The 245104-nt window shown below is 37.0% G+C and overlaps 9 protein-coding genes, 1 long non-coding RNA gene and 7 pseudogenes across 17 annotated transcripts; 14 read left to right on the top strand and 3 right to left on the bottom strand.

Annotated features, from left to right (window-relative positions):
- Positions 1-4041: 4041 nt before the first annotated feature.
- On the top strand, positions 4042-6942 carry OR2T8 (olfactory receptor family 2 subfamily T member 8). The gene is made up of 2 exons (NM_001005522.2): positions 4042-4308; positions 4788-6942. Exon 2 carries the CDS (start codon positions 4808-4810, stop codon positions 5744-5746), a length of 939 nt encoding a protein of 312 aa, NP_001005522.1. The 5' UTR covers positions 4042-4308; positions 4788-4807; the 3' UTR covers positions 5747-6942.
- A 1736-nt stretch (positions 6943-8678) lies between these two features.
- On the top strand, positions 8679-19129 carry OR2AJ1 (olfactory receptor family 2 subfamily AJ member 1). The gene is made up of 2 exons (NM_001355235.2): positions 8679-8958; positions 17537-19129. Exon 2 carries the CDS (start codon positions 17559-17561, stop codon positions 18543-18545), a length of 987 nt encoding a protein of 328 aa, NP_001342164.2. The 5' UTR covers positions 8679-8958; positions 17537-17558; the 3' UTR covers positions 18546-19129.
- CLK3P2 (CDC like kinase 3 pseudogene 2) lies at positions 19604-20918 on the bottom strand (annotated as a pseudogene).
- On the top strand, positions 20967-184953 carry OR2L13 (olfactory receptor family 2 subfamily L member 13). 4 transcript variants are annotated; one of them, NM_175911.5, is made up of 3 exons: positions 20967-21174; positions 182441-182565; positions 183148-184953. In NM_175911.5, the coding sequence occupies exon 3, from the start codon at positions 183166-183168 to the stop codon at positions 184102-184104; it is 939 nt and encodes a 312-aa protein (NP_787107.1). In that variant the 5' UTR covers positions 20967-21174; positions 182441-182565; positions 183148-183165; the 3' UTR covers positions 184105-184953. The 4 variants fall into 4 exon arrangements, with proteins under 4 accessions (NP_787107.1, NP_001291464.1, NP_001382865.1 ...); NM_001395936.1 differs by lacking the exon at positions 20967-21174 and adding an exon at positions 178974-179044; XM_011544169.3 differs by lacking the exon at positions 20967-21174 and adding an exon at positions 179644-179743.
- On the top strand, positions 22862-23606 carry OR2X1P (olfactory receptor family 2 subfamily X member 1 pseudogene; annotated as a pseudogene).
- On the top strand, positions 32648-33586 carry OR2L8 (olfactory receptor family 2 subfamily L member 8). Its single transcript, NM_001001963.1, has one exon. It carries the CDS (start codon positions 32648-32650, stop codon positions 33584-33586), a length of 939 nt encoding a protein of 312 aa, NP_001001963.1.
- Positions 49023-50176, top strand: OR2AK2 (olfactory receptor family 2 subfamily AK member 2). Its single transcript, NM_001004491.2, has one exon. The coding sequence runs from the start codon at positions 49167-49169 to the stop codon at positions 50127-50129; it is 963 nt and encodes a 320-aa protein (NP_001004491.2). The 5' UTR covers positions 49023-49166; the 3' UTR covers positions 50130-50176.
- Positions 58533-59466, top strand: OR2L9P (olfactory receptor family 2 subfamily L member 9 pseudogene; annotated as a pseudogene).
- OR2L1P (olfactory receptor family 2 subfamily L member 1 pseudogene) lies at positions 74057-74981 on the top strand (annotated as a pseudogene). Its single transcript, NR_002145.1, has one exon. The product of NR_002145.1 is annotated as an olfactory receptor family 2 subfamily L member 1 pseudogene (transcript).
- On the top strand, positions 86921-87859 carry OR2L6P (olfactory receptor family 2 subfamily L member 6 pseudogene; annotated as a pseudogene).
- OR2L5 (olfactory receptor family 2 subfamily L member 5) lies at positions 97450-108066 on the top strand. The gene is made up of 2 exons (NM_001258284.2): positions 97450-97528; positions 105717-108066. Exon 2 carries the CDS (start codon positions 105738-105740, stop codon positions 106674-106676), a length of 939 nt encoding a protein of 312 aa, NP_001245213.1. The 5' UTR covers positions 97450-97528; positions 105717-105737; the 3' UTR covers positions 106677-108066.
- Positions 113860-126095, top strand: OR2L2 (olfactory receptor family 2 subfamily L member 2). 2 transcript variants are annotated; one of them, NM_001385855.1, is made up of 3 exons: positions 113860-114025; positions 119340-119414; positions 122037-126095. In NM_001385855.1, exon 3 carries the CDS (start codon positions 122058-122060, stop codon positions 122994-122996), a length of 939 nt encoding a protein of 312 aa, NP_001372784.1. In that variant the 5' UTR covers positions 113860-114025; positions 119340-119414; positions 122037-122057; the 3' UTR covers positions 122997-126095. The 2 variants fall into 2 exon arrangements, with proteins under 2 accessions (NP_001372784.1, NP_001004686.1); NM_001004686.3 differs by lacking the exon at positions 119340-119414.
- OR2L3 (olfactory receptor family 2 subfamily L member 3) lies at positions 130626-147197 on the top strand. The gene is made up of 2 exons (NM_001004687.2): positions 130626-130670; positions 144451-147197. Exon 2 carries the CDS (start codon positions 144472-144474, stop codon positions 145408-145410), a length of 939 nt encoding a protein of 312 aa, NP_001004687.1. The 5' UTR covers positions 130626-130670; positions 144451-144471; the 3' UTR covers positions 145411-147197.
- Positions 131495-179332, bottom strand: LOC105373275 (uncharacterized). Of its 2 annotated transcripts, XR_949368.3 has the most exons (5): positions 179194-179332; positions 166541-166695; positions 149675-149754; positions 148926-149049; positions 131495-131718 (listed from the first exon to the last, which is right to left on the bottom strand). It is a non-coding gene; the product is annotated as an uncharacterized LOC105373275 (long non-coding RNA). The 2 variants fall into 2 exon arrangements; XR_949369.3 differs by lacking the exon at positions 149675-149754.
- OR2T32P (olfactory receptor family 2 subfamily T member 32 pseudogene) lies at positions 167423-168386 on the bottom strand (annotated as a pseudogene).
- Positions 184954-205721: 20768 nt separating the features above from the next.
- Positions 205722-206660, top strand: OR2M1P (olfactory receptor family 2 subfamily M member 1 pseudogene; annotated as a pseudogene). The gene has a single exon (NR_002141.2). The product of NR_002141.2 is annotated as an olfactory receptor family 2 subfamily M member 1 pseudogene (transcript).
- Positions 206661-228937: 22277 nt separating this feature from the next.
- On the top strand, positions 228938-229876 carry OR2M5 (olfactory receptor family 2 subfamily M member 5). Its single transcript, NM_001004690.1, has one exon. It carries the CDS (start codon positions 228938-228940, stop codon positions 229874-229876), a length of 939 nt encoding a protein of 312 aa, NP_001004690.1.
- Positions 229877-245104: the final 15228 nt, after the last annotated feature.

Consider the following 245104-nt stretch of genomic DNA (forward strand, 5'->3'; position numbering starts at 1 on the left):
GCTACCCAGCATCGCTGTCCTTTCCGTTTTTCTGTGGAGCTCTGGGCAGTACATACATCTTTTTCTCATCTGACTCACAGCTTGTCTGGCCTTAATTCTCACACACCCTAGAGTCCTTCAGAGAGATTTATCTACTTAAGGCAAAAGGCTACTTCCCCCATTGGACAGTAGCCACCTGTGTTACTACACCATTGTATTGATACTCCTGGGACCCCAGAGACATCAGTGTTCAGAACATGGAAAGATAAAACTTTTATCATAAGTGATAGGTAAACTTTCATTGAAAGTTTTATTTGTTACTTGATATACTAAATATCTACAACCTACTGCTTGCACTCAGCCAGGAATTTGTTTTTTTCCACAGGAAATAAGATAACCTGACTTTAACTGTAGACTGCATGTGATCAATAACATTCTAAATCAGAGTAGGATTAGCCACTTCAGTAAGATACAACATGCAAAGGCAGAGGTGTCACTAAAATCTATGATGGGCTTGCCTTCTAAACACAAACAATGGTGATTACAACTTCACTTGGAATAAGCAATTACAATATCTCACGTTTTGTCTAGGAGCAGCTTTCCCCATGATCTATTCCATGAGAAATTTTGTTTAAATATATTTTTTTTTACAGTTTTGGAGGCTGAGATTTATATATACTGGCAGTGAAGCCTGAGTCCACTAAACTTGCAAAAGCTGGAGCCAGGATCCCAAGGGTGCTTGACAGTAGAAAATATTAAGAACAAATAACACAATCATAGAAGGCAGCCCCAGATAAAATCAAACCGCAAACTGCCTGGCACAGTGAATACAATCTGTTGTTACTATTGTTGCTATCACTGATTTTATTACATAGATACAAACACACAAAATATTAAAAAATACAATTATATCACACAGATGCAAAAATATTGATACTTATAAAGCAGCAGAGATTCTGTCAAGTTTAGTTCAATAAGGAAACTACCATGGATTCTACCACGGTTTCTTTTTATTTCAACTACTTTCTTTGACAAGAGCTGGTCTTTCAATATCACACTGTTTAATCTTCCCATCCTATTAAACTACACACAAGTAACGCCAGAGCCACATTACCTCGCCCCTTAATGTATTTTTCAACATCATCTTTTCCATGCACATCTATTTACATTTCATTTTTGCTCCTAAATAATTCTCTCTTCTTTCAATAAATCGCAGCTTTCCAAAAGCATTTTGGAAGTATATTAAAATTATGGGTATTTATAAAATGTCCCTGAAAATTAAACATCTTTGGCAGCCAAAGTGGCAAGCTCATGCCTCTCTGGTTTATTAATCAGAGTTGATTTAGGTCACACCCCTAAACAGTAGACTGTAGACACTGATACAAGTGAAGCCAACACAGCCAGGCTGGAAGAGCTTTTCTCGATGCTGCTCAGACAGGATCCAGCCTTTTGGGAGGAGTCATCACTTTTATCTTCTGTAAGTAGAAAATCTGTGATTCTGTAAATACTAATCACTTAATATTTAATAATTTTCCTGTAAAGTTTGAACTCTAGATAATTCACAGCTATATATCTTTACGTATTTTACAAATAAAATTCTATTATCCATTCTACAACCTGAAGAATCAAAAGTTGCTAGCTGACACAGTCATCAGGTTAAATTCCTGTAATAACCTGTCAATTTTGTCAAATATATGATTTGGCTGTTTCCAATTTATTTTCTGACAGGACAAATTGATTAATCATTTTAGTATCATGGGGAGGAGAGTTACAGTTTTACTATTAAGTTTTGGCAACAGGGATCAGAAAAGCACAGAATGGAATGTTAGAGGCATTGTTCTCAGTGTTCTGTGATTACTTGACGAATTATTGATGAGAAAAAAGGAAGGGATATATACGTGCCTTCTACTAGCATTGCAAAAGAGATCAGTGTGATTTAAAGTAAAAATGTCCACATTTTATCACCATTCTAAGTAAGAAACTATGGGGACAGAAGAAAATATAGTTCAAAATTCTCTAGCTTTCTAAGCTATAGTGAAGAAAGAAAAGGAAAATATTTATTTTTCAGGGTAATACTTTATCATACTTCTTTCTACACTAGTCAATCTTGAATTTTCAACCCTCTGTTAAATGAAATTATAGACATTTTATTAGCAAGATTATTTAATTCTTCATTTTTCATTTAACTGTTCTTTGTATCCATGGCCAATTTTTAAAAAAAATTATCCCAAATAATCATTTTTGTAGGTTTATAAACATTTTAATTAGTGGCAAATTATCTTAGCTTTGTAACATAAAAATATAGACAGTAATTTCAATAAAGCAAATAATTTAATATTATCACATCGTAGAAAAATACAGTTATCTACTAATTTTATTTAACACATTTAATTAATCATTTCGTGAAATAATCTGAATGCTATGGCATGATGACCAGTTAGACTGATACAAACTGATAATTTTTATACACCTGGAAATAAAGAATTTTTATTCCACATAAACATAAAGAATAGAAATATTATCTATTTTCACTGAAAAGGTACAAGCTAATGACATCAAATTTTACAAACTATTTAACCATAGTAGGAACTTCATAATAAGAAAATGTATTTCCTGAACTGAAAAGTCATGCAAGTTGTTGAGATTATTCTCTGAAAACATATGAACCAGTCTGGCACAATTTAAGCGGCTAATTAATTGCAATTGCTATATTTTTATGCTATATATGTTTACCTTACCAAAATAAAAAAAACTAACATCTGTCGTGAAACATTCCATTAAAATGATACTTAAACATACAGCTGAAGTGAGTGGGAGCAACGTTAATGGCTATGACTGGATAATTGAACAAACTGTTATATATGCAGATAATGAAATAGTATTCACCCTTTGGAAGGAAATTCTGACACATGGGATGAACCTTGAGGACATTATGATAAGTGAAATAAGCCAGTCACAGACACACACACACACACACACACACACACACACACACAATACCACATGATTCCATTTATATGAGGTTTCTAAAACACTCAAATTTATAGAGACACAAAATAGAATGGTGGTTGCTGGGGGCTGTGTGTGAGAAGAATGGGGAGTTATTTCACAGTGGGTACAGAATTTCAATTTAGGGAGGTGAAATGAGATTCATAGATGGATATTGTGGATGGTCATACAACAATATGATTATACTTGAAGCCACTGTACTGATTGTGCCTTAAAAATATTTAATATGATAGAAAAAATAATTTAAGAAACTTGTCCAACACCCTACAGTTATGACATTACAGACTGATTTTTTAAAAGATATTTAAAGTTGATCAAGCTTCAACACTAAGGAAGGTTGGGAAAACGGAGAAATGGAAGATATCGAGTGAAAGAAATGAGTCAGGAGGGTTTTGAGGTCTTTCAGCAAAGTGACACTAAGGGCTGTAATTAGAGATTTTGTATAGTTCCTACGTGTAGAAAGTACATGTTATTGCATTTTCTAAGAAGTAAAAAGAAAAAAATAGAGCATGTTAGAGATACGAAGGTGTGAAGATCACAAAGTTTTGTCAAATGCAGAATTTATTTGTCAAGAAGGACATATGTATATTTCCATGATGTTTAAATTTTAAACAACCAAATAAAACCCTCAGGTATTGTGCTGCCCGTACAATTATGATGCTCAAGTAATGCACTCTGGTATTGACTGACGCAACTGCACTGCCTTTCCCAGTCGTGACTGGCATTTTAGTTTAGGGTGGATACAAAAAGTGGAGGCAAAGGGAATGCGCATGGAAGAGATGGGCTCCTTCTGCCATATAACTTTATTGAATTAGACCATATCCTTGAGATTGAATCAGCATCAATACCTCTGCAGGTGTGGCGACATTTATTCAACAAGGTAGAAAACTTCCTGCACCAGCAGATCTAAGATGAAAATGTCTATAAAGATTTCATTTCTCTTGAGACTGAAGAAGACATTAATTTATCTCTGTGATTGGATAAAGATCTTAGTTTTCTTTTTTCTCCTTTACCTGGTAAAGGTTATACTTGTGGACTGATGAGAAAAAGTCTCATTGCAACAAAGTACCTTGTACAGTTAATGAAAATGTGTGTTTACCATTATACTCTTACACTGCAAAGAAATAAAAAATATCCAAGAAGGTCAGTACTGTTTTCAGTCTATCACCTATAAAGGAGGACTAAATGTGTTCACAACTCCAAATTAACTATGTTTTCATCTGCAGACTCAGCCTTTCCAGACCTGAGAATATAAGTCACCCTCTTTAGAAAGGAAAAAAAGTCTTCTTGGATTAAGTCAGGGAAAACTGCCTGATTTTGGTAGGTTTCAATGAGTTTTGATATGTTATAGACCCACAACCTTCACAGTCAAGGATGTAGTTTTATATAATGAAATATACTGACTTAATTCAGCTTCTAAAATATTGACTATGCATGATGTAACTCAAGCACAAATAAAGTGACAAATTATGTGAATCATTTCATTCTCACTCACTTATGATGGTACCAGATAAAGCAAAACCATTCTGACAGGTTACTTGCAACTTATCCAGAACGTGGATTTGTGATATAAAATTAATCAATACTTAGCCTGAGAAGCATTTATTATGAAATCCTTGGAAATGAGAAAAAGTTTAATTAATTTTATGCACAAATTAGAACATTTTGCAAGTGGCAAATGAAAGATTTGACATAGGTTTCATCGCTTTCACACAAGTACTTTTCTATTTTTTTACTACGTAACTCAAATGGAGTACCATAAAGGATAAACACTCTGTCTTCTTTTTCTCCATTTGCAGTGTCACTCTTATTTGAAATCATGGAAAATGGGAGCTATACCTCTTATTTCATTCTCCTAGGACTCTTTAACCACACCAGAGCCCACCAAGTCCTCTTCATGATGGTTCTGAGTATCGTTTTGACCTCCCTGTTTGGCAATTCCCTCATGATTCTCCTGATTCACTGGGACCACCGGCTCCACACGCCCATGTACTTCCTCCTGAGCCAACTTTCCCTCATGGACGTGATGCTGGTTTCCACCACTGTGCCCAAAATGGCGGCTGACTACTTGACCGGAAGTAAGGCCATCTCCCGCGCTGGCTGTGGTGCGCAGATCTTCTTCCTCCCCACACTGGGTGGTGGAGAGTGCTTCCTCTTAGCAGCCATGGCCTATGACCGCTATGCGGCTGTCTGCCACCCACTCCGATATCCCACTCTCATGAGCTGGCAGCTGTGCCTGAGGATGAACCTGTCGTGTTGGCTCCTGGGTGCAGCTGACGGGCTCCTGCAGGCTGTTGCTACCCTGAGCTTCCCATATTGCGGTGCACACGAGATCGATCACTTCTTCTGCGAGACCCCCGTGCTGGTGCGTTTGGCTTGTGCTGACACTTCAGTCTTCGAAAACGCCATGTACATCTGCTGTGTGTTAATGCTCCTGGTCCCCTTTTCCCTCATCCTGTCCTCCTATGGTCTCATCCTCGCTGCTGTTCTGCACATGCGCTCTACAGAAGCCCGCAAGAAGGCCTTTGCCACCTGCTCTTCACATGTGGCTGTGGTGGGACTCTTTTATGGAGCTGCCATTTTTACCTATATGAGACCCAAATCCCACAGGTCCACTAACCACGACAAGGTTGTGTCAGCCTTCTATACTATGTTCACCCCTTTACTAAACCCCCTCATCTACAGTGTGAAGAACAGTGAGGTGAAGGGAGCCCTGACAAGGTGTATGGGTCGGTGTGTGGCCTTAAGTCGTGAATAAGACTATATATTTGCCCCAACATTCAAAACTGTGCAAAGTGTTTGTGTGGAATTTCCTAGAAATAAGGAATATACACTTTTATTTCTACATCTGTTGTCTCTGTGTGTGTGTGTGTTTGTGTGTTGCTTTGAATTGCAGATGAATCTTCATTCCTCGGGTTCATTTACTCAGCTATCATTACCCAATCAAATCATGGATTGTTAAAAATCGGTGAACTCACTAATCCTTAGTAAGATGGTTTTACATCATACCTCACAATAATTTTTTGTTCAAAGAATGAATTAACCATTCAAGCAGTTTTGAAAGTTGTTGCCATTTGTTTCAAATTGAGGTGTAGCTTACACACAGTAGAATGCTCGCATTTAAGATGTTCCTTTTCAACTAATTTCCACAAATATCTACCCTGGTAATTCACCCATTAGGAAGAGACACCATTTTCACCACCTCAGAAAGGTCCTGCAGGCCCTTTTCCAGTGATACCCCAGGCCTAAGATACATCCACTGCTCTAATTTTTATCTCTGTTCGTTAGTTTGGGCTATTCTAAAATTTCACATCAAAGGAAACAAATAGTATGGTCTTGAATCTTGTTTCCTTCTTTCAGCTTAATGTATTTCTAAAATCCCTCCACATTTTTACCTCATTGTTACATTGCTTTTTTTTACTGCTAAGTAGTATTTTGTTTTCTGAAAATTTCATCATTTGTTTATCCATTATTTTGCTGATGGACATCTGGGCTATTTTCAGTTTGAAGTTCTGGTGACTGAAATGTATGTTAATCTCCTATTTGTAATCATATGTTTTTATTTTTCTTGGTAGGTGTCTGGTGAACTCTTCAGTAAACTGTTTTCAAAGTGGTTGTTTACTCTTATACTGCCGCTGACAATGCACACAAGTTCCTGTTGCTCCAAATGTCGATGTTTTCTTCATTTTAGCAATTCTTCTGAGTGTAGTAGGAACTCAGTTTGCTTTTAATTTGCATTTTCCTGATGACTAATAATGTTGAGGCCTCTTGCGTTAGCTTATTATCTATTGCCTATTGATGTAAACTGTCTACTTCAGTTTTTGGAAAAAAAAATCTGTATATGCTTCCAAAGCGAAAACAACTTGGTCATTAACTAATAGGCAATCTATGGCATTCATAGGGCTACTTGGAATTTTGGAAATAAAATCATATATTGGGTTATTTTTTATTATATTTCCTGACACATGTGTTATCATTCAATGCCTCAAGATTTGCTGTTTTATTAAACCAGGTATTTAGTACATCTCTTCCACCTCCTGCATTCTGCTTAAAGCTATAAATCTGTTTGTTTTAATTATGAGTTGTAACAGAACATCCCACTTCACTGGAGGAATGATGCCACTAAAAACACACAGATTTTATTAATTTTACATATACAGGGGCTTCTTCACAAGAGCATGAAATCTGAGGAAGTGGCCAAAGAGAGAAATTTTATATTTTCTCGAGAAAGAATGATAAATTTAAGAAGACGTGACAGGACAAAGGGGATGGGGTAACAGCAGTACATTTCTAGGTGAGTCATTAGGATGTATGTGAAGGGGAGTAAAACTCGTAGAAGGGTTACTTCGCTAAGTATATTCATTCTGATCCATTGCACCCCCGGATCCCAGTGTCTGGTGTAAGGGCTATTTTCTCAGCTGGTACATGGAGGGTGCACCTCCCGAGGAATCTCTATGGCTTCGCACATGTAGGAAGAGAATGATCAGCTGGCCCTTTCTGAAATAACCATTGCTCCTATGTTTTTAATTCGAAGTAATCAATATTCCAATTTGGTATTTGGGGAATGGCATGTCTTTCACTCCTTTACAGGTAAATGATTATATAGATGCAGTAATTTTCAGGCAAGAAATTTGGCATGTTGAAGAGACTGCTGATTTTACGAAGGAAACAAACATAAACATACGTTTATTTCTATATCAATTTATTTATAAATATATACTCATGTGATCTCCAAAAACAAAAAATTAAATCCAAAAATCAATTGTAATACAATAATTTCACATACTTAGAGACTGTTTTTTTTTTTACTTTGCTTTTTTTTAGTCTCAATCTTCTCCTTCACAACTTTTTCTTTTCTTGAAATAAGGAGCAGAGGAATGTAGAGCAGACGCTCTCAGGGAGCAGGAGCCAGTGAGATCCAGGTTGGCAGGTCCCTGCAGTACTGTGGAAGTGGCGGCCCCTGGGGATTGTGGAAGAAAGCCTGGTTGAGGCATTTACCCCGGGCCTGCAGGTTGTGCTTTAGGGTATCTAAAGCCAATTTATTACACTTTAAACCTGGTTTATTTCTATAAACATAGGCATAATTTGATCATAGGGTAATTTCATCAAATAGCCAACTTCCATATTCTTTCAGAAACATGAAGTGAATTGGTTTAACCCTCGCCTAGATGGAGTAGAGTATAACTTCTTATGAAATAACTATAATAACAGTAATAAACACAAATACCTCTCATTCATTTAGTACTTAATTTGCAACTGTATTTTGCTTAATATTTCACCTTCATTTTATTATTTTAGTTATAACCATAACCTTCCAGAATTGGCTCAGTGTTCATTCTCATTTTTTTAAAAAAATGGAGACAAGCTTATTGGGGTAAAATTCACTATCCACTTTTATACAGACCTGAATCCAATTGCCTGACTTTAAAAAGCTTGCACTCAGGAAAGAGCTAGTTTTCATAGTGTTTCAGTGAGCACCTGCCCCCACCCCACACATATACACATGCACACTCATTTGAAATCGCCATCATTTCTTCTACTAGTGTTCAAGATGTTGTCACATGGTTTTCCTCCTTCACACAAGGTATTGCTGCAGGTTCTCCTCACTTTTTTCTCAGGCATCCCCTAGGGACATGAGTCCTCATGGTGCCCTATGAAAGGGTGGCCGTTTTCTCTCCCACAAGCCACATGCTACAGGACTTCCAACTGGGAAGTTGTCTTTCATCCTTTTCCTTGCTCCTTTCAAATCACATATCCCCTTCTCCCTGTAAACTGTCAGCTAATCGGAAGGAAATCGCTGAACTGAGTATCACCCAATGCCTCTGAGTCACTCTCAAGGACATGACATTGAAACAAACATCTGAGTAGCATGAACAGCAGCTGGACACCATGAGGGAGGAAGGGGTGTTGAGCCCAGTGTGCTAAATGTGAAAGGCCCTGCCTGGAATGTCCTGTGCGGAGCGGAACGTGGTAAGGTCAAATGTGGTGGGAGATGGGTACCCCGGGAGGACTTCAGGGTCAGGTCACATAGGAAGGCGCAGGTTTTGTTCAGAGCGCGCTAGGGTACACCTGCAGTCAGCCCTCATCAGGAAGGAGCAGACGGTCCACATAAACATAAGCAGCTAAACTGTAGATTAAACATGATGTTCTGACAGAGCAGATTCTGAGGGGGAGAGAGTCATCCTCTTTAAGAGAACAGGAAAGTCTCCATGGAGGGAAGATTTACATGTAAAATCTTGGGAGAATGGAAGAAATTGAAGCCCTTAGAAGTGCTGGGGAAGAGTGTTTATGTGCAAGAAATAATCCAACTTATGAAAAAGATGCAGAATAGCTCAATTTATATAAATATAAATACTTCAGCTTCACTGGAAATTAGAACTAAATGTAGGCAAATTTTATGAATTTTTTTTAAATTTAAAAGAATGTGACCTAGCAGAATGTCTGCAAATGCAAAGTTGTGGTTACAGAAAGAGGAATCTAGTGTTAGGACTGAAATGGATTTATACAGGGAGAAATTTGAGGCAGGGAATTAACTTAATTGTCATTATAATTTTTGTGTTTCTATCCTATAAAAGCGGGTGCTAAATACTTTGAGTAAAACATACTGGAATTACAGTAGATTGAAGATTCCGCCAATATAAAATCTAATAGATGCATTAAGGGTAGCAAACGATTATCACAGACTACTGTACTAGGTTTTCTATTCCCAGATCAACTCATTTGCCTTCTTCAATGATTCTTTCTCATCAATATATTTCTTCTGTAAATTCTGAACACAAAATGTGTAACATTCTAATATAATCTGCATACATACATAATGTACTAAAGTGAATTTAGTATAGAACTTTAAGATATGCCTGTAGTAGGCTTGATTTTCACATATTTATTCAATAAAGCAAATTAAATCATGCCATTTTATTTAGATAAATGAAACACCATTTAAAATTATTTGAAATAACTTAAAATAAATATAAACATTATCTTTAGCATAGAATTTTAGTTTTGATTTAAATATAAAAATTTGGAAACTCAATGTTACTTATTATATTATTTTTACTATTAAAAACTGAAAGGTAATATAAATGTAACAAGTAAGATAATAGTTGACTAAATAGTTGTACACCCAGTTGAAATTTACTACATTAACACACGATAATCCAAAGATCTTTGACTGATAGCAATGGTAAAGAGTTTCTCTGCTGCCAGTGGAGAAGTCATATAGGTTAACTTGTTATATACCCCTTATTTTGGCCTCTGAAAAGATTGTTTGTCCACTGTGGTCTTTTAACCTTGACATCGCCTTTGGATTGAATTTTCTTTCCCTCAGCATAATGCTATTGCTTTTTTGATCTCTAGGGGAAATTGGAGATTGTACATTGATGCATACAATTTGTGGCCAAATTCCTTCTACTGCAGTCTCAATGGTCTAGGGGTTACTTACAGTTCTACAACACACAAATTCAGAGTGGTACAACCAGACTTAGGTTTCCTTTGGCAGTACTGGTGTTTCAAAAACATAGCTGGCATTTATTCATTTCCATTTGAGACCACTATCAGTCAAAATCTACTGCTAAGATAGAGTTTTTAATCTCTTGATTGCTCCCAACATTAGTTAAATGTGGCTACACTGAGAATGGTTTCAACAATAGACTTTAGTGGGAACAAACTAGCTTGATTCTTTGTGACAAGCAAGATGCCCCCTGTATTCTGCAGCGTTCTCAAGGAAAAGTGCTTGATGAGGCTTGAGCCACGGAGTCATTTCCTTGTCAGGCGCACACACCCCATATGCAGTTGATGTTTTCAGTCCTTCGAGGCTTCTAAGTATTAGGCTTGGGTGATATCTATTTCATGTTTCAGACAGAGAAATATTTGATCAGCAAAGCTTATTTTCTCATCTCTGCTAACTCTAGCTTGGTTCATCTCACACTTGCTGGACTTTGCTTTGTGTTCTGTGGTAGAACAGGTAACAGAGTTAAATAGCCTGCTAACTCCCACACAAAAGACATTTCCCTAATTTCTAGAAATCATCTCAGTTTTTTTCAATCACCTGCACTATAATAAGAAAATCGTTTTCTTTTTTCTGACAGCATTAAGTGCATAATAAGAGAGAATTCAGTTCTATCATCAGTAACAGAGACCTGGTCAGTAGGGACTTCAACATTAAACAAGGATTTAAAAAGTTAATTGATGCACAATTCTTGTACAAATTTATGGGGTACAGAGTGATATTTGGATACATACAAAGTTTAATGATCAAATCAGGGTTATTAGCATATTAATCACCTTAAACATTTAGGGGGTGTGTGTGTGTGTGTGTGTGTTGGGAACATTGAAAATCCTTTCTTCTAGCTATTTGAAAAGATAGAAAAAATTATCATTAACGATAATCATCCTAGAGTGCTATAGAACACTAGAACTTATTCTTCCAACATAGTTATAAATTTGTACTCATTGAGCAACTTCTCTCTCTTCTCTTAGGCCCTCGTGTTTCCCAGCCTCGAGTAAATACCATTCTACTCTCTACCTCTATGAGATCAGGTTTTTTAACCTTCTGTATATGAATGAGAACATGTAGTATACATCCTTCTGTGCCCTGGTTTATTGAACTCAACATAATGTCATCCAGGCTCATCCATGTTGCCACCAACTACAAGATTTTATTCTTTTTATGACTGAATAGTATTCCATTGTGTATACATACCACATTTTCTTTAACTATTCATTGGTTGATGAACATGTAGTTGATTCCATATCTTGGATATTGTGAACAGTGTGGCACTAAACATTGAGGTACAGATGTCCCTTCAATAGGCTAATTTCCTTTCCTTTGGATATATGCCCAGTAGTTGAATTGCTGGATCATATGATAGATCTATATTTTTAGTTTCATAGTGTTCTTTATAATAGCTATACTAATTTACATTCCCATCAACACTGTATAAGATGTCTCTTTCTCTACATCCTCACCAGCATTTGTTATTTTTTGTCTTTTTTGATAATGACCACTCTAATTGCAGTGAAATTATATGTCATTTTGGTTTTGATTTATATTTCCCTTATGATTAGTGATGTTGAACATTTTTTCAAATATTTGGCTATTTTTATGTCTTCTTCTGAGAAATGGGTATTTAGATCATTTACCTATTTTCAATTGGATTATGGGGTTTTATTTGCTATTGAGTTCCTCGCATATACTATATATTAATCTTTTGTCAGAAGAATAATTTGCAAATATTTTCTTCAATTTTGCAGGGTGTTTTTTCATTGAGATGAATGTTTTCTTTTCTGTGCAGAAGGTGTTTAGTTTAATGTAGCCCCATTTGTGTGTTTCTATCTTGTTGCCTGTGCCCTTGAAGTCTTAGAGATAAAATCTTTTCTGAGACCGATGTTGAAGCATTTCCCTTAAAACAAGCATCATTTTTAATTTCTTCATAAGAAGCAAGTGTTGATTTTGGCCAATCAGGGCAGCTTTTGTGATTGGTGATCAACAGGAAATTGCCTGGTAGCAGACAGTCTTCGGCTCCTTAATCCCTTGAGTTTTGTCCCTATGAAATGGTTACAGGAACATTTCAGGAACATACATCATCATATCCATATGCTAAAGAAACAGGATGGGCCGGGCGCGGTGCCTCACGCCTGTAATCCCAGCACTTTGGGAGGCCGAGGCGGGCGGATCACGAGGTCAGGAGATCGAGACCATCCTGGCTAACACGGTGAAATCCCGTCTCTACTAAAAATAAAAAAAATTATCCGGGCGTGGTCGTGGGCGCCTGTAGTCCCAGCTCCTTGGGAGACAGTAATTATAGGAATCCCTTAAATCAGGTGGCAGTAACAAGGAGAAGACATGTGGTCACTCACTCCGTAATGATTGTATGGAATTGAAAAGTTAGAAGGGCCAAAAAAAATGGTGAATTAAAACATCAAATGGCTGGCATAAAATGAGATTGTAAGCAGCTCAGATTATTTGATTTCAAAGTCTTCATTTGCTCTTTCACACTCATTTTCATGTGCGCATGTGGGTGAGGAAGCCGACCTAAACATTCTCATTCAGTGTGGTGAGTTTCTTTCTCCCTAGCTTAATGAGTCAATTTTCTGGACAGTGAGTACAAAATATACTTCTGATTCACGCATTATATTGTACTTTGCTTTACATAGCTACATTCTATCATATCCTGAATCTCTCTTCTTTCATTCCTTTCCTTCCTGCCCCTCTTTTCCTCTCCCTAGCTATCTCATTTTCTCCCTCCCCTGGTATATAACCCCTTACATGTGTATTTAAGAAACAAAAAAGAGTAAGAATATAGTAATTATAGGAATACTAATATAGTAATAATAGTAGTAGCAATAATAATCATCCTGAGTATTGACTGTGTGCCAGGCTCTATTCCCCCCCTTCACTCGGTGTGTGTGTGTGTGTGTGTGTGTGTGTGTGTTTGCAGTGGGGGTATTTAATGAGTCTCATCTAATATTCAAAACAACTTTATCAGGCAGGTACTGTCATGATCTTCATTTCATAGAAATTCATTTCAGACATAATTTAATGGATATTTCAGATATAATTTCATATCTGGTGTTTCATGTAAGACAAAAAAATGAAATATTTTTGGGATATTGCATTTCCATTAAATTTTCCTGTTTATCTCTTCAAAGCAGTAGGGTATTGATGATATTGTTATTTTCTTAATAAAATGTTTGAGTCAATAGCATACGAATTCCTGGGCTAGGTAACATCCATTATATTTCTATTATATCCATGTCTGCTCTAGATAAAGTAATAGTTAAATTTCATCCAGATTTAGGTTAATTTAGTATTTGAGTTTTGCCTGTCCTATGAAATTCCACTGTAGTCCAGTGAAATACCAGTGACCACTTTTTAAAAATAGTCAGTCACTAACTCATTAAGTCTGATATTTTAAGCTTATGATAAAGCTTATCATAATTGATTTAGTGATTTTCTTTTGTCTTGTGCTTGTCTTGCAGTCAAACATGTAATGTAAAGAAATAATGTAGGAACAAATAAATAACTACTTAACATTTGAATGTCAAGTCATTGCAATATTAGTGAACAATCGAAGTCTGTATAAATCAAAATTTAAAGAAACATGTTGTATGCTTTATCGGTATAATGAGAGATCTGGTAGATAAATTAAAAAGTATTTTTTAGTTGAACTAAGTCTAAATTAATGAATATGTGGTGTGTTTTAACAATCTTCTTAGATATAAAATGCTCAGAAGGATTTGAGTGTAGTGGGTCAATGAGTGAAGAGTACAAAAGGAGACTGGGGTATGATGGTGTCTGTACCTAGAATGTAATTTCCAAGCAGGAGTAAATTCAATGGAACATTTGCACAGTAAACAGATAGGAACAGTTTGATTCACTAACGGGAATAAACATATGAACTCTGAAGTAGTTCCATTGACAAAATGAAACAATTTGGCTACATGTACAAATATTTGGAATAGTTGGCTAAATAATTTAAGGAGCCTAAATGATTGTTCCTAAATGAAGACATTTTTAGATATGGTAAAGTCTCACACACACATACCCACACCCAAACACACACACACACAGACATTTAATCACATACAGTTATCATTTGAAGGAAGTGTGATGTGTCTGGAAAAAAATGTGGGCTCTTCTTTTGTATTAAACTTAGTATGAAATTATGTACACGATTTATGCTGGTGTCACTCTATATTTCTTTCTCTATAATCATGACCTGCGTTTCTTCAAATCAAAGTGGCTCTTTTATGCTCAGTTTATGTGAAGTATAATGTACACTGGTTAAATTTCAGACTGACCTGCCTGACTGCTTCTTCCAAATGATAAAACTTGAAGTATATATAAAGATGTAAACAGACTTTTGGGAAACTAGGAATTTCCTAAAAATTACAGAGCCACAAAGCTGAAAAACTTAAGACAAAATCCTGAGGAGAGCATGTTCTCTGATTAATCTCCAGGCTTATAGAAAAGACATGGATGTAGAGTGTATATTTTTCTCCAACATTTAATATTATTAACAAGGTATACTTGGAGCTAGATGGGTGATAAATGAACTTTACCTCGTCAAAGAGTTTCCTGTGTGGGGAACAAGCTATAGGATAGGTGACACGTATTTTCTCCACTTTCAAACACGGAATTGAGAGCATTTCTCTTTGCATACAATGGCAGATTTCACCCAAAATTGAAATACTCCTGGGTAACATAGAGGATACACTTTCTTGAATCATTCCATCATCATGGGAGTATATTTCAGATCCCTGACTGACTGGTTAAGCCAAGAGATATGAAAAAAAGTTGCAGAAATATGAGGTGCCTCATAGTAGTGGACATATGGTGTTGGAAGTAAGATGATGAGGGAGATAAGAAATAAATTGTGGATTGCTTCCAATTTCTGAAGAAAAAATACAGGTATTATTGCGTAGATGATATGAACTCTAAAAAATGTAAAAGCCAGTATGAAATACAGAGAAGGAGAATTTATGCATAGCTGAAAATATTTTTACATCAAAGACCACTAAAACAATTAAATCATTCTTGTAAAAAGCAATTAATGAGACCTAAAATGGGCCAGAAGTCAGCTAAGGACATATGATTCAGTAGGGCATGGAATTATGATAATAAAGTAAATCATTGATTAAACAAGTAAAACGAGAAGAATGATATAACTCCAGGGAGTGGGGAAAAGTTAACTTCGGATATAGGTGTGTTGATTTGAGTTGTCAGCAGTGTTTATTGATTTTGTAAATTTATTTACGATCAGCTCATGCAGGGCACCACTGCCCTGAAGTCTGAATCTGTGTGTATCATCACATTTTACAAAGCTGTGGGTCAAAACAGTCAAAACGGAAAGGAATGGCTGGGTGCGGTGGCTCACGCCTGTAATCCCAGCACTTTGGGAGGCCAAGGTGGGTGGATCATTTGAAGTCAAGAGTTCGAGACCAGCCTGACCAACATGGTGAAACCCCATTTCTAGTAACATACAAAACTTAGCCGGGTTTGGTAGTGGTGCCTGTATTCCAAGCTACTCGGAAGCTGAGGCTCGAGAATTGCTTGACTCCAGGAGGCTGAGGTTGCAGTGAGCTGAGATCACACCACTACACTCCAGCATGGGCAACAGAGCAAGACTCTGTCTCAAAAACAAATAAACAAAACAAAACAACAACATAAAAAACAGGCAGGACTAATTACACATACATTTATAAACTTCATTGAGGTGCTTATCTTTTCTAACTCTTCTAGGTCATAGCACACAACTGTTGTTATTCAAGGAAATTAAAATAGGATTAAGTGATCTGTTTATGAAGAATCTCAATATTCACAAAAATTAAAATAATCATTTATATATTGTCGGTGACATACTTCTGCATTTATTTTACAAAAGGGAAAATCTAAGCTCATTTTATTCAAACAAGTAGTTGTTAATAAGATGGAAAATAATTTTTTAATGTTTGTTATTTGTTTTGATGATCATAAAGCATCTTGAAAGACAGAAACCTGGACTAATGTATTTATAAATTTTATAATTTACGTATTAATATGTGAAAGTATATATGTATGTATTTATGCATATTGAGGGAAATGTTATACATACAGAAGGTGCACAAATAACTCTTATGTAAACATTTAAGTAACCACTATCAAAATATAAATAAATGATATGAACACCTACTATCCCACATATAGAATTAATACATTATACTTCAATTTCAACAAGTTAACCAAACACGTAAATATGAAATACAACCTTAAAGACACATTGTTGATGTTGACTAGATGATACTTCTATTTTTTACATTTAAAATATAGTGTTTCAAATTATAAACATATTGAGTTTTGTGACAATATTTCATTACTTATTATTTTGGAAAGTCTTAGAATTATACATTTTATTTTCTATAAGTTTAATCTAAATAATAAATGCAATAGACAGAAAGACAAGTTCCACAGTTCATTCATTTCATTCAAATATTCAACATTCTTGAGCAACTGCTATGCACTAGGCTCTGTTCCAGGCAGTTGGTTATACCAGTGATCAGAACAAGGATCTCTCATTGTGAAGTAAAAATTCTGGCATAGAATGAAAATAAACAGTAAATATAACCAGTGTGTTTATTATTTAATGTACTAGAAGGTGAAAAGTGACATGCAAACATGTGAAAATGGAGCAGAGCAAGGAGGACCAGGAAATTAGGGTTTAAGTGGGAGCCCTACAATTTTTTAAAGGGTGTGCAAGGATAGGCCTCCTTGGGAAAGTGACATTTGAGAAAAGAGTAGATTTGAGTAAATTATGTGGAATTAATTAAGATTATGAGACTCAAGATGGAGCCAAGGGCCCACTCAATATACTGAATATCATCGATTATTTGAAGAAAGAAATGCCCAGCTTGTAAAACATGCCCACTCCAAAAACTGGCTAAGAGTATTTTGATGTTGATTACAAAACATGCATCACTAACTCTCATTTTATTATGCAGGTATATTATTGTTAGATTAAGATTTACACTAATATTTTTTCTTTATTATTAATTCATTATTTCTTTTTAGGTTAAAAAATAGAGAATTCATGATGGGCCATCAGAATCACACTTTCAGCAGTGATTTCATACTTTTGGGATTGTTCTCTTCTTCCCCAACAAGTGTGGTCTTCTTCTTAGTTTTATTTGTCATTTTCATTATGAGTGTAACAGAAAATACGCTCATGATCCTCCTCATTCGCAGTGACTCCCGACTCCACACTCCAATGTATTTTCTGCTCAGCCATCTCTCCTTAATGGATATCTTGCATGTTTCCAACATCGTTCCCAAAATGGTCACTAACTTTCTGTCAGGCAGCAGAACTATTTCATTTGCAGGTTGTGGGTTCCAGGTATTTCTGTCCCTCACCCTCCTGGGTGGTGAGTGCCTTCTCCTGGCTGCAATGTCCTGTGATCGCTATGTGGCTATCTGTCACCCGCTGCGCTATCCGATTCTTATGAAGGAGTATGCCAGCGCTCTCATGGCTGGAGGCTCCTGGCTCATTGGGGTTTTCAACTCCACAGTCCACACAGCTTATGCACTGCAGTTTCCCTTCTGTGGCTCTAGGGCAATTGATCACTTCTTCTGTGAAGTCCCTGCCATGTTGAAGTTGTCCTGTGCAGACACAACACGCTATGAACGAGGGGTTTGTGTAAGTGCTGTGATCTTCCTGCTGATCCCTTTCTCCTTGATCTCTGCTTCTTATGGCCAAATTATTCTTACTGTCCTCCAGATGAAATCATCAGAGGCAAGGAAAAAGTCATTTTCCACTTGTTCCTTCCACATGATTGTGGTCACGATGTACTATGGGCCATTTATTTTTACATATATGAGACCTAAATCATACCACACTCCAGGCCAGGATAAGTTCCTGGCAATATTCTATACGATCCTCACACCCACACTCAACCCTTTCATCTACAGCTTTAGGAATAAAGATGTTCTGGCGGTGATGAAAAATATGCTCAAAAGTAACTTTCTGCACAAAAAAATGAATAGGAAAATTCCTGAATGTGTGTTCTGTCTATTTCTATGTTAAATGCCTGAAGGATACTCATGAGAGGTTTCCTAGAAAGAAATCAAAGCTTCTATCTTACCACATATAAGAAGTGAATATTTCAGAAACATTGTTAATAATAAACAATAATATGTGTTTGTGTTGTAAACACGTACCTCTAAAAATGTAGTGTTCCTTCTGTGGTACCAATTATAATCATGCAACAGTTACAGGAAGTAGAAGTTACCCAAGGCGTCCTATTCCCTAACACCAAAATTGTAAGACTTATGAGAATATCCCTAAAAATACAGTCACACATCCATTGTATAAAAGACAAATCCATGTTTATTTTTATAAAACTTTGTTAAATTATATTGCTAACAATCACTTATCAAAAATTCACAAATTCCATATGAAATCATTATTCTTTGCCTGGTTTATCAACACCTTTATTTAGTAAAATTTTACAGATACACATATATATGCACACACACATATATATGTACACACATATATACAGATATAAGTTGTGTTAAAATTGAATTACTCATCCTATGCTAGAAGCAACTATACAATATTAGATAGGAATATCATAAAAATTGCCTTATTTCATTTATACATACAGGATGATGTTTTACAAACTCTTCTAGCAATTTATCCTAATAGTTATTTCAAAGAAGATAATAAATATTTCTATTGAGAATTCATTTAATTTTTTTCCTTTTTTTTTTTTTTTTTTTTACAAACACTAAGACACACTTTGTAAGTTTAAAATGTATGGGCCAGGCGCGGTGGATCACGCCTGTAATCCCAACACTTTCGGAGGCCTAGGTGGGCGGATCACGAGGTCAGCAGATCGAGACCATCCTGACTAACACGGTGAAACCCCGTCTCTACTAAAAATACAAAAAAATTAGCCGGGCGTGGTGGCGGGCGCCTGTAGTCCCAGCTACTCGGGAGGCTGAGGCAGGAGAATGGCGGGAACCCGGGAGGCGGAGCTTGCAGTGAGCCAAGATGGCGCCACCGCACTCCAGCCTGGGCCACAGAGCTAGACTCCATCTCAAAAAAACAAACAAAAAACAAAACAAAAACAAAAACAAAAAACACGTATGAACAGCTTGAGTCAAATCTGCCTTCTGGCAGCTGGGCACCAAGTCTGCTCCCCCGCAGGCTCCTGCCTTCCTTCACATTGCACTGCTCATTGTGTGGTTCTGGTCCTGGGACCTGGTGGTAGGGGCTGGAGAATGGGGATTGGGCAGCCCAGTTCCGCTCTCCTCATGCAGTGTCCTGCGTCTGTCATCTGCTTGGGTTGTGGCTTGTGTGGAAGGACCACGACTGAGGTTGCCAGGCCAGCAAAGACGGGGTGCAGAAGAGTCTCAGCCAGAGTGATGTGCTGGGCAGCGTCCAATTTTACCACCCTCCGCATCAGGTCAAACAGCTGCACGTGCTCCAGAGAGTCTTGGAGCATGTCACTCTTCAGACGTTTGCAGTTCTTCACATATGGGCTGTCAGAGCTGTTCTCATCCCAAACTAGGCCCCATTTGTAGAAATATTTCTGCTTCTTGGTACAGGAGATCACGCGTAATGGGATGAGCCGTAGGGTCTTCAACATCACCAGGCGCTCTTGGTTTTCACAGGTCTGGAAGAGTGTGAAACCTGGTAGTACTTAAAGAGAAGGTAGCCCATGCCCTGGACATGGCAGGGGCGTGTCCAGCCCAGATCAAGGATCAGTTCAGGCAGGCGACAGTGACCGTGGTCACCATGGCGATGTGGTGCCCACGGTCAGAGGTGGCATTGGGGAAGTCAGCCACTCGGACGCTGGTGCTCCTCACTGACTTCTCATCGCTCCTGTGCTCGCTGTAGACGGTGTTTAACTCAGAATCCACATGCAGGATGTTCTCGGTTTTCAGGTGTGCGTGGGTCAGCCGGTTCTCGTGCAGAAATCTAAGGGTGTGGCAGAGCTGGTGGGCCATGTGCCAGACATGTGGGAGGGGAATGGCTGGATGTTATTCTCCTTCGGGAACTCAAGGGTTTTCCTGCCCAGGAGCTCAAAGGTGATATGCATGGACCGCGGAGGGTGAACCAGTCACACCCCAAGACGCACAGCAGCTGGTTCTCTTAGTCCTTCTCGTTTATTTTTTTCGAGAGCGTTGAGTTTTGGCGGTGCCGCCTCCCGGTGCTTGCCCACATTGCAGATGACCCTCCGGCAACCCGAGACGTCCTTCTGGCAGGGTCCAAGCACTCACCCCCTTGCCACAGGCGCCTTGGCCCAGGTTCCCACTTGTCTTTATTGCTCTTGGGGCCAATCACCGACCCGGCCACCAGGTGGCGCCTGTTTATCATCTTCCGCACCTGCGCCCTGGGCTCACTCGCTGGGGCTGCCGGAGGACGCGCTCCTTCAGGACCCGCTGCGGCCACCAGGTGGAGCCTCTTTATCATCTTCCGCACCCGAGCCCCGGGCTCACTCGCTGGGGCTGCCGGAGGACGCGCTGCTGCGAGACCAGCCGCGGCGTCTTTGGCAGTAGTGGGCGTGCTTGCGGGTCCAGGAGGGCCCCTCTCCCGCGACCGCCGACCACGATGAGAGCGTGAAGACCCTCTCGAAAGGAAGGGCTCTGCTCTACACACTGGTGTCTCCTGCGGAAGGGCAGCTGGGCACGCCTTCCAGACCGAGGTATCAGACGAGAGGCCCCCTGGGGACGGGGCGGTTACCGCAGTCTCCCTTCTTGCTCCCGACTGTCAGCCCTCCTCCCCTCCCATCAGCAGCTCAGGGATGGGGCTGGCTCTGGGGCCTCCTCTTCCATCAACCCCTCAGCTACGGGGCTGGTTCAGGGGACTCCTCCCCTCCCATCAGCAGCTCAGGGATGGGGCTGGCTCTGGGGCCTCCTCTTCCATCAACCCCTCAGCTACGGGGCTGGTTCAGGGGACTCCTCCCCTCCCATCAGCAGCTCAGGGATGGGGCTGGCTCTGGGGCCTCCTCTCCCAGGCTCAGCTGCCGCTGGGACCCACTCCCCTGAGCGCCTCTCCCCTAAGTAATGTTATTCATAGCAAAAACTAGAAAAACACATTTTAATGAAATAAATGTTCAGGTTAATTTTATTATAGCATGCCAACTAAATGTTTTATACTATAGAAATAAATATTTAACAAAATATGAAGATATATATGAAACTTTAATGAAAAATGATTAGCCTTTCACAATTGGAAAATTAAAAACAATAGTAATAAATGTTAACCATATTTTGGTGAATTGGACATCATAACATATTGTAGGCATACATGAAATATGGTACAAACATTTTAAAAAGAACAGTGTGGCAATATATATTAAGGACCTTAAATAAACTATGAAATTATCTTCTAATAATACAACTATTTAATGTTCATAATTTAGACATAAAATAAGCAATTATTATATATTAATAACATTTTTTCCCTGACAATTGAGTTTTTTTACTTGATTCCAGTCCTGTAACAGTCTCCTATCCCTGGTGTGCTAAGGAGTTTTATTTCAGTAGAGAATGAGTAAAATTACTAATATAATGATATATAAAAATGTATTGCTAAGAGACGTTCAAAATTGACTGGAAGTGCTAATGTTAATATTAGATGCATCAGGTGCTGTATTTTTTTAAAGCCTGCTTTTACAACTCATAATAATACCTAATGTGGACCCAAGAGCAGCATGAAATCAGAGACAGTAAAAATCCGAATAGCAAGATATTATTGTAAGCAAGAGAAAGTCATTCTGCTGAACAGATCTGAGGATGATATAGAAGTTTAGAAGTCAGAATTCATAGATTTACAAATTTCCAGATTAAAATACAAAAATAATCTGTGATAGGGCTAAAAAACATTTTTTTCCTGTTGGGGATATAGAAACATAGAAACGCCTACATTGAGGGTAGTAGAAGACTTCATGTAAATAAACATGCCCACACACACATGCACACATACACACTGACACACACACATATATTTTTCTTAATAAAGAGTGTAAAGAGCATGGTTCAATCAGTGTGGGATTGTAAAGCATACTTGGATGAAATTGGAAGTGGAAAGTAAGATATTTTAAACATTAACCACATACCTAAAGTACTGCACATAGAAATAATTAGGCTTAAAGGTAAAGCCTATCACAATCTAAAGACATGCATTTGTAGTGGTGCGTGTTCAGATACCTGGGTATTGTGGTGGAGATACACATAGTCTTTTGAACATTCCGTTGTAGGTCGCTGGTAGCTGGATATGTCCTTTAAACTTTTGTGGCAATTCATTTGAGAAGAAACGCAGCTTTTTCTATTGAGTTCTTATGCTATAAGTAAAGGATGCAAGACATTAATTAGACAAAATAAGGTAAAATTTTGTATTCGCTTAGAGAGTTTAAGAGGCTATTAGCCACTAGTCTCTATAGTGCCTAAGTAAATCGATTCTGCTTAATAAACTGCTACCTGGCTTAGTAAGTAAACAAATTGAAACTTATTTTAGGAAAGAAATATATATTCTTATATCTACATCAGATTCTCTTATGTAGAAACACTAGAGGGTGAATGAGGAGTTAATGTAAGCAGCATCATATTTTTGCTCATTCCTTTCTCTATGATTTCTGCTTCTTCTGTCCAAATTCTGTGAGGTGTCCTCTAGATGAAATTATCACAGGCATGGAAAAGGTCATTTTCCACTTGGTCCATCCTCATGATTGCAGTTGTAACATACTGGGACTCATTCATTTTCACATATGTATATGAGACTTAAATCATCCACATTTCAGGCCAGGTTAAGTTTCTAGAAATATTCTATGCTTTCCTTGCACTTACACTCAATCCTGTCGTCTACAGCGTTGGCACTGACAGTGTTCTGGTGGCAATGAAAAATATGCTCTAGAGCAACATTCTACATAAAAAAAAGAATAGGAAAATTCCTTTCACTTGTGTATTCCCTCTATTTCCACATTCAATGTCTATAGAGTGTTGTTAGTTTCTTTGGAAAGAAAACCGAACCTTCTGTCTTTCTAAGTGTAGAAAGATGTGGATATTTTCAAAACCCCAATAATAATAAAGTTTTTACATATGTTTGTTTTTTCAATGCATGTCTAAAAATGTATTGTTCCTCTTGTGGGTACCGATTTCAATCACTCAACACACTCTAGAAAGACAAAGATAACCTAAGGCTTCCACCACCCTCCCACTAAAATTGTAAGAATATATAAGAATTACATTTGAAATACAATCAAACCATTATATTAAAAACATGTACTAATATAATATCTGTGTTTTTATGAAACTTCCTAAAATTGTATTTCAAGTCTCACAATCAGTTTCTTTTCAAAAATCTACAACTCCACTTGAAATTACCATTATTCATTGAATGGTTTGTTTTGACACTTTAGTTTCCTCAAGTGAAAAATACATGCACATACACATATATACATACACATACTTACATACATTGATTGTAGTCAAATCAAGTTTCTCATTCTTTGTTGGAAGCATGAATACAATATTTAAGAATATCCTGAAAATTATGTCTTATTTCATGTATACATACAGGCTTATATTTTACAAACCCTTCTAACAATTTATCCTAAAAGTTATTGCAAAGAGAAAAATAAATGTTTCTATTAGGAATACTTTTAAATGGTTTTATTAATAGGAAAAACTAGAAAAACATTTTAATGAGGTAAATGTTTTAAGTTAATTTTATCAAGTTAACTAGATTTTGTATATTTAATAAATATCATAAAGTATTTAACAAAATATAAAGGTATCATAGCAAGCTTTAATGGGTGAAAGTGTTACTTTGCCTTCTATAATTGGAAACTTTAAGACAGTAACAATAATTGTTATCAAAGTTTTGGGTTGAATTTAACAGAAAACCTATAGGTATTCCTTATCCAACTCACTGTTGATGAGCACCTAGGTTGAATGTATGTCTTTGCTGTTGTGAATAGTGCAGCAATGAACATATGAATGCATGTGCCTTTTTGGTAGAATGATTTTGTGTGTGTGTGTGCATACGTGCGTGTGTGTGTGTGTGTGTGTGTGTGCGCGCGCTAAGCAATGGAATTGCTGCGTCAAATGGTATCCTTTTTAAATTTTTTGAGAAATCTCCAGACTGCTTTCCATAGCTGCTGGACTAATTTACATTCCCACCAACAGCATATAAGAATTCCCTTTTCTCTGCAGCTTCATCAACATCTGTGCTTTTTTTTAAATTTTTTGTAATAGCCATTGTGACTTGTATGAAATGGTGTCTCATTGTGGTTTTGATTTGCATTTCTGTGATGATTAGTGATGCTGAGTATTTTTTCGTATGCTTGTTGGCCACTTGTATGTCTTCTTCAGAGATGTGTCTGTTCATGTACTTTGTGCATTTTTTAATGGGGTTGTTTTTTGCTTGTTGATTTATTTAACTTCCCTATATATTCTGGGCATTAGATATTTGTCAGATGCTTAGTTTGCAAATATTATTTCCTATTCTGTAGGTTGGCTGTTTCCTCTGTTGGTAGTTTCTTTTGCTGCACAGAAGTTCTTTCATTTAGTTAGGTCCTGCTCATCAATTTTATTTTGTTGCTGTTAATTTTGGAGACTTATAAGTCAGGTAGAGGAGTAAGTATTTGGGTTATATCATAGATATTGAAAGGTTTGCTCTCTGAGGCATGTCAAAAGAGAGTTTAGATATATAAAGAATGGTGAATGGATACTAGACTTTCTGATGAACTAGCATTACCATGCCCCTCATTTATTTATTTACATGGTCATTGTAAAGGAGATATGGAATATGTAAGAAGTTTGTTATATGCATGATACTTGGAGAAATAGACATGGAAGATGAAAAAAATAGATGGATTTTGGTCTTGATTCCTCAATTAAACCAACAAATTCCTGTGGTGCTATTTGGACAGACGCCGAATGGAGAGAGATAGAGAAAAAGAGAGAGAGAGAGAGACCTTGTCATGAAAGAGAGAGACCTTGTCATGAAAGAATTTGTGAAACAAATGGACAAGCATTGGTACCTATAGAACCTAGTGATGGAGTGTGACTCAGAGCTGTGTACAAAGGCTGTCTCTTCATTTCATTAATGAATACAATGTGTGGCAGGGATACAGGAATGTCTCTTATTCTCTTCGGCATCTTAAAGTTTCTGTATGTTTCAGATTTTGTGGCATGGAGCCTTCCTAGTGAGAATCCCAATCATGATTAATTCCCATTTGGTCTCACAAGCTGGTAAATACTGGGAATTATTGTGTTACTATGACTGTAGCCTCCCAGTACCAGTCTTGGTTTCCTTTCTTTCTGTCCTTCAATCCAGACTGGCTTTCAGATACACACATACACAAAAAAACTACATGATCTCACTTACATATTGGGCCTAAAAATAATTGGAATAAGTTGCCCAGACTGGTCTCAAACTCATGGGTGCAAATCATCTGGAAACCATCCTCACAAAATGAATAAAACTAAATTCTGGGTTTTTAACCAAAAGCATAAACTTTTAGTAGAAGCATACAGTAAGCATGAACCAGCTTGCCCAATAACCTATTTTGTGTGGCTGCTTAGTGCTTAAAAGTCATGTAGCCCCTGTCACAAGGTCCTCATTTCCCTTAATTGCTTCTTTAGATATCATCTTTAATATTAGGAAACCTCAAGTTTTCTACATAAAATGTTTTCTAGATCCTGAATTCCAGTGGGTCCACGGAACCAGTGGGGCTACCGAGCTTGTCTGAGAAACTGACTCAGTGTACTACATGTTCTACTTGCCAATAATTAAACTAGTAATATAAATTATATAATATTGGATTAGTCTTAATCCCAGTCTCTTATTGATTCCTAATGACATTTATGAAAATAATTTGGTGTTCTAAATTTTCTATAAAAAATTGCCCAAAGTCATAAAGTAACTGAAAATAAATTGCTCTGCAGAGAAGCAGAAACCTGCCAAAATTTTTAAAAAATGTATTTGGAAATTAAATTAGAATAGTTTCAGTGCATTTAAATGATTTTTATTAGGGTAAATATATATAAGAGAAACACCATTTTAACCATTTTAAGTGTAGAGTTCTGTGTCATTGCACATTTATATTGTGCAATCATCCCTATCGTGCATATCCAAAACAGTTTCATTGTCTCCAACTAACACTTTGTTCTTGTTAAACAATTACTCTCCTTCTCTCCCTTCTCCCATTCCCTGGGGTCCACTCTTCCACTTCCTCTCTCTATGAATTTCACTACTCTGGGTACTTCGTGTAGGCGAATTCATACAATATTTGTCTTTTGTGACGGACTTATTTCGCTTAGCATAATATATTCGAGGTTCATCCATGTTGTAGCATGCGTCAAAATGTCTTCTCTTTTTAAAACTATATATACATACATTTTTATTGATTCTTCTGTAGATGAGCACTTTCTTTCTTTCTGCCTTTGGGCTATTGTGAATAATGTTGCTATAAACATGGGCATAGAAATATTTGTTTGATGCAAAAACAGAGTAACAAATAAGTGGGAGCTAAACATTGGGTACACATGGACATAAAGATGGGAATAGTAGACACTGGGGACTCCAAAAGAGGAGAGTGAGGGAGGAGGCAAGGGTTGGAAAGCTACCTATTTGTACTATGTTCATTATTTTAGTGAAGGGTTCAACAGAAGCCCAAACCTCAGCATCACACAATATAACCATGTAACAAACCACAAATGTACTCCCTGAATAAAAAAAAATCCAAAAATATCTGTTCAGGTGTCTGCTTTTATTTACTGGATACACTGAAATTGTTGGATCATATACTAATTCTATGTTTAAATTTTGAGGAATTCCTACACATATGGTTCCAGATTTACAATAATTTGATGTTTTTTGACTTTATGATGAATTTATCGAAACATAACCCCAGTGTAAATTGAGGAGCACCTGGACATATGATGGTTTGACTTGCACCTTTTTATGTTATGATGAGTTTATCAGGATATTAACTTTTTACTTACAGTATTTTCAACTTATGATGGTTTTTTCAGGGTGAAACTCCACTGTAAGTGAGAAGCATCTGTATCATTTTCCACAGTGCCTTTATTATTTGACATTTCCCCCAACTATTCTTTTATAATTTTTTCTCTTACATTTAGATTTTTGATTCATTTTGACTTAATTTTTCTATATACTATAAAGTAAACATCCAACTTCAATATCTTGAATGTAAATATCCACTTTTCCAAACACCATTTATCGAAAAGACTGTCCCTTCTCCACGAGTGGACTTAGTTCCCTTTTTGAAAAAAGGTTGCCATGTATATGAGAGTCTATTTCTTGACTCTGTTTTCCTCTGTTGGGCTATATGTCTGGCTTTGTGCCAGTGCCACATTGTTTTGATTACTATAGCTTTGAGTAAGTTTTAAAATCAGAAAGGATGAGTCTTTAAATTTTGTTCTTTTTTAAAAAAAGTCAAGATTTTTTGAATATTGAGGATCCTTTAAGATTCATATAAATTTTAGGATGAGCTTTCTGTTTGTGAGAAAAAAGATTTATTTGAATTTTGATGGAGATTCCATTGAATCTTTTTTTTTGCTTTGCATGCTTTATTATTTTTTTAATAATTATTTTATTGTTTGTTTTTAAGTTTCAGGGTACATATGCAGGATGTGCAGTTTTGTTACATAGGTAACCATGTGGCATGGTGGTTTGCTGCTTTTATCAATTCATCACCTAGGTGTTAGGCCCAGCATGCATTATCTCTTTTCCCTAATGCTCTCCCCCAAATTGTCCTCCCCCAACAGGCCCCAGTAAGTGTGGTTCTTCTCCCTGTGTCAATGTGTTTTCATTGTTCAGCATCCACTTACAAGTGAGAACATGCAGTGTTTGCTTTTCTGTTCTTGCATTAGTTTGCTGAGGATAATGGCTTCCAGCTCCATCCATGTCCCTGCAAAGGACATGATCTTGTTCCTTTGTATGGCTGCATAGTATTCCATGGTGTATACGTACCACAATTTCTTTATCCAGTCTATCATTAATGGGCATTTGGGTTGATTCCACATCTTTGCTACTGAGCATAGTGCTGCAATGGACATACACGTGCATGTACCTTTATAATAGAATAATTTATATTAGTATTCTCTGATGATTGTATTTCTGTGGGATCAATGGTGGTATTTCCCTTATGGTTTCTGATTGTGTTTGTTTGAATATTATCTCTTTTCTTCTGTATTTGTCTTGCTAATGATCTATCTATTTTATTGATTTTTTTTTTCAAAAACCAGCTCCTGGATTCATTAATTTTTTGAAGGGTTTTTTGTGTCTCCATGTCCTTCAGTTTCTCTCTGATCTTGGTTATTTCTTACCTTTTGCTAGCTCTGGGGTTTGTTTGCTCTTGGTTCTCCAGTTCTTTCAGTTGTGATGTTAGGGTGTCGATTTGAGATCTTTCTAGCTTTTTGCTGTGGGCATTTAGTGCCATAAGTTTCCCCTTTAACACTGATTTAGCTGCATCCCAGAGATTCTGATAAGTTGTCTCTTTGTTTTCATTGATTTCAAAGAACTTCTTGATTTCTGCCTTAATTTCATTATTTACCCAGGAGTCACTCAGGAGCAGGTTGTTCAATTTCCATGTAGTTGTGTGGTTTTGAGGGATATTTTAATCTTGAGTTCTAATTTGATTGTGCTGTGGTCTGACAGACTGTTTGTTATGGTTTCATTTATTTTGTATTTGCTGAGGAGTGTTTTACTTCCAATTATGTGGTCAATTTTGGAGTAAGTGCCATATGGTGGTGAAAAAATGTATATTGTTTTTGGATGGAGAGTCCTGTAGATATCTATCAGGTCCACTTGGTCTAGAGCTGAGTTCAAGTCCTGAATATCTTTGTTAATTCTCTGGCTCAAGATCTAATAGTGACAGTGGGGTATTAAAGTCTCCCGCTATTATTGTGTGGGAGTCTAAGACTCTTTGTATGTGTCTAGGAACTTGTTTTATGCATCCGGGTGCTCCTGGATTGGGTGCATATACATTTAAAGTGGTTAGTTCTTCCTGTTGAATTGAATTCTTTAACATTACAAAATGCCCTTCTTTGTCTTTTTTGACCTTTGTTGGTTTGAAGTCTATTTCGTCAGAAACTAGGATTGCTACCCCTGCTTTTTCCTTCTTTCCATTCACTTGGTAAATTTTCCTCTATCCCTTTATTTTGAGTCTATGTGCATTTTTGCACATGAGATGTGTCTCTCGAATACAGCACACCAATGGGTGACTTTGGGTATTGTTGACATCTTAACCGTATTAGCCTTCGATAAATAAATATGTAGGATGCATTTCCATTTATTTTTGTCTTCTTTAATCGCTGTAATCAGCATTTTGTCATTTTCAGTGTGTAAAGTTTTCACCTCCTTGGTTTGGTTTATTCTAAGTGTTTCATTTCTTTTTGATACTATTGTTAATAAAATGAGAGTGCAATTTTCAGATTGTTTATTGTTAGTGTATAGAAGTACAGCAGGTTTTGGCTGTTGTTGATGTTACATCCTATAATTTTCCTGATTTTGTTTATTGCTTATCCTAAGTTTTCTACATATATAATTATGTCATATGCAAACAGAAATAATTTTACTTTTCTTTTGAATTAAGATATTTTTATTTCTTTCTTATTTAATTGCTTTGACTGAACTTCCAGTAATATGTTGAACAGAAGCCGGGAAAGTGGACTGTAGTGTCTTGTTCCAAATCTCAGACTAAAAGCTGCCAGTCCTTCATTATTATGATGAAGCTGCAGGTTAAATTCTTAACTGGGACAAAATTTTTACATCACTTTAATGTTTTATTCAAGTAATGCATAGACATAGTCTCAGCAGACCACAGGGTAAAATGTTAGAAACATAACAAACTCTTGCTGACCCCAAAGGCAAGGACTTCAATTTATCTTTCCAGTTTTTCCCCATATTTGCCCTTGTATTTTTAGACAATATGTTCATCTGCTAATGCCTGATTTCTATATCCCAAATAGCATTCCTTGACCCATGATATATGCTAGCATGGATAGCGACCTGCTCCCTCCTCCATAATCACCCCCAGGTTCCTTACCCTTCTCCCATTGTCACAGCAGAATTACATTCCACTTTATGTCTGCAATGAGGGGTTGACAACATCATTTCATCTTACAGAATTTATTGCTGCAATACAAAAAAAAACTATTGCATTTGAACATGATAGTTAATATATTTCAGTTGAGAGAAATTTTTTTAAGAATACTAACTTCACTATTATTTTGCTATATCCCTTTCTAGGAATGTCCTTAAGCACATATTGGTCCTCCTGTATGAATCCCCTCATTTTTCTATCTTCCCTAAATAGCAGTCTTTTCATGTGGTTATTGCTTTTGTTTACCTTCAAATAGAGTTTTCTTACTTTGTCTTTTGAAACTTCCGCTTAATATTTTTATCAATTAATACAATTTTAGTTTTCAAAAGTTCTTTAATGTTACGTGTCACATCCTTTCATATAGCAAATGATATTTATTTTATGGATTTCATAACAGATCATACATCTCTGAAGAAAGGAATTTTGATCACAAAAAACTATTCTTTCTGCATATTTTAATCATTTTAAAGTCAGTGTATTTATGCATATGACTGTGTGTGATTGTGCATATTTGTGTGTGTTTGCACACTGGGAATCTTCCTCGTACATGTTGTTATACTTGCTCCAAATTCTGGTGATCTTTGGCTCTAGACTAATATTTAAGCCTAAAAACTCTGGTTCTTTTAGGCTTACTGTGCAAAGCTGTTTACTGATGTCTTACATCTGGAGTGGAATTTCTAACACACCTCTACCTAGAAGTCTGTCAGAATTTTAGTTTCTTTTTTTTATTTAGGCAATTGCATGCTCCTCCAAGTGCATTCTTTTGAAGGATCCATAAAGCAATGTGTAATGTTATCTAATCACTAGAGAAGCAAAAGACAAAATCTGTAACATATTTGGTAAGGGGTCTGCTTTAAATAGAGTATTCTGAAATTAGGCGAGGAGGCCAAAGAGAATGGATGATGATGAATATTGAAAATCAAGAGTGTGGATTAATATGACTTTCCGTAAAAGGGACATAGCAATAAGGATTTATTCTAGGTTTCTAAATAGGAGGACCAAATTATAACTGACAAAAGAAGTTTGACTTGGCATTATTGCACAAAGATCATTCAAGTTTCTCAAAATGAGAGACAAGCTGCTGCAGTTTTAGAAGTAAATCTGACAGAATAAACATGGGTTGGGTGGGGAGCTGTTGCCTGCAATCACAGCACTTTGCAAGGCCGAGACAGGAGGATTACTGAGGCCGAGGGTTCAAAACCAGCCTGAGAAACACAGTGACACTTCATGTCTACAAAAGTATAAAGTTAACTAGGCATTGTGGCACGTGGCTGTAGTCGCAGCTACTCAGGAGGCTGAGGCAGGAGGATCACTTGAGCCCAGAAGTTCAAGGCTGCAGTGAGCTATGATCTTGCCACTGCACTCCAGCCTGGGTAACAGAGAGAGACCCTGTCACTTAAAAAAAAAGAAAAAGAATAAGTGTGGAAATATAACAGATCATTCTATAAAGGTAAGACTAATTTATTCAAATATAAATCTGTAATGTATGCATTTATAGTGACTTTCTATGCATAGGTATTCAGTATAATATTTGACTTTGAATGTATCTGAGTTTGCGTCAGGCAGTAAACCATTCATATTCTATTGAAGTTGTAATAGAGGTATCTTTCTTATAAATTTACATATTTCTCAGAAAAAAACTAGTAACAAATGTTGATCTCATCAAATGTGAAACTCTGGGTAAGAAAATAAGATTTCTTTTTTCAAAATAGGTAAAAATCAGAACAAAGAAGTCTGAGTACAGTACAATAAAAGATTTTGAGAAAGATAGAGATCATATTCACATATTTATAGTATACTGTATAATTGTTCTATTTTATTATCAGTTACTCTTGTTAATCTCTTACTTGTCTAATTTATTAATTAAACTTTATCAGAAGTATGTATAGACAAAAATAATAGTGTATTTAGGGTTCAGTATCAACTGCAGTTTCAAACATCCACTGGGGGGGCTTGGAATGCATCCCCTGCAGATAAGGGCGAATTACTGTACGTAAATTACTCTTGTGTCTCCCTTCCGAATGGATTGTAGGAATGCTCCATGGAAAATTACAATCAAACATCAACTGATTTCATCTTATTGGGGCTGTTTCCACCATCAAGAATTGACCTTTTCTTCTTCATTCTCATTGTTTTCATTTTCCTGATGGCTCTAATTGGAAACCTGTCCATGATTCTTCTCATCTTCTTGGACACCCATCTCCACACACCCATGTATTTCCTACTGAGTCAGCTCTCCCTCATTGACCTAAATTACATCTCCACCATTGTTCCTAAGATGGCATCTGATTTTCTGCATGGAAACAAGTCTATCTCCTTCACTGGGTGTGGGATTCAGAGTTTCTTCTTCTTGGCATTAGGAGGTGCAGAAGCACTACTTTTGGCATCTATGGCCTATGATCGTTACATTGCTATTTGCTTTCCTCTCCACTATCTCATCCGCATGAGCAAAAGAGTGTGTGTGCTGATGATAACAGGGTCTTGGATCATAGGCTCGATCAATGCTTGTGCTCACACTGTATATGTACTCCATATTCCTTATTGCCGATCCAGGGCCATCAATCATTTCTTCTGTGATGTCCCAGCAATGGTGACTCTGGCCTGCATGGACACCTGGGTCTATGAGGGCACAGTGTTTTTGAGTGCCACCATCTTTCTCGTGTTTCCCTTCATTGGTATTTCATGTTCCTATGGCCAGGTTCTCTTTGCTGTCTACCACATGAAATCTGCAGAAGGGAGGAAGAAAGCCTATTTGACCTGCAGCACCCACCTCACTGTAGTAACTTTCTACTATGCACCTTTTGTCTACACTTATCTACGTCCAAGATCCCTGCGATCTCCAACAGAGGACAAGGTTCTGGCTGTCTTCTACACCATCCTCACCCCAATGCTCAACCCCATCATCTATAGCCTGAGGAACAAGGAGGTGATGGGGGCCCTGACACGAGTGAGTCAGAGAATCTGCTCTGTGAAAATGTAGAAACACTTTCTGCCTAAGGTCTCAGGACTCAGATACACATCCATTCAGCAGTGTATAGTAATTAAAATATTATGTCCTTCCTAGAGTGCAGGACTAAAACTAACCAACGGAAGAAGAAAATCACTGATATATGGACAAAATTGTTTTACAAATATATATATAATTCTAAGAAACCTTTTTTCTTGATGGCCTTTTTCCAAAAATTTTGAAAGTACATATTTTTGCTAATATGTTGTCAATAAGAATTTTTTTTTTGGTCATGCAGAAATGAAAATGAAAATGGCCTAACTGAAGTTGGCACTCAGCATAACAATTTTATTATTGTCAATTTATTTTCCAGTAATTAAAATTTTTTTTTGGTTATGTCTAAAACAAAACCAAAAATCTCTTGACTTGGTGGATCTAATTGAAAGCCATAAGATGTTTTCTGTTTCTTATCTTAGACACTTAACGTACCAGTTACTCTTTCTTTCAATTTAGGGGGACTTATTATTACTGAGATTTAGCAGAAGGCTCATCAGTGGTTCTTAAGTCCTGATACCACTCTGGATGGCCTGTGACAAGTTTATGCTTTCTGTAGTGGAATGAATCCCAGGGAAATGATTTAACATCAGGTAAATTTTAGATCAACAACAAGTATTGGAAGATGCCATCAGTGATCAAGAATGATTACACTTAGGTCTTTAACCCATTTTATGTTGATTTTGGTATAGTGTAAGAATTGGGAGTTTAGTTTCATTTTTCTGCATATGGATATCCAGTTTTACAAGCACCTTATATTGAAGAGACTGTCAGTTTCCCAATAAATGTTCTTGGCATTGTTGTCAGATATCATTTAACTATGTCAGGCACAGAAAGACAGATTTTGCATGTTCTCACTCCTACCTAGGACCTAAAAATTTTAAAAATTGAGCTAATAGAAATAGATAATAGACTGGTGGTCACCAGAGGATCGGAAGGGTATAGGGGAGGGGGGATAAAGTGGGGACGGTTAATGGTTGTAAAAATATAGATAGCACGAATAAGAGCCAGTATGTGGTAGCACAACAGAGTGACTGTAGCAAACAATAATTCATTGTAGAATATATTGTATATATTAAAAAATAACTGAAAGTTTGGAATTGGAATGTTCCCAACAGAGAGAAATGATACATATTTGGGGTGCTGGTTATCCCAATTACCCTGATTTGATCATTACACATTGTACGTGTTTTTCAAAACATCACATACACTCTATAATTACATATTACTATTATGTATCCATAGTGATTAAAAATAAAAAATTAAATCAGTTAGCTAGAGATACGTGGATTTATTGCTGAATTCTCTGTTCTGTGTCATTGTTCTATGCATCTGTTTTTATGCCAGTACTATTCTGTTTTGATTACTACATCTTTGTAGTATAGTTTGAAGTTTGCTACTGTTATGCTTCCAGCTTTGCTCTTTTTTTCAGGATTGATTTGGCTGTTTGGGGTCTTTCATAGTTCATACAAATCTTAGAATTGTTTTTACTATTTATGTGCAGATGTCATTGGTATTTTGACAGACATTGCATTGAATCTGAGGTTTGGTCATTTAAATAATAATAATTCTTCCAATCCACAAGCATTGGATGTCTTTCGATTTGTTTGTATTCTTCTTCATTTCCTTTCATCAGTATTTTGTAGAAATAAATTCTATTGTTCTCTTCTATGACTAAAGTTAACAGTAAAGTATTACATAGTTAAAATTCTTGAAATGCTCTTTAACATCATTTCTATTTCTAAGCCTGTGGATATTTGTTTTGCAATGTTGTTGCAGTTAAAACACACATTTTGAACTTGTCTTATGAATCAGAGTAAGTCCTTTTTGTGTTTTGCTGCAATGAGCAGTGTATATTTTTATTTTGTAATAGTTTGCTAACAATGTTTACTGCTAATCTTCCTGGCTTTTTCTTTTCTGATATTCAATGAATACAACAGGCGTGGGCTCTGGGACAGAGGGAAAATAGGCATCCCATCAGCAGTCACTTGCTGCTGCCAGGGCAAGCACCTCCTCTCTTCCAAGCTAGGGACACTTGGACCCTACTGCCACCTGCACTGCTGCTTCTGTCATCACCATCAATATGAGCCCAGGCATACCCCAGACACTGCTTGGGTCCTGTGGTGCTGTGAAGTATTACAAGATGTGTGTGTGTTTGTGTGTGTGTGTGTGTGTGCGCGCGTGCGCGCATGAGAAGACCAGGCCAATTGCCCCATGTGGTTGTTGCCTGAGCCCACTTGTGTAGTCACTACCAGTGGACCCAAACTGCGTGCTAACACTGCCAGCCTGTCTAGCTCCTCTATCACATTCATACTCAGAGATGAAATTATTAGATATTTCAATGACAACAGAAGAGCATGAAACCATGCATGGAGCCCTTTGAGTGTGAACCCTGTGCATATGCCCGTGAGGCCAGTCCTGAGAAGGATGGAAAGAGTGGACAGGAAGTGAATGACATCATGCAGTCTAGGATAGTGGTGGGAATGTGTGATGGTCTGAGTGTTTGTATCCTCTGAAAATCTATATGTTTAAATCTAAACCCCTAAAATGAGAGTATTAGGAGTAGGGGCCTTTTGGGAAATGATTAGGTCATGAGGGTAGCACCTTCTTGAATAAGATTAATGCCTTTCTAAAGGAGGCTCGAGGGAGCTTGTTCATCCCTTCTACCATGTGAGGTCACAGTAGACGGTGCCATCTATGATGTCATAGAAGCCACCATCTATGAACCAGAAAGCAAGATTTCTCCAGACACTGAATCTTCAGGCACTTTGTCTTGGACTTCCCAGCTTCCACACCTCTGAGAAATATGTTTCTGTTGTTTATAGGTTACCACAGTTTAAGATATTTTTTCATAGCAGCTTGAATAGTCTAAGAATGTCTGCTGTTTTTGTTAATTATTATTATTGGAAAGAGCCTGAGGGAGGACTGAATTAAGCAGTGGTGTCTGGTTCAGACCCTATACCCATTTCAGGTAGTGATTCATGGAGGGAATCAGGAGACCTAGCTCTGTGATTTTCTCTGACATACCATGGCCTTGGGGAAATCATTCCATCTCTCTGAAGTTAGTTTACTGAAAAACAATATGGGTGCCTTGTACCTGATCAGTAAATGGCATCACTGACATTTACTGCTGACATTCCTGTAGAGGCAATGGTAATCCTATTTTTCATGCCAATGACCCTGGGATTGGAGATAAAGAGGTCACCCCTCTAACATGCTGTCTTCACTTAGAGGCCACTCCTTTCCCCTTAAGGTCATTAAGAAGAACAACAGAAAAAGAAGTCAAATTATTCAAATCTACTGTCATTTACTACATTGTTTATGAGAATGTACTCCAGATAATTTTGAAAGTTGGACGATAATTCCTCTTGATGGGGAAATTAACGAATTCATTACCTCACAGAGTCCTTGGCTCACTGTTCATTGTGCCTCGTTTTAGCCATTGTTCTTTGTATGCAAATGTTATGCTGTGGTTATTATTTCGCACTTCACAGTCATTCTTTAATTGTTTCATGTCCTTAGACTAGGAGATGCAAATTTTATATCATGCGGTATCTATGTATCTATGTGGATTTCATAACATAGACTCTGTGCATTTAGAGATTTCTTATGTATTACATTAGCAAAATTTGATTTATGGAAAGGGACATGAGTATTCTTTCTATTTTAAAGGATGAGTATCTTTCTCATCACAAGAAGCTGTGGTTCAATAGTCAAATAGAGCTGTGGTTCAATAGTCAAATAGGGTAAATTGAAGGAATGAATGATATGCCATCCACAAATATGCTAAGTTGGCATATTTATTAGTTTGAGCTGAAAACATTGAAGAAATTTTGGTTAACATTAGAGGAAGAGGTTATCTGACCTGTCTTTTTTGGCATGCAGCAAGCTCTAAAGATTCCTCCAGGAGTCTTTGGTACATTCTAATACTCTTTCGGTACCCTCCCTGTAATGGAATATAAAATAGCCCTTATCACTACAGCCTGGGAATTGGGGGAATGCAGTGTACCTGAATAAATAAACTACCAGAATTAACTCTTATTTTTCACTATCTTTACACCCCCATATACCTCCTAGGGACTCCCCTGGAATTTATGGTTTCGAGCCAGTGTCTCTTTTTTTTTCTTTGTAATTTTTTCTGCAATTTATCATTCTGTTTCTAAAAGTATAAAGACATCTTGCTTTGACCATTTATTTAGATTTCACACTCTTGTGAGGATTCCCATGTACATGTGAAATGCATAAAACTCATATGCTTTTCCTTCATTAATCCATCTTGTATCAATTTGTTTCCTATACCTGGGCAGAAAGCTCACATAGGAGATAAAGCGGGTGAGGTGGAGGTGATCCCTCATGTTTCCACAGAAGTAATAAGTAGCTTCCTTTTGTAAGATTTATGTCAACCACCACTACTAAATTTTTTTTACTTGCCTTTTAAATCTGGAAAAAAATAGACAATGACTTTTAAAGGCTAAATATCTTTTCAATTACTGAATAATTATTCAGTACTTACAGCATGGTAAGAAAATGCAAAGATATATACATGGATTCCACAAATTGGATGGAGGTCAATTTGACATTTGGGACTTAATCTCTGCTATTTTGTCTCATTACCACAAATTCAACATAAGATCCTTTTAATTTTGTCTGCTAAATATTTTAAAATACATTTATATTCCTAAATCCCTGGGATCACTGCCCTTACTTTTCATAGGGTTTTCTAGTTAAATTTAAACTGACATTAAAAATCTGATTGTATCAATCAAGGTCCTTAATTGAAAGTGAAATATAAAATGTCTTTTCTTTTTTTTTGATTTTTTGAGTACTGCTAGATTTAATTGCTAGTGACTACAAAATTAGTAACTTATTTCATGTGTTTAAAAATGCAAAACTGAATTTCTGCATAACAAGATAAGGAGGATAATCAGTGGATATTTAAAGCATGCCAACGTTTTCATCATGTTCAGGAGGAAGATAAGAATACGACTTGAAAATTGCTAGAAAAAGATCATCATTATGTATACATTAAGACTTTCTCAAAATTACAATTATGTATACAGTACAACTTCTATTTCTGACAGTATGTTGCACTAAATAACCTGAAATTTGCCATTCATTCATTCATTCAATATATATATATATATTTTTACTTTAAGTTTTAGGGTACATGTGCATAACGTGCAGGTTAGTTACATATGTATACATGTGCCATGTTGGTGTGCTGCACCCATTAACTCGTCATTTAACATTAGGTATATCTCCTAATGCTATCCCTCCCCCCTTCCCCCACCCCACAGCAGGCCCTGGTGTATGATGTTCCCCTTCCTGTGTCCATGTGTTCCCATTGTTCAATTCCCACCTATGAGTGAGAACATGCAGTGTTTGGTTTTTTGTCCTTGAGATAGTTTGCTGAGAACGATGGTTTCCAGCTTCATCCGTGTCCCTACAAAGGACATGAACTCATCTTTTTTTATGGCTGCATAGTATTCCATGGTGTATATGTGCCACATTTTCTTAATCCAGTCTATCATTGTTGGACATTTGGGTTGGTTCCAAGTCTTTGCTATTGTGAATAGTGCCACAATAAACATATGTGTGCATGTGTCTTTATAGCAGCATGTTTTATAATCCTTTGGGTATATACCCAGTAATGCGATGGCTGGGTCAAATGGTATTTCTACTTCTAGATCCCTGAGGAATTGCCACATTGACTTCCACAATGGTTGAACTAGTTTACAGTCCCATCAACAGTGTAAAAGTGTTCCTATTTCTCCACATCCTCTCCAGCACCTGTTGTTTCCTGACTTTTTAATGATCACCATTCTAACTGGTGTGAGATGGTATCTCATTGTAGTTTTGATTTGCATTTCTCTGATGGCCAGTGATGATGAGCATTTTTTTTCTTTTGGCTGCATAAATGTCTTCTTTTGAGAAGTGTCCGTTCATATTCTTCGCCTGCTTTTTGATGGGATTGTTTTTTTCTTGTGAATTTGTTTGAGTTCATTGTAGATTCTGTATATTATTAGCCCTTTTTCAGATGAGTAGATTGCAAAAATTTTCTCCCATTGTGTAGGTTGCCTGTTCACTCTGATGGTAGTTTCTTTTGCTGTGCAGAAGCTCTTTAGTTTAATTAGATCCCATTTGTCAATTTTGGCTTTTGTTGCCATTGCTTTTGGTGTTTTAGTCATGAAGTCCTTGCCCATGCCTATGTCCTGAATGGTAATGCCTAGGTTTTCTTCTAGGGTTTTTATGGTTTTAGGTCTAACATTTAAGTCTTTAATCCATCTTGAATTAATTTTTGTATAAGGTGTAAGGAAGGGATCCAGTTTCAGCTTTCTACATATGGCTAGCCAGTTTTCCCAGCACCATTTATTAAATAGGGAATCCTTTCCCCATTGCTTGTTTTTGTCAGGATTGTCAAAGATCAGAGAGTTGTAGATATGCGGCATTATTTCTGAGGGCTCTCTTCTGTTCCATTGGTCTATATCTCTGTTTTGGTACCAGTACCATGCTGTTTTGGTTACTGTAGCCTTGTAGTATAGTTTGAAGTCAGGTAGCGTGATGCCTCCAGCTTTGTTCTTTTGGCTTAGGATTGACTTGGCAATGTGGGCTCTCTTTTGGTTCCATATGAACTTTAAAGTAGTTTTTTCCAATTCTGTGAAGAAAGTCATTGGTAGCTTGATGGGGATGGCATTGAATCTATAAATTACCTTGGGCAGTATGGCCATTTTCATGATATTGATTCTTCCTACCCATGAGCATGGAATGTTCTTCCATTTCTTTGTATCCTCTTTCATTTCATTGAGCAGTGGTTTGTAGTTGTCCTTGAAGAGGTCCTTCACGTCCCTTCTAAGTTGGATTCCTAAGTATTTTATTCTCTTTGAAGCAATTGTGAATGGGAGTTCACTCATGATTTGGCTCTCTGTTTGTCTGTTATTCGTGTAGAAGAATGCTTGTGATTTTTGCACATTGATTTTGTATCTTGAGACTGTGCTGAAGTTGCCTATCAGCTTAAGGAGATTTTGGGCTGAGACAATGGCGTTTTCTAGATATACAATCATGTCATCTGCAAACAGGGACAATTTGACTTCCTCTTTTCCCAGTTGAATCCCCTTTATTTCCTTCTCCTGCCTGATTGCCCTGGCCAGAACTTCCAACACTATGTTGAATAGGAGTGGTGAGAGAGGGCATCCCTGTCTTGTGCCAGTTTTCAAAGAGAATGCTTCCAGTTTTTGCCCATTCAATATGATATTGGCTGTAAGTTTGTCATAGATAGCTCTTATTATTTTGAGATATGTCCCTTCAATACCTAATTTATTGAGAGTTTTTAGCATGAACGTTGTTGAATTTTGTCGAAGGCCTTTTCTGCATCTATTGAGATAATCATAGGTTTTTGTCATTGGTTCTGTTTATATGCTGGATTACATTTATTGATTTGCATATGTTGAACCAACCTTGCATCCCAGGGATGAAGCCCACTTGATCATGGTGGATAAGCTTTTTGATGTGCTGCTGGATTCGGTTTGCCAGTATTTTACTGAGGATTTTTGCGTCGATGTTCATCAGGGATATTGGTCTAAAATTCTCTTTTTTTGTTGTGTCTCTGCCTGGCTTTGGTATCAGGATGATGCTGGCTTCATAAAATGAGTTAAGGAGGATTCCCTCTTTTTCTATTGGTTGGAATAGTTTCAGAAAGAATGGTACGAGCTCCTCCTTATACCTCTGGTAAATTCGGCTGTGAATCCATCTGGTCCTGGACTTTTTTTGGTTGGTAAGATATTAATTATTGCCTCAATTTCAGAGCCTGTTATTGGTCTATTCAGAGATTCAATTTCTTCCTGGTTTAGCCTTAGGAGGGTGTATGTGTTGAGGAATTTATCCATTTCTTCTAGATTTTCTAGTTTATTTGCGTAGAGGTGTTTGTAGTATTCTCTGATGGTAGTTTGTATTTCTGTGGGATCGGTGGTGATATACCCTTTATCATTTTTTATTGTATCTATTTGATTCTTCTCTGTTTTCTTCTTTATTATCCTTGCTAGTGGTCTGTCAATTTTGTTGATCTTTTCAAAAAACCAGCTCCTGGATTCATTGATTTTTTGAAGGGTTTTTGTGCCTCTATTTCCTTCAGTTCTGCTCTGATCTTAGTTATTTCTTGCCTTCTGCTAGCTTTTGAATGTGTTTGCTCTTGCTTCTCTAGTTTTTTTAATGGTGATGTTAGGGTGTCAATTTTAGATCTTTCCTGCTTTCTCTTGTGGGCATTTAGTGCTATTAATTTCCCTCTACATACTGCTTTGAATGTGTCCCAGAGATTCTGGTATGTTGTGTCTTTGTTCTTGTTGGTTTCAAAGAACATCTTTATTCCTGCCTTCATTTCGTTATGTACCCAGTAGTCATTCAGGAGCAGGATGTTCAGTTTCCATGTAGTTGAGCAGTTTTGAGTGAGTTTTTTAACCCCAAGGTCTAGTTTGATTGCACTGTGGTCTGAGAGACAGTTTGTTATAATTTCTGTTCTTTTAGATTTGCTGAGGAGTGCTTTACTTCCAACTATGTGGTCAATTTTGGAATAGGTGTGTTGTGGTGCTGAAAAAAATGTGTATTCTGTTGATTTGGGGTGGAGAGTTCCGTAGATGTCTATTAGGTCCGCTTGGTGCAGAGCTGAGTTCAATTGCTGGATATCTTTGTTAACTTTCTGTCTCTTTGATCTTTCTAATGTTGACAGTGGGGTGTTAAAGTCTCCCATTATTATTGTGTGGGAGTCTAAGTCTCTTTGTAGGTCTCTACGGACTTGCTTTATGAATCTGGGTGCTCCTGTATTGGGTGCATATATATTTAGGATAGTTAGCTCTTCTCGTTGAATTGATCCCTTTACCATTATGTAATGGCCTTCTTTGTCTCTTTTGATCTTTGTTGGTTTAAAGTCTATTTTGTCAGAGACTAGGATTGCAACCCCTGCCTTTTTTTGTTTTCCATTTGCTTGGTAGATCTTCCTCCATCCTTTTATTTTGAGCCTATGTGTGTCTCTGCACGTGAGATGGTTTTCCTGAATACAGCACACTGATGGGTTTTGACTCTTTATCCAATGTGCCAGCCTGTGTCTTTTAATTGGAATATTTAGCCCATTTACTTTTAAGGTTAATATTGTTATGTGTGAATTTGATCCTGTCATTATGATGTTAGCTGGTTATTTTGCTCGTTAGTTGATGTAGTTTCTTCCTAGCCTCGATGGTCTTTACAATTTGGCATGATTTTGCAGTGGCTGGTACCGGTTGTTCCTTTCCATCTTTAGTGCTTCCTTCAGGAGCTCTTTTAGGTCAGGCCTGGTGGTGACAAAATCTCTCAGCATTTGCTTGTCTGTAAAGTATTTTATTTCTCCTTCACTTATGAAGCTTAGTTTGGCTGGATATGAAATTCTGGGTTGAAAATTCTTTTCTTTAAGAATGTTGAATATTGGCCCCCACTCTCTTCTGGCTTGTAGAGTTTCTGCTGAGAGATCTGCTGTTAGTCCGATGGGCTTCCCTTTATGGGTAACTAGACTTTTCTTTCTGGCTGCCCTTAACATTTTTTCCTTCATTTATACTTTGGTGAATCTGACATTTGCTTTTCTTGGAGTTGCTCTTCTCAAGAAGTATCTTTGTGGCGTTCTGTGTATTTCCTGAATTTGAATGTTGGCCTGCCTTGCTAGATTGGGAAAGTTCTCTTGGATAATATCCTGCAGAGTGTTTTGCAACTTGGTTCCATTCTCCTCGTCACTTTCAGGTACACCAATCAGATGTAGATTTGGTCTTTTCACATAGTCCCATATTTCTTGGAGGCTTTGTTCATTTCTTTTTATTCTTTTTTCTCTAAACTTCTCTTCTCACTTCATTTCATTCATTTGATATTCCATCACTGATACCCTTTCTTCCAGTTGATTGAAGTGGCAACTGAGGCTTGTGCATTCGTCACGTAGTTCTTGTGCCTTGGTTTTCAGCTCCATCAGGTCTTTTAAGGACTTCTCTGCATTGGTTATTCTAGTCAGCCATTCATCTAATTTTTTTCAAGGTTTTTAACTTCTTTGCAATGGGTTCGAACTTCCTCCTTTAGCTCAGAGTAGTTTGATCATCTGAAGCCTTCTTCTCTCAACTCGTCAGTCATTCTCCGTCCAGCTTTGTTCCATTGCTGGTGAGGAACTGCGTTCCTTTGGAGGAGGAGAGGCGCTCTGATTTTTAGAGTTTCCAGTTTTTCTGCTCTGTTTTTTCCCCATCTTTGTGGTTTTATCTACCTTTGGTCTTTGATGATGGTGACGTACAGATGGGGTTTTGGTGTGGATGTCCTTTCTGTTTGTTAGTTTTCCTTCTAACAGTCAGGACCCTCAGCTGCAGTTCTGTTGGAGTTTGCTGGAGGTCCACTCCAGACCCTGTTTACCTGGGTATCAGCAGCGGAGGCTGCAGAACAGCGGATATTGGTGAACAGCAAGTGTTGCCGCCTGATCGTTCCTCTGGAAGTTTTGTCTCAGAGGAGTACCAGGCCGTGTGAGGTGTCAGTCCACCCCTACTGGGGGGTGCCTCCCATTTAGGCTACTCAGGGGTCAGGGACCCACTTGAGGAGGCAGTCTGTCTGTTCTCAGATCTTCAGCTGCATGCTGGGAGAACCACTACTCTCTTCAAAGCTGTCAGACAGGGACCTTTAAGTCTGCAGAGGTTTCTGCTGCCTTTTGTTCAGGTATGCCCTGCCCCCAGAGGTGGAGTTTACAGAGGCAGGCAGGCCTCCTTGAGCTGCGGTGGGCTGCACCCAGTTCGAGCCTCCTGGCTGCTTTTTTTTACCTACTCAAGCCTCAGCAATGGCAGGCACCCCTCCCCCAGCCTCGCTGCCACCTTGCAGTTGGATCTCAGACTGCTGTGCTAGCAATGAGTGAGGCTCCGTTGGCGTAGGACCCTCTGAGCTAGGCGCGGGATTAATCTCCTGGTGTGCCATTTGCTAAGACCATTCGAAAGTGCAGTATTAGGGTGGGAGTGACCCGATTTTCCAGGTGCTGTCTGTCACCCCTTTCTTTGACTAGGAAAGGGATTTCCCTGACCCCTTGCACTTCTCAGGTGAGGCCATGCCTTGCCCTGCTTTGGCTCACGCTCAGTGTGCTGCACCCAGTGTCCTGTACCCACTGTCCGACAATCCTGTGTGAGATGAACCCGGTACCTCAGTTGGAAATGCAGAAATTACCCGTCTTCTGCGTCGCTCACGCTGGGAGCTGTAGACTAGAGCTGTTCCTATTCGGCCATCTTGGCTCCACCTCCAGAAAATTTATTTTCATTGAGATATAAAAGAAACATTTTTAAAAATCGGGTGGCTCATAAATTTTCAGAAACACAGAAGAATCAGGCTTGGTATACACACATTATGCACAATGCCCAATATGAGCCTGGAATAAATTCCACACATCACCAGGACACAGACAGATAAATGGGCATAATCTCCAGCCTAGAACTGTCAGGTCAAGTAACCTCAAGGAAGACCACATTGCATAGGTTTGAGGAAGTATTTGTAAGAAGATAGTATTGAGAACTGGGTCTTGGAAGGAATTGGGCATGTGGACTGTGGCTCATGAAATTGACTTGAGGCAGATAGATGAGAAAGGATGGGAATGTAATGATAAGTAATCTACAAGCCTGTTTGTAAGGCTTGTGATGGTAAAGTAAGGTGCCCTTTGGGAAGCAGGCTAATTGAACTGCCTAGATTCAAGGAAGGCAAAGACTCCGATGTCCGGTTCAGATGGACCATGGATAATATACAAGGAAATATCTCCTAGTAGAGTCAGGGATCATGGACAATATTGGGTCAGAAATTTGTCCCAAGATCAGGATCCACATCCAGAGAAAGAAGCCATGTCTGGACCTGAAGAGGAGGACTCCCTGTGTTTTTATTGGGAGGCAATGACTGGGTAGAACTTTGGGGTGTCTTTCCAGACGGTGTTTAAATAATTTCATGGATAAAATGCAGTTTACATTTTTGGATATTTGGTAGCTAGCAGAGCTCAGTATTACACACTTTGGCAAAGGCCAAAAAAAAAGCCTGATTCTCGTGTGTTTCTGAAAATGTATGAGCCACCCGATTTTTAACTTTTGACTCATTAAAAATTCAGAATCTTACTTGTAAAGATTAGAACAGTTACTGGAAGGGGGCCAATTTGGTCAGGGAGAACCTATTTTCGTTGCTGCTTCCAGTGTGATCATATGATCCCTCCCCTCCTCCATCTCAGATTTCCAGATTTTCAGAATGGAGTCCAATTTTTTGCTTTGGCCCAGAGGAGAAAGTCTAAGAAATATGTAAATATACTGAGTAAACTTAAAAATTTCACAGAAGTTGTGCCTTTACCAGAAGTAGTGGGTTATTTACCTTCAGTATCCTCTATGAATTCTATAATTGTAAACTGGTGAGACTAGAGTGCCAATTAGGTAATTGCAAAGATATTTCCCTGGTGCTAAATCTTAATTAGTGGAGACAGCTACCAGGGATCAGATGCTAACTACTGATTCAGTAGACTATTGAAAGTAAATTAATACAAGTATCTACCATTCACAGAAGAAAGTATTGACTCCAGGAGAAGGAGAAGGGCTGAATGTCAGGAAGCAGACACTGGCTGTGTGACACTGATTTAAACTGCAAGTAGAAATTCATCAGGGCTACTAATTTTATCACAAGTTAGAGTTAATGACCTGATTAAATATCTCATAAGTATTGAATGGTTTATCCCTATTTGCCCTATAAATTTCACCTTTTCAATGTGCAGTTTTACCAGCGTAAACTTTTTTGAAAATCTAACTATCACATTATAGCAGAAGTGTCTACTTTTACTATTATCAGCTAAAACATCTTTTTGGCCTCCTAATAAACTGCTTTGTTAGAAATATAGTTGCACTGTATCTTCCCAGGTAGTTTTAATTGACTTTCTACAAATCGCCAAATTTAATTGTTCCTAGATAGTTGCATGTTTTAAAGAAATCCAGGAAAAATACTCCTAAATATGACAAAAATATTTGATGCAATTCCTTGCTCATATTATTATTCTTGTAAATTATTTTTCTTTAATTTCTAAATAATACATGTATTTTCTTTTTTTAAGAATAAGACTCAAATTTCAATACACAATAAATTGAAGAAATAGATAAGTTTGGACTTGCAAATGTTCTAGTCAGATTATCACAGGGCAAACCGCAAAATTGAGGCTCAGCCCGGGATGCCATGTGGGTTCTTGCCTTCATGCAGGAAGGAATTCAAGAGCAAGCCAACAGAGTAAAGTGAAAGCAAGTTTATTGAAAAGTCAAGGAATAAAAAGGTGCCTACTCATAGGCAGAGTAGCAGCATGAGCTTACCACATACTTGGGGTTGTTATTTCTTGATTATATGCTAAACAAGGAGTGAATTCTTCATGTTTTCTGGGAAAGGTGAGGGGAGTTCCAGGAACGGAGGGGTCCTCACCTTTTCAGACCATATAGGGTAACTTCTGGACTTTGCCATGGCATTTGTAAACTGTCATGGTGCTGGTGGGAGTTTCCTTTGGTATGTTAATGTATTCTAATTATAATGAGCAGTGAGGACCACCAGAGGTGGCTTTCATTGCCATGATGGTTTTGGTAGGTTTCAGTCAGCTTATTTACCACATCCTGTTTTATCAGTGGAGTCTTTGTTCCTTGTATCTTTTGAAACAAGTCCGGCTGAATTCCTATCTCAGGAATATTCAAGGGCATTTTGAAAAACATACATGCTTGGGTTGAAACTCCAGATTTCAGATTTTTAGTATAATCGAGATATGCCTTTTTCTTATGTCTATGTTTTAGTTAATTTTGGCATAGTTATAAGTAATTAATATATGACAATAACATAAGCATAAAATTAGAAAAACATTTAGAATTTAGGCTGATTTTCTTTCCAATCTGCATTCCTCATATATGTCCTCTGTCCTCTCTCTAGTACAAAAAGGGTTTCCAGTTCATTGTGTATCATTCCATAGGTAGACACATATATGACCATATATTATTTTTATTAATTACTATTCTGCATCTTACTTTTATTAATGTTGTTATGGTAAAATTTAAAACACATACACACACATAGCCATAGGCAAGATAACCACAAGGAAACAAGGTATGATAAATTGAACACCTGTGTGACCACTTGCCAGTTCAGGATATAGACCAATGTCAGCACGCTCAGAAGCCCTTTGCATTCCCATTTCCAAACAAAAAGTCCTCCTTCCACCTGAATGTAATTACTATCTTATCTTGTAGTAATACTCTTCATACTTTATTTATAAGTTCTAAAGAAATGTGTAAACAGTGTACATTAATTTTAAACCACTTATTCTACTGAGTTTGGCCTCCAGTGAGTTTTGTGTTTATGACACATTCCTGTCTCTCATTTTTATTGACATATAATATTTCATTGTGTCATCTTACTGCAGTGTGTTTAGCCATATCAGGATTGATGGGCACCTATTTGGATTCTATCACATCTGATGCTGTAATGGAGATGGCTATAGAAATCTACTGGTCTTCCTGTGCAAAGCTCTAATTGATTATATACCCAGGAACTGCTGCGTTATAGCACAAGTAAATTCCAAATTTACTAGAAAATAACACATGACTTCCAAAGAGTATGAAATTTGCACTCTATTGGAAGACTTTGGAAGTCATAATGATCAAATTTATCATCCACACAATTTTTCTGTGTATTTCTTTTATTATTTTTAAAGTTTCACAATTCTGGTATATATAGTGCATGGTGGTGTTACTTTACATTTCTCTGGTTTTTAGAATAATATTTAATACTCTATTTTATATTAACATAGCATAGTTCATTAATTCATTCTACTTTGGGACATTTTCAGTTTCTGACTATTTTGAGTAATGCTGCTATGAATTTTCTTCTACACATCTATGATACGTGTTCTTAAACTTTTATCTTTTTTATAAGTTTACACACATATGTGTATATATGTGTATATGTATTGCTGTACACATACATAAGCATGCATGTTATATATTAGCATATATGTAATATATAATATATTGAAGTATATATAGAAATTACATATATTTTTATATAATATTCATAAATACACATGAGTAATATGTTTATAGATACGTGTATATAAAATATACTTGTCTTTAAAAGATATATAACTATGAGTATATATAATTCATATATACTTAAGTGTATATAAATATACATTTACATATATTTCTATTACTATATGTAAGTATATTTAAGTATTATATATGTATATGTACATATACTTACATATAATTTAAGTTATCTCATGTATGTTTGCATATATAATCTGTCTATACATTAGGTAATTCTTCCAAAAAGTTATAAAAATTTGCATCCCAGTAACAGTATGCGAGAATGTGTTTGCCATTTTGTACCAGAAAGCACTTTGTGCTCTAAACATGTAGATAGTTGCCAAACATGTAAGTGAATATTTATTTCTGAATGCCATGTCATTTTACTTTCTCTTAAGGGAAGTCAACATTATTACATGAACATTTCAGATGTCATCTCCTTTGATATTTTGGTTTCAGCCATGAAAACAGGAAATCAAAGTTTTGGGACAGATTTTCTACTTGTTGGTCTTTTCCAATATGGCTGGATAAACTCTCTTCTCTTTGTCGTCATTGCCACCCTCTTTACAGTTGCTCTGACAGGAAATATCATGCTGATCCACCTCATTCGACTGAACACCAGACTCCACACTCCAATGTACTTTCTGCTCAGTCAGCTCTCCATCGTTGACCTCATGTACATCTCCACCACAGTGCCCAAGATGGCAGTCAGCTTCCTCTCACAGAGTAAGACCATTAGATTTTTGGGCTGTGAGATTCAAACGTATGTGTTCTTGGCCCTTGGTGGAACTGAAGCCCTTCTCCTTGGTTTTATGTCTTATGATCGCTATGTAGCTATCTGTCACCCTTTACATTATCCTATGCTTATGAGCAAGAAGATCTGCTGCCTCATGGTTGCATGTGCATGGGCCAGTGGTTCTATCAATGCTTTCATACATACATTGTATGTGTTTCAGCTTCCATTCTGTAGGTCTCGGCTCATTAACCACTTTTTCTGTGAAGTTCCAGCTCTACTATCATTGGTGTGTCAGGACACCTCCCAGTATGAGTATACAGTCCTCCTGAGTGGACTTATTATCTTGCTACTACCATTCCTAGCCATTCTGGCTTCCTATGCTCGTGTGCTTATTGTGGTATTCCAGATGAGCTCAGGAAAAGGACAGGCAAAAGCTGTTTCCACTTGTTCCTCCCACCTGATTGTGGCAAGCCTGTTCTATGCAACCACTCTCTTTACCTACACAAGGCCACACTCCTTGCGTTCCCCTTCACGGGATAAGGCGGTGGCAGTATTTTACACCATTGTCACACCTCTACTGAACCCATTTATCTACAGCCTGAGAAATAAGGAAGTGACGGGGGCAGTGAGGAGACTGTTGGGATATTGGATATGCTGTAGAAAATATGACTTCAGATCTCTGTATTGATTGAGCATTAACAACATAAAAAGCTGTTCCTGAAAACTATCTGGAAAGATATAAATATGTGTTTTCTGTATAGAAGTCACAAAAACAGTGTTTATCAATCTTGTTTAACTTGTAAAGCAATAGAATTCAGGCTTCTTAAATCTGTGTTCCCCTGGCATTTTAATGCTTTTACTTGCCCTCTTGAATACTCTGAAATGTGAACCATAAAAATAAAATCTACTTAAACATTTAACCTCAAGATAATCTATATAACAACCAAAGTTAACAGAGAGAAAAATGCATAATTCATTTATTCCTTCTTTCACTCAGGTGTTTTAATGCTTTAATTTGTGTGTGACACTGTTACAGACACTGGTCATGTGAGAGTAAACAAAAATGAAAGCTGACAGAAATCTCTGCTGATCGGCAAACTTAATTTCTGTTCCTGTTTTCCTTTCGTGGTTTTCATGCTTGATTAATAATGTTTCTTTAAGAAAATCCAGTGATTGAAATTTATTAATATTGAATAATGTATTAACAGGAAAGAAATTGCTGTTTTCTTATCTTGAGGAAGAGAAGAGTCAAAGCTTACAGCATCTGAAGGGAAAATCATGACAGGTGGCAGTAGAAAAGAGAGTAGGGTGAAACAAAGACAGGAGTATCTATTGATGTGACTCTTTTCCTTCTGCACCGTAACACCTTTTGTGCATGCAAACACACCACACACCACACACACACACACACACACGAGGTGCACACCCGGGGCCACCCAGGCACTTCTGACAAGTTCCTTTAAGGGGGATTACACAACTGCTTTTCCCTCTGCCTCTATTTTCAGAAAATATTCTCTTAAGACACAATGCACATCATCCATTCATTTCTTTCTTTCTTTCTTTTTTTGTTTGTTTGTTTGTTTTTTTGTTTTTTTGAGATAGAGTCTTGTTCTCTCGCCCAGGCTGGAGTGCAGTGGCTTGAGCTTGGCTCACTGCAACCTCTGCCCCTCGGGTTCAAGCGATTCTCCTGCCTCAGGCTCCCAAATAGTTGAGATTACAGGCACCCGCCACCACACCCGGCTAATTTTTGTATTTTTAGTAGAGACTGGTTTTCACCATGTTGCTCAGGCTGGTTTCGAACTCCTGATCTCAAGTGATCCTTCTGCCTTGGCCTCCCAAAGTGCTGGGATTACAGGCATGAGCCACTGCGCCCAGCCTCAGTCATTTATTAATACAAAATTAATATATCAAATTATTGTTATTGATACTATTGATGTTTTTTAGTATCAATATTCCATTATTAAACATTTGATTATTTTTTATTTAATCAATTTGTCCAGAAATACCAGCTTTTGATTTCTATTTTTTCTTTTTCCTCCCCCCTTACTTCATTGACCTCCTATAATTACCTACCTATTTAAATATGAATCTCAAACAGCTCTTTATATATTATTTTTGAGAATCCTAGTATTATTAAAAAATAATTTCACAATGTCTTTTACTTCCTAACCAGTTGTAAGTTCTCCTCCTCTTCCTCCTTCTCCTCCTCCTCCTTCTCCTCCTCGTCCTTCCTTCCTCCTCCTTCCTCGTCCTCTTCCTCTTCTTCTTCTTCCTTCTTTCTTCTTTCTTTCTTCTTTTTCTCCTTCTCCTCATCCTCCTCCTCTCGTTCTCCTTCTTCTTCCTTTTAAATCTCTTCTCATTACTGTGTATCATATCAGAAATCAAGACTTTCTGTTACAGAAAGTAGAAAGGAGAAAGAGGAACAAACGTTTGTGTGTAAAAAGCATATATGTGGTGCTTTTTATTCATCGCATAAAGTAAACCATGAATAATCATAATAACCATAAATAATAATAAACTTTATAATATAAAAGGAGAATATGACTCCACTTTTATAGATAATTAAACTGAATGTCAGAGAGTTTATGTAACTTACCCTAAATCATAAAACTAAGAAGTTTTAAGATTAGAAGAGTTCAATGGAACCATCCTGCTTTTGGAAGAATACCTTTTGGGACAAGACATTTTTATTTATTTATTTTTTTTAGTATACTTTAAGTTCTAGGGTACATGTGCACACTGTGCAGGTTTGTTACATAGGTATACATATGCCATGTTGGTTTGCTGCACCCATCAACTTGTCATTTACATTAGATATTTCTCCTAGTGCTATCCTTCCCCCAGCCCCCCACCCCCCAACAGGCCCAGGTGAGTGATGTTCCCCACCCTGTATCCAAGTGTTCTCATTGTTCAATTCCCACCTATGACTGAGAACATATGGTGTTTGGTTTTCTGTCCTTGTGATAGTTTGCTGAGAATGATGGTTTCCAGCTCCATCCATGTCCCTGCAAAGGACATGAACGCATCCTTTTTTATGGCTGCATAGTATTCCATGGTGTATATGTGCCACATTTTCTTAATCCAGTCTATCATTGATGGACATTTGGGTTGGTTCCAAGTCTTTGCTATTGTGAATGGTGCTGCAATAAACATACGTGTGCATGTGTCTTTATAGCAGCATGATTTATAATCCTTTGGGTATATACCCAGTAATGGGATGGCTGGGTCAGATGGTATTTCTAGTTCTAGATCCGTGAGGAATCGCCACACTGTCTTCCGCAATGGTTGAACTAATTTACACTTCCATCAACAGTGTAAAAGTGTTCCTATTTCTCCACATCCTCTCCAACATCTGTTGTTTCCTGACTTTTTAATGATCACCATTCTAACTGGCGTGAGATGGTATCTCATTGTAGTTTTGATTTGCATTCCTCTGATGACCAGTGATGATGAGCATTTTTTCATGTGTCTGTTTCCTGCATAAATGTCTTCTTTTGAGAAGTGTCTGCTCATATCCTTTGCCCATTTTTTGATGGGGTTGTTTGTTTTTTTCTTGTAAATTTGTTTAAGTTCTTCATAGATTCTGGGTATTAGCCCTTTGTCAGATGGGTAGATTGCAAAATTTTCTCCCATTCTGTAGGTTGCCTGTTCACTCTGATGGTAGTTTCTTTTGCTGTGCAAAAGCTCTTTAGTTTAATTAGATCCCATTTGTCAATTTTGGCTTTTGTTGCCATTGCTTTTGGTGTTTTAGTCATGAAGTCTTCATGGGACAAGGCATTTTTATAACACACGTTCCCCTATGTTATTACTAGCTCTTTCTTGACACATTGGTTATTAACAAAGTGTAGGCTAGCAGGATTGGATGCTTTCCCAAGAAGGAGATAATTACTTTACAAATGCTATCTCATTTAACAATAGTTTAAAGCAGACCTCACTTTCAAATTAGTCATATCCTGATGTTAGCAGTATATTAGCAAAACAGGCCATTTTCTGCCAGGATTAAATATCTCCAGATTTGAAAATAATCTGCATGAAATGTAGAAAGTATTTGGTAATCTTTTTTCTCCTAAATGTGATCCAGTTGGCATTTTCAGAGCCTGAAGCTAAGGGCTTTATTCAGATGCCTTGCATTTTGTACCAGCAGCAAAAGCACCGATGAGATCTACATGGTGATCCAGGGGGCCAGAGCCATGGAATACTAGGAACCTTCTACATGATGGCTGCTCCTGATGCAGATTATTGCTAAGACTCTGAGACTGAGTGCATACAACATGGGTTGGTGTTCTCTGAAGCTTTTGGGTTAATTCCGCCAGGTTTTTCACTTCCCGGCCAACTCCTATGCAGAACTATACTTCAGTCAGTTACTGAATGCTTATGTTTTGGTCATGTACTACAGCATTGTAATAACCTGCCAGAATTAAGAAAACCTGTGTTGCCAGGGAGGATGTTTTATTTTTTTATTTCCAAAATTATTTCCATAATTTTGAGGATTTCCTCAAAATTAATAGCATTTTGTAAACAAAGAATCTGGATCTCCCCTAATAATTTAATAACTATTCCATTTTATAGTCTCTCATATACATTTTATAAAATTTGTAAAACATGACATTTGCCTGTCAATTAACATGTATACGTATGTAACTAACCTGTACATTGTGCACATGTACCCTAAAACTTAAAGTATAATAATAATTAAAAACAAACAAACAAAAAACATGGTCTCTGAGATCACCTTCGCTTTCATATTGTATTCCATGGCAACAATGTAATAGTTTTGTAATAGTTTTTCTTGTTATGCATCATGAAGAATCTTGGGGAAAAACCCACAACTTGTGTGTATATAGGATTTTTCCCCCTTTCTTTTGGGTTACTTCTTAGAATGCAACTTGGATCATATTCAATAGTACCAAGGGACAAGACTAACTCTACAGTTTTCATCCTATATTGTCAACCCGATTTTATAAAGATTTTTTATTTTTACTCTAAAATTAATCTTCACTATATTCCAACTGGCAAAGCATATTATAAAGAAACACATAAATTTCTAGGTGAGTCACTAGGAGATATACAAAGGGATGTAAAACTTGTAGAAGAGTTACTCACGTAACTTTATTTATTCAGATCCATTGCAGCCCCAGATCCCAGGCTCTGGTGTAAGAGCTATTTTATCAACGTGGTACATGGAGCTATTTTATCACTGAGGAATCTTTATGGCTTCATGCATGCAGGAGGAGACAGGTCAGCTGGCCCTTTCTGAAAGAACCATTCTTCCTATGTATTTAACTCAAAGTAATCAATATTCCAATTTGTTGTTTGGGAGATGGCATGTCCTTCACTCCTTTACTGATAAATGACTATATAGATACGGTAATTTTCAGGCAAGAAATTTGGCAGCTTTAAAGAGACTGTTGATTTTACCAAGTAAACAAATATAAACATATATTTATTTCTATATCAACTTATTTATAAATATATACTCATGTGATCTCCAAAGATAAAAAAATTAAATCCAAAAATTAACTGTGATACAATAGTTTCACATACCTGGAGACTGTTTTTTTACTTTGCTTTTTTTTAGTCTGAATCTTTTCTTTTCTTCAAATAAGGAGCAGAAGAACGTAGAGCAGACACTATTAGGGAGCACCAGCCATCGAGATCCAGGTTGGCAGGTCCTTGCAGTACTTTGGAAGTAGTGGCACCTAGGGATTGTGGAAGAAAGGTTGGTTGAGGCATTTATCCTGAGCCTGCAGGTTGTGCTCTCGGCTATCTAACAGAACTCAGCCAATTTGTTATAGTTTAAACCTGTTTTATTCCCATAAACATTGACATAATTTGATGATAGGGTCATGTCATCAATATTCTGCTTCCATATTCTCTTTCAGACACATTAAGTGAATTGGTTTAACCCTCATCTAGATAAAGTAAAGTGAGTATAACTTCTTGTATAAGGTGTAAGAAAGGGGTCCAGTTTCAGTTTTCTGCATATGGCTAGACTTAAACTTCCACGCTATAATAGTGGGAGACTTTAACACCCCACTGTCAATATTACACAGATCAATGAGACTGAAAATTTACAAGGATATTCAGGACTGGAACTCAGCTCTGGACCAAGCGGACCGAATAGACATCTACAGAACTCTCCACCCCAAATCAATGGAATGTACATTCTTTTCAGCAACACATAACCCTTATTCTAAAATTGACCACATAATTGGAAGTCAAACACTCCTCAGCAAATGCAAAAGGGCAGAAGTAATAGCAAACAGTCTCTGAGACCACAGTGCAATCAAATTAGAACTCAGGGTTAAGGGACTCACTCAAAACTGTACAACTACATGGAAACTGAACAACCTGCTCCTGAATGAATACTGGGTAAATAACGAAATTAAGGCTTAAATAAATAAGTTGTTTGAAACCAGTGAGAACAAAGACATAACATACCAGAAGATCTGGGACACAGCTAAAGCGGTGTTTAGAGGAAAACTGATAGCACTAAATGCCCACATTAGAAAAGGGGAAAAATCTAAAATTGACACACTAACATCACAATTAAAAGAAATAGAGAAGCAAGAGCAAACAAATTCAAATGACTGCAGAAGACAAGAAATAACCAAGATCAGAGTTTAACTGAAAGAGATGGAGACATGAAAAACCCTTCAAAAAAATCAGTGAATCCAGGAGCTGGTTTTTTGAAAAGATTAACAAAATAGACAACTAGCGACAAATAAAGAAGAAAAGAGAGAAGAATCAAATAGACACAATAAAAAATGATAAAGGGGATATCACCACTGATCCCACAGAAATACAAACTCGCATCAGAGAATACTATAAACATCTCTATGCAAATAAACTAGAAAACCCGGAAGAAATGGATAAATTCCTGGACACATACACTCTCTCAAGACTAAACCAGGAAGAAGTCGAATCCCTAAATAGACCAATAACAAGTTCTGAAATTGAGGCAGTAATTAATAGCCTACAAAAACAAAACAAAACAAAAAAAACCCAGGACCAGACAGATTCACAGCCAAATTCAACCAGAGGTACAAAGAAGAGTTGGTACCATTCATTCTGAAACTATTCCAAACAATAGAAAAAGAGGAACTCCTCCTTAACTCATTTTATGAGGCAAGCATCATCCTGATTCCAAAACTTGGCAGAGACACAACAAAAAAACAAAATTTCAAGCCAATATCCCCAATGAACATTGATGTGAAAATCCTCAATAAAATACTGGAAAGCTGAATCCAGCAGTACATCAAAAAGCTTATCCACCACGGTCAAGTTGGCTTCATCCCTGGTATGCATGGTTGATTCAACATATGCAAATAAATAAATGCAATCCATCAAATAAACAGAACCAATGACAAAAACCACATGATTATCTTGATAGATGCAGGAAAGGCTTTCAATAAAATTCAACACCCCTTCATGCTAAAAACACTCAATAAATTAGGTATTGATGAAATATGTCTCAAATTAATAAAAGCTATTTATGACAAACACATACCCAATGTCACACTGAATGGGCAAAATCTGGAGGCATCCCATTTGAAAACCATAACAAGACAAAAAATGCCCTCTCTCACCACTCCTGGGCAACATAGTATTGGAAGTTCTGGCCAGGGCAATTAGGCAAGAGAAAGAAATAAAGGATATTCAAATAGGAAGGGAGGAAGTCCAATTGCCTCTGTTTGCAGATGACATAATTGTATACTTAGAAATCCCCATCATCTCCACCCAAAAACTCCTTAAGCTGATAAGCAACTTCAGCAAAGCCTCAGGATACAAAATCAATGTGCAAAAATCACTAGCATTCTTATACATCAATAATAGACAGACAGAGAGCCAAATCATGAGTGAACTCCCATTCACAATTGCTACAAAGAAAATAAAATACCTAGGAATACAACTTACAAGCAATGTGCAGGGCCTGTTAAAGGAGAACTACAAAAAGTGGGCGAAGGATATGAACAGACACTTCCCAAAAGAAGATATTTATGTGGCCAACAAACATTTGAAAAAAAGCTCATTATCACTAGTCATTAGAGAAATGCAAATCAAAACCACAATAAGATATCTTCTCATGCCAGTTAGAATGGTGATCATTAAAATGTCGGGAAACAACAGATGCTGGTGAGCAAGTGGAGAAATAGGAAAGCTTTTACACTACTAATGGGAGTGTAAATTAGTTCAACCATTGTGGGAGACAGTGTGGCGATTGCTCAAGGATTTAGAACCAGAAATACCATTTGCTCTAGCAATCCCATTCCTGGGTATATACCTAAAGGATTATAAATCGCTCTAGTATAAAGACACAGACACACGTATGTTTATAGCAGCACTATTTACAATAGCTAAGGCTGGGAACCAACCCAAATGCCCATCAATGATAGACTGGATAAAGTAAATGTGGCACATAGACATCATGGAATACTCTGCAGCCATGAAAAAGAACGAGTTCATATCCTTTGCAGGGACATGGATGAAGCTGGAAACCATCATTCTCTAGCCAACTAACACAGGAATAGAAAACTAAACATCTCACTCATAAGCGAGAGTTGAACAGTGAGAACACGTGGACACATGGAGGGGAACATCACACACCAGAACCTTTGTGGGGGGGCCAAGAGGAGGGATAGCATTAGGACAAATACCTAATGCATGCGGGGCTTAAAACCTAGGTGATGGATTGATGGATGCAACAAACCACCATGGTACATGTATACCTACATAACCTGCACATTCAGCACGTGTATCCCAGAACTTAAAGTATATTAAAAAAAAAAGTTATTTTGACAGAGAGAAAAAAGAGACCACATTTACATAATGTTTACTACGGTGTATTTTTATAATTGTTCTATTTTATTTTTATTTTTGTTAATCTCTTACTTGCCTAACTTATAAACTGAATGTTATCATAAGTATATATGGATCCAAAGAAATAGTGGAAATAGTGTATATGAGACTCAATATTATCCTCAGTTTCAGGCATTCCCTGGAGGTCTTGGAATGCATCCCCTGTGGATAAGGAGGAACTAATTCACTTATCTTTCTGCCGCCCTGCAGGAAGGATTGTAGGAATGCCCCATGGAAAAATACAATCAAACATCAACTGATTTCATCTTATTGGGGATCTTCCCACCATCCAGAATTGGCTTTCTCCTCTTCATTCTCCTTGTTCTCATTTTGCTATTGGCTTTAATTGGCAATCAGTCCGTGATCCTTCTCATCTTCTTGGACACTCATCTCCACACGCCCATTTATTTCTTACTTAGTCGGCTCTACCTCATTGACCTAAATTACATCTCCACTATTGTCCCCAGATGTTTTCTGATTTTCTGTTTGGAAACAAGTCTATTTCCTTCATTGGGTGTGGAATTCAGAGTTTCTTCTTTGTGACTTTAGCAGGTGCAGAAATGCTGCCACTGACATCAATGGCCTGTGATCATTATGTAGCTGTTTGCTTTCCTCTCCACTATCCCATCCATATGAGCAAGATAGTATGTGCTGATGATAATAGGATCTTGGATAATGGGCTCTATCGACACTTGTGCTCACATTTCATATATGCCCCATATCCCTGTTGCTCAGCCAGGGCTGTGATGTCCCAGCCATGGTGACTCTGGCCTTCGTGGACACCTGGGTCTATGAGTGCACAGTGTTTTTGAGCACAACCCTCTTTCTCATGTTTACCTTTATTGGTATTGCATGTTCCTATGGTGAGGTTCTCCTTACTGTCTACCACATTAAATCTGCAGAAGGGAGGAAGAAGGCCTATTCGACCTGTAGCACCCACCTCACTGTAGTAATTTTCTACTATGCAATGTTTGCTTATACCTATCTATATCCAAGATACCTGCAATCTCCAACAGAGGACAAGGTTCTGGCTGTGTTCTACACCATCCTCACCTCAATGCTCAACCCCATCATCTACAGCCTGAGAAACAGGGAGGTGATGGGGGCCCTGACACGAGTGAGTCAGAGAATCTTCCCTGTGAAGATGAAGACAAACTTTCTGCCTTAGAGTCCAAGCACTAGCCTCACATCAACTTAGCAGTGTACAGCAGTTACGAAAAATAATATTCCATGCCAGGAGCGTGGAACAAAAATTACTCTAGAAAATTTTTTAAAATTGAGTCTTGACATTATAATTGCATATTCTAAGACATCTATGTTGTTTTGTTTTTGCTGTTTCTTTTTATCAAAATATAGATCATTTATTTTCCACTAAATTGTGGGCAGTAGGGTTTCATTAAAATTAAAATAATAAATGTTCAAACTAATCATAGCATTCAGCATAATAGTTATATGTCATTCATTTCTCATTATTATTAAGACAAAAATAATAAATTATTTAAGATTACTGAATCTAATTGAATATAAGATAGTATTGTATTTTCTCTCAACCGGTGGGTATAGCTTATTCTTTTTCCTAAAGTAATGATTTATTAATAAATTTACCTCAGGATAAATAATTATTTTTGGGGATAAGCCAATTTGTCTTTAGAAAAACAAGAGTTTCTTTACAAGAGATTCTATAGGAGTTACAGTCTACTGAGTGTGGAGTAGATTATTTGAACCATTCCCCAGTCACATCACAACACACTCAATTTCTGCCCCCTTGGTTGCCACCGGTATTCTCATACAAGACATTCTGCCTGGACAATTTTATTTCTACTTATTTTTCTCATAAATCAACACATCTATACAGCTTGGGTTGGGGTCAAATCCTCTGCTCCACTATTTTTATACCTGCTTAGGCATGTGCCTAAAAGCATCAACATTATTTCCATAAAACTTATACTGTATTATATATTGAAAATTTGCTAAGAGAATGGGTTTTAAGTCCTCTTACTATAAAGATTGTAACTATGGAAAGTGCTGTATAATTTGAGTGTAGTAATCATTTCAACATGTAGTTGGATGTCAAACATCATGTTGTACAGTTTTAATAACATAAAATATGTGGCACATCTTTAATGAAATCAATAATCAATCAATCTAGACTGGCTTGAAAAGTTCCTAGAACTATCTAATTAAAATATATTTTGATGATGTCATTTTCTTTAGTAGGGTATGTGATTCTCTCCACTGGCTAATTCACTCCTACACTGGCAGGATCACACTGTACCTGGAACTTTATGTTCTCTTCATCTTAAGTTGAATGCAGTTTTCTGAACAAGTTTTGAAAAGGCAGTCCTTCATTACATTAAGGATACAATTGGTTTTACCTTTAATGCATTGTTCTCTATCCTCACAAGTTTCTTTCACTGCGTGAATCCTCATTTCTCCCTTTTCTCAGGGTACACATCAGGTATCATCTACATGAGGAAGCATGTTGAATGTGCTTGTTCAACTTTATCTTTATATTCTACTCTCATACATCCTACTATTTCTAATAATAACATGTGTCATCACAATGTATTGTAATAATCTCTTTTCTCTATGGCTCCACAGACTATTATCTGTTACCATCAGTGGCTTGGTCTTTTCCTCTTCACATGCCCAGATGATGCTCTTAAGTACCTGTTCTATGTTCAAATTATTCATACCTCAAAGCATGTTTATGTATTCTTAGCCCATTGCATTTTCACATAATAATTAGAATCAACCAGCAAAATGTCTATAGGAAAAAAGTTTTGTGTCTCAGTGTGAATTCTTACCATCTAGAGCATGATTTGTGGGAAAATGAAATCTTTTCTATATTAAATCTCTTGATTCATTAATGAAACATATTTTACTACATATATATCTACTTATGAAGAGCAGAATCCCATCCATATCTAGGCAATAGTCATGGGAATGATTCCTGTAGATACTTTTTTTTAGACACCGTCTTACTGTGTTGCCAAGGCTGGTCTCAAACACCTCAGTGCAAGTCATGCTAAAACTATTCTCATAAAGTGAAGAAAACTAAATTGCTGGGTTTTTAGCCAAAAGCATAAACTTTTAGTAGAAGCATACACTAAGCATGAACCAGCTCGCCCGATAGCCTACTTCCGTATGACTGCTTACTGCTTAAAAGTCAGGTAGCCCTTCTCACAGGGTCCTAACTACCGTTAATTGTTTCTTTAGATATCATCTTTAATTTTAGGAAACCTCAAGTTTTCTATTTAAAATGTTTTCCGGATCCTGAATTCTAGTGGATCCACTGACGCAGGGGGTCTGTGGAGCTTGTCTGAGAAACTGACTCAGTGCAGGATGCAGCATCTTCATCTCGCTGTCTAGTGACTCCATCACTCACTTCTCGACCAATCAGCAGTCCCCACACTTCAGCTCATCACCCGTCCAGACTCCTTAAAAACGTCATCTCCAAGTCTCTCCAGAAGGCTGATATGAGGCTTCCTTTCTTTTCTTTCTTCAGAGCGATGAAGCCAGCTGGACTTCCTGGGTCGGGTGGGGACTTAGGAAAATTTTGTGTCTTACAAGAGGATTATAAATGTACCAATCAGCACTCTGTAAAAATGCACCAATCTTGCTGCTGCTCAGTCTTCGGGTCCGCACCACCTTTAAGAGCTGTAGCAATCACCGCGAGGGTCCCAAGTCAGTGAGACCACGAACCCACCGGAAGGAACAAACTCCAGACATACTTCAGCTGACATATGATTATTAAACTCCTTCTCTGCTGCAACTCCCACTGTTTTGATGTTTTGGTCTGCTACCACTCAATGGGTAATTGAACCCGTGGGCGTGTAACAATCCTCCTCCCTTGGTCTCCCCATAGGTGGAATTACAGGCCTGTGCCACCGTGCCCTGCTCTTTAACAAAAGATTTGGCATAATGGTTATCACTTGAATCTTGGATCTTTGGGACATTTGTATTTGGGCTTCTTTTTAAGTAAATGTCATTATGCATTTCATGTGCCTGCAAAGGACATGAAGCAACTATGTTGTTTAATGAATAATTCAAATGGACTGAACACAGACATTAAAAAATTTAAAATAAACAGGTCACTTTTATTTACATTCCTTGCTCTCATTTCTTCCTTCAGTATAAACCAAGTTGTGGCTACTCTATGCTTAGTGGTTTCTACTGAGGAAGTGTGAAATGTTCAATTCCCACTTCCAGAGCATTCTCAGGGAAAGCAGGGGTCTTTCAGGATCCCCTCCTCCTCTGGGCTTCCTTGTGTTGCGTAGGAGCTCTAAGGGACTGCCACAGTGCTTCTCTGACACAGGCCACTCGGACCTGTCTACTCTCCTGGGCACCCTGCCACAGTCTTGGTGGTCCCCTGAAGATGATTCTGTCCTGAGATCCAGACTGCAGGCTTCCTTTGTTTCATATGCCCAAGTCCATGTTAGTTTCTGTCTCATGTCCCCCACATGTGTTTACAGGATCCCAGTGGGTAGTCTTGAGTCATGACCTATAAAGTCTTTCTTTCATACAGAAATCCTCTCAAATCACCTTTTCCCACATCAAATAAGGATTCTTCCTTCCTTATTCAGCACAAATGTGTTTTGTCTACTAAAGAAGATATAAAAACAGTGTACAATGTGCACTAAATGTGGCATCTTCTTTTATATTATTATACTTTAAGTTCTAGGGTACATGTGCATAACGTGCAGGTTTGTTACACATGTATACATGTGCCATGTGGTTTGCTGCACCCATCAACTTGTCATTTACATTAGGTATTTCTCCTAATGCTATCCCTCCCTCAGGCCACCACCCCCCAAAAGGCCCCAGTGTGTGATGTTCCCCTCCCTGTGTTCATGTGTTCTCATTGTTCAACTCCCAGTTATGAGTGAGAATATGTGGTGTTTGGTTTTCTGTCCTTGTGATATTTTGCTGAGAATGATGGTTTCCAGCTTCGTCCATGTCCCTGCAAAGGACATGAACTCATCCTTTTTTATAGCTGTATAGTATTTCATGGTGTATATGTGCCACATTTTTTTTATCCAGTCTATTATTGATGGACATTTGGGTTGGTTCAAAGTCTTTGCTATTGTGAATAGTGCTGCAAGAAACATATGTATGCATGTGTCTTCAGCTTGACCTCCGTGGGCTGCACCCACTGTCCAGCCTGTCCCAATGAGATGAACCAGGTACCTCAGTTGGAAATCCAGAAATCACTTGTCTTCTCTGTTGGTCCCGCTGGGAGATGTAGACTGGCTGTGTTCATATTTGGCCATCTTGGAAACGACTCCTAGATGTGGCATCTACTGTTATGTTCAAAGGCATGGTTTAAAAGGTAAAGAAATTCTTTAGATTTTCAAATGCAAGAATATTGAAACAGTTGTGTTTGATTTTCAGGAAATTTTCTTTGCTACCTACCCTGATTAGATCATTATATAACATACACTTGTATAAAAACATCAAATTGTAACCCATAAATTCATACAATAACAGTGTATCAACTAAATAAATATTTCTTAAAAACATTTATAAAATTCCAAATATATAAAATGGACTAATGTTACTTTTTCAAGATAGAAGGCATAATTAATTTACTGGAAACCATGGAAAATTTGAGTACATTTAAGATACTCTTTGGCATAAAAATTTAATTACTAAATATACCCTAGATAGTATTATACCACAATCAATAGTTGCATCATTTTTATCATCAATTTTAATAACAGAAAATTGTTTTAAAATTTAATGGGCATTTCCAGAATAAAAGAAACAATATAAACATATACTTAAAATATGTTAAAGATAACTCCAATATGTGATATTTTAATACCTTCTACTTATGTGTTTTAAGTAAATTAACATAGTTCCACTTTTATGTTCTAAAACTTACTGCCAGTATAAACTAAATTGGGAAAGAAATTAATATATACAGAGATATCATTGGTATGAATGCAGTGAATAACAACATATAAAATGTAGGATTTCATAAACTATTAGAGACACAAATGCATTAGTAAAACCTGAATAAACATAATTGTTTCTTTTCCCAGTGAGTTTACCTTTGACGTGACTTGAAACATCTAAATACATTATCATAACTCATTTCTAAACGTTGGACTAAGGCCATCCTATGTTATTAGTGATTCAGCCTAGAATGTCCAAACTCTCAGTGGACATTCCCCGGTGAATCCTAGCAAAACAGTCATTAAACTTGTTCTTCAGGTAAAGAAACACCGGAATCATGGTTGCTACTGAATCACCATGAAGCTCTCTAAAATCTCAAGTGTAGGGATGAAAATGAATACATACCTTTCTTTAAAAAGCATTCAGAGATCTTGCTCAGAAAAATGACTGTTCATATGATGCCTGTACGACTCCTCACAGCTAACCAAGGCAGTGTGTGTTTGAAATTGAGGAGATAATAAAAGGTACTAATTATATTTGTATTTTAAAATTTTTATTGATCACAGGGAAGAAGGGACTCTGGCAACTGCTTAAGAGAACTTTGTTTCAGAAATAGAATTGAAGTCTGAGCAATAGTGACTGTACTTTCTGTTAACAAAATTCAGCAGAAATCCTGGAGTATAGAATGCAGACAACCAACAGTGGTTTTGCTGCTAACTCATAAATGTGTTTTCTGGATGGGAAGCTAAATGATGTTCATGGAAGAGATGGGGCTAAATTACATTAGAATATGCTTTTATGGGCTCAAGTCAAATTAATGAATCCACATATAATAATCCAGTCTTTCTAGTAAAATACCTGAAAGTACTAGTGTTGTTTTTGCGTAAAAATATTAAAATGACATGAAGGTAAAGGCAAAATGAGAATGGTTAAAATTACCATCTGTAAAGCAATAATATATATTTTTTAAAATAAAGGACCCTCTTCTGAAAATAAATAATGCAGGTAACCATATGATTAGTAGCTGTGATATGGTTATCCAGATTTTGTTTTTACATCCAATTTGTGCAAAATTATAGTGCTTTGTGCTTTTAATTTTTATATTGTGTTTATTTTTTCTTCAAGACACAATGTAAACTTCCAGTGAAATAATAGAAATATCTGCTTTAACAACCATGCAGAGTTTTTGTGAGAAGCAAATGAGCATAGTATGTGGAAACAATGTGAAGGCTGTATTATTCTACAGTCATAGCGGATAACAAGTGTGTGAGTGTAAGTGATAGTGATTATTTTGATGTTGAGGGCACTGATAATGAGAAAGATGCTTAAACTTGCAGCTTCTCTTCAATGATACCCTCAGTCAAGTAATACATGTTCACTATGTCACAGACTGCTCATAATAACAATTTTTTTTTTTTTTTTGAGACGGAGTCTCGCTCTGTCGCCCAGGCTGGAGTGCAGTGGTGTGATCTCAGCTCACAGCAAGCTCCGCCTCCCGGGTTCACGCCATTCTCCTGCCTCAGCCTCCCGAGTAGCTGGGACTGCAGGCTCCCGCCACCACGCCCGGCTAATGTTTTGTATTTTTAGTAGAGACGGGGTTTCACCGTGTTAGCCAGGATGGTCTCAATCTCCTGACCTCGTGATCCATCCGCCTCGGCCTCCCAAAGTGCTGGGATTACAAGCGTGAGCCACCGCGCCTGGCCCATAATAACAATTTTAAGTAGAGCAGCCTTATTTTGTAATGAATAATAATTTTTCTTTGAAAATAGTTTTGATAAAACTGAGGACAGTGTAGGTTTCATAAATCTCTGAATTAGTGGAAAACTGCAGTATCTGGACTCAAGAGGACCATCCTCCTTGGTTCCCAAGTCTATCACTAGGTCATTGCACAGTCATGAATAACTCTCTTCAAATCCTTGTGATTCAGTTACTCTTTCTGATAATGAGAATATAGTTGAAAAATCTTTGTCTTCTATGAATATATGAATCACTACAATTTGGTTATTTTTATTATCTCATTTTCAACTCTAAATTGAAGGATAGGAAAAAGAGATCTATGCAATGCAATGATGCATTCTGACTTTAAAAGATAGTGATATGTAATTCATTTGAAACGTGGGCACTGTTTGGAGAATTTTAATTATTATGCTGAATATGTAGATCCTCAACTTGATTATGTAGTATATTAAATGTGTATTTTTTAGTAAGTGAATTCTTCCAGTAGGGAAACTTTTATATTGGGAACAAGACAGAAATTGCATTTCTTTTAGAGTTTCTGAGAAACCATTTTTCTATAAAAATGTATGGTTGTTGCTGGATCAAGTGAAAGCACAGTAAAACCAGGTGATACGAGGAAATAGAAGAAGTTGAAATGATTAAATTTTAATCATTAAAATAACCTTATTTGTGATTTAAAAATTTTTATTATTTCACAGTTATTTACTATCTATAATGATTTTTTTATTTTAATAAATTTAACCTCTTATATTTTTGTTTTGGGTAATTAAAGTGAGCCAGCCTTATTTCAGACTTACTGCCTAAAAATATTTGAAGGATAAAATAGACCACACATTTTAAAGAAGTTTATGTAAATGTTTATTTTTATATATAATGTTTATTTATATGTTTGCATAAATATGTATATGTGTATATCAACTTATATGTGTATGTGTTTGTTTGTGTGTATATATATGCATATGTGTATGTGTGTTTGTGTGTAATCTGGATAAGTCCACTTAAAATCTCTGAATCTCAATTTCATCATCTATAAAACGTCGTGGTGATGTCCACGTGAAGAGTTTGTTATTAGGATTAAATCTAATGGAATTATGGAACAAATCCTGACATATTGCAAGTGCCAGTGTGTGGAGACAGTCAGTAAAAGTTCATGCCATTATCCTTCCTTTCATGCCAGACGTCGCCCGGGTTGAATGTTTGGTTTTCCTACTCACTATGAAACCATCATCAGAATTTTTTCTGCTTGCTTTTTCTCCAGTGTACAACATCATTAATGCTGACACCTAGATATATACATTTTATGAGAATTACAAAAATAAAAGCAAGTGTATATGTTTTTAAATGGGCTTAAAATACTTATAGCTATTTTGGTGGATAAAAAACTAAGGGACAGAAGTAACTCATTTGGATTTATTTTTATCTAAGAAAAAAATGTCCTTAAATTACTTAGACAGATATATAATGGCTGAGACTGCTTCCTTGTTAGTGACAGGGCTCTAATTTTATTTAAATAATGTAATATGATAGAATTAGAACCGTGGAACGTGAATAATCAAAGAGACACTACATTGGTGTTCAAGAGATATTGTAACATCACAGAACATATCTCCTGCCACTCACGACTTGCAAAGTCCAATTAACGAGAACAAGGTCTGGTAGAAAGAAAGTGACTTTTTCTTCCAAGCTTAGCTGAGGGGAAGCAGGACAGGTGTCTGCCTTATTGGGAAGTGCTTCCCCTTTCGGGGCAGTAGGCAGGGTCTTTTAATGGGGTCTTGGCGTGAATGACATGCAGGGAGTGAGGAGATGGGGGGTCCAGTGATTTTCTTCTGATGTCTTTTCTACCCGGTGGTCTGGCTGGCACCATCGCAGGCAGAGCTGTGTTGTAAATTGAGGCAATCTCCTAGTGGGAGGGAGTTTTGAGGGTGCCTGATTTGCTTCAAGGTTCCGTCTCTAGAACTTCTAAGTAAACACAAAGTCATATAAACTTGCCTTGTAGAACGCGTCTGGTGGAGACAGTAAAGGATATATTTTTATTCCTAACCAGTTAAGTAGGAGGTGGGGGGAGGAGGAGAAAATAAGTCATTATTATTATTATTATTATTATTATTTTTAAATGAGGTAGTCAGTTAAAACGTGGCATTAAATATGAGATCTGATGTGCCATTTAGGATTCTGTCCTATGTTACATTTTCTCTTTTTAAAGTTAGGACTATAACTATCTCATGGAAAGTTGATCATAGACTGCCCTGTATAAAATACAAATGATAGAAATGTTTGAAATGTTAATTGTGTTAGTAATTTCAAACAGTATATATTCTACTTGCCAATAACTAAACTACTAATATAAATTACATACTATTGCATCACAATTAATGCTGATCTTGTACTGTTTCCAAATGACATATGTGAAAATAATTTGTTCTTCTGAATTGTCCTTCACAAATTACCAGAGGTCATAAAATAATTGGAAATAATTTGCTCTGTAGAGGCTGAGAAACTTGCCAGAATTTTCTTAAAATGTATTTGGGAATCCAAATATGGAATAATTTCAGTACATTTTAATGTTTTTATGAGGATAAATATGCATAAGGTAAACTGCACCATTTTAACTATTTTAAGTGTGGAATTCGGTGGCACTAAGTACATTTATGTTGTTGTGCAACCATCCCCACCATGCATCTCCAGAACAGTTTCATTGTCTCCAACTAAAATTTTGTTCCCTACACAATTATTCTCCCTGTCTCCCTTCTGCTATCCCCTGGGTTCCAGCATTCGACTTTCTGTCTCTATGAATTTGACTACTCTGGGTACTTCATGTAGGTGAATTCATACAATATTTGCCTCTTCATGGCTTATTTCACTGAGCATAATGTATTCAAGATTTATCTATGTTGTAGCATGTGTCAAAACTTCATTCACTTTTACAACTGAATATGTACTTACTACATTATTTTTTACTCTTTTTTTTAATACTTTAAGTTCTAGGGTACATGTGCACAATGTGCAGGTTAGTTACATATGTATACATGTGCCATGTTGGTGTGCTGCACCCATCAACTCATCATTTAACATTAGGTATATCTCCTAATGCCATCCCTCCCTCCTTCCCCTACCCCCTACCCCACAACAGGCCCCGGTGTGTGATGTTCCCCTTCCTGTGTCCATGTGTTCTCATTGTTCAATTCCCACCTATGGGTGAGAACATGCGGTGTTTGGTTTTTTTGTCCTTGCAATAGTTTGCTGAGAATGATGGTTTCCAGCTTCATCCATGTCCCTACAAAGGGCATGAACTCATCACTTTTATGGCTGCATAGTATTCCATGGTGTATATGTGCCACATTTTCTTAATCCATCCTATTATTGTTGGACATTTGGATTGGTTCCAAGTCTTTGCTACTGTGAATAGTGCCACAATAAACATACGTGTGCATGTGTCTTTATAGTAGCATGATTTATAATCCTTTGGTTATATACGCAGTAATGGGATTGCTGGGTCAAATGGTATTTCTAGTTCTAGACCCCTGAGGAATCGCCACACTGACTTCCACAATGGTTGAACTAGTTTACAGTCCCACCAACAGTGTAAAAATGTTTCTATTTCTCCACATCCTCTCCAGCACCTGTTGTTTCCTGACTTTTTAATGATCGCCATTCTAACTGGTGTGAGATGGTATCCCATTGTGGTTTTGATTTGCATTTCTCTGATGGACAGTGATGATAAGCATTTTTTCATGTGTCTGTTGGCAGCATAAATGTCTTCTTTTGAGAAGTGTCTGTTCATATCTTTCACCCACTTTTTGATGGGGTTGTTTGTTTTTTCTTGTAAATTAGTTTGAGTTCATTGTAGATTCTGGATATTAGCCCTTTGTCAGATGAGTAGATTGCAAAAAATTTCTCCCATTCCGTAAGTTGCCTGTTCACTCTGATGGTAGTTTCTTTTGCTGTGCAGAAGCTCTTTAGTTTAATTAGATCCCATTTGTCAATTTTGGCTTTTGTTGCCATTGCTTTTGGTGTTTTAGACATGAAGTCCTTGCCAATGCCTATGTGTCCTGAATGGTATTGCCTAGGTTTTCTTCTAGAGTTTTTATGGTTTTAAGTCTGACATTTAAGTCTTTAATCCATCTTGAATTAATTTTTGTATAAGGTGTAAGGAAGGGATCCAGCTTCAGCTTTCTACATATGGCTAGCCAGTTTTCCCCGCACCATTTATTAAATAGGGAATCCTTTCCCCATTGCTTGTTTTTGTCAGGTTTGTCAAAGATCAGATGGTTGTAGATATGCGGCATTATTTCTGTGGGCTCTGTTCTGTTCCATTGGTCTATATCTCTGTTTCGGTACCAGTACCATGCTGTTTTGGTTACTGTAGCCTTGTAGTATAGTTTGAAGTCAGGTAGTGTGATGCCTCCAGCTTTGTTCTTTTGGCTTAGGATTGACTTGGCAATGAGGACTCTTTTTTGGTTCCATATGAACTTTAAAGTAGTTTTTTCCAATTCTGTGAAGAAAGTCATTGGTAGCTTGATGGGGATGGCATTGGATCTATAAATTACCTTGGGGGTTATGGCCATTTTCACGATATTGATTCTTCCTACCCATGAGCATGGAATGTTCTTCCATTTGTTTGTATCCTCTTTCATTTCATTGAGCAGTGGTTTGTTGTTCTCCTTGTAGAGGTCCTTCACGTCCGTTGTAAGTTGTATTCCTACGTATTTTATTCTCATTGAATCTTTAAGTAACTTTGGATATTATTGACATCTTAACAGTGTTAAGCCTTCTAATCTATAAATACAGGATATATTTCCATTTATTTGTGTCTTCTTTAATTGCTGTAATCAACATTTTGTCATTTTTCAGTGTATAAGCCTTTTACCTTCTTGGTTATGTTTATTCCTAAGTGTTTCATTTTTTTTGATACTATTGTAAATAAAATCACAATCTCTTTCAGATTGTTTGTTGTTAGTGTATAGCCACTTGAAGCCTAGGCTCAAAACAGACACAGTTTTGTTTCTGTCACATTCAATGGGTCACAGCAAATTGTTAGTATATAGAAGTCAATAGCTTTTGACTATTGTTGCATGCTGCAATTTTGCTTATTTTGTTAATTATTTGTAACAGTTTTTAGTGTGTAAAATCCTATGGCTTTCTACATATATAGTTATGTCATATGCAAATAGAAATTATCCTGCTTCCTTTCTTTTAATTAAGATAACTTTTTTTCTTCTTTTGTTCTATTGCTTTGGCTGAACTTCCAATAATATGTTGAATAGATGCAGTGAAATTGGACATTTGTGTCTTGTTCCAAATCCTAGAGTAAAAATTGTCATTCTCATTATTATCATGAAGTTGTGGGTTAAATTCTTAACCGTGATAGAATTTTTACATCACTTTAATGTTTTATTCAAGTAATGCATAGACATGGTGTCCACAGTCCGCAGGCTAAAATATTCGACCCATAACAAACTCTTCCTGACCCCAAAGATAAGGACTTCAAAATTTCTTACCAGTCTTGCCCTGTTTTTGCCCATGTATTTTCAAACAATATGCTTATCTGCTAATGCTTGATTTAAGTATCTCAAATACCAGCCCTTGACTCATGACACAGGCCACTGTCACTAGTTACCTGCTCCCCCCAGCATCACTACCCCCAAACTCATTACCCTTCTCCCACTTTGTCCACATAAATACATTCCAATTTATGTCTGCAGCAAGGGGTTGACAACATCATCTCATCTGATAGAATCTATTGATTAAATACAAAAAATATATATTCTTGTAAAACCTGATGGTAATACATACATGCATGTATTTCTTCTGATTATTATTACTACTATTTCTCTCAAAAACTTAATATTTTATCTCTAGATAATTAAAATTTTTAGAAGTGTTTTCAAGGAGACACAATTTTCATGAAATTTTTTCTAGGAAAATATTTCTCACTTTGTGATTTAACATGCCATTTGAGTATGGTGGCTAATATATTTCAGTTCTGAGAATTTTTTTTTTACAATATTGAGTTTATTATTATTTGCTATGTGCATTTCTGGGAATGCCTGTAAGTATATGTTGGTCCTGTTATATTAATTTTCTAATATTTCTCTCTCTTCTAATTTTCAATACTTTTAGGTTGTTTTCTTTTTTCCTTCTGATAGAATTTTCCCAATTTGTCTTTTGAAATTTTCATTTAAATTTTATCAATTATTGTATTTTTAATTTCCAAGAGTCATTTATCGTTACCTGTCACATCCTTTTACATAGATAATGATATTTATTTTGTGGATTTCATAACATATCATACATATTTTCCTTCCTAAAGATAGGAATTCTTATTTTTAAAAAATCATTCTTTTTGCAGGTTTCTGATCATTTTAATCAGGGTATATATACATGTGTATTGATGTTTAAGTGAGTGTACATCTTTGTGTGTGTGTATAGATGTGTGTTTGCACACTGTGTGGATCTTACTCTTTCACATTGTTACACTTCCTCAAAGGTCTGCTGACCTTTGGCTCTAAAATAATATTTAAGCCTAAAGACTTCAGTCCTTTTAGGCATTCAGTGCAAAGTCGTCCACTGATGTCTTCTATCTGGAGAAGAATGCTCGAACCACCTATACCCAGGAAACTGTCAAGTTGCTGCTTCCTTTTTTCCATTTAAGTGAATGTTCATTTCTCCAAACCCCTTCTTTTGAAGGATCATAAAGTAATTTATTGTTTTTGCTTCCCTAATGCTTAGATTACATTATACTTTATGGATCCTCCTAAATAATTGATAAATATTCTTATGATCCTTTCATAAGACTTGAAGGATCCACAAAGTCTATGTAATCTAAGCATTAGGGGAGCAAAGATACAGAATACACATTCTATTGGGGAGAGCGTGAACAGAGACATGGAAGGTAAAATGAACTTGGCATATAGATATTCAGATGGGGGTCTGCACTAACTTAAGAATTCTGAAATTGGATGAGAAGGCAAAAGAGAATGGATGGTGGTAGACATTAAAAATGAACTGTATGAATTACATTTCATGAAAAAGGTACTTGAAATAAGGATGTATTCTACATTTCTAAATAGAAGAACCAAATAATGATGTTTAACTAATGAAAGTTTGACTTGGAATTATTAGGCAAAGACAATTCAAGAAGGAAATATAAGTTACTCCAAATGAGCCATAGGCTGCTGCAGTTTTAAAGAATAAATGTAGAAAAAAATCATCCTGAAAAAGTAGTGCTAAATTGTTCATAATATGGATCCATAACATATGCATAAAATTTACTGTTGCATGCATATGTTTTAAGAATAACAAATGATCTTGATGACATCTGAGTTTGTGTTGGGCAGCAAACATTTGTATCCTACTGAAGTTTTAAGAGAAATGTTTTTTCCTATAAATGTATATATTTCTTATTAAAAATTGTGGTTATAAATATTTCTCTCACAAAATATAATTTCTGGGTGACAAAATAAGATATTTTTCTAAATAGGAAAGATTACTTCATCATTTAAGAGTTGTAAAATTGTATAAATAATTCATAGTCTAACTAAACTAAGGACTTTTTAAAAACTATTGGCTTACTGTTTTATAACTAGTCCCCCTTATCCACTGCTTTGCTTTTTGTGGTTTCTCCTGAAATCAACTGTCATCTGAGATTGCATGGAAAATTCCACAAATGAGCACTTCATAAATTTTAAATTTGTTTTCAGTCATAGCCCAATGTTGCATTACCGTGCCTACATTGTTCCCCTCACTTTATCTCATCACGTAGACATTTTATCTTCCCCTGAAGCATTTTATCATCAGAAGAAAAATAAACACCGTTCAATAAGATATTTTGAGAGAAAGAAAAAAACTGCATTCACACAACTTTTATTACAGTATATAATTATAATTGTTTGGTTTTCTTTTTAGTTATTTTTGTTAATCTCTTCCTTGCCTAATTTATAAATTAAACTTTATAATATATATTTATTGATACAAAAATAGTGTATATAGGGTTCAGTGTAAACCCCAATTTCAGGCATTCACTGGCGGGCTTGAAATGCATCCCCTGCAGATAAGGGGGAACTACTGTACTTCACTTACCCTTGTGTCTCCCTTCAGGAAGGATCATATGAATGCTCCATGGAAAATTACAATCAAACATCAACTGCTTTCATCTTGTTGGGATTGTCGCCACCACCAAAAATTGGCCATTTCATCTTCATTCTCATTAATTTCGTTTTCCTAATGGCTCTAATTGGAAACCTATCCATGATTCTTCTCATCTTCTTGGACATCCATCTCCACACACCCATGTATTTCCTACTTAGTCAGCTCTCCCTCATTGACCTAAATTATATTTCCACCATTGTTCCTAAGATGGTTTATGATTTTTCTGTATGGAAACAAGTCTATCTCCTTCACTGGGTGTGGGATTCAGAGTTTCTTCTTCCTGACTTTAGCAGGTGCAGAAGCGCTGCTCCTGACATCAATGGCCTATGATCGTTATGTGGCTATTTGCTTTCCTCTCCACTATCCCATCCGTATGAGAAAAAGAGTGTGTGCACTGATGATAACAGGATCTTGGATGATAGGCTCCATCAACTCTTGTGCTCACACGGTATATGCACTCCGTATCCCATATTGCAAGTCCAGAGCCATCAATCATTTTTTCTGTGATGTTCCAGCTATGTTGACCCTAGCCTGCACGGATACCTGGGTCTATGAGTGCACGGTGTTTTTGAGCACCACCATTTTTCTTGTGTTTCCCTTCATTTGTATTGCATGTTCCTATGGCCGGATTCTCCTTGCTGTCTACCACATGCACTCTGCAGAAGGGAGGAAGAAGGCCTATTCGACCTGCAGCACCCACCTCACTGTAGTGACTTTCTACTATGCACCCTTTGCTTATACCTATCTACGCCCAAGATCCCTGCGATCTCCGACAGAGGACAAGGTTCTGGCTGTCTTCTACACCATCCTCACTCCAATGCTCAACCCCATCATCTACAGCCTGAGAAACAAGGAGGTGATGGGGGCCCTGACACGAGTGATTCAGAAAATCTTTTCAGTGAAAATATAGACATACGTTCTGCCTTAGAGTCAAAGCGCTAGGTTCATATCAACTCAGCAGTGTACGGCGGTTAAGGAAAATATTATTACATGCCCAGTATGTCAAACGGAAATTAATCTAAAAGATTTGTATTTTAATTTAGTCTGGCATTTCAATTGCATATTCTAAGACACCTATTTTGGTTTTGTATTTGTTTCTTTTTATCAAAAGATAGATCGTATATTCATTTTTTTCCTAAAGTAGTGATCTATTAAAAGTTTACCTCAGGATAAATAATTATGTCTGGGGAGCAGTCTACTTGGCTTTAGATAGACAAGAGTTTCCCTATAAGAGGTTCTATACAGCTACCTTCTGTAGAACCTCTTAGACTGTAGTTGACTTAGACTCAGTTGGGTGTCAAGTAGGTTATTTAAAACATTTGCAGTCACATCACAACACACTCAATGTTTCCCTCGTGAGTAGCCACTGGTATTCTCGTGCAAGACATTCTCTTCTGCACAATTTTATTTCTACTTACTCTTGTCATAAATCAACGGGTCTATTTAGCATGACTTGGGATCAGCTCCTCTGCTCCACTATTTTTATACATGCTTAGGCATGTGCCCAAAAGGATCAACGTTATTTTCATAAAAGTTATCCGCTTAGGTCCTTTCTCTGAGTGAAAGGCCATTGCTTTCCAGAAGAGCCCATTCCTGAGAAACTCTTTAATCTCTGAGGAGAGGAGGCAAGAAGGAAGGTAGAATGAGCAAATGAGAAAAGCCCCGAATTATCCAAGTGACAGCAGTGGTGAGTGACTGATAGGAAGTTGGTCCTTGAACAACATAGATCTGAACTGTACAGGTCCACTTACATGTGGTTTTTTTTCTGCCTCTGCCTCTCCTGAGACAGCAAGACCAACCTCTCCTCCTCTTCCTACTACTCAGCCTACTCAATGTAAAGGCAACATAGATGAAGATCTTCATGACAAACCACATTCACTAAATAAGTAGTAAATATGTTTTCTCTTTCTGATGATTTTCTTCATAAGATTTTCTTTTTCTAGCTTACTCTACTGTAAGAATACAGTATATAATACATATAAGATACAAAGTGTGAGTTAATTATTTATGTTATTTTTTAAGGCTTCCTGTCAACAGTAGGCTATCATTAGTTATGTTATGGGGGGAGTTTGAAGTTATATGCAGATATGTTTTATTTCAACGTCTATTTTAGGTATGAGAGTACATGTGGATATTTTTACGTGGGAATATTGCATGTTGCTTAGAGTTAGAGTGTGGATCCTGTCACCTGGTAGTGAACATAGTACCCAATCAATAGTTTTTAATCCCATCCCCTCCCTCTAGCAGGGCACAGTGTCTGCTGTCACCATATTTATGTCCATGTGTGGGCCAATGCTTAGTTCCCACTTACAAGTGAGAACATTCTGTATTTGGTTTGTTCTTCCTCAGTCAATTTGCTTAGGATTATGGCCCCCAGCTCTATCCATTATCACTTGCAAACAGTATGCTCTTACTGTTTTTTATAGCTGTGTAGTGTTTCATGGTGTATATGTAGCATATTTTCTTATTCCAATTCACTATTGATGGGCACCTAGGTTGATTGTAGGTCTTTGCTGTTGTGAATAGTGCAGCAATGAGCAATGAATGCATGTGACTTTTTGGTAGAATGATTTTGTGTGTGTGTGTGTGTATACAGAGCACTGGAATTTCTAGGTCAAATGGTATCTCTAAGTATTTTGAGAACTCTTCAGACTGCTTTCCATAGTGGCTGGGCTAATTTACATTCCCACCAACAGTGTATAAGAATTCCCTTTTCTCTGCAGCTTCACCAGCATCTGGTGTTTTTTTTGATTTTTTAATTATAGCCATAGTGACTGGTATAAAATGGTCTCTCATTGTGGCTCTGATTTGCATTTCTCTGATGATTGGTGATGCTGAGTAATTTTTCTTGTTTTTTGGCCACTTGTATGTCTTCTTCACAGATGTGTCTGTTCGTTGTTCATGTAACTTCTGCATTTTTAATGGGGTTAGTTTTTTGCTTGTTGATTTATTTAACTTCCCTACAGATTGTGGACATTTAATCTTTGTCAGATGCATACTGTGCAAATATTTTTTCCTATTCTGTAGGTTGGCTGTTTCCTCGTTGTTTTTTTTTTTTTTCTGTGCAGAAGCTCTTTTGTTTAATTAAGTGCCTCTTGTCAATTTTGTTTTGTTGCTATTGTTACTCCTCAGGTAGAGGAATAAGTGTGTAGGTTCTATCATGGATATTGAAATGTTTGCTCTCTGAGGCATGTCAAAAGTGAGTTCAGATATATAAAGAATGGTAAATGGAATCTAGACTTTCTGCTGAACCAGGAGTACCATGCCCCTCATTTATTTATTTACATCATCATTATAAGGGAGATATGGGATATGTAAAAAGTTTGTTGTATGCATGATACTTAGAGAAACAGATATGGGAGGTGAAAAAAGTAGATATGATTTAATCTTGATTCCTCAGCTAAGCCAACAAATTCCTGTGGTGCTATTTGGACAGACACTGAATGGAAAGAGACAGAGAGAGGGGGAGAGAGAGAGAGAGAGAGAGAGAGAGAGAGAGAGAGAGAGAGAGAGAGAAAGAAAGAGAAAGAAAGAGAGAGAGACCTTGTCATGAAAGAGTTTGTAAAACCAATGGACATGCATTGGTACCTGTGGGACCTAGTGATGGAGTGTGACTCAGACCTGTGTAGAAAGGCTGTCTCTTCATTTCATTAACGAACACAATGTGTGGCAGGGATGCAGGAATGTCTCTTATTCTCTTTGGCATCTTAAAGGTCCTGTATGTTTCAGATTTTGTGGCATGGAGCTTTCCTAGGGAGAATCCCAACCACAATTGATTCCCATTTGGTCTCAGAAGCTGAGAAAAACTGAGAGTGATTGGCCGGGCACGGTAGCTCAAGCCTGTAATCCCAGCACTTTGGGAGGCCGAGGCGGGCGGATCACAGGGTCAGGAGATCGAGACCATCCTGGCTAACACGGTGAAAACCCCGTCTCTACTAAAAATACAAAAAATTAGCCGGGCGTGGTGGCGGGCGCCTGTAGTCCCGGCTGCTTGAGAGGCTGAGGCAGGAGAATGGCGTGAACCCGGGAGGCGGAGCTTGCAGTGAGCTGATATCGCTCCACTGCACTCCAGCCGGGGCGACAGAGCGAGACTCCATCTCAAAAACAAACAAACAAAAAGAACTGGGAGTGATTATGTTACTATGACTGTAGCCTAACACTACAAGTCTTGGTTTCTCTTCTTTCTGTCCTTCAATCCAGACTGGCTCTCAGACACACACACAGAAATACTACATGATCTTACTTATATTTTGGGTCTAAAAATAAGTGGAATAGATAGAAACAGAGAGTAAAATGGTGGTTACTAGCAGTGGGGAGGGAGAGAAAGAGCGTAGGTCAAATGCTACAAACTTGAAGTTATGTAGGATGAGTAAGTCTAGATAGCTGATGAAGACTATGGTTAATACTATTGTATTATATATTGAAATTTTGCTAAGACAGTGGGTTTTAAGTGTTCTTAGTAAAAAAAATCATAACTATGGAACATGCTGTATAAGTTGAGTGTGGTAATCATTTCAATATGTATATGAATGTCAAACAACATGTTGTATATCTTTAATAAAATAAAACATTTTCTGGTACATCTTTAATAAAATCAACACTCAATCAGACTGACTTGAATTATTCCTGGAATTATCTAATTAAAATATATTTTGATGATCTCACTTTCCTTAGTATGGTATGTAATTCTCTCCATTGGCTAATTCCTTCCTTCATCTGACTCTACCTGGAACTTTATGTTCTCTTCATGTTAAATTGAATGCAGTTCTCTGAACAAGTTTTGAAAAGCCAGTCCTCATGACATTAGGTCCAATAGCTTTTATCTTTAATGCATTGTTCTCTATTCTCATAAAGTTCTTTCACTGCATGAATCCTCATCACTCCCTTTTCTCAGTGTAAACATCAGGTATCATCTACACAAGGAAGCATTCTGAATGTACTTGTTAAACTCTATCTTTCCCTTCCACTCTCATAGATCCCACTATTTCTAATAATAACATGTGTCATCAAGATGTATTGTAACAATCTCTGTTCTCTATGGCTCCACAGACTATTATCTGTTACCATCAGTGGCTTGCTCTTTTCCTCTTCACATGCCCAGATGTTGCACTTGAGTACCTGCTCTGCATTCAACCTATTCATAGCTCAAAGCATGCTTAGTTATTCTTAGCCCATTGCATTTTCACATAATAATTAGAGTCAGCCTGCAAAGTGTTTATAGAAAAAATTTTTGTGTTTCAGTGTGATTTTATACAATCTAGAGCATAATTAGTGGAATAACAAAATATTTTCTATATCAGATTTCTTGATTCATTAATGAAACATATTTTACTATACATATGTCTATTTATGAAGAGCAGAAACCTATCCACATCTCAGTCAATATTCATCGGAATGATTTATTTTATAATTCCTCTAGCATTTATTTTTTGTTTATTTATTTTTTTGAGACATCATGTCCTTCTGTTGCCCAGGCTGGTCCTTGTCACCAGGTCCTCACTTCCCTTAATTGCTTCTTTACATATCATCTTTAATTTTAGGAAACCTCAAGTTTTCTGTTTAAAATGTTTTCCAGATCCCGAATTACAATGGGTCCACTGACGCAGTGGGTCTGCAGAGCTTGTCTGAGAAACTGACTCAGTGCAGGATGCAGAGTCTTCATCTCCCTGTCTTATGACTTCACCACTCGCTTCTCCACCAATCAGCAATCCCCACATGTTAGCTCATCACTCATCCAGACTCCTTAAAAATGCCATCCCCAAGCATCTCCAGAAGGCTGATTTGAGGCATCCTTCCTCTTCCTCCTTCAGCTGACCTACGATTGTTAAACTCTTTCTCTTCTCAACTTCTACTGTTTTGGTGTTTTGGTCTGCTACCACTCCATGGGCAATTGAACCCTGTGGGCCTAAAACAATCCTCCTGCCTCAGTCTCCCCATAGGTGGAATGACAGGCCTGTGCCACTGCGCCCTGCTCTTTTACAAACATTTGACATAAATGCTTATCACCTGAATCTTGTATCTTTGGGACATAGAATGGGACTTCTTTTCCAAATTGGTAAATATGATTATGCATTTAAAGATCCATGTGATTTAATGAATAATTCAAATGCACTGAACACAGACATCTAAAAATGTAAAATAAAGAGCTCAGTTTTATTTACACTCTTTTTCTAAACTCTTCTTTCAGAATAAACCAAGTTGTGGCCTACTCTATGCTTGGTTTTGTGCTTTGTACTGTAGAAGTGTAAAATAGTCAATTTCTATGTCCAGAAAACTCTCAGGGAAAACTGGGTATTTCAGGAGTAAGTTGCTGACTTATATCCCCCATATTTGCATACATAACCCTTGTGGGTAGTTGTGAGGTACACCTAAACATCTTTCTTTTTTTTACAGAAATTCCCTTGAAGTCTGTCTTCCCACATCAAATAAGGATTCTTACCTCCTCTTTCAGCACAAATAGGTTTTGTCATCTGTCTTTTGAAGATGTGGAAACAGTTCCCTGGTTGCACTAGACATGGCACCTACTATTATGTTAATAGCCAAGGTTTTAAACTTGACAAAAAAAATTTTCAGCTTTTCAAATGCAGGAATATTGAAACATCTGTACATTCTGACTTTCAGGAAATTGTCATTTCCAAGAATGTACACCAACTACCCTGACTGGATCATTATACAGCATATACGTGCATTAATATATCAAATTGGCTGGTCTGAGTGCAGTGGTGTTTACAATTGATCACAACCAGTTACAGGTTTCTTGGTTCCTTTCCACTCCCACTGCTTCATCTGACTAGCCTATGCATATCAAAATAAATATAAATAAAAATACATATCAAAATGTGTCAAATAATTTATCTATTAAATCCATGTGGAGAAATTCAAATACTTTTAACATTCAAAAAAATTAAAATGAACTAATACCTTTTTTCCCATGTAGGTGGTATAATTTATTCATTTACTAGAAACAAGAAATTAGAGAACACTTAAAGCACTCTACTGAATAAAAATTTATTCAATTACTATTTTCTAAATATTAATAAAGCAGAGTAACATCATTTTATCATCTGATTTAATAGGAGAAAATCACTTTATAATTTAGTGAGCATTTCCAAATTAAAAGAAACAATTTGAATGTGTATAATACCTAAAATATGTTAGAAGATAACTCCCATGTATGCGATATTTTAATAATTTCTACTTATGTGTTTCTATTAAATTAACCTCATTCTATTTTAGTGGTTTAAATCTTACTGCCAATATAAACCAAACTGAGAGAGAAATTAGTGAATGCAGACACATTGTTACTGTGGATGCCTGAATAACAACATTCAAGCTATAGAGTTTCATGAAGTTTAGAAACAAAAAAAACTGAAATAATGTGAATAAATATATTTGTTTCTTTCTCCACTGAGTTTACCCTTGACATGCCTTGAAACATCTAAATACATTATCAGAACTCATTTCTGAACGTTGGACTAAGGCCATCCTCTGACATTAGTGACTTAGCCTACAATGTCCAAAGTTTCAGTGGACATTCCCTAGTGAATACCAGCAAAACAACTGTTAATCTCATTCTCCAGGTAAAAAGGACTGGATTCATGATTGCTACTGAATTCCCATGAAAGTCTCTGATATCTCATGTGTAGGGATGATGAATGAATATATACATTTCTTTAAAAAATATTCTTAATTCTTACTCAGAAAAATGACTTTGTTTCTATGATGACTACAGGACTGCCATCAGCTAAGCAAGGCATGAATGTTTGATAATGAGGAAATAATAAAGGTACTACTTATAATTGTATTTTAAAATTTTTATTGATCCCAGGGAAGAAGGGACTCTGGCAAGTGCTTAAGAGGACTTTGTTTCAGAAATAGAATTGAGGTGAATTTCAGCACTAGTGACTGTACTTTCTGTAACACGTCAGCAGAAATCTTGGAGTGTGAAATACAGGCAACAAAAAGTGGTTTTGCAGCTAATTCATAAGTGTGTTTTCTAGAGGGGAAGGGAGGTGATGATCAATGGAAGAGATAGGGATAAATTAGACTATGCTTTTATAGGATCCAGTGAAATTAACCCACATTCACAATAATTATTGTAGGGGGCAACATTTCCTCATTCCTACTTGGTTGGTGTTTTGTTTTGTTTTGTTTTTGTTTGATTTATTTTGTCCTGAATGATCAGTGATTATGTCATGCTCATTATAATCTTATTGCTGCTTCTCACTTTGTATTTTACCTTATATGAATCCAGCCTGTCTAATGAAATACCTAGAAAGTACTAGTGTTGTCTTTGCATAAAAACGTTAAAAGGGCATTAAAGTAAAGGCACAATGAGAATGGTTAAAATTACCAGTCTGTAGTGCAATGATACATTTTCTTAAAAGAAGGACCTTCTTCTGGAAATAAATAATGAAGGTAACTGCATGATTAGTAGCTGTGCTATGGTTATCCGGATTTTGTTTTTACACACAATTTGTGCCAAATTGTAGTGCTTTGTGCTTTTAATATTTACAATGTATTAATTTTTTCTTTTGGTACATATGGTAAAGTTTCAGTGAAATAATAGAAATATCTGCCTTAACAACCACGCAGAGTTTTTGTGAGAAGCAAATGAGCAGAGCATGTGGAAACAATGTGAAGCTTTATTATTCAACAGTCATAGCAGATAACAAGTGTGTGGATGTAAGTGATAGTGATTATCTTGATGATGAGGGCAAGGGTAATGAGGAAAATGCTGAAACTTGCAGCTTCTCTTCAGTGATACACCCAGTCAAGTAAGACACGTTCACTATCTCACAGACAGCTCCTGGTAACCCATGGATTCTTCCCCCTGTTGTAATTATAAACTACAGGGTCAGACATTCATCAACAAAAGCTTACATTTCTAGTAATTGTAAGAGATAGAATTTGATTTAATTTTAAATGGAGCCTCTGTCCCTTGAACTTACCCAGTGAAGCAGAGTAAGCACATCCTCATTCCAAAATAACAGACAAAGGATATACTTTCATAATCAGTTTCTATATATCCATGGAAATGTCTGTCTACGTACTTACTGGTGTATCTATCTGTGAGAGCTGATGCACTATTGTGGGCCTCAATGCAGGTTGTGACTTGGAAGCACACATGCACACAAGCAAATACTCACTTTACATTCTTTACTCCTTTACACCTGAAAGAGTTATGGTTCTCCAACTTCATACCCTTCTCAACAATTAAATATACACATTGTGTAAATATGTGTAAGACCAGTTATTCCTATGTCAGTTACCTACAACATTATGTACTGTGTCTCTTCTTAGGAGAATCTATTGTGGAGGAACTTGAAGGAAGGAGGAATCTCCTATAGGATTCCATGCCAGGATGCTGTGGAGAGCCATCCTTGTCTAGACTCCAGAGGACACTCTTCTGTGTCATCTGATTGACATTCTAGACAAGTGCTGTCAATGTGAAATAATTCTTACTAAAGACATGCAGATTCAGGTACAGACAGCTTGTTTTAAGGAATTAAGAGTGACTCATGGAGTCAATGACTTCACTGCCATTTCAGTGAAACTGATGCTATTTCCTGTTTTACCATTTTCCAGCTCTATGTGTTAGTAGGGAGATCACTTTCTGGAAGTTTCAAAGATTCAGAACTTTAGGATATTACAGATATCACTTCAGAAGAGAGAAAGTAATCCAGATTCTGGAAAATCCCATAATGAGTGTCTTGGATTTTGCAGACTTTTAGAAGTTCCATCTGATTTCTTATAAATCTTGCAGGTAAGCCAACTTGTGCCCCTGCCTTCCTAGCTTTTTCTTTTTCTTTCTTTTTTTTTTTTTGGTGTGTGTGTGTGTGTGTAAATCCAGTTTTTCTGCACCTATGCAAATAATCCTATCAATTTTAAGGAGACCAGCCTTATTTTGTGATGAATAATGGTTTTTCTGTTTGATCAAAGCTGAGGAAAGTATAGGGAGGAAAATCTGTGCCCCAGTAGAAAACTGCAGAATCTGAACTCAAGAAGACCATCCTCCTTGGTTCCCAACTCTGTCACTAGGTCACTGCACAGTCATGAGTAACTCTCTTCAAATCCTGTGATTCAGTGATTCTTCCTTGTGATAAGTAGACTATAGGTGAAAAATCTTTGTCTTCTGTGAATGTATGAATCACTAAATTAGAGTACTTTCTTCATCTTACTTTCAACTCTAAATTGAAGGATAGGAAAGAGATCCATGCAACGCAATGATGCTTTTTGACTTCAAAAGTTAGTAATAGGTTCTTCATTTGAAACTTTGGCAGCTTTTGGAGAATTGTAATTATTATGCTGAATATGTACATCCTCAACTTGATTTACACAGGAGATTATATGGCTGTTTTTTTTTTTAACTGAATTCTTCCAGTAGGGAAACTTTTACATTGGGAACAAGACAGAAAATGTCTTTCATTTAGAGTTTCTGAGAAACCGTTTTTCTGTGAAGATACATAACTGTTGCCAGGTGAAGTTAAAGTACATTAAAAACAGGTGATATGAGGAAACAGAAGAATTGTAATGAGTAAAGTTTAATTATTAAAATAATTCTACTTGTTTTTAATTTTTTATACTTTCTCAATTATTTACCACTTATATGGAGTTTTTGACTTAATAAATTTAATTTTTTTTCTTTTCCTTTTGTTTTGGGTGATTAAAAAGTGAGCCACCGTTATTTCAGATTTACTGCCAAAAATTTTTGAGGGATGAACTACACCACACATTTTTAAAAGGTTTATATTAATGTATGTTTATTTATGTAGGTGTGACATTTACTCATAGGTTTGTGTGTGTGTACATACATATGCATATATGTATGTGTGTTTGTGGATCTAGAGAAGTTTACTGAAAATCTCTGAATCTCAGTTTCATCATCTATAAAATGTCAGTGGCGATACCAATCTGAAGAGTTATTTTGATGAACTCCAACAGAATCAAGGAATGAATGCTGTGACGTTCCAGGTGCCAATATGTGGAGAGAGTCTGTGAAAGTTCACGCCTCCCTCCTTCCTTTCATGTGAGACGTAGTTCAGGTTTAAGGTTTGTGGGTCCTACTCACTCTGAAATCTCGACTACAACTTTTTCTGCTTGTTTTTTCCTCCTGTGTATTATTTCATTAATGCTGACACCTGTATACTGAATTTTTAGTGAAAAGAAAGTAAAAGCAAGTAAAGATGTTTCTTAGTTGGCTTAAATACCTTCTTTATAGCTATTTCTGTAAATAAAAAAATAAAATATAGCTATTTCTGTAAATAAAAAAAATAATAAAAGGACTATTTCTGTAAATAAAAGAATAAAATTTCTTATATTTTACATAAGAAAAATATATCCTGTTCACATTATTGAAACAGAAACATCATGGCTGAGGCTGCTTTCCTGTCAGGAACCAGCCTCTCATTTTATTTAAATAATATTATATAATAGGACATTAGAATATTAAAACCCTGGAACATGGATAATAAAAAGATGATACATTGGCAGTCCTAAAACACAGCATTAAATATCAGATCTGATGTGTCATTTATTATGCTGTTTTATGTTCCTTTTTCCTCTCTTTAAAATTAGGATAATGTAAACCATATCTTGGACAGTTTGTCTTAGACAGCCCTCTGTAAAATACAAATGATAGAAATGTTTGAAATGTAAATTGTGTTAACAATTTCAAATATTACATGTTCTACTTACCAATAATTAACCAATAATATAAATTATATTGTATTGGATCTGTATATAGTATTGGATTTGTCTTAATGCCAATCTCCTATTGATTCCAAATGACATTTATGAAAATAATTTTCTCTTCTAAATTTTTTTTTAATTACCAATGTCATAAAATACCTGAAAATAAATTGCTCTGCAGAGGCTTAGAAACCTGCCAAGATTTTTTAAAAATGTATTTGGAAATCCAAATTGGAATAATTTCAGTAAATTTAAGTGATTTTTTATTAGGGCAAATATACATAAGAGAAACACCAGTTTAACCTTTTTAAGTGTAGAATTCTGTGTCATTAAGCACATATACTGTTGTGCAGCCATCACTACCATGCACCTATCTCCAAAACAATTTCATTGTCTCCAACTAATACTTTGGCTCCAGCATACCACTTTCCCTCTCTGTGAATTTCACTACAGTGGGTACTTCATGTAAGTGAATTCATGCAATATTTGTCTTTCTGTGACAGGCTTATTTCACTTAGCATAATGTATTCAAGCTTCATCCATGTTGTAGCATGTGTCAAAATTTCTTCGCTTTTAAAAACTGTATACAGGCCAGGCGCAGTGGCTCACGCCTGTAATCCCAGCACTTTGGGAGGCCCAGGTGGGAGGATCACGAGGTCAGGAGATCAAGACCATCCTGTGTAACACGGTGAAACCCCGTCTCTACCAAAAATACAAGAATTTAGCCAGGCGTGGTGGCGGGCGCCTGTAGTCCCAGCTACTCGGGAGGCTGAGGCAGGAGAATGGCGGGAACCCGGGAGGCAGAGCTTGCAGTGAGCCGAGATCGCACCACTGCACTCCAGCCTGGGCGAAGCGAGACTCCAGCTCAAAAAAAAAAAAAAGAGTTATGGTGGATTCCCCCCTTTTCAATTGTTTGGAACTGTTTCAGAAGAAATTGTACCAGCTCCACTTTGGACCTCTGATAGAATTCAGCTATAATCCATCTGGACCTGGGCCTTTTCTTTGGTTGGTAGGCTATTTATTATAGCCTCAATTTCAGAACTTGTTATTGGTCTATTCAGGGATTGAAATTCTGCGGATAAGGATGAATTTCTGTCTTAACTTACTCGTGTCTCCCTTCCGGATGGATTGTAGGAATGCCCCATGGAAAATTGCAATCAAACATCAACTGATTTCATCTTACTGGGGCTGTTCCCACCATCAAGAATTGGCCTTTTCCTCTTCATCCTCATTGTTTTCATTTTCCTAATGGCTCTAATTGGAAACCTATCCATGATTCTTCTCATCTTCTTGGACACTCATCTCCACACACCCATGTGTTTCCTACTTAGTCAGCTCTCCCTCATTGACCTAAATTACATCTCCACCATTGTTCCTAAGATGGCATCTGATTTTCTGCATGGAAACAAGTCTATCTCCTTCACTGGGTGTGGGATTCAGAGTTTCTTCTTCACGACTTTAGCCGTTGTAGAAGCGCTACTCCTGATATCAATGGCCTATGTTCGTTGCATTGCTATTTGCTTTCCTCTCCACTATCTCATCCGCATGAGCAAAAGAGTGTGTGTGCTGATGATAACAGGATCTTGGATCATAGGCTCGATCAATGCTTGTGCTCACACTGTATATATACTCCATATTCCTTATTGCCCATCTAGGGTTATCAATCATTTCTTCTGTGATGTCCCAGCAATGGTGACTCTGGCCTGCATGGACACCTGGGTCTATGAGGGCACAGTGCTTTTGAGTGCCACCATCTTTCTCGTGTTTCCCTTCATTGCTATTTCATGTTCCTATGGCCGGGTTCTCCTTGCTGTCTACCACATGAAATCTGCAGAAGGGAAGAAGAAGGCCTACCTGACCTGCAGCACCCACCTCACTGTAGTAACTTTCTACTATACACCTTTTGTCTACACCTATCTACGTCCAAGATCCCTGTAATCTCCAACAGAGGACAAGGTTCTGGCTGTCTTCTACACCACCCTCACCCCAATGCTCAACCCCATCATCTATAGCCTGAGGAACAAGGAGGTGATGGGGGCCCTGACACGAGTGAGTCAGAGAATCTGCTCTGTGAAAATGTAGAAACACTTTCTGCCTAAGGTTTCAGGACTCAGATACACATCCATTCAGCAGTGTATAGTAATTAAAATATCATTTCATTCCTAGAGTTCAGGAGCAAAAAGTAATCAACAGAAGAAAAAAAAATCACTGATTTCTGGACAAAATTGTTTTACAAAGATGTATATAATTCTAAACAACCTTTTTCTTCATGGCATTTATCCCATAAATTTTGAAAGCACATACTTTTGCCAAAATATTGTCAATGAGAATGTTTGTTTTTAGTTATGCAGAAATGGAAATGAAATTTGTCTAACCAAAGTTGGCACTTAGTATAACAATTCTATTATTGTCAATTTATTTTCCAGTAATTTTAAATTTACATTTTTGTTTATGTCTAAAACAAAAAAATATCTCTTGACTTGGTGGATCCAATTGAAAACTGTAAAATGTCTTTCTTATTTAGACACTTAACGTACCAGTTACTGTTTCTTTCAACTTAGGGAAGTTATTTTTACACAATTTAGCAGAGAGCTCGTCAGGGATTCTTAAGTCCTGATACCACGCTGGATGGCCTATGACAAGTTTATGTGTTTTATAGGGGAATGAATCCCAGGAAATGATTGAACATCAGGTATATTTTAGGTCAACAACAAGGACTGGAATGTGCCAGCAGTAATAAAAATGATTACATTTAGTTCTTTAACCCATTTTGAGTTGATTTTGGTATGGTATAAGAATTGGGAGTTTAGTTTCATTTTTCTGCTTAAAAATATCCAGTTTTCCCTGCACAGTGTATTGAAGACACTGTCTTTTTCCCAGTGAACATTCTTGGGTCTGTTGTCAAAAATCAGTTGACTGCACCAGGCACAGAAAGATTCTGCATGTTCTCACTCATCTGTGGGAGCTAAAATTTTTAAAAATGGAACCAGTGGAAATAGAGAATAGACTGATGGTCACCAGAGGGTGGGAAGGGTGCAGGGGAGGGGTGATAAAGTGGGGATGGTTAACAGTTGCAAAAATATAATTAGATATAATGAATAAGAGCCAGTAATTGGTAGCACAACAGAGTGACTATAGTAAACAATAATTTATTGTAGAATTTATTGTATATCTTCAAGAATAACTCAAAGTGTGGAATTGGAATGTTCTCAACACAAAGAAATAATGCATATTTCAGGTGATGGTTACCCCAATTACCCAAATTTGATCATTACACATTGTATGCCTTTATCAAAACATCACATACCCTCCATAATTATATATTACTATTATAGTAATTAAAAATAAAAAAATTAAATCAGTTAACTGTAGATGGGTGGATTTATTTCTGGGTTCTCTGTTCTGTTTCATTGTTCTATGTGTCTTTTTTATGCCAGTACCATTCTGTTTTGGTTATTCCATGTTTGTAGTATAGTTTGAAGTTTGGTACTTTTATGCCTCCAGGTTTGTTCTTTTTGTTCAAGATTGCTTTGACTATTTGGGGTCTTTTATAGTTCCATACGAATCGTAGAATGGTTTTTACTATTTATGTGCAGAATGTCATTGGTATTTTGATAGACATTGCATTGAATCTGTAGTTTGGTTATTTAAATAATATTAATTATTCAATCCATGAGCATTGGATGTTTTCCCATTTGTTTGTATTCCTCTTCATTTTCTTTTACCAGTGTTTTGTACAAATCATTCTAGTGTTCTCTTCCATGTCTACAGTTAACAGTAAAGTATTACGGTAAAAATTATTTCAATGCTTTTGAAATGTCATTTCTATTTCTAAGCCTGTGGATATTTGTTTTACAATGTCGTAGCAGTTAAAACATACATTTTGAACTTGTTTTATGAATCAGAGTAAGTCTTTGTTGTGCTTTGTTGCAATGAGCAGCGTATATTTTTATTTGGTGATGATTTACTAACAAAGTTTACTGCCTAAACTTCTTGCCATTTCCTGTCCTGAACTCAGTCAGATACGTCATATTCCATGAATACAACAGAGATGGGCTCTGGAGCAGAGGGAAAATAGGCCTCCCATCAGCAGTCACTTGCTACTGCCAGGGAGAGCACCTCCTCTCTTCCCCGTTAGGGACAATTGTACCCAACTGCCACCTGTGCCACTGCTTCTATCATTACTACCAATCTGAGCCCAGTCATACCCCAGCCACTGCTTGGGGTCCTGTGGTACTGTGAAATATTGCAAGATATGTGTGTGTGTGTGTGTGTGTGTGTGTGTGTGTGTGTGTGTGTTTGTGTGCATAAGAACGCCAGGCCAGTTGTCTCATGTGGGTGTTGCCTGAGCCCACTTGTGTAGTCACTGCTACTGAACCAAAACTGCATGCATTCTGCCAACCTCTCCAGTTCCTCTGTCACAAGCATGCTTAAAGATGAAATGATTGAAACTTCCAATGATAACAGCAGAGCATGAAACCATGCATGGAGCCCTTTGAGTGTGGGACCCTGTGCATAGGTCCATGAAACCAATCCCGAGAAGGATGGGAAGAGTGAACATGAAGTGAATGAGATCATGCAGCCTAGGATAGTGGTGGGAATGCGTGATGGTCTGAGTGTTTGTATACTCCCCAAATCCATATGCTTAAATCTTAACCCTCAATGTGATAATATTAGGAGTTGGGGCCTTTTGGGAAATGACTAGGTCATGAGGGTAGCACCCTCTTGAGTAAGATTTGTGCCTTTCTAAAGAAGGCTTGAGAGAGCTTGTTTGTGCCTTCTACCATGTGAGGTCACAGCAGACAGTACCAACTATGGTGTCATACAAGCTACCATCTATGAACCAGAAAGCAACCTTTCTCCAGACACTGAATCTTCAGTCACTTCGTCTTAAATTTCACAGGTTCCACAACTCTGAGAAACACATTTCTCTTGTTTATAGGTTACCCCATTTAAGATACATTTGTCATAGCAGCTTGAATACACTAAGATGGAATGTCTACTGTTTTTGTTATTTATTATTATTGGAAAGAACCTGAGGGAGGACTGAAATAAGCAGTGGTGCTCAGTTCAGACCCTTTACCCTTTCAGGTAGTGATTCATGGAGGGAATCAGTAGACTTAGCTCTATGATTTTCTGTGATGTACCATGGCCTCGGGGAAATCATTCCATCTCTCTGAAGTTAGTTGACTGAAAAACAATATGGATGCCTTGTACCTTATCAGTAAATGGCATCATTGAAATCACTCCTACTGACATTCCTGTATAGGCAATGGTGATCCTATTTTTCATGCCAATGACTCTGGCAGTGGAGATAAAGAGGTCATCAGTGAATATTGAGCCTTCCAAGGCTATCATAAATGACACTTCAAAAGTCTTTTATGCCAGTAGGCTCTGGCTCAGGAAAGCAATAAGCTAGTCCCCTCTGACGTGGTGTCTGCACTCAAGAGGCCACTCCTTTCCCCTTATGGTCATTAAGAAGAACAACATAAAAAGAAGTCAAATTATTCAAATCTACTGTCATTTGCTACATTGTTTATGAGAATATACACAAGATAATTTTGAAAGTTGGGCAATAATTCCCCTTGGTGGGGAAGTTAATGAATTCATTACCTCACAGAGTTCTTGGCTAATTTTTAAGTTATGCCTCTTCCTCGTTTTAGCCATTTTTCTTTCCATCCAAATGTTATGCTGTAGTTATTATTTTGCACTTCACAGTCGTTCTTTAATTATTTCCTGTCTTTGGAACAGAAGATGCAAATTTTATAGAACATGGTATCTATCTGGATTTCATAACATACACTGTGTGCATTTAGAAATTTCTTATGTATTCCATTAGCAAAGTTTGATTTTTGGAAAAGGACATGAGTACTCTTTCTATTTTGAAGGATGAGTATATTTCTCGTTAGAACAAGTTGTGGTTCAGTAGTGAAATAATTAAAGTAAAGGAATGAGTGGTGTACCATCCACAAATATGCTGACTCAGCATATTTATTAGTTTGAGCTGAAAACATTGGAGAAATTTTGGTTAACATTAGAAGAAAAGGTTACCTAAGCTGTCTTTTTCTGCATGCAGCAAGCTATAAAGATTCCTCCAGGACTCTTTGGTACATTCTTATACTTTTCTGGTACCCTCCCTGTATCACAATAGAAAATAGCACTTACAACCAGAGCCTGGGAATTGGAAGAATGCAGTTGACCTGAATAAATAAACTTTAAGAATTAACCCTTATTTTCCACTAGCTTTACACCCCCATATACCTCCTAGTGACACCCCTAGAATTAATGGCTTCAAGCCAGTTTCTCTATTCTTTGATTTTTTCTATAATTTATCATTCTTTGTCTAAAAGTATAAAAATATCTTGCATTGACCATTTATTTGGACTTCATACTCTTGTGAAGAGTCACATGTACATGTAATATTAATACAGCTTATGTGTTTTTTTCTCATTAATCTGTGTTGTATCAATTTGTTTCCTAGACCTGGGCAAAAAGCTCACATAGGAGATAAAGTGAGTGATCTCTCATGTTTCTACAGAAGTAACAATTAACTTCCTTTTGTACTTACAAAGAGGCTTAGACTCCCACACAATAATAGTGGGAGACTTTAACACCCCACTGTCAATATTAGAGAGATCACTGAGACAGAAAATTAACAAGAATATTCAGGACTTTAACTCAGCTCTGGACCAAGCAAATCTAATAGGCATTTACAGAACTATTCACCCCAAATCAATAGAATATACATTCTTCTTAGCAATACATTGCACTTATTCTAAAATTGACCACATAATTGGAATTCAAACACTCCTCAGCAAATGCAAAAGATTGGAAATCATAACAAACAGTCCCTCAGACCACAGTGCAATCAAATTAGAACTCAGGACTAAGAAACTCACTCAAAACCACACAACTACATGGAAACTGAACAACCTGCTCCTGAATGACTATTGGGTAAATAATGAAATTAAAGCAGAAATAAATAAGTTGCTTGAAGCCAATGAGAACAAAGACACAATGTATCAGAATCTCTGGGACACAGCTAAAGCAGTGGTTAGAGGAAAATTTATAGCACTAAATGCCCACATCAGAAAGCGGGAAAAATCTAAAACAGACACACTAACATCACAATTAAAAGAAAAAGAGAAGCAAACCCAAACAAATTCAAAAGCTAGCAAAAGACAAGAAATAACTAAGATCAGAGGAGATAGAGACTCAAAAAATCCTTCAAAAAATCAATGAATCCAGGAGCTGGTTTTTTGAAAAGGTTAACAAAATAGACCACTAGTCAGATTAATAAAGAAGAAAAGAGAGAAGAATAAAATAGACACAATAAAAAATGATAAAGGGGATATCACCACTGATCCCACAGAAACACCGACTATCATCAGAGAATACTATAAAGACCTCTACACAAATAAACTAGAAAATCTAGAAGAAATGGGCAAATTCCTGGACATATACACCCTCTGAAGTCTAAACCAGGAAGAAGTCAAATCCCTGAACAAAACAATAACAAGTTCTGAAATTGAGGCAGTAATTAATAGCCTTATAACCAAAAAAAGCCCAGGATCAGATGGATTCACAGCCGAATTCTACCAAAGGTACAAAGCAGAGCTGGAATCATTCCTTCTGAAACAGTTTCAGACAATTGAAAAAGAGGGACCCCTCCCTTTTATGAGGACAGCATCTCCCCAACACCAAAACCTGTCAGAGACAAAACAGAAAAAGAAAATTTCAGGCCAATATTCTTGATGAATGTAGATGCAAAAATCCTCAATAAAATACTGGCAAACCAAATCCAACAGCATATCACAAAACTTATCCACCACCATCAAGTTGGATTCACCCCTGGAATGCAAGGATGGTTCAACATAAGCAAATCAATAAATGTAATGCATCGCATAAACAGAACTAATGACAAAACCATATGATTATTTCAATAGATGCGGAAAAGACCTTCAATAAAATTCAACACTCCTGCATGCTAAAAACTCTCAATAAGCTAGGTGTTCACAGAACGTATCTCAAAATAATAAGAGCTATTCATGACAAACCCACAACCAATACAATACTGAATGGGCAAAAGCTGGAAGCATTCCCTATGAAAACCAGCACAAGATAAGGATGCCCTCTCTCACCACTCCTATTCTGCATAGTATTGGAAGTAGTGGCCAAGGCAATCAGGCAGGAGAAAGAAATAAAGGGTATTCAAATAGGAAGAGAGGAAGTAAAATTATCTCTCTTTGCAGATGACATGATTGCATATTTAGGGAACCGCATAGTCTCAGCCCAAAATCTTCTGTTTGTTATGATTTCCGTTTTTTGCATTTGCTGAGGAGTGTTTTACTTCCAATTATGTTGGGTCAGTTTAAGAAGAAGTCAATGCAGTGCTGAGAAGAATGTATATTCTGTTGATTTGGGGTGGAGAGTACTGTAGATTTCTATTAGGTTGGCTTGGTGCAGAGCTGAGCTCTAGTCCTAAATATCCTTGTGAATTTTCTGTCTCATTGCTCTCTCTAATATTGACAATGGGGTGTTAAAGTCTCCCATTATTATTGTGTGGGAGTCTAAGTCTCTTTGTAGGTCTCTAAGAACTTGCTTTATGAATCTGGGTGCTCCTGTATTGGGTGCATATATATTTAGAATAGTTAGCTCTTCTTGTTGTATTGATCCCTTTACCACTATGTAATGCCCTTCTTTGTCTCTTTTGATCTTTGTTGGTTTAAAGTCTGTTTTATCAGAGACTAAGATTGCAAATACTGCTTTGTTGTTGTTTTTTTTTTTTTTTTTTTTTTTTGCTTTCCATTTGCTTAGTAAATCTTCCTCCATCCCTTTATTTTGAGTCTATGTGTGTCTTTGCATGTGAGATGGGTCTCCTGAATACAGCACACCAATAGGTCTTGACTCTTTATCCAATTTGCCAGCCTATGTCTTTGAATTGGGATATTTAGCCCATTTACATTTAAGGTTAATATTGCTATGTGTGAATTTGATCCTGTCATTATGATGCTATTTGGTTACTTTGTCCGTTAGTTGATGCAGTTTCTTCATAGTGTCGATGGTCTTTACAATTTGGTATGTTTTTGCAGTGGCTGGTACCCGTTGTTTCATTCCATGTTTAGTGCTTCCTTCAGGAGCTCTTGTAAGGTAGGCCTGGTGGTGACAAAATCTCTTAGCATTTGCTTGTCTGTAAAGGATTTTATTTCTCCTTCATGTATGAAGCTTAGTTTGGCTGGATATGAAATTATGTTTTGAAAATTCTTTTCTTTAAGGTTGAATATTGGCTCCCATTCTCTTCTCGCTTATAGGGTTTCTGTAGAGAGATCCACTGTTAATTTTGATGGTCTTCCCTTTGTGGGTAAACCAGTCTTTCTCTCTGGCTGCTGTTATCATTTTTCCTTCAGTTTAACCTTGGTGAATCTGACAATTATGTGTTGTAGGGTTGCTCTTCTCGAGGAGTATCTTTGTGGTGTTCTCTGTATTTCCTGAATTTGAATGTTGGTCTGTCTTGATAGGTTGGGGAAGTTCTCCTGGATAATATCCTGAAATGTGTTTTCCAGCTTGGTTCCATTCTCCCCATCATTTTCAGGTATACCAATCAAATGTAGGTTTGGTCTTTTCTCATAGTCCTATATTTCTTGGAGGCTATGATCTTTATAGTAAGAGGACATAAAACCCATTTTCTTAGCAAATTTTCAATATATAATGCAGTATTATTAACCATTAGCTATCAAGACTTATTCAACCCTTTCTCTGCTGCAATTTCTGCTGTTTTGGCATTTTGGTCTGTTACCACTCCATGGGCAATTGAACCCTGTGGGTGGGCCTGTATCAATCCTCCTGCCCTCAGTATCTCTGTAGGTGGAATGACAGGCCTGTACCACTGTGTCCTGCTCTTTTACAAAAGACTTGACATAAATGGTTATCACCTGAGTCTTGTATCTTTGGGAGATAGAATGGGCTTACTTTTTAAGTAAATATTATTATGCATTTAATATCTATGTGATTTAATGGATAATTCAAATGGACTGAAAGTAGACATTTAAAAATATAAACCAAACAGCTCAGTTTTATTTATGTTCCTTATTCTAATCACTTCTTCCAGAATAAATCAAGTTGTGAACTACTTTATGCTTGCTTTTGTGGTTTCTGCTGAGAAAGTGTGAAATACTCCATTTCTACTTCCAGACCATTCTCAGGGAGAACAGGGGTATTTCAGGGTTCCCTTCTTCTCTGGATTTGTTGGGTAGGAGATGTAAGGGACTGCCACAGTGCTTCTCTGACACAGGCCACCCTGCCACAATCCTGGTGGTCCCCTGAAGATGATTCTGTCCTGAGATCCAGACGGCAGACTTCCTTTGTTTCATATGCCCAAGTCCATGTTAGTTTCTGTCTCATATCCCCCACATGTGTTTACAGGATCCCAGTGGGCAGTCTTGAGTCATGACCCATAAAGTCTTTCTTTCATACAGAAATCCTCTCAAAGCACCTCTACCTGCATCTAATAAGGATTCTTCCCTCCTCATTCAGCACAAATGTGTTTTGTCTTCTAAGGAAGATATAAAACCAGTGCCTAGTGTGCACTAGATGTGGCATCTACTTTTATGTTCAAAGGCAGGGTTTTAAAGGTAAAGAAATTCTTTAGATTTTGAAATGCAAGAATATCAAAACATCTGTATTTGACTTTCAAGAAATTATTTTTGCTAGTAATATACACTACCTACCCTGATTAGATCATTATGTAACATATACTTAAATAAAAACATGAAATTGAAACCCATAAATACATACAATAACAATGTATCAATTAATTAAATAAATGATTATTAAAAACATTTAAACATTTATAAAATTCCAAATATTTTAAATGGACTAATGCTACTTTTTCAAGATAGAAGGCATATTTAATTTACTGTAAACCATGAAAAATTTGAGTACCTTTAAGGTACTCTTTTGCATAAAAATTTAATTACTAAATATATTCTAGATATTATTATACCACAGTCAGTAGTAAGATCAGTTTTATTATCTATTTTCATAAGAGAAAATTGTTTTAAAATTTAATGGGTATTTCTAGAAGAAAGGAAACAATATAAATATATATTTAAAATATGTTAAAGATAACTCCAATATGTGATATTTTAATAACTTCTACTTACATGTTTTAATTAAATTAACCTAGTTCCATTTTCATGTTCTAGAATTTATTGCTAAAATAAGCTAAATTGGGAAAGAAATTAATATATACAGACACATCCTTGCTATAAATGCAGTGAATAACAACATAAAAAGTGTAGGATTTCATAAAGTATTAGAGACACAATTGCATTACCATAATCTGAATAAATATACTTGTTTCTTTCACCACTGAGTTTCCCCTTGACATGCCTTGAAGCATCTAATTACACAATGAGAACTCATTTCTGAACCTTGGACTAAGGCCATCCTCTGTTATTAGTGACTCAGCCTAGAATGTCCAAAGTCTCAGTGGACAATCCCCAGTGAATACCAGCAAAACAACTGTTAATCTCATTCTCCAGGTAAAGAAGGACTGGATCATGGTTTCTATGGAATCCGCATGAAGGTCTCTGAAATCTCATGTGTAGGGATGATCAATGAATGTATACATTTCTTTAAAAACCATTCAGAAATCTTGCTTAGAAAAATGACTTTGTTCATATGATGACTATACGACTGCTGGCAGCCAACAAAGGCAGTGCGTGTTTGAAATTGAGGAGATAATAAAAGGTACTGATTATATTTGTATTTTAAAATTTTTATTGATCATAGGGAAGAAGAGACTCTGGCAAGCGCTTAAGAGAACTTTATTTCAGAAATCGAACTGAAGTTTGAGCACTAGTAATTGTACTTTCTGTTAAGAAAATTCAGCAGAAATTTTGGAGTATAGAATACAGACAACCAAAAGTGTTTTTGCCGCTAATTCATAAATGTGTTTCCCGGATTGGAAGGGAAATGATGATCAATGGAAGAGATAGGGCTAAATTATATTAAACTATGCTTTTTTGGGCTCAAGTGAAATTTAAAAACCCATATTCACAATAATTATCATAGAGGGCAGCATTTCCTCATTTGTACTTGGTTGGTGATTTTTTGGTTTTGGTTTGATTTCTTTTGCCACAAGTGGTGAGTAATTAATTATATGATGCTTATAATAATCTTATTGCTGTTTCTTACTTGCTATTTCACCTCATATGAATCCAGTATTTCCAAGGAAATATGTAGAAACAACTAGTGTTGTTTAAAAGTATTAGGAGGCCATTAAAGTAAAGACAGAATGAGAGTGGTTAAAATTACCAGTCTGTAGAGCAATGATATAGTTTTTAAAATAAAGGACCCTCTTCTGGCAATAAATAATTAAGGAAACCATATGATTAGTAGCTATGCTATGGGTATCCAAATTTTGTTTTTACACCCAATTTGTGACAAATTGTAGTGCTTTGTGCTTTTAAATTTTGCAATATATTTATTTTTTTCTTTTGGTACACAAGGTAAACTTCCAGTGAAATAATAGAAATATTATTTCTGCTTTAAGAACCATGCAGTGGTTTTGTAAGAAGGAAATGAGCATAGTATGTGGAAACAATGTGAAGGCTATATTACTCTACAGTCATAGCAGATAACAAGTGTGTAAATGTAAGTGATAGTGATTATGTTGATGATGCCAGCAATGATAATGATGAAGATGCTGAAACTTGTAGATTCTCTTCAATGATACACCCAGTCAAGTAATACACGGTCACTATGTCACAGACAGCTCCTAATAACCCATGGATTATTCCCCCTGTTGTAATTATAAAATACAGGGTCAGACATTCAGCAACAAAAGCTTACATTTCTAGTAATTGTAAGAGCTAGGATTCCATTTGGTATTAAACCGAGTCTCTTTCCCATGAACTTACACAGTGAAGCAGACTAAGCACATCCTCATCCCAAAATAACAGTCAAAGGATACTTCATACTCACTTTCATAATCACTTTCTGTCTATCCATGAAAATGTCTGTCTGCCCACTTACCTATGTATCTATCTATGAGAGCTGATGCACTATCGTGGACCTCAATGGTAGGTTGTGACTTGGAAGCACACATACACACAAGCAAATATTCACTTTATATTCTTCACTCCTTTACACCTTAAAGAGTTGTGGTTCTCCAAATTCATACCCTTCTCAACAATTAAAAATACATATTGTGTAAATATTAAATAAGATCAGTTATTCCTACGTCAGTTAAACACAACATTATGTACTGTGTCTCTTCTTAGGAGAATCTATTGTGGAGGAACTTGAAGGAAGGAGGAATCTCCTGTAGGATTCCATGCCAGGATGCTGTGGAGAGCCGTCCTTGCCTATACTCCGGAGGACACTCTTCTGTGTCATCTGATTGACATTCTAGACAAGTGTTGTCAATGTGAAATAATTCTTACTATAGACATGCAGATTCAGGTACAGACAGCTTGTTTTAAGGAATTCAGGCTGACTTACGAAGTCAATGACTTCACAGCTGTTCCAGTGAAACTGACCCTGTCACCTGTTTTACCATTTCCTAGCCTTATCTGTTAGTAAGAAAGATCACTTTCTGGAAGTTTCAGAGTTTCAGAACTTTAGGATATTTCAGTTATCCCTTCAGAAGAGAGGAAGCAACCTAGATTTTTGCAAAATCTGGTAAAGTGTGGCTTGGATTTTGGAGGCTTTTAAAAGTTCAATCTGATTTCTTACAAAACTTCCAGCAAAGCCAACTTGTACCCTTATCTCCCTTCCTATTTTTTTGGTAAATTCACACATTTTCTGTGCCTATGCAAATGATCATACCAACTTTAAGAGGAACAGCCATATTTTGTAATGAATAATGATTTCTCTTTGAGAATACTTTTCATCAAAACTGAGGAAAATATAGGGAAAATAAATCAGTGAGTGCCCCAAGGGAAAACTGCAGTATCTAGACACAAGAGAACCATCCTCCTTGGTTCCCAACTCTATCACTAGGTCTCTGTACTGTCATGAATAACGCTCTTCAAATCCTGTGATTCAGCTATTCTTCCTTATGATAATGAGACTATCACTGAAAAATCTTTGTCTTCTATGAATATGTGAATTACTTAAATTAGGCTATTTTAATTAGCTCATATTCAACTCTAAATTGAAGGATAGGAAAAAATCTATGCAATTTAATGATACATTCTGACTTCAAAAGATAGTAATATGTAATTCACTTGCAACTTGGGCACCATTTGTAGAATTGTAATTATTATGCTGAATATGTACATCCTCAACTTGATTTACACAGGAGATTACATGGGTATTTTTTTTGTAAGTGAATTATTCCAACAGATAAACTTTTATGTTGGGAACATGGTGGAAATTGTATTTCTTTTAGATTTTCTGAGAAATCTTCTTTCTTTGAAAATATGTATGATTGTTGCCTGGTCAAGGAAAGTACAATAAAACCAGATAACATGAGGAAACATAAGAAGTTTAAATGATTGAATTTTAGCCATTAAAATAATCTTATTCGTGATATAAAAATCTTATTATTTCTCATTTATTTAGCATCTATAATGATTATGTATTTCAGTAAATTTAACCTCTGTCTTTTATTTTTGTTGTGGGTAATTAAAAAGTGAGTCAGCCTTATTTCAGATGTACTGCCTAAAAATATTTGGATAAACTAGACCACACATTTTTTTAAACGTGTATATAAATGTATATTTATATATGTAACATATATATTTATTTATATGTTTTCATAGATATGTATGTGTGTATATAAACTTATGTATGTATGTGTGTGTTTGTGTAAATATAGGCATATGTGTGTTTGTGTGTGATGTAGAGAAGTTCACTTACAACCCCTGAATCTCAATTTTGTCATCTATAAAATGTCGGTGGTGATGTCAGTGTGAAGAGCTTGTTATTAGGATTAAATCTAATGGAATTATGGAAGAAATCCTGACATATTGCAAGTGCCAGTGTGTGGAGATAGTCAATAAAAGTTCATAATGTTATCGTTCCTTTCATGTATGATGCCTCCCGGGTTGAAGTTTTGCTTTTCCTAATCGCTGTGAAACTATCATCGGAATCTTTTCTCCTTGCTTTTTCATCTTTTGTATGACATCATTAATGCTGATGCCCAGGTATATACATTTTAGAAGAGTTATAAAAATAAAAGCAAGTGGAAGTGTTTTTAAATGGGCTTAAAATATTTACAGCTAATTCTGTGGATAAAAAATTAAGGGGCACAAGTAACCTGTTTGGATTTATTTTTACATAAGAAAAAAATGTCCTCTTCACATTACTGAAACAGATGTATAATGGCTGAGACTGCTTCCTCATTAAAGACAGGGATCTAATTTTATTTAAATAATGTTATATGGTAGAATTAGAACCCTGAAACATGAATAATCAAAGAGATGCTACACTGGTGTTCAAGAGATATCGTAACGTCACAAAATACGTCTCCTGCCACTCACCACTTGCAAAGTCATGTTAACAAGAGCAAGGTCTGGTAGAAAGAGACTTTTTCTTCCAAGCTTAGCTGAGGGGAAGCAGGACAGGCTTCTGCCTTATTGGGAAGTGCTTCCCCTTTCGGGGCAGTAGGCAGGGTCTTTTAATGGGGTCTTGGCGTGAATGACATGCAGGGGGTGAGGAGATGGGGGTCCAGTGATTTTCTTCTGATGTCTTTTCTACCCGGTGGTCTGGCTGGCACCATCGCAGGCAGAGCTGGGTTGTAAATTGAGACAGTCTCCTAGTGGGATGGAGTTCTGGGGTTGCCTGATTTGCTTCGTGATTCCGTCTCTAGAACTTCTAGGTAAACACAATGTCATACAAACTTGCCTTGTAGAATGTGTCTGGTGGGTAGAGTAAAGGATATATTTGCATTCCTAACCAGCTAAGAAGGAGGTGAGGGAGAAGGAAAAAATACATTCGTATCGAGACCATCCTGGCTAACACGGTGAAACCCCGTCTCTACTAAAAGTATATGTATATATAAAAAAAATTAGCCTGGCGTGGTGGTGGGCCCCTGTAATCCCAGCTACTTGGGAGGCTGAGGCAGGAGAATGGCGTGAACCCGGGAGGCGGAGCTTGCAGTGAGCCGAGATCACACCACTGCACTCCAGCCTAGGCGACAGAGCGACTCCATCTCAAAAAAATAAAAAAAAAAATTCGTTATTTTTCTTTTTTAAAAATGAGGTACTCAGTTGCAACATGACAATAAATATGAGATCTGATGTGCCGTCTATTATTCTGTCCTATGTTACTTTTCCTTTTTTAAAAATTAGGATAATAAGTCTCATGGAAAGTTTATCATAGATTGCCCTATATAAAATACAAATGATAGAAATGTTTGGAATGTTGTGTTAGTAATTACAAATAGCACCTATTCTACATGCTAATAATTAAATTACTAATACAAATTACATACTATTGCATCAGTCTTAATGCTGATCTCATACTGTTTCCAAATGACATATATGAAAATAATTTGTTCTTCTATACTGGCCTTCACAAATTACCAGAGGTCATAAAATAATTGCTCTGTAGAGGCTCAGAAACTTGTAGGAATTTTCTTAAAATGTATTTGGAATTCCAAATATGGAATAATTTCAGTACATTTAAATGTTTTTAATTAGAGTAAATATACTTAAGATAAACTGCACCATTTTAACTCTTTTAAGTGTACAGTTCTGTGGCATTAAGGACATTTATGTTGTTGTGCAACCATCACCACCATGCATCTCCAGAACAGTTTCATTTTCTCCAACTAAAATTGTGTTCTCCACACAATTATTCTCCTTGTCTCCCTTCCCCGGTCCCCTGGGGTCCAGCATTCCACTTTATGTCTCTATGAATTTGACTACTCTGGATACTTCATGTAGGAGAATTCATACAATATTTGCCTCTTTGTGGCTTATTTCACTTTGCATAATGTAATCAAAGTTCATCTATGTTGTAGCATGTGTCACAATTTATTTCATGATTAAAATGAATAATAGTCCATGTATGTACTCACTACATTTTTTATTGATTTCTCTGTGGACGGACACTTGTTTCTGCCTTTGGGGTATTGTGATAATACTGCTGTGAATGTGGCCATATAAGTATCTTTCTGAGGGTCTTATTTCTTTGGGTCCACATTCAGAAGTTAAATAGCTGGAGCATATAATAATTCTGTTTAATTTTTGAAGAAATTACTATACAGATGGTCCAGAAATACAATATTTTGATGATTTTTTGACTTTAATATGCATTTATAGGAACATATAATCCTATTGTAAGTCAAGGAGCATCTGGAATTACAATGGTTTGACTTACAATATTTTAACATTGAGATGACTTTTTCAGGATAGTAAATGTATATTTTACTTACAATATTTTCAACTCATAATGGGTTTATCAGGATGAAACCCATCATAAATCGAGAAGCCTCTCAATCATTTTCCACAGAGGCTGTAGAACTTCATTTTGGCACTGACTATACTTTTATGGTTTTAGCTCTTACACTTAGGTCTTTGATTTAGTTTGAATTAATTTTTCTATATGGTGTAAAGTAAGCATCCAATTTCATATTTTGAATGTAGTTATCCAGTTTTTCAAACACTGTTTATTGAAAACACCGTCCCTTCCCAACTGAGTAAACTCAGTTTCGTTTCCAAAAAATATATTGCTGTTTATAGGAGAGTCTATTTCCTGACTCTATTTTCCTCCTCGTCCTCCTCCTCCTTCCTTCCTTCTCCTTCTCCTTCTCCTTCTTCTTCTTCTTTGTCTTGTTCTGCTTCTTTCTTCTTCTTCTTGTTTGAGACACGGTCTCACTCTGTCACCCAAGTGGGAATGTGGGGCTACAATCTTGGCTCACTGCAACCTCGGCCTCCTGGGCTCAAGCAATCCTCCCACCTCAGCCTCCCCAAGTAGCTGGGACTACTGGTGCGAGCCACCACCCCTGGCTAATTTTTGTATTTTTTGTAGAAACAGGATTTTTCCATTTTGGTTGGTCTCAATGTTCTGAGCTCAAGCAGTCTGCCTGCCTCAGGCTCCCAGAGTGCTGGGATTACAGGTGTGAACAAACGCACCTGACCTCTCCTTTCTTCTATTGGTATACATGTCTGGCTTTATACCAATGCCATACTGTTTTGATTACCATAGCTTTTGGAACTGGAACAAGACAAGGATGCCCACTCTCACCACTCCTCTTCCACATAGTACTGGAAGTCCTAGCCAGAGCAGTCAGACAAGAGAAAGAAATAAAGAGCATCCAAATTGGTAATGAGGAAGTAAAACTGTCGCTGTTTGCTGATGCTATGATTGTTTACCTAGAAAACCCTAAAGACTCCTCCAGAAAACTCCTAGAACTAAAAAAGGAATTCAGCCAAGTTTCATGACACAAAATTAATTTACATAAATCAGCAGTTCTATTCACCAACAGCAGCCAAGCAGAGATTCTAAGCATTAGGGAAGCAAAGACACAGAATACACATCCTGCTGGCAAGAGCTTGAGCAGAAACATGGAAGCTAAAATGAAATTGGCATATGGATATTCAGATATCTATATCTGGGGTCCACAGTAACTGGAGAATTGTGAAACTGAATGAGGAGGCAAAAGAGAATGAACATTTAATGGTGGCAGACATTAAAAACCAAGACTGTGAGTTACATTTTGTGAAAAGGATACTTAAAATAATAATTCATTCTACATTTTTAGATAGAAGAACCAAATAATGATGTCTGACTTAGAGAAAGTTTGACTTGGAATTATTATTTTTTTATATAACTTTCATTTATTTCATTTCATTTTATTATTATTTTATTTTTTATTATACTTTAACTTTTAGGGTACATGTGCACAACATGCTTTGCATAATAATTCCAAGTCACATATGTATATATGGGACCAACATGGCACATGTATACATATGTGACTTGGAATTATTATGCAAAGACAATTCAAGAAGGAAATATAAGTTCCTCCAAATAAGTCACAGGCTGCTGCAGCTTTAGAAGTAAGTGTTACACAATAAATGTAGAAAAAAATCATCCAGAAAACATAATGCTAATTTATTCCTAATAAGATCCATAATATATGCATTTAACTTTTCCATGCATTTGTTTTAAGCATAACATATGATCTTGATTACATCTGAGTTTGTGTTGGGCATCAAACATTCCTATCCTTTTGAAGTTGTAAGACAGATGATTTTTCCTATAAATGTATATATTTCTTAGAAAAAATTTTGGTTATAAATATTTGTCTCATCAAATATTAATCTCTGGATAGAGAATACGATTTTTTTTCTAATTTGGAAAGATTAGTCATCTAAGAGTTATAAAGTTGTATAAATAATTCACAGTCTAACTAAACTAAGGATTTTTAAAAACAATTGGCTTACTATTCTATAAGTAGTCCCCTCTTATCCACTGTTTTGCTTTCCATAGTTTCTCCTGTGATCAACTGCAGTCTGAAAATATTGGGTGGAAAATGCCACAAATGAACACTTCATAAATTATCAGTTGGATTTCAGTCATAGCCCAATGTTGCATCATAGTGCCTACATTGTTCCCTTCACTTTATTTCATCATGTAGACATTTTGTCTTCCCATGAAGCATTTTGTCATCACAAGAAAAATGAGTACAGTACAACGAGGTATTTTGAGAAAAAGAAAAAGATAGAAACTGCATTTGCATAACTTTTATTAGAGTATATAGTTATAATTGTTCTATTTTATTTGCAGCTATTTTTGTTAATTTCTTCCTTGTCTAATTTATAAATTAAAATTTATAATACATATTGATGGATATAAAAAATAGTGTATATAGGGTTCAGTGTCAACTGCAATTTCAGGCATTCACTGGAGGCCTTGGAATGCAACCCCTGCAGATAATGGGGAACTACTGTACTTGACTTACCCTTGTGTCTCCCTTCAGGAAGGATCGTATGAATGCCCCATGGAAAATTACAATCAAACGTCAACTGATTTCATCTTATTGGGGCTGTTCCCACCATCAAAAATTGGCCTTTTCCTCTTCATTCTCTTTGTTCTCATTTTCCTAATGGCTCTAATTGGAAACCTATCCATGATTCTTCTCATCTTCTTGGACACCCATCTCCACACACCCATGTATTTCCTGCTTAGTCAGCTCTCCCTCATTGACCTAAATTACATCTCTACGATTGTTCCTAAGATGGCTTCTGATTTTCTGTATGGAAACAAGTCTATCTCCTTCATTGGGTGTGGGATTCAGAGTTTCTTCTTCATGACTTTTGCAGGTGCAGAAGCGCTGCTCCTGACATCAATGGCCTATGATCGTTATGTGGCCATTTGCTTTCCTCTCCACTATCCCATCCGTATGAGCAAAAGAATGTATGTGCTGATGATAACAGGATCTTGGATGATAGGCTCCATCAACTCTTGTGCTCACACAGTATATGCATTCCGTATCCCATATTGCAAGTCCAGAGCCATCAATCATTTTTTCTGTGATGTTCCAGCTATGTTGACATTAGCCTGTACAGACACCTGGGTCTATGAGTACACAGTGTTTTTGAGCAGCACCATCTTTCTTGTGTTTCCCTTCACTGGCATTGCGTGTTCCTATGGCTGGGTTCTCCTTGCTGTCTACCGCATGCACTCTGCAGAAGGGAGGAAAAAGGCCTATTCGACCTGCAGCACCCACCTCACTGTAGTAACTTTCTACTATGCACCCTTTGCTTATACCTATCTATGTCCAAGATCCCTGCGATCTCTGACAGAGGACAAGGTTCTGGCTGTTTTCTACACCATCCTCACCCCAATGCTCAACCCCATCATCTACAGCCTGAGAAACAAGGAGGTGATGGGGGCCCTGACACGAGTGATTCAGAATATCTTCTCGGTGAAAATGTAGACATACGTTCTGTGTTAGAGTCAAAGCGCTAGGTTCATATCAACTCAGCAGTGTACAGCAGTGAAGAAAAACATTATTACATGCCCAGTATGTCAAACAGAGATTAATCCAGAATGTTTGTCTTTTAATTTAGTCTTGACATTATAGTTGCATATTCTAAGACATCTATTTTGTTTCTGTTTGTGTTTCTTTTTATCAAAAGACAGATCATATATTTTACACTAAATTGTAAGGCCATAGAATTTCATTATCATGTATAAATCAAAACAATAAATGTCCAAAGGAATCATATCATTCAGCATAATAGTTATATGTTAATTGTTTCCCATTATTATTAAAATAAGACAAAATAACAAATTATTTAAGATTACTGAATCTAATTGAATATTAAATAATATTTTATTTACTCTCAACTGGTGTGTATGTGTTCCTCTTTTTGCTAAAGTAATGATTTATTAATAAATTTACCTCAGGATAAATAAGTATGTCTGGGGTGAAGCCAATTTGCCTTTAGTAAAACAACAATTTCTTTATAAAAGATTCTATGGAATTTACCTTCTATAGAACCTCTTAGACTACAGTTGACTTAGACTTAGTTGAATGTGGAGTAGGTTATTTGAACCATTCCCCAGTCACATCACAACACACACAATGTTTGTCTCCTGAGTAGCCACGGGTATTCTCATGCAAGACGTTCTCTTCTGAACAATTTTTTTCTACTTACTCTTCAAAATCAGCAAGTCTATACATCTTGGATTGGGATCAACTCCTCTGCTCCACTATTTTTATACCTGCTTAGGCCTGTGCCTAGAAGGATCAACATTATTTTTATAAAAGTTGTCAGCTTAGGTCCATTCTCTGAGTGAAAGGCCATGGCTCTCCACAAGAGCCCATTCCTGAGAAACGCTTTAGTCTCTGAGGAGAGGAGGCAAGAAGGAAGGTAGAATGAACAAGTAAGAGAAAAGCCCTGCATTATACAACTTTCCATAATGTAACATTTTTCTATAACTATTTTTCTAAAGTTCTTTCTGTTGCTCTCAAATAGAATAATCTTCACTCTGGAAATATAATTAAAGTGCATAAAAACTATTTATCTGAAGAATAACATCATGTGATCAGAAAATATATTTTTATTTTTATTTGTTATTAATTTTATTTGTTTATTTTGTTTATTTTTTATGGGGGTTCTGGCATATGTGAGCAGAACGTGCAGGTTTGTTACACAGGTATACATGTGCCGTTGTGGTTTGCTGCACCAATAAACCCGTCATCTAAGTTTTAAGCCCCATATGCTTTAGGTATTTGTCCTAATGCTCTCCCTCCCCTTGCCCAAGAATTTGTAATGATAGCCATTAAAATCCCAATGTAGAAAATTTTATATCTGATTTGAAAAAACACTGTAGGTTTTAATATTATGTGTTTAAAATGCTATTATAGCAATGTAAAATAAAAAAGATGATAGAGTAAAATGACTGTAAAATTCAAGGAAATATGCATTCAATATTTACAACATTGAACTTATCTTTTCATTGTAAATAATATAAAACTACATTTTGTCTTTACTTGTATAAAATGCATTTTTATTAAAATACACTGTGTATCCATTAAAAATCATTTGGCCTAGGTTTTCTTCTAGGGTTTTTATGGTTTTAGGTCTAACGTTTAAGTCTTTAATCCATCTTGAATTAATTTTTGTATAAGGTGTAAGGAAGGGATCCAGTTTCAGCTTTCTACATATGGCTAGCCAGTTTTCCCAGCACCATTGATTAAATAGGGAATCCTTTCCCCATTGCTTGTTTTTCTCAGGTTTGTCAAAGATCAGATAGTTGTAGATATGTGGTGTTATTTCTGAGGGCTCTGCTCTGTTCCATTGATCTATATCTCTGTTTTGATACCAGTACCACGCTGTTTTGGTTACTATAGCCTTGTAGTATAGTTTGAAGTCAGGTAGTGTGATGCCCCCAGCTTTGTTCTTTTGGCTTAGGATTGACTTGGCGATGCGGGCTCTTTTTTGGTTCCATATGAACTTTAAGGTAGTTTTTTCCAATTCTGTGAAGAAAGTCATTGGTAGCTTGATGGGGTTGGCATTGAATCTATAAATTACCTTTTGCAGTATGGCCATTTTCATTACCATTCAGGACATAGGCATGGGCAAGGACTTCATGTCTAAAACACCAAAAGCAATGGCAACAAAAGACAAAATTGACAAATGGGATCCAATTAAACTAAAGAGCTTCTGCACAGCAAAAGAAACTACCATCAGAGTGAACAGGCAACCTACAAAATGGGAGAAAATTTTCGCAACCTACTCATCTGACAAAGGGCTAATATCCAGAATCTACAATGAACTCAAACAAATTTACAAGAAAAAAACAAACAACCCCATCAAAAAGTGGGTGAAGGACATGAACAGACACTTCTCAAAAGAAGACATTTATGCAGCCAAAAAACACATGAAAAAATGCTCACCATCACTGGCCATCAGAGAAATGCAAATCAAAACCACAATGAGATACCATCTCACACCAGTTAGAATGGCAATCATTAAAAAGTCAGAAAACAACAAGTGCTGGAGAGGATGTGGAGAAATAGGAACACTTTTACACTGTTGGTGGGACTGTAAACTAGTTCAACCCTTGTGGAAGTCAGTGTGGCGATTCCTCAGGGATCTAGAACTAGAAATACCATTTGACCCAGCCATCCCATTACTGGGTATATACCCAAATGACTATAAATCATGCTGCTATAAAGACACATGCACATGTATGTTTATCGCGGCACTATTCACAATAGCAAAGACTTGGAACCAACCCAAATGTCCAACAATGATAGACTGGATTAAGAAAATGTGGCACATATACACCATGGAATACTATGCAGCCATAAAAAAGGATGAGTTCATGTCCTTTGTAGGGACATGGGTGAAATTGGAAATCATTATTCTCAGTAAACTATCGCAAGAACAAAAAACCAAACACCGCATATTCTTACTCATAGGTGGGAATTGAACAATGAGAACACATGGACATAGGAAGGGGAACATCACACTCTGGGGACTGTTGTGAGGTGGGGGGAGGGGGGAAGGATAGCATAGGAGATATACCTAATGCTAAATGAGGAGTTAATGAGTGCAGCACACCAGCATAGCACATGTATACATATGTAACTAATCTGCACATTGTGCACATGTACCCTATAACTTAAAGTATAATAATAAAAAAAGAAAAATCATTTGGCAAATATAAGTGTGTCTATGTAAAAAGTAGAATATAAATATGTTTACCTCCACAAATCTAGCATTGTTTTAAAAAGAAAAGCCCTGGATTATTCAAACTACAACAGTGATGAATGCCTGATCTGCAGTTGACCCTTGAACAACGCGGACTTGAACTGTGCAGTCCACTTATGTGTGGATTTCCTTCTGCCTTCACCACTCCTGAGACAGCAAGACCAACCTCTCCTCCTCTTAGAAGGTCATTCAAAGGTCCTGCATGTTGCAGATGTTTTTACATGGAACTTTCCTGGAGAGAATCCCAAGTATGGTTCACGTTGGTTCTCTCAAGCTGGGAAAAACTGGAAATGATTATGTTGCTATGATTGTAGCCTTCCAGTGAAAGTCCCATTTCTTTCTGTCCTTCAATCCAGACTGGCTTTCAGACACAAAAAGAAAAATACTGCATGATCTCACTTATATATTGGTGTTGCGGGAAGTCAGGACCCCGAATGGAGGGACCGGCTGAAGCCATGGCAGAAGAACATAAATTGTGAAGATTTCATGGACATTTATTTGTTCCCCAAATTAATACTTTTATAATTTCTTACCCCTGTCTTTACTGTAATCTCTGAACATAAACGGTGAAGATTTCATGGACACTTATCACTTCCCCAATCAATACGCTTGTGATTTCCTATGCCTGTCTTTACTTTAATCTCTTAATCCCATCATCTTCATAAACTGAGGAGGATGTATGTCACCTCAGGACCCTGTGATGATTGCATTAACTGCACAAATTGTTTGTAGTGCATGTGTGTTTGAACAATATGAAATCTGGGCACCTTGAAAAAAGAACAGGATAACAGCAATGTTCAGGGAACAAGGGAGATAACCTTAAACTCTGGCTGCCTGTGAGCTGGGTGGAACAGAGCCATATTTCTCTTCTTTCAAAAGCAAATAGGAGAAATATCGCTGAATTCTTTTTCTCAGCAAGGAACAGCCCTGAGAAAGAGAATGAGTTCCTAGGGGGCGGCCTCTAAAATGGCCACTTTGGGGATGGCTGTCTTTTACAGTCATAGATAAGGGACGAAATAAGCCCCAGTCTCCTGTAGTGCTCCCAGGCTTATTAGGACAAGGAAATTCCTGCCTAATAAATTTTGTTCAGACCGGTTGTCTGCTCTCAAACCCTGTCTCCTGAGAAGATGTTATCAATGACAATGTGTGCCCAAAACTTCATTAGCAATTTTAATTTCGCCCCAGTCCTGTGGTCCCGTGATCTCGCCCTGCCTCCATTTGCCTTGTGATATTTTATTACCTTGTGAAGCATGTGATCTCTGTGACCCACACCCTATTTGTACACTTCCTCCCCTTTTGAAAATCGCTAATAAAAACTTGCTGGTTTTACAGTTCGGGGGCACCACGGAACCTGCCAACATGTGATGTCTCCCCCGGACACCCAGCTTTAAAATTTCTCTCTTTGTCCTCTGTCCCTTTATTTCTCAGACCAGCGGACACTTAGGGAAAATAGAAAAGGACCCATGTGAAATATTGGGGGCTGAATTTCCCCTGATATATTGGGCCTAAAAATAAACAGAATACAAAGAAACAGAGAGTAGAATGGTGATTACTCAAAGTTAACTTGTCTGAGAAACTGACTCAGTGCAGGATGCAGCATCTTCATCTCCCTGTCTCATGACTTCACCACTCACGCCTCGACCAATCAGCAATCCCCACACTTTAGCCCATCACCCATGCAGACTCCCTAAAAACATGTCCACACCTGTGATCCCAGCACTTTGGGAGGCTGAGGTGGGTGGATCACGAGGTCAGGAGATCAAGACCATCCTGGCTAACACAGTGAAACCCCGTCTCTACTAAAAATACAAAAAAATTAGCTGGGCGTGGTTGTGGGTGCCTTTAGTCTCAGCTACTCAGGAGGCTGAGGCAGGAGAATGGCATGAACCCAGGAGGCTGAGCTTGCAGTGAGCCGAGATCACGCCACTGCACTCTAGCCTGAGCGACAGAGCGAGATTCCGTCTCAAAAAAAAAAAAAAAAAAAAAAAAAAAAATCATGTCCAAGTCTCTCCAGAAGGCTGATTTGAGGCTTCCTGTCTCTTCCTCCTTCAGCTGACCTATGATTAACAAACCCTTTCTCTGCTGCAATTCCTGCTGTTTTGGTGTTTTGGTCTGCTACCACTCCATGGGCAATGGAACCCTGTGGCCCTGTAACAATCCACCTGCCTCAGTCTCCCAGTAGGTGGAATTACAGGCCTGTGCCAACATCCCTTGCTCTTTAACAAAAGATTTGACATAAATGGTTATCACCTGAATTTTGTCTCTTTGGGAAATAGAATGGAGCTTCTTTATAAGTGAATATGATTATGCATTTAAAAATCTGTTTGACTTAATGAATAATTCAAATGGACTGAATACAGACATGGAAAAATGTAAAATAAGCAGCTCAGTTTTATTTATATTTCTTATTCTAATCTCTTCTTTCAGAATAAAACAAGTTGTGGCCTACGATCTGCTTAGTTTCATCGTTTCTACTGCAGAAGTGTGAAATAGTCAATTTCTACGTCCAGGAAACTCTCAGGAGATCTGGGATATGTATTTCAGGAATAAGTTGTTGACTCATATCCCCCATATTTGCATATGTGATGTGACCCTGGTGGGTAGTTTTGAGGTAAACCTAAAAGTCTTCCTTGTTTTACAGAAATTCCCTTGAAGTCTATCTTCCCACATCAAATAAGGAGTCTTACCTCCTCTTTCAGCACATATAGGTTTTGAGTTTAACAAAACTGTGAAAACAGTACCGTGGTTGCACTAGACATGGCGCATACTATTATGTAACAGCCAAGGTTTTAAACTTGCAAAAAAATTCTTCGACTTTTCAAATGCAGGAATATTGAAACATCGGTACACTTGGACTTTCAGGAAATTGTCCTTGCCAGGAATGTACACTAACTACCCCGACTGGATCATTATACAACATATATATGCATCAGTACATCAGATTGGCTGGTCCAAGTGTAGTGGTGTTTACAACTAATTGATCACAACCAGTTAGAGGTTTCTTGGTTTCTTCTCCACTCCCACTGCTTCATCTGACTAGCCTATACATATCAAAATATATATCACAATAAATATAAATAAAAATACATATCATAATGTGTCAAATAATTTAACAATTTAAATACATGTGGAAAAATTCAAATACTTTTAAAACTCAACAAAATTAAAAATGAAGAAATATTACTTTTCTCAGGTAGATTGTATCATTAATTCATTTAGTAAGAAAATAAGAAATTTGAGAACATTTAAAGCACTCTACTGAATAAAAATTTAATTAAATTACTATTTTCTAAATATTAATAAACCAAAGAGAGTAATAACAACATTTTATTATCTGTTTTAATAGGAGAAAAATCACTGTATAATTTACTGAGCATTTCCAAATACAAAGAACCAGTGTGAACATATATAATACCTAAAATATGTTAAAAGATAACTCCCATGTATGTGATAGCTTAATAATTTCTACTTATGTGGTTTTATTAAATTAACCTCGTTCTATTTTAGTGGCTTAAATCTTGTTGCCAATATAAATTGAACTCAGAAAGAAATTAATGTATGCAGATTCATTATTACTGTGGATGCCTAAATAACAACATTCAAACTATAGGGTTTCATAAAGTTTAGAAACACGAAAACATTGACATAATGTGAATAAATATGTTTGTTTCTTCCTCCATTGAATTTACCCTTGACATGCCTTGAAACATCTAAATACATAATCAGAACTCATTTCTGAACCTTGAATTAAGGCCATCCTCTGTTGTTAGTGACTCAACCTAGAATGTCCAAAGTCTCAGTGGACAATCCCCAGTGAATACCAGCAAAACAACTGTTAATCTCATTCTCCAGCTAAAAAGGACTGGATTCATGGTTGCTACTGAATTCCAATGAAGGTCTCTGAAATCTCGTGTGTAGGGAAGAAAAATGAATATATGCATTTCTTTAAGCAATATTCTTAATGCTTACTCAGAAAAATGAATTTGTTCCTATGATGACTGTAGGACTGCCGTCAGCTAAGCAAAGGCACTGAGTGTTTGGAAATGAGGAAATAATAAAGGTACTAATTATAATTGTATTTTTAAATTTTTATTGATCACAGCGAAGAAGGGACTCTGGCAAGTGCTTAAGAGGACTTTGTTTCAGAAATAGAATTGAGGTGAATTTCAGCACTAATGACTGTACTTTCTCTAACACCATTCAGCAGAAATATTGGAGTATGAAATGCAGGCAACCAAAAGTGATTTTGCAACTAATTCATAAATGTGTTTTCTGGAGGGGAAGGGAAATGATGGTCAATGGAAGAGACAGGGATACATTATATTAGACTATGCTTTCATGGGCTCAAGTGAAATTAAAGAACCCACATTCACAATAATTATTGTAAGGGGTAACATTTCCTTGTACCTACTTGGTTGGTGTTTTGTTTTGTTTTGGTTTGATTTCTTTTGCCATGAGTGATGTGCGATTGTACGATGCTCATTATAATCTTAATGCTGCTTCTTACTTTGTGATCTAGAGAAGTTCGCTTACAAACTCTGAATCTCAATTTTTGTCATCTAAGATGTCGGTGGTGATGTCAATGTAAAGAGCTTTTTATTAGGATTAAAACCAATGGAATCACGGAACAATCCTGACATATTGCACGTGCCAGTGTGTGGAGATAGTCAATAAAAGTTCATGCTGGTATCATTCCATTCATGTAGGACATCACTGGGGTTGAAGGCTGGTTTTTCTACTTGTGATGAAAATATCCTCAGAAATTTTTCTGCTCTCTTTTTCCTCCTGTGTATAACATCATTAATGCTGATGCCTAGGTATATACATTTTAGGAGAGTTACAAAAATGAAAGCAAGTAGAAATGTTTTTAAATAGGCTTAAAATATTTGTTGCTATTTTGGTGGATAAAAAACTAAGGGACAGAACCCACGTGGATTTATTTTTACATAAGAAAAAAATGTCCTCTTCACATTACTGAAACAGATGTATAATAAATATCCTCTTTGCATTACTGAAACAGATATATAATGGCTGAGACTGCTTTCTCATTAGGGACAGGGCTCTATTTTTTCTAACAATAATATTATATGGTAGAATTAGAGCCTTGGAACATGAATAATCAAAGAGATGCTACATTGGTGTTCATGAGATATTGTAACATCGCAGAACACATCTCCTGCCCCTCAGCACTTGTAAAGTCCTGTTAACAAGAGCAAGGTCTGGTAGAAAGAAAGACTTTTTCTTCCAAGCTTAGCTGAGGGGAAGCAGGACAGGCTTCTGCCTTAATGGGCAGTGCTTCCCCTTCTGGGGCAGTAGGCAGGGTCTTTTAATGGGGTCTTGGTGTGAATGACATGCAGGGGGTGAGGAGATGGGGTCCAGTGACTTGCTTCTGATGTATTTTCTATCCAATGGTCTGGCTGGCACCACCGCAGGCAGAGCTGGGCTGTAAATTGAGGCAATCTCCTAGTGGGAGGGAGTTTTTGGGGTGCCTGATTTTCTTCAAGGTTCCTTCTCTAGAACTTTTAAGTAAACACAAAGTCAAATAAGCTTGCCTTGTAGAATGTGTCTGGTGGAGAGTGTAAAGGATAGATTTGCATTCCTAAACAGTTAAGTAAGAGGTAGGGGGAGATCGGAAAAATAAATTTGTTATTTTTCTTTTTTAAAAATAGGGTACTCAGTTATAATATGGCATTACATATGAGATCTGATGTGTCATTTAATATTCTGACATATATTACTTTTCCTCTTTTTAAAAGTAGGATAATAACTCTCATGGAAAGTTTGTCATCGACTGCCCTATATAAAATACAAATAATAGAAATGTTTGGAATGTTAATTGTGTTAGTAATTTCAAATAGTACATATTCTAATTGCCAATAATTAAACTACTAATATAAATTCAAACTATTGCATCAGTCTTAATGCTGATCACATATTGTTTCCAAATGACATGTATAAAAAGTAATTTGTTCTTCTAAATTGTCCCTCACAAATAACCAGAGGTCATAAAATAATTGAAAATAAATTGCTCTGTAGAGGCTCAGAAACTTGCCTGAATTTTCTTAAAATGTATTTGGACATCCAAATATGGAATAATTTCAGTATATTTAAATGTTTTTATTATTTTTTATTTCTTATTTCATACATGAGATAATACATATTATCTCATGTATTAAATATACATAAGATAAACTGCACCATTTAAACTATTTTAAGTGTTCAGGTCTGTGGCACTAAGTATATTTATATTGTTCTGCAACCATCCCCACCAGTCATCTCCAGAATAGTTTCATTGTCTCCAACTAAAATTTTGTTCTCTACACAATTATTCTCCTTGACTCCCTTCCCCCATCCCCAGGGGTCCAGCATTCTACTTTCTGTCTCTATAAATTTGACTACTCTGGGTACTTCCTGTACATAAATTCATACAATACTTGCCTGTTTCTGGCTTATTTTGCTTAGCATAATGTAATCAAGTTTCATCTATGTTGTAGCATGTGTCAAAATTTCTTTCATTTTAAAAACTGAATAATATTCCATTGTATGTACTCATTACATTTTTTATTGATTTCTCTGTGGATGGACACTTAAGTTGTCTCTGCCTTTGGGGTATTGTGAATACTGCTGCTGTGAACGTGGGCATATAAGTATGTTTTTGTGTGTCTTGTTTCTGTGGGTCCACATTCAGAAGTGAAATAGTTGGAACCTATACTAACTCTGTTTAATTTTTGAAGAAATTACTATACAGATGGTCCAGAAACACAATAATTTGACAACTTTTTGTCTTTACTATGCATTTATAAAAACATAAAACCCTATTGTAAATCAAGGAGCATCTGGAATTACAATGGTTTGACTTACAATATTTTAACATTGAGATGACTTTTTCAGGATAGTAAATGTATATTTTACTTATAATATTTTCATAATGGGTTTATCAGGATGAAACCCATCATAAATCGAGAAGCCTCTCAATCATTTTCCACAGAGGCTGTACAATTTCATTTTGCCACTGACTATACTTTTATGGTTTTAGCTCTTACACTTAGGTCTTTGATTTATTTTGACTTAATTTTTCTATATGGTGTAAAGTAAGCATCCAATTTCAATATTTTGAATGTAGATATCTAGTTTTTCAAACACCGTTTGTTGAAAAGACTGTCCCTTCCACATTGAGTAAACTTGGTTTGCTTGCCAAAAAAATATTGCTGTGTATATGACAGTCTATTTCTTGACTCTGTTTTCTATTTCTTCTTCTTCTTCTCCTTCATTTTTTTTTGAAACAGGGTCTCACTCTGTCACACAGGTTGGAATGTGGTGGTGTGATCTTGGCTCACTGCAACCTCTGCCTCCTGGGCTCAAGCAACCCTCCCATCTCAAGCCCCCAAGTAGATGGGACTACTGGTGCGAGCCACCACACCTGGCTAATTTTTGTTTTTTTTTTTTTGTACAGACAGGATTTTACCATGTTTTACTGGCTGGTCTCAATGTTCTGAGCTCAAGCAATTCTGCCTGCCTTAGCCTCCCAAAGTGCTGGGATTTCAGGTGTGAGCCATGGCACCTGTCCTCTCTTTTCTTCTATTGTTATACATGTCTGGCTTTATACCAATGTCATACTGTTTTGATTTCTGTAGTTCTTGGAAGTGGAAAAATTCAAGGATGCTCACTCTTACCTCTTCAACATAGTATTGGAAGTCCTAGCCACAGCAGTCAGAAAGAGAATGAAATAAAGGGCATCCAAATCAGTAAAGAGGAAGCCAAACTGTCCCTCTTTGCTTATAATATGATTGTTTACCTAGAAAACTCTAAAGCCTTCTCCAGAAAACTTCTAAAACTGATAAAAGAATTCAGCCAAGTTTCAGGATACAAAATTAATGTTCACAAATCAGCTGCAAATAATAAACTGCTTAGGAATATACCTAACCAAGGAGGTGAGAGAACTCTATAAGGAAAACTACAAAACACTGCTGAAAGAAATCATAGACGAAACAAACCTATGGAAACACGTACCATGCTCATGGATAGGTAGAATCAATATTGTGAAAATGACCATATTGCCAAAACAACCTACAAATTCAATGTAATTCCCATCAAAATACCACCATCATTCTTCACAGACAATTCTCAAATTCATATGGAACCAAAAAGAGTCTGCATAGCCAAAGCAAGACTAAGTGAAAAAAACAAATCTGGAGGCGTTTGGTAAGTTTTAAAATCAGAAAGTATCAGTTTTTCAATTTTGTCCTTAAAAAAACGTTTTCCAGATTTTTCGACTATTTAAGGTCCTTTGAAATTCCATAGAAATTTTAGCATGGTTTTTCTATTTCTGAAAAAGATTTATCATTAGAATTTTCATAGATTCCATTGAATCTTTAAGTGACTTTGGATATTCTTGACATCTTAACAGTGTTAAGCCTTCCAGTCTATAAATACAGAATGTATTTCCATTTATCTGTGTCTTCTTTGATTGTTCTAATCAGCATTTTGTCATTTTTCAATATATAAGCCTTTTACTTCCTTGGTTAGGTTTAATCCTTAAGTGTTTCGTTTCTTTCTGATACTATTGTAAATAAAATCACAATCTCATTTTTAGATTGTTTATTGTTAGTGTATAGCCACTTGAAGCCTAGGTTCAGAACAGACAATTTTGCTTCTGACACTTTCTGTGAGTCACAGCAAATTGTGGGTGTATAGGAGTGCAAAAGGTTTTGGCTGTTGATGTTGCATGCTGCAATTTTGCTTATTGTGTTAATTATTTATAACAGTTTTCTTTGCGTGGAGTCCTAAGGTTTTCTACACATATAGTTATGTCATAAACAAATAAAAATTATTTCACTTCTTTCTTTTGAATTAAGATAACATATTTATCTTTCCCTTTTTTTTTTTTTTTGTTCAATCGCTTTGGCTGAACTTCCAGTAATATGCTGAATAGATGCCGTGAAAGTGGACATTTTTGTCTTTCTCCAAATCTTAGACTAAAAAGTGTCACTCTTGGCCAGGCACGGTGGCTCATGCCTGTAATCCCAGTACTTTGGGAGGCCGAGATGGGCGGATCACGAGGTCAGGAGATCGAGACCATCCTGGCTAACACGGTGAAACCCCGTCTCTACTAAAAATACAAAAATTTAGCCAGCTTGGTGGCAGGTGCCTGTAGTCCCAGCTACTTGAGAGGCTGAGGCAGGAGAATGGAGTGAACCTGGGAGGCGGAGCTTGCAGTGAGCCGAGATCGCGCCACTGCACTCCAGCCTGGGTGACAGAGCGAGACTCCATCTCAAAAAGAAAAAAAAAAGTGTCAGTCTCATATTATGATGAAGCTGTGGGTTAAATTCTTAACTGTGACATAATTTTTACATCACTTTAATGTTTTATTCAAGTAATGCGTAGACATGGTGACAACAGTCCACAGGCTAAAATATTGGACCCATAACAGACCCTTCCTGAACCCAAAGGTAAGGACTTCAAATTTTCTTACCAGTTTTTCCCTATTTTTGTCCATGTATTTTCAAACAATATGCTTATCTGCTAATGCTTGATTTATATACCCCAAATACCAGCCCTTGACTCATGACATAGGCCACAGTCAATAGTGACCTGCTTCCCCCAACATCACTACCCCCACACTCATTACCTTTCTCCCATTCTGTCAACATAATTACATTCCACTTTATATCTGCAGTAAGGGGTTGACAGCATCATCTCCTCTTATGAAATTTATTGATTAAATACATAAAATATATACTCTTGTAAATCCTGATGGTGATACATATATACATAGATTTCTTCTGATTATTATTACTACTATTTCTCTCAAAAACTTATAATTAAAATTTTTAGAATGTTTTCTAGAAGACAGAATTTTCATGAAATATTTTACTAAAAATATTTCTCACTTACTTTGTGATTTTACATGCCATCTGAATATGGTGGCTAATATATTCCAGTTCTGAGAATTTTTGTATGGTATTGAGTTTATTATTATTTGCTATGTGCATTTCTGGGAATGCCTGTAAGTATATGTTGGTCCTGTTGCATTAATTTTCTAATATTTTTGTCTCTTCTAATCTTTTCAGTTTTTTTTTCCTTCTGATAGATTTTTCACTTTCGTATTTTGAAACTTTCATTTAATGCGGTATCAATTATTGTATCTTTAATTTCAAAGAGTCATTTATTGTTACATTTCACATCCTTGCATATAGCTAATGATATTTATTTGGTGGATTTTATAACATATCATAGACATCTTCATTCCTGAAAATAGGAATTCTTAATTTTAAAAACTCACTCTTTTTGCAGGTTTGTGATAGTTTTAACTCAGTGTACATACACGTGTATTGATCCTTAAGTGAGTGTTCATCTTTGTGTGTGTGTGTATAGATGTGAGTTTGCACACTGTGTAGATCTTACTCTTTCATATTGTTACACTTCCTCAAAGGTCGGCTGACCTTTGGCTCTAAAATAATTTTCAAGCCTAAAAACTTCATTCCTTTTATGTATCCTGTGCAAAGTTGTCCAGTGATGTCTTCTATCTGGAGAAGAATACTCGAACCACCTCTACCCAGAAAACTGTCAGGTTGCTGTTTCCTTTTTTCCATTTAAGTGAATGGTCATTTCTCCAAATCCTGTCTTTTGAAGATGTAAAGTGATTTATTGTTTTTGCTTCCCTAATGCTTAGATTACATTATACTTTATGGATCTTAACAAAAAATTGATAAATATACTTATGATCCCTTCATATGAATGGGAGGATCCCTAAAGTCTATGTAATCTAAGCATGAGGGAAGCAAAGACACAGAATATACATCGTATACGGGGAGAGCTTGAGCAGAGACATGGAAGCTAAAATGAACTTGGCATATAGATATTGAGATAGAGAGTCTGCATTAACTTGAGAATTCAGAAATTGGATGAGAAGGCAAAAGAGAATGGACATTTGATGGTGGTGGACATTCAAAATCAAGACTATGAATTACATTTCATGAAAAAGGTACTTAAAATAACAATTCATTCTACATTTTTAAGTAGAAGAACCAAATAATGATGTCTAACTTAGAGAAAGTTTGACTTCAAATTATTATGCAAAGACAATTCAAGAAGGAAATATAAGTTCCTCCAAATGAATCATAGGCTGCTGCAGTTCTACAAGTAAGTCTTAAAGAATAAATTTAGTGAGAAAAATCATCCAGAAAAAGTAATGCTAATTTATTCATAATATGGATCCATAGCATATGCATTTAATTTACCTTCCCATGCGTATGTTTTAAGCATAGCACATGATCTTAATGGCATCTGAGATTGTGTTGGGCATCAAACATTCATATCTTTTTGAAGTTGTAAGACAAATGATTTTTCCTATAAATGTATATATTTCTTAGAAAAACTTTGGTTATAAATATTTGTCTCATCAAATATTAATCTCTGTGTAAGAAAATAATTTTTTTCTAAATAGAATAAATGAGTTCATCATTTAAGTGTTGTAAAGTTCTATAAATAATTCACAGCCTTACTAAACTAAGGATTTTTAAAAACAATTGGCTTACTATTCTATAAGTAGTCCCCTCTCATTCACTGTTTTGCTTTCCGTGGTTTCTCCTGTAATCAAATGCGGTCTGAAAATATTGCATGGAAAAGTCCACAAATGAACACTTCATAAATTTTCAATTGGTTTTCAGTCATAGCCCAACGTCACATCACAGTGCCTACCTTGTTCTCCTCACTTTATGTCATCATGTAGACATTTTGATTTCCCATGAAGCATTTTGTCATCACAAGAAAAATGAGCACTTTTTCAATATGATGGTTTGAAAGAAAGAAAAATATAGATTGCATTCACATAAGTTTTATTACAGTATATAGTTGTAATTGTTCTATTTTATTTGTAGTTATTTTTGTTAATCTCTTCCTTGCCTAATTTATAAATTAAAGTTTATAATATGCATTTATGGATATAAAAATAGTTTATATAGGGTTCAGTATCAACCCCAGTTTCAGGCATCCACTGGGAGTCTTGTAATGCAGCCACTGTGGATAAAAGTGAATTACTGTTCTTAATTTACCCTTTTGTCTCCCTTCAGGATGGATTGTAGGAATTCCCCATGGAAAATTACAATCAAACATCAACTGATTTCATCTTATTGGGGCTGTTCCCACAATCAAGAATTGGCCTTTTCGTATTCACCCTCATTTTTCTCATTTTCCTAATGGCTCTAATTGGAAATCTATCCATGATTCTTCTCATCTTTTTGGACATCCATCTCCACACACCTATGTATTTCCTACTTAGTCAGCTCTCCCTCATTGACCTAAATTACATCTCCACCATTGTTCCAAAGATGGTTTATGATTTTCTGTATGGAAACAAGTCTATCTCCTTCACTGGATGTGGGATTCAGAGTTTCTTCTTCTTGACTTTAGCAGTTGCAGAAGGGCTGCTCCTGACATCAATGGCCTATGATCGTTATGTGGCCATTTGCTTTCCTCTCCACTATCCCATCCGTATAAGCAAAAGAGTGTGTGTGATGATGATAACAGGATCTTGGATGATAAGCTCTATCAACTCTTGTGCTCACACAGTATATGCACTCTGTATCCCATATTGCAAGTCCAGAGCCATCAATCATTTTTTCTGTGATGTTCCAGCTATGTTGACGCTAGCCTGCACAGACACTTGGGTCTATGAGAGCACAGTGTTTTTGAGCAGCACCATCTTTCTTGTGCTTCCTTTCACTGGTATTGCATGTTCCTATGGCCGGGTTCTCCTTGCTGTCTACCGCATGCACTCTGCAGAAGGGAGGAAGAAGGCCTATTCAACCTGTAGCACCCACCTCACTGTAGTGTCCTTCTACTATGCACCCTTTGCTTATACCTATGTACGTCCAAGATCCCTGCGATCTCCAACAGAGGACAAGATTCTGGCTGTTTTCTACACCATCCTCACCCCAATGCTCAACCCCATCATCTACAGCCTGAGAAACAAGGAGGTGATGGGGGCCCTGACACAAGTGATTCAGAAAATCTTCTCAGTGAAAATGTAGACATACGTTCTGTGTTAGAGTCAAAGCGCTAGGTTCATATCAACTTAGTAGTGTACAGCAGTGAAGAAAAACATTATTACATGCCCAGTGTGTCAAACAGAAGTTAATCTAGAAGAAATTTGTCTTTTAATTTAGTCTTGACAATATTATAATACATATTAATACATATTCTAAGACATCTATTTTGATTTTGTTTGTGTGTGGTTTTTGTTTGTTTGTTTGTTTGTCTTTTTAATGGATTTTGGCTCTTGTTGCCCAGGCTCTAATGCAATGGCGCAATCTCAGCTCCCCATAACCTCTGCCTCCTGGGTTCAAGCGATTCTCCTGCCTAGCCTCCTAAGTTAGCTGCGATTACAGGTGTGAGCCACCATGCCCTGCCTGTTTTTTTTTTAATCAAATATAGGTCATATATTTTCTACTAAATTGTGGGCAACAGGGTTTCATTAACATGTAGAAATCAAAACAATAAAGGTCCAAACTAATCATATCATTCAGCATAATAATTACATAATAGTTGTTTATCTCCCATTATTATAAAAATAAGACAAAAATAACAAATTAGTTAAAATTACTGAATCTAATTGAATATTAAATAGTTTTTATTTACTCTCAACTGGTATGTATGTCTTCTTCTTTTTCTTAAAGTAATGTTTTACTAATAAGTTTACCTGAGGATAAATAATTATGTTTGTGGAGCAGCCAATTTGGCTTTAGAAAAACAAGAGTTTCTGTATAAGAAGTTCTATAGAAGTTACAGTCTATAGACCCTCTTAGACTATAGTTGACTTAGTGGAGTGTGGAGTAGGTTATTTGAATCATTTCCCAGTCACGTCACAACACACTCAAGATTTGCCTCCTCAGTTGCCACGGGTATTTTCATGCAAGACATTCTCTTCTGCACAATTTTATTTCCACTTACTCTTCTCATAAATCAATAGGACTATTCAGCTTGGATTGGGATCAGCTCCTCTGCTCCACTATTTTTATACCTGCTTAGGCATGTGCTTAAAAGGATCAACATTATTTCATAAAGGTTATCTGCTTAGGTCCATTCTCTGAGTGAAAGGCCATTGCTCTCCAGAAGAGCCCATTCCTGAGAGACTCTTTTATCTCTGAGGAGAGAAGGCAAGAAGGAAGGTAGAATGAGCAAGTAAGAAGAGCCTCATATTATCCAAGTGACAGCAGTGGTGAATGACTGAATGGTCCTTGAGCAACACAGATTTGAACTGTGCAGGTCCACATATATGTGGATTTTGTTCTGCCTCCACCACTCCTGAGACAACAAGTACAACCTCTCCTCCTCTTCCTCCGCCTCAGCCCACTCAACGTGAAGACAACAATGATGAAGAACTTTATGACAAACCTCTATCCCTAAATAAATAGTAAACATATTTTCTCTTTCTGATGATTTTCTCAATAAGATATTCTTTTTTAGCTCACTTTACTGTAAGAGTAGAGTATATAAGACATATAAGATACAAAGTTGTGTTAATTGAATGCTTATGTTATTTGTAAGGCTTGCTGTCAATAGTAGGATATCAGTAGTTAGGTTTTGGGGAGTTCAAAGTTAAATGCATATTCTACTGCTTGGCGGTCAGTGACCCTAATTTCCGCGTTGTCCTAGAGTCATCTGTACTACAATTGGAATAATCATTTTCAAACAAGAACATTAACATTTGAATAGGAGATACAAATATGGATCTGGATATACTCATTTCAATTAAGCATTTAGAGTTTACTAGAGTACTGAATAATTTAAATTTTGACTTATAGAATGGCAAATGTTTATGACTTTCTTCTCCTCTAATTTAAATTAAGTAGAATTTTCTCATCATTAGGACTGTATGAGAATGTCATAATAATATGAGAAAAGGTAGTAGTTGCCTGATGTTGAAAGATTTACCTAATCTCACATAAATAACCAAAACAGCATGGTACTGGTACCAAAACAGAAATATAGATCAATGCAACAGAACAGAGCCCTCAGAAATAACGCCGCATATCTACAACTATCTGATCTTTGACAAACCTGAGAAAAACAAGCAATGGGGAAAGGATTCCCTATTTAATAAATGGTGCTGGGAAAACTGGCTAGCCATATGTAAAAAGCTGAAACTGGATCCCTTCCTTACACCTTATACAAAAATCAATTCAAGATGGATTAAAGACTTAAACGTTAGACCTAAAACCATAAAAACCCTAGAAGAAAACCTAGGCTTTACCATTCAGGACATAGGCATGGGCAAGGACTTCATGTCTAAAATACCAAAAGCAATGGCAACAAAAGCCAAAATTGACAATTGAGATCTAATTAAACTAAAGAGCTTCTGCACAGCAAAAGAAACTACCATCAGAGTGAACAGGCAACCTACAGAATGGGAGAAAATTTTTGCAACCTACTCATCTGACAAAGGGCTAATATCCAGAATCTACAATGAACTCAAACAAACTTACAAGAAAAAAACAAACAACCCCATCAAAAAGTGGGTGAAGGACATGAACAGACACTTCTCAAAAGAAGACATTTATGCAGCCAAAAAACACATGAAAAAATGCTCACCGTTACTGGCCGTCAGAGAAATGCAAATCAAAACCACAATGAGATACCATCTCACACCAGTTAGAATGGCAATCATTAAAACGTCAGGAAACAACAGGTGCTGGAGAGGATGTGGAGAAAACACTTTTACACTGTTGTTGGGACTGTAAACTAGTTCAACCATTGTGGAAGTCAGTGTGGCGATTCCTCAGGGATCTAGAACTAGAAATACCATTTGACCCAACCATCCCATTACTGGGTATATAACCAAAGGACTATAAATCATGCTGCTATAAAGACACATGCACACCTATGTTTATTGCGGCACTATTCACAATAGCAAAGACTTGGAACCAACCCAAATGTCCAACGATGATAGACTGGATTAAGAAAATGTGGCACATATACACCATGGAATACTATGCAGCCATAAAAGATGATGAGTTCATGTCCTTTGTAGGGACATGGATGAAATTGGAAATCATCATTCTCACTAAACTATCACAAGAACAAAAAACCAAACACCGCATATTCTCACTCATAGGTGGGAATTGAACAATGAGAACACATGGACACAGGAAGGGGAACATCACACTCTGGGGACTGTTGTGGGGTGGGGGGAGGGGGGAGGGATAGCATTGGGAGATATACCTAATGCTAGATGACGAGTTAGTGGGTGCAGTGCAGCAGCATGGCTCATGTATACATATGTAAATAACCTGCACATTGTGCACATGTACCCTAAAACTTAAAGTACAATAATAAAAAATAAATAAACAAATAAATAAATTGCAAAAAAACAAAAAACAAAAACAAACAAGCAAAAAAGACAATAAAATAAAAGACAAGTGCTTACCAAGCACTTACTTCACTGTGAGGGACACAGACCATCACATGTCACATAAAATGATGAGACAATCTAGCAACTGCAAGTTAACTTAGGTCTTTTGTTCTTTCATTGTAATGTATAAAATTAATCATAATATTTTATCAATCTTGTCTACATTAATATTTTAAAACTCTCTTTCTCATATTTTATAATCACTGCCTTGCTCCAGATCCTCATCCTCTCTTCACTAAAGTTTTTCAAACTAAATCAAAATATAATTTGAAATTTGATATTATCAGCTAAGATTCTTAACTAAAAACAACAAAAATAAATTCATCGTAATTAAACAGAAAATATAATATTTTAAGAAGATGCAAAGGCTTGCCAAATCACCAAAAAATGGACACTAGTAAGGTCTGAAAATCTGCCACCATGAGCAGTTTCCAATATGTGCTTGATAATGAGTTCTGTGAAGTCACCACTCTTGCTCCTTCTGGGTGCCATTCACAGCCCTAGAAACTTGGTGAATTTATTTCTGCGGTGTCCAGGTAGCCTTTGAGGATTTGCACCCGCCCTGCTGCTTTGAGCTACCCATTCCCATGTTAAAATCTGGGATCCAAAAATCTAATATAGACTCTCCACCTATATACAATAGCCATAGCTGAAAGTCAGGTAGAGAAGTAAGTATTTGAGTTCTATCAGAGACAGTGAAATGTTTGCTTTCTGAGGCATGTCAAAAGAGAGTTCAGATACATAAAGGATGGTAAGTAAATTCTGCACTATATGTTGAGGCAACAGTCCCACGGCCACAGATTTATCTATTTACATGGGCCGATATGAAGGAGATATGGAATATGTGAGAAGTTTGTTATATGCATGATACTTGGAGAAATATTCATGGGAGAAGAAAAGAGTAGACATGATTTGTTTTGTATTTCTCAAGCAGGCCAACAAATTTCGGTGGCCCTATTTGGACAGACATTGAATGGAGTTGCAAGAGAGGCAGATAGATGGACTAGACATGAAAGAGTTTGTGAAACTTACTGGAAAGGGGTCCTGATCCAGACCCCAAAAGAGGGTTCATGGATCCTGCACAAGGAAGAATTCAGTGCAGGTCCCCAGTGCAAAGCAAAAACAAGTTTATTAAGAAGGCAAAGTGTGAAAGAACAGCTACTCCACAGACAGAGTAGGGCGTTCCCGAAAGTAAGAGGAGGACGTGTCCACCCTAGGTACAATACTTGTTTATATATAGAATAAAAAAGAGCATGGGGAGATGTGCTCTGCTACTAGGGTTTGTGATAAAGGATTAATTTTCTTAATTAGTATATTTTTCAAGAATCAATATTATTATCTTTAAAGAAAAATTAAGAATGCCTTTGTTCTTAGGATGTCGGGATATCTGGACACTCCCAAGTCTGGATCTGTTTAGTAAACATTGTCAATCTGTTTCCTTAGCCGTAAACATCTAAAGGCTCAAAATACCAAACTTTCTAGAAATATCAAACTATCTAGGAATACCAAACTTTCTGGGAATGCAGCCCAGCAAGTCCCCGGCTCATTTTCCAGCCCTCACTCAAGGTGGAGTCGCTCTGGTTCAAAAGCCTCTGACAAAACGAGTGGACAATAATTATGTTACCAAGATTGTAGCCTCCCAGTGCAAATCTCAGTTTCTCTTTTTTCTGTCCTTCAATCCAGACTGGCTTTCAGACACAAAAAGAAAAATACTACATGATCTCCCTTATATATTGGGCCTAAAAATAAATGGAATACATAGAAACAGAGTAGAATGCTGGTTGCTCAAAGTTAACTTGTCTAAGAAACTGACTCAGTGCAGGATGCAGCGTCTTCATCTCCCTGTCTCATGACGTCACCACTCACTCTCCACCAATCAGCAATACCCACACTTTAGCTCATCACGCATCCGGACTCCTTAAAAACGCCTTCCCCGGCCGGGCGCGGTGGCTCACGCCTGTAATCCCAGCACTTTGGGAGGCCGAGGCGGGTGGATCATGAGGTCAGGAGATCGAGACCATCCTGGCTAACAAGGTGAAACCCCGTCTCTACTAAAAATACAAAAAATTAGCCGGGCGCGGTGGCGGGCGCCTGTAGTCCCAGCTACTCGGGAGGCTGAGGCAGGAGAATGGCGTGAACCCGGGAAGCGGAGCTTGCAGTGAGCCGAGATTGCGCCACTGCAGTCCGCAGTCCGACCTGGGCGACAGAGCGAAACTCCGTCTCAAAAAAAAAAAAAAAAAAAAAAAAAAAAAACGCCTTCCCCAAGTGTCTCCAGAAGGCTGATTTGAAGCTCCCTTTCTCTTCCTCCTTCAGCTGACCTATGATTATTAAACTTTCTCTGCTGCAACTCCCACTGTTTTGGTGTTTTGGTCTGCTACCACTCCATGGGCAATTGAACCCTGTGGGCCTGTAACAATCCTCCTGCCTCAGTCTCCCCATAGGTGGAATTACAGGCCTGTGCCACTGTCTCTTGCTCTTTTACAACAGATTTGACATAAATGGTTATCATCTGAATCTTGTATCTTTGGGACATAGAATGGGGTTTCTTAATAAGTAAATATGACTATGAAATTAAAGAACTATGTGATTTAATGAATAATTCAATTGCACTGAACACAGACATTTAAAAATGTAAAATAAACAGCCCAGTTTTATTTACGTTCCTCATTCTAATCTCTTCTTTCAGAATAAACCAAGTTTTGACCTACTCTATGCTTGGTTTTGTGCTTTCTACTGTAGATATGTGAAATAGTCAATTACTGCTTCCAGAACACCCTCAGGGAGAAGTAGCGTATTTCAAGAGTAAGTTGCTGACTCATATCCACCATATTTGCATACTTGACCCTCGTGGGTAGTTTTGAGGTAAACCTAAAAGTCTTTCTTTTTTACAGAAATTCCCTTGAAGTCTGTCTTACCGCATCAAATAAGGATTCTTATCTCCTCTTTCAGCGCAAATAGGTTTTGTCTTCTGTCTTTTGAAGATGTGAAAACAGTTACCTGGTTGCACTAGACATGGCACCTACTATTACGTTAAAAATCACGGTTGTAAACTTAAGAAAGGAATTCTTCAGCTTTTCAAATGCGGGAATATTGAAACATCTGCACACTTTGACTTTCAGGAAATTGTCCTTGCCAAGACTGTACACTAACTATGCTGACTGGATAATTATAAAACATATACATGCATCAGTAAATTAAATTGGCTGGTCGGAGTGTAGTGGTGTTTACAACTAATTGATCACAACTAGTTACAGGTTTCTTGGTTCCTTCTCCACTGCCACTGCTTCACCTGACTAGCCTATACATATCAAAATATGTATCACAATAAATATGTCAAAATATATATCAATATATGTCAAAGTACAATTTATCAATCAATACATGTTTAAAAAATTCAAATATTTTTAAAACTCAAAAAAATTAAAATGAACCAATATCACTTTTCTCAGATAGATGGTATAATTAATTCATTTGCTATAAACAGTAAGAAATTCGAGAACATTTAAAGTACTCTACTGAGTAAAAATTCAATTCAATTAATAAATATTTTCTAAATATTAATAAAACAAGAGTAGTAACATCATTAGGTCATCTAATTTAATAGGAGAAAATAGCTTTTCAATTTAATGAGCATTTCCAAATGAAAGGAAACAATTTGAACATGTTTAATACCCAAAATATGTTAATAGATAACTCCCATGTATGCGATATTTTAATAATTTCTACTTATGTGTTTCTATAAAATTAACCTCATTCTATTTTAGTGGTTTAAATCTTACTGCCAATATAAACCAAACGGAGAAAGAAATTAATGAATGCAGACGCATTGTTACTGTGGATGCCTGAATAACAACATTCAGGCTATGGAGTTTCATGAAGTTTAGAAACACAATAACATTGACATAATGTGAATAAATATATTTGTTTCTTTCTCCACTGAGTTTACCCTTGACATGCCTTGAAACATCTAAATACATGATCAGAACTCATATCTGAACCTTGGACTAAGGCCACCCTCTGTATTAGTGACTCAGCCTAGAATGTCCAAAGTCTCACTGGACAATCCCCAGTGAATATCAGCAAAACAACTGTTAATCTCATTCTCCAGGTAAAGAAGGACTGGATTCATGATTGCTACCGAATCCCCATGGAGGTCTCTGAAATCTCACATGCAGGGATGAAAAACCAATATACACATTTCTTTAAAAACCATGTATTTGTTTCTATGATGACTGTAGGACTGCCGTAAGCTAAGCAAAGGCAGTGAGTGTTTGGAAATGAGGAAATAATAAAGGTACTAATTATAATTGTATTTTTAAATTTTTATTGATTACAGGGAAGAAGGAACTCTGGCAAGTGCTTAAGAGACCTTTTTTCAGAAATAGAATTGAGGTGAATTTCAGCACTAATAACTGTACTTTCTATAACACCATTCAGCAGGAATCTTGGAGTATGAAATGCACACAACCAAAAATGGTTTTGAACCTAATTCATAAATGTGTTTTCTGGACGGGAAGGTAAATGATGGTCAATTGAAGAGACAGGGATACATTATATTAGACTATGCTTTTATGAGCTCAAGTGAAATTAAAGAACCCACATTCATAATAATGATTGTAGGGGGCAGCATTTCCTCATTCCTACTTGGCTGGTGTTTTGTGCTATTTTGGTTTGATTTCTTTTGCCATGAATGATGAGTGATTATATGATGCTCATTATAATCTTATTGCTACTTCTCACTTTGTATTTTACCTTATATGAATCCAGTGTTTCTAATGAAATGCCTGGAAAGTATTAGTGTTGTTTTTGCATAAAAATGTTAAAGGGGCATTAAAGTAAAGGTACAACGAGAATGGTTAAAATCACCAGTCTTCAGTGCAATGATATATTTTCTTAAAAGAAGGATGTTCTTCTGGAAATCAATAATGAAGGTAACCGTATGATTAGTAGCTGTGCTATAGGTATCCAGATTTTGTTTTTACACGCAACTTGATCCAAATTGTAGTGTTTTGTGCTTTTAACTTTTACAATGTATTTATTTTTTCTTTCGGGACACAAGGTAAACTTCCAGTGAAATTATAGAAATAGCTGCCTTAACAACCACACAGAGTTTTGTGAGAAGCAAATGAGCATAGTATGTGGAAACAATGTGAAGGCTATATTACTCTACAGTCATAGCGGATAAGAAGTGTGTGAGTGTAAGTGATAGTGATTATGTTGATGATGCTGGCAATGATAATGATGAAGATGCTGAAACTTGCAGGTTCTCTTCAGTGATACACCCAGTCAAGTAATACACAGTCACTATGTCACAGCTTCTAATAACCCATGGATTCTTCTCCCTGTTGTAATTATAAGATACAGGGTCAGACATTCAGCAACAAAAGCTTACATTTTTAGTAATTGTAAGAGGTAGAATTCGATTTATTTTAAATGGAGTCTCTGTCCCGTGAACTTACAGCGTGAAGCAGAGTAAGCACGTCCTCATTCCAAAATAACAGTCAAAGGATATACTTTCATAATCAGTTTCTGTCTAGCCATGGAAATGTCTGTCTGCCCACTTACCTGTGTATCTATCTGTGAGAGCTGATGCACCATCGTGGACCTCAATGGCAGGATGTGACTTGGAAGCACACATACACACATATAAAGCAAATATTCACTTTATATTCTTTACTCCTTTACACCTTAAAGAGTTGTGGTTCTCCAACTTCATACCCTTCTCAACAATTACAAATACACATTGTGTAAATATTAAATAAGATCAGTTATTCCTAAGTCAGTCAAATACAACATTATGTACTGTGTCTCTTCTTAGGAGAATCTATTGTGGAGGAACTTGAAGGAAGGAGGAATCTCCTGTAGGATTCCATGCCAGGATGCTGTGGAGAGCTGTCCTTGTCTATACTCCAGAAGACACTCTTTTGTGTCATCTGATTGACATTCTAGACAAGTGTTGTCAATGTGAAATAATTCTTACTGTAGACATGCAGATTCAGGTACAGACAGCTTGTTTTAAGGAATTAAGGTTGACTCATGGAGTCAATGAGTTCTCAGCTTTTGCAGTGAAACTGACACTGTCACCTGTTCCACCATTTCCCAGCCCTATGTGCAAGTAACGGAGATCAGTTTCTGGAAGTTTCAGAGATTCAGAACTTTTGTATATTTTAGATATCGCTTCAGAAGACAGGAAGTAAACCAGATTCTGGAAAACTCCATAAAGAATGTCTTGGATTTGGGAGACTTTTAAAACTTCAGTCTGATTTTTTATAAAACTTCCAGCAAAGCCAACTTGTGCCCCTGCCTCCCCAGCTTTTTCTTTCCTTTTCTCTCTCTCTTTTTTTTTTTTTTGGTAAATCCACACGTTTTCTGCACCTATGCAAATGATCATACCAACTTTAAGGAGACCAGCCTTATATTGTGATGAATAATAATTTTTTCTTTGAGAATAGCTTTGATCAAAGGTGAGGAAAATATAGGGAGTAAAATCTGTGCCTCCGTGGAAAACTGCAGTATCTGGACTCAAGACGACCATCCTCCTTGGTTCCCAACTCTGTCACTAGGTCACTGCACAGTCGTGAATAACTCTCTTCAAATCTTGTGATTCAGTTTTTCTTCCTTGTGATAATGAGACTATGTTTGAAAAATCTTTGTCTTCTCTGAGTATATGAATCACTAAATTAGGCTACTTTCTTCATCTCACTTTCAACTCTAAATTGAAGGATAGGAAAGAGATCCATGCAATGCAATGATGCTTTTTGACTTCAAAAGTTAGTAATAGGTTCTTCATTTGAAACTTGGGCAGCATTTGGAGAGTCGTAAATATTACGTTGAATATGTACATCCTCAACTTGATTTACAGAGGAGATTATATGGGTGTTTTTTTATAACTGAATTCTTCCAGTAGGGAATCTTTTACATTGGGAGCAAGATAGAAAATATCTTTCATTTAGAGTTTCTGAGAAACCATTTTTCTGTGAAGCTACATAATAGTTGCCAGGTGAAGTGAAAGTACAGTAAAACTGGGTGATACGAGGAAACGGAAAAAGATTTGTAATGAGTAAATTTTAATCATTAAAAAATCCTACTTGTTTTACATTTCTTATACTTTCTCAATTATTTAACACTTATGTGGAGTTTTTGTTTTAATAATTTTTTTCTATTATTTTTGTTTTGACTGATTAAAAACTGAACCAGCCTTATTTCAGATTTACTGCCAAAAAATTTTGAGGGATGAACTACACCACACATTTTTAAAAGGTTTATATTAATGTACGTTTATTTATCTAGATGTCACATTTATTCACAGATATGTATGTATATATGTATATATGCATATATGTATGTGTGTTTGTGGATCTAGAGGAGTTTACTGAAAATCTCTGAATCTCAGTTTTGTCATCTATAAAATATCAGTGGCGATACCTATCTGAAGAGTTATTTTGATGAACTCCAATAGAATCACGGAACGAATCCTGTGACGTTCCAGGTGCCAATGTGTGGAGAGAGTCTGTGAAAGTTCACGCCTCCCTCCTGCCTTTCACATGAGACGTAGTTCAGGTTTCAGGTTTGTGGGTCCTACTCACTCTGAAATAGTGACCAGGACTTTTTCTGCTCGTTCTTTCCTCCTGTGTATTCTGTCATTAATGCTTATGCCTGCATACTGAATTTTTAGTGAAAAAAAAAAAGTAAAAGCAAGTGAAGATGTTTCTTAATAGGCTAAAATACCTTCCTTATAGCTAATTCTGTTAATACAAAAGTAAAAGGGCCAGAAATAATCCATTTGGATTTATTTTTACATAAGAAAAAATATCTTCTTCACATTATTGAAACAGGAACATCATGGCTGAGGCTGCTTTCCTGTCAGGAACCAGCCTTTAATTTTATTTAAATAATATTATATAATAGGACATTAGAATATTAGAACACTGGAACATGGATAATAAAAAGATGATACATTGGCAGTCATAAAACATGGCATTAACTATCAGATGTGATGTGCCATTTATTATGCTGTTCTATGTTATTTTTTTCTTTAAAATTAGGATAATGTTAACTATTTCTTGGACAGTTTGTCATAGAGAGTCCTATGTAAAACACAAATGATACAAATGTTTGAACTGTTAATTGTGTTAACAATTTCAAATATTACATATTCTACTTACCAATAATTATACTAGTAATATAAATTACGGAGTATTGGATTAATCTTAATGCCAATCTCATCTTGATTCCAAATGACATTTATGAAAATTTGCTCTTCTAAATTTTTTTTCAAAAATTAGCAATGTCATAAAATTACTGAAAATAAATTGCTCTGCCATGGCTTAGAAACCTGCCAAGATGTTTAAAAAATGTATTTGGAAATCCAAATTGGAATAGTTTCAGTACATTTAAGGGATCTTTTATTAGTGCAAATATACTTAAGAGGAACACCATTTTAACCATTTTAAGTGTAGAATTCTGTGTCATTAAGTACATATATTGTTGTGCAACCATCACTACCATGCACCTGTCTCCAAAACAATTTCATTGTCTCCAACTAACACTTTGTTTTTGTTAAACAATTACTCTCCTTCTTTCCCTTCCCCTATCCTCCAGGGTCCACCATTCCACTTTCCATCTCTGTGAATTTCACTACTGTGGGTACTTCATGTAAGTGAATTCTTACAATATTTGTCTTTTTGTGACAGACTTATTTCACTTAGCATAATGTATTCAAGCTTCATCCATGTTGTAGCATGTGTCAAAATTTCTTCGCTTTTAAAAATTGTATATACATACTATATTTATATTGATTTCTTTGTTGATGACCACTTGCTTTGTTTCTGCCTTTGGGCTATTGTGAATAGTATTGCTATGAACATGGGAATAGAAATATTTGTTTGATGCAAAAACAGAATAACAAATACTGCATGTTCTCAGGTATAATTGGGAGCTAAGCATTGGGTACACATGGACATAAAGATGGGAACAGTAGACACTGGGGACTCCAAAAGAGGAGAGTGAGGGAGGAGGCAAGGGTTGGAAAGCTACCTATTTGTGCTATGTTCATTATTTTAGTGAAGGGTTCAACAGAAGCCCAAACCTCAGCATCATGCAACATATCCATGTAACAAACCACGATTGTACTCCCTGAATAAAAAAAAATCCAAAAATGTCTGTTCAAGTGTCTGCTTTTATTTTATTTATTTATTTATTATTTTATTTATTTCATTCAGAACTAAAATTGTTGGATCATATACTTATTCTATGTTTAAGTTTTGGAGGAATTACAATGCAGATGGTTCCAGGTTTACAATAATTTGATGATTTTTGACTTTATGATGAGTTTATAGGAACATAACCACATTGTAAATTGAGGAATACCTGGACATATGATGCTTTGACTTGCAATTTTTGACATTATGATGACTTTATGCAGATATTAAATGCATTTTTACTTACAATTTTTTCAACTTGCAGTGGGTTTGTAAAGGTGAAACTCCACTGCAAGTTGAGAAGCAGCTGTATCATTTTCCACAGTGCCTTTATTATTCGACATTTTCACCAACAATTCTTTATAGTTTTATCTCTTGCATTTAGGATTTTTATTCATTTTGACTTAATTTTTCAATATGGTATAAACATCCAACTTCAATATCTTGAATGTAAATATCCACTTTTCCAAACACCATTTATTTAAAAGATTGTTCCATCTCCACTGAGTGGACTTAGTTCCTTTTTGAAAAAAGGTTACCATGTATATGAGAGGCTATTTCTTGACTCTGTTTTATACTGTTGAGCTATATGTCTGGTGCCATTGCCACATTGTTTTGATTACTATAGCTTCGAGTAAGTTTTAAAATCAGAAAGTATATGGCCTGGTGCGGTGGCTCATGCCGGTAATCCCAGCACTTTGGGAGGCCGAGCCGGGCAGATCACAAGGTAAGGAGGTTGAGGCCATGCTGGCTAACATGGTGAAACCCCATCTCTACTAAAAATACAAAAAAAAATTAGCTGGGCGTGGTGGCGGGCACCTGTAGTCCCAGCTACTCAGGAGGCTAAGCCAGGAGAATGGTGTGAATCTGGGAGGTGGAGCTTGTAGTCACCTGAGATGGTGCCACTGCACTCCAGCCTGGGCGACAGAGTGAGACTCCATCTCAAAAAGAAAAAAAAATCAGATTGTATGAGTCTTTAAATTTTGTTCTTTTTCCAAAAAAGTCAAGATTTTTTGACTACTGAGGATTCTTTAAGATTCATATAAATTTTAGAATGGGCTTTTCTGTTTCTGAAAAAAAAAATTTATCATTTTAATTTTGATAGAGATTCTACTAATTTTTTTGGCTTTGTACACTTTTTATTTTTATTTTTAATAATTATTTTATTGTTTGTTTTTAAGTTCCAGGGTATATGTGCAGGAAGAGCAGTTTTGTTTCATGGGTAAACGTGTGCCATGGTGATTTGCTGCACGTATCAATCCATCACCTAGGTATTAAGCCCAGCATGCACTAGCTCTTTTCCCTAATGCTCTCCCCTCCACCGCCCTCCCACAACAGGCCCCAGTAAGTGTTGTTCTCTTCCTGTGTCAATGTGTTTTCATTGTTCAGCTCCCACTTATAAGCGAGAATATGCAGTATTTAGTTTTCTGTTCCTGCATTAGTTTGCTGAGGATAATGGCTTCCAGCTTCATCCATGTCCTTGCAAAGGACATGATCTTATTATTTTTTATGGCTGTATAGTATTCCATTGTGTATATGTACCACAGTTTCTTTATTCAGTCTATCATTAATGGACATTTGGGTTGATTCCATGTTTTTGCTATTGTGGATAGTGCTGCAATGAACATACACATGCCAGTACCTTTATAATAGAATAATTTATATTCCTTTGGGTATACACCCAGTAACGGGAATGCCGGATCAAATGGTATTTCCAGTTCTAAGTCTTTGAGGAATTGCCACACTGTCTTCCACGATGGGTGAACTAATTTACATTCCCACCAACAGTGTGAAAGCATTCCTATTCCTATTTCACAGCCTCACTAGCATCTGTTGTTTCTTGACTTTTTAATAATTGCCATTCTGATCGGCAGCAGATGGTATCTAATTATGGTTTTGATTTGCATTTCTCCAATGATCAGTGATGTTGTGCTTTTTAAAATATGTTTGTTGGCCATACCTATGTCTTTTTTTTGAGAAATGTCTTTTCATGTCCTTTGCGCAATTTTAATGGGGTTGTTTGTTCTTTTCTTGTAAATTTGCTTAAGTTCTTTGTAGATTCTGGAATTAGATCTTTGTCAGATGGATAGATTGCAATAATTTTCTCCCATTCTGTAGGTTATCTGTTCATTCTGGTGATAGTTTTGGTTGCTGTGTAGAAGCTCTTTAGTTTAGTTAGATCCCATTTGTCAATTTTTGCTATTGTTGCAATTGCTTTTGGAGTCTTTGTCATAAAATCCTTTCCCATGCCTACTTCCTGAATGATATTGCCTAGATTTTCTTCTAGGGCTTTTATAGTTTTGGGTTTTACATTTCAGTCTTTAATCCATCTTGAGTTAATTTTTGTGTAAGGTGTAAGGAAGGAATCCAGTTTCTATTTTCTGCATATGGCTAGCCAGTTCTCCCAGCACCATTTATTAAATAGGGAATCTTTTCCCCGTTGCTTGTTTTTTTCCAGTTTGTTGAAGATCAGATGGTTGTAGATGTGCAGTTTTATTTCTGAGTTTTCTATTCTGTTCCATTGGTCTATGTGCTTGTTTTTGTACCAGTACCATAAGTTTATGTTACTGTAGCTTTGTAGTATAGTTTGCAGTCGGGTAGCCTGATGCCTCCAGCTTTGTTCTTTGGCTATGCAAGCTCTTTTTTGGTTCCATATGATTTTAAAATAGTTCTTTTTTTCTAATTCTGTGAAGAATATCAATGGTATTTATTGGAATAGCATTGTATCTATAAATTGCTTTGGGCGGTATGGCCATTTTCACAATATTGATTCTTCCTATCCATGAGTATGGAATGTTTTTCCCTCTGCTTGTGTCCTTTGTGATTTCCTTGAACAATGGTTTGTAGTTCTCTTTGAATAGGTCCTTCACTTCCCTTATTAGCTGTATTCCCAGGTATTTTATTATCTTTGTGGCAATTATGAATGGGAGATCATTCATGATTTGGCTTTCTGCCTGTCTGTTGCTGGAGTGTAGGATTGCTTGAGATTTCTGCACATTGATTTTGTATCCTGAGAGTTTGATGAATTTGCTTATCAGCTTAAGAAGCCTTTGGGCTGAGTCAGTCTGGTTTTCTAGATAGAATCATATCATCTGAAACAAAGACAATTTGACTTCCTTTCTTCCTATTTGCATACCCTTTCTTTATTTCCTTTGATTGATTGCCCTGGTCATACCTTCCAACACTACATTGAATAAGAGTCATGAGAGATTGCATCCTTGTCTTGTGCTAATTTTCAAAGGGAATGCTTCCAGTTTTTGCCCATTCAGTACAATATTGGCTGTGGGTTTGTCATAAATGGCTCTTATTATTTTGATGTATGTTCCTTAAATACCTAATTTGTTGAGAGTTTTTAACATGAAGGGAAGTCGAATTTTTTTGAAAGCCTTTTCTGTGTCTATTGAGATAATCATGTAGTTTTTGTCTTTAGTTCTGTTTATGTGATGGATTACATTCATTGATTTGTGTATGTACAACCAGCTTGCATCCAGGGGATGAAGCTGACTTGATTGTGATGGAGAAGCTTTTTGATGTGCTGCTGGATTCAATTTGTCAGTATTATATTGAGTATGTTTGCATTGCATTGTTCATCAGGGATATTGGCACAAAGTTTTCTTTTTTTTTTGTTATGTCTCTGCTGGGTTTTGGAAGCAGGATGATGCTGGCCTCATAAAATGAGTTAGTGTGGGCTGGGCATGGTGACTCATGCCTGTAATCCCAGCACTCTGGAAGGCCAAGGCAGGTGGATCAACAGAAGTCTGGAGTTCGAGACCAGCCTGGCCAACTTCGTGAAACCCTATCTCTACTAAAAATACAAAAAATTAGCCAGGCATGGTGTTGTGTGCCTGTTGTTCCAGCTACTCTGGAGGCTGAGGCATGTGAATCACTTAAACCCAGGAGGCGAAGGTCGCAGTGAGCTGAGATTGTGCCACTGTAGGTGACATCATCACCTGGGTGATTGTGAGACTGGATGACAGTGAGACTCCGTCTCAAGGAAAAAAATGATTTAGGGTGGAGTCCCTCCTTTTCAATTGTTTGGAAAAGTTTCAGAAGAAATGATAACAGCTCCTCTTTTTACCTCTGGTAGAATTCAGCTGTAATCCATCTGAACCTGGGCTTTTTTTCCTTTGGTAAGCTATTTATTATTGCCTCAATTTCAGAACTTGTTATTGGTCTATTTAGGGATTCAAATTCTTCCTGGTTCAGTGTTGGGAAGGTTTATGTGTCCAGGAATTTATCCATTTCTTCTAGATTTTCCTGTTTATTTGCATAGAGGTGCTTTTAGTATTCTCTGTTGGTTGTTTGTGTTCCTGTGGGGTTGGTGGTGGTATTTCCCTTATTGTTTCTGATTGTGTTCATTGGAATCTTCTCTCTTTACATCTTTATTATTCTTTTTTTATTATACTTTAAGTTTTAGGGTACATGTGTACAACGTGCAGGTTAGTTACATATGTATACATGTGCCATGTTGGTCTTGATAGTGGTCTACCTAGTTTATTGATTTTTTTTTCAAAAACCAGCTCCTGGATTCATTGTTTGAAGGGTTTTTGTGGGTCTCCATCTCCTTCAGTTCCACCCTGATCTTGGTTATTTCTTGTGTTCTGCTAGTTCTGGGGTTTGTTTGCTCTTGGCTCTCTAGTTCTTTTAGTTGTGATGTTAGGGTGTCGATGTGAGATCTTTCTAGCTTTTTGCTTTGTGCATTTAGTGCAATAAATGTCCCTCTTAACACTGATTTCTCTGCATCCCGGAGATTCTGATGAGTTGTCTCTTTGCTTTCTTTGGTCTTAAAGAACTTCTTCATTTCTGCCTTAATTTTATTATTTAGACAGGAGTCATTCAGGAGCAGGTTGTTCTATTTCCCTGTAGTTGTGTGGTTTTGAGGGGGCTTTTTTTTTTTTTTTAGATGGCTGGAGTGCAATGGTGTGATCTCTGCTCACTTCAACTTTTGCCTCCTGGGTTCAAGCAATTCTCCTGCCTCGGCCTCTTGAGTAGCTGGGACTGCTGGTACACGCCACCATACTCGGCTAAATTTTTTTGGATTTTAGTAGACACAGGGTTTCACTGTGTTGCCCAGGCTTGTCAGAAACTCCTGAGCTCAGGCAATCTGCCCGCCTTGGCCTCCCAAAGTGCTGGGATTACAGTCGTGAGCCACTGTGCCTGGCCTTGAGGGGGCTTTAATCTTGAGTTATAATTTGATTGTGCTGTGGTCTGAGAGACTGTTTGTTATGATTTCAGTTCTTTTGTATTTGCTGAGGAGAGTTTTACTTCCAATTATGCGATAGTTTTAGAGTAAGTGCCATAAGGTGCCAAGACAAAATTTTGTATTTTGTTGTTTTGGGAAGGAGAGTTCTGTAGACATCTATCAGGTCCACATGATCTAGAGCTGAGTTCAAGTCCTGAATATCTTTGTTAATTTTCTGTCTCAATTATCTAATAGTGACGGTGGGGTATTAAAGTCTCTCACTATTATTGTGTAGGGGTCTAAGTCTCTTTGTAGGTCTCTAGGAACTTGTTTTATGAATCTGGATGCTCCTGTATTGGGTTCATAAATATTTACAATGGTTAGAAATTTTTGTCGAATTGAACTCTTTTACATTATGTAATGCCCTTCTTTGTCTTTTTTGACCTTTGTTGGTTTAAAATCTGTTTTGTCAGAAACTAGGATTGCTACCACTGCTTTTTCCTTTTTTCCTTTTGCTTGGTAAATTTTTCTCTATTCCTTTATTTTGAGTCTGTGTGCATCTTTGCACATAAGATGTGTCTCTTGAATACAGCACATCAATGGGTGACTTTGGCTGTTGTTGACATCTTAACAGTATTAACCCTTCCAATTGATAAATATATAGGATGCATTTCCATTTATTCGTGTCTTCTTTAATAGCTCTAATCAGCATTTTCTCATTTTCAATGTATAAAGTTTTTAACTCCTTGGTTAGGTTTATTCTTAAGTGTTTTATTTCTTTTTGTTACTATTGGAAATAAAATCAGAGTGTAGTTTTCAGATTGTTCTTTGTTAGTGTATAGAATTACAACAGATTCTGGTTGTTGATGTTGCATCCTGTAATTTTGCTAATTTTATTTATTATTTATCCTAAGTTTTCTACATATATAATTATGTCATATGCAAACAGAAATAATTTTAGTTCTTTCTTTTGAAATAAGATAATTTTTATTTCTTTTCTTGTTTAATTGTTTTGACTGAACTTGCAGTAATGTGTTAAGTAGATGCAGAGAAAGTGGACTTCCGTGTCTTGTTGCAAATCTTAGAGTCAAAGCTGCCAGTCTTTCATTATTATGATGAAGCTGTGGGTTAAAATCCCAACTGTCACATAATTTTTACATCACTTTAATGTTTTATGAAAGAAATGCATAGACATGGTCTCAGCAGACCACAGGGTAAAATGTTAGAAACATAACAAACTCTTGCTGACCCCAAAGGCAAGGACTTCAAATTATCTTTTCAGTTTTCCCTCATATTTGTCCATGTATTTTCAGACAATACATTCATCTGATAATGCTTGATTTTCTATATCTCAAATATCATTCCTTGATCCATGATACAGACCCCCATGGATAGTAACTGCTCCCTCCTCCGTCATCACCCCCAGGTTCCTTACACTTCTCCCATTGTCACAGCAGAACTGCATTACACCTTATGTCTGCACCAAGGGGTTGACAACATCATTTCATCTTATGGAATTTATTGCTACAATACAAAAAATATAAACTATTGTAAAACCTGGTTATATATATATATATCTTCTGATATTTATTACTTTTATTTCAAAAGCTTTAGAATTTGTCTTGTGGGTAATATTTAGAATTTTTAGGAAATTTTTCCGAGGAAATAGAATTTTTATATAATATTTTTCAGGAAAGTATTTCTCACTTATTTTTGTGAATTTGCATGCCATTTGAATATGATGGTTAATATATTTCATTTCAGAGAAAATTTTTAAAGAATATTAACTTCATTATTATTTTGCTATATGCATTTCTAAGAAAGTCCTTAAGCACATATTGTTCCTCCAATATGATTTCCCTACTTTTTTTATCTTTCCTAAATTACAATTTTTTCATATTGTTGTTGCTTTTGTTTACCTTCTAATAGATTTTTCTTACTTTGCCTTTTGAAACTTTCACTTAATATTTTTTATCAATTATTATATTTTTAATTTTCAAAGGTCCTTTATGTTACCTGTTGCATCCTTTCAGATAGCAAATGATATTTATTTCACAGATTTCGTAACATATCATACATCTCTGAAGATATGAATTCTGATCACAACAATTCATTCTTTCTGCATTTTTAATCATTATAATCTCAGTGTATTTATGAGTATGATCATGTGTGATTATGCATATTTCTGTGTGTTTGCATGCTGTGTGAATGTTAGTTGTATACGTGGTTATAGTAGCTCAAAATTCTGGTGGTATTTGGCTCTAGACTAATATTTAAGCCTAAAAAACTCCAGTTCTTTTAGGCATACTGTGCAAAGTTGTTCTCTGATGTCTTCTATCTGGAGTAGAGTTTCTAACGCACCTCTACCCGGAAGTTTGTCAGAATTCTAGTTTCCCTTTTTATTTAAGAGATTGAATTTTCCTCAAAATTCATTCTTTTGAAGGATCCATAAAGCAATCTGTAATGTTATCTAAGCACTAGAGAAGGAAAAGACAAAATGTGTAACCTATTTGGTAAGGCATCTGCTTTAACTAGAGAATTTTGAAATTAGGCAAGGAGGCAAAAGAGAATGGATGATGATGAATATTGAAAATCAAGAGCGTGAATTAACATGACTTTGGTTAAAGGGACATAGCAATAAGGATTCCTTCTGGATTTCTAAATAAATGAACCACAAAATGATAACTGACTAAATAATTGATAATTGGCATTATTGTGCAAACATCATTCAAGTTTCTCAAAATAGCAGAGAGGCTGCTGCAGTTTTAGAAGTAAATCTGGCAGAATAAACATGGGTTGGGTGGGGAAGCTCATGACTGCACTCCCAGCATTTGCAAGGCCAAGACAGGAGGATTGGTGAGGCCAAGAGTTCAAAACCAGCCTGGCAACATAGCAAGACTTCATGTCTACAAAAATAGAAAGTTAACTAGGTATGGTGGCTTGTGGTCGTAGTCTCAGCTACTCAGGAGGCTGAGGCAGGTGGATTGCTTGAGCCAGAATGTCAAGGATGCAGTGAGCTATGATATTGCCACTTCACTCCCACCTGGGTAACAGAGAGAGACCCTGTCACTCAAAAAAAAAAAAAGTATAAATATGGAAAGATAATAGATCATCCTATAAAGATAATACTAATTTTTCAAATATAAATCTAAATGTATGCATTTATACTGACTTTCTATGCATATGTATTCAATATAACATCTGATTTTGATTATATCTGAATTAGTGTCAGGCAGTAAAACATTATTCTATTGAAGTTGTAATAGAGATATCTTTCTTATAAATTTACATATTTCTCAGAAAAATATCTGGTAACAAATGTTGGTATCATCAAATGTAAAACTCTAGGTAAAAATTAAGATTTCTCTTTCAAAATAGGTAAGAAGTCAGATCAAAGAAGGCTGAGTACAATAAAACATTTTGAGAGAGAAAGATAGAGACCATATTGACATAATTTGTATTATAGTATACTGTATATTCATTCTATTTTATTATAAGTTACTCTTGTTTATCTCTTACTTGTCTTATTTAAAAATTAAACTTTATCAGAAGTATGTGTGGACAGAAAATAATAGTGTATATAGGGCTCAGTGTCAACTCCAGTCTCAAGAATTTACTGAGGGGCTTCAAATGCATTCCCTGCAGATAAAGACGAATTTCTGTGCTTAACTTACCCTTGTGTCTCCCTTCAGGAAAGAGCACACGAATGCCCCATGGAAAATTACAATCAAACATCAACTGATTTCATCTTATTAGGATTCTTCCCACCATCAAGAATTGGCCTTTTCCTCTTCATCCTCATTGTTTTCATTTTCCTAATGGCTCTAATTGGAAACCTATCCATGATTCTTCTCATCTTCTTGGACACCCATCTCCACACACCCATGTATTTCCTACTTAGTCAGCTCTCCCTCATTGACCTAAATTACATCTCCACCATTGTTCCTAAGATGGCATCTGATTTTCTGTCTGGTAACAAGTCTATCTCCTTCACTGGGTGTGGGATTCAGAGTTTCTTCTTCTCGGCATTAGGAGGTGCAGAAGCACTACTTTTGGCATCTATGGCCTATGATCGTTACATTGCTATTTGCTTTCCTCTTCACTATCCCATCCGCATGAGCAAAAGAATGTGTGTGCTGATGATAACAGGGTCTTGGATCATAGGCTCGATCAATGCTTGTGCTCACACTGTATATGTACTCCATATTCCTTATTGCCAATCCAGGGCCATCAATCATTTCTTCTGTGATGTCCCAGCAATGGTGACTCTGGCCTGCATGGACACCTGGGTCTATGAGGGCACAGTGTTTTTGAGCACCACCATCTTTCTCGTGTTTCCCTTCATTGCTATTTCATGTTCCTATGGCCGGGTTCTCCTTGCTGTCTACCACATGAAATCTGCAGAAGGGAGGAAGAAAGCCTACCTGACCTGCAGCACCCACCTCACTGTAGTAACTTTCTACTATGCACCTTTTGTCTACACTTATCTACGTCCAAGATCCCTGCGATCTCCAACAGAGGACAAGGTTCTGGCTGTCTTCTACACCACCCTCACTCCAATGCTCAACCCCATCATCTATAGCCTGAGGAACAAGGAGGTGATGGGGGCCCTGACACGAGTGAGTCAGAGAATCTGCTCTGGGAAAATGTAGAAACATTTTCTACCTAAGGTCTCAGGACTCAGATACACATCCATCCAGCAGTGTATAGTAATTAAAATATTATTTCAATCCTAGAGTTCAGGAGCTAAAAGTAATCAAGGTAAGAGAAAAAAATCACTGATTTCTGGACAAAATTGTTTTACATATATATGTATATATAACTCCAAACAACCTTTTTTCTTCATGGCATTGTTTCCATAAATTTTGAAAGCACCTACTTTTACTAATATGTTGTCAATGAGAATTTTTGTTTTTGGTCATGCAGAAATAGAAATGAAATTGGTCTAACTGAAGTTGGCACTCAGCATAACAATTTCCTTATGGTCAGTTTATTTTCCAGTAATTTTAAATTTACTTTTTTGTTTATGTCTAAAACAAAACAAAAAATAAGTCTCTTGACTTGGTGTATCTAGTTGAAAGCTGTAAGATGTTTTGTCTTTCTTATCTTAGACACTTAACGTACCAATTACTCATTCTTTCAATTTAGGGAACTCATTACACAGTTTAGCAGAGAGCTCATCAGGGATTCTTAAGTCCTGATACCACTCTGGATGGCCTATGACAAGATTATGTTCTTTATAGGGGAATGAATCCCAGGAAATGATTTAACATTAGGTATATTTTAGATCAACAAAAGGACTGGAACATGCCAGCAGTAATAAAAATGATTACATTTAGGTCTTTAACCTGTTTTGAGTTGATTTGGATATAGTGTAATGACTGGGAGTTTATTTTCATTTTTCTGCTTAAAAATATCCAGTTTTGCCAGCACCTTATATTGAAGACACTGTCTTTTTCCCAATGAACAGTCTTGGGTCTGTTGTCAAAAATCAGTTGCACAGAAAGGTTTTGCTTGTTCTCACTCCTATGCGAGAGCTAGAATTTTTAAAAACTGAACTAGTGGAAATAGAGAAGAGACTGATGGTCACCAGAGGGTGGGAAGGGTACAGGGGAGGGACGATAAAGTGGGGATGGCTAATAGTTGCAAAAATATAATTAGATAGAATGAATAAGAGTATTTGATAGCACAATAGAGTAACTATAGTAAACAATAATTTATTGTAGAATTTATTGTATGTATTAAAGAATAACTGAAAGAGTGGAATTGGAATGTTCCCAACACAAAGAAATAACCATATTTGAGGTGATGGTTACCCCGATTAACCCGATTTGATCATTATGCATTGTATGCCTTTATCAAAGCATCACATACACTCCGCAATTATATATTACTATTATGTATCCATAGTAATTAAAATAAAAGAACCAGTTCACTGTAGATATATGGATTTATTTCTGGGTTCTCTGTTCTGTTTCACTGTTCTATGTGTCTGTTTTTATGCCAGTACCATTCTGTTTTGGTTATTCCATGTTTGTAGTATAGTTTGAAGTTTGGTACTCATGCCTCCAGTTTTTTCTTTTTATTCTACAGTGCTTTGACTATTTGGGTTCTTTAATAGTTCCATACAAATCTTAAATAATGGTTTTTACTATTTATGTGCAGAATGTCATTGGTATTTTGATAGACATTGCATTGAATCTGTAGTTTGGTTATTTAAATAATATTAATTCTTCCAATCCATGAGCATTGGATTTCTTTCCATTCATTTGTATTCCTCTTCATTTTCTTTCACCAGTGATTTGTACAAATACATTCTAGTGTTCTCTTCCATGACTACCGTTAACGGTAAAGTATTACATAGTGCAATGCTCTTTAAATGTCATTTCTATTTCTAAGCCTGTGGATATTTGTTTTACCATATTGTAGCAGTTAAAACATAAATTTTGAACTTGTTTTATAAATCAGACTATGTCTTTGTTGTGCTTTTTTGCAATGAGCAGTGTGTATTTTTATTTTGTAATGATTTACTAACAAAGTTTACTGCCTTAGCTTCCTGGCATTTCCTGTCCTGATATTCACTCAGCTAGGTCATATTCCATGAATACAACAGGGAGGGGCTTTGGGACAGAGAGAAAATAGGCCTTCCATCACGAGTCACTTGCTGCTGCCAGGGAGAGCACCTCCTCTCTTCCCAGGTAGGGACATTTGTACCCAACTGCCACCTGTGCCACTGCTTCTGTCATCACCACCAATCTGAGCCCAGCCACACCCAAGCCACTCCTTGGAATCCTGTGGTGCTGTGAAGTATTACAAGATGTGTGCGTGTGTGTGTGTGTGTGTGTGTGTGTGCATGCCTGAGAAGGCCAGGCAAATTGCCCCACGTGGGTGTTGCCTTAGCCCCCTTGTGTAGTCATTTCTACTGGACCAAAACTGCTTGCTAATGCTGCCAACCTGTCCAGCTCTTCTGTCACATGCTTACTCAGAGATGAAATTATTAAATATTCCAATGATAACAGCGGAGCATGAAACCATGCATGGAGCCCTTTGAGTGTAGGACCTTGTGCATAGGTCCACGAAGCCAGTCCTGAGAAGGATGGGAAGAGTGAGCAGGAAGTGAATGAGATCATGCAGTCTAGGATAGTGGTGGGATTGTGAGATGGTCTGGGTGTTGCTATCCTCCCAAAATCCATATGCTTAAATCTTAACCCTCAATGTCATAGTATTAGGAGTTGGGGCCTTTTGGGAAATGATTAGGTCATGAGGATAGCACCCTCTTGAATAAGATTAATGCCTTTCTAAAGGAGGCTCAGGGGAGCTTGTTTGTCCCTTCTACCATGTGAGGTTACAACAGATGGTGCCATCTAGGGTGTCGTAGAAGCCATCGTCTATGAACCAGAAAGCAAGCCTTCTCAGGACACTGAATCTTCAGTCACTTTGTCTTAAGACAAAGAACTTCCCAGCTTCCACAACTCTGAGAAATACATTTCTCTTGTTTATAGGTTACCCAGTTTAAGACATTTTTGTCATAGAAGCTTGAATAGACCAAGACACAATACCTGCTGTTTTTGTTAGTTGTTATTACTGGAAAAAGCCTGAGGGAAGACTGAATTAAGCAGTGGTGCCCAGTTCAGACCCTTTACCCATTCCAGGTAGTGATTCATGGAGGGAATCAGGAGACCTAGCTGTATGATTTTCTGTGACATACCACGGCTTTGGGGAAATCATTCCATCTCTCTGAAGTTAGTTTACTGAAAAACAATATGGATGCCTTTATCTTATTGGTAAATGGCATCATTGAAGTCCCACCTACTGACATTCCTGTATAGGCAATGGTAATCCTATTTTTCATGCCAGTGTCTCTGTGAATGGAGATAAAGAGGTCACCAATGAATGCTGAGCATTTCAAGGCTATCAGAAATGACTTCAAAATTCGTTTACCCCTGTAGGTTCTGGCTCAGGAAAGCAATAAGCTCGTCCCCACTGACATAGTATCTGTACTCAGAGGCCACTCCTTTCCCCTTGTGGTCATTAAGAAGAACAACGGAGAAAGAAGTCAAATTATCCAAATATACTGTCATTTGCTACATTGTTTATGAGAATGTAGTCCTGATAATTTTGAAAGTTGGACAATAATTCCTCTTGGGGAAATTAATGAATTCATTACCTCACAGAGTCCTTGGCTCACTGTTCATTGTGCCTCGTTTTAGCCATTTTTCTTTCCATCCAAATGTTACGCTGTGGTTATTTTTCACTTCACAGTCATTCTTTAATTCTTTCATGTCCTCAGGCTAGAAGATGCAAATTTTACAGCATGTGGTATCTATTAGCATTTCATACCACACAGTGTGCATTTAGAAATTTCTTAAGTATTAAATTAGCAAAGTTTGATTTATGGAAAGGGACATGAGTATTCATTCTATTTTGAAGGATGAGTATCTTTCTTTTTTTTTTGCATTTATTTATTTATTTATTATTATTATACTGTAAGTTTTAGGGTACATGTGCACAATGTGCAGGTTAGTTACATATGTATACATGTGCCATGCTGGTGCGCTGCACCCACTAACTCGTCATCTAGCATTAGGTATATCTCCTAATGCTATCCCTCCCCCCTCCCCCCACCCCACCACAGTCCCCGATGTGTGATGTTCCCCTTCCTGTGTCCATGTGTTCTCATTGTTCAGTTCCCACCTATGAGTGAGAACATGCGGTGTTTGGTTTTTTGTCCTTGCGATAGTTTACTGAGAATGATGATTTATCACAACAAGCTGTGGTTCAATAGTGACATAGTTGGGTAGAGTGAAGGAGTGAATTACATGCCATCCACAAATATGCTGAGTCAGCATGTTTATTAGTCTGAGCTGAAAACATGTGAGAAATTTTGGTTAACATTGGAGAAAAAGGTTATCTCACCTGTCTTTTCAGCATGCAGCAAGTTCTAAAGATTCTTCCAGGAATCTCTGGTACATTCTGATACTCTTCCAGTACCCTCTCTGTATCAGAATAGAAAATAGCCCTTCACCAGAGCCTGACAGCTGGAGGAATGCAGTCTGAATAATAAACTACCAGAATTAACCCTTATTTTTCACTATCTTTACACCCCCATATACCTCCTAGTAACTCCCTTGGAATGTATGGCTTTGAGCCAGTTTCTCTTTTTTCTGTAATTTTTTCTGCAACTTATCATTCTTTGTCTAAAATTATAAAAGCATCTTGCTTTGACCATTTATTTGGACTTCACACTCTTGTGAAGATTCCCATGTACATGTAAAATGAATAAAACTTATATGCTTTTCCCTCGTTAATCTGTCTTGTACCAATTTGTTTCCTAGACCTTGGCAAAAAAACTCACAGAGGATATAAAGTGGGTGAGGTAGAGGTGATCCCTCATGTTTCTGTAGAAGTAATAATTGTCTTCCTTTTGTAAGATTTACCTCAACCCCACTACTAACTTTTTTTTTACTTGCCTTTAAAATCTGGAGAAAAAATAGGCAATTATTTTACAGATGAAATATCTTATCAATCACTGAATACTTAGTACTTAGAGCATTTTAGGAGAATACAAAGATGAATACGTGGACCACACATGTTGGACTGAGGTCAATTTGACATTTGGGACTTAATCTCAGCTATTTTGTCTCACTGCCACCAAATTCAATCATATGATCCTTTTAATTTTATCTGCTAAATATTTTAAAATACATTTGTCTTCCTCAGTCCCTCTATTCACTGCCCTTACTTTTGATAGGGTTTTCCCTCTTTAAGGAAACTTAAAATTTCAGAAATTTTGTCTTTACCACAAGTAGTGTGTTATTTACCTTCAGTATCCTCTATGCATTCTATAATTGTAAGCTGTCTGGTGAAGCTAGCAGTGCCAATTAGATAGTTGCAAAGATATTTCCCTGGTGCTAAAACTTAACTAGTGAAGATAGCTACCAGGGATCAGATGCTAAATACTGATTCAATAGACTTTATTAAAAGTAAATGATCACAAGCATCTACAATTTGCAGGAAAAAGCATTAATTCCAGGAGAAGACGAAGGGCTTAATGTCAGGGAGCAGTCATTGGCTATGTGACACTGATTTAAAGTGCAAGAAGTAATTCAGCAGGGCTACTAATTTTATCACAAGTTAGAGTTAATTTCCTGATTAAACATCTCATAAGTTTTGAATGGTTTATCCCTATTTGCACTAGAAATTTTACCTTTTCAATGTGCAGTTTTACCAGCATAAAGTGTATTGAAAATCTCAGTATCATATTATAGCAGAACTGTCTACTTTTACATATTATCAACTGAAACACCTTTTCAGCCCCCTAATAAACTGATTTGTTAGAAACATAGTTATACTGTATCTTCACAGGTAGTTTTAATTGGCTTCCTCTGAATTGCTGAGTTTAATTGTTCCTAGATAGTTGCATGTTTTTTAAAAATCCAGGAAAAACTCCTAAGTATAATAAAAATATTTGGTGTAATTATTTGCTCATATTATTCTTTTTGTAGATTAATTTTCTTTAATAGCTAAATAATATGAGGGCTGGCAGCCAAGATGGCCAAATAGGAACAGCTCCAGTCTACAGCTCCCAGCGTGAGCGATGCAGAAGACGGGTGATTTCTGCATTTCCATCTGAGGTACCGGGTTCATCTCACTAGGGAGTGCCAGACAGTGGGCACAGGACAGTGGGTGCAGCGCACCGTGTGCGAGCCGAAGCAGGGCAAGGCATTGCCTCACTCAGGAAGCACAAGGGGTCAGGGAGTTCCCTTTCCTAGTCGAAGAAAGGGGTGACAGACGGCACCTGGAAAATCGGGCCACTCCCACCCGAATACTGCGCTTTTCCGACGGGCTTAAAAAACGGCGCGCCAGGAGGTTATATCCCACACCTGGCTCGGAGGGTCCCACGCCCACAGAGTCTCGCTGATTGCTAGCACAGCAGTCTGAGATCAAACTGCAAGGTGGCAGCGAGGCTGGGGGAGGGGCGCCCGCCATTGCCCAGGCTTGCTTAGGTAAACAAAGCAGGCGGGAAGCTCGAACTGGGTGGAGCCCACCACAGCTCAAGGAGGCCTGCTTGCCTCTGTAGGCTCCACCTCTGGGGGCAGGGCACAGACAAACAAAAAGACAGCAGTAACCTCTGAAGACTTAAATGTCCCTGTCTGACAGCTTTGAAGAGAGCAGTGGTTCTCCCAGCACGCAGCTGGAGATCTGAGAAAGGGCAGACTGCCTCCTCAAGTGGGTCCCTGACCCCTGACCCCTGAGCAGCCTAACTGGGAGGCACCCCCCAGTAGGGGCAGACTGACACCTCACACGGCCGGGTACTCCTCTGAGACAAAATTTCCAGAGGAATGATCAGACAGCAGTATTCGCGGTTCATGAAAATCCGCTGTTCTGCAGCCACTGCTGCTGGTACCCAGGCAAACAGGGTCTGGAGTGGACCTCTAGCAAACTGCAACAGACCTGCAGCTGAGGGTCCTGTCTGTTAGAAGGAAAACTAACAAACAGAAAGGACATCCACATCAAAAACCCATCTGTACATCACCATCATCAAAGACAAAGATGGGGAAAAAACAGAGCAGAAAAACTGGAAACTCTAAAAAGCAGAGCACCTCTCCTCCTCCAAAGGAACACAGTTCCTCACCAGCAACGGAACAAAGCTGGACGGAGACTGACTTTGACGAGAGAAGAAGCCTTCAGACGATCAAACTACTCCGAGCTACAGGAGGAAATTCAAACCAAGGGCAAAGAAGTTAAAAACTTTGAAAAAAATGTAGATGAAAGTATAACTAGAATAACCAATACAGAGTAGTCCTTAAAGGAGCTGATGGAGCTGAAAGCCAAGGCTCGAGAACTACATGAAGAATGCAGAAGCCTCAGGAGCCGATGCAATCAACTGGAAGAAAGGGTATCAGTGATGGAAGATGAAATGAATGAAATGAAGTGAGAAGGGAAGTTTAGAGAAAAAAGAATAAAAAGAAATGAACAAAGCCTCCAAGAAATATGGGACTATGTGAAAAGACCAAATCTACATCTGATTGGTGTACCTGAAAGTGACGGGGAGAATGGAACCAAGTTGCAAAACACTCAGCAGTATATTATCCAGGAGAACTTCCCCAATCTAGCAAGGCAGGCCAAAATTCAGATTCAGGAAATACAGAGAACGCCACAAAGATACTCCTCGAGAAGAGCAACTCCAAGACACATAATTGTCAGATTCACTAAAGTTGAAATGAAGGAAAAAATGTTAAGGGCAGCCAGAGAGAAAAGTCGGGTTACCCACAAAGGGAAGCCCATCAGCCTAACAGTGGATCTCTCAGCAGAAACTCTTCAAGCCAGAAGAGAGTGGGGGCCAATATTCAACATTCTTAAAGAAAAGAATTTTCCACCCAGAATTTCATATCCAGCCAAACTAAGCTTCATAAGTGAAGGAGAAATAAAATGCTTTACAGACAAGCAAATGCTGAGAGATTTTGTCACCACCAGGCCTGACCTAAAAGAGCTCCTGAAGGTAGCACTAAACATGGAAAGGAACAACCGGTACTAGCCACTGCAAAATCATGCCAAATTGTAAAGACCATCGATGCTAGGAAGAAACCGCATCAACTGTCGAGCAAAATAACCAGCTAACATCATAATGACAGGATCAGATTCACACATAACAATATTAACTTTAAATGTAAATGGACTAAATGCTCTAATTAAAAGACACAGACTGGCAAATTGGATAAAGAGTCAAGACCCATCAGTGTGCTGTATTCAGGAAACCTATCTCATGTGCAGAGACACACATAGGCTCAAAATAAAAGGGCGGAGGAAGATCTACCAGGGAAATGGAAAACAAAAAAAGGCAGGGGTTGCAATCCTAGTCTCTGATAAAACAGACTTTAAACCAACAAAGATCAAAAGAGACAAAGAAGGCCATCACATAATGGTAAAGGGATCAATTCAACTAGAAGAGCTAACTATCCTAAATATATATGCACCCAATACAGGAGCACCCAGATTCATAAAGCAAGTCCTGAGTGACCTACAAAGAGACTTAGACTCCCACACAATAATAATGGGAGACTTTAACACCCCACTGTCAACATTAGACAGATCAATGAGACAGAAAGTTAACAAGGATACCCAGGAATCGAACTCAGCTCTGGACCAAGCAGACCTAATAGACATCTACAGAACTCTCCACCCCAAATCAACAGAATATACATTTTTTTCAGCACCACAACACGCCTATTCCAAAATTGACCACATAGTTGGAAGTAAAGCACTCCTCAGCAAATGTAAAAGAACAGAAATTATAACAAACTGTCTCTCAGACCACAGTGCAATCAAACTAGAACTCAGGATTAAGAAACTCACTCAAAACCACTCAACTACATGGAAACTGAACAACCTGCTCCTGAATGACTACTGGGTACATAACGAAATGAAGGCAGAAATAAAGATGTTCTTTGAAAACAACAAGAACAAAGACACAACATACCAGAATCTCTGGGACACATTCAAAGCAGTATGTAGAGGGAAATTAATAGCACTAAATGCCCACAAGAGAAAGCAGGAAAGACCTAAAATTGACACCCTAACATCACAATTAAAAAAACTAGAGAAGCAAGAGCAAACAGATTCAAACGCTAGCAGAAGGCAAGAAATAACTAAAATCAGAGCAGAACTGAAGGAAATAGAGACACAAAAAACCCTTCAAAAAATTAATGAATCCAGGAGCTGGTTTTTTGAAAGGATCAACAAAATTGATAGACCACTAGCAAGACTAATAAAGAAGAAAAGAGAGAAGAATCAAATAGACGCAATAAAAAATGATAAAGTGGATATCACCACTGATCCCACAGAAATACAAACTATCATCAGAGAATACTGCAAACACCTCCACGCAAATAGACTAGAAAATCTAGAAGAAATGGATAAATTCCTCGACACATACACCCTCCCAAGACTAAACCAGGGAGAAGTTGAATCTCTGAATAGACTGATAACAGGCTCTGAAATTGTGGCAATAATCAATAGCTTACCAACCAAAAAGAGTCCAGGACCAGATGGATTCACAGCCGAATTCTACCAGAGGTACAAGGAGGAACTGGTACCATTCCTTCTGAAACTATTCCAATCAATAGAAAAAGAGGGAATCCTCCCTAACTCATTTTATGAGGCCAACATCATCCTGATACCAAAGCCAGGCAGAGACACAACCGAAAAAGAGAATTTTAGACCAATATCCCTGATGAACATTGATGCAAAAATCCTCAATAAAATACTGGCAAACCGAATCCAGCAGCACATCAAAAAGCTTATCCACCATGATCAAGTGGGCTTCATCCCTGGGATGCAAGGCTGCTTCAATATATGCAAATCAATAAATGTAATCCAGCATATAAACAGAACCAAAGACAAAAACCACATGATTATCTCAATAGATGCAGAAAAGGCCTTTGACAAAATTCAACAACTCTTCATGCTAAAAACTCTCAATAAATTAGGTATTGATGGGACATATCTCAAAATAATAAGAGCTGTCTATGACAAACCCACAGCCAATATCATACTGAATGGGCAAAAACTGGAAGCATTCCCTTTGAAAACTGGCACAAGACAGGGATTCCCTCTCTCACCACTCCTATTCAACATAGTGTTGGAAGTTCTGGCCAGGGCAATTAGGCAGGACAAGGAAATAAAGGGTATTCAATTAGGAAAAGAGGAAGTCAAATTGTCCCTGTTTGCAGACGAGATGATTGTATATCTAGAAAACCCCATTGTCTCAGCCCAAAATCTCCTTAAGCTGATAAGCAACTTCAGCAAAGTCTCAGGATACAAAATCAATGTACAAAAATCACAAGCATTCTTATACACCAATAACAGACAAACAGAGAGCCAAATCATGAGTGAACTCCCATTCACAATTGCTTCAAAGAGAATAAAATACCTAGGAATCCAGCTTACAAGGGATGTGAAGGACCTCTTCAAGGAGAACTACAAACCACTGCTCAATGAAATAAAAGAGGATACAAAGAAATGGAAGAACATTCCATGCTCATGGGTAGGAAGAATCAATATCGTGAAAATGGCCATACTGCCCAAGGTAATTTACAGATTCAATGCCATCCCCATCAAGCTACCAATGACTTTCTTCACAGAATTGGAAAAAACTACTTTAAAGTTCATATGGAACCAGAAAAGAGCCCACATTGCCAACTCAATCCTAAGCCAAAAGAACAAAGCTAGAGGCATCACGCTACCTGACTTCAAACTATACTACAAGGCTACAGTAACCAAAACAGCATGGTACTGGTACCAAAACAGAAATATAGATCAATGGAACAGAACAGAGTCCTCAGAAATAACGCTGCATATCTATGGCTATCTGATCTTTGACAAACCTGAGAAAAACAAGCAATGGGGAAAGGATTCCCTATTTAATAAATGGTGCTGGGAAAACCCATAGCCATATGTAGAAAGCTGAAACTGGATCCCTTCCTTACACCTTATACAAAAATTAATTCAAGATGGATTAAAGACTTAAACGTTAGACCTAAAACCATAAAAACCCTAGAAGAAAACCTAGGCATTACCATTCAGGACATAGGCATGGGCAAGGACTTCATGTCTAAAACACCAAAAGCAATGGCAGCAAAAGCCAAAATTGACAAATGGGATCTAATTAAACTAAAGAGCTTCTGCACAGCAAAAGAAACTACCATCAGAGTGAACAGGCAACCTACAAAATGGGATAAAATTTTTGCAACCTACACATCTGACAAAGGGCTAATATCCAGAACCTACAAGACCTCAAACAAATTTACAAGAAAAAAAAAACAACCCCATCAAAAAGTGGGCAAAGCACATGAACAGACATTTCTCAAAAGAAGACGTTTATGCAGCTAAAAAACACATGAAAAAATGCTCACCATCACTGGCCATCAGGGAAATGCAAATCAAAACCACAATGAGATAGCATCTCACACCAGTTAGAATGGCAATCATTAAAAAGTCAGGAAACGACAGGTGCTGGAGAGGATGTGGAGAAATAGGAACACTTTTACACTGTTGGTGGGACTGTAAACTAGTTCAACCATTGTGGAAGTCAGTGTGGCGATTCCTCAGGGATCCAGAACTAGAAATACCATTTGACCCAGCAATCCCATTACTGGGTATATACCCAAAGGACTATAAATCATGCTGCTATAAAGACACATGCACACGTATGTTTATTGTGTCACTATTCACAATAGCAAAGACTTGCAACCAACCCAAATGTCCAACAATGATAGACTGGATTAAGAAAATGTGGCACATATACACCATGGAATACTATGCAGCCATAAAAAATGATGAGTTTATGCCCTTTGTAGGGACATGGATGAAATTGGAAATCATCTTTCTCAGTAAGCTATCGCAAGGACAAAAAACCAAATACCACATGTTCTCACTCAAAGGTGGGAATTGAACATTAAGAATACATGGACATAGGAAGGGGAACATCACACTCTGAGGACTGTTGTGGGGTGGGGGGAGCGGGGAGGGATAGCATTAGGAGATATACCTAATGCTAAATTATGAGTTAATGGGTGCAGCACACCAGCATGGCACATTTATACATATGTAACTAACCTGCACATTGTGCACACATACCCTAAAACTTAAAGTGTAATAATAATAAAATAAAAAAGAATTAAAAAAATAAAAAATAAAAATAAAAAAAAGAAGCATGGATGTTAGCTTGCTAGTGGGTACAAATCAGGTAGATGATCTTTCATTAATGAAAGAGTGCATGGTTAAAAAAATAAATATTATAGAAAAGTTAATATGTAGATAAATAACATGTTTTGACTAAAACATTATACACTTAAAAACCACAAATCTCTCTCCATTGACACATGGACTAATATAAATATTAACTCTATAAAGCTCTAAAAAAGTAAGATGGCATCTTTTAACTTTTGAAGTATATAATTTTTTTGTAGATACAACTCATAAGAAAAGCCCACTAATTGTATAAAACGGAATTATATATCGGACTTAAAAAAATTAAATCTCTGTTCTGTGAAATATACCATTAAAATAATAATCAGGCTAGCCAAAAAGCAAGAAAAATATTTACAGTACACATGTTTGACAAAATACTTTTCTCCAGAATAAATAAAAAATTTAAAACTGAATAAAATAAATTAAAAACATTTTGGCCACAGATATAAAGATACTTTTCTTAAAATAACATATATCAATGACCAGTAAGCATCTTAGAAGGTGCTGAACTTGATTATTCTCTAGGTAATGGCATATTTTAAAATGACGTGAAGATACCACCACTAGAAGGGTTAAAATTAAAAATATTGAAATGCCAAATGCTAGTGATGATGGAGAGTAATACGAGCTCTCAAACATTGCTGGTGGAGAGGTAAAATGTGTTAAAAAAAAAAAAAGTCAAATTATCTTTCTTCATTGACGATATGATTCTATACCTAGAAAACCCCAAAGACACAGCCAAAAGGCTTCTAGAACTGATAAACAACTTCAGCAAAGTTTCAGAATACAAAATAAACATACAAAAATCAATAGCATTTCTATACACCAACAACGTTCAAGCTGAGAGCAGGAACAGAACACTAAATAGTGAATGTCTCACTTAAAAGTGCAAGCATGGACACATGCTTGGTACAGAAGGACACATGCATGGTAACAAAAGACACTGAAGACTACTAAAGAGGTTAAGGAGAGGGAGATGTGGGGAGAAAAATTACCTATTGGGTGGTATGCTCACTACCTGGATGACAGAATTTGTACCCCAAAGCTCAGCATTATGCAATATACCATTTAACAAAACTGCACACGTACCCCTTGAATCTAAAATACAAGTTGAAGTTAAAAATAAAAATCTTAGAAGACATAGACGAAAATCTTCTTTTTTTATGGTTACACTTTAAGTTTAGGGTATATGTGCACAATGTGCAGGTTTGATACATAGGTATACATGTGCCATGTTGGTTTGCTGCACCCATCAACTCATCATTTACATTAGGTATTTCTCCTAATGCTGTCCCTCCCCCAGACCCCCAGCCCCTGAGATTCCCCAGTGTGTGATGTTCCCCACCCTGTGTCCAAGTGATCTCATCGTTCAATTCCCACCTATGAGTGAGAACATGCAGTATTTGGTTTTCTGTCCTTGTGATAGTTTGCTGAGAATGATGGTTTCCAGCTTCATCCATGTCCCTGCAAAGGACATGAACTCATTCTTTTTTATGGCTGCATAGTATTCCATGGTGTATATGTGCCACATTTTCTTAATGCAGTCTATCACTGATGGACATTTTGGTTGTGAATAGTGCCACAATAAACATATGTGTGCATGTGTCTTTATAGTAGCATGATTTATAATCCTTTGGGTATATACCCAGTAATGGGATTGCTGGGTCAAATGGTTATTCTAGTTCTAGGTCCTTGAGGAATCACCACACTGTCTTCCACAATGGTTGAACTAATTTACACTCCCACCAACAATGTAAAAGCGTTCCTATTTCTCCACATCCTCTCCAGCATCTGTTGTTTCCTGACTTTTTAATGATTGCCATTCTAACTGGCGTGAGATGGTATCTCATTGTGGTTTTGATTTGCATTTCTCTGATGACCAGTGATGATGAGCATTTTTTCATTTGTCTTTTGGCTGCATAGATGTCTTCTTTTGAGAAGTGTCTGTTCATATCCTTTGCCCAATTTTTGATGAGGTTGTTTGTTTTTCTCTTGTAAATTTGTTTGAGTTCTTTGTATATTCTGGATATTAGCCCTTTGTCAGATGGGTAGATTGCAAAAATTTTCTCCCATTCTGTAGGTTACCTGTTCACTTTGATGGTGGTTTATTTTGCCATGCAGAATCTCTTTAATTAGATCCCATTTGTCAATTTTGGCTTTTGTTGCCATTGCTTTTGGTGTTTTAGTCATGACGCCCTTGCCCTTGCCTATGTCCTGAATGGTATTGCCTAGGTTTTCTTCTAGGGTTTTTATGGTTTTAGGTCTAACATTTAAGTCTTTAATCCATCTTGAATTAATTTTTATATAAGATCTAAGGGAGGGATCCAGTTTCAGCTTTCTACAGATGGCTAGCCAGTTTCCCAGCACCATTTTTAAATAGGGAATCCTTTCCCCATTTCTTGTTTTTCTCAGATTTGTCAAAGATCAGATGGTTGTAGATGTATGGCATTATTTCTGAGACCTCTATTCTGTTCCATTGGTCTATAATTCTGTTTTGGTACCAGTACCGTGCTGCTTTGGTTACTGTAGCTTTGTAGTATAATTTGAAGTCAGGTAGCGTGATGCCTCCAGCTTTGTTCTTTTTGCTTAGGATTGTCTTGGCAATGTGGGCTCTTTTTGGTTCCATATGAACTTTAAAGTAGTTTTTTACAGTTCTGTGAAGGAAGTCATTGGTAGCTTGATGGGGATGGCATTGAATGTATAAATTACATTGGGCAGTATGGCCATTTTCATGGTATTGATTCTTCCTATCCATGAGCATGGAATATTCTTCCACTCGTTTTTGTCCTCTTTTATTTCATTGAGCAGTGGTTTGTAGTTCTCCTTGAAAAGGTCCTTCATATCCCTTGTAAGTTGGATTCCTAGATATTTTATTCTCTTTGTAGCAGTTGTGAATGGGAGTTCACTCATGATTTGGCTCTCTGTCTGTTAATGATGTATAGGAATCCTTGTGATTTTTGCACATTGATTTTGTATCCTGAGACTTTGCTGAAGTTGCTTATCAGCTTAAGGAGTTTTTGGGCTGAGATGATGGGGTTTACTAAATATACATTCATGTTATCTGCAAACAGGGACAATTTGACATCCTCATTTCCTAATTGCATACCCTTTATTTCTTTCTCTTGCCTAATTGCCCTGGCCAGAATTTCCAACACTATGTTGAATAGGAGTGGTGAGAGAGGGCATCCTTGTCTTGTGCCAGTTTTCAAAGGGAATGCTTTCAATTTTGCCCATTCAATATGATATTGGCTGTGGGTTTGTCATAAATTGCTCTGATTATTTTGAGATACGTCCCATCAATACCTAGTTTATTGAGAGTGTTTAGCATGAAGCACTGTTGAATTTTGTCAAAGGCCTTTTCTGCATCTATTGAGATAATCATGTGGTTTTTGTCATTGATTCTGTTCATGTGATAAATTACATTTATTGATTTGTGTATATTGAACCAGCCTTGCATCCCAGGGATGAAGCCCACTTGATCATGGTGGATAAGCTTTTTGATGTGCTGCTGGATTCGGTTTGCCAGTATTTTACTGAGGATTTTCGTATTGATGTTCATCAGGGATATTGGTCTAAAATTCTCTTTTTTTGTTGTGTCTCTGCCAGGCTTTGGTATCAGGATGATGTTGGCCTCATAAAATGAGTTAGGGAGGATTCCCTCTTTTTCTATTGATTGGAACAGTTTCAGAAGGAATGGTACCAGCTCCTCTTTGTACCTCTGGTAGAATTCGGCTGTGAATCTGTCTGGTCCTGGACTTTTTTTGGTGTAGGCTATTAATTATTGCCTCAATTTCAGAGCCTGTTATTTGTCTATTCAGAAATTCACCTTCTTTTCTGGTTTAGTCTTGGTAGAGTCTATGTGTCCAGGAATTTATCCATTTGACATAGAAGAAAATCTTTATGACTTGGGGTTAGGGAAATAATTCTTGGGCATGACAGCAAAGACATGACCCATGAAGAAAAACTGTGTAAGTACGACTTCATGAAAATTAAAAACTTCTGTTAAAGGGAGATTAGAAGAAAATATTTGCCAATCACAGCTCTGTCAAAGGACTTGTGTAGAGAATATGCAGGTAACTATATATTTATTAGTACATAAAAACTAAATCCAATCAGACTATGAGCAAAAGAGTTAAACAGACAACTCACAAATGAAATATATGTCAATATATGAAAATCACAAATGTGACAAAGGCCTATTCTCTAGAATGTATAAAAAAACACAAAAAGTCAACAGTGAAAATAAATGATAAAAGACATTAAGAGGCATCTTATCAAATAGGATAAACACCTAAATAAGCAAAACAAACAAAAATACTAAAATGATTTCCAATATATTTTTATAATTAAAATTAAATCTGTGATAAAATAAACTACATACGTATCAGAATAAAATTATTGGTAGTGCCAAGTGCTAAATAAGATGCAATGCAATTGGGTATTTCAAAAATTGCTAGTAGGAATAAAAAATGGTACAGCTGGCTGGGCGCGGTGCCTCACACCTGTAATCCCAGCATTTTGGGAGGCTGAGGCGGGTGGATCACGAGGTCAGGAGATCGAAATCATCCTCGGCAATATGATGAAACCCCGTGTCTACCAAAAATACAAAAATTAGCTGGGCGTGGTGACGTAGTCCCAGCTACTCGGGAGGCTGAGGCAGGAGAATCACTTGAAACCAGGAGGCGGAAGTTGCAGTGAACTGAGATCGCGCCATTGTATTCCAGCCTGGCAACAGAGCGAGACTCCATCACACACACACACACATACACACACACACACAAACTAAGTACAGCTGTTTTGGAAAAAAAAGGGGCAGTATTTTATGCAGTTAAATATATATTTATTATACCACACCAGGATGGCAGTGATTCGTTTTACAACCGAATGTTCCTGGATCGTTATCCTAGAGAAATAAAAACTTACAGTCATTCAAAAACCTGTACATGAAGGTCCATAGCTATGGACCTTCACTTGTAATAGCAAAATCTGTAAACAACACAAATGTTCTTCAATACAAATGCATAAACAAACTTTGGTACAATTAGACACTAGAATGCTATTCAGAAAATAAAAAGAACAAATTATTGACACATATGATAACTTGGATAGGGCTCAAGGGCATTGTACTTTGTAAAAAAAAGAAAAGTTAATCTCTGAAGTTTACATAATGTATGTTTTATATCTATATCTGTATCTATGCGATGAAATTATAGTGATATAGCACAGATCATTGGTCTCCAGACGTTAGGAGGTTTGGGGAGAAGATGTGACTGACTATTGAGGAATAACAAGAGGAAGTTTCTCTGTGGTAATAAAACAGTTCTGTATCCTGATTGGGGCGAAGGTTACATAAATCTACACATGTGATAAAAATTTCATTGAATTTTACAAACACACACACACAATACATATAACAACTGGTGAAATTTGAATGAGTTAATAGTATTCTACCAAAATGAATTTCCTGGGTTTGATAATGTACTATGGTTATATAACATAGTAACACTGGGACAAGCTGGGTGAAGGGTATACAGAAATTTTCTGTACTTTTTTTAATGTCCTAAAATTCAACACACAAATAACGGCAACAAAAATTCAATGCAAAAATTGTAATAATAAAGCAAAAAAGTTATCTTTAAGTTATGATTTTTCCCTAAATTGAGCTAAATACTTACTGCAATCTGAATTTAAAAATTTCAGCATTTTTTGTGTGTGAAATTGAAAGCAGAGTCTAAAATTTCTACAGGAATGAAAAGAATCAAAAACAGGAAAACTTGAAAACAAAAAGAAAGAAAAAGAACAAGACAGGATGATTATTCTACCTAATATCAAAACGTTTTATAAGGCTACAGAAATTAATATAATGTGGTATCTGTTCGGTAATAGAAATATAGACAAAGGGTAAAACATAGCCAGTCTATTAATTGCCCCACATAGATACATAATTAATAACAATACCTAATCTGTCACTGAGGCCTTTTCAATAAATGATGCTGGGTCAGTTTGTAATGATCCTACAACATATATGCAAAAACTAATTGGAAAAGAATTACAATGTTAGCATAGTAGACTATCTTTATGACTTGGATTAGGCCAAGATTTCTTAAAGAAGACCAAAAGAAAAACCACAAAATAAAAGATTGATGAATTTATCTTCATGCAACTAAAACTTTCTGCTCATGAAACAGCTCCACTATGAATAAAGATGCAAGCCACACATTGGAAGATATTGGGTAAAATATTGATATCCAACATGCACAAGGAATTCTTAACAAATCAGCAAGAAGAGTCAGCTCTCCCTCCCCACCAATATGTTAGAATAATGATTTCCTTTGTGAAGGTATCGACTTGGAAGAGACAAAAGGAAGACATAAAGGGAACTAGATGATCTTTGTTGTAGTTACAGATACATATTTTTTTTTACATCTGTAAAAAAAATTATCAAGCTGTACAATTAAGATTTGCATTAACTGTATTAAATAAATCTGTATTAATGTAAATAAATTGCACTTTGAAGATGAATGAATTCTTTTTTTCATTGCATTAGGTATTTATTTTAATTTATTAGAATTATACTTTAAGTTCTGGGGTACATGAGCAGAACATGAGCGGGTTTGTTGCATAGGAATACACGTGACATGGTGGTTTGCTGCACCCATCAACTCATCATCTACATTAGGTATTTCTCCTAATGCTATCCCTCCCCTAAACCTCCACCTCAAAGAGGCCCCGGTGTGTGATGTTCCCCTCCATGTGTCCATGTGTCCTCATTCTTCAACTTCCACTTATGAATGAGAACATGCAGTGTTTGGTTTTCTGTTCCTGTGTTAGTTTCCTGAGAATGATGGTTTCCAGCTTCATCCATGTCCCTGCAAAGGACGTAAACTCATCCTTTCTAATGGCTGTATAGTCTTTGTGGTGTATATGGGGCACATTTTCTTTAGCCAGTCTATCACTGATGGGCATTTGTGTTGGATTCAAGTCTTTGCTATTGGGAATAGCTGCAATAAACATACGTGTGCATGTGTCTTTATAGTAGAATGGTTTCTAATCCTTTGTGTATATACCCAGGAATGGGATTGCTGGGTCAAATAGTATTTCTGGTCCTAGATCCTTGAGGAATCACCACACTGTCTTCACACTGGTTGAACTACTTTACACTCCCAACAACAGTGTTTGTTTCTGGGTGCTAGAACTTCGTATATTCAAAGTAACTCCTCATTCGAAATTTTGTTTCTACCATTCATGGGCTTGTATAATCTGTCTCTATCAGGTACTCCTTCTTTAACTTAGAGATTCATGAGAACCATATCAGCTCATTTTTAAACACACAATGGGAAATCACTAAAAGCTTCCAGGGACAATGTATCTTCAATATAAGTGTCTGAAAGCTAACCCACCATTTTGAAGATTTTGAAGATTTTGAAGATTTTCTATGCAAACCTTTATTAAGAAATTAAGAGTAGAAACATCTGCAAATTGAAAATGCAATAAGAAATGAACATATTTCTAAAATTATTTAAAATTTTTATTTTATATTTAATTTCATTGTGGTCAGATAACAAGTCTGAAATACCACTTCTTTGAAACATATTTCTATTTTTATAGGTATTTTGTGCATTTTTATTAATGTCTTACATTTGCTTGGAGATAAAGTTCATTCCGTTTTTGTTGTTGTCGTCGTTGCTGTAGCTTTCGCCTGTATATTAGGCTTAATTTTCTGGTTAGAATTTTTTATTCTTCCAAAATTTTATAGGCCTCATTTACCATTTTTTAGCTCAATATGTTTTAAAATAATTTCTCTGATGGTGAATGAACCTGGTATGAGTAATGAAATTTCCGCGACAACATGTACTTGTGTAATTTTCATTCATTCTAAGAGAAGATTTTTTAGATGGTATAAATGACAGAATTTATGCAGTTCTGTTCCTTTCTCACCCTAACACTGGGTAAGGAGATAATTAAAAAGAGTAGCAAACTTTTAGTCTTAAACAAATGATGCTATCTCCTGTCATCCTCAACTCTTTCAGGGAGACAAGTGTTTACTGAATAACCTTCTCTTGAGACATGGGCTCAGGATTTACATGCACTGGTTAAGGTACTATCTTAAATATATTACTGCTTTGGAAACTGAAGCTCTATATGAAGCAGGAAACTCCTCTCATTTGTTCTAAAACAAGCCCCTTTTGAAATTCAGGATGGTCTGAAATGGCGGGTTAACTTTCAGACACTTATATTGAAGATACATTGTCCCTGGAAGCTTTTAGTTATTTCCCATTGTGTGTTTAAATAAATCATGCTGCTATAAAGACACATGCACACGTATGTTTATTGCGGCATTATTCACAATAGCAAAGACTTGAAACCAACCCAAATGTCCAACAATGATAGACTGGATTAAGAAAATGTGGCATATATACACCATGGAATACTATGCAGCCATAAAAAATGATGAGTTCATGTCCTTTGTAGGGACATGGATGAAATTGGAAATCATCATTCTCAGTAAACTATTGCAAGAACAAAAAACCAAACACCACATATTCTCACTCATAGGTGGGAATTGAACAATGAGATCACATGGACACAGGAAGGGGAATATCACACTCTGGGGACTGTGGTGGGGTGGGGGGTGGGGGGAGGGGGGAGGATAGCATTGGGAGATATACCTAATGCTAGATGACGAGTTAGTGGGTGCAGCGCACCAGCATGGCACATGTATACATATGTAACTAACCTGCACAATGTGCACATGTACCCTAAAACTTAAAGTATAATAAAAAAAAAGAAAAAAACATATTATTTCTTAAGTGTGTTTTACGTACAGGAAATATAGCCTTTATCATAAAACTCTCTAAGACAATGTGATAGCCTGTCTCTGATTGCAATTTGGCTTTGATAACCACAGCTTTCTGCCATCATTATCTAGCTTGTGTCTTTATAAATAAAATAGTCTTCTTTTTTTTGTTTTGCAAACCCCAAACCTTTAGAAGGTGTCCCAAACTTTTCATTAGAAATATCTCTACTCACCTATGCCTTGGCAGAAGTAAGGTGACTCAATTATGTATAAGGTTGTTGAGTGTTACTCAGCTTTGATAACTCATTGTTAGTAACTGTTAACATTCAGCATGATTATGCAATTCAGAGTTCATATCCATGGATCTATGTCCATAAGTCAAGGTAACCTTAAAACATGTGTAGAAAAGAGAACTTAGTTGTAGTTTAAAGCAATTTTCCAATGTGATTACAGTGAGACTCTGGGAAAAGATAAATATTGCTTAAATGAAAAATTACATAAATTTAAAAAGGTTTGCCTTTAAACACCAAATAAAAACAGACTGTGGAATAAATACAAAAGAAATGTGACAATATAGCAGTTACATTTGAGTTGTGTACCTCCCCTTTTTCATGCAACTATATTTTAAAATATAATTTTAAAATAATGTGATTTGTCTTTGGTGGAGTCCTCATATTTAGTTTTTAATCATAGAGCATACACATAGGAAATAACACTCAAAATACGTTATTGAACAGAAATAAACTTTTCCAGGTTATGGTACAAGCTCTGGAGTCACTTTTTAATATTTCCACGCTATGTGAAATTGGAAACAATATTTAACTTTCCATTGTTAATTTCTTTTTTTAGAAAGTAGGATATATTGTCAACAGTACTTATATCATGGGGTTGTTTTAGGATACAAAGTAATATATAGATTTTACTTCACTTGAAGAAAAGCACATAAATGCTCAAAAATGGTATCTCTCAATACAATTAGCTCACTTCATTCTTAAAAATATCTTATTATATCAATGCACAAACTTAATTTTCTGTTCATGAACTACTAAAGGGAGAGAATTACAATGTGTTAAAATGTTGATAAATTCAGGAACTTAGAGTCATTTGACACTAGATCATCTTGACCTGTGGGCCTCATTTTGCTGGTGTTTCAGGTTTACACATGTCCCCAGCCACCGTTTCAGGGCTTCCTTGACCTCACTGTTCCTCACACTGTAGATGAGGGGGTTTAGTAAAGGGGTGAACATACTATAGAAGGCTGACACAACCTTGTCGTGGTTAGTGGACCTGTGGGATTTGGGTCTCATATAGGTAAAAATGGCAGCTCCATAAAAGAGTCCCACCACAGCCACATGTGAAGAGCAGGTGGCGAAGGCCTTCTTGCGGGCTTCTGTAGAGCGCATGTGCAGAACAGCAGCGAGGATGAGACCATAGGAGGACAGGATGAGGGAAAAGGGGACCAGGAGCATTAACACACAGCAGATGTACATGGCGTTTTCGAAGACTGAAGTGTCAGCACAAGCCAAACGCACCAGCACGGGGGCCTCGCAGAAGAAGTGATCGATCTCGTGTGCACCGCAATATGGGAAGCTCAGGGTAGCAACAGCCTGCAGGAGCCCGTCAGCTGCACCCAGGAGCCAGGACGACATGGTCATCCTCAGGCACAGCTGCCAGCTCATGAGAGTGGGATATCGGAGTGGGTGGCAGACAGCCGCATAGCGGTCATAGGCCATGGCTGCTAAGAGGAAGCACTCTCCACCACCCAGTGTGGGGAGGAAGAAGATCTGCACACCACAGCCAGCGCGGGAGATGGCCTTATTTCCGGTCAAGTAGTCAGCCGCCATTTTGGGCACAGTGGTGGAAACCAGCATCACGTCCATGAGGGAGAGTTGGCTCAGGAGGAAGTACATGGGCGTGTGGAGCCGGCCGGTCCCGGTGAATCAGGAGAATCATGAGGGAATTGCCAAACAGGGAGGTCAAAACGATACTCAGAACCATCATGAAGAGGACTTGGTGGGCTCTGGTGTGGTTAAAGAGTCCCAGGAGAATAAAGTCTGGGGTAGTATTTCTCATCTCCATAATTTCCCCTGGTGTGATGGTGCAAATGGAAAAATAGAGAAGGAAGAGGCTTTTATCATCTGAATAACGAGCTAACTTCCCTCTTTTTTTTCATAGAAAATTCACAAATGTCATGGTTTGAATATTTTAGACTTCATCTCAGACACAGATGGTCTCATTCAGGGACCTCCAGAAAGGCAGTGCCAAGGACTCATTAAATTACTACATCCAGCATGTGAGCATTCAGATGTGAGCAGCCACAAACACACAGTAACACTAGCATCTTTGAGATGATACCTTGTCTGTGACTAATAACACTTCATTTTTAAGTTGTTTCCTGTCCTATACTTACTCCAAGTACTACTTACTCATTATAGTTACTGCTATTCTCTTCCAGCATTTACCAACATCAAAGATTCTGTCATGCCATCAGGGAAATAAACAGAGATTATAGGACAATAAAACAGGCAAAATAGGCAAAGATTCTACCTAATCAAGCCTGTGCCAAGCCTTGTCGGTTGCATTACTGTCTTCCCATATAGTGTATGCACTCCCCTTATTTTACATACTGTTTAAAGTATCTTTCTCATGTGATTGCCACAGCCCACTGACTCCTTGACTGCAGACCTCCACTGCCTCCATTATAACTTTAAACCACCCTCAGACTCATTTTATTAATGCAGAACTCATGGATAAAAAAGCACTCGACATGGCATTAAAAAGTCCATCTCAAAAAATCACTACTGTCCAAACCACCATCGCCCTGGTATACTTATGTAACAAACCTGCACGTTTGGCACATGTATCCCAGGACTCAAATAAAATAATAAAATAAAATAAAATAATAAAATAAAATAAAATAATAAAATAAAAAAATGTGTGCAGAGAAGCACCAAAAAAAAAAAAAAAATCACTACTGTCTAGTTATCTTTTTCCAGATTATAGTAGGTGTACCACTGCTAGTATGTGTCATGATTTTAGGAAGTATGTGAAATAACATATTCTACCTGCAAAGTTACATAACTTGTATTTGTGCTAAGAAAAAAAGTAAACATGAAAGCATGGGAAAAAAAGAATCATTTCTGTCATTTTACATTATAAGGAGAAAGTTATATAACATTTCTGTTTTGTTTTGTTTACTTAAATGTTTTAAACCAGTGGTCCCCAAACTTTTCTACCAATGGGGGTTGTGGGAGAGGGGATGCTTTTGGGATGATACTGTTTCACCTTGGATCATCAGGCATTAGATTCTCATAAGGAGCATGCGATCTAGATCCCTCACACGTGCAGTTCACAATAGGGCTCACACTCCTATGAGAACCTAATGCTGCTGCTGATCTGACGGAGGCAGAACTCAATGGGTAATGCTTGTTCACCTGCTGCTTACCTCCTGTGCAGGCCAGGTCCTAACAGGCCACAGTCTAGCATTGAACTTTCTAAAAAGATTACTAAAAAAAAATTACATGAGTTTTGCATATCAGAGTTTGAAAATAGTTTTTTAAGCCATAGTGCATATTGACACAAAATTTTTATTTTTAATTTAATTTTTTAGTTTAGATCATTTTATGTTGCCATTTTTTCATATATTCAGAAGCTTAAAAATCACAGCATAAAATATTAATTAGATTAGTGAGCTGAATACTATGTTGACATGATGGTGAAAGTCTAAGATTTGAAAATTCTTAGACTTTCTAAATGGTTATACTTTTTCATTCTGAGTGGTTATACTTTTTCAGAATTGAATTCTCTTCTCTACAGGTGGAGGCAAAGAGTAAATATCGCTTTAATTTGGAACCATTGCTCTTTTCTTTAACATTCAAATGTAACAAAAATAAATAAACCTGTATTATGCTAAGCTGTGAAAAATTATGATGTATAATATGGTTATAGATGAGACTTTTCAGCACATTGTATCGGTCAGATAATTTAATAGAAAAGTTAGTTTAACTGTATTAATTCTTCTTTCAGGTATACGGAGGTATTGCAGCTTGATTGTTTTTACTAATTATCATTTTTGAATAAAGGATTTTTTGGTGTTTTAAATATACAGCTATATTTATTTGTTAAGTGGAATATTTATCTCTCATTTAAAGGCTATATTAACTCAGCAAATTATAAGAATGTGAACAAATGCTGATAAATATTTCTTCTTTAAGGCAATTTGTGGGCTGATATTAATTCTAAGCTATTAAATAGGATACCTGGATTTAAATAAAACATTTTAATACTTTTGTATTTTTATGTATAAAATATATATCTTTTTATTTATTTTTCCACATACACTTATATATACATTTCTATTATATATATTTATATTTATTTCTATTTGTCTTTCTTAGCTCTTCTAGGCACTTTATTTAGAAATAGCTGAGGAATGTTGTGTCTATTAGTGTCAAAGCCATGCCCTTTCTGAAGCTGGTAGGTAAACTGATTATCGTCCCCTTCCCCACCTTCATGCTTACTTGAAAACACACACAGATCACTGTTCTGGAACATTAGAGTTCCACTCAACAATCTCCTTCTCTCTTCTTTCTGGCATCCTACCCTCCACAAAGGCAGTGTCTCTATGTCCACAAGCTATTGATATAACATGGAGAAATTATTGAAACAGCCATACTCTTCAGTAAAAAAAAAAATCTTCTAATACAAATTCAATCATTTGACCTAATTAACTGCTTTATTCAAGAATTTTTGAATTGGTGTTTCTGGGTAGACACAGACTGCATCTTACATTTTCAAAACACCCTGTGGATGACAGGACAACATTTAATTTGTGTGATTTGTGCCTGCAACTTTACAAAGGTTACTTTGCAATTCAAAATTCATATATAAAATGCTGAATACATAATAAATACGAGTAATTTGAAATTACTACCTAAAATTAAAGAAAAATAATTATCAAACAAATTGACTCACCTTTGCAGTAGAGAATCACAGCCAGTGTGACATATATATGGGACTGAATCTTTCTGATGGGTTGAGTACAAATGTTTGCTTAACCTCAGTATTGTGGCTACTGCTTTGTGCTTTTTGCTCTATTTAGTTAAAAATCCTCTGTGGTCACTGAAAGTTTCTAACAACCAAATATCTTCCCTGGAGCTATGCCACTTGGAAAGGTATATCATCTTTGGCAAGGGAATACAGATTAAAGTATTTCCTAAGGGTAAATGAATGTAATGAACAAATTTAGCACCCAAGTTTTGCTAAAAGCAAAAACACTCTGAATGGGAATGTGAACAGATATGTCCCTTGTAAGGATAGCAAGCACAATGAATTAGTGAAGTGAAAGTCTAGAATTCTGATCATTGATAATCCTTGAATATATGTGACTTAATTACCTGAAATAAATTTTTAAATTTTCTGAAATTGTATCATGAAAATAATAATAGATTTTATTTATTCAACATTTCTACATGCTAGTGAATATGCTCAGCATTTTACATACATTTACACGCGTGCTATTTAATCTTTTAGTTAGCTGTTTGTTCTATGAACTTTTACATTAATATAGCAATGTAAACAATGTTAATGGTTTTAAATACCATACCTATATTTAACTATCACGAGGTAGCAGAGCGGAAGAACTTTAATGTTCAAATCATAGACTTGTGGTTCTTAAAGGTTGAGGAACATCTGAATCACTCAGAATACTTAGGAATTACACTTTGAGAAATACTGCCTTTTATAAAAAAAAAAATCTGAAGGTGAATTTCGACTATTTTGAACTGGGCCCCAATGCTTGGATAGCCTATAAACTAATCAATTCCCAACTTTACATGTTTAAATGTTTTTGTGTTTTGTTTTTAATCTCACTTCTATTTCTTACGCATTTCATGATTTTGGATAAAATGATCTTCATGTTCCTTTCCTATAAAAGATGCATAATAAAATTGCTTACTTTGTAGCATTATAGGAAGGAATAAATAAAATATTGGTAAACGTTCTGGGAGAGTGTCTGGCCCATAGTATATTCTCCATCCATGTTCATTGATGTCATTATTGTAATTGTTCTGAAATAAAAAACAATCCCTGCAAGGCAGAGTAAAGTTGATTCTGGCCTACATATTGTAAAAAGTTATCTAAAACAAGATAAGGGCAGGGTAGCCTGTTCTTTCGGTGTTTAATAGTCCTGCTCAAAGACTATTTAGTGCTCTGGGTGAATGCTTCTGTGTTTGATTTGCCATTTACCATAAATTACAGCCCAGAATCTGTGAAGTTGTTTTGTCAAGTAGACATGTAAAGAACTTCTGTCCATGCCATATTAGATATCAACCAGTTTTATACTAATGGAAAACAAAACAAAAATAATGAATTTTTTTTTTGAAATCAAATTCACAGTGTCTTTTCCAATACCGCTTCTCCAACTCTCACACCAACTAGGTGTCTTACTATTCAATTTAATCCTGACACTGACCGGAGTCTGGAGCATCAGACTCCAGATGCTGATGGAGTCAATCCCACAAGACTGCCTTCTCTTCAGATGCCAGTCTCAAGTAGGGGATATCCAGGTTACCTCTACCTGATTTGGATACAAACTTGGAGGATCTCACAACTACTCTGCTTCAGGTTATATAACTGGCTGGAACGAAGCATGGAAATGAGGAAAATGCTACCCTTGCTATTATAGTTTATTATAAAGGACGCAAATGAAGAATCAAATGAAGAGGTACATCTGGGAAGCTCCGGAAGGGTCCCAAGCACAGGAGCTCCTGTGCCACCCTCTGGGCAAGGAAATGTGTTTGCCAACTCAGAAGCTCCCTGAACCCTGTCATTATGGGTTTTATGGTGGCTTCATTATATAGGCATTAATGTGGCTGTTGGTAATTAACTCAATCTCCAGCCCCCACCTCCCCAGAAGTTGAGTCATGGGGCTTGAGATGGAGCAGGGAGCCCTCTTAGTGACCTGTAAGTTCCTCCAAGTGCAGAGATAAAGGAAAAGCTTAAGTTCCTTCGGGGAAATTCCAGGCACCTAGCTAGTCCTGAGAAATAAATGAGCAACTTCATAAGCAAGAAGATAATTATAGCCTAATGCAATAGCCAAGGAAGTTAAAATCACAGGGTACTTAGTTCCTTTATAAAAACTAGAGATAACAGCTTAACATTTGTCCCTGAGTTGTTTTTCAGAAACTTGGAATCCCACTAAATAGCTCTACTGGCACATAGACCTCAGATAAGGAGGAACTGAGGACAGAGCTCGGACAACCATGTTTTCTTCTGAATTTCTTCCTGAAGGTCCTGGAGGAAGTCACACCCATGGATGAGAGTTAACATTGTTTTCTGCTGACTCTAATTTTTTAGACAAAGCTTTACTTCCTTAACCAATCACAAATCAGAAAATTTTTGAATCTCCCTATGATGTGTGGGCCCCCCACTTTGAGATGTCCCATTTTTTCAGGTTAAACCCATGTATAACCTCCATATATTGATTTATGACTTTTCCTGTAACCTCTTCCTCCCTCCCTTTAAAAACTTACCTGTAGCCATCCATCAGAGAGTTCAGGTCTTAAGCATTAGCTGCTCACTTCTCCTTGCTTGCCCCCCTGTAATAAATTCCTCCCTTTCTCTTGCTGCAATCCCCATGTCAGCATTTGACTTTGCTGTATCAGGCAGGCTGACTTGAGTTTCGTTTGGTAACATCTCTGTGGACTTGGGGTGTGCCACTCTCAGGGTATGTAAATGTGTTTGCTAACACAGAAGCTCCCTGAACCCTTTCGTTTAGTATGTTTTTTAATTTCTAGTTTTTGGGGTATATGTGCAAATTTGTCATACAGGTAAATTGTAGGTCACAGAGGTTTCATGTACAGATTATTTTGTCATGCAGGTAATAAGCATAGTACCCAGTAGGTGGTTTCTCATTGTCTCTCACCTTCCACCCTCAAGTAGGCCCCGGTGTCTGTTGTTCCTGTCTGTGTGTCCATGTGTACTTAATGTTTAGCTCCCACTTATAATGAAAACATGCAGTTTTTGGCTTGTAGTTCCTTGGTTGGTTTGCTTAGGCTAATGGCCTCCACTTCATCCATGTTGCTGCAAAGGACATTATCTCAGTCTTTTTGTGGCTGCATAGTATTTCGTGGTGTATATGTACTACGTTTTCTTTATCCAATCTACTATTGATGGGCATGTAGGTTGATTCCATGTCTTCGCTATTGTGAATAGTGCTGTGATGAACATACATGTGCAGGTTACTTTATTGTAGAACAATGTATACTCCTTTGGGTATGCAAGTAATATTGAGATGGGTGGCTTGAATGGTAGTTCAGTTTTAAGTTCTTTGAGAAATCACAAAGCTGCTTTCCACAATAGTTGAACTAATTTACATTTGCACCAGTAGTGTATAAGCGTTCCCTTTTCTCTGCATCCTCACCTTTTGTTATTTTTAGATTTTTTTAGTAATACCCATTCTGACTGGTTATGAGATGGTATCTCATTGTGGTTTTGATATGCATTTCTCTAATGATTAGTAATGTTGAGTACTTTTTCATATGCTTATTGGCAACATGGATGTCATCTTTTGAAAAGAGTCTACTAATATTCTTTGCCCACTTTTTAATGGAGCTGTTTGTTTTCTGCTTGATTTGTTTAAATTTCTTTATAGATTTTGGATAGTAAACTTTTGTTGCATGTATATTTGCAAATATTTTATCCCATTCTGTAGTTTGTCTGTTTATTCTTTTGATAGTTTATTTTGCTATGCAAGAGCTCTTTAATTTAATTAGGTTCCACTTGTTAATTTATGTTTTTGTTAAAATCAATTTTAGTATCTTCATTGTAAAATCTTTGCCAGGTCCTATGTCCAGAATGACATTTCCTAAGTTATTTTTCAGAGTACTTAGAGTTTAGGTTTTATGTTGAAGTCTTTAATCCATCTGAAGTTGATTTGTGTATGTGATGTAAAAAGGGTTCCAGTTACAATCTTCTGCATTTGACTAGCTAGTTATCCCAGCACCATTTATTGAACAGGAAGTCATTTCCCCATTGATTATTTTTGTTGGCTTCGTTGAAAATCAGATGGCTCTCGGTGTACGGCATTATTTCTGGGCTCTCCATTCTGTTCCGTTGGTCTATGCATCTGTCATTGTACCATTAACATGCTGTTTTGATTATTGTAGCCTTGTAGTATAGTTTGAAGTCAAGTAATGCGATGTCTCCAGCTTTGTTCTTTTGGCTTAGGATTGTCTTGGCTATTTGGGTTTTATTTATTTATTTTTATTCCATATGAATTTTAAAATTGTTTTCTCTAATCCTGTGAGGAATGTCATTGATAGTTTGACCTAGGAATAGCATTGAATCTGTAAATTGCTTTGGGCAGTATGGCCATTTTAAGAATATTGATTCTTCCTATCCATGAACATGGAAAGTTTTTCTATTTGTTGGTGTCTCTCCAATTCCTTTGATCAGCATTTTATATTTCTCATTGTAGAGATCTTTCACCACCGTCATTAGCTGTATTCTTTTCATGGCCATAGTGAATAGGATTGAGCTCCTGATTTGGCTCTTACCTTGGCTGCTATTGGTGTATAGAAATGACACTGACTTTTGTACATTGATTTTGTATGCTGAAACTTTGCTGAAGTTATTTATCAAATCAGGGAGCTTTTGGACAGAGACTATGGGGTTTTCCAGATATAGAATGGTATCATCTATAAAGAGAGATATGTTGACTTCCTTCCTTCCTGTTTAAATGCTTTTCATTTTTCACTCTTGCCTAATTGCTCTGGCTAAGACTTCCTACATAATACATATTAATACTTAATGTGTATGTACCTAACAACATAATGTCAAAATAGATGAGGCAAAAACATATAGGACAACAAAAGAGAAATACATAAATCTGCAATTAAAGTTGGATATTCAGCACCCCTCTGTTAGTAACTGATACATCCAGAGGCAGGAAAACAGTAAGAATATAACTGAACAGCACCATCAACCAACTGGATCTATTTCACATCTGTGGACTACTCCATTCAACAACATTAGAATACACACTCATCAAAGTACACCACATTCTGGTCTATAAAACAGACTTTCACAAATTATACCTGCCTCACAGTCTTCTTAGAAGGGTTACACTGGTTAAACCAAAACTTTATTGTCACTAAGAAATTGTAAAGAATCTCTAAACTCATTATAAGCTCCCAGGCTTCATGGAGACACCATCACAGAGTAATTCATTACATCCTGGATTTTTTTTAATTGATCGCACCTACTGAAACCCCTTGTCTATAATATCCATCACCGCTCCAACTTGTTAATGAGTAACTTCCATCTCTGCAGAAAGAAAAAGATGCTCAATCTTTGGTCAGAGCCTCCAAGGAGTATGATTGAATCTTTGACAGCCATATTTTCCTCTAAAGAATTTATGTTTCTGTGCAGATGAAGATGGAAATGGAAATGTAAAAAGGAGATGCTGAGAGGGGCTGAGCCTTGTGCAAAAGTAGAGAGTGGGTTTAGGCAGGAGCACGGTCATTTCATACGCTGTCACAGGAAACAAGGCTGAGTATATGGTACAGAATGAGGGAGGCTGATACAGTTCATGGAAGAAAAGTTTGAAATCTGATTGTTTTATTAACAGGTTTGTTTATTTTTCCCAGAGGAGTCTAAGAGATGTGGAAGTGGGGTAAGGTTTGGGGAAAGCAGGAGGAGGCATGGATCACTACTTTTCAGAGAAAGTCTGCAGAGAACAAGAACATACTGTGACGTGGCAAAAGGGCCATGAGATTTGTATTCATAAATCTGAGATGTATTGTCATAAATTTGAGGTGAGATGCATCATCATATATTGGACTTTCCTCAAGTCACGTTTCATTGCTGTGTATGGATCTTACAGGGACGGTAACAGGCTGAGAATGAGTTTTACCTGGGTTTGAGTTTTGCACTGAGTTAAATGCAAGCAGCACCACATTGCAGCAGGGAAAAACATAGAAGTTACCAAAGACTAACAAGAGCAATAAAAAATCTGTATGTGATCATAACTGGTCCACTCTTCTTATTTAAAGCACTAGAATGGCTTTGTCCAGTTTCGTACTTCATCGTATTTGCATCCAGTATTTATTGAGTCTCATCTCATCATCTCCTAGGACAAAGGGTGCCAAGATAATTCAAGAATCCAGCATTACTTTAGTTCCGGTTCCATCCATGTTGTTGCAAATGAAAGGAATTCACTCTTATTTTTTTTTATGGTTGAATAGTGTTCTATGTATCTAGTAAATTTTCATTATCCATTATATTACATGAAATAAGCCAGGCACAGAAAGACAAACTTTGAGCATTCTTGCTCATATGTGGGAGCTAAAATTAAAAAATAATAAATATAGTAGAATGACTGTTACCAGAGGCTCGGCAGAGTAGAGTAGAGTGGGGAATAAACTGGAGATGATTAATGGGCTCAAAAATACAGTTAGGATGAATAAGACTTAGAATGTAGTAGCACAACAGGATGACTATAGTTAACAATAATTTATTGTATATTTCAAAATAACTAAAAGTGGAATTGGAACATTTCTAACAGAAAAAATTAATAAATGCTTGAGGTAATAGGTACCCCAAATACCCTTATTTGCTCATTACACATTGAATGCCTGTATTGAAACATCACATGTACCTCATGAATATATGCAACCATTAGATAATCATAATAATTCTAAAAAATTAAAGGAAAAAAACAAAGAACATGGATATTAATTTTATAGCATTATTTCTAATTTCTGACATAAAATATAGCAGTTAGTGCCTTCAAAGATAAAAAAAGAACAATATAACCCCAAATAAAGTGTTCTTTTCTAGTTAACCAATGTATGGATTAAAGAGGTTAAGAGATGCTACAGTTGATTGAGCCCTTCCTCTGCAACAGACACTATGTAAACATTTGGCATACATCATTCTATTTAATTATTAGAATGTCCCTCAAATTAGTCCAGTTGTAAAGATTAGTAACAGGCTGAAATCTTAAGTAATTTTCCCAACTCAGCTTCCTAATTAGTGGCATAGCTGTCAGACTAGAGTATTCTCTCTGACTCTAAATGCTCATTTTATCACATTGTCTCTAAGAGTCAGCTTTCACTTTAGTAGAATAGCTAAATGGATATATATTGTCATGTATCAATTATCTACCCCCACCTAACAAGTAGAAGGAAGTGTTTTATCCTAGTATAATTTAATTTAGTCACAATCATCAATCATTCCCCCTGGAAACTCACTAAAGAGTGGACAGGAAACTATCCTTGGGACTAGTTCTGCTATTACTGAGTCGAGTACTTGTAAGTGGTTCCTGCACTTTTTTAATCCGGAATTCTCTAACTTACATGATGACAGAATTTCCATAAACATAATTTAACATCTTCTATAGCTCTGAAATCATGTACTGGAATATTAAATACACCCCTCTTTAGTCTGATTCTGGGTAGCAGCTGAATGCAGCAAAGTTGATTGGGTTGGTTGATTTGCTTTAAGTTCAGAATTTGAGTTCATCCCCAAATCAGCAAAGTCAAGTGAAGTGACCAAGGTTTTGGCCCCCGTGGACTTGGACACTGGAGATCAATTAGAGGAGAAAGAGGAATATCTAAGGGTTGGTGACTTAAGGTTCTGTGTGTAAAATATAGCCATTCATCCTTCTGTCTTCCAATGGTGGAACCTGAGAGACTTCAGTGTAAAATGCCTTATTCTGTTCTCACTGAAACAAGGTAAGAGGAAAGGAAGAGACTTTATCTAAACACTGCATATGCAAACAGGATAATATTTCACAAGAGCTGGTGAAGTTGTTTTCTGATTTCACCATAAAGACAATGACTAGCTGTGGGAGCTGTAAGGAATGAATATTATAAAGTGTTACCTGGTGTTTCTTCCTCATGAATTTTGGCAGATAAAGAAGAGATTCTCACTTCAGAAAGAGTTTTGGTTTAATGCAGAGCCTATTGATCAGTGATATAATGTTATTGATAGCCTGATATACTATCAGAACATAGTTTGATGCTTACATGTTTTAAATAATTATATGGAATGTTTGCAGATTATGATGTCACTGTAAAGCTGCTGCTTTTTTTTTTTTTTTTTGAGATGGAGTCTCACTATGTCACCCAGGCTGGAGTGCAGGGTCACGATCTCAGCTCACTGCAACTTCTGCCTCCCAGGTTCAAGTGATTCTTCTGCCTCAGCCTCCCGAGTGGATGGGATCACAGGCGCATGCCACCACGCCTGGCTAATTTTTGTGTTTTTAGTAGAGATGGGGTGTCACCATATTGGTCAGGCTGGTCCCGAACTCCTGACCTCGTGATCCGCCCGCCTTGGCCTCCCAAAGTGCTGGGCTTACAGACCTGAGCCACTGCGCCTGGCCATAAAACTGCTTTTTATACCACTATATAAACTGAAGAACTTCGGGCAAAGTGAGTCATAGTAATATAACTGAATTGAGTTGATTTGGGTCGGCTTTATCCTAGAAAGCTTTTTTGGAAATGTTTTCCTATCATCAGGAAACTCTCTGCTGCACAGGGAATAGACAGTTCCATAACAAATTGAAAAAGAAGGCTGGGCACCCAGGTGGCTCATGCCTGTAATCCCAGCACTTTGGGAGGCCGAGGTGGGCAGATCACGAGGTCAGGAGATCGAGACCATCCTGGCTAACACAGTGAAACCCGGTCTCTACTGAAAATACAAAAATAAAAATTAGCCGGGCGTGGTGGTGGGCGCCTGTAGTCCCAGCTACTGGGGAGGCTGAGGCAGGAGAAGGGCGTGAACCCGGGAGGCGGAGCTTGCAGTGAGCCAAGATCAGGCCACTGCACTCCAGCCTGGGCGACACAGTGAGACTCTGTCTCAAAAAAAAAAAAAATGAAAACCAAGAGTGAACTAAAAATGTAAAAAAAGGTAACATGAACTTGTTAGAGTTGCACTATGTGCAGCTCTCAAACAATGTGACATTAATAAAAACATTTTCTCAGGGCGTGAGGGCTCTCCATGGTTAACACAGGGAATGGGCAAAGGACAGTGACAATTACTAAGGACCTACTATGTGCTGAACACACAGAACTGTGAATTCTCTTTATAGTTGTCCTATACGTTGTTGAGATTGAGGGAGCTGAGTCTATGACTATTTGCTATTGGTCTCCTGCTGATTGTTTAAAAGAGTTTTAAGAAGCATTCACTAATTGTAATTTTGCAAAATAAATTCAGGACCCTACACTTGCTACACTTACATTGTTAGTTTCTGTGAAATGAGGTGTTTTTTAACTCTATAAATTTCAGCAACGTATCTTTTAGAATGAGAAAGAAAATAAACTTTTTATCTGAGGAATAAGTAGCCCCCTTTAAATTATCAGGCCCAGCAAGATTGAAATGTGGCCGCAGTCACATCTCACTCTTTCTTGAGCTAGGTAATCATCTCTTGAATCTACGTGCTATGGGGGCTCTGGACTGACTTGTGGCAACTAACCATGAATTAACCTATCAATCCCCTAAACCACATATCCTATAGTTAAATAATGCATAACCAATCACTGATCAATGTTGTTTCTGAAACCAGTGAGACTTGCTGATAAATAACTTTAGAATTTGTCTCCACTCCTGATTCCTCCCTTTCTTTACCTTAAAAACTTGGGTCTCTTCTTGTTCTCCAGGTTACTTGCCACAGAAGTGTTTCTGGGCTGCAGCCCTCAACCTTGGCCCAAATAAACTTTCTGTATTAATTTTGCCTTAGTGTCGTTCTTTAAGTCAACAAGGATGGCCAAGGCAGTCACTAATCTCACACTCACCTGATAGCCACAGGAACAACATTTTCCCAGCTATAAGGTAACCGACAGAATGATGCTTCATGTAATTCTGGTGCATGAAATAAGGTCCCATGTCTAACAAGGAAAGCTGCTGGACATCAATGGAAATAGATCCTAAACTCAAACTCCAATATCCCATGACCTAAAATCTCCAAGTCCCAGATTCACAGGATCCTAAAAGTAACTATTCTCTTCCATTGCCTAACAACATGCCACTTTTCCATTTTTGGAAACAAAATCATTATTGTAGTAACTGCCATAAAACAATCTTTATAATACTCTGAGCTATAGTCTATGCAACAAAGAATCAAAATGTCTCTCTTCAAAACAACTCCAGGATGGAACACATAAACCTACACCCAAGTCAGCTTGTTCAGGGCTCGGTATTGGATACACCTCATGGGATCATGCTGGCAGCTTTCTTCCCCTGGATTTAAACCTGGATTAAACAAAGGAATTCAGAAAGCACTACAAAAGGCTTTTCCAATTTCCAGGACATGTTGGGCATCCCCTAAGGCCTGGGCACATCAGGACAGTTGGTCGCCCACTTGGGGATGGGACAGCACCTGATGAATCATTCTATCCCCACTGCCTCACTCAGTGACTACTGCATCAAAGGCTGTCAACATGTTAATCTGATAAAATTAATCAAATATTTGCTTGGAACTAAATTACTAGGATAGTTCTTACTGATAGAATGAAGCCACATGAGTTACAAAATCAATCTTTATCATACATACCCTGGAAATTAGAAAAGTCGTTTGGAATACTTTTTGAATTCCTTTGTTTAATCCAATGATCTCTCTGCTTTTTTATTTTTCTATAGAATCGTAATCACTACATAACATCACTGTATGTTTGAGTTTGTTGGTCTATTGTTTGTATAATTATCTCAATTTTAATTACATATTCTAAAATCCTTTGTGTTTCATCACCAAAGCACATCAGTAGCTAGCAGCACTGTCATAAAACATAAATTCAGTGAACACTATTTGAGGAAATGAATGTATCATAATGATGGTTTTCATGTTTTTTTCTGATCAGTTTTTATTTCTAAAGCACTATAAGAAGCAGAGAGTGCCTGTGATCCCATTTGGCATCCAAGTCCAATGCTACTGTGCACCTGTCATGTTCCCAACTTTTCATTGTTAGTGTTTATTCCTTAGACAGCTATAGAAATGAATTTCCATTTTTTTTCCTGTGGCAGGCTCTCTTTCACAATTGTATTCATGCTACCCAAGGTTATATGAACTAACAGTTGAGTTTAAGTTCCTAAATGTGAATAATTGCAACAAACTATGATTTGCTTTTGAACAGCAAAAGTTGAAAAATCAGTAACCCAAGATGACTAACCAAATCAATATGCTGGGCAGGATGAGACATCAGTGTCTGCCTCAGACAGAAGAGCACACACAAAACATGACCTCTCACTCCAAGCCCAGGTAAAGGAAGAAGTCACACAGATGTTAGAAATATAGTTTACGAATACCTGGGAAACTGCATGAAGAAAAAAACAAACTGCCAGATTTGGGGTGGTGTAAAGAGAAAAAGAGAGATTCTAAAAGTCATAAATAAAAATTCCCAAGGAAAAGCCTAGGCATAAAAAGCTAGACAAACTTTCCAGGGAGGGAAAATTATTTATTTTTGTTTGCTTGATTTCTTTATTCTCAATTATTAACATTTAATTGTGTTGTTCTATCTAATTAAATTGGAAGACATGCTTAAGCCATAAATTACAATTGTTCTACTGCTCACACTGGCTTTTCCAGTTGAATAGATTTGTAGCTGCTTGACTCTGCTGTCATCTACAGTAATGAAAATCAAACTATAAGAACAGAAAGTGAATATCCTCTCTAATCTCCATATGCTTCAGATATAGAAATTGATTAAAAAAAACCTGCAGTGTTAGTGGAGAAACAACTCATTCTAAACAAACATTGATAAAGTCAGTTCCTTTTTGTTTTTCTATTGTGTTTTATTTCATGTTTTGTGCTTTGCTTTTGTTTCTATTTCTCTTTCAACAGTTACAGCAGAAAGTTTTCATGGAGAAATGGAATCACACTTCAAATGATTTCATTTTGTTGGGTCTGCTTCCCCCAAATCAAACTGGAATATTTCTCTTGTGCCTTATCATCCTCATATTCTTTCTGGCCTCGGTGGGTAACTCGGCCATGATTCACCTCATCCACGTGGATCCTCGTCTCCACACACCGATGTACTTTCTTCTCAGCCAGCTCTCCCTTATGGACCTGATGTACATCTCCACCACCGTCCCCAAGATGGCGTACAACTTCCTGTCCGGCCAGAAAGGCATCTCCTTCCTGGGATGTGGTGTGCAAAGCTTCTTCTTCCTGACCATGGCGTGTTCTGAAGGCTTACTCCTGACCTCCATGGCCTACGACCGTTATTTGGCCATCTGCCACTCTCTCTATTATCCTATCCGCATGAGTAAAATGATGTGTGTGAAGATGATTGGAGGCTCTTGGACACTGGGGTCCATCAACTCCTTGGCACACACAGTCTTTGCCCTTCATATTCCCTACTGCAGGTCTAGGGCTATTGACCATTTCTTCTGCGATGTCCCAGCCATGTTGCTTCTTGCCTGTACAGATACTTGGGTCTATGAATATATGGTTTTTGTAAGTACAAGCCTCTTTCTCCTTTTCCCTTTCATTGGCATCACTTCTTCCTGTGGCCGAGTCCTATTTGCTGTCTATCATATGCACTCAAAGGAGGGGAGAAAAAAGGCCTTCACCACCATTTCAACACATTTAACTGTAGTGATCTTTTACTATGCACCTTTTGTCTACACCTATCTTCGGCCCAGGAATCTCCGCTCACCAGCTGAAGACAAGATCCTGGCAGTCTTCTACACCATCCTTACCCCCATGCTCAATCCCATTATCTACAGCCTGAGGAATAAGGAAGTCCTGGGGGCTATGAGGAGAGTGTTTGGGATATTCTCTTTCCTGAAAGAATAATCATGGCCATCCCCACTCCCTTTGTATTTCCTCTTTCCAAGTTGATTCCAACACGCTAGAGCAGGGTTGTCCAATAGAAATACAACATAATTTAAAATTTTCTAATAGGTACATTTAAGCAGTCAAATAAATTTAAATAATATATTTAATTCAAAACAATGTTATAATTAATATTAATATTAACAATATTGATGTTAATTACATAGCATACTATTTCAATAAATTATATGCAATATATTATAGTACATGTTTGTACATATATTACTATTAACGTGATAATGTTTATTCTTGTATATTGACATAGAATTTCTTCATGTAATAACACAAATTTGTTAATGTTGCCTTTTACTCTGTTTGCATTCTAAGTCTTCAAAGTCTTGTGTTTGTTTTATAGAGTGCAGCGCAGCTTGGACAAAACACATTTCAAGTGCCCAGTAGTCAGTGTCTATAGTGTTGGACAGCACATTCTTAGAGCATCCCCAATCAATAGTTTCAGAAGTTATATATGCATGTGTATGTGCATGTATGGTGTATACAAACATATTTTTGTTATATACAATATTGCTGATGAACTGAAAATTAACAAGTAAAATGCACATGCTAAGGTAGTGTTTATGTGTTTCTTTATCTGTTGGCTCATTTTTAGCATATGCACATTTATTGTAATTAACATTTGAAGTCCAGTTTATCCTAACTCCTTTAATAAAACTATTCAGGGAGAGCTTATCTGACTTATGATTTTGCTGATTTCATAAAGATACTGAGATAAAATAACTTGAATATGAATATAAAAGAACCCACATTTATGTATACATAAAAATTAATAAAATCTTTATATAAATAACTTTATCAAAGTTGTACTTAAAGAAATTATTTATATAAAGGCACAGAGACAGTGACAGGGTAGAGACAGCATGCAAAATATAAAACGGAAACTGGGACCTCAGGCTTCAGCTTTGATGTGTAAAATATGTATATGACTTTGCACAGGATGAAATCCTATGTTGCTATATGGAAAGTTGTGTTTAACAAAAGTTTTACTATGGTTGTTTTACTAATTCACTTAAGTGACTTCAAGTCTATCAATAGTTGGAGTTATAGAGGGGTTCTGATTTTTGTGGAAAAAAAATTGAGACTTGTATTAATATATCCCTTTTATTTACTGCCCAAATTCAAGCTCCCAATATCTTTTTCTAGTTTCTTACTGCCTTAAGTGTTTTCATCTCTTGAGTCCAGTTCTTACTGAGAATATAGTGTACTCATTGCCATTTGAGTTATTTCCCTAAACATACATTTGATCTTGTCATTCTATAATCTATGATTCCTGTTGGATTATCTAAATTTTGGAACATGAAACTTATATCCCCATGCTTTTAAAGCATGCATTATGTCTCCCTTTACCTGTTTCTATCACTTACACTCAGTACCACAGTCACTCTAGACCTCCTGCCTTTCTCCATAGCCCTCTATTTCCTTGCCCATCTGAACCTTATCACAGACCATGTCTCACTTCTGGAAAGTTCTGATTTACATAGCTTATGACTATCAATCTGAATCCCACATAATCAGTAAACATAACTCAAAATTGACATCCCATCTCTTCTTGTGCACAGCTGATATCTCTTTCCCCCACACTTCTACTCCTGCTTATGATCACATTTTATTAACACTTATTCACATCTATGTCTGTCTTATTTTAAATTGAAGCTCATAGAATATTTTAAAAATTATAATAATTAGGATTATAAGGCTAACAAATATTTACTAATTGTAAATGCTTTTCCCACATACATAACTTAACCTGCACTACAACACTATGATTCCGATATTTATTCCATGTTGAGTGAGCACTTTGAGGCTTGGTGAGGCAAAACAAACAAACAAGAAAAATGTCTTAGGTCAGAGAGCTGGGAAGGGAAGAACACAACTTAGAAGCCAGTTTTCTTTGAATCAGGCTTTGATTCATGTCACCCAGTCTCTGAACAAGACCCTCATCATTTTGGCCTGGAGGTCCCCACAGAATGGAGTGCTATGGCATGCAATGATGGGGACATTTTTTTGTGGTAATTTATTTATGTTTATTGGTATGCAATGCAAGTTTAAGGAACTAGTGTTCATGCCACATTACAGATCCAGGGGAAAATATAAGCAGATAGTAGTTAACAGATCATTACTTAGAATTTCCTTTTACTTCTTCAAATGGGTTGTCGCTCATTCCGGGAGGCAGATTCCTCAGTCTGCGATGTATCTCACTCATTTTTTCCACTAGTATCAGGGTTTTCTCCTTGAATTAAAAAAAATGTATAATTTTTTCTGCTCTGAGTATGACCACTAAAATTAATTTTTGTGGTTTGGTTTTGATTTTTTTTGGAGATTCTACCGTTACTTTGATGTTAAACAATCACCAATGCAGTAAATCCTTATTTAGTATAAAGTATAATATGTCCTAGTATATTCTGCAGAAATTAAACACATTGATCAATCTTTGTACAAAAACAACAAACCACAGTTGTGAAAGGAAAACAGCAAGCTAAAAAAAATAGCCTCCAGATTTTCTGCAAGACAAGGCATTTGGAAAAATTTCTCCAAGCAAAAGTAATTGGAAGGCTGCTGAAGTTCATTCACCTTAATTAACAAGAACCATATCATATAGGAAGGGTTCAATGCATACCTTATTAATTAATTTAAGGTATGTATTAATTAATTAAAACTAATTTAATTTTAATTAATTTAATTAAATAATAAATAAAATAATTATTAATAATTTAATTAAATAATAAATAAAATAATTATTAATAATTTAATTAAATAATAAATAAATTAATTATTAATTAATTTAATTAAATAATAAATAAATTAATTATTAATTAATTTAAGGGATGTATCAAACCCTTCCTATGTGATATGGTTCTTGTTACATCAGGTAAAATGATGGACAAGCAGGTATAGTCTTTTACCCTGTGGAGCCCCCATGCTGGTGTGAGCCATAAAAACATTAGTACACACTATCTGGTCAGGCTGGGCAGTGATGAATTCAGGCAGAAAAGTAGCAAATGATTTATCACATGGAGTCATCAGGCCCCTCTGACATGATGAAGGGGCTGGCCATGTAAACCTGAAGGATAAAACCCACAAAGCCCTCCAATGACTGAGACAGGAGCGCAGCAGAAGGCAGTGAGCAGAGAGGAGTAGGAGAATAGATCAGAGCCTTCTCAGGGCCAGGTGAAGGCAAATAATCTGGACTTTATTCTAAATGTAGCAGAAGCCTTGCAGGGAAATATTTTCTCAAATACTAACATCCAGAGCTGCTTGGCGAGTCGGTTGGTGTGAACTCTGGGAAAATATCTGAACACGTGGCAAAATGGGCCATATAACAGCCAATACTTCCAAAGAGAAACTCTGAGCTTTTAAAGGAGTCATTTGTTTTATTTCAAGGTTTAGTTTGATTCTTGGAGAGATATTAAACCTTAGGTGGCTCTAAAGACCCATTATTATTTACATCTCTCATTGTTCTCTTGGCATATTTTTCTATGGCATAGGAGGATAACTAGAGTTAATGTATTACATATTTCAAAATAGCTAGAAGAGAGGTTTTTGAATGTTATCATCACAAAGAAATGATGAATGTTTAAGGTGATGAATATGCTAATCATCCTGGTTTGAGCATTACATAGTGTATACAAGCATCAAAACACCACATTGTACTCCACAAATATGTATGAATAACATTTTAAAGTGAATAAATAAAATAAGCTGTTCCTGTCATGAGGCCAAATACTACACTTTTATGTTATTGTTCTTTCTTGATTCCTCTTCCAATTCCAAGAACAGATCAGTGACATAATCACAGAGGGAAACAGGAATGGGATCTTATCTTGACACATCTTCATGAAGTGTCCAATGACATTGAGGTTTTGATTTCTTTCAACTGAAAGATCCTAGCCCAAGACAGAAAAATGAAGTTGAAAAATTATATTCTGCTACTTCTCCCAGACCAAAACCTATCACAAGAAATCTTTTTAATTTTATTTTGAATTAACAAATAATATTGTATGTGTTCATGGAATACAATATGATGTTTTAGATATGTTGATAATGTAAAATGATTAAATCAGGCTAATTAACAAACCCAACACTTCATATACTTATTTTCTTGCATGGTGAAAACTTTTAAAATCAACTTTAAGCAATTGTGCAATATATAACACACTATTATTTATTATAGGCTTCGTTCTGTACAATAGATCAGTAATAATTATTCCTCCTGTCTAACTAAAACTTTCTATGCTTTGATCAACATCCTTTTCCCACCCATTCTTATCCCCATACCTCTGGTAACCATCATTCTACTCTCTACTTCTATGAGTTGAACTTTTCTAGATTCCACATGTAGGTGAGATCACTTAGTATTTGTCTTTTTTGAGCCTAGCTTACTGACTTAGTGTTATGCTGTTCGGGTTGATCCATGCTGTCAAAAATGAAAATATTCCCCCATTTTTGAGGGCTGAATAGCATCCCATTGTGAATACATACTACATTTTCTTTATCCATTAATCTGAAGATGGATACCTACGTTCCTTTATAAATTTGTTTTGTCCAAATTCCCCTTTCGTTTTTTTTTTTCTATTTTAAGTTCTGGGATACATGTGCAGAACCTGCAGGTTTGTTACATATGTATACATGTGCCATGGTGGTTTGCTGCACCCATTAACCCATTGTCCAGGTTTTAAGCCTCGCATGTATTAGGTACTTCTCCTAATACTATCCCTCCCCTTGCCACCACTCCCTGGCAGATGCTGGTGTATGATGTTCCCCTCCCTGGGTCCATGTGTTCACATTGTTCAACTCCCACTTGAGTGAGAACATGTGGTGTTTGGTTTTCTATTCCAGTGTTACTTTGCTGAGGATAATGTCTTTCAGCTTCATCCATGTCCCTGAAAAAGACATTAACTCATTCTTTTTAATGGTTGCATAGTATTCCATGATATATATGTGCCACATGTTCTTTATCCAGTCTGTTGGGGCGATCAGACCCAACACCAGGCTGTGGGGGCTATGAAGTCCGGAGGAGTCAAAGGAATGAGACAAGACAAGTTAAGAGCACATAAAGTGGGACCACGGGGCCAACGCTAGTTTGAAGGCTGTGAAGACCCAGGCTCTGAAAGCCCGCACTATTTATAGGTGATCAAACAAAGAAGCAGGTGGTGAGGATGTGGGGGTTGAAAGAAAGTGGTGTATCAAGTGCATGATCTACAACTGTGACGGTTTAGCATTTTCTTTGCAGCATATGGAACATGTTCTGCTACTTGAGATAATGGGAAAAATGTTCTTCTCGTTGCAGATACAATTGATCTCTGAACCTGGGAATGCTAGAAGCAAGGAGCCAGTAAGTCTAGACACATTCCAGAGGCCACGAGGGGTTTTATGCCCTGAGCTATGGATTCCATCCAAGCCATGAGGGGTTTTATGCCCTGGGCTTAGATTGTGGTGCAGCAGGCCAGCCTTCCACCCTTTGGCACAGAGTTTGGTGTACCAAAGGCCATGAGGGGTTTTAGACCCCGGACCCCGGACATGTTCCAAGACTCTTTTACACTATGTCAGACATGCAAGCCCTGCCTCAGCTTTTTTCCCAACACTCAGCTTTTCCCCAACACAGTCTATCACTGATGGGCATTTGGGTTGGTTCCAAGTCTTTCCTATTGTAAATAGTGCTGCAATAAGCATACGTGTGCATGTGTCTTTATAACAGAATGATTTATAATCCTTTGGGTGTATATCCAGGAATGGGATTGCCGGATCAAATGGTATTTCTGGTTCTAAATCCATGAGGAATCACCACACTGTCTTCCACAATGGCTGAATTAATTTAAATTCCCACCAACAGTGAAAAAGTGTTTCTATTTCTCCATATCATCTCCAGCATCTGTTGTTTCCTGACTTCTTAATGATTGCCATTCTAACTGGTGTGAGATGGTAGCTCCTTGTGGTTTTGATTTGCATTTCTCTAGTGACCAATGATGATGAGCTTTTTTTTATATGTTTTTTGGCTGCATAAATGTCTTATTTTGAGAAGTGTCTGTGCATATCCTTTGCCCACTTTTTGATGGGCTCTTTTTTTTTCTTGTAAATTTGTTTAAGTTCATTGTAGATTCTGGATATTAGCCCTTTGTCAGGTGGATAGATTGCAAAACTTTCCTCCCATTCTGTAGGTTGTCTGTTCACTCTGATGTCAGTGTCTTTTGCTGTGCAGAAACTCTTTAGTTTAGTTAGATCCCATTTGTCAATTTTGGCTTTTGTTGTTATTGCTTTTGGTGTTTTAGTCATGAAGCCTTGCCAATGCCTATGTCCTGAATGGTATTGCCTACGTTTTCTTCTAGGGTTTTTATGGTTTTGGGTCTTATATTTCACTCATTAATTCATCTTGGGTTAATTTTTTTGTAAAGAGTAGGGAAGGGGTCCAGTTTCAGTTTTCTGCATATGGCTAGACTGTTTTCCCAACACCATTTATTAAATAGAGAATCCTTTCCCCATTGCTTGTTTTGTCTGGTTTGTAAAAGATCAGATGGTTGTAGATATGTGGTGTTGTTTCTGAGGCCTCTGTTCTGTTCCATTGGTCTATATATCTGTTTTGGTACCAGCACCATGCTGTTTCAGTTACTGTAGCCTTGTTGTATAGTTTGAAGTCAGGTAGCATGATGCTCCAGCTTTGTTCTTTTTGATTGGGATTGTCTTGGCTATACGGGCTCTTTTTTGGTGCCATGTGAAATTTAAAGTAGTTTTTTTCTAATTCTATGAAGAAAGTCAAAGGTAGCTTAATGGGAATAGCATTGAATCTATACATTGCTTTGAGCAGTATGGCCATTTTCATGATATTGATTCTTCCTATCTATGAACATGGAATGTTTTTCCATTTGTTTGTGTTCTCTCTTATTCCTTGAACAGTGGTTTGTAGTTCTCCTTGAAGAGGTCCTTCACATTCCTTGTAAGTTGGATTCCTAGGTACTTTATTCTCTTTGTAGCAATTGTGAATGGCAGTTCACTCATGATTTGGCTCTGTTTGTCTATTATTGGTGTATAGGAATGCTTGTGATTTTTGCACATTGACTTTGTATCCTGAAACTTTGCTGAAGTTGATTATCACCCTAAGGAGTTTTTGGGTGAGATGATGGGGTTTTCTAAATATACAATCATGTCATTTTCAAACAGAGACAGTTTGACTTCCTCTCTTCCTATTTGAATACGCTTTCTTCCTTTCTCTTGCCTAATTGCCCTGACCAGAACCTTCAAGACTATGTTGAATAGGAGTGGTGAGAGAGGGCATCCTTTTCTTGTGCCTGTTTTCAAAGGGAATACTTCCAGCATTTGCCCATTCAGTATGATATTGGCCATGGATTTGTCATAAATAGCTCTTATTATTTTGAGAAATGTTGCAACAATACCTAGCTTATTGAATGTTTTTAGCATGAAGGGGTGTTGAACTTTCTGCATCCATTGAGATAATTATCTGGTTTTTGTCACTGGTTCTGTTTATATGATAGATTATGATTAATGATTGTTGTATGTTGAACCAGTCTTGCATCTCAGGATGAAGCCGACTTGATTGTGTTGGATACGCTTTTTGATGTGCTGCTGGATTTGATTTGCCAGTATTTTACTGTGAATTTTCACATTGAGATTTATCAGGGATATTGGCATGAAAATTTTTTTTGTTGTTGTGTCTCTGCCAGGTTTTGGTATCAGGATGATGCTGACCCCATAAAATGAGTTAGGAATGAGTCCCTCTTTTTCTATTGTTTGGGTTAGTTTCAGAAGGAATGGTACCAGATCCTCTTTGTACCTCTGGTAGAATTCGGTTTTGAATCCGTCTGGTCCTGGGCTTTATTATTATTATTATTATTTGGTTGGTAGGCTATTAATTACTGCCTCAATCAGGACTTGTTGTTGGTGTATTCAGAAACTCATCTTCTTCCTGGTTTAGTCTTGGGAGGGTGTATGTGTCCAGGAATTTATCCATTTCTTCTAGGTTTTCTAGTTTATTTGCATAGAGGTATTTATAGTATTCTCTGATGGCAATTTGTATTTCTGTGGGATCAGAGGTGATATCCCCTTTATCATTTTTTATTGTGTCTGTTTGATTCTTCTCTCTTTTCTTCTGTATTAGTCCGGCTAGTGCTCTATTTTGTTAATCTCCTCAAAAAAACGGCTTCTGTGTTTATTGATTTTTGAAGGGTTTTTCATGTCTCCATCTCCTTCAGTTCTGCTCTGATCTTAGTTATTTCCTGTCTTCTGCTAGATTTTGAATTTGTTTGCACTTGCTTCTCTAGTTCTTTTAATTGTGATGTTAGTGTGTGAATTTTAGATGTTTCTCAGTTTCTGATGTGGGCACTTAGTGCTATAAATTTCCCTCTAAACACTGCTTCAGCTATATCCCAGAGATTCTGGTACATTGTGTCTTTGTTCTCATTGACTTCAAAGAATGTATATATTTCTGCCTTAATTTTGTTCCTTTATTTCTTAACTAATGTAAATAACACTGCAATGAATATAGGAATGCAGATATCTCTTCAACGTACTGATTTCGATTCCTTTGGTTATAGAGATTGTATGGTACTACTGTTTCCAATTTTCTGAGGAATTGCCATATGGTTTAGCTTACTTCACAACCAAGAGTGCACAAGGGTCTTTTTTACTCCACCCCTTCATCAACACTTGTTATATTGTATGTTTTTGATAATACCCATTATTACAATTGTGAGACAATATCTCATTGTGGTTTTATGTTTTCCTGATGATCAGTGATGAGAAGCATTTTCTCATATATCTGATGGTCATTTGTATGTCTTCTTTTGAGAAGTGTCTATTTAAGTACTTTGCCTATTTTTTGATTGGGTTATTTGTTTACTTGCTTTTGAGTTGTTTGAGTTTCTTATATATTTTGGATAATAAACCCCTAAAAAAGTGTAGTTTGCATTTTCTCCCAACCTGTGGGATGTCTCTTCACTATATTGTGTCTTTGCTATGTGAAGCTTTTTAGTTTGAAACAATTCTTTTTTTTCTTTTTTTGCTTTGTCACCTGTGCTTTAGGTGCCATATGCAAGAAATCGTTGTCCAAACCAATGCTGTGGAGCAGCTCCCCTATGTATGTTTTCTTCTAGAGGTTTTACAGTTTCAGGTCTTACACTCAAGTTTTAAATCCATATTGAGTTGATTTTTGTATATGGTATGAAATAAGGATCCAATTCTATATTTCTGCACATGGATATATAATTTTCCCAACAACATTTGTTGAAGACAGTGTTCTTTTTCCATTGTGTTTTTGGCACCTTTGTCAAAAATCAAGTGTTCACAAGTGTGTGGGTTTTTACAATACATTATAACATACATGTCAGACTTTTATAATAGGTCTTGGGCCGAAGTGGCCATTATTCTCTGAATGAGATGTCCACTCATTCAAAGCACATAGAAATGGGCCCATTCAGCATAATTATTCCTCACATAAGGTTTAGCAAAGAGTGTTCTAGCTCCCTGAAGAATTATTGATTTTCACAGCCATATCTCACACATTCTGTTTGCTAAGATTTTTGTTTTATTGTCACCTTTTTGAAGAGATATTCTTAGGCTAACTACTTAAAGAAGCAATCACTCCTCAAACTCTTATTCTATAACTTTCTTAACTGCATTAATTTTCCACAAGGCACATTTATCTCTCCAAATCACAGTATTTGTTAATCCACTTTATTGTCTATTTTTACCATAACATTTATTCATAGCTTATTTCATCAGTGCTTGCATCTGGCAAATAGTACAAACTTAATAAAACTGTTAATGAATCACATCATTCTGATCTAAGTAATTAACTAATGAATGGGCATATAGCCCATTTGGCTAATAGCTATAATCATCAGGGTTTCTGACATTGGGAAACACATATGGTGACTTCCAGGTTGCTGAGAAGGGAAAAACATAAGCAAGAGCTTTTCTAATAATTAAGCTGAAAAGAGATAATCAGAGTCAAGACACACATATATTTATGTACATGAAGCAAAGATTTAGGCAGAGCACCATGCGTCACATCTGTTATCCCAGCAATTTGGGAGGCAAAGGTGGGTGGATCACTTGGGTCCAGGAGTCTGAGACCAGCCTGGGAAACCTGGCAAGACATGGTATGTCTCTTCTCACACTGCTATAAAGAACTTTCCTGAGACTGGGTAATTTATAAAGGAAGAAGATTTAATTGACTCACAGTTCCTTATGCCAACAGAAGGAGAAGGGGAAGCAAGCACCTTCTTTACGAAGCAGCAGGAGAGAGAGGGTGAAGGGGAAAGAGACCATTATAAAACCAACAGACCTCATGAGAACTCACTATCATGAGAGCAACATGGGGGAAACTGCCCTATGATCCAATTACTTCCCGTTAGATCTCTCCCTCAACACCTGGGGATTACAATTTGAGATGAGATTTGGGTGGGGACAGAAAGCCAAGCCATATAAAATGGTCTCTAAAAAACAAACAAAAAAAAGAATAGCCACGCATGGTGGCACACGCCCATAGTCCCAACTACTCAGGAGGCGGAGATTAGAGGATCAGCTGAGCTTGGGAGGTTGAAGCTGCAATGAACCATGTTGGATACAGTGAGTTCCTCTTCAAAGGTTCCGCTTGTTCAACTCCCTTTCTTTGTCCTCTATTTTCAAAGCCTAACTTCCTTGCCTGCTTGACCCTAGTTACGGTAAACAACATTCTAGCCATTCCCAATCTGTAATCCACTTCCATTCCCAATCTTTAACCCGTATCTATTCCCAATCTGTAACAACCCACATCTGTTCCTTATTTTGCACCCTTAGTTCTGAAACTGCCCTTCCCGCTGCTGTAGCTCCGCCCCCTGCTCCATAGGAAGTAGCCAATTGGGATCAGCTTAGATTGTGCTGTCTGACTGCAGCCAATGGGGACTGGACACAGTAGCAGGGACTGACTGCATTAGGAATAAAAACCCCGTCCCTCCTTTTTTCTGTGTGCTCTTATAGTGACCAGAAGAGCAAGCAGTACCCTTCTGCAGAAGTAAATTTGCCTTGCTGAGAAATCCTTTATTTGAGTGCTCATTTTCTTTGCACCTCTGAGCTCTTCTTTCCAACAATTTGGGGGCTCGTCTTGGATTCCTATTCTCCTCTGGGAAAGGGTTTCTGATCCCCTCTCATGAAAAGATGCGTCCCACTGTCTTGTTGTAATGGCCTCAGGGTAAGGGATCGGGACTCACTCAGTGTGATGAATAATCCCGGACTCTCAGCAATGCGGGCATAAAGTATCTTTACACACCATGGTGACCATGTAACTCTGTGCACAGATCAAGGTAAGAAACGTCGCGGGGGTGACAAAGTAATAAATATGGATAATATATCTATTTTATATATTATATATATAAAGAAATAGATAATTTTGGACTTGCAAATATTCTAGTCAGAATATCACAGGGCAAACCCCAAAATTGGAGCTCAGCTCGGGAGGCCACATGGTTCCTTGCCTTCATGGAGGAAAGAATTCAAGAGCAAGCCAGCAGAGTAAAGTGAAATCAAGTTTATTGAAAAATAAAGGAATAAAAGGGTGGCTACCCCACAGGCAGAGTAGCAGCATGAGTTTATCACATAGATGTGGTTATTATTTTTTGATTATATGCTAAACAGGGAGTGAATTATTCGTGAGTATTCTGGGATGGTGTGGGGACTTCTAGGAACTGAGGGGTCTTCACCGTTTCAGATGATATAGGGTAACTTCTGGACATTGTCATGGCCTTTTTAAACTGTCATGGGGCTGGTGAGAGTTTCCTTTGGTATGCTAATGTATTCTAATTATAATGAGCATTGAGGACCACCGGAGGTTGCTTTTATTGCCATGTTGGTTTTAGAAGGTTGTGGCCAGCTTATTTACCACATCCTGTTTTATCAGTGCAGTCTATGTTACTTGTATCTTGTGAAACAAGTCCTGCTGAATTCTTATGTCAGGAATATTCAAGGGCATTTCGAAAAATATACGTGCTTGGATTGCAACTCCAGATTTCAGATTTTTAGCATAACTGAGATATGCCTTTTTCTTATGTCTATGTTTTAGTTAATTTTTGCATAGTTATAAGTACTTAATATATGGCAATAGCATTAGCATAAAATTAGAAAAACATTTATAATGTGGGATGATTTTATTTCCAACCCCCATTCTTCAAATATGTACTCTGTCCTCTCTCTAGTATAAAGGAGTTTTCAGTTCATTGTGTATCATTCCACAGATAGGTACATATATGACCATATATTATTTTTATTAATTGCTATACTGCATCTTACTTTTAAAAATGTTGTATGGTGAAATGTAAAACACATACACACACAAAGCCATAGGCAAGATAACCACGAGGAAACAAGGTATTATGAATTGAACACCTGTGTAACCACTTGCCAGTTCAAGATACAGAACAATGTCAGCACTCTCAGAAGCCCTTTGCATTCTCATTTCCAAACAAAAAGTCCTCCTTCCACATATATGTAATTACTAAAATATCTAGTAGTAATATTGTTCATACTTTCATTTATTTTTAAGTTCTAAAGAAATCTGTAAGCTTCATACATTAATTTTAATCTGCTTATTCTACTGAGTTTGGTCTCTGGTGAGTTTTACATTAATGGGACACATTTGTGTCTCTCTTTCATTTTTATTGTAATAAAAACATTTCATGTTATCTTCTCATTGCAATACATTTAGCCATTTCAGGGTTGATGGGTACCTATTTGGATTCTATCACATCTGATGCTGTAACACAGATTGCTGTAGAAATCTTCTGGTTGTTCTGTGCAGAGCTCTAATTGATTGTATACCCAGGAACTGCTGGGTTACAGCACTAGTAAATTTCCAAATTTAATAGAAAATACCACACTAATTCCAAACAGTATGAAATTTGCACTCTATAGGAAGACATTGGAAGTCATAATAATCAAATTTATCATCCACAAAATTTTTGTGTGTATTTCTTTTATTTTTAAAGTTTCATAATTCAGATACATGTAGTAATGTTGAATAGTGCTATTACTTTTCATCTCTCTAGTTTTTACAGTAAGGTTTAATACTCTGTTTTATATTAACATATCATCATTCATTAATCCATTCTACTCTAGGAATTTTCAGTTTCTGACTATATTGAATAATGCTGCTATGAATTTTCTTTTATATGTCTTTGGTACATGTGCTTAAACTTTCTCTTTTTGATAAGTTTATACATATATGTATACATATGTATATGTATACCTGTATACTTACATAAGCATATATGTTACATATAAGCATATATAATATATAATATATAGAAGTATATATTTATATATACTTAAGTATATACAGAAGTTATATATATATTTTATATATGATATACATAAGTATATACACATAAAAAGGTTAGTAGATAAGTATATTTAACATATATAAGTATATTTAAAAGATATATACTTATATATCATTCATATATACTTAAATAAGTGTACATAAATATATGTTCACATATATTTATATTATACGTAAGTATATTTAAGTATTATATATGTACATATATGTACATAATTCATATAATTTAAATTACTTAGTGTGTGTAGATATATAATTGATCTATCCATTAGGTAATTCTTCCAAAAATTTATACAAATTTGCATCTCAGTAATAATATGTGAGAATGTGTTTGCCATTTTGTACCAAAAAACACATTGTGCCCTAAAACATTTTGATAGTTTGCAAACATATAACTGAATATTTATTTCTAAGTGCCATTTACATTTTCATAAATGAGACAACATCTTTTTCTATTTTTTAGAGCTATTTGTGTTTTATTTTCTGGGAAATGTTACCTATTTTACCATAGAGTTATTGGTATATATATATATATATATAGATGTTTGGAACCCTTTATATTTCCAGTATAAATCTGTGTCTGTGTCTGTGCAATATAATTCAACATTGTTTTAAGTTTTATGTGTCTTTTGTTTTTCTTTATAATGATCACTACAATCAAGAATTGTTTTAAAATAGTCACATTTATAAATAAATCTTTTTTCAGTGATAGATTTTGTATCATATTTTTAAAGGTTTTTGAGCTCCAGGGTTTTTAATTTTTTTCTGATTTTTTTGAAAAGGTCTTTTTATTAACAAGTCTAATGCCTATTTGGAGTTTATTTTCTTATAAAAATGTAAGCATTAACTTCATTTTGGTTGTTGTTACTGGTTAACTGGTTGTCCCAACATGGTTAACTGAACAAGTTCTCTTCTCTAGCAGTTTCAAATGCTAGTAAACGGTATATAATTTTAATTTTTATTACTTTATAATATATTTTAATATATTAGTTTTTCAATTCAGTAATAGTCTAACTTTTTTTTGCAGGACTTTTCTGACAATTTTTTCATGTTAATTATGCATGTGATGAACTTTAGAAACAGCTTGACTACTTCTTGAAGTTATATATTCATATATTATTGTAATCAGATTAAATTTTTAAACTAATTTTAATTTTAAAATCAAATTTATTCATATGCGCTATGTTAATACATACAATTGAAGAAAAAATTATGCATCATTAAATACCACACATATCCACGCAGTCAGTCCCTGTTACTGTGTGTGGTCCCCATTGGCTGGAGTCGGACAGCACAATCTAAGCTGATCCCGATTGGCTACTTCAAATGGAGCAGGGGTCTGGGCTACAGCAGTTGCAGGAAGAGCAGTTTCCGAACTAAGGGTGCCAAATAAGGAACAGATGTGGGTTGTTACAGATTGGGAATGGATGTGGGTTACAGATTGAGAACAGATGTGTGTTACAGATTGGGAACGGCTGGAAGGTTGTTTACCGTAACTAGGGGCAAGGAGGCAAGGAAGTTAGGCATTGAAAACAGAGAGCAAAGAAAGAGGGAGTTGAACAAGCGGAACCTTTGAAGAGAAACTCACTGTATCCAACAATTTCCCCCTCTTTCTTTTTATAATTCTTCCTGTTCAAACTTTTTAGCATGTTTTGACTCTGCTGTTCTGCTTGGTTTTCTTAAAGTGGGAGCTTATCTGAATCAGACGGGGGAGAATTAAAGGTTTTGGTGAGAGCTGTTTTTATAGTCTCTGCACTAATCCATGAAGACAAGGTATAATGCAGCATCCTGCAAGAATAACCTGTAACAACTGCAAGAGGTAAGGCTTAAGGTCTTTTTAATTGTTCCATCAGGGGCTGTGTTATTAGGGATGGAATAAGGACAGACTGGTTGGTAAGCTCTTGGAAGGGCTTAAGCTCCCTGCATCCCGTTAGGTCTCCAGCGAAGGCTAAATTTTCCCCCTGCCGTGAGAAACATGAGGTAAAATTGGCATCAGGAGACGGAGGCTGGATGGCCCTCGGGGGCTGACCTGCAGGGTGTCAGACTTCAGGGAATAGCAGAGAGAGAGAGAGAGCTGAGTAGAATTCATTACCCCAGGCTGTGGGGTCTTGGAAGAGAGCTACCATACAGCTCATGCCGGGTCGGCTGGAAGACCATCCGACTGGTCATTGGGTATGGAAGGGATAAAGGAGATTTAAGAGGGTTCAATTTTTCTTAGCTTTAGTTTGGTAGGACTCTCCCCCAGAACAATGGTCCATGGCTCTGGAGGTGGTGATGCCTTCTTGACTCGGGTATGATAAGTCCATCCTCTTTATGCTGAGGTCTCGGTGGTTAGAAGCACTAGGTAGGGTCCTTCCCAAGCCGGTTTGAGTTTTCCTTCTTTGCGACTTTTGATGAGGATGTTATCCCCAGGCTGATGCTGGTATGCTGGGAACTCTAGGGGTAGTGTCTGTGCTAAAAGACCTTTAGTTCTGAGGGAAGAGAAAGTGGTAGACCAAGTATGAATGTCAGCAGTGGATTGTAAATAGGGCAACCCATATAGCATCTCATAAGGAGCTATACCAACATATTTCTGAGGGGCAGTTTGGATTCTTAACAAGGCAATGGGAAGGCATTTGGTCCATGGCAACCGTGTGTCTAAGACTAATTTGGTCAAGTGGCTCTTCAAAGTTTGGTTCATTTTCTCCACTCTTCCTGATGAAGGTGGGTGCCAGGGAGTATGGTATTCCCATGTTATGTCTAGTGTTTGGGTTAATTTCTTAATGACATGCACAGTGAAATGAGTCCCATTATCTGAATCAATATTTTCTATTCGTCCAAATTTTTCCAAAGGTGTGAGCTACCCCGAAGGCATACTTGGAATCAGTATAAATAGCCCCTTTCTGGTTTTGCAAGTGTTTCAACGCCTGATTTAATGCAAATGATTCACAAGTTTGGGCAGACCAATTATTAGGCAATCTTCCTGACTCTATTTCTGAGAGAGCTTCCCCATAAACTACTGAATAACCTTTGTGTTTTTTCCCTTCAATTACCTGGGAAAAGCCATCTGAAATAAGTGCTGCCCTGTTTTGAAAGGGGTCTGTATTAAATCGGACCTTACTTTTGTGTGATAATCAATTAAATCTAAACACTGATGCTCAGGTCCTTTTAGATTTGGATTCCCTGTTAGGAAACCTGCTGGGTTAAGTGAATTATCAGTGGTTAGGGTTAAATCATCCCTTTCTAATAGGATAGCTTCATACTTTAAAATCCTTGAGCCACTGATACTTTTAAATCAGTGAGCCATCTTCCTGCTTTCTGGTTTAAAATAGTTCTAACTTGATGGGATGTGCTTACAACCAAATTTCCCCAAAGGTTAGCTGTCTGCTTTCTTCAGTTAACAAGGTGGTGGCTGCAATAGATGGACCACATTCGGGCCATCCACAGGTTATGGGGTCTAAAACCTTTGATAGGAAGGCTACAGGTTGCCGGTGGCCCCCATGTTCTTGGGTAAGTACCCCTAAAGTTACCCCCTTGTTTACATTATCTTGTCCCCCAGTCTGGAGTGCAATGGTGTGATCTTGGCTCACTGCAACCCCCACCTCCTGGGTTCAAGCAATTCTACTGTCTCAGCCTCCCTAGTAGCTGGGATTACAGGTGTGTACCACCATGCCCAGCTAATGTTTTGTATTATTTAAGTAGAGATGGGGTTTCACCATGTTGGCCAGGCTGGTTTCAAACTCCTGACCTCAGTTGATCCACCTGCCTTGGCCTCCTAAAGTGTTGGGATTACAGGCGTGAGTCACCATGCCCAGCCGACTGTGGGTCTTATTCTTAAAAATAAAATACATATATTATTTAGATTTATTTTATTTTATTTTTTTATTATTATACTTTATAGAGTTAATCTTTATATTAGTCCATGTGTCAATGGAGAGAGATTTGTGGTTTTTAAGTATATCATGTTTTAGTCAAAACATGTTATTTATCTACATATTAAATTTCTATAATATTTCTTTTTTTTAACCATGCACTCTTTCATTAATGAAAAATCATCTACCTGATTTGTACCCACTAGCAAGCTAACATCCATGCTTCTTTTTTTTAATTTTAATTTTAATTTTTCTTTTTAATTTAATTTATTTTATTTTATTATTATTATACTTTAAGATTTAGGGTACATGTGCACAATGTGCAGGTCAGTTACATATGTATACATGTGCCATGCTGGTGTGCTGCACCCATTAACTAGTCATTCAGCATTAGGTACATCTCCTAATGCTATCCCTCCCCCCTCCCCCCACCCCACAACAGTCCCCAGAGTGTGATGATCCCCTTCCTGTATCCATGTGTTCTCAATGTTCAATTTCCACCTATGAGTGAGAACATGCGGTGTTTGGTTTTTTGTCCTTGCGATAGTTTACTGAGAATGATGATTTCCAATTTCATCCATGTCCCTACAAAGGACATGAACTCATCATTTTGTATGGCTGCATAGTATTCCATGGTGTATATGTGCCACATTTTCTTAATCCAGTCTATCATTGTTGGACATTTGGGTTGGTTGCAAGTCTTTGCTATTGTGAATAGTGCCGCAATAAACATACGTGTGCATGTGTCTTTATAGCAGCATGATTTATAGTCCTTTGGGTGTATACCCAGTAATGGGATGGCTGGGTCAAATGGTATTTCTAGTTCTAGATACCTGAGGAATCGCCACACTGAGTTCCACAATGGTTGAACTAATTTTCACTCCCACCAACAGTGTAAAAGCATTCCTATTTCTCCACATCCTCTCCAGCACCTGTTGTTTCCTGACTTTTTAATGATTGCCATTCTAACTGGTGTGAGATGGTATCTCATTGTGGTTTTGATTTGCATTTCTCTGATGGCCAGTGATGATGAGCATTTTTTCATGTGTCTTTTGGCTGCATAAATGTCTTCTTTTGAGAAGTGTCTGTTCATGTCCTTCACCCACTTTTTGATGGGGTTGTTTGTTTTTTTCTTGTAAGTTTGTTTGAGTTCATTGTAGATTCTGGATATTAGCCCTTTGTCAGATGAGTAGGTTGCAAAAATTTTCTCCCATTCTGTAGGTTGCCTGTTCACTCTGATGGTAGTTTCTTTTGCTGTGCAGAAGCTCTTTAGTTTAATTAGATCCCATTTGTCAATTTTGTCTTTTGTTGCCATTGCTTTTGGTGTTTTAGACATGAAGTCTTGCCCATGCCTATGTCCTGAATGGTAATGCCTAGGTTTTCTTCTAGGGTTTTTATGCGTGTAGGTCTAACATTTAAGTCTTTAATCCATCTTGAATTAATGTTTGTGTAAGGTGTAAGGAAGGGATCCAGCTTCAGCTTTCTACATATGGCTAGCCAGTTTTCCTAGCACCATTTATTAAATAGGGAATCCTTTCCCCATTGCTTGTTTTTCTCAGGTTTGTCAAAGATCAGATAGTTGTAGATATGGGGCGTTATTTCTGAGGGCTCTGTTCTGTTCCATTGATCTATATCTCTGTTTTGGTACCAGTACCATGCTGTTTTGGTTACTGTAGCCTTGTAGTATAGTTTGAAGTCAGGTAGCGTGATGCCTCCAGCTTTGTTCTTTTGGCTTAGGATTGACTTGGCGAAGCGGGCTCTTTTCTGGTTCCATATGAACTTTAAAGTAGTTTTTTCCAATTCTGTGAAGAAAGTCATTGGTACCTTGATGGGTTTGGCATTGAATCTATAAATTACCTTGGGCAGTATGGCCATTTTCACGATATTGATTCTTCCTACCCATGAGCAAGGAATGTTCTTCAATTTGTTTGTATCCTCTTTTATTTCATTGAGCAGTGGTTTGTAGTTCTCCTTGAAGAGGTCCTTCACATCCCTTGTAAGTTGGATTCCTAGGTATTTTATTCTCTTTGAAGCAATTGTGAATGGGAGTCCACTCATGATTTGGCTCTCTGTTTGTCTGTTATTGGTGTATAAGAATGCTTGTGATTTTTGTACATTGATTTTGTATCCTGAGACTTTGCTGAAGTTGCTTATCAGCTTAAGGAGATTTTGGGCTGAGACAATGGGGTTTTCTAGATATACAATCATGTCATCTGCAAACAGGGACAATTTGACTTCCTCTTTTCCTAATTGAATACCCTTTATTTCCTTGTCCTGCCTGATTGCCCTGGCCAGAACTTCCAACACTATGTTGAATAGGAGTGGTGAGAGAGGGCATCCCTGTCTTGTGCCAGTTTTCAAAGGGAATGCTTCCAGTTTTTGCCCATTCAGTATGATATTGGCTGTGGGTTTGTCATAGATAGCTCTTATGATTTTGAGATAAGTCCCATCAATACCTAATTTATTGAGAATTTTTAGCATGAAGGGTTGTTAACTTTTGTCAAAGGCCTTTTCTGCATCTACTGAGATAATCATGTGGTTTTTGTCTTTGGTTCTGTTTATATGCTGGATTACATTTATTGATTTGCGTATATTGAAGCAGCCTTGCATCCCAGGGATGAAGCCCACTCGATCATGGTGGATAAGCTTTTTGATGTGCTGCTGGATTCAGTTTGCCAGTATTTTATTGAGGATTTTTGCATCAATGTTCATCAAGGATATTGGTCTAAAATTCTCTTTTTTGGTTGTGTCTCTGCCTGGCTTTGGTATCAGGATGATGCTGGCCTCATAAAATGAGTTAGGGAGGATTCCCTCCTTTTCTATTGATTGGAATAGTTTCAGAAGGAATGGTACCAGTTCCTCCTTGTACCTCTGGTAGAATTCGGCTGTGAATCAATCTGGTCCTGGACTCTTTTTGGTTGGTAAGCTATTGATTATTGCCACAATTTCAGAGCCTGTTATTGGTCTATTCAGAGATTCAACTTCTTCCTGGTTTAGTCTTGGGAGGGTGTATGTGTCGAGGAATTTATCCATTTCTTCTAGATTTTCTAGTTTATTTGCGTAGAGGTGTTTGTAGTACTCTCTGATGGTAGTTTGTATTTCTGTGGGATCGGTGGTGATGTCCCCTTTGTCATTTTTTTATTGCATCTATTTGATTCTTCTCTCTTTTTTTTTATTAGTCATGCTAGCAGTCTATCAATTTTGTTGATCCTTTCAAAAAACCAGCTCCTGGATTCGTTAATTTTTTGAAGGGTTTTTTGTGTCTCTATTTCCTTCAGTTGTGCTCTGGTTTTAGTTATTTCTTGCCTTCTGCTAGCTTTTGAATGTGTTTGCTCTTGCTTTTCTAGTTCTTTTAATTGTGATGTTAGGGTGTCAATTTTGGATCTTTCCTGCTTTCTCTTGTGGGCATTTAGTGCTATAAATTTCCCTCTACACACTGCTTTGAATGTGTCCCAGAGATTCTGGTATGTTGTGTCTTTGTTCTCGTTGGTTTCAAAGAACATCTTTATTTCTGCCTTCATTTCATTATGTACCCAGTAGTCATTCAGGAGCAGGTTGTTCAGTTTCCATGTAGTTGAGCAGTTTTGAGTGAGTTTCTTAACCCCAAGTTCTAGTTTGATTGCACTGTGGTCTGAGAGACAGTTTGTTATAATTTCTGTTCTTTTACATTTGCTGAGGAGAGCTTTACTTCCAACTATGTGGTCAATTTTGGAATAGGTGTGTTGTGGTGCTGAAAAAGTGTATATTCTGTTGATTTGGGGTGGAGAGTTCTGTAGATGTCTATTAGGTCCGCTTGGTGCAGAGCTGAGTTCAATTGCTGGGTATCCTTGTTGATTTTCTGTCTCGTTGATCTGTCTAATGTTGACAGTGGGGTGTTAAAGTCTCCCATTATTATTGTGTGGGAGTCTAAGTCTCTTTGTAGGTCACTCAGGACTTGCTTTATGAATCTGGGTGGTCCTGTATTGGGTGCTCGTGCATGGTGCGCTGCACCTACTGTCCTGCACTCCCTAGTGAGATGAACCTGGTACCTCAGAGGGAAATGCAGAAATCACCCGTCTTCTGCGTCGCTCGTGCTGGGAGCTGTAGACCGGAGCTGTTCCTATTCGGCCATCTTGGCTGCCACCCAATCGATTGCCCTAATTTTTAATGGATAAAAAGGATGCTCAGAAGAAAAACTTAGCTCCATAATTTTATAAGTGAGACAGTGCTGAAATAACATATTTCTTTATGATTCTATAATTCTTAACCTTTGAGTTTCCTACTTCTAGTCATGCTGTATTGATCACTCAACTACAGAATTTACCACAATCACATGCTTTATAAGGTACCAAGTAAAGTTTTGCCAAATTAATGAACTGGTTTTGTGGTGCTAGGGAAAAAACATATTCATCATGGCATGGGAGAATCAGACCTTCAACTCCGGCTTCATCCTCCTGGGAATCTTCAATCACAGCCCCACCCGCACCTTCCTCTTCTTTCTGGTCCTGTGCATCTTTTAGGTGGCCTTCATGGGAAACTCCCTCATGGTTCTCCTAATCTACCTGGATACCCAGCTCCATACCCCCATGTACTTCCTCCTCAGTCAACTGTCCCCCATGGACGTCAGGCTCATCTGCACCACCGTACCCAAGATGGCCTTCAACTACTTGTCTGGCAGCAAGTCCATTTCTATGGCTGGCTGTGCCACACAAATTTTCTTCTGTGTATCACTGCTTGGCTCTGAATGCTTTCTGTTGGCTGTTATGTCTTATGACTGCTACATTGCCATTTGCCACCCTCTAAGATACACCAATCTCATGAGACCCAAAATTTGTAGACTTATGACTGCCTTCTCCTGGATCCTGGGCTCTACAGATGGAATCATTTATGCTGTAGCCACATTTTCCTTCTCCTACTGTGGGTCTCGGGAAATAGCCCACTTCTTCTGTGAGTTACCTTCCCTACTAATCCTCTCATGCAATGACACATCAATATTTGAAAAGGTTATTTTCATTTGCTCTATAGTAATGCTTGTTTTCCCTGTTGCAATCATCATTGCTTCCTATGCTGGAGTTATTCTGGCTGTCATTCACATGGGATCTGGAGAGGGTCGTCGCAAAGCTTTCACGACCTGTTCCTCTCACCTCATGGTGGTGGGAATGTTCTATGGAGCAGGTTTGTTCATGTACATACAGCCCACATCTGATCGCTCCCCAACGCAGGACAAGCTGGTGTCTGTATTCTACACCATCCTCACTCCCATGCTGAATCCCCTCATCTACAGCCTCCGCAACAAGGAAGTGACCAGAGCATTCATGAAGATCTCAGGAAAGGGCAAGTCTGGAGAGAGAGTTACCTCATAAACTTTATGTTTTGATGTCTGCTAAATTATTCTTTCTAATATCCTTCTTTTTCTATAAAGTCCTAAAAATATCATTGATTGTGTGCATTGTTCAACATATTTATGGGCAGGTATATAATTTATTTCAGATAAACTATTTTAGATATGTTTATATTCAATTCAGTTGTGACTACAATATAAGGCATTGTAAATAAAGACATTAAATATTTTTTTAATTTTTAAATTATCTTTTTGGGAAACAAGTAGTGTTTGATTACATTAATAAGTTCTTTAGTGGTGATTTCTGAGATGTCGGTGCAGCCATCAACCAAGTAGTGTTCACTGTACCCAATATATAGTCTTTTTCCCTCTCCAGTCCCCAATATTTACTCCAAGTCCCCAAAGTCCAGTGTATCATTCTTATGCCTGGATGTCTCATAACTTAGCTGGCACATGTGAGTGAGAACGTATGATGTTTGGTTTTCCATTCCTGAGTGACTTCACTTTGTATGATAGTCTCCAATTCCAACCAGGTTGCTGCAAATGCTATTAATTCATTCCTTTTTATGGCTGAGTAGTATTCCATGGTGTGTGTATATATATATATATATATATATATACCAACTTTTATTTATCCACTCATTGAGTGATGGGCATTTAGGCTGCTTCCACATTGCTGCAATTGCAAATTGTGTTGCTATAAACATGCAACATGTAAGTATCTTTTTCATATAATGACTTCTTTTCTTCTGAGTACTAACCTTGTAGTGGTATTGCTGGATCAAATGGTGAATCTACTTTTAGTTGTTTAAGGAATCTTCACACTGTTTTGCCTAGTCTTGTAACAGTTCACATTCCCATCAACTGTGTAAAAGGGTTTCCTTTTCTCCACATCCATGCCAACATCTATTATTGTTTGATTTTCTGATTATGGCCATTCTTGCAAGAGTGAAGTTGTATTGCACTGTGGTTTTGATTTGCATTTCTCTGATAATTAGTGATGTTCAGCATTTTTTCATATGCTTATTGGCCATTTGTATATCCTGTTGAGAATTGTCTATTCAAGTCCCTTAGCCCAATCCCAGTTTGATGGGATTGTTTATTTTCTTCTTGCTGATTTGTTTGAGTTCTTTTTAGATTCTGGATATTATTCGATTGTCAGATGCATAGACTGTGAAGATTTTTCTCCCATTCTCTGGTTTGTCTCTTAACTCTGTTGATTATTTCTTTTGCTGTGCAGAAGTTTTTTAGTTTAATTTAGTCTTATTTTTTATCCCATTTTTTTTTTTGCATTTTCTTTTGGGTTCTTGGTCATGAAGTCTTTGCCTAAGCCAATGTCTAGAAGGGTGTTGCCAATGTTATCTTGTAGAATCTTTATGGTTTCAGGTTTTAGATGTAAGGCTTTGATCCACCTTGAGTTTATTTTTGTATAAGGTGAGAGATGAGGATTCAGTTTCATTCTCCTACATGTGGCTTGCCAATTATTCCAGCACCATTTGTTGAATAGGTTGTCCTTTCTCCAGTTTATGTTTTTGTTTGCTGTGTGGAAAGCCAGTTAGCTGTAAACGTTTGGCATTATTTCTGGGTTCTCTATTCTGTTCCATTAGTCTATGTGCCGATTTTTATACCACTACCCTGCTTTCATGATTATGGCTTTATAGCACAGTCTGAAGTTGGGCAATGTGATATTTCCAGATTTGTTATTTTTTAGTTTTGCTTTGGTTATGAAGGCTCCATTTTGATTCCATATGAATTTTATGACTTTTTTTCTAGTTTTGTGAAGAATGATGGTGGCATTTTGATGGGAATTGTATTGAATTTGTAGATTGCCTTTGGCAGTATGGTCAAATACTGAATAGGAGTGGTGAGAGTGGACATGGACATCCTTGTCTTATTCCGTTTCTTAGGGGAAATGCTTTCAGCTTTTCCCCATTCAGATTATTATTGGCTGTGGATTTGTCACAATTGGCTTTGCTTATCTTATGGTATGTCCCTTCTACACCGATTTTGCTGAGGATTTTAATCGTAAAGGCATGCTGGATTTTGTCAAATGCTTTTTCTTGTCTATCATGATGATAATGTGATTTTCCTGTTTAATTCTGTTTATGTGGGATATATCATATTCATTGACTTACGTATGTTAAACCATCCCTGCATCCCCAGTATAAAACCCACTTGTACGTGGTGGATTATCTTTTTGATATGCTGTTGAATTTGGTTTGCTAGTATTTTTTTGATGAATTTTTCATCAGTGTTCATTGGGGATATTGGTCTGTAGTTTTATTTTTGTTATGTCCTTGTCTGCTTTTGGTATTAGGGTGATAGTGGCTTCATAGAATGATTTAGGGAAAATTCCCTCTTTATCTTTTGGAATAGGGTTAATAGGATTGGCACTAATTCTTCTTTGAATGTCTGATAGAATTCAACTGTGAACCTGTCTGGTCCTGGCCTTTTTGGTGTTGACATTTTTTTTATTACCATTTCAATCTCGCTGCTTATTTTTGGTCTGTTCAGAGATTTTATAACTTCCTCATTTAATCTTGGAGTTTTATACATTTCCAGAAATTTATCCATCTTCTCTAGGTCTTTTAGTTTATGTGCATAAAAGTGTTCATAGTAGCCTTGAGTAATTTTTTTGTGTTTCTGTGGTACCAGTTTTTTTTATCGCCTGTTTCCTTCCTTCCTTCCTTCCTTCCTTCCTTCCTTCCTTCCTTCCTTCCTTCCTTCCTTCCTTCCTTTCTTTTCTCTTTCTTTCAACAGAATCTTGTTTTGTTGCCCAGGCTGGAGTGCAGTGGTGCAATCTGGGCTCACTGCAACCTGCGCCTCCTGGGTTCAAGAGATTCTCCTGCCTCAGCCTTCTGAGTAGCTGGGATTACAGGCACATCCCACCATGCCTGGCTAATTTTCATATTTTTGGTAGAGACGGGGTTTGACCATGTTGGTCACGCTGGTCTCGAACTCCTGACCTCGTGATCTCCCTGCCTCGGCCTCCCAAAGTGCAAGGATTACAGGCATGAGCCACCACGTCTGGCACCTGTTTCATTTCTAGTTGAGCTTATTTAAATCTTTTCTTGGGTAATCTCACTAATTGTCTGTCTATTTTATTTATCTTCTCAAAGAATCAGCTTCTTGTTTCATTTATCTTTTGTATTTTTTTGTTTCAATTTCATTTAGTTCTCCTCTGATCTTCGTTATTTCTTCTCTTCATCAAGGCTTGGGTTTGGATTGTTTTTGTTTATCCAGTTCAGTGAGGTATGACCTTAGATTGTCTATTTGTGTTCTTTCAGACTTTTTGATATAGGCATTTAATGTTATGAACTTTCCTCTTAGTACTGCTTTTGCTGTATCCCAGTGGTTTTGATAGGCTGTGTCACTATTTTCATTCAGTTTAAATAATTCTTTTTTAGTTTCCCTCTTGATTTTATTGTTTACTCAATGATCTTTCAGGTGCAGATTGTTGAAATTCCATGTATTTGCCTGGTTTTGAGTGTTCCTTTGGAGTTGATTTCCGATTTTATTCCACTGTGGTCTCAGAGAGTACTGGATATAATTTTGATTTTCTTAAATATACTGAGGCTTGTTTTGTGGCCTATCATATGGCCTATCTTAGAGAATGTTCCATATGCTGATGAATAGAATGTATATTCTGCAGTTGTTGGGTAGAATGTTCTGTAAATATCTGTTAAGTCCATTTGTTGTAGCGTATAGTTTAATTTCATTGTTTCTTAGTTGACTTTCTGTTTGGATGATATGTCTAGTGTTCTCCGTTGAGTATTAAAGTATCCCAGTATTTTTGTATTGTTGCCTATCTGATTTCTTAGGACTGGTAATAATTTTTTTATATATTTGGGAGTTTCACAATTAGGTAGATATATATTTACAATTATGATATTTTCCTGTTGTACTAGTCCTTTTATCATTATATACTGTTGCTCTTTGTCTTTTTTTTTATCTGCTGATGCTTTAAAGTTTGTTTTTTTTCTGATATGATAGTAGGTACTCCTGTGCACCTTTGGTTTACATTTGCATGGAATATCTTCTTCCACCCCTTTATATTAAGTTTATGTAAGTCCTTATGTGTTAGGTGAATCTCATGAAGATGGGGATGCTTGGTTGTCAAATTCTTATCTATTCTGTCATTCTGTATCTTTTAAGTGGAACATTTAGGCCACTAACATTAATGATAGTATTGAGATGTGAAGTACTATTCTATCTGTTGTGCTCTTTGTTGGTTTCATTTTCATTCTGTTATTGTTATGTATGTCATGTGATATTTATGCTTTAGGGCGGTTCTGTTTTGGTGTAATCCAAGAATTTGTTTCAAGTTTAGAACTCCTTATAGCAGTTCTTATAGTGCTGGGTTGGTAATGGTGAATTCTCCCAGCATTTGTTTGTCTGGAAATGACTGTATCTTTACTTCCTTTAAGAAGATTAGTTTCACTGAATAGAAAATTCTTGGCTGATAATTGTTTTGTTCAAAGGGGCTGAAAATAAGACCCCAATTCCTTCTATCTTATAAAGTTTCTGGTGAGAAATCTGCTGTTAATCTGGCAGGTTTTTCTTTATAAGTTACCTGATGCTTTTGTGTCATAGCTCTTACGATTCTTTCCTTCATCTTGACTTTAGATAACCTGTTGTTATGTGCCCTAGGGGCACCTTTTCAAGTATTCATATTTCTCAGCTGGTGGGCATGGCCTTAGAGCACCCAAGAGATTATTACCTTTGTCTTCGGCCCCCAAGGTGGGTAGAGAAGGTCCACCAGGTGTGGGCTAAGATAAGCTTGTCTGAGCTCAGCCTCTCCTTGGGTGGAGCTTGCTGTGCTGCTGCTGTGAGGTCAATGGGGGTGTAGTTTCCAGTCCAATGGAGTTATATTCCCAGGGGGATTATGGCTACCTCTGCTGCAACAAACAGGTCACCAGGAAAGTGAGAGAAAGCCAGCGGTTACAGGCCTCACCCAGCTCCCACACAGCCAGGAGTCCTAAAGGCCAGTCATACTTTCAGCGTGCCTCCGCAACAGCACAGAGTCTGTTTCCAGGAAGCTGGTGACCAGGGCTGAGAACTTGTTCCAGAACACGAGCCTCTCTGTTGAGAAAGCAAGCAGACTCACAGGTTTTCTGTGTCTCAGGGAGCCTACAGCAGGAATCCAGTTCCTTCAAAGGGTCTGTGGATTCTCTCAGCTTTCCCGGTATGTTTCTGCAGTAGTTCTTGGAGCAAAAGTTCACAATGTTTGAGTTTCCAGATGCTACTCTGTCCATTTGAGTGGGAGCTGCAAGCTAGTCCTGCCTCTTATCCACCATCTTAATTCTTATCAGCACATTAAAGTTTTATGCATTTTCAGTATCATAAAATTTGTGCTATGCATCCAGGTAGCATACACTTCTTCTTTTCCCAATGTATAAACTCAAAATTTTATTGATCCTCTTGAAATCTGCTTTGGAATTAAAGTTAATATACTGGAAGAGGGGCCAAGATGGCCGAATAGAAACAGCTCCCAGTGAGGCCAATGCAGAAGATGGGTGATTTCTGTATTTCCAACTGAGGTCCCCAGTTCATCTCATTGGGACTGGCTAAGTAGTGGGTGTGACCCATAGAGAGTTAGCAGAAGCAGGGTGGGGCATCGTTTCATCCAGGAGGTGCAAAGAGCCAGGGGACCTCCCTCCCCTAGCCAAGCAAAGAGGTGAGGGACTGTGCTGCCAGCCTGGGGTACTACGCTCTTTCCGTGGATTTTTGCAATCCACAGAATAAGATATTTCCTTGTGAGCCTACACTGCCAGGGCCCTGGGTTTCGAACACAAAACGGGGTGGCTGTTGGAGCTGGTGCTGAGTTGCAGGAAATTTTTCAGACTCCAACGGCACCTAGAACTCCAGTGCAACAGGAGAACTGTCCACTCCCCTGGAAAGGGGGCTGAAGCCAGCGAGCCAAGTGGTCTTGGTCTCCGAATCCTACTCCCATTGAGCCCAGCAAGCTAAGAACCACTGGCTTGAAATTCCCACTGACAGCACCGCAGTCTGGAGTCGGCCTGGGACTATCGAGTTTGGTGTTGGTGTGGGTAGGGAAACGAGGAGGTCACCGTTACTGTGGCTTAGTAGGCGGTTTTACCCTGCTGGTGCTAAGGAGAATGGGAGGTTTGTACTGAGCAGAATTCACCACAGCACAGCAAATGAGCTGTGGACAGACTGCTTTTCTAGATTTCTCCTCACAGGGCAGGGCATCTCTGCAGGAAATCCAGAAGCTCCATTCAGGGGCTTACAGACAGAACTGTCATCGTCCTGGGACAGAGCACCTGGAGGGAGGACAGGCTGCAGTCACAGGTTCAGTGGACTTAATCTTTCCTGCCTGCCGGGTCTGAAGAGAGCAGCTGATTCTGACAAGGGGGTTCTCCCAGCACAGTGCTACAGCTCTGCTAAGGGACAGATGGCCTTCTCAAGCAGGTCCTGACCAGATGCCTCCTGACTGGGAGAGACCTCCCAATAGGGGTCGACAGACACCTCATACAGGAGAGCTCTGGCTGGCAACAAGCTGGTGCTCCTCTGGGACGAAGCTTTGAGGAAGCAGCAGGCAGCAACCTTTGCTGTTTTATGGCCTCCACTGGTGATACCCAGGCCAACAGGGCCTGGAATGGGCCCCCAGCAAACTATAGCAGACCTCCAGAAGTGGGGCCTGGCTTAGAAGAAAAACTAACAGAAAGCAACAACAATCAAAACATCAACAAAAATACCCACCCAAAAAACCGCTTCCAAAGATCATCAGCTTCAAAGATCAAAAGTAGGTAAATCCATGAAAATGAGCAAAAAACCAGTGCAAAACACTAAAATTTCCAGGAGACAGAATGTCTCTTCTCCTCCAAATGATTGCAGTACCTTTCCAGGAAGGGTGCAGAACTGGATGGAAAATGAGATGGATGAATTGACGAAGTAGTCTTCAGAAGGTGGGTAATAACAAACTCCGTTGAGCTAAAGGAGCATGTTCTAACCCAAAGTAAAGAAGCTAAGAACCTGGATAAAAAGTTACTGTAGCTGCTTACTAAAATAACCAGTTTAGAGAGGAACAAAAATGACAAGATGGAGCTGAAAAACACAGCATGAGAACTTCCTGAAGCACACACAGGTATCAATAGCTGAATTGATCAAACAGAAGAAAGGACATCAGAGAATGAAGATCAACTTACTGAAATAAGGCATGTAGACAAGATTAGATATCAAGCAGACAAAAGGATATCAGAGTTTGAAGGCCATCCTGCTGACATAAAGCATGCAGACAAGATTAGAGAAAAAAGAATAAAAAGAAGCAAACAAAACCTGTGAGAAATATGGGATAATGCATAAACACAAGACATTCAGAATGGCACCAAGTTGGAAAACACACTTCAGGATATCATCCGGGAGAACTTACCCCAACCTAGAAAGACAGGCCAACATTCAAATTCAGGAAATGCAGACAACACCACTGAGATATTTCATGAGTAGATCAACCCCAAGATGCATAATCAACAGATTCTCCAAGGTTGAAATGAAGGAAAAACTATTAAGGGCAGCCAGAGAGAAAGTTCAGGTCACCTACAAAGGGAAGCCCATTAGACTAACAGCAGATATCTCAGCAGAAACCCTACAAGCTAGAAGAGAGTGGGGCAACTATTCAACATACTTAAAGAAAAGAATTTTCAACCCAGAATTTCATACCCAGGCAAACTAAGCTTCATAAGTGAAGGAGAAAGAAAATGCTTTCCACACAAGGAAATGATAAGGAACTTCATCACCACCAGGCCTGCCTTTCAAGAGGTCCCAAAGGAACCACTAAATATGAAAAGGAAAATCTGGTACCAGCCACTGAAGTAACACAGCAAAATATGATGACCAATGATAGTATGAAGAAACTGCATCAACTAGTGTGCAAAATAACCAGCTAGCATCATGATGACGGGATCAAAATCACACATAACAATTTTAGCCTTAAATGTAAATGGGTGAAATCCCCAATTAAAAGACACAGACTGGCAAATTGGATAAAATATGAAGACCCATCAGTGTGCTATATTTAGGAGATCCATCTCATGCGCAAAGACACACAGAGGCTAAAATAAAGCGATAGAGGAGAGTTTACCAAGCAAATGGAAAGCAAAGGAAAGCAGAAGTTGCAATCCTACTCTCTGATAAAGCAGACTTTAAAGCAACAGAGGTCAAAAAAGTAAAACAAGGGCATTAAATGACGGTAAAGGGATCAATTCAACAAGAGAAACTAACTATTCTAAATACAGATGCACCAAATACAGTAGCATCCAGATTCATAAAGCCAGTTATAAGAGACCTACAAGGAAACTTAGACTCCCACACAATAATAGTGGGAGACTTTAACCCCCAACTGTCAATATGAAACAGACCAACAATACAGAAATTTAACACGGATATTCAGGATTTGAACTCTGCTCTGGATCAAGTGGACCTAACAGACGTCTACAGAACTCTCCACCCCAAATCAAAAGAATATACACTATTCTCAGTGCCACGTGGGGCTTATTCTAAAATCAACCATAATTGGAAGTGAAACACTCCTCTGCAAATGCAAAGGAATGGAAATTATAACAAACAAGGGCAACTGTTATAAGTGCCCTTGTCAATGCAATCAAATTAGAACTCAGGATTCAGAAGCTCACTCAAACCGCACAGTTTCATGGATATTGAACAACCCGCCCCTCCTTGACTCCTAGCTAAATAACAAAAGTAATGCAGAAATCAAGAAATTCTTTGTAACCAATGAGAACAAAGAGACAACTTGTCAGAATCACTGGGACATAGCTAAAGTATTGTTAAAAGGGAAATTTATAGCACGAAGTGCCAACATCAGAAAGCTGGAAAGATCTCAAATCAACACCCTGACATCAGAATTAAAAGAACTAGAGAAGAAAGAGCAAACAAATCCAAAAGTTAGCAAAAGACAAGAAATAACTAAGATCAGAGCAGAATTGAAGGAGATAGAGACACAAAAATCCCTTCAAAAAAATCAATGAATCCAGGAGCTAGTTTTTTTGAAAAAAATAACAAAATAGATAGACCACAGGCTAGACTATTGAAGAAAGGAGAGAAGAATCAAATAGACACAATAAAAAATGATAAAGAGGATATCACCAATGGCCCCACAGATATACAAATTACCATCAGAGAATACTATAAACACTTCTATGTAAATAAACTAGAAAACCTAGAAGCAATGGATAAATCCCTGGACACATACATTCTCCCAAGACTAAACCAGGAAGGAGTCAAATCCCTGATTAAACCAATAACAAGTTCTGAAATGGAGGCAGTAATTAATAGCCTACCAACAAAAAAAGCCCAGGACCAGATGTATTCACAGCCAAATTCTACCAGAAGTATAAAGAGAGGTTGGCACTATTTATTCTGAAACTATTCCAAATAATTGAAAATGAGGGGCTCCTCCCTAACTGATTTTATGAGGTCAGCATCATCTTGCTAACACAACATGGCAGAGACAAAACAAAAAAAAGAAAACTTCAAGCCAATATCTCAGATGAACATTGATGTCAAAATCCTCAATAAAATACTAGCAAACTAAATCCAGCAGCACATCAAAAAGCTTATACACCCCAATCGAGCTGGCTTCATCTCTGGGATGCAAGGCTGGTTCAATATATGCAAATCAATAAATGTAACCCATCATATAAACAGAGCCAAAGGCAAAAACCACATGATTCTTTCAATAGATGCAGAAAAGTCCTTTGATAAAATTCAACATTCCTTCATATTAAAAACTCTCAATAAACTAGGTATTGATGAAACATATCTCAAAATTATAAGTGCTATTTGTGACAAAGCCATAGGCAATATTATACTGAATCACAAAAGCTGTAAGCATTCCTGTTGAACACCGGCACAAGACAAGCATGCCCTCTCTCACCATTCCTATTCAATACAGTTTTGGAAGTTCTGGCTAGGGCAATCAGGCAATATATTTTTAAAAAGTATTCAAATAAAAAGAGAGGAAGTCAAATTGCCTTTTTGCAAGTGACATGATTCTATATTTAGACAACTCCATCATCTCAGCCCAAAAACAACTTAAGCTGACAAACAGCTTCAGTAAAATCTTAGGATACAAAATCAATGTGCAAAAATCACAAGCATTCCTATATACCAGCAATAGTCAAGCAGAGAGCCTGATCATGAATTAACTACCATTCTCAATTGCTACAAAGAGAATAAAATACCTAGGAATACAGCTAACAAGGGATGTGAAGGACCTCTCAAGGAGGACTACAAACCACGGCTCAAGGAAATAAGAGCGGACACAAAGAAATGGAAAAACATTCCATTCTTATGGATAGGAAGAATCAATATCATGTAAATGGCCATACTGCCCAAAGTAATTTATAGATTTAATGTTACTCCCTTCAAACTACATTGACATTCTTCACAGAATTAGAAAATACTTCTTTAAATTTTACATGGAATCAAAAAAGAGCCTGTATAGCTAAGAAAATCCTAAACAAAAAGAACAACCTAGAGGCATCATGCTACTTGACTTCAAACTACACTACAAGGCTACGGTAACCAAAACAGCATGGTGCTGGTACCAAAACAGACATATAGGCCAATAGAACAAAAGAGAAAATTCAGAAATAACACCGTATATCTACAGTCATCTAATTTTTGACAAATCTGACAAAAATAAGCAATGGGGAAATTATTCCCTTTTTAATAAATATTGCTGGGAAAACAGGCTAACCATATGCAGAAAACTGAAACTAGATCCCCCTCCTTACACATTATACAAAAATTAAGATAGATTGAAGACTTAAATATAAAACCCAAAAACATAAAATCACTAGAAGAAAACATAAGCAATACCATTCAGGACATAGTCATGGGAAAACACTTCATCACAAAAACACCAAAAGCAATTGCAACAAACCCAAAATTGACAAATCGGATCTAATTAAACTGAAGAGCTTCTGCACAGCCAAATAAACTAGCATCAGAGTGAAGAGGCAACCTACAGAATGGGAGAAAAATTTGCAGTCTACCCATCTCTCACAGTTCTAATATCCAGAATCTATAAGGAATATAAATGTACAAGTCAAAACCAAACAACTTCATCAAAAAGTGGGCAAAGCATATGAACAGACACTTCTCAAAAGAAGACATTTATGCAGGCAACAAACATATGAAAAAGAGCTCATCATCAGTGATTATTAGAGAAATGCAAATCACAACGAGACACCATCTCACGTCAGTCAGAATGGCGATTATTAAAAAGTCAAGAAATGTAATAAAGGAAGGTAACAACCCCATCTTTCAGGTTATAGGAAGAACCATAGGTCTAACTTCTGCTGTCATCTGACCCCACATTATAAAGCCTATTTAAAGTATGAAGTGGGTTATATTGAGTTAGCTATCAAAAAGAGTGAGATTTCATTCTATCTTTGCAAGCAGTTTGGTGAGTTGCCTGTGATGAATATTACATTCTCCTGTAATACTTACTCAATAATTAAATTGTTTTATTTTCTTCTAAATTTATGAAGAGGATTCTTGGGTTTTGAGGAGAGTTTGTTTTTAAGCATATTTCTCTAGCAAAGTACAAAAACTCAAGTTGCACAAGTAAATTTTATGGAGTACTAGGAGGTGAAAATGCTGTAAAAATAAAACAAGATAGGGAAATAAAATTCATTATGTTTTGAAATTTTAAATGGAGTTTTCTGAGAAAGCATGGTTGAGGGGTTGATAGTTGAACACTGCTCACATAGCATGAGATCGAGAGCAGGTAGAGCCCCTAGTCTTAACTCTATAGGAGAGGAGAGGATCAAGTGCAAATAGTAACCTGTGTGTGAGTTAAAGAAAAAAAAAGTCAGTGATGCATGTTGAAGCATAGTAAGGAAGGTTTTATTCAAAAACATTGTGAGACAATATACAGGAATAATTCAGGGTGGTTGCAGAACAATATAAAAATCTAGGAAGAAGTTTTGCATGACTAGCAAAATTCATGCAAAACTCAGTTATTGCTTGTGAAAAGTCAATTATTGCTTTGCTTGAGTTTATAAATTATTCACTAAAAACAGCCTCAGGAAAACAGGACATTCAACAGAGATAAAAGAAAATACATCAACCAGCAACCCTAAAAATGGGCCAACCAGTCCAATAACAACATCTTGAAGGTGTACACAAGGTCACAAAGCATTGACCAAGAAAGCAATAATTAGCTGCCTTTTTAAGACTGTACACATTTTACAATAATGTTTTTATTATTTCCCCTAATTTCTCTTAAAATCTCCTGAACCAGAGGCACAACTCAGAAAGGCAGTCTTTGAATGCCGTTTAATGGCTCCTCTAGGTTGTTCGCTTCTCAAATAAAGGTAACTTTTTTTTTAAACACCAAACCCTGTGTCTTCAGTTTGTGGCTTTCAGACTACAAGTGGTCCAGACCTAAGTTTGGCTAAAAGAGTAGTGTAAACCCAAAATAAATTCTAAGCCCCCAACTGACTGATGAATCTGCCTCTCAGCCAAGAACATTCCAAAGTAAACTTCAAATTGTTGTTCAGGCCATAATGGAAAGAGGGTGGAGGCTGAACATGCTTTATCCCTTATAAACTTCTCCCTTTGGAATTCAGGTACTACTGACCAACATCAACCATTAAAACAGATATACGTCTACAATAAAAACAGTAAAACATTGGTGCCATAAATTGACTATGATACACAAAAAAGTAAAAATATTCCTTGTTGATGGATTTTAAGAATCAATATTGTTAAAACGTCTATACTACACAAAGCAATTTACAGATTCAAACTAATCTCTATCAAAATACTAATAACATTCTTCAAAAAATAGAAAAAATTCTAAAATGCATATGGAATCCTAAAAGACCTAGAATACCCAAAGCAATCTTGAGCAAAAAGAAAAAAACTGGAGGAATCACATTGCCTGACTTAAAATTATACTAAGGAGCTATAGTAACAGAAACAGCATGATACTGACATTAAAAACAAACACATAGACTAATAGCATGGAAGAGAGAACCAGGAAGCAAATCCATACAGGGAAGTAATTTTTGACAAAGATACCAAGAACATATATTGGGAAAATATAGTCTGTTCAATAAAATGGTGCTGGGAAAACTGAATATCCTTATGAAGAAGAATGAAACTAGACACCTGTTTCTTGGCTTATACAAAAATCAAAATGTTTTAAAGCCTTTAATCTAAGACCTCAAACTATGAAACGACTAACAGCAAACATTGGGGAAACTCCCCAGGACATTGGACTGGGCAAAGATTTCTTGAGCAATTCTCTGGAGGCACAGCCAGTCAAAGCAAATGTGGATAAATGGAATCAAATTAAGTTAAAAAGCATCTGCAGCACAAAGAAAACAATCAACAAAGTAAAGAGACAATCCACAGAATGGGAGAAAATATTTTAAAACCACCCATCTAACAAGAAATTAGTAACCAGAATATATAAGGGGCTCAAACAACTCTATAGGAAAAAGTCTAATAATCCTTTTTTTTTTGTAGTTTACATTATGTAGTGATCTTTTTTATTCCTACTAGTTTTTGCTTTTTATTATTATTATACTTTAAGTTTTAGGGTACATGTGCACAACGTGCGGGTTTGTTACATATGTATACATGTGCCATGTTGATGTGCTGCACCCATTAACTCGTCATATAGCATTAGGTATATCTCCTAATGCTATCCCTCCCCCCTCCCCCCACCCCACAACAGTCCCTGGTGTGTCATCTATTTTTAAAATGGGCAAAAGACGGGAATAGACTTTCTCCAAAGAAGACACACAAATGGCAAACTGGTATATCAACAGTAAAAAATACTATACTTAAAAAGTTAAAAATATTATAGAATTTTCCTATGATCCAACAATTTCACTTCTGGGTACATACTCCAAAAATCTGTAAGGAGGCTCCAGTCCTCAGGGGGCTCCAGGCCTCAGGTGGCTCCAGTCCTCAGGGGGCTCCAGTCCTCAGGGGGCTCCAGGCCTCAGGCGGCTCCAGCCCTCAGTGGGGCGCTGCACAACCCGCGATCCGCGTGGCTCCATCTGAGTCCCTGGTTAGGCTCCCTTGGTCCCTGCGTTCCCTCGCCTCCCTCGCCTGTCCTCTTCCTCAGTCCCACCCAGCACGGCACCAAGGTGAGAGGAGCCCCGCTGGAAAGGAAGCATGTGGACTCCGGGTTCAGCACCTCCTCCAGAAGCACAGGACGTGCGACCTTCAGCCTTTGCGCCCACCTCCGCGCCACCAGCCCAGCAGTAGCTGGGAACGGAGCTGTCCCCCTCCAGTCTCCTCCCGCCTCAGCACCGAGCAAATTCTGTGCAGCTAAGAGAATAAACGCATGCGGAAGAGAAGGCGTTTTCAGAAACTAGTTTCCAAACAACAGATCCAGCTTGTACTTCCGATGCACGGTCGCAGGCCTTTCTCCTCAAAGGACTTCATCTATAACATCCTCACCATTAAATAAAGACAGGTCTTGTCTACTCTAGGGCAGGATGGGTAGGTCTGTGAACGTTTTCTGAAAGAATGTGATGAGAAAATTCGAGAAGAGCGTGAAGAAATCAAACACAAAACTGGCAGAACAGGATGAGGCATTTGTGAAGTTCACGCTTGGGGAAATAATGTGACGCTCTGGCGCTGGCTCTTACGTTTCATGACTCACACATTCTGCATTTGCCGCTGCCTTATTCCTTGCTGACTTATTGCAAAGGGTCCCAATTTTGTCCTGACACAATGCCAGGATCCCTCGGTGAATACAGGTTTTTGCAAGCTTTTGACAATGGCAACCACTCTCAGGCCCTAGCAACTGGTTTGGGACATTTCCCCGATCTCAGCACCACTTAATGTGGACCTTTGCTACCTATATTAATACAGTTTTGGCTCCTTATTTTAATATGTTTGAAAAGGATTAAAGGGGGATATTCTAAAACATATCCTTCGCTGGTTGTGTAAATGAAACTAGAATGACAATGCAGAGGAAGTTAGTGTGATTTTAATTGTGTGGTACAACCAGTACATAACCAGTTATTAAAAATTGAGAAAGTAATCCCAGGACAATCTGAAGCAAATAGCCACAGCACTTCTTGAGAAATAGTGAAGGGGGAAGCCATTCCTGTATTCCAGGAGTTCTTGGGCATTCAGAATGGGTTTGTGATTTTTTTAAGTGTTTTATTTTTTCTATCAGTCTTTTAAACACATGTTTATTACGGCATTTTTTCCAGTATATTATTGTTTTACCTCTTTGGTAGTACTGGAATTTAGTTTAAAGAATAGAACATTTACTCCCTCGAAAAAAGAAAGAAACAAGTGAGGGTATTTAACAAAAAATGCAGGTTTTATTATGTCTAGAGGCAAAGAACAAAGAACATACATTCAGGTTATGTGCACACAGACTTCTACTAATTTCTAATATTTTATTTATTATTTTATTTTTATATTTTAAATGTTATTTTTGAGATGGAGTCTTGCACAGTCACCCAGGCTGGAATGCCATGGCATGATCTCAGCTCACTGCAACCTCCACTTCTCAAGTTGAAGTGATTCTCCTGCCTTAACCTCCTGAGCAGCTGGGATTACAGGTCTGTGCCACCACGCTGGCAAAGTTTTGTGTTTTGAGTTTAGAAAGAGTTTCACCATTTTGGTCAGGCTAGTCTCAAACTCCTAAACTGAAGTGATCCATCAGCCTCAGCCTCCCAAAGTCCTAAGATTACAGGCATGAGGATCCGTACATGGCCTGTAATATTTTATTTTAAGCTGGTGATGGGTACATTGGTGTTTTGTTTTATACATTATCTTCCACTGAAATATTTATGAAGATACAAAATAACTATCGTTGTAATTGAGGCTATGAACAATTTAAGGAAAACAATACAATTATCAGTAAAAGCAGGATATCATTCAATACAATTCAGTGAACATTTATTGAACAAAGCATTGGTAAAAGAGATAAAATGGGATTTTGCTAATGTGCTGAATCTATCTACCTAAGCCTCAGACAAACACTATATCTAATGGAGAACCATAATTGCTAAAGGCTTAAGGTACTCATTAATATTATTCTTCAACATTTTAACAATATACATTTTAATCAATGAAGTAAGGAAAAATAGATTAATTTGGAAAGCGATCTAAAGTTGTTCAGCCGTTGTATACAGGCATTTTTCTATGCAATAAGAAATACAAAAATAAAAATAGCATTCTTGGATTCAAGGCCTATAAGCAACAATTAATAGATTTCTATATATTAACTAAAAGAAATAGAAGAAATAATACACACAATATTCCATACGCTAGAGCAACAAAAAAGAAAATTCCCATGAACATTTTATTTTATAATAATAACTTTTACAGAAAATATATACAGTAGTTTTAAGGGATAGAAAGCATATTAAGGAACATACATATAGAATTAGAATTATGTAGGGAACCTCAAGATGTTAAAAGTGCCAGTTCTACCCAAGCATATCTTGCTTTGATGATGGAGCAGAAGGAACAGTGAAGAGAAACCATAGAAGAGGAAGGATATTAGCCCTGAACGCCCTGACTGCCATTCTCTAGCTCTGCGACTGAAGTCAATTTACTTAAGCTTCTGCCCTCAGTTTCACATGTAAAAAAAATGACAGTATAATTAAAGATATTATATTATAATATATACATGTGTCTAATAGGGGTATCTGGCATACACAATGGTTGTAGGTATTATGTGAGTTTACAGTTTTGTTTTGTTTTTTTTTAACCACAGTGCCAGTTATACAGAAAGCACTTGGTGTGTTTCACCTCATCATGTGAGAGAGAGGGAGAAGTTTCAGAAAGTTTCCACTGATCTACAGGGAAGGGGGCATAATTATCTTTGTAGTATTTTCAAGAAAAGGAAGCTAATTTGGCTTCATGTCCTAAGAGAGGAGATAGAAGGAAATACAAACTTTGATAAAGACAAGGGAATGGATTCCCCAAGGGCTAAAAATTTAAGTTTTTGTCCTTTCATTCATTTGTTAATAACAATAAAGATTCCAACTGTATGTTAGGTGCTTTTTTCCTAATGATGGAAACATAAAAACATGTCAGATATTCATATATTTTTGCCTTTTTAGGAACCTACAATCTTACTGAAAATACACATTATTCAGATAAGTACTAAGATGTAAGTTAACCAAGCGCAAACAAGACTGGGTATAAGCTAGTGCTGAAATTTCTGCTGAATGTGCTGATGATTGATTTCATTTCTTATGTCATTTTTGGGCCGAGAATTTTTTCAATTTTATTCTATTTTATCTGTACAATATGACTTTGAGAAATGTGGTACAACCTGAGGCAGAAGGAGTGGTTACCTGTCCCAGCTTATCAATGTGAAAGATTGGATAAAATCCATTATTTTTGTTTTTTCATGTCCTGGCATTCTAGATTTGTAAAAGATATTGATAGTGAATGGGAGTCAGAGGAGAAAAGTAGCAGATGAGAGTGGGACATGATTTGAAAGTTTTGGCCACATTCTCTTTTCTTTTAATAATTGTAGCTCATGCAGGATGAGAACTCCTAAACCAAAAATCTAATATCCAAACTACTCCCAAATCGGAATCTTTTTGAGTGCTGACATGAGACTGTGTCACTCTTGCTTTCTGATGGTTCAGTGTACACAAACTTTCTCCTTTACACAAAATTATTTTAAAATATGGCATAAAATTACCTTCAGGCTATGTGTATAAGGTATACATAGAACATAAGTTAATTTTGTCTCCACTCTTGGGTTCCATTCCCAGGACATCTCCTTATACATATGCAAATATTTCAAAGTGTGAGAAAAATCTGCAATCTGCAACACATCTGGTCCCAAGCATTTTGGATAAGGAATCCTCAACCTGTATTAATGAATGCTTACATCTGTCATGTGCTCCTCTAAGACATTTACACCTATCATTTAAATATGTTTTTAAACTTGAAGTATACAAAAATGTTTATTTACAACAAATATGTTGGATATACATTTTGTAAAATGCTTTAAAATATTACCAGTGCTTTTGAAACACAGCTTATCTCTCTGTGATCATGTAACCTTTCAGGCCAATTTTGTAGGTAATCATTATTCCAGTATTGCTGTGCTTTATAATAGATTTTTATATGTGTGTTTAAATTACTCATAATAGGATTCATGAAGTCATTCCCTGTGATCTACTTTGTTCATTCAACATTCTATTTGTGAGACTCATCAATGCTACTTCCTGTAGTTTTGGTTATAAATTCCATTTTCAGTGTGCATGCAGGGAGCGGTTTTATATTACAAATAAAGTTGCTATGCTCATTTTTGCTAATATGAGAAATTTGTTGTTTTCTTTTGTTTCCTGATCATTCCTCTTACAAAAGGGTTAATTATTATTACAAAAGTGTAAAGTCAGTTTAGCAACTACAGTGGATTACACATGCTGTCTGACAATATTTCAGAACTGCTTTATTTCTTTTTTTAATAAAATTTTGTCCACTCAATGTCTCCTTTCCATCATCTAACTCAGTAACTTCTCAATTTCTGAACATGATTTTCATGGTTTCTGTGTTATATTGCTCTGGGAATGTGCACAGTATCACACTGTCATGAATTATGACCAGGATTTTCATAAGTTCTGTGTTATATTGCTCTGGACATGTGCACAGTATCACAGTGTCATGAAATCTGATGACTCCTCTTCCAGATGTAATAAGGTTAATGTATAAAAAGACACTGGAAAAAACTAAATGTATGCACGATCTTTTTACAAAATGATGGAGTTAATTACAACAGATACAATGTGGATTAGATAAAATAAATAAAAATAGAAGCATGATATTACAACTAAGGAAAATAAATACTTGGAAGGCTATGTCTAGAGTTCAAAATGTTGTACATCATTATGTGAACACTCTTGAGATGTTGATAGATATTCTGAAAAAAATTGAAATCAATATGTCATAGTTTCAGATCCATTCTGAAAAAGCTGCTTTTTATTTTCCTCCTAGTACAGTGCTGCAACTCAAATGTCCTGCTGTGTTTGGCAGTGAATAGTCCTGCACAAATTAGAGTTGCAAAAAATATTTCACCACAAACCCATTTTTATAAGAATACAAACACATCTTGGATAGCTTACACTGAGCTTCAGAATTTGGTCTCATATTCTTAGTGCCTAAAAGTAAGCACAATCTGTCATATGTATCTTACTAACTTCGAAGAAATCTCTAATTTTCTCACAAGTAACAACTATTTCTCTTTCTAGAATTTTATTGAATAAATATTCATATGAATCTTAATATAGAAGGTACAAGGCAATGTAGTGCTCAATATTTTCAATTTTATCACTTATAAATTGTTATAAATTTGTGATATATCTTGCCACAGTCTCTGTGACAGGACAAACTCAATGAAGACAATTTTAACACATGGGTATGAAGGGAATTTTGAGGCAATGAAGGGAGGTGAAAAAATACAACACAAATAAGAGTGAGTTTATATAAATTCAGCCTAAGCTAATGTAACTGAGAAAAGTCAGAGGGATATGTGGATTTACATTCGTTATTCAATTGTTTTAATGCTTCATCATTCAGTGGAGTTTAAAACATATGTGGTAAAAATGTCTAAATGATCGAGTAGAATTATTCAACATTTTATTTCAATTTAGTGACTGGGAAGGAATGATTCTCAAATGTAAAGAACACTTTGCCAACTTAAAAAGAAACATAGGAACAAGCTAACTTGACCAGATAGCTTCCTTCTTGGAGTAATATTGCAGACCTACTTAAAGAAAAATTATGATGGAAATTTGAGTCAATACAGTTTTGTTTGCATAAATTAGTGTATTACAACAGTTGACAAGATCAAGGCAACTGGGAATACTATGGTATGATGCTCACAATAGGTGGTTCCATAAAGTAAGTTGAGATGAGTTATTTTCCTGAAGTGAATTCAGCCAATACGTACTGGGAATTATTGAGGCAATATAAAGTCTTTTCTCCTGATTGACCTTAAAAGCGCACCTCCTCCTGAGGACAAAACAAGGGAACTCTGTGGTAGGAAACCCTCAACACTAAAGATCCCAGAGATGCCCATTTCTCATTCTGAAGACATTGACTGGACCTGGATCTGAGCTACCACTAATCAGCTTTATCCAACTTCTTGATAACTATTTGTTTTAAAACCCGAATGGAGGAAAGTTGCATCCTGTTTCTCTCTTCATACTGATTGAGAAAAATGATTTGTTTTTCTTTTAAAAATTGCTATTCTATTTCATGAGAGTCCCATAAGGAGGTTCCCTCTCTATCTTCCCAGCACTGAAGAGATATTTTTTGGTAGGTTTGTATTCTCAGGTCACAGTTGTTGTTGAATTAAAATTTAAACTACTTTTGAGTATTTTTTTTCTTTCTTACCCACAATATTATTCACAATTTATTTAAATAAATAAAACTCAAAAAAGTATACTTTACTACCTCATATTTAAAAAATTGTATTTCAACCCATCAGGCCGAATTCAAGATTCCATCTCCTCTGCAGATTTCTTCTAACTCCTTTGTTGCTCCTAGATTATTCAGCTTCCATTATTGCTGATTTTAGTCCCTTCAGTAAAATGTGATGCATGAATAAGCATAAAAAGTGCATTTCTGTCAAATGAGTCTACTCAACAGGCTTGTCTTTCTGTTTATGACATCATTTTTTATTGTCTGGAATAATTTTCCTTCACAAATTGGCTTTGCTGATACATGTAGAATTATCTCATAGAATAAAATCTAAATGCCACAACATGCAAGAAATATAACTCTAAATTAGAAAACCCTATGTTTTCCCAAAATCTTCTAATTATTGCATATCATTTTGTGGAATGCATATATGGATAAACCTTTCCTGTGATCTGGTCTCTTTCTCACTTCCTCAGAGTCTTTGCGAAATGCCACTAGACATGTGAGGTTTCCCTTGACTACGCTGCTCAAAGTTGAACGTGCTCTTGCAATTCGAACACCTTTCTTTGACTTGCTTTTCTCTGAAGCGTTTATCCTCTTGTGACATAAAGTGGGTTATATGTCATCATCTGGCCTCACTCCCTGTGACCTGTGTGGGCACGGGCCTTCTTTGTTCTGATTATTGTGGTAGCCCCAGTGCTCAACACATAGCCAGGCTTCATAAGCATGTTTCGAAAGCATGCATCTCATGCTTTTCTGAAATTCCGTTTTTCTTTGTACTTATTCTTCAGAGGAGATATTGGGTGTATTAGTTCCCTAGGAATGAGAATACAGAGTATCACAAACTGGTTACCTAAAACAACAGAAATTTGTTCTCTCACAGTTCTGCAGGCTAGAAATCTGAAATCAAGTTGTCAGCAGGGTTGGTTATTTCTGAAGGCTCTAAGAGGAGGAATCTTTCCCATTACTTTCTCCCAGGTTCTTGTGATAACTAACAGTTTTTGGCATTTCTTGGTTTGCAGATGCACCACTCCAATCCCTGCCTCCCCCATCACATGGTATCCTCAGTGCCTCAGTCTTCACATGGCCGCCCTCTGATCAGAACATGAGTCATATTGGATTAGAGAGGCGCGCTCTGCTCCAATATGACCTCACCTTAACTAATTACAGTCTTTATGTTTTTCCAAACAAGCTCACATCCTGAATATCCTTTTGACAAAAAAAATATAATTCAATCCATAACACAGGGCTATAGAAAAAAGGGCCTAGGTTTTAGATTTGAATAATTGAAAATCCTTTCGGTGTATCCACTTAGTGTATAGAAAACTCACTATGAGGAGTAGATCAAATACTCTAAACTGTAAAGTAATAGGCAACCAAACAGTTTCTGTTAACACTGGTAGAAAAGTGCCTACTATAATGTGAACAAAGACACAAATTTACTTTCAATTTCTACTATTGTGTTGGTCACATGCTGACTAAAGCTGAATTGCTGTATCAACGTATCTGTAAAAGACTTCTGATTTCTAAGGAAGTATCTGTTTGCTTTGGAGACATATTCTTTTTGGAAAAACTCCATCAATAATGTATTGAATATTGTTATTCTAATATTTCAGTTGAGAAAAAGGACACTCGGAAGAGAAACTTAGGACAGGCTCCATAATTTTATCAGTGAGGCAGTGCTGAAAGAACACATTTTGTTCTGATTCTATACTTTTTGAACTTTTAGTTTCTTACTTCTGGTCATACTGTATTGATCACTGACCTGCAAAATTTACCAAAATCACATGCTTTATAAGGTACTGGGTAAAGTTTTACCAAATCAATGAACTGGTTTTGTGTTACTAGGTAAAAAACATATTCATCATGGCATGGGAGAATCAGACCTTCAACTCTGACTTCATCCTCCTGGGAATCTTCAATCACAGCCCCACCCACACCTTCCTCTTCTTTCTGGTCCTGGCCATCTTTTCAGTGGCCTTCATGGGAAACTCTGTCATGGTTCTCCTCATCTACCTGGACACCCAGCTCCACACCCCCATGTACTTCCTCCTCAGTCAACTGTTCCTCATGGACCTCATGCTCATCTGCTCTACCGTACCCAAGATGGCCTTCAACTACTTGTCTGGCAGCAAGTCCATTTCTATGGCTGGTTGTGCCACACAAATTTTCTTCTATGTATCACTGCTTGGCTCCGAATGCTTTCTGTTGGCTGTTATGTCTTATGACCGCTATATTGCCATTTGCCACCCTCTAAGATACACCAATCTCATGAGACCCAAAATTTGTGGACTTATGACTGCCTTCTCCTGGATCCTGGGCTCTATGGATGCAATCATTGATGCTGTAGCGACATTTTCCTTCTCCTACTGTGGGTCTCGGGAAATAGCCCACTTCTTCTGTGACTTCCCTTCCCTACTAATCCTCTCATGCAATGACACATCAATATTTGAAAAGGTTCTTTTCATCTGCTGTATAGTAATGATTGTTTTTCCTGTTGCAATCATCATCGCTTCCTATGCTCGAGTTATTCTGGCTGTCATTCACATGGGATCTGGAGAGGGTCGTCGCAAAGCTTTTACTACCTGTTCCTCTCACCTCATGGTGGTGGGAATGTACTATGGAGCAGGTTTGTTCATGTACATACGGCCCACATCTGATCGCTCCCCTATGCAGGACAAGCTGGTGTCTGTATTCTACACCATCCTCACTCCCATGCTGAATCCCCTCATCTACAGCCTCCGCAACAAGGAGGTGACCAGAGCACTCAGGAAAGTGTTAGGAAAGGGCAAGTGTGGAGAGTGAGTACTTTGTAAACTTTATGCTTTGCTGTCTGCTAAATTCTTTTAACTGTCCCTTTTTTTCCATTAAGTCCTCAAAATAGCTTTCATTTTGTACATAAACGGGCACCTATATAATCTATTTCAGATAAACTATTTTAAATATTTCTTGTTTTATATTCAATTCAGTTGTTACTACAATATAAGGCATTTTCAATAATGACATTAAAGTTTTTTAAATTTTTTTATTTAAATAGGTTTTTGGGGAACAGATGGTGTTTGGTAACATGAATAAGTTCTTTGGTGATTTCTGAGATTTTTGTTCACCCATCACCCAAGCAGTGTTCGCTGTACTCAATGTGTATTCTTTAATCCCTCTTCACCCCCACCTTTTCTCCAGGTCCCCAAAGTCCAATGTATCATTCTTATGCCTTGGTGTCTCATAGCCTGGCTCCCAGATATGAGTGAGAATATTCAATGTCTGGTTTTCCATTTCTTCATTTCTTCACTTAGAATAATAGTCTCCTATTCTATCTTGGTTTCTGCAAAATGCTAATATTTTTTCCATTTTTTGGCTGATAGTATTCCATGGTGTATATATATATATATGCCGCCTTTTCTTTATTCACTTGTTGATTGATGAGCTTTTGGGTTGGTTCCATATTTTTGCAATTGCAAATTTTGGTGCTATAATCATGTGTGTGCAAATACTTTTTTTGTATAATGACTTCTTTTCCTTTGGGTATACACCTAGTAGTGGTGTTTCTGGATCAAATGGTAAATCTACCTTTAGTTGTTTATGGAATCTTCACAGTGTTTTCCATCTTCACAGTGTTTTCCATAGTGGTTGTACTAGTTTACATTCCCACCAAGAGTGTAAAAGTGTTCCCTTTTCAGCACATCCTGCCAACATTTTTTTTTGTTTGATTTTGGCCATTCTTGCAGGACTGAGGTGGTATCACATTGTGGTTTTCATTTGCATTTCCCTGATAATTAGTTATGTCCAGCATTTTTCCATATGCTTGTTGGCCATTTGTATATCTTCTTTTGAGAATGGTCTATTCATGTCCCTTAGCCCACTATTTGATGGAATTTTTTTTCTTGCTGATTTGTTGGAGTTCTTTGTAGATTCTGGAAATTATTCCTTCATCAAATGAATAGACTGTGAAGATTTTCTCCCACTCTGTGTGTTGTCTGTAACTCTCCTGATTATATCTTTTGCTGTGCTGAAGCTTTTTAGTTTAATTAAGTCACATCTAATTATTTTTGTTTTTGTCACATTTGCTTTTGGGTTCTTGGTCATGAAGTCTTTTCCTAAGCCAATGTCTACGAGGGTGTTTCCGATGTAATCTTCTATAATATTTATGGCATCAGGCCTTAGGTGTAAGTCCTTAATCCATCTTGAGTTGATTTTTGTATATGGTGAGAGATGAGGATCCACTTTCATTCTCCTACATGTGGCTTTTCAATTATTCCAGCACCATTTGTTGAATACCTTGTCCTTTCCCCACTTTATGTTTTGGTTTGCCTTGTTGAAGAACAGTTGGCTGTATTTGACTTTATTTCTGGGTTCTCTATTGAGTTTCATTGATCTATGTGCTTATTTTTATACCAGCACCATGTTGTTTTGATGACTATGGCTTTATAGTATAGTCTGAAGTCAGTTATTATGATGTCTCCAGATTTGTTCTTTTGCTTAGTGTTGCTTTGGCTATGCAGGCTCTTTTTTGGCTCTATATTCATTTCAGGATTGTTTCTTCTAGTTCTGTGAAGATTGATGGTGGCATTTTGATGGGAATTTCATGGAATTTATAGATTGCTTTTGGAAGTATTGTCATTTTCACACTACTGATTCCACCATCCCTGGGCATGAGATGTGTTTCCATTTGTGTGTATTGTCAATAATTTCTTTCAGCCATGTTTTGTAATGTTCACTGTAGAGGTCTTTCACGTCCCTGGTTAGGTATATTCCTAAGGTTTTTTGTTCTTGTTGTTATTGTTGTTTTTGCAGCTATTGTAAAAGGGATTGAGTTCCTGATTTGATTCTCAGCTTGTTCGCTGTTGGTGTACAGCAGAACTACTGATTTGTGTACATTAATTTGGTATCCTGAAACTTTGCTGAATTTATTTACCAGTTCTAGGAGCTTTTTGGATGCGTCTTTAGGGTTTTCTAGGTATACAATTATATCATCAGCAAACAGCAACAGTTCTACTTTCTTTTAACCAATTTGAATGCCCTTTATATCTTTCTCTTGTCTGATTGCTCTAGGTAGGACTTTCAGTACTATGTTGAATAGAAGTGGTGAAAATGGGCATCCTTTTCTTGTTCTAGTTCTCAGGGGAAATGCTTTTAACTTTTTTCCATTTGGTATAATGTTGGCTGTGAATTTGTCGTAGATAGCTTTGATTATCTTAAGTATGTCCCTTCTATGCTAATTTTGCTTAGGGTGTTAATTGTAAAGGGATGCTGCATTGTGTCAATTTTTTTGTGTGTGTCTATTGAGATAGATGATCATGTGATGTTTGTTTTTAATTCTGTTTACATGGTGTATCATATTTATTGACTTACTTATGTTAAGCCATCCCTCCATTCCTGGTATGAAACCTACTTGATCATGGTGGATTATCTTTTTGACATGCTGTTGGATTCAGTTTGGCCGTATTTTTGAGGATTTTTGCATCTATATTCATCAGGGATATTCATCTGTAGTTTTCTGTTTTTTGTTGTGTGCACCCCTGCTTTTGGTATTAGGGTGATAGTGACTTTATAGAATAATTTAGAGAGGATTCCCTCTTTATCTTTTGGAATAGTGTCAATAGGATTGGTACTAATTCTTCTTTGAATGTCTGATAGAATTCAGCTGTGAATCAGGTCCTGGACTTTTTTTGTGTAGGCAGTTTTTTTTTTTTTTAATTACCATTTCAGTCTCGCTGCTTGTTATTGGTCTGTTCAGAGATTCTATATCTTCTTTGTTTTAGATAGAATGGTTATATATTTCCAGGAATTTATCCATCTCCTCTAGGTTTCCCAGTTTATTCACATTAAGGTGTTTATAGTAGCCTTGAATACTCTTTTGTATTTCTGTGGAATCAGTTGTTATATCTCCCATTTCATTTCTAATTGAGCTTATTTGGATCTTCTCTCTTTTTCTTGGTTAATTTTACTAATGGTCTATAAATTTTATTTATCTTTTCAAATAACCAGCTGTTTGTTTCATTTCTCTTTTGTATTGTCTTTTGGTTTCAATTTCATTTAGTTCTGCTCTGATCTTTGTTATTTCTTTTCTTCTGCTGGGTTTGGGTTTGGATTGTTCTTGTATCCCCAGTTCCATGAGATGTGACTTTAGATTGTCTATTTGTGCTCTGTCAGACTTTTTGATGTAGGCATTTAATGGTATGAACTTTCCTCTTAGCATTGCTTTTGCTGTATTGCAGAGGTTTAGATAGGTTGTGTCACTATTATCATTCAAGTTAAATAATTTTTAGTTTCCACCTCTATTTCATTGTTGACTCAATGATCTTTCAGGAGCAGGTTATTTAATTTCCATATATTTGCATGTTTTTGAGTGTTCTTTTGGGAGTTGATTCCAATTTTATTCCACTGTGTTCTGTGAGAGTACTTGATATAATTTCTATTTTCTTAAATTTACTGAGATTGCTTTGTATCCTGTCATATGGTCTTAGAGAACGTTCCATGTGCTGATGAATAGAATGTATATTCTACAGTTGTTGGGTAGAATATTCTGTATATAGGCTGGGCATGGTGGCTCACACCTATAATACCAACATTTTGGGAGGCCAAGTTGGGCAGGTCAGCTGAGGTTAGGCTTTCGAGAACAGCCTGGACAACATGGAGAAACCTCATCTCCATAAACATAAAAATAGCCAGGTGTGGTGGCAGGCACCTGTAATCCCAGCTACTCAGGAGGCTGAGGCAGAATAATCACTTGAAACCCAGAGGTGGAGTTTGTAGTGAGCTGAGATCATGCCATTGCACTCCAGCCTGGTGACAAGAGCAGAACTGCATCTCAAAGAAATAAAAAAAGAATGCTGTGTAAATATCTGTTAAGCCCATTTGTTGTGGGGTATGGTTTCAGTACATAGTTGACTTTCTGTTTTGATGACCTGCATAGTGTTCTCAGTGGAGTATTAAAATCTGCCATTATTTTTTATAAGAATTTTTTATTATATTTATTTTATATATATATATTTTTATTATACTTTAAGTTCTAGGGTACATCGAACACCGCATGTTCTCACTCATAGATGGGAATTGAACAATGAGAACACTTGGACACAGGAAGGGGAACATCGAACACCGCCACTATTTTTGTGTTGTCATCTATCTCATTTCTTAGGTCTAGTAGGAATCGTTTTATAAATTTGGGAGTTCCACTGTTAGGGGCATATATATTTGTGATTGTGATATTTTCCTGTTGGCGTAGTCCTTTTATCATTATATAATGTCCCCTTTTGTCTTTTTTAACTACTGTTGCTTTAAAGTTTTTTTTTCTGATATAATAATAGCTACTCATGCTCACTTTTGTTGTCCATTTGCATGGAATATCTTCTTCCACCACTTTAAGTTTATGTAAGTCCTTATGTGTTAGGTGAGTCTCTTGAAGATGCAGAAACATCTTTGGTTAATTCTTAACCATTCTGCCATTCTGTATCTTTTATGTGGAACACTGAGACCACTAACATCTGTGTCAGTATTGAGATGTGAGGTACTATTCTATACATCGTGGTATTTGTTGCCTGAATACCTTGGTTTTTTTTTTCATTCTGTTATTGTTATATAGATCCTGTGAGATTTATGTTTTAAGGAGGTTCTATTTTGGTGTATTCTAAGAATTTGTTTCAAAATTTAGAGCTCTTTTTAGCAGTTCTTATAATGCTGGCTTGGTAGTGTTGAATTGTCTCAGCATTTGTTTGTCTGGAAAAGACTGTCTCGTTCTTTCATTTATAAAGGTTAGTTCCATTGAATACAAAATTCTTGGCTGATAACTGTTTTGTGTAAAGAGGCTGAAAATAGGTCCACAATTCCTTCTAGCTTGTAAGGTTTTTCATGAGAAATCTGCTGTTAATCTGGTATGGTTTTCTTTATAGATTACCTGCTGCTTTTGTCTCATAGCTCATAAGATTCTTTCCTTCATCTTGACTTTAGATAACCTGTTGATTAGGTGCCAGGTGATGAGATCTTTTGCAATGAGTTTCCCAGGTTTTCTTGGAGCTTCTTGTGTTTGGATGTCTAGATCTCTAGCAAGGCTGGGGATGTTTTCTTCAATTATTCCCTCAAATACGTTTTCCAAACTTTTAGATGTCTCATCTTATCAGGAACATCAATTATTCTCAGGTTTGGACACGTAACATAGTCGCAAATTTCTTGGAGGCTTTGTTCATTTTTAAAAATTCTTTTTCTTTGTCTTGGATGGATTGAGTTAATTCAAAAACCTAGCCTTCAATCTCTGAGGTTCTTTCTTCTGCTTGTTCGATTCTATTGGTCATGCTTTCCAGTGCATTTTGCATTTCTCTCATTGTTTCCTTGATTTCCAGAAGTTGTGATTGTTTTTTATTTATGTCATCTATTTCATTGGAGAAATTTCTTTTCAGCTCCTGTATTGTGTTTTTGATTTCTTTAAGTTGGACTTCACCTTTCTCTGGTTCCACCTTGATTAGCTTAATAATCAACCTTCTGAATGCTTTTTCTGGCAATCCAGAGATTTCATCTTGGTTTGGATCCATTGTTGGTGAGCTGGTGTGATCTTTTGGGGTATGAATGAACCTTGTTTTGGCATATTACCAGAATTGTTTTTTGTTTCCTTCTCATTGGGTAGACTTGTCAGAAGGAAGAGCTGAGATTCAAGGGCTGCTATTCAGATTTTTTTGTCCCACTGTGTGTTCCCTTGAGGTGGTGTTCTCCCCCCTCCCCTAGGAATGAGGCTTCCTGAAAGCCAAACTGTATTGGTTTTTATGCTCTTCTGGGTCTAGCCACACAACAAAGCTACCAGACTCTTGGCGGGTACTGGGGAATGTCGGCAAAGAGTCCTGTGATGGGATCCCTCTAAAGGTGTTGCAGCAGTGAATACTAGCACCTGCTCAGGTGGAGGCAGCAGGGGATTTAAGTGGACTTTGTAAGGGTCCTTGGGTCCTTTTTGTGTTGGTTGTGGTTGGCCTCCAGCCAGGAGGTGGCGCTTTCCAGAGTGCATCAGCAGTGGCCCTGTAGGGAGGATGCAAACTTGCCGTACCTACAACTGGTCAAGTATTCAGGTTTCTAAGGTGGTGGGCAGGGCCATAGAGCTTACAAGAGATTATGACCTTTGTCTTCAGCTACAAAGGTTGGTAGATAAATACCACCAGGTGGGGGCAAGTATAGGTGTGTCTGAGCTCAGCCTCGCCTTGGTTGGGCCTTGCTGCTCCTGCTGCTGTAAGGGATGGGGGTGTGGTTTCCAGTCTAATGGAGTTATATTCCCAGGAGGACTATGGCTGTCTCTGCTGCAGCACAGAGGTTACCAGAGAAGTAGCAGAAAGCCAGCCTTCACAGGCCTCACTCAGCTCCCACACAGCCTGCAGTTCTGAAGGCCAATCTCACTTCCCTGTTGCCCCCACAACAGCAACAAGTCTATTTGCAGGCAGCTGGTGACCAGGGCTGACAACTTGCCCCAGACCATGGGCCTGTCTTTTGAGAAAGCAAACAGGCTCACAAGTTCTGAGCGTCTCAGGGAGCCTGCATCAGTGATCCAGTTCCTTCAAAGGGTCTCTGGATTCTCTCAGCTTTCCTGGTATGTTCCTGTAGTAGTTCTTGGTGCAAACATTCACAATGTGAGTTTCCACACGCTACTCTGTCCATCTGAGTGGGAGCTGAAAGCTAGTCCTCCCTCCTATCCATCATCTAAATCAAGATGTTAAAGTTCCATGTTTTTTCAGTATTATAAACTGCATTGTATGCAGCCAGGTAGCAAAGAAATCTTCTTTTCCAAAGGTATAAACTCAAAATTTTATTGAACGTCTTGAAATTCACTTTGAAATAAAAGTTAATACAACGATTTTTACATATTTAGTCAGTGTTTCTTCTTGATTTTTTTATTTTTGGTGGCTCTTGGAAGATACTGCCGTAACTTCAACCCAGACGACATCTTAATTTTTCACCTCTAATTGCTTCCATCCCAAAAATTTAACTTTTATTATGGGATACCAGATCCAACTCTCTTTCAGGTTGTTAAAATTAATCAAATCTTCATGCACTGATCCAACAAAGAAATAGTTTTGTTATTTAGATTCCCAGTGAATAGATAATTTACAAGTGCCCCTAAATTACACACTGATACTTAAATATTTTAGTAATGATTATTGGACTTACATTGAAATTCACAATATAAGTAAACTTTTCTGGATTTTCAAATGTAAATATCTTTTTACATAATAGTAAGAATAAAATTTTTGTAACTCTGTTGCTGTCACATTCCCAATAATGAAAAATCATTTAATCTTAGTTGGACTGACTTTATTTGTCTTATTGATTCATAGGTGAAGCAAATTTTTCTATAATTGGTAAATGCTTCAGTGGTTCTGCTTATTGAAAAGGATTAGAGTGTTTGGAATATATTTCCAGTCCTTGAAGTTGTTTTAAAGAAAATCATATCAGGCATATGGATTAAATGGCCAAAGACATACATCCACAGTGGCTCAAAGTAATAGACTAAGAAAATAACATTTAGACTTTATTCTGTGAATATAATAGATGTTCCTTACCTTGAAATAAGTAGTGAACCTGTACATAAAACAAAAAGTATGGTAATAGCTAACAAATATTTTTAATATTAATCCATAATACTATACGTTAATGACTATGCATCACAACAATGTATATATTGGGTTGAAGGAAATAAAGAGAGAATATTCATTAATCCTTATCTTTTTTTATTATACTTTAAGTTCTGGGGTACATGTGCACAATGTGTAGGTTTGTTATATAGGTATACATGTGCGATGTTGGTTTGCTGCATCCATCAACTGGTCATTTACATTAGGTATTCCTCCTAATGCTGTCCCTCCCCCGGCCCCCCACCCAATAATCCTTATCTTTTTAACAATTAAGAAAAAAGCATGATCATAGTTATTTAAAATCACTTGGCTAAATTAGAAAATTAAATTTTGTAATATCTGCTTCTAAGCATAATACACTTTTGATTACATAAAGTTAGATTTATTTATATCCATAAATCTATGGTATTATGAGATATAGATAATTTCATTCAGGTCACCATCTGATTTTTTAAAACTCAAATAGTTTCTAAATTATCAAAATTATTTTCTAATCCAGTTGTTTTCTTCTCCTTGGTCTAGTATTAATGAAGTATTTTACTGAAGTTAATTTATAATTTGAAATGTAATAGTTTTTGCAAGTTAATTGAAATTACTGATAAGGAAAAAGAATCTAGACGCTATTTAAATTTATACAGGCCATGCAAAACAGAAACCAGGCTCATGTCTTTGTTCCTGGTGTCTCCTATGTCTAGCAGGGAGCACAATATTCATTCTATAGAGTGGTGTTCTACAATGCCCTATTTGTTTCAAACTCAATGTTACTACTAATTTAACATCTTCTTACATCATTTTGTTTTGCTCATGTTATAAAAGATTATTTATCTCTGTAGGTATGGAATATCCAGTATGTATTTTAAAATTTCTGAAACCACTGAGAACAATAAAAACATATTTAATAGATTATTATTTGTGAAGATAATTACCATCATTCTGGTCACTGTGAAGAGTAAGCTCTCTTTGCTGTTTTTTCCTTCTTCCTCCATATCTCTGTTTCTTTGATGTTCACTAAAAATGGTTAGCATTGCTTGGTACTGAAACATCAGAGTCTGTTTCTAAATCTAGAGGCTGTATCTATTTGTGTTCAGGAAATTTTCTCTTCATATTATGTAAAAACAATACATATCTCCATTTTTCCTGATATCTCCAGCCCCTGCTCTTGTCTCATTGTACCCACCAAACTCCCACTTCCATCAGTCCTGCTGATTATCAATACAACTTTGTTAGTGGACATTCAAGACTATCTGCAACTATTATTGCTTACACCCTAATCATAATAATGTGTAACTTTTTTTCCTTTCATATATATATATATAATTGTATACAGACACATACATACACATACATAATTTAACCATTTAATGAGGCCATTTGTACTTACATCAATGTAATTCTAGAACAAAATACCAGAAGCAAAATGTATAATAGCATAAAACCTCAACATTGGTTCATTTTGAAGAATGTAGATATGGTATTAATTCAACAATAACTCAATTCACACACATATCTTTGTATCAGCCTTATATTGTTTTATGCTTTTTAAACTTGTACTATAGGCTTCTACCTGCAGCCTCCACTACGTGTACCTTATGTGCGCGTGTGTGTACGCACACATACACACACACACACACACAAACGAACTATCTATTTTTTTGGGTACTTAGATGACACTTTAGTTCTGCAATCTTACTGGTATTTCTGGCCATATCATGGTTCCTTGGTTTTGGGATTAGAACAAGTTCCTCTGGCAGTATGGGTCCAATTAGGAGACAGAAAGTACAAGGGGATTTTTAAAAGGAGACATTTATTATACAGAATTACTGTCTATAATAAAGTGTAACTATAATGTATATCATTTTAAAACTCTGTATAATATTTGGAATTTCTTGACCTAGGGCAAGGGAGAGTACCCAAAAAAGACAAAGTTGAAAAACGTACACAGCTCACTGGAGAAAGGATGGTTCAAAGCAGTAAAGTTTGCTGGTTTAGCCAGGGCAGAGCTGGTATAGAGCTGCTGGGAAAAAAACAGGAAACTGTCCAGAGTGCAGTCCAGAGAGCAGGCAAGCAACAAGCAGTGACCTGGGAATATAGCTGAAGTCCAGGTGCCAATGGAGGTAGAAGGACTTCAGAATACAGAGGCTAAATACCATGACAGCAGTGAACTTACAGAAGGAGCTACTGCTCAGCATGTGACTTTCTGGGCCACAGACACTATTGAGCATGTTACACAGGCCTTTGTTTCCATGGCAACAGGACTACAGGAAGGTTATGGCCAGACTGACATAGACAGTGTTCTAGGTATCTTCCTGAGGAAGGATCTACTAGAAATTATGGTACTCAAACCTCTCTGACACCCTGCAGAGATTGTAGAAAGTGTCTTCTCCCAGCGGAGTCCCTCTAGTACTAAATACTGAAAAAGCCTAATGTCATGTTCACTTTAAATGAAAAACACTCAAAGAAATTCCATTGTTCACCACAGAAATTATATTAAAGGATGCACTTGGAGCTGAAGGACAATAGATTGAACATTGACACTCTATTGTTTTGGCCAGTCAGCTTCCATATGCATCTTTCAATACATGTTTTACCTTTTTTGTAACAGCAAAACAATTCTATATTCCTGTATAGCAATATATATCTGTAGCTCTTTCAAGTAAAGAAGTTCTCACTCTTCCCTAGAATAAGAAGACTCACAATCCTAACAATCATTTATACATTGTGGGCTATATTAATTTTTTCCAACTTAGTCATGGTCTCACTGAATACATTATCACCTAAGGACTAAGTTGTAAAATTTACCTCCCATAAGTCTTACATAATTTTTAAGTGAGAAGCTATAGAAAAATAGAATGATTAGTATATGTACAAATAAACACCTGCATGTAACAAGCATAGAGAAAATATGAAATGCCATCACAATCCTCATTTCTATAACTGGATATTAATTTGTAATTAATATTTATCGCTTCTTTCTTCAATCTGTTCCATGTAATACCCTGAGCTTTCTTTTAAATCATACTTTAAGTTCGAGGGTACATGTGCACAACGTGCAGGTTCATTACATATGTATACATGTGCCATGTTGGTGTGCTGCACCCATTAACTCATCATTTACATTAGGTATATCTCCTAATGCTATCCCTTCCCCCTCCCTCCACCCCATGACAGGCCCCGGTGTGTGATGTTCCCCTTCCTGTGTCCAAGTGTTCTCATTGTTCAATTCCCACCTATGAGTGGGAACATGCGGTGTTTGTTTTTCTGTTCTTGCGATAGTTTGCTGAGAATGATGGTTTCCAGCTTCATCCATGTCCCTGCAAAGGACATGAACTCATCCTTTTTATGGCTGCATGGTATTCCATGGTGTATATGTGCCACATTTTCGTAATCCAGTCTATCATTGTTGGACATTTGGGTTGGTTCCAAGTCTTTGCTATTGTGAATAGTGCTGCAATAAACATACGTGTGCATGTGTCTTTATAGCAGCCTGACTTATAGTCCTTTGGGTATATACCCAGTAATGGGATGGCTGGGTCAAATGGTATTTCTAGTTCTAGATCCCTGAGGAATCGCCACACTGTCTTCCACAATGGTTGAACTAATTTACACTTCCACCAACAGTGTAAAAGTGTTCCTATTTCTCCACATCCTCTCCAGCACCTGTTGTTTCCTGACTTTTTAATGATTGCCATTCTAACTGGTGTGAGATGGTATCTCATTGTGGTTTTGATTTGCATTTCTCTGATGGCCAGTGATGATGAGCATTTTTTCATGTGTCTTTTGGCTGCATAAATGTCTTCTTTTGAGAAGTGTCTGTTCATATTCTTTGCCCACTTTTTGATGGGGTTGTTTGTTTTTTTCTTGTAAGTTTGTTTGAGTTCTTTGTAGATTCTGGATATTAGCTCTTTGTCAGATGAATAGATTGCAAAAATTTTCTCCCATTTTGTAGGTTGCCTGTCCACTCTAATGGTAGTTTCTTTTGCTGTGCAGAAGCTCTTTAGTTTAATTAGATCCCATTTGTCAATTTTGGCTTTTGTTGCCATTGCTTTTGGTGTTTTAGACATGAAGTCCTTGCCCATGCCTATGTCCTGAATGGTGTTGCCTAGGTTTTTGACTAGGTTTTCTTCGAGGGTTTTTATGGTTTTAGGTCTAACGTTTAAGTCTTTAATCTATCTTGAATTAATTTTTGTATAAGGTGTTAAGGAAGGGATCCAGTTTCAGCTTTCTACATATGGCTTGCCAGTTTTCCCAGCACCATTTATTAAATAGGGAATCCTTTCCCCATTGCTTGTTTTTGTCAGGTTTGTCAAAGATCAGATGGTTGTAGATGTGTGGTATTATTTCTGAGGGCTCTGTTCTGTTCCATTGGTCTGCATCTCTGTTTTGGTACCAGCACCATGCTGTTTTGGTTACTGTAGCCTTGTAGTATAGTTTGAAGTCAGGTAGCGTGATGCCTCCAGCTTTGTTCTTTTGGCTTACGATTGTCTTGGCAATGCAGGCCCTTTTTTGGTTCCATATGAACTTTAAAGTAGTTTTTTCCAATTCTGTGAAGAAAGTCATTGGTAGCTTGATGGGGATGGCATTGAATCTATAAATTACCTTTGGCAGTATGGCCATTTTCATGATATTGATTCTTCCTATCCATGAGCATGGAATGTTCTTCCATTTGTTTGTGTCCTCTTTTATTTTGTTGAGCAGTGGTTTGCAGTTCTCCTTGAAGAGGTCCTTCACATCCCTTGTAAGTTGGATTCCTAGGTATTTTATTCTCTTTGAAGCAATTTGAATGGGAGTTCACTCATGATTTGGCTCTCTGTTTGTCTGCTATTTGTGTATAGGAATGCTTGTGATTTTTGCACATTGATTTTGTATCCTGAGACTTTGCTGAAGTTGCTTATCAGCTTAAGGAGATTTTGGGCTGAGACTATGGGGTTTTCTAAATATACAATCATGTCATCTGCAAACACATTCTTTACTAGGTAAAGTGACCCAAACCTTTATTTTCAAATGTTATGAGTCATCAGTCATTCTGCATTTTTTTATTTGTGTGATTTTACAGTTATTTATATTGTCAGTCATGAAAATATTAAAAGTTACACTAGCGAATTCCCTGGGCCCGACTTACAGAATTTCTTCCGTTTATTGGATAGCAGCAACCAAAGTTTTGCCTAGGTAAGCAGTATCAATCACCGCATTCCATAAATTGAGCTCTCTTTTTATTTATAGGTTCAGTGTCATAAGGGGCATTAAATGGTTGAATGTCAGTTTCATCTTCTAATTCAGGGCAACTGTAGCTGCATTCACAATGGAATAATTTTCCCCTTATGGAACAAAATCTTTAAACCAACAGAGGTCAAAATGTCTAGGACAGAAAGTACATATTCTGTAAATGGATAATTAAATATAATGATGAGAGAAGCCACACCGTTTCTATTACTTCATTCTCAGATCATGGGTTCTGGCCAGGAAGGAGGCAGAATTCTACAAGCAAAAAGAATACCCTGTAAAGCAGAACCGCATGTGTTCAAGGGGTTTTATCCTGAGTGGTGCTGCAATTAAATTTTTTATAATCAATTCCACCCTTCAACTAGGTAAACTTCTTCTTGGCAATGAGGTATATGGTATGACAAGTTGATTCCAAGACCATAAACCCGTTCTTAAACTTCCTTTGCTGTGAAATAATTCCTTTGATCTAATTCACTTTTCCACTGGATACCATGATAGTGGATTAGACATTCTGTGAATCCACAATAGTGGTGCTGGCAGAGCATTATGATCAACGAAGGCAAATCCACATAAAAAATATGTGCTTATTCCAGTAAGGACAAATGTCTGTTCCATTATGGAATAGGTCTAATGGGGGAAGTCTGGTACCCAGGGTAATAATAGGATGTAGGGAACTCAGTGTTGTTCTGCGCTATCTTCAGATTAAGCACTCAGTAATAGGAGTAACCAGGTGATTTTGATAAGGGAAAGTTTAGAATGTTGATCCCAGGCATAGCTTTCATCCATGCCACTACGGTCATTTTGTTCAAAAACCATTAACCAGGAAAAGAAGCTGACTACTTTTTATAGAGCACATAATTTCATTCAATGGTGGATAAGAGTCTCCTGTGGGACAGATGCCCTTGCATTGTATAAAACACAGGTATCTTCACAATCCATGCCAATTATGGGAGGTTTATCCACATACTTCTTCATCAAAATTCCTTGCCACCAATCTTCTCATTTTCTTCGTCCAACTTCTTGACTGTTAGCAAAACCATTCATCACTGATGTGTACAGCAGTTGTGCTGCAGCCTGATCCTTCAGCAGAGACTTTCCTTGCTCTAGTCTCCACTCAAAACAGCCTTACAGCGACTTTTTACATGAGTCAATGTAAAACACTCAAATGTGGTCCGTGCTGCTTCCAAAATCCAAACATTTTGCCTATTTCTTTGTCCTGGTGGGTAAATCAACTTGTTTTCCATCTTGGAGGGAAGCTCTCATTATGTTTTAAATCACTGTGACCTTCACTGAGATGGTGAGTTCTTTAAACTGACTGGGGCTATTTTCTAGCCTCTTATTTTAATATTCCTTATTAAAGCATTTAAAGTCCTTGCTACTTTCTACTAAACAGAACCAATCAGCCTAAGTTAATCAAAGAGTCAACCAATGTGATGATCTTTCGAATATCAAAAGAATAAATACTTCAGCAAACCATATTATAGCAAAGAGCAGAGAAATTTGTGTATCCCTGAGGTGCTATATTGCTGGCCCTGACAAGTAAAAGCAAATTGCCTTTGGTGGTAGTTATATACTGTTATAGAGAGATTAGAAAACAAGTTAATGGCCACATACCAAGTAGCAGGAGTTGTTATAACTGACTGCAGAAAAGACCAAACATCTGAGACAGCAGCTGTTATTGGATTTCCCATGGGTTAAGTTGATGATAGCCCATACTCATATTCTAATACCCATCTGACTTCTGCACAGGCCACACTGATGAACTAAATGGGATGTGATTGTTATCACTATTTTTTGTTTTTTTAACAAATGTCCTTTTTTTTTTTACAATTACCCCCCCTTTTTTTTTTACAACTGCCCTATATTGAGAGAAAACTTAATATTATTTTTTGTTTTTGTTTTTTTAATTGGCATAGATATTTTTTCTTATAGTTCATTCTGCATTGCACTGTTTTCTTTTTTTTAATTATTATTATACTTTAAGTTTTAGAGTACATATGCACAATGTGCAAGTTAGTTACATATGTATACATGTGCCATGCTGGTGTGCTGCACCCAAAAACTTAATATTATACTCATTTTAAAGGAATTTTTAATGAAATTCCATGTTACAGATATTTTGAAGGGGGCATTCAGAGCTGAAATGAAATACATTGATGAATGATGAAGGTGACTCAGAAAGAAAGATTTGTTCAAAAGTCTGATGTGC

The sequence above is a fragment of the Homo sapiens genome, chromosome 1 (genome assembly GCF_000001405.40).
Source record: "Homo sapiens chromosome 1, GRCh38.p14 Primary Assembly".
Classification (NCBI taxonomy): Eukaryota; Metazoa; Chordata; class Mammalia; order Primates; family Hominidae; genus Homo; species Homo sapiens.

Coding starts and splice junctions, on each gene's coding strand:
- OR2T8 (NM_001005522.2), top strand. CDS start 4,808: ATGGAAAATGGGAGCTATACCTCTTATTTCATTCTCCTAGGACTCTTT.
- OR2AJ1 (NM_001355235.2), top strand. CDS start 17,559: ATGGGCCATCAGAATCACACTTTCAGCAGTGATTTCATACTTTTGGGA.
- OR2L8 (NM_001001963.1), top strand. CDS start 32,648: ATGGAAAATTACAATCAAACATCAACTGATTTCATCTTATTGGGGCTG.
- OR2AK2 (NM_001004491.2), top strand. CDS start 49,167: ATGAAAACAGGAAATCAAAGTTTTGGGACAGATTTTCTACTTGTTGGT.
- OR2L5 (NM_001258284.2), top strand. CDS start 105,738: ATGGAAAATTACAATCAAACGTCAACTGATTTCATCTTATTGGGGCTG.
- OR2L2 (NM_001385855.1), top strand. CDS start 122,058: ATGGAAAATTACAATCAAACATCAACTGATTTCATCTTATTGGGGCTG.
- OR2L3 (NM_001004687.2), top strand. CDS start 144,472: ATGGAAAATTACAATCAAACATCAACTGATTTCATCTTATTAGGATTC.
- OR2L13 (NM_175911.5), top strand. CDS start 183,166: ATGGAGAAATGGAATCACACTTCAAATGATTTCATTTTGTTGGGTCTG.
- OR2M5 (NM_001004690.1), top strand. CDS start 228,938: ATGGCATGGGAGAATCAGACCTTCAACTCTGACTTCATCCTCCTGGGA.